The 243,793-nt window shown below is 43.9% G+C and overlaps 1 protein-coding gene and 1 long non-coding RNA gene across 7 annotated transcripts; both read left to right on the plus strand.

Moving 5' to 3' along the window:
• Nucleotides 1–46,601: 46,601 nt before the first annotated feature.
• On the plus strand, nucleotides 46,602–51,620 carry LOC142602957 (uncharacterized). 2 transcript variants are annotated; one of them, XR_012836817.1, is made up of 4 exons: nucleotides 46,602–47,042; nucleotides 47,931–48,114; nucleotides 48,532–48,586; nucleotides 49,229–51,620. It is a non-coding gene; the product is annotated as an uncharacterized LOC142602957 (long non-coding RNA). The 2 variants fall into 2 exon arrangements; XR_012836818.1 differs by having other exon boundaries at nucleotides 46,632–47,042; nucleotides 51,103–51,620.
• Nucleotides 51,621–116,700: 65,080 nt separating this feature from the next.
• Nucleotides 116,701–229,410, plus strand: TBL1XR1 (TBL1X/Y related 1). Of its 5 annotated transcripts, none has more exons than XM_075761523.1 (17): nucleotides 116,794–117,318; nucleotides 168,460–168,524; nucleotides 194,714–194,781; nucleotides 213,107–213,209; nucleotides 214,855–215,000; nucleotides 216,444–216,663; nucleotides 218,738–218,870; nucleotides 219,071–219,212; nucleotides 219,520–219,583; nucleotides 219,688–219,785; nucleotides 221,565–221,625; nucleotides 222,842–222,963; nucleotides 223,462–223,536; nucleotides 226,028–226,155; nucleotides 226,332–226,497; nucleotides 227,389–227,490; nucleotides 228,634–229,410. In XM_075761523.1, exons 4-17 carry the CDS (start codon nucleotides 213,152–213,154, stop codon nucleotides 228,658–228,660), a joined length of 1,542 nt encoding a protein of 513 aa, XP_075617638.1. In that variant the 5' UTR covers nucleotides 116,794–117,318; nucleotides 168,460–168,524; nucleotides 194,714–194,781; nucleotides 213,107–213,151; the 3' UTR covers nucleotides 228,661–229,410. The 5 variants fall into 5 exon arrangements, with proteins under 5 accessions (XP_075617639.1, XP_075617638.1, XP_075617640.1 ...); XM_075761525.1 differs by lacking the exon at nucleotides 116,794–117,318 and adding an exon at nucleotides 118,440–118,510 and having other exon boundaries at nucleotides 228,634–228,841; XM_075761524.1 differs by lacking the exon at nucleotides 194,714–194,781 and having other exon boundaries at nucleotides 116,701–117,318.
• Nucleotides 229,411–243,793: the final 14,383 nt, after the last annotated feature.

A 243,793-nucleotide genomic window follows, 5' to 3' on the forward strand; every position in this document is an offset into this window, starting at 1 on the left:
GCCCTTAGCCCTTACATACTGTCTAGAGAAAGAGCAAGCTTCACAGCGTTAAAATAAATAGACTCACATGCAAGCCCGAGATGATTTAAATCAGCTCTCTGGTGCGAGAAGCAGCGACCACCCACGTTGTAGTTACCGCATCTGGGACAGACAGTCGGGGATGGCAGCTCAGGGGCTGTGGGGGGGACGGGGGGGTTGCACCACTCACAGCTGCTGGGGGAATGTGAATTTAAAGCTTTGGAGGAAAGAAGGATCTGGGAATAACCGGCTATGCGAGCTGTGCAGGCTGCTACAGATCACGATGTGCCGCACACGGGGCTGGGGGTTCCTGGCTGGGTCAAGTTGATGCACTTTATTCCTTAAATGATGTGGCTGAAATGGTGATGTTGGTTTAAAAGGGGGTGGTATTACTAGTAAAATGAGACCACCACAAGTTGGCTTTAAGCTGTGCTAATCTAAAGTGATTTACTACACATGACACGATGGCATCTCATTCTCTGCTGAGATATAATGAGATACAGTTGGAGCTTCATGTCAGATCAGCCCTGGCATCTCAGGCCAGTTTAGGCTCCCAGAGGACAGACTGGGAAAACTCCAGTTTGCACCAGCACCTCCACGCCTCAGAGCAGCAGCTGAGGACACAAACCCTCAAAGCCTTTTGTATAGCAACACCCCAATTCACCTGATATAAAAAGTTACGTGATTTCTCTACCTAGGGTGAAAAAAAAAAAAAAAAAAAGAAAATGAATAAAAATGGTGGCTGGAGAAATCAGACAGTAACGATGCAGGACAGGCTGAGTTCACAGAGAAATCCCTCAGGTTGCCGTCCATCAGCCGGGCAGTGGGACCTCCGTGGGGATGCTGTTGGCCAGCTGAGACTGCGCAATCACTTTAAACCTCCAGGGATGAGGTTTAAACTAAACTATTTCAGTCCTACTTGATGAAATTAAAACCACACGCTGTTACGATGACTCGGCTGGCGTGTAGTAAGGGAGGAGAAGGTGAAGCACGTGAGCTGTTGCCTTGTACCTCCACCATGAGAGACTGGTACAAGCCACAGGGCTCGGGGACCTTCCCTCTCCTGGTGCCTGCTGAGCAGGGAGGAGATTTGGGGGCTGGAAGTGCCCCGTTTGGCCATCGGGCCAGGTGCCTCCCTGTCAGAGTGGTGCTGGGTATGGGGACCTCCTGCCCTCCCTTGGATGCTAGAGGAAGATTTCCAGCTCTTTAATTAACCTTGGAGGTTTTCCCTGGTGCTGCTCAACTTCCAGGCTCTGCAGAGGTCACTGCTGGAGGCAACACACGGCTCTGCTGTGAGAAGAGCAAAACCCCATCACCCGGGCAGGCTTCTGCTTCCTTGGCTTTCTTTTCACCTCTCAACCTCCTGACAGATGCCTATCGATTTTTATGTCGTGTTATCATATGATACACATATCCACCTTGGAGATGCTCAGATTGTTGCTGTGATCTTTGATGGGAACAACATAGGATGTTGGAGTACCAAGCGCTAACAGTTCCTCTTCCAAGTTGTTAACTTGATTCTCATTTAGATTTTATATTTTTTTATGTTTTATCCTTTTGGGAAAATTGTCATCCTTAATTAGTCTTGGATCATGTAATATTTTGTGTAATCGCCTTATTGATTGTTCTAAATATGCAATCATTTTTTGTTTTACGTATTCCATTGGCTGAATGGCATTTTGGGTTTTGACACCAACTCATCCTTTGCTCATTGGTTTGAAATCACTGGACTTACTCCATGAATTCACAGATTCATGATATCTTGTTAATAAAATGGGATAAAGCCACCTTTTATAAATAATTCTGTTTCATTTGGTTTCCCCAGAATAGAAAAGGAGACGAAATATTAACCAGGCTTTCGTAAGCAATACCATCTGTATTTTCCAGTCTTTTTGGCTGAGTGGTGAGAAGTGACAGTCAGCAAGTCTCTGCTGCACACCCAGCCTGGTCAGCCGGCAGAGCGGGAGGGGCTGGCACGGGGGATGCTCCTGCCACGCCGTGAAGGTGAGATGTCCCACTTCGTGCATTTGAAGCAGAACGGGACCATCCCCTGGTAGCAGAACCTGCTCTGAGCAGTTCAGAAGACCTCAGGAAAGACCTGGTGTAAAGCAGATATCTCTGGTCCTCCCCACGCGTTTTGTCATTTAGTGCATCGCATATACTCAGTCTCTGAATTTCAGATATTCCACTTGTAAGCAAATATACTACTTACCTCACTCAGCAGTTGCACTGTAGTATTTTTTATTTCTTTTTTTTTCCTAAGGATGTTTTCTCTGTAATCACTTGAGCTACATCCCTGGCTGACAGCAGCTCCATGGTGGCATCCCTGGTGCCAGTGGAGCCGCAGCACTTTGCAGAGTGAGGTTACAGCCTATGGTACCTAACTCAAGGCTGGCAACAGATGAGAAAATAGAGATATTTTCGTCTCACTAACCAAAAAGCAATCTTGCTTCTTTTCTATAAACACGCTCATCAGATTTCTACCTGCCCTCTCCAGTGTATTATGCAGCCCATGCTGTATTCCAGCTTTTGCTAGTGAAGATGTAGGAAATTTTATGATTCTTCCCCATCTGTCCAGGAATAAACCCCTCCTGGGCTCAGGTAGTTTGTGGCTGTGCTGTGCCCGATATGGCCAGGAACATCCCTACACCGCTGCTGATTTTGGTGATGTTACAGAGATCTCTAGCACCCTCTTCCCAATTCTTCCTTGTCCTTAGGGAAGCCGTTGCCTGGAAGACAAAATGTGCCCATAGTATCTCTGACAACAAATGGTCTGGGAAAGCTATTGCACCTTGTAGTTGTGGCAGGACGTTCCCACATGGAGACCTGATCTGAAATCCATTACAGCTAGTGAGGTTGTTCCCATCGATCTCCTCAGGCTGTAGATCAGGATGTTTTTTGATCTAGAGCAAGCCTTTCCCCAGGAGTGGGATATTAGCTTTGAAATGTCTCCTTCTGTCTTGCAGAATAAAAAATCCCACCCTAAAAGGTGAAATTACTTAACTCACTGCATGTGTCAACCTTTAAAAAAATCTGTATCTGGGTGGGGGTTTTTGGGGGGTTTTTTTGTTTGTTTGTTTGGTTGGTTTGGTTTTTTTTTACGTGCAATCTGTCTCTGCAGAAACAACAGCTTCTCCTGGGTTAGGCAAACCCCGTGTCCCAGCTGCAGAGCAGGAGTGCATTCCCACCACTAATGGAAGAGTTAAGAACAGAAGTGTCTGAGCAGCTGCCAGCTTAAAATCTCTGACTAAACCAGAGACCAGGGCAAGCATTTTTACTTTCTTGCAGAAATGATAAAAGGAAATAAAAATCCAAAACCATTTTGTTAAAGGACAGTTCAAAGCAAAATCTTTAGATACTTTTAAAATTATTTTTAGTAATTCATTTTAATTGAATGCTGGTACCTTTAGTCTCAGCAGACCCATTACGGCAGCTGCTAAGAAGGCAGCAGAGGTATCCCCAGCCCCGCTCACCCTCTGCTCTGTGCTCTGGTGCTCCCCAGAACAAGTACAGTTTTTAAGATAAAGAAATGGTTTGCAGGCGGTATTAGATAATTTGGAAAGTGCTTGGGAACTTGGAGTGAGTCACGCTGAACAAGGTGATGGAGCAGAGAATTTCAGGGTGGTTATTTGGCTTTTCAACTCATCAGGCTCAAAATGAGTGCTATTATTTTTAACATTATTCTCTGATGCCATCGTAACATCTGCTTGAAAGCTGGTGGGCTTTTAAACGACCTGCAAAAAAGGTGAATATATTCAGGTGTGTAGCACACCGAGGGCTGGGGATGCACGGTTTGGTCGGATGCTGCTGCGGCACGAGGGGGTTAACCTGTCCTCAGCGTGATGCGTGTGCATCCTCCAGCACGGTACTGATAGTAGCTGTACAGCTGCTATTTGGGAGGGATGCCTACGCTTGCAGGAGGATGCAGTGAGACTCAGGCTCTTGTTTTCTCTTCAGTCGTACAGAGATGTGGCTCAGTCAGCCGTGCATAGCATCACCCAGCTGTCTGGGGGAAAAGACGGGCAGAGGGAAGGGCTGAGGGATAAACGCCTCCCGGCTCCTTCTCTCTTGGATTGCCTCCTCCCCTCACCCCTGAAATATTTCCGAGGAAGGTTTATCTTTCCTGAATCGCAGTACGTTGTGCGGTGTCTCTGTAATATTAAAATCTCTTCTGATTTTCTAGGGGTAGTCTGTTAATTAGTAGGTATCTCCTCCCAACTAGGCTGTAAATGGAAAGAGTACATACTAAACCGATCGCCCTACTTATGCAGCTACTCGGAGGAATGCTAAGATGGATTAACATGCATAGCAGAAGGCTTATGACCCTGGGAGACAGAAGAACCTGAAATAACCTTAATATCCTGTCAACTTGCATTACCAAACCTCAGTGAACAAGAAGAGCCTATTTAGTAGTCTGTCTTGGAGGAAAAATTCATATCTTTTATCTAGCTTATTCCTCCCTCTTTTCAAATGGAAGTGTTGTTTTTATCTCTCCTGACTTTATTTTTATGAGGCATAGTAAAGCTGCGTCACACCCCCCCACACACCTCCCCATTCTAAATAACACACCCGCCCCGCATAGACTGGCTCGGCTCCCGAGAGGTGTCTTGGTCGTGCTGTTGTGCAGCAAAAACCATCTGCACCCAGCCGGGCCGGGCAGAGGGAGCTGAGCCGACCCTGCACGCTGCTGCGGTGGCACGTCGTGCCCACTCGTGACGTCACCGATGTCATCCCTCTGCTCCTGCCTGCTCCGTGCGCCTGCAGAGCCGGCGCTGGGCAGTGCGGAGGCACTTTGCTGCCCATGCCGGGCAGGAGGAAGGTGAGCTGCCTTAAAAGTGTATAAATCCCCTCTTTTAATTTTTTTTTTTCTCCTCCATGAATTGCCATTGCGGATTTCAGAGCTGCCCCAACTGGAGCCGTGCCAAAGCTGTAGGCACCTGTACCACCCCCACCAGTGCCAGCTCCTCATGGCCACAAATGCTGGTTGAAGTCCAGACGAGGTTTCACCCAAACCCCAGATATTTTGCTGTCCCCAATCTTCCCAAACTGGGTGTCTGTTTCTCCTAAATGTTTGATCCTTCTGGAAGCTCGGTTGTCATCAGACCCCTCTTTTCAATGCACAGCCCAGCCCTTCCAAGGCCCTATCGTCACATAAGTAAATATTAAGACTAATAATGCTCTTAATGGACTGTCCATGCCCACAGACCTTTGTTAGACATTTAACACCTGTGAATGGCACTGGGGCCCATGAAGCCAAAGGCACCCTTGGTCCCTTGGTGCTGAAGCGACGACTGCCGCTGGCGTTTCAGTCCCCTAATGCCCCACGTGCTGGGGACAGCCCAGCCCCGGCCACCGGGTCCCCACTCCCGGGAACATCGCGGATGGGCTCCTGCGCCGGAGGGGTACACTTTAACAGGACATGCAGCACCATCTTCATCATCGTTAATTATTGCGCCTTCCCTCACCTTTCCACTTGGGGTTTAGCTCAGCCCTGCTAAAAGAGGGGTTATTTCTTTAATGAAAAAAAAGGGGCCAGAAATGCATCTCACAATTACAGAGTTCAGTCTAATTAGGACTGAAAAACACACACGTAATTGCCTTACATGTCTGCTCCTGAGATTCCCTTTCAGTGTTAAATACCTATCACCTTCCCTGATAAATGATGTTTTTCTTACAGTTCACAGGGAGCAAAACTTACCCTAAAGAGGCAGAAACACAGAGGAAAGAGCCGACCCGTGCTGCTACCTGCCCCAGGAAGGTCTGCTCCCCCGGCTGCAAGCCAGCCCCACTGCGAGGGGCGTTCAAGAGCACTGGGAGCAGAAAGCAGCCTGGGGGTTGGGGACAATTTCCCATGTCTGGGGAGCGGGGGGAGAAAAATGTGCTGAGCATAGAAATAGGTCAGAGACGAAGCAATGCATTCTTCAGTCCCCACTCTTTTCTTGCTTAAATAGAAGAAACACCAGAAGCTGCACTTCTATTCAAAGTGAAGGCCTTTGGGCTTGAAAGCCCCAGTAGCAAATGCATAATGAGGGAAAGCAACAAATACAAGTATTTCTCCTGTATGAAGGAAATTACAGAATATAGTGAGGAGAAAACCTCATCTGGGATGCATACATATTTATTCAGGCTACATTTTTCAAAAGCAGCAATCTAACTCTGCGCCTGCTGAAGGAAATAATTCCGTTCTCACTGAGGATAGTAGTAAAACTCCCATTTAGCAGGATGACAACGCTCCTACCCCAGCCTTTGCTCCCTGCCTGTGGGTGCAGCGATTGTTGCTGGGGGCTGCGCACCCAGCCTCTCCCCGCTCCGTGCAGGATCCGGGTGCCTTCCCGGGATCTCAGGGAGGGGAGCTCAGGGGGTCTCCTCCCTCTGCTCAGGGTCCGACCTCACCTTCTTCCTGACGTGTCCTTTCCCAATGGAAAAACCGGACCCACGTGTACCAACAACACGTAACACCGTTGCACAGGATGTGTTTGTTGTTGTTGTTGTTTTAAAGAGGTATTTGGAGCTGCAGGGCGTGTATTTGCCTTCTGAAGGGACAGAGCATTCACCCCCCCCATCATGGCTTTAAAAGCAAAGCGTGAAGAAGGAGTGAAGAGGCTGTGGGATCCAGGACAAGTGCTCTGGCGTTTGCTCTGCAGCAGGAGGGGAGTGTGTGGGAGAGGCAGGAGAAAGACAGGAGCCTAATTAAAAGGTTACCCAGGCTCTCTCAGCCCTACGCCCTCCCCAGCTGATGAAGTAGCCTTCTTTACATCATAACCTGTCAAAAATACAAATGCAATATATCATCCTGGATATGGCAATTACAGCCAGAGAGAGAAAAACATTGCTCGGACGCTGCCGGACTCCGGGGAGCGCCTGGCTGCAGCGCTTGAGTCATCCTTGTGCTTTTCAGCGCACATATTTTACTCCAGTCCAGTTGTCAGATTTTGTGTTTATTTTGTCTCACACCGGCAGGATGGGGTTATGGCATTGCCAAGCGTGTTTCCATGGGCTGGCAGGCTGGCCTGGCGTTGAGGGGTGTGCAGTGGCATAGCTCACACCGTCCTGGGTTAAGACCAGACCACTGCAGGGTCTCACATTTATGCTTGAGGTTCCAGAAAACTGCTGGAACCTCAAAACTGCAGCAAGGATCAAAAATAATAGAAAAAATCATAATGAACAAGGAAGCTGCAGAGCCCAAATTATGAGGTGACAAATTGCTTGTGAAATTGCCGAGAAGACAGAGGCAGATGGAGAAAGATGGAGAAGCTTCTATTGGCTTTGGTTGGTTAGAAAGGAGGTGGGGAGCTCAACTATCGATTCATTAACGTTTCCTCCAAAACCTCTCATAGGTTTCATACCAGCCCTTTCTGCTCAGATTTCATTCAAAGACTCCCGTATGGGAAAATCCCTTTGTGACAATTCACGTTGAGGTCATCACTGTCTAGGTTATGCTTTTTGACACTGCAGCTCAAACCAGCAGACCCTTCGCTCGGGACCCTTCCCACATGAAGTCCGCTTCTGGTCTTGTAATTGCTGGGAAATTTGGGAATGGCAAAGAGCCCCCGATATAACTTTTCTCCTTTTTTTGAGACACTTGTTTGGCAAGAAGGGGACATGCACACCTGCAAGCAGAAACATTGGCACTGCTGGGAAATAAAGGCAAAGAGAGAAAGCGAAAGGCTGAGGTGGGGGTGAAGCACCAGAGACAGCCCCATCCTGGCGTGCTGGTAGGCAACTAAATAATTGAAATAGAATTTGCTGTCAAGTTCCCATGTTTTCATAGCATCCCTCATGAAAAACACTGCACATTACGGTGCTATAAATCCTTATTATCTACGTCTTCACAACCAGAAGCTTCCCATTACCCAAAAGAAGGGCGAATCCCATGAGACACATTAATGGCATTGAAAACTCCTTCTGTTATCTTAAACCTTGATTAATCAACCTTATTTAGTACATGATAGTGGGATAATTGAAGCTGTCCCTGTATTAAAAAAAAAATAATGCAGTAAGTACTTTAGCATCTGCAGCTCCATTTCCTTATTACATAGATATTGATGCTTCCTGGAAACTGTTGTGAAATCCTCTGTTTAGGGACAATTCCACTGATCTATATTTTCAGGGCATGTTAGTAGGGGGTTCCTGTTTGTAGCGTCTTTAGCAGGAGAGCAGGATTGCTGCTTCTCGCAAACCCATCTGTTCCCGCTGCTCATTCACAACCCGGAGCCACAGTCTCCTGTCAACTCCCTGTCATTTCGAAAAATAATAATTGTGGGAGGACAATATAATGGATTGTTCACCGGTGTATTTCTAGATATTAAAAGTACAATTTGGGGGTTGGTTCCAGAAAAATGGCAAATCATTTTTAGGAATTTAACAAAATCATGAGCAAATTAGGCCTGATCCTGATCTCACTTGGGTCTACATTCACTCACAGCTCTCGGAGCTGGCTGATATTTTTGGAATATAAAGTATTCTGTGACATTTTTCACCACAGAGTTAATTTGGAGAGAAAAGTTCTGTAATTTGGGTGGGTTTTTTTCTGCTTCCTTTTTGGCTGTTTTGCTTATTTTAGTGAACCTACGCAAGAAATCTTGCATGACTTCTGCACAAAGACAACAGTATTTTGTGTTTTCTTGAGAGCATATTGTCAGGCAACAGAGAAACACAACAGAGGCAATTTGGGCCAAGAGAGTTGTTGCCCAGAGAGTTTTGTGTCCTCTCAAGCCATCTTTGTCCTCTGAATTGTCAAGGTTCATCAAATTCTGCTGCTCCAACTAACTGCCAAGGGAAGCTGTGAAAAAAATATTGTCAGTGATGATTTCCATGTAAAAAAAAAAAAATTCAGTGATTATTATTTCGGAGTTCTTAAAAATAGGCTTTAAATAAAATACTTAGAGAAGAATTAAGCTCCAAAAATATAAACCAGAGAAAAATCCCATCCTGTTTCCTTCCCACTGCTCTTTTTTTCCACTGTGGAAATCAAGATGAACCTATACGCTTTCCCCCTTTCTCTCAGACACTATTTTCTCGTTGAGTAAAGATATAAGAGAACACAGGAAGGGAAAAAGGTCACTTTCCAAATTACTGGGGCTTTTTCCAATGTTTTATAGTTTCAAATTCACATCATTGGCCAGTGTTTTCTGAAGGCTGAGGAAATGCAACGACAGCACAAGGAGGACCGATGACCCCATCTTCACGGCTGCTGGACTTTTTGGCAGATGTTTTTTGCACCAAAACACAGATATCGTGGGCCCAAACGTGTGCAAACTGAGTGGTCCCCACGAGCTGATGCAGCTGTAACCAGCAGCATCCCAATGGAAAGTGCTCATTTTAGAGCATCTCCAACATTTTCTGGAAAAAAGTACTTCAGCCCTTAATAAGCATATTGCTTTTGGCACTGGGGAGAGAAAACAACCAGAGGAGCATGCCAGCACTTTACCATGTCTCAGGACTTCAAGCTGAGGACAAAAAAACCCCACCCCGCATCACCAGAGCTCACTTCTAAATGATAACTTAAGCCAATTATATGTGCCTCATTCATCTTTTAGATAAGAAGCAGAGAGAAATGGTTTTTCTATTTCCATAATCATGCCACTAACTAGACAAAACGTGATAATCCATAATGAGCTGGGAAGAGAATTAAATAGAGAACAGGGTCTTTTGATGACTTGCCAGTTTTCTCTAGCATCATTCATACAGGTTATTGACATAGGACTAATTTTTCATCCTCGTTGTAACAGGACTTCCATTATTACAGTTGAAAAATGGCAGGCACAAGTGTTTGCAGGCACATTTTGGTACCTTAAGTTAAGATTTTTCTCAGATTTACAAGTCCTTAAGTGTACCTACAAGCCAGGTGCCCAGGAAATAATGTCATATACAAACAGCTGCAAATATTGCTTCTGTGCGATTGGAAGCTGGTCTCCCACTCTGGTCCTCAATAACCACAAAGTGGGTTTTCGTCCCCTCCAAATGCACTGTTTGTCACCCTTATTGGCCAGCAATGAATTGGAGATAAACCTCTGAGCCACGAGCTCCATGCAAGAGTCCGAGATGTTTTTTTACAAAGTGGCTGGAAACAGAAAACCCCAAATTTGAGAGCAAACTTGTGGATCAAAATATAGCTTGGTCTGAGTTTTCTAAAGCTTTGGACAATATTTTAAAATACTATGACCCCTGGAGTAATTTGGACACCTGCGTTTTCAGCTGTCCGAGGAGGAGCATGTGCCTTGGCCACCTCAAAAAGTCTGTCTTTCAGCTTTTCTTTCCCCCGGGGCTTTTCTCTGAGCCCAGACATGCCTGCAACCCTGGCAGAACAGGGGAGGAGATCTGTGACCATGTGGTGAACACCACATTGCCAACTAACTATTTTATCTCTCCCTCAGGAAACCAGAACTTTTTTCTGATAAAACATCAATCTCATTCAAAAAGACTTCTCCATCCCTCACATTAAGGAAAAAAACCACAACCTTGCAAGGATTAAGGAAGAACCCCAAATTTATTATTTCCATTAAAATCCTCAGAGTTCTTTAAAGGACCTTTTTCTCTGGATGCCAATGTGCCCCCGCCTTGGGTCCTGGGGTGAAGAGCACCTCCATGGCCATCAGGTCCCATGGCAGTGAGGGACCACAGTGCTAATGGTCCTGGTGCTACGCTGGGGACTGGGGTTTCTAGCAGAGACACTACGGTGCAATATCTCACAAATGCATCACCCCAGCGGCCCACCTGCAGGGAACACAATTGAAGGTGAGTACGTGAGCATCCTCGTCAGAGTTAGCAATTGTTCTTCATTCCTCTCTTTTTCCTCAGCAGCTTAGGTAGCCTGATTTGAGGTTGGGATGCACAATGTGGTAAATACAACAGCAACAAGGGACTTGGTTTTAATGTCTTGGTTATTATTCACCGATTGCCTTACAGAAAACTCCAATGGGACTGAAGGGAGGACAGAATTTTTTTCTGAATAACATGAATTCCTTTTTTATTTTTTTCCAAGGAGATTTAGTTGGATTTTTCTGCTCTTTCCAAGTAGAAGCTGCAGGGGTGGAGTTTTCCTTAGCTCAGACATCTCAGCTAGAGCCATTAAGAGACAGACAGAGGGGAAAAACCTTTTCAGAAGATTTCTTTTTGACTGACAGTTCCCAGAGTGTCCCCCTGCTTTCCCTGGCACCAAAGCTCTCGAGGGGCGGGCTGTATACAAATTAAACTTTGAATGTATGTGCACATCAGAGACAAGCAGATCAGCAGAAATTTGCAGTTTGTACAAAATAATGCAACATTATGAGAAAATTCAACATAGCGCCTTTCGTGTAAAGCTACTCCAAGGTCCTCTGCAAATAAAACACACGAAACTGCCATGTGCAAGGTCTGCTCTCCAGCAAATGATAAATAGTAAGCCCTGAAACAGAAATGATATTTGTGCTTGAACCTGTATGCATTTATTGATTATTATTCCATCCTGACCATGGTCAAAAGCAAGGTTGAAAGAACAGCCCCACCACCAACAGCGTGTCCACCAACCTGTAGACCACCCTTTGGTTAGACAGACACGACATGGATGATTTCAAGCAACAACTGCACTCCAGCAGCAGCGTGAGCATCCTGCATAGACATGTGGGTTTCAAGATTGCACATCATTGTATAAAACTCATCAAAACAACTTTCACGCATCTCTGTGTTGGAGGGGAGGGGGGTTGCCCATGGGGCATAAATGGCCTCCATGCTGCTGGGTGGGAGTTTTTTCAGGGACAGTCAAACACATTGGCCTTGAGACGGCCTTGTCTACCAGGCTAGAAAAGCATGCAAAGCAGAGCAATAAATAGATCAGGAGTGATAAGAAATGTATAGGAGGAGATAAGAAAGGAACCTGACAAAGTTCACGGCCGGCGCAGGGTGGGCATTTCCTTCATCAGAGCGGCAAAATACACCCAGCCTCTTTGCAATGCCTTGCCAACTGTTCCCATCCAAGCCTGGTCAAGAGTAGGGTGTGGGGGTTTTTTATCAAAAAGCTGATCTCCACACCTTCAGTGTGGTTGGTGGGATGAAATCACTGCCATTTCGGGAGTGCAAATCAGCTATACCTGCCACGGAGCTGGCAGAGATTTACCACCATCATTTAGCACACCACTCATAGATTAAAGGGGCTTGTCCTTTTCACTTCACCTTATTTACGATTTTCAAATAATAAAGCATTCAGGCAGAAATTATGGCTCTGTTAAGCCATAGATATGTCCATGTTCATCCCCTGTAAATGTACCTGAGGGCTGGAAGTTCATCAGTTTGACTTCAGGAATGAATCTGAACTGGAGCCAAGCCAACATTGGACCTAGACCAGCTTGGGTTTATACCAGCTTTACAACAACCCCTTTGCTTTGGGACTTCAGACAAGGCGCAGCCCATTTGTCATTCAATCTGGGCTTCACGCAACCCAGCATTGCCCAAACGCTTACAAATTTTTAGTGAAAACTGTTAACGTTGTAACATGGTAACTAGGCCAATCCAAGAGTAATCAGTCTGGAGAGGGAGTGGCTATTGCTGGGATGTTTATTAAGGCATCGTTAAACACCTGAATAACATCATTTGTTTCCTGAGAACAGGCCAGAGCAGGTCAGAAACATCCATCAGAGCTGCTGGTCCATCAGGATGGAGCCGGGGCAGAGGCTGTAACGCAAGAAGTGAGAAGGGGTCAATGCAAAACCCACCGCTGGCTCGGGCTCTGGCCAGTGCAGCACTGACAGCTCCTTGTCTGGGAAAATACGGCCACCCACGGGCAGCACCACTGAGGAGGACCCAGGTGTGAAAGCAGATGATAGTAAATTATATTGTTGCTTTCAATACCGTGGAAAAGCGAACAGAAGGGTAACCACAGGACGATCACAGGCTGTGGGTGCGGTGGGATCGCATCCTCACCGTGAGAGCGATGTGGAGAGCAGGGAGATTAAACCTGAGCAAGGCCCCTTGCCTGGCAGAGGGGTGACCGATGGGGAGTAACACCGGCTGGGCTTCCCGGGGCTCACACAGGGTGGGATGGGGCCAGACTGTGCTGCTGCCTTTGCGGGAGTGGGGGTGCCTGGTTTTCCCCCTCTCTCAGCTGCAGGCTGGCAATTAGGGCTATATTTTTTATGTGTGTTTTTCCACACGGACAAGTTCCTGAGCAGCATTGGGACTGTGAGAAAGGCAGCTGCAGCAGGGACACGTCTTTAGGGCTCAGAGACCCCTGTCAGCCAGGCAGGCAGCCAGCCTGGCCCTCCTGCCCACCTGGGCAAGTGTAATTATTCCCAAGGGTCTGTTCAAAAAAAAAAAAAAAAAAAGAAAAAAAGAAGAAAAGGACAGTGTGCGCTGAGCCCTGTGCTTGAAAAGAGTCTCTCAACAGCTTCCAGAAGCGCTGAGCTGGCATGTGCTTGTTTGCACACATGGGTCTCCATGGAAAAGCTCACGTGCAGGGGAGAGCAGCCCTGCGGCTTAGGCAGGGTGAGCTCCTGTGCGAGGCACTGACACTGGCTGCATCCCACCCTGTGCCTCTCCCGGGGGCTCTGCGCCCTCCCTGTTCCTCCCCCTCCCCAGCTTTGACCGCTCTGTTCAGATATGAAAGCCATGCTTTGCCATAACATGGCTCCTGTTCAATTTTAGGAGGCTGTGGATATCCAGGGGCACGCGTCCACTGATGGAAGGAGAGGTGACCCTGGCCAGGCTGCAGGGACACAGTGCCGGTGCCCAGCTGTGGGTACGGGGACATGCTGCACCTGCAGAGCTGAAAGGGGGTCAGGATGACTCTGTCCCTGCAGTGTGTGAGGACAGTCATGCATGCGAATGCATCCGTTAATCCCAGACTGGTCTGGCACATAGCACGTGTAATAGCTAACGCATTTTGAAACCCAACAGTCCTTGCCCAGAATAAGGAGAACGTGGAGCTTAGCATCACATTAATTAACATGGCTTTTAAAACTGCTTTCCTCAGCTCAGACCCACAGCTCGGCTGCTCGCCCAGGTCCCCAGCCCAGCAGTCTCCTCCCAGGGACAGGAAAATGAACCTCAGCTCGGCTTTGATGTTGGTGTGAAGGGCATACAGGGGCTTTCACTGCGACTGCTGGACAGGCCTGAGAGCGGCTGCACCCTCTCCGACTGGGAAGGGATGGATTCGACCCCCGTGTCCATACAGTTCCCAGCAGTAGCTCTGCAGTGGGCACTGGGGAGCAAGGGGTGGTTTGCCTTACAGCACTGGGCATCACGGGTGGTGCAAGGCATTTATCCGCTCTGAATGACCCAGTTTGTAACAAGTGCAGTTGAACTCCAGCATCACAGACAGGCATCTTCGGGATGAAGCATGATGGGATGATGAGGGATGCTCTGGGTAAGGTCCAGAGGAATCATCCAGCAGGCAGTGTGCAGGACCTTGTTTGCACCCATCTTGCAACCCTTCCAAAGAGAGAGTGCCTGGGCCACATCATATGAGCACTGACCAAACTCACCCCAGTGCTGCCAAGCCATAACCATGAGGGCAGAGCCTTGCCCTTGTTTATACGCTGCAGGGTAGGTTTAGGAAGCAGAGGTTGTTATTGTTTCCACTAATTGGCTGTTTTGCACAAGCAACCTGAAGGGTTCCCATTCCTGTTTGTAGCTTCATTTCGGAAGGTGCCATAACCTCCCAACCCCCTTAACTGAACTGTAGGTGTCATATTCACAGTATCCCTCAAGTAAAGCTCTTGGAGCAGATATTTTTGTTAAATTTATTCCTACCAAGCCACTTCATTGGAAATTCATATGTCTATGAACATCATGGGCTGGTCTCTGTCCTGCCTTTTGATGGCTCCAGTGGAAGAGGAGGAGAGCAGAGATCATCTCCCCTGGCCCAGCTCAGGGCACAACCCTCTCCACTGACATTCACGACTGATTTTGATGATACCCCTCATCAGCACATCTGAGCTACCGTTCCCTGTTTCTATTGGGCCTGAAGTCCTCACTGAAGCAGACCAATTGTAGGAAAGACTCGTGTCTTCTTCCAAGCCTGCCTGTAGGCTTACAGCTTGCACTTGCAATAGGAAGGGTGAATAAATGCCAGGAGAGTGTCAGGTTCTTCATTTCACACATCTGAAACTGCTGTGAAGGAACCAGTCAGGAGCGGTGCGATGTTAACCCAGAGAGGTTGTGCTGTCCCTGTCCTTGGAGGGTTGCAGGACCCAAATGGGTAAACCCTGGTCTGCCCTCCTCACTGACCCTGCTCCGAGCGAGGCTACCAACCTCCTGAGGCCCCTTTCAACCTATATTACCCTGTGAAGCTAAATCCCCTCCAGGGTACTCCCAGGGACTCCCTCCTCCGTGCTGCATAAACGGGGGATAATCACATCTTTTATTTTAGAGGGCTGGACCGGTCCTGACTGCCAGCCCCAGCCTCTCACTGCCAAACACTCCCTTCCCCCTTTTGCCAGGGATAACTCCACGCCCTATGTGTGCTTATTCCCATTGCTACAAATCCATTTTCTTAGACATGATGTATCTGTCAAAAAAAAAAAAAAAAAAAAGAAATGATATAAAATAATGTCACAGGTTAAAAGGGATTAGGTGGATGGACTCATCTCATTACTCGCACAAACCCATCAGCAGGAGCTGGAACCTGAATATGCAAACACCACACTGCCCTAAATATCCTAATGTATTTTAGAGTGGTCATTTCTAATTAGCACTTGAATCCAACACCCTACTTAGCCTAATTAGAGACATAACAAAAACCTGTTTGAGCTCACATGCATATTGAATATGCAGATCTCCAGCATATAGTGCTGCCCTTCTCTAAAGAGCAACAGCAAGCAAAGCCTCTCAGCATCCGGCACGGATGAAAACTGGTTCCAGCATGGACATAAACCGGTCCCATGAAGCCAATGTGTTGAAAATCTGCACCATTAACTCCATTAAGATGCTTTAAATGTAAATCTGAAAGGGTTTTATGGGAGTTGTGTTACTGGAAGAAAAGGCAAACCCACGGTTTAGGAGATACTGTATTTTTTGCATATCTAATCCAGAAGATTTTACAGTCTAAGTTAAGCCAGGAAACAGAAGGAAGGTAGATGAGGAGAATCACAGAATCGCAGAATGGTTTGAGTTGGAAGGGACATTTAAAGGTCACCTAGTCCAACCCCCCCCAGCAATGAGCAGGGACACCTTCAACTAGATCAGGTTGCTCAGAGCCCCGTCCAACCTGACTCTGAATGTTTCCAGGGATGGGGCATCTACCACCTCTCTGGGCAACCTGTTCTGGTGTTTCACCACCCTCATCATAAAAAATTTCTTCCTTATATCTAATCTAAATCTACCCTCTTTTAGTTTAAAACCATTACCCCTTGTCCTATCGCAATAGCCCCTACTAAAAATTCTGTCTCCATCTTTCTTATAAGCTGCCTTTAAGTACTGAAAAGGATCCAGACGCAGAGGTAGCTGTTTCAGAGCTGGTGACATGAGGGTTAAAAGCACCATGCGGCTCTGCAGATCTGCCAGGCAAGACAAAATAGGCGTCATTTCTAAACCTTGCTTTTTTTAAGACGAAGCGAGCACACCCCCGCACATCCATGAGGCACGGAGCAAATACCGAAAAACCGCTCCGCTTCGTTTGTACACGCCTCATTTTTGGAGATGGATTTAGCCAAGCGCTGGGAGGATTTCATTGTGAATGAAGAGAAGGGGTGCTGTCGGCTCCATGGAAACCCGGCCAGCGGCTGGGATTGGCGGGGCCGTATCCAGGCTCGGCAGCAGCAATACCGCCGAAAGTACAAGTACTGTTAATATTTAACACGGCACAGGGACGTGGTAAAACCTAGCAACCCCACGGCAGTGGTTATGCATTTCTCCATTAATAGCTCAAAGGGATTCAGCATCATCTTAGCGTTCCTCCCACACACACGTTTCTGTATATGAGGTTTTTTCCCTTCACTGTTGCTAAACCTTAAAGTGAGAGGAAACAAAGAAATTGCTATTACATAATACAGACTTACAGCCAAGTCGTACTCCTGCTGTTTTGGAAACATTCGGGGGGCCAAGTCAAAAGCTAAGAAAAGCCATGTGATAGGATCTTTTTTTTTTTTTTCCTCCTCTCCTTTCTTCCATTTTCTAGCTTCCCAGCTAAATACATTCATTTGCTCCAAGATCTGTTGGGCCTCATCTATTACCGAGCCGTTAAGTAAGCAGGACCTTTGGCAGTGATAATTATATCACACGGATCTAGAAAAGATAGGATTATGCATTGTCACAATTGCCACATTTCTTAAAGAAAAAAATGAGGTTTGTTGAGGGTGGGGGTTTGGTCCAGGCATCACATGGACTTTGCACGCTTTACATCACCACCAGGTAGGGGTGATCCTCAGCCTGTTTGCAGCGACGTGGGGTAACACCAGCAGTGGTCTCGCTCGTGGAGGTGATCAGCTCTGGCGTGGAGCTGGCTGAAGGGGGAATACGGGCTTCTCCAAGCCCTTGCAGCATCTCTGGGCAGCCTGGAAGGCCTGGGATGGCTGGGCTGCCATCAGGCTTTGTACGAAGGCCAGTAACTGCTGCACCACAGGAGTGCTCTTGCTCTGCTGTTTATTCTCACGTTTGATAGCGCAGCACAGCAGAGGCTGGATGATTGGAACTTGCGTCACGGTATTTCTCAGGAGACATCTACTGCATTTAGGTTTGGTTTTGTTTTAATGTTCCTGAACACAGTTCTGAGCATCTTACCCAAGCAGAGGACAATGACCCAAGGAGGTAGGTCACCCTAAAGCTTCTCAGGATCTAGCCAAAAGGTATCTGCAAAAATAGCATTTCTGTAGACAGCGGGCTGTCCCATGTGAAAACGGGGAAATGGAAAGCCTGATGCACCTCCTCACAGGACAGGTCTGAAGCTGTGGTTCAAAGCTGTGGTTTGGGCCAGTGCCAGGGAACCCCGGTTATTGGGAGGAAAGCTGCCTTTTAGCCAAATGTCAGACAGGGTGCTGCAGTGGTACCTGGAGGACCGCAGTCATTTATGGTTCTCCTGCAGGATGCTCCACCACGGGCAGGTTGCTGCTCTGCATTTCCCGTTAGCAAGCCCTCACACACCTCTGTACCTCAATTCTCTGAGTGTAAGGTAGAACCAGTATTTCCTTACTTCTTAGGGCTGCTGTGAGGATACACACAAGCCTATGAGTTACGCAGTGTATAACATCTAAAGTTCCCACAAAATAATTTTAAATTGCTCCAAACCGCAATCCTCAGCTCACAAGGAGTACAACTGCACTTTTCTTGCTGCTCTCTGTTTTTCCTACATGGAAGAGGGGCCTTCCCTTAGCCCCTGAGCCAAAGTTGTTGGAAAGGTCTTGAAGCAAGATAACAGATGCTGTCTAGATCCTTTTTCTCTTTTCTGCGTTAGCTAGCTAACCACCCTAGGAAAACAAGCCATAAATCAATTGAAAGCCTTACCTACAGTTTGCCAATCTGAAAAGCAGACTCTGCCCCAGGAATACAACCACAGTTCGCTAAAACAATGGGGATAAAGAAAAAAAAAAACAATTCCATCTTGCACTTTGTAATTCGGCAGAGCTGCAGAGACATCTGACACGCAGCAATCCCCCACAAGCTTCGCCATCACCTTAAGTCCACAGTCTCCTCCTGAGCAGTAAACGTGCAGAGGGCTCTAGTTTCCAGGTGCAGACGGGTTGCAGCCTGCAGCTCAGCTGGAGAGAATTAGGGCAGCTCAGACTTCTCCTATAAAGGGACCGAGGGTCCCTAACAGAGGGCTTTTCCACTTTTCCTTTCTTGTCTTCTAGTCTTCTAGCAGAGTTAGGGCTCTTCTAGCTTTTGGCTTAAGGAAGCACTACTAGTCTCTGCTTTTAGGGGCATTAAGGCACTCTGTATGTCCACTTCTAGCAAGACAAGCAAGCACAGCGGCTAGGTGGGTTTCGTTGGCTGGGTGAGTCTGACACAGATGGTGGTGTCAGGGCTCCTGGCTCCCAGCATGTCCTAGGGAGTCTTCAGCAATCCCACCAGCAGCAAGGCTGCCCAAGGTGGTGATGGGGAGGAAGGCTGTGGGGAAGGGATGGGTTGGTGTGAGGCCACCAGCCCCCCTCAGGGACAGCATATTGAATAACACCTTGCGTTGAGGTCAAGCTTCAAGCAGGTTGAGTGTTGGTGCCATGGAGCAGTCTGTTATTTTCCTGCATCCTTGGATGAAGAACTGCCCAACATGGGCATGAAATGGAGGAGCAAGCACCAGAAGGACAATGCTCTTCAGAGACACAACATGCTCTTTACACAAGCAGGTAAATTTTTAATGACTATGAGCCTCTAGGTCCTCTGCTACACTCAAGCATTTCCGTGAGCAATGCAGCAATGAGGAAGAAATGTAATTTTCAAATGCAACTGTGTCCTCAGTGAGATGATGTATCAAATGGGGACTAGTCTTCAGAATAAAAACCTGCCTCAAAAGACCAGAAATGAGGAGAAATAGGGAAAGAAATGAGGTTGCAAACTTAATCTGAATTTAAGGGCTCTGACCACAAAGCAGTAGAGAGAAGCAGCAGGAGACTCATTAACAGTTTGCAGTCCCTAATGGGTGACTAAGAAAGTAAGTTTGCTGTAAAGAAATGCTAGTATTGCTTCAGGACTTCTGATTTTTTAATCAGGGATCTCAGGGTTTCATAAATCAAGATCAGAGCAACACAAGCTGTGGGATACCTGTTCCCAGATCAGGCCAGCTGGAAACGAAGCCAAAGCCAACAAGTTCCCCAGACTGGGGGGTGCAGGGGCTGTCTGGAGGAAGCGGTTACGGCCAATGCTGCAGGCTGCCCCATGGAGTCCTTGCCTTATTTAGGCAAAGGAAAGAAACACCTCCTTCTCCCCTCACTTGCACTAAAACTTACCTTCAGTCAGCCAGAGAAGTCGCCTGTATTTTTAATACCTTTTTTGCACTTCATTACTGAGGGCCTGGAGCAAACTATGGCATCGGTGATGACATAACGAATGCAAGTAGTTGCAGGGCAGTATAAGTGAAGGGGAAATTAAGCTATTTAGTACACGGGCAGGAGATGTGTGTTTGGGTTGAGGCAGGGATTTTTTTTTTCATTTAAAAAAACTGGAGAAAATCACCTTGCCTCTAATGGAATAAGTGCCAAGGCAACTTTATCTGGCCTGCAGAATCTCAGGCTGTCTGCTGTAAGAAAAGCAGAAGAGATGAGTGGCCAGAGTCCGGTTCCTATCTAAAGATTGTCCAACCAGACCTGCCCTAGAGCTGCAAAGCAACCAGACACTGAAATCCAGCCAGTTTTGTGTCATTTCTGCAGTGCTGTGCAAATGTGCTGTTGCTATTTTGCTTTCATCCATTTCTTCCCCCTTTCTAGCCTAATTGCTGTGGCTTCTTGACTTCTGGGTAATGGCAAGGGTTAAGTTGTTTATTATACTGGAACTTGATTTGCAGAAAAAAGCTTGGACTTTTTTGTGTTGCGTGTGACTGGCGAAACAATCGTGATTTCTGCTACTGTGGTTAATGTTTGGAAATAATTTTTGGCTGTTTAGGTAAATGGAGCTTGCCCTGTCCTTTCTTGTGAATTACTGAAGTCTGTGGAACTTAAACCTAATGACTGGCCCATGACTCGTCACCTGCCGCTCAGCCTTTTTGCTCTGTTTTCATGATGGGGTGGTGGAAAGTTTTTACGTGGCGGGTGAGGTCAGGGATAAAGCATAAGAAATACTGCGCTGCTGGTATGAAATTGTTTCTCATTCCTTAGTCTGGGGGGACTTAGACATTTTCACAAATAAGAGAGGAGCAGACTCAACACATGAACATAGGAATGAGACTCCTGTCCCATCTAGGAGAAAAGTGCCCTGACCACATCAAAGTGTAGAAATGCAAGTGCCTGGCTGGTTGTGCTTGTTATCTGCCATGGAAGTGGTGATGCTAACCTGTGTGTAATGGTAGTCACCTGACTTTTTTTTTTCTTCCATGAATTCATTGTAATTTTCCTTGGAGGCATATCAGTGCTCTGCATAGAGACCAGGGATTTCATCTTGTTTTAAATAGCACAGCATTGTGTTGCCTTGCTGAGGTGCAGGGAAGATCCCTTTCTGCTAGGAGGACTGCATGAAAATTTCCTACATACTCAGCTAAAAACTTGGAAAATAACTGCTGCTTTTAGTAGGCTTTGAGAGGTAACATTACCATTCCATGTCGTCTTATACCACGCTTTCCAGCTGAAAGGGTGGTGTTCTCAAAAATAGGCACTAGAAATTTTTTTTTTTAGGCTCTTCCAATGGCAGTCTTGGAAGATACAGAAAGCTGCAAGGTGGAAAGGAAGAGTTAGAGGTCAGTTAAAACTTTCCATAGCAGAGATGCTGCAGCCCAGCACTGTCAGACTGAGAGGTCTTCTCATTTGGAAGCAGAAGAGGACCACCGTATTCCCTATCTCTTCCTCAAGTTGTCAGCTAGACTAATAACTATTTAGACTTAAGTATTCCTTGTAGAATGGTAACAAAGCCTTCAAAGCCAGTATGTGGTTAGTTCTGGATGTTGCTTTGAAATCTGATGTTGTGGCAGAGGAATTCAGAAGTCAGTGGTGGGGTTGGCATGGAGGCTGCCTGCAGCCCTGCTCAGAAAAGAGTGGGGCTAGAAGATGCACCTCTTCCATGGGTGAGCATAAAGACATCACACGGGATCATCGCAAAAGACCATTTATATCCTGTCTTTATTCAAATGCTAATGCTGGGTGGCTTGGGAAGAGTATTAGGATAAGGCAACAGTGGTCAGACTGTATCTTTCCAGCTGCCAGTAATCTGTGACATTTGATTTGAATCGGCCTCAATGGACTTTCTTTTTCAAGAATTCTATAGCTTTTTGAATTCATTTATATTTCTGGTATCAGTAACATCTTGCAGCGATCATGGATGGTTTACGAGGCATTAATGTGCATGAATAGAAATATAGGCCACTTATGTTTTGGTAACATTGAGCAAGTTCTTGCAAATACTTTTCCACCTTAACAGGAGAGCAGATATCAAATGGTATCTGGCTGGACTCCAAAACAAATAAATGATGCTGATGTTCAGAAAGGAAATGCTGTTGTCCTTAAATAGTCAAGCATTGTTCTCAGACTTCCTGCAATAATCTCTGCCTTTTTACCCAAAAAGATTCCTGACTCTGTGGGTCCTCAGACTTCTCTGTCTGCCTGCTGCATATTTGCAGCATTTGTGATTTTTATCCTTTTTTCTTTGAACAATTCGAATACACAGCATGTAGCATTTGGTGGCTATTGGTGGCTAGTGGATATTCTGTGTAAGCTCCCAGACAAAATATCCATCAGATGGTATCTGTCTATAAAGCTTGTGATCACCAGTCTGGCCAGTGCCAGGGAGATGCATGAACTAGGGAGAACTATCCCGGTGATGCAGCACACAGGCAATGTATGGTGATGTCAACAGTGAATGATGGGATGATGAGAGCAATTGGAGACTTTGCTGTTTAGTCAGTGGTGCCTGAGCATGCACAGCAGCTCATAACGGCAACAGCAACTTTTGGGAAAATTATGGTGATAAAACTCCGAGATGAAAGTGTGACTGAGATGGCAGAGTAGCTCAGAAACACACGGAGTGATGTCCAACATGGCTGGGCATGGAGGCTTTGGCTGAAGGTGATCTGAAACAGCTGCTCAAAAGCTTCGGAGCGATATAAAATATGGAGTATTTTATACTCATATCGCAGTGAGGGGGAGGATGGAGCCGGCAGCTCTCGTGCCTGATGGAAAGCTACTGCCAGCAAAGCAGGAGGCTGAGCTACGGCAGGAGACATCACCGTGGGAGATGATGATCTGGGACCCAGCCAAAGTGAGCATCCAACCCCACAGCAGTGGCTGCATGCCAGAAGTGTCAGTTGTTCTCTAGAGCTGGATGTGAGAGGAGAAAAAACCTTTAGCCCATAGGGCATGAGTGGGAGTGGGGCACTTTGTCTATTTATTACTCCAAGGTCTGATCACAAATAAACCACGGATAAACATAGTTCAGGAGCTTGCAGGCACAAAGTAAAGCAAGTGGGAAACCTGGTGTTCCACCCTGGCATTTGTGTTTTTCTCCTGGGAATTGTCCTGTTCATGTCCATCCCCACCCCTGATTATCCTCTTCCCATCTAGCTCTTACTCTTCTGTAAATTAGTGGCTGGCATAAAAAGGGGATGTGACAGACACACCCAAATCAACCTTTGCTGGTGATGCAACTTTAAAAGACAGTTTACCTGGGGCTGTGATGGGTCGTGGGCATGGAGGTCCTCTCTCAGCACCTAGCCCACATAGGCATTAAACCTGCATGCTGCTGCTGCTGGGAGCAGTTCAGGACCGTAGTGTCTTTTTATGGGATCTGATCCCTTAATGAAGAGGGGTTGATCCTGTGTTTCATCTTTGCTGAGGAGTATTGGCCCAGGCCAGCTGTGCTGTGAGATGTCAGCAGTTCCACCTGGCTCTTCTCCCACAGTCTTCGAAGAAACTCTTGGGACATCCATCCTCACGTAGAGTCCAGTGACACAGTCCTGTGCTCCTGCAGCGGCTGATAACAATGGTTGTGTGTCACAAATAAATTGAAGCATCTGGCACCAAAATATATTACAGGATTTGGAGGCTAATTTAACATCTTTGCTGATGGGCTGCCCAATCCGCATATCTTATTTAAGTTACGCTTACAAATATGCCATGACCTACGAACACTTCAGTAATGGGTTTGAGCCAGGAATGAGTTGTGCTTCACTGAAGTAATTATTTATTCACTTAATAGGGACTGATGGCTTTGCTCAGCTGGGAGCTGTGTATAATTAAAACCATGGTCCCTGCCCCAAGAGGTTTCCAATCTGAAAGATGAAGCAAAGGCTGTGCCAGAAGTAGTTGCGGGAATCCCACGTGCCCATTTTGGATGTTCAGAAAATTACTTTTTTTTTTAAACTGTGAACTCTTTATATACAACAGGAGACCCAGGCCATTTGGGGTTAGCCTGTATTTAACACAGATTTTTGTTCGTATGGCTGCAATACCAAAAGGGAGGTGGCTGCTGTAGGACAGAGGTCTTCCCAAAAGCTGTAACAAACTTGAAAAAAAAAAAACAAAACACTTAACCCTGAAACTATGCTCAGTGTAACTTGAGGATGCACATTGCCCAAACCAGAGCCGTCCTCCTTAAACTCAGCCCAGGCAAGTGTGGGAACCGGTGCCTGTTCCCGCTGCAGACACCATGCCCTAGGCAGAGCAGCGTTGATCAAAGAGACCTGGTTTAGAGCAATACCTGACATACAGCTGTTCTGCAGCTGCCAGGAGCCATTGTCTCTCCCCAGACCTGAAAAAGGGCTTGTGTGCATGAAAGCTGGGCTGGTTTTTTACTAATTATATAATTTAGCCTAATAAAAGCTATTACCTCTCCATACAAATCTTATGTCTCTTTGAATAGGTTGGCACATTTCCTAATAGAACCAGAAACTGCTTCTTAAACAGAAGTTTGACCATTATTGTTATTAAAATAGAAAAGGAAATGGAGGCTCGTTCACAACAAAGTGATATTTATTGCTCAGTTTAATTCCTTAATGTAAAGCGCATGACTGGGGATTTGAAGAAGCTGATTTGCAGTTTGGTCACCCTTTGAAACAAAGCCACGCGTTGTGAAATTGCATGTTGAAACTCAAGGATTGAAATGGCTTGGGCAGATGGGAGAGGAATAGGAATCATTAGCAAAGCCTGAAGGGAGCCTGGGTAATTCTGCTGGGAAAAAATCATCCTGGAAACACACAGTGTCGGGACCACTGCCTTGTCCGGACCTGCACCCTTGAGCAGGGTGGGAGATGCTGGTGCAGGATGCCCGAGGCTGGCTCAAACCTCTCCCACCCAGTCAAAATTTGCAAGTGGAAGATGTGGCTGTGGAGGGGACCAGACAGGCGATGGCATGTTCTGCCCAGGCTGTGGTGTGTCTTACACAGGTGTGGGCAGTTGCCCTTGGGGGGAGCAGGGCAGGTAGGAAAGGTGGGCAAGGGGGATGCAAACAAAGTGATGCTGGCCTCAAATGTCTGAGCTGTCCGTAGGTGTGAACAGCCACCGGGTGGAAATCTGCCCTGGTAAATCTCTGACTCCCAGGCCACGAGCACTGTAAAATCTCCTCCAGCCCTGACCATGGCCACGCTCACCTGCAGAGTCTCAGCTAAACTGTGTCACCGGTGCCATGCTCCTGCCCTTGTTTTAATGGGGAATAAGTGTGGTGCAAGGTGTTGCGTTGGGTTGAAGCATTGGTTTAATTCATTGCCCCAGCCCCACTGCTTTCTAGAGGGCTACCAGGTACCACCCCTGCACCAGCAAGACCCCACAACCACCTCCTCGGCTTGGGCTTGGACACTTTATAACTCTGGCTTTGGGACACGCATACAGGTTTTATGGCCTTATCACAAATAGGGAATAGTTCAAACAAGTATTTTCTGCCCAGCCCTTCCCCAGCAAGTGCTGAACCCAACATTTCCCATGAGTGATTCAGCGTCGTCAGGGAGAGCGGGAGCTGCCCTGCTCTGAGGTCTGTCAACATGCAATAAATCCAGTGACGGCAATGAAATTATTTTTTTGCATGCTTGGAAAGCTGCTTTTATCAGTGGCAATACTGACGGCATGACTTCAGGGGGTGGAGAGGTTTGACTCCTGGGTGCAACAGCTCCTGGCCCCTGGGAAGGGGAATTCTCCTTCACCCACCCCAGGAGGTGGAGGGGCACCCTGTGCCCACATCAACAACCAGCAAGGACCCCCACACACAAACCTGAACTCCATCATTTAAACAAAAATCAGTCCACAGTGTTTTTCCTATGAATGAGAATGAGCATTTTCCTTGAAGACACCCTGAAAATCACCCATCCTGCCGTGCCGAGGGCTCCCAGCACAGCTCCTCTGCAGCCAGGCGGAGGGGACCCAAGGGCTTTCCGAGAGCGGCGTGGTCTGCCTTAAGTGGCGTCTTGCTTTTCATAATGTAAACGTGAGGCTCTGAGCTATTCCCATAGCGCTCTTAGTAATCAGCCCTGGTATGTTGAAAGGCATATTTGTCATGTCTCAGCCGGTCTCTTGGAGAAACAGTCACAGGTCAGGTTAGTTACCTAATTTATATGTCAGGGGCTGCAGGAATGAATCAACAGCATTTTTTTGTATTATTCCAGACAGTAGCTTGATATTCCCGGCATGTTGAACCCTAGGAGTTCCCTTGCTTTCGTGATCATTTGCAATCCCTCCTTATTTGGCTGATGTTACAGCAATTCAAGCAGAAAAAGTGCTACCAGTGCTACAGAAAGCCAACGTCTCCCTCATAGAGGATTCTCTTCAAAGCAGCTGTCTTGCATGCATCTACGCATACCTCGGTGTGAGCTAACGTCTCCAGCGGCAGGTCCCAGGCACCAGTTTGAGGGATCATCATGTCCCCATGCAAAGAGAGATGGGATGGGTGGTTAGTCCCTCTCCATAACCCCAGTTATGGAGCGGGCATTGCTGTGGGGGAAAAAACAGCGGTGTGTGACTATCTGAGCACACTCTGCTGTTGCACACACACATACGTGCACATACCATGGTGCAACTCCTTCAGTGCAAATGCAATTCGTGTGCATGCAAAAGGCTAGGAAATTTTACCTGTGGAAAACATAACTTGCCAGACCTGGACCACTCTGACTGTCCCCGTCCCAGTAGAGCTCCCAGGGGATGGCCGAAATGAAAGCAGAGAGCTGGGGTGTGCCGCCTCCAGCTCCAGCTGGCCCCAGTGCCGGGGCGAGAGGCTGCCCAGTGCTGCCACATGGACATTCCCACGGGGACCGAACACGATCCCATCCGAGAGATTTCAGGCAGATCTTTTCCAGCATGTCAATCTATGTTTGTTTATTCCCATCCAGCCGTATGTGTTTGGGAAGATGGGTAGGAAACCATTCCTGATGGGAGCAATATATGAAACAAAAAGGAGCAGGCTGTGCAATTCCCTAAGCGCCGCAGGATCCGTTTAGAACCACCACGATGCTGGGTGAAGCAGGTGCAGGAGGAGCCCTGCTGAAGGGGAACCTCGCTGCAGTGTGCAAAGCAGAGAGCAAATGCCTCGATGCTCTCAGGGCTTGAAAAAGGTTTTTCCAGGCTCAGGGGTGTAGGGGTGGCCGAGGGTTTAGCTCACATCTCTGCAAAGGTGTCTCTGCATTCGGGGAGGCATGGGGAGGGTTTAACCTCGGGTGCGAGGAGGGGAGCGGGGCAGGGCTGTGGCTGCCTCCGAGCACAAACCGCTGTGGCCCTCGAACAGGAAACACAAAGCAGAAGCAAAGTGGAAGATATTTTACAAAGAGCCTGTTTACTCCAGGCTAGCAGGGGGATAAAACATGCGGCGAGGAGAGGGCTGTGCCCCCATGGGCCGTGGGAAGCATGGTCAGGCGGGGAGGAAAGAAATAAATCCCAAGAAGCGCAGCTTGCCATCATGGAGAAACACAGAGGAGCAAATTATTAGCTTGGGGTTTTTTGCAAGATGAAAGATGAGCCATTAACTGCCTCTGGAAAACACTTTCCAAACCCTTTTGTGCAGCAGTTTCTCTGCAGAAGGGCTCTCCCAGCACTCCGGGCGTCCTGGGCGGCAGCAGGGGAACGCCCCACGGCCGGGGCTGGAGAGGTTTGAACTTGAACTCATTTATTTAGCTTTGACTTTTCTCTTGTTGGAGTCTCTGGACTTAGCCCAAACCTCAAAAGTAAGTTATAGCCAAATATTTTTGAGGTTGGTAATGAGATACCAAAGCTGTACTTAAAAAAGAGCCCTGTCCCAAATTCCCCTGCATCGTGCAGGGCCAACGCTCCACGGGTGCAGCAGAGCTGGGCTCGGGGGCTGTGGTGCTGCCGACCGGCCCGAGCTCAGCATCCTCCTCCTGCATCTCACAAGCATGGCTGGGTACGGCCACGCCACCGTAGGTGAGCCAAGTGCTCCCCCTTTTCACTGTAAAACAAACATTTGAACGTTTCTGTCCTTGTACACCCGCCACTCAGGGTTAATTGCGACAGATCACGTCTCTCCCCACCCTAAATTCCTGCTTGGCTGCTGAAATCTCCTGTTTTCCAACAGCCTAAAAACATGGTGTGACCTGCAAAGGCTCTTTCAGGCTGCAACAGCGCGCAAACCCACTTTGGCGCTTGCTCGTGGGCTGCACGCAGGAGCACTGCCCACGGCGTCGGCAGGGCTGGCAGGACCGAGCGGACCCTGCTCGGGCAGAGAAAACCTAACCTAAGCCACGCGATATGCTTTGCTCTCCGGTCAGGATGTGGCCCTACATTGCTTTCTCTGCATAATGATACTGGTTTTGTGCTCAGCTTCCTCGCTGGCATATTTTTTGCATTGTATTTTAATGAAACAGAACAACCCTGTGAAAGTAAGGATAAATGTTTTGAGATCTCTAGGCTCTGGAGCAAAGCAATGTTATAAAAATCTGCAGTGTCCCTGGGAAAATAGCTGATGATATATTTTATGCCCCCCTCAGCAAGGGAAAGGGTTAATTGCTTTGGGTTCCACCTGATACTTATGGCTAATGCCAATCAGATCTGGAACGATAAGAATAAAATATGATTGAAACCTCTGGCTCTTCAAAAAAAAAAAAAAAAAAGAGCGTATGTTTTAATTAAATTGAGAACTAGCTGGTTAATCAGCACAAGGACTAATGGTCTGATTAGCAGGAAATGCCTGGTGAAAAATAGACATTCTCATCGGCTGGGCTGGAGGGAGAGCCAGCGGATTGGGGACACAGCCCTGGGCTGAGGGTACTTTGCAAAGGGCACCCAGGCTCCATCCGAGGACCCCCCCGGGGAGGAGACGCATCCTGGGGCCCAAGACGTGCCCCAAAGGGCACGTCTTGGGCCCCAGGATGCGTCTCCTCCCCGGGGGGGTCCTCGGATGGAGCTGCCTCCCCTTTGGTGTGTTCCTGCCCAGAGAGCATCGAAGGGGACCAGGGGATGCCAGGGGGACACACAAATGAAACCTCTCAGCCCAATTACCTTTGAGAGGGAAAGTACAAGGATGGGGGAGAGAGGATTGCAAAACCAATTTGAAATTTATTGTGTCAAGGGAAAGGAAAAAAAAAATAATCCCCAAACCAAACCACCACCCAAGAAATAAACTTTTAAAATTAAAAAATCAATGGAGAAATGTCCTTCTGGCCGCCCCTTCCCCCACCGTGCAAAGCACAGGCTTCCTTCTGATTAAAGCTCAGCCTGGAGCAGTTTCGGTGGCAGGAGGCCAGAAGAAAGCTTAAGGTGCTCTCTGCAGTTTAAGGTGGAGCTGTTTACATTGCCTTCCCCAGCAGCACCAGTTTTGGCCATGCAGCAGCATCCTCTTATTTACACCAGTTACACCCCGGCCGTGCCGGGGCTCTGGTTTACACCACCCCAGGAGCAAAGTCAGACCCTCGCTTCGCGGGCGTTCGCTGGCAGATGAGCCTCGGAGGGGTTTTGTTTCGCTTGCAGCTGCCTCTGACAAATTTTTCACTAAAAAACCTGAAATGAAATGCAAGGTGAGAGGGAAGGGGTGTGGGAATGTCCTGCCCCATGGCTGGGGAGATGTGGTAGGGATGCTCCCACTGAGCAGTGGCCGCACATAGGGGTTTGCTCGCAGCTCTGCGATTCGGGACCAAACCCTGCAGGAGCTTCGTCCACCGGTGGCCTCTGACATCCCTGCTGCAAACACCCAGCACAGTCCTGCTGCCTCCCCGAGATGCGATCGGTGCTACAGCACAAACAGCCCAGGAAACACCTGGAGGAGAAGCGTTTGTGGCCCATAAAAAAACACCAGGCCATGCCGACATCGGGATGGGACAGGGAGCAGGAAAGGCATGCTGTCAGGTAGGTCTGGACCCAGAAAGTGGGTGCAATCCCATCATGAAGGGTTTACTCCAGAGACCAGGACCAACACAGGCAATCCATGCAGAGACCTGTTCCAACCCTGGCATTGAAGCTACGATGTCTGCTTGATGCCCTTTCTCTACAGAAGATACTTCAGCATAAGGTGATGGGTCTGATGCCCACCAGAAATGCTTCATCCCAGCCAACACCCCTGTCCTTGCCCAGTGAGGGAAGGAGCACTGGAGAGCCTTGGCCCAAAACCACATGGACCCTTCTCCAAAGAAAACTCAGCTGCAATTTTGGGGGAAGGCTCAGCTGGGGTTCACCTGGCACCACAACTGCATCCCTAACCAGATCCCTGCAAGAAGAACATCTCCAATTTGCTCCCGTTACACAAATCTCCCCCCCAGCCTCCCTGATACGGGTGTTTGTAGTTCACAAACAATTACTGACCCCTATTTGTGCTCCCGTAACTTGGGGCCGGCACGGTGTGATGGTGTTTCACAGTCTTTTAGCTCATAAATTGGGAAAGGCAGTTCGGGTGTTTCTTCTTAAAACAAACACGTGCAGCACATGTATATCAGGTATAGCGCCTTCCCGAGAAACAACTTTTTAACAGGAATATTTACTGTGCATTTGGTATTATGGGGCAATAAAGCTGTTAATGCCTATTCACGTCTCATCGTCCGTAATCACTTGGAAAAGAGAGCTGGGTCCGCAGCCGGAGCTGGGGCCCGTGGAGTCAGCGGGAGCGTTCGCAGGGATTTCAGCTGCCCTCGGATCAGCCCAGCCCCCGGGACAGCCTCCATGGAGGGAAGGCACGGCGGGGCGCGGGGTGCTTTTCCTGGTCTGAGAGGGAGCAGTAGTGCAGCAAGGTTAAGAAATAATTTACAGGGGTGATGCATATACCAGCAGGATTTAAAAAGGGCCAGTCCCAGCTCTAAGCCCTTCAAAATACACGCAGAAACCCATTTTTTTCAAACCTTCAGTGACACCCACCCCACTGAAATGTCATTTAGCATGTTGGCGGAGTGGCGGTATCTCCCGTTTGAATGTAAACACATGAGATTTCAGATCTTACCAGGTTATAAAAACTCAGCACATACTGAGTTTTTAAATTGTGCCTTCTGTAGCACACATCTTACATAGATTTTTCGGGGATTTTGTTTAAAAGTGCTGTGTGGAACCAGGTGAAAACCACCGAGCAGCTCTCAAAAAGCCCCAGCTCCCTCTGCATGAAACCGTCGCTGAGACTGGAGAGCTGCCAAGCGCAGAATCTATAAATCATGAATCAAGCCCCCCATTCCTGTCCCTAAATCACAATTGTTTTAAAAAGAAATAAAACATATTGGTTCTTTTAATTCGCCTTTTGGAGTCTGTGCCTTTAGGCACATTTTCCAGCTATTCTCCAACACGAGGACTAGAAACTTCCTTTCATTTTTCAGTGAAAGCTGAGAGTCTCACTTAATTACTTGCATCCAAGAGCTGCAGCTTTATGAAAAATTCCAAATATCAGAAGATTTGTAATAAAATCACAAGGGCTGGCAACACTGAGGCTCCAGTTTGATGCAGGATATTCCTTTTATAAGCGTCCAAGAAGAGTATGCACCACTGGGATGCTGGTTTGCTACAAGAGTAACAAACATAATGAATTTCAGTGAACTGACGCAGAAAATGACCTAAAGCCGACGTTCCTTGGCCAGGGCGTTCACGTTGCCGCTCTGCTCCCACCGCCGTTTGGATAGGCAGTCCTGTGTCAGCGGTAACGCACATGGGGATTTAACTGGGAATGGGGCAAAGGTGGCTGGCACTTGCGCAAGGGTTTTGGCAACGGCAGTGCAAAGCACCTGGCAGGGGCGAGTGGGAAGCAGGAAGATGCCAAAGGGAGTTTGGGGTTTTGTAGAGAAATGCCTGGTGAAATTATGTGATATTTTAGACCTTTTCTTGTTCAGGTCCCAACTTGCACCCCTATCAAAGCAACTTTGTTGACTTGGGCTGGTCTCCAGCAGCCCTGACCACAAGAAGCATCTCAGGATGCGGCGTCCTGCCATGCCTTGGGGCTTCTCCTCGGGTTTTCAGTACCCTCCATGGCCGTGTGGTTTCTTCTGGGTTTACTTTAGTGGCCATGTCCACCCAGCCAGGCTTGGTGTCCCAACAGCACAAGCAGCCCGAGGAGCACCACCCACCTTGGTGGCCCCAGGTAGGGGACGTAGGGAGGACAGCCCACCACAGGCAGTGCCCTCTGCCACCGCATCTCCCTGGAGAGGCTCCCCACTGCCCCTGCAGGGGACAAGGACATCCTCACATGGGCAAAATAAACCATCTTCCCATGGCCCAAACCCAAAGGGACCTCGGGGACTGAATCCTCCTCGCCTCGTCCCCGAGCATCCCTGGCCACGGGCCACCACCTGTGTGGGCACCATGAGGCCTATCTTTGCCTTCACAGAGAACATCACTTGTCGCTATTCAAGGAAATGATGAGATAATGGCCTGAAATCTTGGTTTCTCTAATATAATTGAAAATGGAGCTAAACTGCAACTCTAAAAAGGAAGTCTAAATTAGGTTGCAGAAGAGAAAAGGATATTTGACAGCAGGAGCAGGCTCTGGAAATGCAGTCATTGTTTCTACTTATGGGTTTTGAAATGTAAATAATTTAACACCCAGCTAAGCAGAGGAAAATCTGCTATTTTTGGTTTATTCTGAACAAAGACAGCTGTGTATTCTAAAATATACAGTTCAGCATTAAAAAAAAAAAAATACAGAAATAATGCTGGCAAGAATGTCTTTAGGTATTTAAGATTCAGCGCCAGGGTCCGGGCTGGTTGTGCCTTGCGTTACACCGGTACCTTTGCAGCGACCTCAAGTGTTACCAGGTCATCACAATAAACCCAGAAATAAATTATTTGGATGGGCTAATTCTAGGGTTTCATTAAAAATTTCAGCTGAAAGATAAAAGCACAGGGGGAGGTTGCACAGGCAGCATTTAGGTCTTCAATGAGATGGCGCCAGGGCTCTCCTGGTCAGGCTGACTCCCAGTTAGGTGTTCGATTCAGAGTCAGAGCGAGACGGATCGTGCTGTCATTAGCGAGATTCCCACGGCAGCAGCCACTGTGAGGTACCAGCTGTATTCAACCCAAAGTAGCACGGACAACCAGATTGCAATTCAAATTTGGGTCCCTGGTAAAATAAGGAGAGCTATTGCAGACACACGGGCATGTCTCCGGGAGGTGAGGATGAAGCCTCTTCCTTCAGAGACCTTCACTGAGTTATTGTGCTTTTGGGAATTAGTGTAATCAGCTCTGATTTGTTTTTCTGCTCTCTCAGCTCTCAAATATACATTTTTTTAACAACTTGCAGGGAGAAAGGGTTAAATACCTCCTGGCTGTATAAAACCTCCTGCAAATGTCAGTGCCTTCCCAGCCGTGCTTGCTGCCTGCTGATAGACCCAGCAATGGTTTGATGAGATTTTGGTGGGATTCTGGTTTTCTGCCGGCTGAAACCAGACAGGATGACGAAACCCCCATCCACCACCACAACAAGAGTAACTGCAGTATTAAGAGTAACTGCTGCTCTTTCTTTAGCGTTCACGGGGTCTGGCCACATGAGACCAGGAATGTCGTGCTGAGGCTCCTGAGACAGGAAATGTTTGCAGTGCAGGAGGTACCGCCAGGTCCCTCCTCCTGGTCCAGACTCTGCGGAGAGGACAGATCAGGGAGGAATTTTTTCCCCAGCACAAGAGCTGAGTTGCCCACGCCAAGGAGGGGCTGCAGCTTTGTGGGCTGATGCACATCCAACCGCCTGCATTCCTGCAAAGGAGGGCAGGTCTCTCCTGGAGCTGCTGCTCTCCTCATCCTCATCCTCATCCCCATCCCATCCCCATCCTCATCCCCATCCTCAACCCCATCCCATCCCCATCCTCATCCCCATCCCATCCCCATCCCCAGCCAACACTGCTGGTGCAATCCAGGCTCTCCCAGCGAGGAGACCCCAGCAAGACATCACAAGCCTGGCTGGGGAGAAGAACCCTGTGCCAGCACCTGCCCTGGCAGCACCGGTGTGTGTCTCAGCCAGCCGGGCACATCTGGGACGAGTCGTGCGGCATCTCTTCTGCCATGGATGGCAAGTTAGATAATATCCTTTAGAAATATAAGTGTACATCTTGGGCGGCCAGGGTTTCCTATGCAGTGCAGAAACTCTTCTTGCCATTGCCAGGCTGCCCGGCTGTAAACACATTACAGAGCTGGAGGGCAAAACACGTTGGTGCTGAGTCTTCTTGGAAAACCTGGCCCTGGGTGTGGGGAGCACCTGGAAATCTTCCTCCCAGCTCTTATGCTAATCTGGCCCCACAGGCCTCACTGAAGCTCATTGAAATTCTGGGGGAGTCTTCCCATTGAGTTCAGCCAGCTTTGAATAAGGTCGTTTTTCTCTTCAGTGATTTTTTTTTTGGTGTGTTTTTTTTAAACCTATGCTCACTCTGGGGGAACACGTATTTAAACACAGAAGTGCTGCGTTTGCAGCTGTGCTGCTATTGTCTCCCCAGCGGCGCTGCAGCTCTGTGAAAGGCTCCGTTCCCACTGGGAGGTGGTTAAAGGGGATGGCCTCCACTGCAGAGGTGGTCGAGCCCATTTCTCCTCGCTCCAAACCCACGCACTGTGGGTCCAACTGGGCTGACACAGAGTCAAATATTGCTCAGGCTGCACTTGTTTTGCATGTGAAAGAGATATAGTCAGTGAAAGAGGTGGGCTGGCATACCTAGGATAAGATTTTCCTTGGTTTGGGGTTTGATCCAGGCTCCTTTCTATGTGTGCTTTTTATCTATGCACCAAAATACTAAGTTAGGTCTTCTGTAAAATGCCTTATCCATGGAACTCGAAGCACCTCTTGAGGAAGAGTGGTTATTCCCAGTTTACAGATGGAAATGAGACTTATCCAGGGTTGCACACAGCATTGGTGGTCAAGCTGGCAATGCAGCCCATGTCCCCTAACACTGCTTGGTTCTCCTTCCCCAGGGCCACCATGTCCCCTCATCACCGGTGCTATTCAGTCAGCATAAATGCTGCTGAACCTCCTTTTATCCCAGACCATCTCCCTTTCCACAGTGACACGGAACAAAGATTTGGCTGCTCTTAGCCAAGACCATACGTGGGGAAGCCGTGAAAGGCTCCAACACCGCATGCCCAGCAGCCACGCTCCAAAACATCTCATTTCTGGGAGAAAACTCCTGGTTCCCACAATCTTGCCCTGACTTCCCTGAGGTTTGTGCTGGACGGGTGGAAGATCTGTGGAGGAGCCACAGTGCAAAGAATCTTCACCGCTTCTCCCCAGACAGCTTTCTCCTCTCAGCAGCTTTATCAACCTCACATCTTGGCCCTGGGAGCTGTTTAGACTAGACAAGCAAGGTTTGAGTGTTTGCTGCTTCCCCCCCCACCCCCTTTTCTGCTAAGAATCTCTCCATCTCCTGTCCCTCCTCAGCAGTGATGCTGTCTCTCCCGCCTGCAAACACAACAGCGAGTGAGTTAGTGCAGGGAACACCAAGTGCTCCAGATATGAAGCAGATGGGATTGAACAGTCTGGTACAAATTGTCTTTTTTTAATTCATTGAAACTCTCTTAAACCCCTCCCCCCCCAAGACTGCTCTCCATATTCTTCATTAGCAGGCATGAAAATGAAGCTGTTCCTTCACAATCCAGGATTTTGTAGTATCAGCCATAGGCGTGACTTTGCCCCACATTATTAATAATGATGGTGAATATTGCAAATAGTTCCCTGTGAATATGTGCTTGGATGCTGGAATTAATTCACTGGGTGAATTTCACTCCTTTCTTCGTACTCCACCTTTCTTTGAATGTTCATAGAGTGCATCATACCAGAATTAATGTCTGTAGAAATTGACTTTTGTAACAGGATGAAAATCCATAGAAAATTTCAGTTTCTCTTTTCAAGCTGAATCAGATGAACATTTTGAGTCAAGGTAACAGAATGTGTCATGGGTTGGAGAGAAATGGTCAATCAAAATTATCCAAAATCCATATTTTGACATTTTCCATCATAGTGAACTGATCAGATTTTGCTAAATCCTGTTTCTGTGACTATGAATCACGACATGTAAGTTTTCATTTTCAGTTACTTCTGTATGTAAGGGATGGGTCCTACAGGGCCTCTGGGGACGTTAGCAGCCAGATGCTTTTGTTCCCCTTTTTCCTGCAGGATAAACTCCTTGTTTTGGTGATACCCATTCACAAAACTTGCATAACACACCATGGGCTGGAGGCTCTTTTTGCCTTATGCAAGATTTGCTCAGGGTAAAATTTTGGATTTTACAGTTACGTTTTTTTGCTAGATAAATGTATTTTAATGGGAAATTCCCAAACTTCTCTTGTGTTGTGATGTTCGCAGAAACACAAATCAGTGTTCAGGGAGCATACTTGTTAAGCATATACCAGCGTTTATTCATTTCAGCCATATTTTGACACCTGAGCAAGGATATAAGTCCCATATACTGTGATCAACACCAACTAACCATCTAGCTCAGAAAAATAATATTGAAAAATCAGAATCAATCTCAATGAATGTAACGAGTTAAAAACATTTCAAATAATGGCCAAGTCTGGCAAACAACCTGCTTGCAGGACTCCACAAGGAGAAAAAAAAAATCTAAATTCATTGGATAAATTATTTGTTGCAAATTATTTCTTCAGCTCTAATTAGTAATCTTCATTTTACACAGTAGGCCTATAAAGACCTGCTTGACAACTATGATGTCTGATAGACAGTGGGGATTTGCATGAAAATGAGTTTTGTTTTCTCCCATCCCAGCCATAAAATGATAACCGTGAGGATGCTCGGTTTTACCACGGAAAAGGGGAATAACCAGGCACCCAAGCTCTGGGTGAAAGGAGATAATTCAGCTATATTTTGGAAAACAGAAAAAAAACCAGGAGTCACTCATTCAAACAAAAAATAATAGCACCCGGCACACAAACAAGCCTAATCAGATACGGTTAAAGAGTAGAATTATGTGAATAGCAGATGACGGAGCAAAAGCAGAAGATACGGGTCTCAGTGAAAACATGGTGACCCAGCTCTAATGGGTCTTGCACTGTTGTTTTCTGTGATTGAATAATCTTTTGCCTTTTTACAGCAAGGGTTTTTAAATGTTGGACCTATTTCCAGTGTGTTATCATCTCCTGTCTGTTGATAATTGACAGGCTTTGGATCTTTCTCTGGCTTGCATATCCTGAATCCAGATAGATTCAAGCAGAAGACGATGCTCTTGCCAGTCACGAGCAGCTCGAACAAAGTTTAAAAAAAAGCGAAAGAAAATCAGGAAAAAGCAACAAGCCTGACGTCCCTCCTGCAGCTCTAAGGGTTTCTTTCACCAGGATTTGCTGTATTTTATTTTTTTTTTGTGATTTCAGCAATGTTATTCCCAGCCCAGTTCAGCACATCTTGTGCTTTGACAGCTCACTGCACCTGGAAATTATTACTTGATAAAAACTGGCAACTTCTCTCATTTTGGAAGGTTCTTTTGGAAACGGGGCTTTATTCTTACTTGTCTTCTGGACTTCTGCTGGCACAGAAGGAGGTGAAAGTGGATGTAAATGTAAGGTGCAAGAAGCACTGTAACACTGCCTGCATGTTGATGGACAATATTCTTTGAGTCTTGATCTGGTGGTGCTAGCAGAGAAGGGGCTGGTGGTTTGTATTTTGGGAAGCAGGCGCTGGGTGTACACATGTAGTCCGTCGTCAGATGAGCTGCCATGGGAGCCCTGTCCACCTATTCGGTGGTAAATGTGAACACGATGGCTTGAATTGCTACAGTAAATTAGTGACCTAGTGGGTAACCGAGCTCAGAATCTGACCTCAAAAGGAGTCTTAGCTAATCTTTTTTTTTTTTTTTAAATTATTTTATTCAAAATAATATTATCATCACATCAATTTGTGAAGAAAAAGGCAATTTTTAGTTGCCGGTCATCCCGTTCCCTTGATTTTTCTTTCAATGATTTGGCAAATGATCTCCCAGCAAAAAAAGATAAAATATGTAATAAACTGCTTTCAGCCGCTTCTCTGCGAATTGATCCCACTCCTTCTTCATGTATTGTTGATCTTCTAATTTAATCCCTTGTCCGGAGGGCATACACAATTTTGTAGGAAGTAAAAATGTCACACGAGGAAAAAGGAGGAGAATGAGAGTGGAAATCTGTTCCCTTGCCAGGCTGCACATCCTACATGACAAGAAACCCCCGGAGCAAGCGCTGCCCTGGGCTGGGAGACGGAGGGATGCAGAGGAGTCTGCTTTCATCCCGCCACCATCGCCATCACTGAACTTGGCCGGGTGAAGCATAAATCATTCGGGGGCGGATGGACAGGCAGCCAGAAATACATCCACACAGTCAGCATGATTGCATGAGATTTATTTTACCAGCAAGCTGACCTAAAAATAGGTTGGGGAGGGCGCAGGGGGGTCCCCCTCGGCTGGCAGCCCCTGCCCAGGTGAACTGTCCCTGCACGTCTTTGCAGGGGCAGCAGCAAAAGCAATTTTCTGCAGGTGGGAGTCAGGAAGCAAAGTCTTTGTAGTGCTGGTTCAAAGGGGCAACGACTGGCCGGAGGCAGAGGCGGCCGTGGTTTGCAGCGTTTAGCTGGTTGGCAATGGCAACCTCTGGCTTTCACGTACCCAAAAACACAGAAGCTGAAGGATTAGACATGGCTGTGCTTGCGGATGCAGCACTTTAATGATTTATTGAATTCTTTTGTGTGTTGGTTGTTGTTTTTTTAGGGTCAGGAGTTGCTGTTTTAAAATGCTCTGTAAAAACGAGATGTGTAAATCTATTAGCTTTTAAAACACATTTTTATGTGTTGGAGAAAACCTGCTCAGCCTCCACGGGCTCTCTGACGCCAGCCCAAACCCGCAGCCCTGATGCTCGCCCCACACAGGTGCTCAGCCCTTCAAAGCTTCCCCCGTGTAATTCAGCCCCCCCCGGGAGCTCTGCACAAGGTGTGGCACAGCCTGGATCCCCCGGCCGCAGCCTGCGTGGAGGGGACACATCACAGCTCGCTGCTTCTGGGTCCCCAGGGACCCTCTGCCAAGGGACCAGAGAAGATCTACATCTCTGGGAGAGGAGGAGAAAAAGCAGCGGGCAGCAACTTCTGCAAGCGCACGTGGAGGGGAGCAGCCGTGGCGTGGCCGGGGAGGGGATGGAGAGCTGCAAAATGCAGCAGCTTGGGGCAGACGGTGCAGGAGGAGAAGTGGCTGAGAAAGTCCTTTCTAGGGAGTTTCCGTGAATGTCTCCAACGTGTAAGGCGAAGCCGGGACGCGTGCCCACAGGCCTATGTATAGACCTTGTCTAAACCTACTCCTAATCTCCTCTAGGCTTAGCTGGGCTGATCGAGGCTGCAACATCTGACAGCTCTTCTCCTGAGAACCAGCAGAAAATGAGGATGTCCACGGGGTCTCCAAACCTGGGGCTGCTCCCTCGTCGTCCCCTCATTGTCTCCTGGGCACAGGCTGAAGCAGCGAGCGGGACCGCTGACCAAAATAGCCCTGTGTGCCTAGAAAGTGATGGTAGCCGGGGTCTGAACCTGGCTCCGCGTGCTTTGGGTCACGGCTCTTGTGGTTTAAAAAAGAAACGGGCTGTGACTGTGGGCCAAGTCCTGTATTGGCATAAATGGCCACAGTCCCACTGAGCAGAGTTCAATCTATTTATACCGGCAAAGAATTTGGCCCATCAGATAGAAGAAATCCTGGGATCCTCTTTGACTCTCTAAGTTTCTGCACCATAGAGCCACAGAACTGGGTGTCCATAGAAAGGAAAACTAAGGGAGCTTTTTCACAAATACTGTTCTGTAAAAATTGCGGATAGAGGGAAAGTCAAACTTTTCATAGGAACACGCCCATCCTGACTGAACTTTCTTTGGAAACAGTTTCTCAGCAGGCTCAAACCATAAAATTCTCCCCCAGCAAAATTTATACCCCGCCACAGCAAACAGCTGAGTTCAAACCATGCTGAGCACCAGGGATGTGAAAAAATGGGGAGGCAAGGAACTCAAATTCCAGCTCTCGCTCTGCCTCTGGGACTTTCACCACCGGGGAAGCGTCTTGGTAAAGGGCGATTTGCTCGTCTAGGGTGTTCCTCTCGCTGGGAGGGTGGAGAGGGGATTTGATTTTGCTTGTTTGTTTTAAAAATGCTTTGAAAAGCTTTGGCTTCCTCTCAAATTCAAGGGAAGAGCTGCAAAACTCTCAAAGAAAAGAAAAAAAAAACCAAAAACCAAAAAACCTTCATGGGTTTTGAAAGCTCTTTCCTGCCCTGTTCCACAAGGGGTTGTTAATTGTAGAGCATTTCAATTGCAGAAAGTCTGACTATTCAGTAGAAGAGCCTTTTTGAGTCTAGCCAGCTGTGTGGGGCTTTTGTAAGTTGCTCTCGACGTCGCAGAAGCTCAATATAGTTAGCATTGCTCAGAATTTTTATTACCACTGGTTGTAAATATGTCTGTGTGCATATTTCATTGTAGAGACCCCTACGAGCATCTAGAAACCAAAACTTCCCTTCCACACCCCAGTCACCGAAATTAGATTATGTACTGATTGCATAATTACTGTATAACAAGGTTTGCTCAGCCTCTCAGTGCACAATGCCTGTTTTCATAGCATTTTAATATGAGTGACATAATAGGCACCAGCTTGAATAGCCGCATGCCAACGAGGCATTGCATTCCCCAAACCAGCTTGAGTTTGTAAAATCTGGTCCAGCTGCTCAGCACACAGAAGGGTGACAAGCAAACGCCTTCCAGCCCGCGCTGGGCCAGGAATCAGAACACGCACGGGGAAACACTCCCCTTCCCCAGCCTGAGTGGGCTGGTTGGCACACAGCACTGTCTGGGTTATTTCTTCGGGCTACTACAAGCCGGTTACATTAATGCTATGTCCTTTCCACGTGTGTTGCCTGCACCAGCGTTTGCAGATCTGGACTGATAATGGTCTCACTACTATTGCTCTGGCTGCTGCTGCTGCTCTAGTCTTTCCTCTTTGCTCTGAGTTAATGATTTAAAATGGCTCCAATCCTGAACAAGGCTCATTTTTCTAATAAGTTAGGCAGAAAATTTGCTCATGTATTCAACCCTGGCTTTGTCCTGAGTGGTATAGAACTGGAACGGCCCATAAACAGCAATTTGCTCATCTTTTAAGCTTTATTGTTTAGGCAATGAGTTTTACTTGGATGGTTGAAGACCAACCTTCTCTTCGCACAAAATGTTTTACCGGCTCCAACAATAACTGCAACCCATTCTTTCTGCTTTGCATTTATTTGCAATTAAAATAAACGGACCAAATGCTACCAGATGAAACGAGCATGACATTTCTGGTTGACTTGCCCACAGTTCCAGCAGGTCTCATCGCTCGGTGGTCACTGCGTGTCCTCTATGCCCATTGAATACTGCTCACGTTTTGACTCTTTCATAAAACACAAGCCCTTCATGGGCTCACTGGATCTTGTTCTCAGCTTGTCCCTGGAAGGAGCACTTGACGGTGCATAGTTGTTACAGGAGGGTGGTCCCCAGTTCTGCACACACTGGTTTATTCTGGGGGGGCTTGCGGAGAAGCAGAGCTGGGACCTGTGATGGTAGAGCTGTCCATACGTGTTAGGCTGTTCAGAGAGAATGGCCTGCTCATGGCAAAGCGAAGATTATGGGCTTGGGCTTACTTAAGGTAATTTTTTTAAGGGTTAGCATTTTTGAAACATGCTATCTGGAAAAAAAAGGGTGAAGAATTTTGAGAATTTTTCAGGCTCTTTAGCATCAGATGCATACGCTTTGGGGAAAAAAGCTTTCCTGTTCTCAGCCTTTCATTTTCCTCTAACTTGGGGCTCAAAGTCAGTCAGATCATCCTTGTTTTGCTACCCTGCACTGCTGTGACTTGTCTCTGTGGTTTGGCAAGTGCCCGGGGAAGTGCTCAGGAATAGCTGCTGCTCCCCGCGCCGGCCAGGCTGACAGCTGGGAGAAAGTCAGGCACGACAAACTCGGGGCGATACGTACACGCATGTGGCTGCATGCAAAAGAAACCCATCTTCCTCCCTCAAAGCTATTTTCTGTTGGTGATATAACCAGCAGACAGCTATTTGGAGGAAGGTGTTTTAATTCTGAAGTGTACTAAGGCAGGCACTCAGGCTATCGGGAAGCCAGTGCCCTTGTTAAAGTTACTACGCTCCCTTCTCTCAACAGGCTAACCCGCTGCCGTTAGCACTGCAATAATGGCCAGCACGGACACAATCCGGAGTCGGGAGGTTTTTTGCCCCTTTGTCATCCCGAATCACATTTTAGTGCAGAAGTGTCAGTGATGTCAGTGGGACTGCTGGGGGATGACAGCAATGCAGCGGGGCTGGAAGTCAGCGACTCCTCGGAGAGGAGGGGACAAGAGAGGGACAGAGGAGCAGGTATCTCCCCATACGTTCTGGTGCATTGAGATGCAGCAGCCCATCAGCGCACCGATGGCAACGCCTGCCTTCCCCATGGCTTTGAGGCACTTGGGGAAGAGGGAGGGCACGGGTCAGCCTCCATGAACTTGCGGGTGTGTTTTCCAGGCAGCAATTGGGGATGGCCAGTCCTGTTGGCTCTGAAGGGGAGCCACACGGCCAGAAAGCAGAGTCCATCATCCCCAAAGCCATCCTTCGCATCCCCAGCCTTGCAGGGAGCAGCCCCAGCATCCTACCCTGCTCAAGCAGCTCTGTCCTTTGCCGGGTCGACACATTTTTACATCTGTCTCCCTCGGTTTGCTCCTTTGCTTTGGTGTCAGACTCACCACTCTGTGAAAATTAATTAAACAGACTTTTCAGGTGCAAAATATTCTAAAAAAGAAAAGAACTTTAGTCATAAAAATTGCTAATTGTGGGTAAAGGGAATTAATTCTTGTACATCCCTGGGGAACGCAGTGACTGGCGTGATAAGAAGACAAATGACTTTTCGGAAAAGTTTGCCTACCTTCCTTATCTAGATTGTGCTATATTAAGTGTGGAAAGAATGATTTTATTTTATGGAATCACCCCAGCAGCCAGTGACGGCTTTAGCTGGCTCTCTGAGGACACGCCAGTTTGCACGCTGCAATGGCATGCAGCTCACAGCGGCACTTGAATATCACCTCTGAACTTCGTACCTCCGTGTTGCTCTGTGTATCTTGTTTCCTGAAGTGACAGAGGATAGAATTTGTTCAGAAACTCAAGGTTTCTCATTTAAAAGGACTTTAGACCCCACCTGTGGGGTTGGTCCTTTATCACTGATGACGGGGGGGGACCTGAACAACTGCGAAGCACAGAGGTTTCTCTCTGGTTCATGGGACATCAGCCAGCATCAGCTATTCCTTGACTCAGTCAGGCTGGGGGTGGGAAAATCAGGGGGCAGCATTTTCAACACCACCTTTGAACATTTCCCCTCAAAAATATTGCCTGGAGAAAGACCTTTGGAGGGGATGTGCCATTTTTGCAACGGCCCCCAGAAAGGTGCCCCCAACGGCTGCACCACCCAGCCCGCTCCCGGGGCCACCAAGCCACCCGCGGCCCCGTGTCACCTCCTGCAGTGGTCGGGCACCGTCTGCACGCAGGTCCGGAGACCAGGGCCACGGAGGGGTAAGCGGTTACCGGAACCAGCCGGGTATTTTTTTACTTTTCCTCGAATGAAATCAGCCCCAGCTCAGAAGGAAGCTGCGGTTCGGGCTCCGAAGCAGGCTGCAGCCCTCGCTCTGCAGCAGTCGCCCTCCGCAGAGCTGGAAGCAGTAGTTTAATCTCACTGCGCCGCGATTTCACCGTTTCCTGTGTATTTTGGAGTCTATTAATGAACCCAAGTATTCTCGCACGGGAAAGGCAGCCCTTGGGTTTCCTTCACATGCCAAAGGGGTTAAGCATGTGACGATGGTGAATCTGGCAGAGGAGAACGGTTTCTGTGCTTTATTGTAAACTTCCTGGCTGCCCCGCTGCGAAACAAGGGGCTACATTATTTAGAAAGAAGCTGAACTTTTGGGGCACATCATATTACATTGCTGAAGTATTGTGTCTCACCTCCACTTCTCCCAGCTTAGTGGTAATATAAGGGCCCAGATTTCAGATTTCAACACCTGGAAAGTCCATTGCATTTGTCTTACTGCAGCTCACAGGATCTGGGAGATCACAGGAGAAGTCAGCCTCATTGCGGCAGTCGTCATCAATCAGTAGCACAAGCGAGGGGCTGGTATATGAAAGTGGGACTCCATTTGAAGCCATTTCCTTGTTCACTAAAGGCAATGGCTTGTGCTATCTGAGGTCAGAGTGGAAATTTCTTTGGGTGTAGGAGGCTGGGAAGGGAGTTGCTGACATCCAGCTGGGTAAGGCTGATGATTCCTGTAGGTGGTCTCCTCTTATGTCAATATAATGGTTATCTCAAAGGCTTTTAAGTTTTAGTTGATCTGGAAGATCACAAATTTGTCCAAAGCTTTTACAAACTCGCAAGTTTTATAAAATCATATTATCCAACTGGAGAAAAATTTTGTCTGGCACTCCCCTTTGCGCATCGTTCCAGCTGCTTAGACCCCAGCGCAAAAACCCCAGTCCTTTGGTCTATAGGGGTTTTGATAAGTCTCTCTGCATCCATAGCAATAGGGAGGTGCTATTTCTCAAACTGCTCCAAGGTCAAGGACAACCAATATCTGCTAGTTCTTCTTTCAGCGTCAAAGAATACTTCTTCAACACGATGATGTTAGGACTAAACTATCCAGCTATAATTGGTTAGCCGCTTTCACGGAAAGGATCACAAGGCACTTTGTGAGCTAGACGCTAAATACGCAGCTGCACTGAGACGCTTTGGGACGGAGAGCAGCAGAAGCGCAGACGGTCAGCAAACACGTGGGGCAGGAGAGGAAATGTCAGTGATTCCCGGGCAGACGTCCACTCCTGCCAAGTATGCCATTGGGCCTTTAATATCCCCGCAGAGCAGATATTTTTAAAGTCTTTGCTAGACCTTAGAAAAAAAAATAAAAAATCAGAATCTTAAAGTCTTTCTAGACAGATGTACTGAACAGAAGACGAGTGTGTCCGTTTAGGTCGGCCTGTGCCCCACCAGGGTGCCGGCGCGATGCATTACCGGGTCAGTGTGATCCCAAACATGCTGAACATTTCAGGCAAGAGTGGTCACGGTGTTTTCAACTTCATCTATTTTTATCAAAGCACACGGGTTGCTTTGAGCACCGATGCGTCTGGCATCCAGGCGTATCCACCCCGTAATTGCTCCCGGCTGCACACACACCTCGTGCCCTGACCGTGGTGAAGAAGGCAGGGGAAGACCCACAGCGAAACGAGGATCTCTCTGCTCAGAAAATGGACATTTTGACAGACTCCCATCTCACATGAGAAATGTTTTGATTCCGTTTCCTCCGCGGAACATAAACAGATTTTGAAACGTCAGAAGTTGCCATGAAACAAACCCATTGTTCCCCGGCCAGCTCTAATTACGGCTCGCCACCAGCCCTCGCCTATTGAAGTCAGCAATTACACAGGGGAGGATTCTGGCTCTGCACAGATTTGTATGGAGAAGTGTGATTTGTCACTATTGTTTAAAGCAAAGTTAAAACTCTTAGATTTGAGATTTTTTTTGTGTCTGTTTCCTGTTCCTCCTTACTACCAGCAAATACCTGCAAAAATACATGCGGTGTGATGACGGGAAGGGCTGATGTGAGCATGGCGTGTGACGTAAGCGTGGCGATGAACTCTTTTCTCTGGCTTTCATCCCCAGGAGTGCGGGGATCCAAGCGCGGCCCCAGGGCAACACTTCCCGTGCACCCCAGCATGGCACGGCCACCCCGAGGGCTGAGCAGAGCCCGGAGCGACAGCGTCCCCTTCCTCGTGTGGGCTGGGCGCTTCCTTCACCCATGTGTCTGTCCTCTAAATCCACGGGCTGAGGCTTTCAGGGTTGTCCTGGAGATTTTAATGCCAGCTGCAAAATAAACGCAAAAGAAGCAGCAAGGCATCCAATTCCTATACACAGCTTTGAAAATATCAACCCTGACAGCTTCAAAAATATCAACCTTGTATTTCTGGGCAGCTCATGAGCTCAGAAGTGCTGACAAACTGGAGAGAATTAGGGAAGAGCAAGAAAAATGATGAGGTGCTTGGGCAGAGGGTCTTGGCTGGAGTGGGAGGAGGTGCCAAGGGTTGTGTGACCGGGTTTGAAGAGCGAAATCCCCGAGGGGGAAGCGGGGTGGGTGGCTGGACAGAGGTGGCAGCTCTTGACCAAAGCAAAAGCCAACGTGGCAGTGCACCAAGAAACCTTTCCTCAGTCCGAACTTCAACCTGTTGTGAAACCTTCCCTCTGGGGGGGGGAGCGCTGGAATCCCCCAAGTTTGGGTCAATGATAGCGGGGCTGGCTGGAGCCCACGAGCAGCCCCAGGAGGATGCTCCCCTCGGTGAAATAAAGCTCTGAGGAGAGCTGGTGTACTCAGGCTCTTCTGATTTATCAGATCACATCAGAGCAACCCGTCCTGCCGGGCTCAGCACAGGCAGTGACATGACTGGCAGCCAGGTTTTGCGGAGCAGAAGCAGGAAAAGCCAATTTTGCAAATGGGTGTTTGAGTTACAACAGGGGTGCACAGACCCATTGCATGAACATGCACTAAATCTACAGGCCAGCATTTTTCTTCAGTATCAGGGCTTCATCTAAGAGAAAACCCTAATTTCACTGTTTGATACAAAATGAGTTGATGGCACTGCCAAGAATTTATAAATACAGGACTTCTTTCAAAACAATCAGTGCTGCTCTTGACCTGAATTCAGGCTGTTAGGTTTTTCATCCACTCTCATGATGATTTTATTTTATCATCCCTGCCACTATATGGATTTTTCTGCAATGACTAATTTTGAAGGCGGTAAGCTCACTGCTGAAAAACAGCATCAGAAATGTATGGTTATCAAGAGTAATAGGTGCCAAAGGCACAAATCTTACAGCTGTGTGAAGGGAAATGACGACAGTCATCTGAATACAAAATTATTTGCATCTCATCTTTGTCTTAGTGCTTCTGTAAAAGAAAAACCATCCTTTTATTTTTAAAGTGTCTAAGGAATAACATCATAAACCAAAAAAACTTCCAAGTTACTGTTAAATTTCCTTTGCGGTGTCTGTAGCAATCCCTCAAAAGGGTTAGCTCTGAGTATTTCTTAATTTTGCAAGGATAACACAGGAAACAGTTGCAACTGTGCTGGGTAAGTACACAGCTTGCTTTTTCAGTGAATTCTTTGTGTATTTGATTTCCATTTATACTTCTGCATTTTGGTGCACCAAGACAAATATTTCTGGTTGAAGCAAAGGAAGCACCAAATTTTTTCGTCTGAATTGACCCTTTGAATAATTTCAACCAGCTTGGAAGTTGGCTTAAAAATTAGGGTCATCGTTTGGGAGGAAAATTGCCTGGTTTATTCCACATTTTCCCAATGTTTCAAATTTAAAATCTCAATATCATTTAGAAGTTCAAATGTGTTTATCTGTGACCTGGCCACTCTGCTGTTCAGGAAGGACAAGTGTTATGTGATGTACCGGACACGTCATGACTCATGTCACATGTCTGAAATAATCTGAGAAATCATTGAAGACCTTTTTTATTGCAAGAAAAAATGGAATTCTTTTCCGACAGAGGATAAATAAAGTTATCGTGTTTTGCCCACAGAAAATCTTCAAACAGGGAAAGAAGAGATCACATTCCTCTGATCATTTCTTCATGTGTCATTAATTGCTATGATAATTCCATTGCCAAATCCTTTGGTATCTGAAAGCCTTTGCAATTGTCACCTTTAAAGTTAAAAACCAGGAGCCTGCTTCTCCTGAAACCCTCCATGTTCTCCCTGATGGCTCTTAGTCTTCGCTTTTGCACGTTTGTGGAGCTTCAGGGAGTTTCCAGCCCAGCGAGCGGCAGGGCTTGTTCGTCTTAGGGCAGATGCTTCCAAAACACAGTGGGAGCTGGGCACACATGTTTCCAATTATCATATAAGAAGAAAAAAAAAACCAAAAAACCATTTTTAGAGGTTTCCAGATTTAGGCCTAAATGTTTATAGAACTGGTTTCAGCTTTTAAGAATGTATTTTCTGGCTTTGAAGCTAAGAGGAGCCCCTTGACTTCATGGGACTTTGGATGGGATCCCTGACTGTTTCTGGAGCTCCAGCGCCGGAGCGGTTCAGAGCAGGGGCTGGTACCCACAGCTCCATCCGCGTTGTGCCTGGGGCGGGAGGGCTGTCCCCAGCACCAGTCTGCCGGCCCCACCGACTGCAACACCTTTATAAGGCTTGTCTGGGCTTTTTTAATGTCATCCCATAGGAGAAAAAATTGTTGTCCTATTTTCCAATCTCTGAGGAGGCTTTGGCCAGCCCCGGTCAGGAGGCATATTTGTATTCAGCGATGTCAGAGCTAGAAACCCCAGAGTATCCTCAAAATCATGGTGTGGGGAAGTAGGGAGAGAGGAGAGAAGGGTCCTGTCTTTGGACACTAATGCTGGATCGCTCCCTGATCTGACCTCCTCCCTGTTTTGTTCAGACTCATTATAAATAACATAAAAAAGCACCATCCCAGTCAGTCTAAAAAAGAGTGGTTGGTAGTATTAATGTTTTAAATATATATCCTGTCCTTTTTGCCCTCTTTGGTTTTTTGCTTCTTACATGAGCGGCGAGAACCAGTGTGATATTTTATTTTCCTTCATTTCAGCATTTGATCTACCTCCACGGAAAGCTGCAGTTATTCCATAAAACCAGTCACTGAGGTAAATAATAGCAATCTTACCCCATAAACCTGCTGAAACTGTTGAAATACATTAAAAGATTAGAGCAATCATTACTAATATAAACTACAAGAAAACACAACATTAGCTGAATCTGTTATAAAAAAAAGGAATTTTTTTCTGAGTTAGTTTTAATTTCAAATAAATAACACAAAGAATTTTTCCGGGAACATGAAGGATAGCTTTATAACATCAGTCTATCAGAAATAATGCCCCGTCGGCTCTGTTGTCTGCCATGCACGTTGAAGTGTTCAGACTCTAAAGCGCTGGTTTCTTTTCTTCAGATATAGGGGGAAAGTACTGATAATGAACATTTCATAAAAGCACAGAGACCTTTATCAAATGAAAGGATGCATAATGCATTTTCAGCATTATTATTATTATAGTACTTGCCTTTACACAATTATTATTTGATGTTTAGCTTTGCTTGAGAGGAACATCTGAAAAAAGATCTGCTAAGTCAAATCCAATGCTTTTAAAAGGCACTTAATGAATTTTTCTTGCTGTGTTTATATTGAGAGGTTATTTATTTGTATATCATCTGTCATTTTTTGTGCAAAGTGTTTGTTTTTTTTAATTCTATTAGTAAAATCACTTGTGCAATGGGTGTATGTTTTCCCATAGAGGCAGTCCTGCAGGAGCTTCCAGCGTGTTGATTTAGCGCTAATGAAATAGGGCTGTCTGGCCTCCCTGGAGACCAGGTTTTTCTTAATCGGTGTAGATACAGATACGGCTCTCGCTGGACGCGCCCGACATGTCCACACACCCCAGTGCCCAGGGACCTGGGCAGGCTCAGCCCAGCGGTGCTGCCGACATCGAGGGGTTTGGAGATGCCCTGTGGGAGCTGGGGGTTTCACCTCTCCCATCCATGGGGACCTTCGGGATCGACCCACTGTGGTTAGGTAGAGCCTGACCTCCTGAAACACCCATCTGGCTGCAGGGAGCCAGATGTTGCTTTTTTCAAAATAATATTAAAATTCAGCCTTTGTAGGAACCAAATCTTTTTTTTTTTTTTTCCCCCCTACTATTGATGGAAGTTTTCCATTCCTTAATTTCCTGAGAAATTCCTGCAAAATTCCCTGAGAAATTTCATACGGGAGGGGACAACCACTCCAGGTCAACTCAAATACTTCATCTCAATATCACGGCAAATTTTCATTCCCACTTCACCCCTCCCACATCCCAACGCAAGAGCTGGGAGGTCGACGCAGCAGTTTAATTTAATCGGCAGAACATTAAACCATGTCACATTAATATTAAAAATAAATGGTATAGACCAGACATCTGAAAATCGGGCAGGGGGAAGGATTTTTTTTTTTTTTTTTCCCTCCCAGTGTCTCTTTTAACTCTGCAAAGGTTGTCAGAGCCAGAGCAGTGGGTAACACAGAAAACGTCACTTTAAATTGAGAGTTTATCACTTCAGCTCTCCTTTCCCTCTCTTCCCAGGCCAGTTCGCGTCTGTCAGCACAACCCCATCTCTCATTAGCGACGAGGCAGGAGACGAGGCAGCGCTTGGGCGATCTGACAGTTCAGGCCCTGGTTTTTACAGATTGCCTTTAGCAGCTGAACTTGTCAGACATTTTGGGTAGAAAGAGCAGAAATGAGTAATGGAGGCATCTGATTATAGCCATAAAATTCACCCAACCCCAAAAGGATGCAGAGCTGCTCCAGAAACCCCAAGCTGATATTTTAAGGCGTTCGCAGACTCCGGGGCTGACGAGGTTGTTGCCAGCAGTAATAAACTCCTGCGATCCGATCTCAGTGTCCGCCCAGCCCCAGTTTTATTTGGGCGAGGTGCGAAGGGCAGAAATTCCCTTTGTTTATTTTCACTCCCAATGACAGGGTCTGCGCGGAAACCCAACGATTCAGGGCTGTTGTTAAATCTTAATTTCATTGCCGTTCCCTTAGGGGACCGGCGCGAGTGCGGTTTTCTGCACTCCTCGAGGTTTCTTTGGGGGACAACGGTGTTTTGAGATCCCTGGATTGTCATTGCATAGCTATGTTAGATAAAGCACTTAAAACTCCACCTTTGTCAACCAGAAGAAGCGGAGGTGGCCAGGAAATACATGGACGCCTTGCAAGCCGGTATTGCAGCACTGCAGCATCCGCTCCTCTGCCCCACGCAAGCCAGCTTGGTCTCCTCCTCGAGCTGCAGGGCTCGGAAAGCAGAGGCATTTCTCATTCCTGGCCTGTTTTACCTGAATTTTACTTTTTACCTGAATTTTGACAGCAGAGGATAGCACTGACAAGAGTTTTGTGTTTTGCCATGTTCCTGCAACAGGCAAATGGGGATGGTTTCAGGCTGGGGTTGAAGCAGTGGGAGAGAGGATTTCTCCTCCCACGCTCAAATCCCCTAAAACTAGGCATTTATGTCCTGGAAGTGTCTGACCCCAGGCACTCATGATACTTGCACAGACACATAGAGGAACATCACAGGGCCAAACAGGAGTGTGCTGGACTGGCACCAAACTCTGCTCTCCGTTTCTTCACCGATTTAGCTGGCGATGGCCGCATTGCCAGCTGGTCAGACAGACCACGTAAAATGAAGACACCTGCTCACCTGCTTTGTAAATGGAGAACAACCCAAGGAGCCGTAAGATGAGGCTGACCAAGCCAGAAACCTCATCCCCAACAGCCCGACTTGGTCAGCCCTCGATGACCCTGAGACAGCTAAACCTCCATTTAATCATGAAACATCAGATCCCGCGTCCTTTCTCGGCCATCGCCAGCTCCGTCACCATCCCAGCCAAGGTCAAACTGGCACGAGGAGTTTAATGCTGAGACTGGGTAAAAGATTTCTGTTTGCTGAGCTGACTGAGAGGCTGGGGATGCTGGATGGGGGAGAGTCAGGGCTGACACAGAGCAGTGAAAAACTAATGGCTTCTAGTGCTCCTCATTTATTTTTTCCATTTATCTTCTTTCAAGGATTTTGTTTTCCATTCTGCTTTATTGTAATTACCTCTCATTGTTTCAAACTATTAACATTCAAAAATAAAGCACATTTATCTCTTTCCAATATTTTTTCCAAGATGTTTTCATTCAAATCCATCCAATGAACCAACCTGAATTAACTGATCTAACTAGGCAGTTTTTAGATAAAAGCAAAGGCAGGGAGACATTCATGGTTTTGCTCCCGCTCACCGATGCCCACCAGGCACCTCGTGCAGCTACTCCCTGAAAATAATGGGAAATGATCCCAAAGAATTAGCAGCTGCTCTAGCTGGACCCCTCCCGCCCATTTATCGGAGGATGCTTGATGATATTAGCAACACCAGAGCAGTGCTGGTTCATCTCCTGTGGTTTATACACAATTATAGAAGGGGCAGCTCACGACCAGCCGCTGCCAAAAGCGGTGCCCGCTCCGGCACGTTCACCCTCACTGCGCTGCCAGTGCCCACCGCCGACACCTCCGCTGCCTTCGATCAAAGGGAAACGTGAGGAGCCGTTTCGCTTGATCTGAAGAAAGCTTTTGACACAGTTAACTGTGGCACGTTAATTAACAAACTTCAATACCAAGGCTCCTCTGATGCAACTCTCACAGGGTTTCAAAGCTGCTGTGCAGGGGGAGGGAGGGGACGGCGATTGCCGTGTTCAGGGAGGTTCACATCCCTAGGTCCTTCGCCATTGCAGAGATACAGCATCCAGATACAGGACCAGCGGCTGGGGTGCTGGTCTGGGGTGCCAGGAGGGGACGGAGCCGCAGCGGGCTGGGGCTGGGCATTGCCCACCCACCCGGCGTTAACTTGCAGCCCCGATAACCCGCAGAGGGGTTTCTCACCGTGATTTGGCTCTGTGAATTTTAAAGGAGATGGGAAAACTCGGGTTAGAGCAGCCCATCTGCAAAGCGCCTGCCCAGCCGTGGGGGCTGCCCGGCTCCCGCTGCCCCACGTACCAGCTCAGCTGCATCCATGTTTGGACACGTTGTGCTCCCGTGGAAAACTGAACTGACAGAAAATGGGGCGGCGGATGATAGCAACATCACCACAGCCCCAGTGCACAGAGAGAGCGGGCCATGAAATCAGGTCAGCTTCTTCTGGTGTAAATCAGCACTCCTTTGCTGAAGCCAGTGGAGTTAAAAGAGTGCAAGAAAGATCAAAATTAGGTCAATCAGATGCACGGCTCCTTTTATGCAGCAATGTAACCCTCTTCCTCCTTCCTACTACTTCTCTGCACAGTCAAGTAGGTCAGAAGTATCTCCTGTCAGGCAGCTGGATCCACCGAGGTAGCTCTGAAATATTCTCCAAATCAGCAGGATACCAGGAAAAGGCATCCCTGTCCCCTCCTCGCACTGCGGTCTCTCCAGTTGCCCATCTGAGCACTGGTCTGAGGGGGAAACAGGCTCGCAGGTGGGGGCTGATGAAGGGGGGGACTAAAGCACCCCCAAAAAGCTCAGTCCAGGCTTAACTAGAGGTAAACCTCACTTCTAAATACCCCATTAGATGCACTTGCCTCCCGCGCAGGGTTTTGCCACGGGCTGTGCTTGCAAGGGACATCACAGACACGGCAAGGAGCTGTTCCGGTGGTCCCCAGCAACCCCTCAGCCACCTGCACCGGAGCCCGGTCCCCGAACAGCGGCACGTGTTACTGCAGAGACCTGCAGCCTCCCAGCACCGCTGGTGCTGGGGTGTGTTTTCCCTCCCCAAATCACCGCTAGGCCGGTCGGCACAGACTTGTCCGCAGTGAGCGGGGCAACGGCTCCTCTGTTTCTCTGCTGAGCCCTCTTACACACAAACTTCTGTACGTGTTTTACACGCCTTGAACCAGTGAGACCAAAACAACCGCTTAACACCCACTGGAAAAGAAGCATAATTGAAACAAACTGGAAATAAAATTATTAGTGAAGCAATCCGGCTTCCTATTTTCATTCACCAGGAGCGGTGCCAAAAGGTAATTCTGAAGCCGGAGAAATTCTGCGGAGAACCGTGGTGGAGTCAGCGGAGCCGCACGGGAAGAGCTAATGTGGGTGAGGAATGGTCTTGAATCACTGAACACGTTGTTCAAGCTATAATGACTTTGTGATTCCGACTGAGAACTTTCTGCCTGAATCATAAAATAAATAAGGGTCCTGGAGCACCACGGTTTCGTACCAGCAGCCAAGGAGATGAAATCATGAGACTCTGAAATCCAGAGCTGCTCCCAACTTTGGCAACTCCCCTCTGTGGTAAGGAACGAAAGCCCTGTGCCAAGGCAGTCACAAATTACAAACAATCCCAGAAACGGCAATTTCTTCTCCCCCCGTAGCCTTTTTCATTCTTCTCTTACTCTTCTCTTAAATTGCTCCACGACTCGTGTTTGCCTTATCTCCTATCCACGTGGAGTCTCTAGCTGTCTTCAGAGCACCTGCAGCAGGTGACTAACACGTGTTCGCACTGGTTCTCCCACTGGGTGCCTACGGAGCCGGGATGCGACAGGCTGGATAGTGAGGGGTCTGAACTGCTTATCGCACTGAAATGTTACTGTAGTCACAACACCTACGTGAGACAGCTATAGTAGCACCAGAACTTGGTCCAACAGAAATAACAATGAATAATACTAATTTCCACGATTATTTACCACTCACAGGCAAATTAGTCATCTCTTTGCCATACCTGAGACAGTAGATGCCACAAAATACCTTCAGTGCCATCTAGCTACTAAGTTACGTGAAGAGATAAATTTGCAAGCAGCGCTAATTGCCGTAAGGTCCATCAGTGGCGCGATGTCCCTCAGGGGTCTAATCAGGATGGTAACGCAAGCCACAAAGATAATTTGCAACCATAGAAAACTCTGCTTTAAATGGATGTTTATCTAAAGCACTGCAAAGTGAATTCCTCAGAACGAAGGCTAAATAAATAAATAAATAAATACATGCACCCAAAACCCCACTGGATATTTCTTTCCACTTGTAAAGGCAGTTCAGTATTGCCAGTCTCTCTGAACAAACCCAAGGAGGAACAACAGTACATTTTGGCTTTAGCTTTGGTATCACGAAGAGGTAAAGCGGCTGTGAAACATCATCTCCTTTTCTGTCTAATAGTCTTGGGTTTCATGTCTGTCATGGAGGTACTGGAGCGCTCTGGCCCCTGACTGTCAGTTGTCTCCAGGACTGATGGACTTTTATCGAGAATACAATAGTCTACTAAATTACCGTGGCCCCATTTTACTGGTGGTGACTCTACTGACCACCTATGATGACCGCACCCACAACGTGCATTCACACCACAACCAAACCCCAAGCATACGTTCTGCCAGGCTGGCGGCAGGCTGGGGAGCGGCTGGATACCCAGGGATACAGCAAACACCTACCTCCCCCTGGATAACTCACACTGAACCATCACTGCGTGGAACTGAAAATTACAGCGACCGATCAGCCGTGCGAAACATGCAGAAACCGAAATGTGAACTGCGGGAGCACAGCTGGGGCTGCCTGCAGCAGGCTCTCGGTGCGACGAGCAGTGGCTGCAAGCGGCAGGGGAACGAGCTGGTGTTTTCCTTTTTCCTCCCCGGCCCACACCATGGACCATTGCCGCACGGTCCGGTATGTCCTGGACCATGCAAAAAAGCTAAGAAAAGCAAAATACAATTAATTTCAAAAAGAGGTTGTTTTTATGACATACTGTACTTTGGTGAGGTTATTCCCTTTACAGTGTAATTTGTCCAGATAAAACCCATCTGGAAGTGACCTTATGGTCTGGGTATGATGCTGATAGAGGAAACATGCACGCTCGTGCTCCCACGATGTCAAACAGCGACACTTGGCCAAGGATCAGCTCCTCGGATGGAGCAGGCGAGCACCACTGCCCGGTCTGCAGGCCTGATCCTGCTCTGGGTGCACGCTCATGAGAAGGTGAGATCAGTCCTACCGACGAGAGCACAAGGACAGTCCCTGGGTGTCATGGCAGTGCGCATCTGTCAGCAACACCAAACCTGCTGATGGCAGAAGACATCAGTGCCTGTCGCAGCATGGTGAGGACTTTCATCTCCTGCTTGGAAGTCCTCGCTACCTTAATGCTGGAGAGTTTATCAAGGCAAGAGCAGATTGTCCCCAGGAGCAAAGAGTGTTGGCCATTTCAGGGACACCAGGCCAGCTTCTACCAGCTGACAATGTCCATAGCATCAAAGTCAGTGGGAAAGTTTTTGGAGCATATTACTAATTGAAATTAGTGCTGAGGATAGTCACCTTTGGCAATGAACCTCAGCAGTGTGAGGTGTGTCTTAGAAGGAGCATCCGTGCGGCACGCACAAGGAGACTTTTAGTTGCTACTTCAAGCTTTCACCGTGAAAGGTAGATCTTCTGTGGCAAAAGCTGGCAGTTCAAGCAGAGAAGGGCTGCAGCCCTCAGGTGCCCCTCTGAGCTGGAATTACCATACAGACACTTAAATAAAAATAAGACCGGCGCTCAAACCTGACACCACATCTCAATCCAAGCCATGCTGATTTACACCAGCCAAAAAAAAGACCTGACCTGCAGGGCCAAATCTGGCCCCTGGCTATACCCAGGCAGCTGCGGTGATTTAAAAGCTCTGTCAGTGTCAGTCACCAACGGTCTCATTGAAACCCAGATTTATCTTGTAATCTGCACCAGGAGGCGTAAACTGCTACTGGTGCTCCCACGCAAAATAAATCAGCCCAACGCAGCTGAGAGCTGGTAGCTACGAGCGTCAGCCCTCGCTCTCCCGTCTCCCTGATTTATACGTCCTCACGCTGAAGTCAGCGTTGGTCAAACGCCGGCAGAGCCCTTCCCCTCTCGCCGACGTGTTTTACACCTCGGGTTAACATTGGAGGGACTCCTGGAGCGGGCATTGCGGTCAGCACGGGGACCTGCCTCCTCTGCGGGCTCTGGCCAGGGCAGTTCGTAAGCTCTTTGGGGGCAGGAACAAGGTTTTTGGTCAGGCTGATGCTATACCTGGCATCTCCAGGCTGCCAGTCCCCGGCCGGAGTTTCCCCACGCCACGGTGGTGTGAGCAAGCGCTGCTGTGAGGAGTGCGATGGAGCAGCATCGCCGTCCTGCCTGGGGAGGGGGACCCCACTTGGCTTGGCAGAGCCTGGGGGAACGCGTGAGCACATCATGGGGTTAACTCCACGTTTAGGCTCGCGATTATTTTAGGCATCCTTCTCTGGTACTGAAAGACAGGCTGACGAAACTCATGAAGACAGACAGTAGTATAATAACCGCCCAAATGCAGTCACAGGGAATATGTGCCTCCGATTCTTCACGTCCCAACTGTGAGCTTATTATTGCAGCATCTCTCCCCTTCGGGATTCTTTCTTATCACATAAAATGAAGAATGCACTTTTTTTTTTTTTTTCAATCCTGCACAGCACACACTTCCACCGCCCCATCACTGCTCTGGCACACTCACTTTGGAGACAAAGCAAAACCCACAGGACATGGGCAAATGCTGAAGCCCACCCAGCAAAGGGAGTACAGGATTTTAGGGGTGCATCAGCGAAACAGTGATTGCCACCGGTCCAAAGGCCGTGGGCCGTTGCAAAGGGCGATCCAAGAGCTGGAGGAAGGACGATGCTCTACGCCTGGTCGTGCCATGCAGGCTGGTGGTGAAAACCCACGCCGTTCAAACGAGTCTTCAAGGGTTGTGCTGGAGTTTGCGCATTCCTCGGTGTCGGGTGAAGCCGCGGGGGTTTGGCAGAGCGGCTGCAGCTACGCCCGGTCCCTCCGCAAATAGTGTTGGCAATTTCAGGGAGCAAAATAACGTCCCGGTGCTGCCAAAAGCCACAGCGATTATCAACAGTGTAAGTAATCAAGTAAAAGCACTTTTCCACAGCCGAATGACCAGATTGTCAAGCATGCAAAGAGTAGTAGCTAAAATTGATTGCAGCTCACATGGATAATTTCTACCAGAATTACGTTATTGTATTGAAACAGTAATGCATAATGTATGGCCGTGCATCTCTGCAACAAACATTTTACATTTAATTTAGAAATCTCTGAGTCATTAGAAAAGTTCTCTCATTATGTTGCAGAGACCTTTGTGGAGTCAGCAATAGCAGAGTCTTTAAAAAAAAAAAAAAAAAGTTAACGATGAAGGGAATCAGATGGATGTGAAATACCTGAGCTGGGAATGGGAGCGGGAGGCGAGTGCTGAGTGCCAGCCTGCCCCACACACCCTCCTGCGCCCATCCCGGGGGGACCCGGCCACCCCATCTTTAGCATCCAAATTGTGCTGCTGCACCGGGACGCTCCAGGTACTGTCGGGGAAGGGAGAAAGAAGGCAATTCCCCGGGGCAGTTCAGCCAACCCAACATTTCAATCACCTTATAGGGTTGCCTACGTCTCTGCACTGGCTGCAAAGGAGACTGCAGGTGGGAAAGCTCCTGGAGCGGGTGTGTGGGAGGCAGGAACACCCCGCAGGGGCTGGGAGCTACGCGGAGAGCAGAGGTCTGTGCTCGGCACTGAAGGCACGTTGTCGTGCAACAGGCTCGTAGCACCAGAGGAAAAATCAGCATGCCTGATCCTGAAGCTCTTGCATATGTTTTGACTTCCATGGGAGTCAAATCCCTGTGCTGGCTGCCTTGCACCCCAGGTGAAAATGCCAACTGGGTGGAGAGTTGCACCCGACGTGCACCCGAGGTGGTTCCCATTGGAACTTGCTATGAGTTGTGGGGCTGGTGCACAGAGACATCTGTAGTCCCTGCATTTTACGGGAGGGAGATTCACTCCATTCTGCATAAAAGTCACCCTCCTCCATCTGTTAGCTCATTGCCAGTGCACAATAACCCTTCACATCTCCCAGGGGGCATTTTCCTTCAGCAGTTTTCCATGGCTCCAACATGGGGATCAACACCACAAGGGAGCAGCCACATGGGTCTTATTGTTTGGGTCCTCTCTCCGAGCCCTTCGTGCTGACGGCAGCTCGCGCAGTCTGCTTGCCACTGCTCAGCAGGGCGGATCAGCTGGACACGACAGCGAGCGTGTCCAAAATGTGGAGCTCAGTGCTCGATTCAATGTGAAAACCACCTCCATCAGCTGGGGACCCAGGTCTGAATAGCCAGTGTGATTTTTTTGTCGTCTGAAAAAATGAGATGATCAAAATGCTGCTTGCAGGTAGAGCTGCAGAACGTGGTCCAGCAGGAGCGCAGAGTGCTCCATGCACGTGTAGAAAACCACAGGTCCCTGAAATCAGTGTGCCAGAGTCAGCAAAAACAGCCTACAGACATGAGCTTTGTTATTCCTTATATTCATATACTCTTTAAACTGATCTTTCTTTTTTTTCACATTTTACATCCTTGAATTTTACTTGGTAATCTTTCCTCTCCACGGACAAGGAAGGTTTTAGAAGTTACAGAATAATAAAAGCATTGGGGAAAAGAGAAGCGATGGGGTTTTCAGGTGCTGTGCAGTATTGCACGATGGCAATTTGCAGATCCAAGTGCTATTTCTAGCTCTGGTGTTGCTCTGCCCTGCTCTTCCTCCATCACCTCTGATTCCGCCCGCACGGAGGGGCTCACGCTGCCGCCCCCTCTGCAGGGGCACTCGCTGTCCATCGAAGTGCCTCGCTCAGCACCAAAGAGGCATTGTCATTACGCGTGTGAGGAACTGGAGATCTTTGTCATTATCCAAACATTAGCAGATTTAATATTTGTTGTTCTCAGATTCTTGTCCAACAGCCTGTGCAGCTTTCCATATCAAGACAAAACAGTTGATCAATATTTAGCACGGCCACGGCTATTAATTCCTTCCTGAGAGGGGGTTTTACCCAAGTTGAATTACAGGAATAACCTGCAAAAATCCTAGTGATTCCAGACTTTAGTGGATGTTACTGGGAAACAGAGTGGCCGTATGGACTTCCCACCTACAATCAGTTACTAGCAACGCAACACACTTCGCTCCAGAGATGCACACTTAGCTTTGGGTTAAAAATAAATAAAGGAAGGAAAGAAAAGCATAGTGATAATTTGTGTATCAGCACACTTGCCGACTCAGCAAAGCGGCAGGGTCGATCCAGTTCAGCCCCTTGGCAAGGGGTCGTGGCTTTGCGCCCTCCTCCTGGAAGATGCTGTGTAGTGAGGCAAGGGACAAAATACAACGGGGAGTAACAGCAAAGCAAAACGCAGTTCAGATAAGGACTAATAACATGCAATTCTGACGTACAAGGCCTGTAGGGAGCTCCAGTGCATGGTGCCAGAGCGTCACGTTAAATACTGAGCTACAGGATGGGGAGAATGATAATTGGATCCTCCGTGTGAGATGAACAGAGGATGCCTGCACCACGCCTGCCCTGAGCGAGCAAACGGCCTCACGCTGCCGGCTGCTTGTGTGAGGCTCTGCTCAGCCGGGAGGGGAGCTTTGCAGCCTGGCCCCCAGTGCTTTGCTGTTACTAATTACGATCACAATCAATGCGGGACGTGAGTCAGCAGGAATCTGTTTGGCCGTGGCAGAAAAGGCAGCGTTGTGTAAACGAGTTCAGCAACAAGGCTTCCCCTCCCACCTGGGAGACCACTCCAGTGCTCCCAGTGCTCCCAGCAGACCCACTGGTGGTGCGGGGACAGCTGCCTGGGACACCCATCACCAGAGCTGCCTGGCACATGGATTTGTATCGTAAGCAAGCCATCAGAACCAGGCAGACCTTAGCAGGAACGCCGCGGAGGATGCCTGGCTTTGGGGCACAGCGTGGCACTGGGGACCCTCGTCCCTGGGGCTGCTGGGGACGGGAGCGGCGTGCGGACACACAGCGCAGGAACCACCCTCAACCTCCAGCATGCTCAAAGCTGGGATTTTGGTGGCCCTTGTCTCTAATTTGGGACATCAAAGGGTGAATGCTGGGTGCCCTCATACAGCCCTCCTGAACCAGCGGGGTGGGAGGGCCGTGGGGATGGGGCTGTGCAAGGGGAGGGGATGGAGAAGAGAAGAGGGACATCAGCGTGCACGCACGTGTGTGTCTGACACTTCAGGCACCACCTCATGTCCCTGCTTTATTTATTCCGTGAAGTATAAAACCACATGGAAGATGTTTGAGGTTATCTGAATGTTGAAATAAGTTAATCTCTCCTAAACAAATGATCTACTTCTGACTCATTTCTAAGAAACTTGGGCTCCTATGACCAAGCTTCCTTTACAGTCATCAGTGAATTTTTAATTATAAACTGAGAGGACATAGTTTTCAGTGAAAGATGCCTCCTGCGCATTTTGTGGGTTTGGTTTAGCAGCAGGAAGATGATACTGAAATATCTGAGTAGATAACAATTAATGATGATATTCTGGGGTTTATAGCCGTATCATAGTTCCCACCATGGGTCCCCTTTGTTTTTTTGCACTGTTAACAAACACAAAGGTTGCGTATCTTTACACCCAGTAATTGCCTCCACGTTCATGCTAACCTTACAGAGATGCACTGTTTTTCAAGATCCACGAAAGGTCATGACCTATAAAATTCAATTTCAAATGGTAAAAATCCCTTGGCCACCGTAGACGCTAGTGACAAACTAATGTGTTATGTTCCATAACGGTCTGTTTTGAGTACTGGCTTGACCTGTAAGTGTTCTAGATACAGCCTGACTAAAATGGGTTTTATTATTTTCCATTAGTGCCTGCCACAAGAAAATCAACTGGCGGTCCACAGGGGAAATAAAAGTATTTTCCTCCTCTAGATAGCATCTGCTGCAAATGTAAACGGACCCTTTCCCAGCCCTCTCCTTCCTTCGGTTTCCTTCTAGCCTCTGATGTGATCAAATCTCCCAAGATTTGTGCTTTGGTTGCAAGCCCCGAGGCAGGGTGAGGGCAGGAGATGCTGCCTGGCCCCGCAGGACCTGATGCTGCTCCTGTGAAGCTCCATCACACCCCCGGCCCGGGAGCTGCTCGAGAAGATGCACCGCGGCAGCGTGAGAGGAGGAGTGCGGCCGGGCCGCATTTCCCTTATTTGCAGTCAGACTCACTGAGATTAGGCACTTTGGGTTTTTTCTCTACCCTACGCACTCTGGTGCTACACCCGGGCACCGCGGCCGCACGGGGCACCGCCTGCCCTCTCCCCACGGGGACACCCGGCAGCTCCAGCCTGACCCTGCCTGGTGCTGCCTCCCCGTCCCGGGAGGGCTGCGTGCCCCTCGGGCTCTGCTCCCACCCGGCTTCTCCTGCCTCTCCCCAGAGAAAGCGTCCCAGCAGTGCCCACCAAGCTCGTTTGCCCTCCTTACATTTCCCAAAACTTCTTTTTCTTTTTAAGGCAAATTATTCAGTTAAAAAATTTCTCCAGCATTAAAACCTGTCTCACGTTGTCTTGTCTCAGTAAAACAATGACATTTTCCCCTCTTTGATGCTCAGATCTAGCTCCACAGGAAATTTTACTACCATGACTCTTTCATCTCTCTCCTGGTTTGAAGATAAATGATCCTTGGACTCTTCTGGACCTGCATAAATCACAAAAGCAATCTACTAAGAGAGCTGCCTGTGGCACCAACTTCAGCTGGAATTGAAAAGGACAGTCAAAAATATCCATAGTGCTTACACAAGGAGTAACAGAGCTGGGGTAATCCAATGTCTTCTCCTTTCAGCAAGCAAGGACCAGGGCATGGAGGACCATGGCGGGACCATGGCACTGGACGGATGACGGCCCCAGGATGCCATCCGCAGAGACACTGAGGATGACCGGAGAGAAACCACAAAACTGGGTGACTTCTGAGGACATGGGACTCTGTCCCAAAGACAAACAAGTCCTGGTGCATCCTCCCGGGTCGCTGAATTCGGTCCTGGGTGTTAGATGCGTGTGACGCTATCCCTTTCCTACCTGCATCCAGCTCTGCCGGCAACCTGGGGGGGGCCGTCCCCCAGTCAACCTCTGAACAAGAGGCTGAGGCCAGAGAGGTGCCGTTTTTGCGGACTCAGGTCTGGGGTTTGTTTAGGAGAGGCAGCTTGCGTTATATTGGAAACCGATTTCAGCCTTTGCTGAGGTTTTATATTCAGGATGGAGAAACTTGAATAGTTGCTGCTCTGTCAGTCTCAGCATCATCTTTTCTATGCTCAGAAACTCCCCTTGAGGGTCCGATGTGATGCAGGTTACAACCAAAGCACCACAAACTTGGCTTGGGGGTGGGGTGACAGCCTCCAGGCAAGACCTCTCCTGCTTGGAAACTCCATGAGCAACCACAGGAGAAGAAGGGCAGCACATGGCCTGGGGAAAAGCTGGTGGTTAATCTCACACCTCCTCGCTTGAGGCTGATTTGGCCAAACTGGAGCAGGGAGCATGTGGGGAAAATATCCTGTACCCTGAGCTTGCTCGAGAGATGGCCGTAGGGTGGGCAACAGTGACCAGCTCACAAGCTGCCAGAGCAAACATGGCTTCAGCTGCACCTGGAGTAAAGCAAATCTGCTGCTGCATGAAGGTTTGGGTGCTAACGAGAGTGTGGACCATGTCTCCAAGCACAGCTGCAACCTGCCAGCGCCCTGGGACGGGGACGGAGGCACTGGCAGGTTGCAGCTGCAGAGAACGCTGCTCCAGCAGCCGCTGATGCAGCAAGCAACTGCTCCTGGGTGAGCTGTGCTTTTCCGTGGGTGGGAGTGTGGGCTGCAGAGATATTTTTGTGTCTCACCTCGCTTTCACCTGATTGCAACCGGATACCGCAAGCCCCATCAGCCCTGAGCAGAGCGTACAGCATTGCTAATGTAAAGCACCGTATGCTTGCAGGCAAGGAGATGGGGTTTCTCACTTCTTTTTTTTTCCTTAAGAAAATTTTTAAAGCCCTATTTGCCAATTGCGTTGCTCATCGCTCCTCGTAATTTGGGAACATCTGCTGAAATCACTCATGCAGGGTAGCTCCCCATTAACGAAGGCATTATCTTGAAACTGGATTATCTTGAAACTCCTTCCAGTCCGATATGGCACCCTACCGATGAGTTAGCAAGCTGCCTTGACATGTAGCAAGGAGCACATGTGACTGCTGGGACGTGGGGATATCTGACGTAAAGCATAACAAATGATGCCCTCTATTCTTGCTCCATCTTACTTGGTGGTGCACAGGTGTCCCTTTTTTCAACTCTGACCACCTTTATTTAAGAGGTAGAGAAAGAGGAGACAGTACATGTCACTAGAGCTAGTGTTTTGAATAATTCTCCTTTTTTCCATCATGGAGCTGTAAACAGAAGCAGCATCTCGCTCTGAGCTCTAAGCCCTTCTCCTGAGATAATCAAATCAATAACTCAAAGCTCTTCACACACGTTTAGGGATTCCCACACTGGCATATCTTTACCGAAGCTTGTGAAAATCTGCTTGATTTTTCCTCTTCTCTTTTCTGACTTGGAAAAACTTGGAAGTGTTTGTGTGGCATTTTCCACATGTGGAATTACTGATCTAATTTTGGTTTCTTCCGTTCTTTTATTTGGGTACAGCCAAATAACGGCCTCTCACCACAGTGTATTTGTGGAAATGGCAAAAGGACGTCAGCCCGGAATGAAACCTCGTGAGCAGGAGGAGGACAGTCAAGACAGGGAGAGAAAACGGCCTGAAAAGCAATGGATGGACAGACAGGAGGAGGAGAAGGGATGAACATTTCCACCTCAGCGGGGTGGTAACATGTGCGGAAGGGAGAACGCTGGCCGTGACATTTTGCTATCTTCAAGACGGATTTCTGTAAAGTCTTTGTGTCCCCGTTGACACTGTGGTCAGTGGGACCCTCGAGCTCTACAGCTCACCCCTGAAATGAAGCTCTCCCAGAATCTTCCCGCAGCCCACGGAAGGATTCACCTGTTGTATTCACCTCGTGGGGGGTTTGCAAAGAGGTGTGGGAAGATTTTCAGCATTTGAATGATTTTCCCAGTGTCTTCACTACAAAACGGAGGGACTTACATGAAATAAAACCTATGGGAGCCAAGGGAGGCTTGCTTGGGCTCCTATCTGTGATGTATTTGTTGAATGCTGCATAAAAATATGTACTTCTTTTTGTGCCAGTGCTGTGGAAATTCAGAGCAGATTGTGACCTGCTGTAAATCGATGGATCTGATAAGATCTGTCCTCTGTGAAGTGGATCGAGCTTCCCTGGCAGAAGAATACGATAAATCTACCAGTCCATGCCCACAGGTGAGAGATAAATAGGCAGGACAGAAGCTACACATATGAGACGCAGGCAGCACACCTCTCCTCATCTGCGCTTTCTGCAGGGCAGAACGTATGAGCGTCTTTGAATCTTTTGGTGGCTTCGTTTGCACGGTATGAAATCTTTACGTCCTGAAGAAAAGCATGTTGCGATGCAGAAGAGAGAGCTGCAAACTGGCATAACCAGCCATTAGCTACATCCCATACTTTTACATCAATTTGCACCCAGAATAGGGGAAAAAAACAAAAGTCAAAAAGTCTTCCATGAGCCCTCCGCAGTGGCTGGACCACTGCTCCGATTCAGTGAGAGCAGCCCACGAGGTGCCGCAAGATTAACGTCCCGTGGGGCAGGGACGTTAACCTAGGGACAGGGGTCGGAGTCGTGCACTTGGATCTTTTTCACAAACCAAGTGTGTTGATTTGACAGAAATGTCCTTTTTCTTTGGGTGCTTTTCAGTGTGAAAAAATACCGGTGGGCTTCAAGGCTTACTGAATTGCTGATGGGAATGAGTGCTGGTAGAGTCCAGCGACCGGTCCGGGAGGCTTAGCTAGCGGCCAACACCAGCTTTCTTCCTCAGATGGTTAGGTAGGTGTTTTCAGAGCTGGAGGACTACAGACCTAGCCTTCATCCCACACTCAGCTCTGTGTTTGTGATTTATCTAGCAAATCTCTGTGGGCTCTACGGTGCAGTTATATTAAAATATCCTTTTTCCCTAACTCAAGAGGATGGTTGCAAAACATACTGAAATTTGTTTTTCACTCTTTAAGGCTTCCAGAACTTTGTGCTCATCTATCTCACTTTATTTTTCTTTCTATTTGTGGTTTTGAGGTCATGGCTCCAGAAATGTTAACTCTTCAAGTGAAGTTCAGAGACAAAACCAGATTCTTCTTGGAGTAAATACTGAAATTTCTACCGCTGCCTCACAGCTGAAATGATACACACGGTAATTGATCTATCTCTCTGATCCACAGGTACCTCAGCGCAGTTATGTACTCATGGAAAATGCTGTATGATAGTGTTGGGTAGATAGCGCAAACACAAACTTTCCCACAAATATTTGCTTGTCTTAAATTAATCTGCTTGGCTGTGCTCATAAGTCTTTGGAGTTTATTTTCCACAAATATTCTTACAAGAGCTTGTTGGCAAGAATACACCAATCAAGGTAATATCTCAGGAAACTATTTTTGAAGGTCCATTTAAAGGCCAGCAACCCTAAAACCTTGCTATTTTCATGCCTTTGGACTTAGCAGGCCTGAGGAAAGGGCAGCATTCCCCTTGGAGGAGGCCAGGCGTGGGGATGCGGCTCTGAGTCATGAGTTGGATCCTCGTTCCCCCTCTGCACTGGGGAAGATGTTGATTACCCAGTGGGCTGGAGAACCGAGACTGCATTTCCATGGTCGGAGGGGAAGGACTCTAGACATGCTCTTCCCCGCTCCCTGCCTTTGCCCTTCCTTTCCCTTCCCTTCCCCGGACACTTAGGAGACCAAGACCTTGCTGGAGCAGGCTGCAACATGAATCCTCCAGGCAGTTTATATATAGCTGGAAAGAACCAAACAGCATTATTTTAAGTTCACAAACTAGTCTCCTTGTTGTAGCAACCACAAGGCAGCTCGAGTCAGACTTGCACTGTGAATGCAAGACTGGGGGCATCTTCTCTCTTCAGTGCTTGAGCAACAGAGCAGGTTCCTGGGGAAGCGCTGCAGCACAGTTAACTCGTACTGCAAAACCGGGCTGCTGGGGCTGCTCTTCCAGCTCCCTGCAGAGCCTGACATCTTCAAGCCTGGCTTCATTTTGATTCAGGAGAAAATTTCTGAAACTCTCCTCAGAGCCAAAGGGAAGAGTGCTCTGGATAGATTAAAGCATTTCATTTTTACTGAGACTCCTTTATTTTCTATTATTATAATGTATAATAAACAATAAAACTGGAAAGATATTCCAGAGTGAAAAAAAAAATACTTCACAGTGTCTGCCGTTTTCTTTCTTCCTTAACCTGGTTACCCTTTGGGGGAACACACATGATTTTGAGAGCATTTTGATGGAAGTAGGTATCTCACTGGCAAAGAGTTTCAAACTTATCCTATCGGCTCTATTAATAGCACCTAGCACTTACTCAGGCATCTCAACCAGAGTTTCTCGAAGTACATTATGAAAGTATATCATCAGTCCTATTCTAGATCAATCTGTCTGAAGCTGAGCTGGAAAGTTTTTAGTTTCAATGCTAAATCTCCATTGCCAATAGGCCTCTGTGAGTTACACTTGTACAGTCAGGAAACGAAACAATTTCTCACGACGTACGACAAAATTGGGCAGCACGAACTGGCTACAGCCTCCCGGATAGGACAGAGCACCGTGCCCGGAATCAGAAGATTCTGCTCTGCCACCACCTTCCCATGGGGCCATTTTTTTCTTCCTTTAGGCTGCCGATTGTGTTTAGACTGGAATTCCTCTGGAAAAGGCACGGTGGCCTCCCACTGCCATTGCCACTGATGTCACAGGGCAGAAGAGCCGTGCAAATCATTTCGGAAGAGGAGATGTGACAGGGAGGAAGCAAAAATCACAAGTTTATTTTGCAGAAATGCTGCATCAAAGCATTTTAACAACTCTTTTGTTTTTTAACATCTTTTTAAAGAAAAATTAAACAGCACAAGAATTACTCATTGGACTTACAGAAAAGAATGATTCTTGCAAAACATGATCACAAGCAGTCGTGATATTAGCAACCATCCCTTCAACGTTATGGTTACGTAGGCATTGAATGAGAAAGGCAGAAGGGTATGTTTGTAAAGGAAACCAATTTTTCATAGGTTACTCCCTCCACAGTGGGAGACCACAGATTGAGAAGAGCTGACTACCCTTCCGGTAGCAATAATGCAATTACGCTATTCATAGCAAGAGAGAAAAACACCGGTTGATTTTCTTTGCATCATAATCTGTTAACCTCAGAATTAACCTTGCTGGACACAGATCTGTTAACTTTTACCATGCTTCTCCAGAAGTCTGAGACAGAAATAGCTACCCACAGCTGTTACGAATTGATATGTTCCCTGATGATGCTTGGCGCTGCCTGCAGAAAAAAAAAGAAAAGTTTCTTTGCCATGAAGTTAACTTTTTTTTTCCTTTTTTTACTATTTTTAATATACTTTTATTGCAAACTGACAGTATTAGACCGCTCTGCTTTGCTTTGCTTGGAATAGAAGGCAGACACGCTATTTGAGTACGGTCTGTAATGGTAATTTCATCCCTGATATTTTTGTTTTAGAAAAAGGAAGGGTGGCGGGTGCTCGCAGGGCTGCACAGCTCGAAGTGCATCAAGTTACACGGGCGCGTGCATTGCACTTCCAGCGCTAACCAGGAGCTACAGACTCGTAGATGTCCTCTGCCCAGCTGGGAATGACGGAAAGAAAGGGAGAGACCCACTTGAGGCCAACGTCCTGAAAACACCTGCTCGCACACAGCGGCAGCCGCGCTCTTAGTGCGTGCTCAGAATGGAAATCCCCAAATCTGTAAACGGCAGAAAAATGGCAAAATCCCCAAATCTGCAAAGCCACCACTGCAAACTGGTTTACGTATGTACCAAGCGAACACAGATCTTTAGAAACACATTAAGTGAGGTCTCTCTGATGTTTCCCACACCTGTTTAGGACTCCTGAAGGCTGGCCATCACGGCTGAAGGACGTTTAAGCACTGGTTGAATGTCACATCCACAAAGTAACCCTTTCATATATCTTTTTGAGCCTTGGTTGAAGAATTAACTTAATTACCAACAGTCAGATTATGTCCTTGGGACATAAAGCATGATTACAGGAAAAAAAAAAAAGGGGGGGGAAGATGTTTAAAGTGAGAACAGTGACAGCAAAAACCACACGAACTGCTGACTCGGTGGCAAACCCATTTCTACGGTCCAGACGAAGCAGCCCAGCTGCCGGGATCCGCTGCACGGCCCTTGGCAACGAGACATCCAGGCACAAGGGACTTGCCTGCAATTTAATTTGGACTGCAAAACACCCAAACCTGCCCGTTCATGGGGCCAAGCAGAAGTAGCGGCACTTTGGGAAGCCGCATCGTTGCAGGGCACCCTGAGGTGGGAAACCCACCCACGCCAGATCCACGTGCCCCACTCGTACGGCCGTGCCCTGGGCCGTCTGCGGGCTGCCCCTGCGTGCAAAGCTGCTTTGCCAACCGGCACGAAACCAGCCACAATCCTCCACCTGCAGATGGGCTGGTGTGTAATACTGATGGGACTTGGTTTTCTTTTCCGTAATCTCTAATGTTGCCTTGATTCAGAACAAATGAAAGCGTTGAGTGTCTCCAAAAGCTCCAAATAACTTGCATTTTCTCATCTTATGCCCCCTGCTCTGTGCATTACTCTTTTGTTTGCCTTCTCTTGCCTTGCATCTAGAGGAGAGATTACAAGTTGCACCATCAGCAGCCAAGCAAGGTCTAAGCCACAAGGAAGGATCTGAGTCATCTCCCTGAGAGAATATTTCAGCCATACATCATTGTTTGTTTTCAGGCAAACCAGTACAATTATGCAACATAAATTCTTTTAAAGCATTTGGGACTTCAGTTCAATTTAAAATCCTGTAGGTTTTATGGCCAGAATGAGTGATTACTCTGTGTGTGCATACAAATGAAGACTTAGGAAGAAGCATGTGGGGTGGATTAAAGGGCATGTGGAGCCTCATGCACACGCTGGGCAAGCTCCGGCCAGGCTCTAGCAGCGGATTTGAGACTCGAAAAGCCCACGTCAGAAGGTGGGTTATGATATTTACAGCTCCGGAGCATGGTTTTGCTCTCCCAGTGCAGCGAGCATTTGCCGTGAGCACAAGGCCTGACCGCGATCTCCTGCGGGTGCATTTCCACGGGCTGCAGGAGAGCCAGGTGACTTTGCCTAGATTAACTCCTGATTTATGCCGGCTTAAATGGGGATGAAAATCTGATCTATTTAAAAACAAGACTCGGTTACAACAGGAATAGAGGAAGACATTAAAATGTCTCCAATCTGAATATTTTATGGCTCCAGGAAAGTGTTAAGCCAGAGGTACAGAGCTCAGCCCCTGGCACCTTGCACCCATCCGGCTCCTCGCTCTGTCACAGAGTAGCTGCAGGGAAATCACTGCCCTTGCCGAGATGCTTTCACCACCACCCTCTGCCTCCTTCCCCGCCCCGAGGAGGGGGACCGCAGGCGGGTTTTGTCCCTTTGACCTCACAGGGTGCCAAAGGCCCCGTCTTACCTTCCTTTTCCTTTGCTTTAATTAACAGATGGAAAACAAATGCCCCCCCCCCACCTTCAAGCACAAACTCCATGCGATCCTTTCCTGCGTGAGCAAGACGCAAAGGCCACGTGCGTAACCCGGAAAGCTGCATCCACATCTAAAGAGCTCAGCACCTGCGCTGAGCGCCGGCAGGACCTGCTCGGTGCCGAGTGTAACCGCTGGTCCCGGGGCCGGTGGGGTAGGAGGCAACCGGGAGAAAACACAGACCCAACCCGTCCCCCGCCAGCGCCCAGCTCAGCACTCAGCAGCACTGCCTGCTGCGGTGGGAAACGTACACAGGTATTAAAACATCACCAGGAGCAGGATGAAAGCACTTGCAAAGAAAACCAAATTGTCGACAATAGTTTTTTTATCATCACCATCATCGTTAGTACTACGTAAGGACCCAGTGCTCGCTGTCGCGCTGTTACGCGAGACTCAGCCACCGCTGTACAAACAAGGTCGCGGTCCTTGTGAACTGCAGACCCCAGGGAGAGAACCGGGAGCTCGAGATGCAACAAGCAGAAAGCAAAGAAAACGATCCCAAAGCTTGGCTTAACACGCTTTCTTTGAAACGTACGCTCATGGTTTTGGGAGGACTGGCAAATAAATCAGAGTTTACAATGCCAGCTACCTATTTATTTATTTCTTCTTATGTATAAAGGAGTGGAGTCTACAGTATTTTCTTTCTCTTTTTTTTTTTAGGGGAATATACAGACGGATTTGTATCTCTGCATTCATTTTTTACTTACACAGATGTAAACTCCACTAAAGCTGGGGGACTTATTGACAACTGATACTGAGACAATCCAAGGCCAGACTCTGACCTATTGATTTCCTTGAGATTGCACAGGACGTATGTAGTTCATCGCAGAATATAGTCTTTGTTTTGTTTATTACTCAATATATAACAATGTGGAATAAAGAACAACGCCGAACTGCAGAAATGCCGGAGGATTTCTCTTTAATTGAAATCAGGACTGGGAACATCCTTGTAAATCAAGAGCAGTCAGCCTTTGAGAAAATGCACTGCTTTTGCAAAGTTTACTTTCAAATGGGATTTAGCTTTAACTCTTTGTCTCTCACACCGGCTCAGCTAAATAATTTTTAACGATTTCTCTGAAGCGGCTACGTGCTGCTCAGTAGCCTGAAAACTTCCGAGCACAACAAATGCTGGGCAGGATTCTTATTTATACTAAAGCTGTGAAAAGTAGTTGATAAAGATCAAATACACACAATTATTAAAACATTCCTGATATCAGACCAAATCCATATTTTTTAAAAAGCTGGATGCTCTTCAGAATCAGGATTTTGGTTCAATCCATTAAGAACCTGTGGGCTCTCCCTGTAAAATTATGACCTAGATCTGAATTTTACTGAAGTTTGATGCTGCTTTAGATTAACTTCTAAGTCAGAGCCCTATAACTGCAATGCAGAGTGCAGGCCACAGAGAGCACTTCACTCCATCAGCAGTTTGGCTCCTCTGAGAGCGCTTCAGCCTCCCGATAGACGGGTGCCAGCCACAGTAAGCAGAAGAAATGTCTAAGCTCCGATGTCCCAATTACAGTCCCCTCATCTCCCACATCGGAGCTCCCTGCGCGTTGTGAAACATCCGAACAACAGTGTTTCTGCTTAGCGAAAGATTTCACAACGGGACTTTCCTTCTTCAGCTGTATTTTTCCGAACTCACATGTTCAGAGGCTCTCGTTTCAGTGTGTTTATTGGATTGAGATGTCTCGTAATTATTTATAACAAAAGGGTTCGTCCTTCCAGCCTATTTTGTAAACGGGCAGCACACTGAAGGCTAAGTTAGCAGCAGCAGGCTGCAAGAGGATCAGGCTATTAAGATTAATGCAACAAATTTGAATTCTTCCATCCCCTCCCTCCCATAACCCATCTGTGTGTGTGTGCGTGCGTGTGGCTGGGAAGGAAAAGGGCTCCTGTGCTCCAGGATAATAGCGAATGCTACTGAAGAGGAAAAAAGAAAACCCTGTTCATCCCTAGCAGGAAGATAATTGATCTATAGTCCGCACACAACTGGTCTCAAAGCAGGCAGTAGCTGCACAGAAGAGACCGTAGCTAACCAGAGCCTGAACTAGCCTGTCAAACAAAAGCTTTATAGGGACACCAGGGAGAACAAAAGTAGCACATTTCATTCCTTCATAATAAATCTTCCATCTTTATTGTGCGGAGATGTTTTGCTCCTGAGCATGCCGTGTTTCGGAGCGGGGCCTGCCCCCGCCACCCCCACCGAAATGCTTGATGGCGACCCGGAGCATCCAGCCCGAGCCGAGCTGCTCTGTCGGGCCGTGGGGTTTGTTTTCGCTGTGCACAGCCAGGCCCAGCTGTTCTCTGTGTCCTCAGACAGCGGCAGCCCTTGGGCTCCAGCTCTATCACTCTCTGTTTTATGTGCGCTAAAGGTAATAAAATAACCATTTCTAAATTTAACTAGCATTACATAATGCAGCTATTTATTATGTAAAGCTGCTGTTTACAATGCCCAGAATATTGATCACTATAAAAGATGCAATGCAGCTAGAGCTCGTATAAATTAATGTTACTATTTTCCTTTCTTTTTGCTTAAAGGATCAATCAAAGGTCTAATTTGTTCTCGTGAATTCACCTCTGCAAAGCATGCAAAGCATCAGGCAACACATTGTTTACTGTCATTCAGGCTCGTGTGCAGCACTCGGCTCAGAATCTGGCAGAGGATATGTAAAGATGACAATTTGTTCATTATCCGAATCATTGGAAAAGGCAAATAAAGCCTACTAACCTGCTTTATTTCAAATCAGGTAATTTTTTTTTTTTTTCCTCAGCTATAAAGCAGCATTGGCAACCACTTAAGAATTCCAGCATTATAACTGTATATCATCATTAATACCTGCAGTAGATTATGAATAGGTATTTTCTTACAATAGCACATGAAGCCTGAGAAAATGAAAGATGTTTTCCTATTCTTTAGGCCTTTTGGGGGTAGAAAGAGGGGTGGAAAAAAGAGAATTAAATATTAACAGAGCGAACAGATCACTAAGCAAAAAACAATTAAATAGCGCAGCATCCATTCAACAATAACACCAAATCATGATGCAACTGCTGAGCGTGGGGTGACATACTAATCATGGATTAAAGGGACTGATTTGTGTCTCATGAGTATTCATGGGCAAAACCTGATACGTGCAAACTGATCTCGGGGAAATATGTTTTGTGGGAAACATGAGGTTATACTAGTGTCTGAGCAAAACGATGATGGCTTTTCTGACTGTGCCTTAGGGAGAAAGGAAATATTTACCTTTTTATCTCCTGCTTTCTTTTTTCATGGAGTTGTTTTCCTCCTCTCTACCGAATGAGACACAGGGATTTTTCCCACCTACCTGCCCATTCTTGTACTTGCCTGTACAAATACAGGTGATCATAAAAAAACCCCTCCCATTGTTTGATGCCACCCAGAAAACCAAGGGTTAGAATGAACCACGGAGCATGCCATCACAGGCAATATTCCTCTAACGGAATCCAGTAGCCAGTGTTTCCAAAGATGAATCACCCCTATAAAGAGAGAATGAGATGGCATGAATCCAGCCCCGTATCAGATGTGCTGTCAGCAATTACACATGGCTCGTCACATGGGGAAGAGGCCATGAGACAGCAAATAGAAAAATGTCCCACCGAGGTGGGAACACCTTTTCTGTATGTTAGAGTTGCCTGGCTCAGCTTCAGTGCAAAGATTGCTGTTAGTCGTACCGTACTACACAACCTTTATCTTCCAGTTACCTTCAGCTCAGGATGTAGGAAAATTAAAAGCACTAATGGGCCAAATTATGGTCTCCTAGAGAAATTTCCTTCATAGACCAGAGAAGATCCCCAGAAACCAACTAGTCCAACTAGTCCCGTACTGAGAAAAGGTCAAATATACTAAACAGTTTTCTCTCTACCCACTCCACGAGGGTGAAGAAGGTCACACCCTCCACGGAAAGCCACAGAGCTCTGCAGCTCTTCCAGGACCAGTCCTGTTTCCAGCTCCTACTGCTCCTGTGCCTTGCATCATGGCACTGGAAGTTTTCTGCTGGCCTCCAGCCACTGTTGAAGCCATCAGGTAGCAGATACAAGAGGATCAGAGCTGCCCAGGCCCCCTCAACTCCTAGGGTCAAGCACCAATGTGCCTTCTCTGGTCTGCTCTTCGTTCTCCACTCACGCTCCTCACTCAGCGTCCACCTGCCTTTCCCCAGTCTCCTTTCAGCCCCAGGAAGGAAAACTGTCTCTAGTGGTGTCTGAACACCAGCTGCTGCCATGCAGGTAGGGGGCCACGTGCTTTGTGCAAAAGACTCTCGGGAAATCATCCTTTGCAATATTTTCCACTAAACAACTGCTCCAAAATAAGGAGGTAGCCACCCATGACTTCAGCCTCACTGAGGAGGCCATTGCTGGGTATCCTGAGGCATCTGACTTACGTAGCTCCAGCCCTGGTAGAGCAGGCCGGTTTCTTTTCCCCATTTTACAATTTGGAAAGTCCCCAATTCCTCCATCTACATCCTCATGTCTGACATCAACAATGCTGGTGCAGGACTGTTTGTTAATATTGAGATTGCTCTTCTCAATCAGCCTCTGAGCAGTTGTCTTCCTCTCAGCACAGTGAAAAATCCAGCAGCTAAGGCAGTACATTTTTATAATCTTAATGGAGCTCGTACTTTAAAGTTTAAAGGAGCTTAAACAGTGGGAAAGCCCCTGTGGAAAATCCAGTGTTTTCATATGCAAGTCAGGTTTTTGGTTGTGTATTAGCTGTTGTTATTTTCAGTAGCCGGTGTTTCATTTCTGTTCAGAAACAAATGTAAAAAAGCAAGTGAGCAATTTATAATGAAATAATCAATGCTGGTAGTGAATTCGCTGGTGCCTGTGCACTTAGCCTTGCCTATGATCAGAAATTTCTCTTGGGGGCAGCATTTCTTACAGAGATGGATGGATTTATTTTCCATCTTCAAAATGTTTACTTGCACATCTAGGTCTCCTGCTCCAGATGTACTCCTGGTTGAGGGCCAAGAGCTCCCCCTGCTAATGCCAGCGGGGGACAGTAGATGCATCATGAGGTGGAACAGCAACCCAAAGACAACCCAAAGGCAGGCCACTGTCCCTTTCCCTTCCCCTTCCCCTGAAACCCCCCCACTTAGCAGCCTTGGGTGGAGCATCCACAAGAAACTTGCAGCCCACCCAACCGACTATCCATGGGCCTTCAGAGCCTTTCCGTCCCCCCAGGGTGGGCTCCCCGAAGCACCAAAGCTCAGGCTGCCTGCAGAGACACCGAGCACAGGGGATAACTAATGCCAGTGACTCTCTGAAGCTATGTCCCCATAGCAAGATGGAGCGTACGGAGCTGACTTTAGGCTGCCGAGAGCCCTAACTCACCTAATGTCTGCCCACATTGCTTCTATTAGTGCAACGGGGATGCCCTCAGCCTCAGGTGAGCAGTGTTGAAAATCTGTTTAGGAAAAGCAAGAAAAATGCCACTGCCGCAAGCTCTGGTGGGCACAAGGAGCTGCGATGTCTCCTGTGATGAGACCTGCATGCACCTCAGCCACCCCAGGGACATGGGCAGGACTCCGCCTCCTGCCCTAAGCCTTTACGGGCTCGTTTTAAGGGTGCGGGATAGAGACAGGTCTGCTGGTCGGTAGGCTGGGGACCACACCAGGCTGGCAGAGAAAATGCAGCCAGGTGAGACGCAGGAGGCTGCCCCACACAGATGCCAGGAGGTTACAGAGCTATCAACGTTTCATTGCTTTCCCCACGTCAGTCCCAGGAGGTGAAGGAAGCCTTGCGAGGGGAATGGGAGAAGCAGATGCAGTGCTTGCTTTAATGCTCAGAACTACGGACTCGCAAACCCTGCTGGTTTCTCAGGAGCGGGCATCCAAACTAAGTGAAAAATATTGCTGAGGATAGCTAATTAACTGCGTGGCCGTTGGCAGTCCATGAGGATTCAACTCTCCTGTGAACTAAACATGTGAAAAATATGGCTGAGGTTCAACATTTTGGAAAGAAAGTGTTGATGAGTGAAGGACTGAAGAAACTAAGCAGTACATCATGACAGAGATGAGAGTAAGAGCAGAAGGGTGCTCCTGCAGGAAATAGTCCCAGAAATCTGGATGATTACACAGCACAAAATAAAACAAGGAGCTTTACATCAACAAAACTTCACAAAACTTGCCAGGTGGGATGTCAGTTCAGTATTTACCAACAAAGCCGTGGGGACAGTTGTACTTATAGCCAGCCTAATCATAGGGGCTCCAAAATAGACGCTTCTGAAAGCAAGCAGAGATAAACCCAGGCCATTTTTGAAAACTGTCCTCTTCTTTTTTCTCTTTTGTTAGCTCCAGACGGTCTGGAAACCGAGGTGACTGATTTTCATCTTGCTTACGTGACCGTAAATCAGAAGTAATTTTAGCAAAGGCAAGAAGGTGATGTGGGTGTAGCGGGCTGGAATGCCTGAGAACCATCTTTATTGTTATGATTAAGCTATAACTGCATGTGGGACTATAAATCAGCCCACCCTGCTGATGATGGAGTGTAGGTAGCACTACGCTTTCTGAACCAGCCTGAGGCTGGTGGGGTTTTCTGCCTGAGCTCCTCCTCTATTAGGAAGAGCCGTGACTCTTCCCTTCCCATCAGTGGTGTGCCTGGACCCCTAAAACCCCTCTGCTTTCTTCCCCGACGTCCCGATCTTTGTCCCTGCCTGTGTTTTGCAGTGTTTCTCTGAGCAGGTAGTCTATTCCTCAGACTTTTGGGCTTGTTAAATACAGCAGCTTTTCACACGGGCGGCAAATACAGAGCAGACCTTCCTTCAGAAATGAAGCCTAACAAAGCGTAATCTGCCTGAATCTATGCTGGATGTGGCTAGTTACCTTTACTCACTGTCCATAGGTTTGGGAGAGAATCTTACTGCAGAGACATGCAGTTCTGTTCGGTGCTGTGAAAGACACCTCTGGCCTTACATTCCTCTCTCCATCCATCCATCATAGGGCAATTTCCTCACTTTTGTCTTCTTGCCGGGAATCTCCCCATTCCTGCTGTGTGCATGCTGCTCACGTCAGCACCATCAGGGATCTAACCTGGGGTATTCCAGTGTCAAAACCAGGAGGCTGAACTGACTGATAAAGTACCAGCAGTGATAACCAAGCAGTTAGTGGGCTTATAGACATCTCTGCGTGGGGCAACAACCAGCGGGTCAGACGAGATGCCACGCAGAGAGGGGTCCCTCGTCCTTAGCTTCCTGGGGCCACTGCCACCCTGAGCCACGAAACCATCTACAGCTTCTTCCAGGACACTGCTGGGAGGGCCGCGGAAGCAGGGATCAGACCTGACATGTCTGGGTGTCAAAGAGAGGTCATCTTGCAGCCTCTGTGTCTGTTGTAAGCAGATCGTCTTGGCTTCGCAGTCAACAAAGGGGCCTCTTTTTGCCTGCTGTGTGTCTTCGCATCCTTTGCTTCAATAGCAGGGCACTGTTTTCCAACTGCAATACTCTGTCAGGTCTTGGGGGAAGGGAGAGTAAGGTCCTTATCTTTGGCATCATAAAAAAAAAAAGCTACAGAAAACATCTTGAAGGGTGTCTAGTCCTCCCCCTCTCAGTGTACACGAGTAAACATCCTCGCTTAGGTGTGCCTTTTACCGTATTAATAGCTACTTCCCTTTCTGTAATCACTGGGTTATTGCTAAAGAAATTGCAGCAATGTTAATAGCAAGTGACCCACAAATTCAATACAACACCAAAGGTTGTGGAGTTATCTCACGCAACGAACTCACTTTTGATGAATTGGTACCATTCCCTGGAACATTTTTACAGTAATTTAAGAGTCATAACATCTTACCACGTGCTGCTTCAACTTTTTGACATGCAGCTAAAAATAGCAAGCGCTGCAAAGCCTGGGAGAACAGCTTCAAGTTCAGATCTGAGCTGAAAATCCCCAGCGTTTCAGGATGTTCGCATGAGTGTTTTCATTTCAACACACCATAAAGACAATGTTAAACTGAGAAGTTTGGATATGAGTCCAGAGCAGGAAGGGGACAGGTACAAAAAATGGGTGCCCGCCTTCATCCTATTTCTATTTAAAGAATCGCAGTATCAAAAGCCTGGCAACTGCTTTGAAGCTCTGAGGCCAACTCAAAATGATAAGTGATTGTAAGCAGGTGCTGCTCAGCCTTCGGTTGCTGTGCTGTTTGCTGTCTGTCACCGCGTCACCACACGGGTGTAGTCCCCCGTCTCTGGTCTTGCTCACCCACTCTGCAAAGCGTAATACCACTGGTTTGCCTCACTGGGCAGACAGCAGGGCACGTCAGTCGCTTTGGTTTTGCCAAGCACGTTGAGATGGATGGATGAAAGGTGCCACTGTTACAATCATTGATTGCGGCATTTGCTGGCTCTCCAAATCCACCGTCCCTCTGGGAAGGTAGATACTTGGGGAGGTTTTGAGCTCAGAGGAAAAAGAGGCGCCGAGCAGATGTGTACCAGGGTGGTGTGAACTCTGTGCCCCGTGAGCCCACAGAAGGCCAGGCCGGGGCTTACAGCCCTCTGCCACAGCCTCTCCTGCACGGCGCTGCTTGGGTAAGGGAGAGGATCCCTGCGCTTTTATTATATCTGATTCCTGAAAAAATGTGGGAGCCTGGACCATTTTTGTTTGTGTTTCCATAACTCCCCTCCTGCTTTTCTTTGATTTGGCCTGGATAATCTCACGCGCTGGGTTGTTCCAGCCCCCCGGGACGTGGGGTGACTGCATTCAAAGTGGCGAGGAGGAGGCTCTGCCTTGTTTACGTTTTGGAGCACGAACGCTAGCTTGGAATCCTGTGGGCTGTTCCGGTTATCAGGCACGGCACTGCTCTGCTGGCAGCTCCCCCATCTCGAGCTGTCGCGAGCGATGCGATGCGTTAGGTAATCCACAGTGTGGGAAGGGTGAACACCCTGCCATTTACTGGTTATTTATATACCCAGATTGGCTTTCTCTGCCTGCTTATTTCCTTTTTTTTTTTAAAAAAAGAAGATTGTCAAAATTCATAAAGTCTTTTTTGAAACTGTTGTCTCTCCTCGCGCCTGGATGCGGTCAAGGGCATTTTCTCCTGTAGCTCCCATCATTCCCACCGAAACCGCCAAGACACGCTGCCGTGCCAAAGACAGGATGAACCACGGACCACGGCTGCAGAGGTGCCAGGCGGTCCAGCCAGGGGACAGGAGCACAGCGTTTGGGCTCCTCACAAGGGTTTAAGAGCTACAGCTGGAATATCAGCCCTTTCACTAAGGCCAAAAGGCACATTTTGAGACCGCGCATGCTGTGAAAGCCAGGTGGATGGCTGCGGATGTTACTCGGTGGGTTTGGATCAGACCAGCATGTCTGCTGCTCCACATTTCTTGCCATCCACTAAGTTGGATCTGATCTCTGTAGGCACCATGGATCCCAGTCATTACATCCTGGGCAAGCTTGCATGTGATGCTTTGGGGTAATTCAGTCCAAGCTTGTGTTGTGTTTGTTGGGAAGTAGATGGGAAGATTGTCATGACATAGTTCTCTTCTGTCCACCTTTCCTTCACAGAGTATTATCATGCAAACACAGCTGGGGAAATAACAGCGGAGTGACGTTTAACACTGCCCTAGTCCCATTGTCACACGTGGGGTAGGTAACCAGGCTGCTCTTCTCAGCCACAGGAGGCTGAAACCAATACGCAAAACCAATAAAATGTAGAGGAAAAACTTTTGCACTTGCACAAAGTCTTTTGTGCCACGAGCTCTCAGCATCATGCCCACAACAATGCACCAGGCCTCCCGACACTCCTTTGGGGTGGATTAGCACAATAGCACACTTTTTGGATGGCTATGGTAGAGCCAGTTCAGGTCAAAAATAATTAATTCCAGCGTGTTCCACTGTGTGATAACTGGATCGGCTCATCAGGGTACCCCCTCTGTGGGTCACGGGGCCCTCTTCCTGATCGCCCACAACATCAGCCTGAAGCAGCAGATGCTCAGGCATTCCCTTAAGCTATTTCCCAGATGCTGAAAAATACCAAGATTCTGTAGGGACCTGCACAGCAGAAAGTGATTCGCAGGTTGAGTCGAAGTTGGAGAACCTGATAAATTCCCAATTTCTAGTTACTCTCCCCTGAGGACCTGTACAGCGGGAAAAGTGCCCTCCTATGCGACTTTTCCGCCAGCCCTGGCCCCACTGGAGGAGGACCCGTGTGCTGCCAGCAGCTCCCGTGGGTCCGTGTCACCAGAGGGCATCACTGAGACTCGCAGAGCCCAAACTCAGCGTGGGTTAGACCAAGAACGCTACAGGGACAATAAACAGGGGAATTTTGCGCATTTCACTGTTAACACTGTTAACAGCTCAGAGCTGCCTGCAAAGAGCAGCGGCAATCCAGATCATGAAGGTGTCAGGGTTGGGATGGGAGATGTGCAGGTAGTGGAGACTGGAACTGCACCTCCTGATTGTCCTCGTCACCACGTGGCCATTGTCCTTCTGCAGGGCCAGCAGCCTAGGAGTTATTAAAATAAAGCAAATAAATAAATAAATGAACAAAATAAATGCATAAATTAACATGGATGCTTGCAATGAAAATTAAGGGCGTACTGCAGGAGAAATTGAATCCAAAGAATGCAAACAGCCAAACAAACAAACAAGCAACAAAAGAAAACCAATTATTTTTTGAGGGAGTCACAAATGAGTAAACAAAACAATGACTGCCTCTGGCCTGCAGCATCCCTGCACTGGCACTACCACAACTCCCTGGGAGCAAGGCCTGGGCTTCCTTCTGGAGTCGCTCCTGCCTCACCGCCATGCCCCTCCACTCTCTGGCTTGTTTATCTCAAATTAAAATGATTTAATTGTGACACACGGCTTTGTCTGATGGGCCTGGCACCAATTTTTTTTTTTGTCGGTTAAAGCCATATGTTAGACAGACTCCCAGAAGGATGAGGATTTCTTTTTTCATTTTCCTTGTAGCATCCACTTTAGAAGAAATTAATTTCTCCCCCCTCCTTGATTGGCCATGCAGTCTTACAAGATTGCCCTGCATCGTTTGAAAACCAGTGTAGACCGTTGGTCTATTGTGAGAAACCACAGGGAGTTTTTAAGCTGTCGCATCACAGTTACCAGCTTTAGCTTCACCAGGATGAAAATAGACAATAGCGAGAGGAAGGGGGTTCTGGAGATCTCCAGCTCACTGTTTCCAATTAGGAAGCGACTTCGGCTCGTTCCACCACTGCAGCCACTCTTCGTTAGCAGCATAAACTGTTCGAATGTTCACTCCGGCTCTGATTCAAGGAAACCTCCCTGTTCAGCAAAACACTTCAGCCTGTGCCCCAGTCCTGCTGAAGTCAACAAGGTGGACGCAAACGCTCCAAGCAGAGCACCAACTTCTCAGCCTTCCCCGAACCGGCGTCCCCAGCCTGCAGGACCGGGAAGGCAGAGGGAGTCCCCCGGTCCCCTCCGCATGGCCTTGGTGCTCCCTCGCACCACCTCCAAGGCCACAAGACCTGACTCGAGCGCTTGTCTCCTCGTACTTAAGCTTAGCTTAAGCATAGGCTGCCCTGCTGCTTTCGGCGCTTCATTGCCCAGAAGGGCCATACAGTCTGCATGTTGTAATGAACCAGCCAGTGGTAAATTTACTATTTACCGCACTTCTTGGCTAATTTTATTGATTTTAGCCAGGGATTTTTCAGGCTTTCTGGCCAAGTACTCTTCCACGTCAGTGCGGGTGGCGGGATCTGTCCCTCATTTATTGTCCTTCCTAGTTTATTGCCTTTGTTTCTCTTTTCACAGATTAATTACAAACATCTCACTCTGTGGAGTGAACTCCCACTGTATGGCAGTTGTGCGATCTCAGCTCCATGAATTATAGATGCCTGACATATCACACCAAGCTATTATGATTTTTTTTTCCACAAGCAAGCTATGAATTATGAAGATCTATTAAATTTATAATATTCTCTATCTTTGGTATAGGAATGGGAAGGCATAGCCTGACCATGCCTTTATATCGCCCTCCCGCTCCGGGCTCGGGCAGAGCAGTCGCAATACAGACTCTGTGTATTTAGGATAAATGATTGATGTCGTAAAGATGTCAGCCCCACAGTCCCTCCCTTTACTCATGGGAGCAATCTCCAGGTTCATTCGGATTGCTGGGGGCTGCTGTGGGCCCAAGACCCCCTGCACGAGGGGCTGCAGGTTCGACATGGCCCCACAGAAATGGCCCCACCACCCATGCCATGGCAGCATCCCTTGGCTTTTTTGTGGGAAAGCTGAGGGCGGGGACATGTTTTGATGGAGGAGCAGAGGGAGGTTTTGACAGATGGCAGTGAAACTGGTGACCGCACAAGAAGAGGCTATGGACACCCATGGACAAGAGCAGCCACATCCCCTCAGCCACCTCCCCTAAGGGCTCTCTCCTCGGCACCCTCCTTGCAGCCATTTGCCCTCAGTGGCCCTTCCTCAACCGTTTCCCCTCAGGGGTCTCCCCTCAGTGGCCTATCCCACAACCATTTCCCCTCGGCCATTTCCCCTCACTGGCCCTTCCTCAACTGCTTCCCCACAGGGGTCCTTCCTCAGGGGCCTCCCCTCAACCATGTGCCCCCCAAGGCTCTCCCCTCAGCACCCTCCGGCTCTCTCCCGCCAGTCCCCCCGATGATCTCTCCCCTCAGCCATGTCCCCCCAGGTCTCTCTGCTCAGCCCCCTCCCCCCCGGTCTCTCCCCTCAGCCCTGTCACCCCACTCGGGTCTCTTCCCTCAACCCCCCCCAAGATCTCTCCCCTCAGCCCCCCGGATCTGTCCCCTCCGCCATGCCCCCCCAGGTCTCTCCCCTCAGCCCCCCAGGACTCTCCCCTCAGCCACCCCCCCCGGTGTGTCCATCCCCCCCGGTCTCTCCCCTCAGCCCCCACAAGGCCGCCCGCCCGCGGGCACCCCGGACTGCGGGCGTTGCCCCGCCCCCCTTCTCGCGCTTCCCCTCCTCCCGCGCGCCGGCCCCCGCCGGCAGCCCCGCGCCATGCCCGCGCGCCGCTGGTGATGTCAGCGTGTTATTGACTCTCCCAGTCTGAATGACTGAGCACCGAGGAGGGGGCGGGGAGGCCGCGCGCGCGGCGCCCGGCCAGGCGGAAATGGGCGCGCGGGCCGGGGCGGGGGAGGGGCGCGCCGCCGCCGCGCGCGGAGGGGGGGGGGGGGTGCGTGTGGGGGAGGGGCGGGCGGCAGGTGGGGCCGGGCCCGGCCGCTGGCGGGAGGCGCCGCGAAATGGCGGCGGGCGGGGGGCCAAGGCCTCGCCTCAGCACCTCGCTCCGCGCCCGGCCGGCCCGGGGGGGGTGTGTGTGTGTGTGTGTGTGTGTGTGTGTGTGAGGCCGGGGCCGCCCCGGGGCCTGCGGGGCCTTGCGGCCGGCGGTGGGCAGCCCGGCGGTGGGGCAGGCAGCAGGCGTGTGCGAGCGGCCTTTGCACCGTCCTGCGCTCGTAGGCGGCCCTGGGGACAGCGTGAAGGCCGTCGGTCGTCGGGGCGTGAGGAATCTGGACCAGAACTGGGGGCGTGCGCCCGGCAGTTGCTGCCGTTGGTCACAACGTAGGGCTTTCGGCTGGCGTCACGCAGGTGTCGGCAAACTGCAGGCGACCTTAGGTTATCCCGTACCTCGGGGCTGTGTCTAGGGCATGGAGATCTTGTGGCTATCGTCTCTGCAGTGTGGCCCCTTCCATATTCTGCCCCGGCTGTCGGTGCCTGCCCAGCAGCCCAGCTGCCACAGCCTCCCCTTCTCTACCCTGACGTGTCCAAGCCCGCCGCGCTCGGTGTGGAACGCGGCTGCACGGATCACCTTCCCTAGCCCACCCCGATGACCGCGTCACCCTTGGCGCAGCTCCACCGCTTCACCTGCTGCATCGCATCGCTCGTACCCGTCTTGTTCTCGTTTTCCCGGCCACTTGGGCTGCGCTCGCGCTGTCTCTCATTGAGGATCAAACGGAATCTATCACCTACTTCTCCAGTGTTCAAACAAGCCACTTTAAGCTTTCTCATGTGTTTCTAACTTGGCTTTGCCACGAGGCTCACAGTTTATTGCGGCGGTGAGGCTGCTGAGGTGCTGTGTGCCCTACTCCACCCGGTTGTATTTTCCCGTCTGGCTCTTCCCATGCATTGCCTGTAGACTCGTAGCCAGGTTGGAAGCTCCCTGAGATGGGGAGTTGTGTTTCTCATGGGGAGAGCGCCATGGGAAGGGCGTGCTGGGTGCGGGGCATGTTCCCCCACTCAGCTTGGGCCAAAGCAAAGGATTAAGCAAGAAATAGTCTCTGCCTGTAGCACTTGACACCACCACTGGTGTTTTTTCCTGCCCAGCGAGCCATGGTTGGTGGCAGGAGCTGTGAGCAGTGGCTTTGTCAGGCACGGGTGGGATCTCCCCAACCCAGACCCACAGGACAGACGTTTCCCAGGTCATTCGAATCACTCGGAGCTTCCCTACCAACTGCACGTGAGGGAGGATTGGCCGTGGGGTGCCTGCCCTCGCGGCGGGGGGAATCACCCACGCCGAGAGCAATTTGCCCTGTTGGTGGGGCGTAACTGGTGGCAGCGCAGTTCAACGAGGGACGCAGAGAGAAGATGATGGCATTTAATTTTTAGGCTAGCTCGATGCTATCATTGCAAACAGCAGGCATCCATTCTGAGCATTTGGCCAATATTTATGGGATCAAATATCTGCTAATAGCAGGGAGGTTTAAATTGTGGGATACGGAAACGCTCCAGAGGCAAATGCCCCAGTATTCATTTTAGTGCGCATGCAGAGTGATTAAAGCCCAGACTGTCATTTACCACCCGAATGCTGACTCTTGCAGGGTAAAGCCCAGGGAGAAACGTCTGCAGCGTGGCCGAATCCTCTTGTCCGTGCCCGAGAAGAAGGCAGGGGCTTTACCGGGGCACCCCGTGTGCGATGCCTCTGGGAGCTGCTGGAGCCAAATGAGATGGACGCCACAAATGCCTTCTGGATATAATCGTTCACAGGCACAGCAGAAGGAAAGGAAGACTTTTATAAACAATTATCTATGCAAGCTGCAAGAGTAGCATTTGCACTAGCTCTCCAGGGCCCTGATAATACTCCCCGAGATGGATAGGATTTATAAACCATGGATGGGTATTTCCTACATTGCAGCTCTCTTGGCAGTATTATTCCATGAAGCTCTCTGCAGAAGACATATATGTTCATGAAAACGTTTTATAGCCCTGTTGTGCTGGGATTAATATCAGACAAGAAAGTCCAGACCACGTGTACTTTGTTCTTCCCAGCGCATTTCTGCGTCCACAAATAGGAGCCCACAGGAGCATATGACTATTAAGTAACTAATATTCTTGCAACTTGATGCAATTTTGGCATTTCATACACAGTTTTCACAATAATTTACAGACGATGCATTTCTTCAGAAGCAAGCAGCAGTTGTGTACGCTTCCAAAGACAGTGTCTCAGTCTATAGATGCAAAGATATAAATAATATTTCTTGGTATATAAAAGCCGTTAGTGTTGCATGTGACATTACAGAGAAAGGCACTGGTTGAACCCACTGAGTGGTTTTCAGTCACCCAAAATGTGTTGCAGGTTGCCCTGCCATGGGGGTCTTTTTTAAGGACTGTGATCTTTAGGAACTTCTGTAGATGCTGCTTAGCAGTGATTATAGAGCGCCTGCAAGCAGCAGAGAAGGGCGGAGGTTGACCAGAACGTTTTTGGAAGTGGCCGTCAGTTGGATGAAACTGCCAAGGGCAGAGATGGGTTCTCCATTTGGTGCCTTTCTGAAGGGAACTGACTACCCAGCGCAACGCGTTGTGGGTAACTTACCGGACAACACAACGCTATAACTGGAGGGAATTGAAGACGATGTGACATTCAGGGTCTCAGATTAGAAACCCCTCTGCCCCTGTGGCCCCAGGCTCCTGGGAGAGAAGTGGTAGCAAGATACCAGCCCCAGTTGCAACTACTGACACAAAACCAGTCCACCTCATTTTTGAAACAGCTACTCTGTTACACTCACGACAGCCTGTTTTGTTGAAAATGCCAGGATCTATTTCATGAATAACATGTATGAAGACTGTAGAGTCAGAAGCTTCCTCAACAGAAAAAGACGGATTCATCTTTCACAGGCCAGCATGGACCAGTTTTGACTTACACCACCGTGAGAATGAGGAGGGCCATCTCCAGAAATCCAATTCCCCTTCCATAAGAAAGGGAATATTGCTGCTTTGCAATATTATCCACACACAGAACGTCTTTGCGTGGAGCGAGCTGCAAGATAGATTTAGCACAGCAGAACCTTCTCTCTTCAACACGATGAGGAAATCTTCTTACACGCCGTGAACGTTCCCCACCACCACCTGCTCTCAGCTCCACCGCTGTACAACCAGAGTGTCCCTGTGTGTTGCACACTCAGTGGTGTGCACAGACCCTTTCCATCTGCCTGTGGGCACCTATAGTATCTTTACGCCATGCCCTGTTTAAGGGAGTTGGTGTTTAAGGCAACCAAGGACGCTCAAGCTACGGCTGAGTCTGCTGCAGCCCTCGTCCTGGGCCGGAGCACGGTCAGATGAGCGCCTCGCAGGGAAGGTCTTAAAAGGGGAACTGAACATGTTGTGCTGAACATGTTTTGTTTTACATTAGGCTTGTAATTTTAGGTCTAATGTTTGGTTTGGAAGCTCAAAGCTGTGCTCGAGCCCACAGCTGCCAGCTCTAGAGCAGGCAGTGGTGTAATAGTCATTTAATTCCTCTGCACTGTAATCTGATGGTGGGATGTGCTCCCGAGCTGCTTTTAGGTCTGACTGGGGAACGAAATCAATCACAGAATGCACATTACAAGAAAAGCGCTGTTGGTGTCAATTACCTAAGCTCTGCGAACGTAACTCTTCTAATTTCCTGTTAAATCAGTAATGTTACCAATCTCAGTCTATTATTTTAATTAGGACTGTGACTGCAGTTGCTAGGAGCCGAGCGAGTGCAGACAAATGCGAATGTGTAATTAGTCCCACAAACGAATGGCAAGTTGAATGTGTCAACATCATGGATAGTTACAACATGGGGTGCAGCAGGAGGCCAAGTGATTTGGGCCAGATTCTGATCTCACTGGCCTCGGCGCCAGCCCGGGCGACTCTTCCGAGGTCAGAGTTACCCAGACGTGAGCTGGGGTTAGGGAATCTGGATCTGACCCCTGGTCATCAGCATTTCTTGGAGCTTCACCCTGGGTTATTTTTAAAATGTCTGATGTCCCATCTTGTTTGATTAATTTTATTTTAATTTTTTTTCTTTTTTTTTTCTGAAATGCCTCCTCAGAGCCAATTACCCTGCAGCGAACGCTGCAGTCAGGTTAGCTGAACGTGGGTGTTCCCAGTCCCATTTGGCATCGGATTCCAGCCCTCCCAGGGGACCAGAGCTCCTGGGGTGGGTATGGAAATGCTTGTCGTCTTCCTCTCCCTTCCTAGCTGTGAAAGAAACCTCTCAGCTTCTGTCACATCTGACTGCCTCATGCATCCCAAGAACAGCCTGTGCATTGACAAGGGAGGCAGGCGTACCGACAGCCGAGCAGCATTAGCTACCAACCTCACCGAAAAAAATAAGCCGAGGACAGAATCCCTGGCTAAATATAGAGCTGAACTGAGGGAGAAGACAATGTGGCAACGCAGCTCCATCAAAATTAAGAATGAAAATCTGAAGCCGCTGCTGGGTGATGACCGTAGGCTGCTCGCAGAGAGCACGGTGTGCCCGAAGGTCCAGCCTGCCTCCGGTACCTAGCGCAGAATGGCACGGGGGGGAGAATGCTGCTTTTATTAGCACTTGGCTATCGGTCAGCGGTCCACGCTCCACAAATAAATGAACAGGCTGGGTGCATGTCATCCCAGTTCACGTGTTACAGAAATAACACTGGACTAGAACCAGAGTTAACATAGCTGAGATTTGGGATGTAGCTGATTTTGAGAGGGAGGATGGCAGAGCCTAGTTAGGCTGTACCTGCTGTTGGAGGCAAACCTGATTTACAGCTCAATCCATCTTCTACAGTCTAATTTTCCTGCTTTAGTAGGTCACTCTCCCACTTCGCTTCACAAGGTACTTCTTTTGGAACAAATAGACTAGGAAAAAGTCAAGGGTTTAACGTATATTAGATGGACTGATTCAGTCACCTTTCCAAGATGAAAATATTACAGATATATTATGAGAAGAGAGATAGCACCTTGAGGTTTTTGTGTGAAGGTTACTCACAGGGGACCTGGGCACCGTGTAGTGATACTGTGGCAGCATGGCCGTTGCACTGCTGTAGGTCCCGGTATGTCATTTGGGGCTGGCTGTGGCTTCATGCTCTCACTTACAGGTTGGTTGGGTTGCGTTGGTTTTTTCCTCCTCTCTCATGACTTTTACACAGACAGGCACCATTACTGGATGCATTAATCTTTGAGCCCAGTTCCTCAGTGACGGAGCCTCTGTCATTGCCTTTAGCAGCTGCTGTGATTTTGCAGAGGGTGCCTTACCGCGCCGTTGTTTTCTTCCCACTTACTTTCCTTGGTCCTACAGGAAATTGCTTTAACCAAAACCACATTGCATATGTGATCTATAAAAAAATAATCTGTTGTTAGTGTCACTGATGGGTTTTCAGACTTCAGCCCTAGCCCAAAGCATGTGTGTCCTTGTGACCGAAAAGCCAGCAGCCCACCATCTGAGCAGGGGACAGAGGAAGGAGCTGAGGCTCACCACTCGTGATGATCAGGCGCCTGCTCCACCCCAGAGAGAGCCCTGGACCGGGTGCCTGTCACTGCAGGCCTGTGCTCGGCCCCCGGGTTGTTGCAAGTCAACATATTCATAGCCTGGATCAAAGAGCCCAGGGGCTGGGCCCCCCAGCTCCCTACGCACCCCACGAGATGCTTGTTTTGTGCAGAAAACACTTGTCTGTAGGGAATCACCATCCCCACGCCTCTGCCTGGACACTGCAGGAGCTGGCGGCATGCTGCAGCATGGCACGTACTCTGGCGATGCTCTACTCCAGCTTTCCGCAGGGGGGGAGGTGTAAAGCAGCCATACTGTCACGGCTCCAGGCTGGCGGGGCAGGTTCCTCCAAGTGCCGCGCAGCCCTTTGAGGTGAACAACGGTTACCCTGTGATTAAAGTCTGTGTGACGTCATGTATGTATAAAGACATCCATAGCCATAAGATTGTGCAACTAGCTTGTAATGTGCATGTTAATAAGGCTATTAAGGTTTACAAATATTCTGTTCTTCCTTACAGTTTATAATTTAATTAATTGCCAGCTAATTGTCTTATTTTCCCCCTGTGATTGATGTCACTGAGTGGGATTAGGCAGCATCAGATGACAGAGGAAGGAGGAATGAATGCAGCATCCTATGATGGTATGAGAGGAGATGTTTTTATGGACAAATCCTTTCCGACATGGATGAATACCTCAATGAGATATCACAGAGTATCAGCTCAATACATATTGTAATGGGATCATTAGCGGAGGTACCAGCTGTGTGAGGTTTGTATTCACAAGCCACGAGTAAGTAACGGGGAAATATTGGCTCCTTGGAAATGTTTGCCAAGCATAAATTTTTCCCTTTTTACAGAGCTGGTGCTTCATTTACATGAAATGGGAAAATATTCTCTAAGTGGGACTGCTCCAGCTACCCCTGAGGTCAGTCACAGCAAGGGAGCCTTTGGCTCCTATGGCGGAGGAAGGGAACGTAAATACAGCCCTATTTGTCAATATTATTCCATGGGGAACACGTAAAGAGGAGGGCCTTTCATCAGCCTGCGTGAGCTGGGCAATAGCTCCGTCCCTGAGACAAGATTTCTGTGCAGGGAAGGTGGGATGCCTGAGCAGGCACTATCTTCTTCTCTCCCAGAGGCAGGATTTTGAGTCTCTCGCCAGGCTTGTTCGCACCCTGCCCACCCCCAAATGTATGTTTGATTGACGAGTCTGTGCATCACAGGTGTCCGGACGTGCTGGGAACGTCGTTCCCTCAGGTGCTGTAATGCCTTTGGGCTGGGGCAGCTGGTACCCGCTCGGCCAGGGTGCGTTGGCTGTTGACCTGCTCTCTGTGGAGAGGGAACCTGGAGATGCCACAGAAGGTACTTCAGAGATTTTGCCTTCCCTGAGTCATTCTGGGTAACCAAAGGCAACCAGCTCTGGATGGGAAAGGCATGCCTTTAGCTCCCAAAGCCTGCAGTGGTGCCAAGCAAGGGGATCCAGAGTAAACGAAAACCCAGTCTTAATGCGACTTTTGACCGGACTTTGATTGCATTTCAGCAGAATAAAACTGGAGCAATTCCAGTGGCTTTGGTGTGAGCGGGATCAGGCTGTGAAACTGGGCTGAACAGCAAATAAACTGTATGTTCCCGTCTGGGTGCGTGCGCGACATATTTCAACCCGTGCATAAATCGGCGTGAACTAACTGGGTTATTTCTGAGGCTGTGATCGGAACAGAGAGTCAGCCAAACCGCATCTGTCTCCTTTAATTCATTCCTTCCATTTTGGGGACTTAGCCTTTAGAAACAGCTATCGGTGATTACATAAAAGAGATTAGCTAACATTTCTGCATAAATCAAGACCAGCGCAAGATGTTTCCTACAGGCGTTGCGAAACCCGGGGCTCGTGGAGGACAAGTTCCTCCTCGGGGAGCGAGGCTCCCCTCGCCCGGTGCTGCAGGAGCTTGGTGGGGCTGAGGACGAAACCTTCCTGCTTCTCAAAACGGCCTTTCAGAAAAAAAAAAAAAACAAAACCTCTCGAAGAAAACATGTCCATGGTGGGGAATAGTCTGCCCTGGGTTTGTCTGGTGTGTTGTGGTGGTTTTTTTTTTTTTCCCAAGAGCAGATTTTCTAGCCAAGATACATGATGGAAACAATGAAAGAAAGGAAGGGGCAGGAGAAAACCTTGTTGTAAACCAGATTTCCATGTGTGAAGAATGCAAATCAGTCTTGCTGCTAAAGGAAGAGCCAAACCAGAATGTGTTACATTTACTCTTTTAGCGCAGTTGCTAACAAAATATCTTGATGTGAACACTGTTGGATGACTCAACAAATCTTTTTCTTTGTTTCTTTTTTTCATTTTGAGGCAATGTCATCATTTTTCCTCTGTTTGTTGCTCTGTTAACACGAAGGGTGAGGTTGTCCCAGGGTCAGGGAGTTGGAATTTCCCTTCCAGTGTTGTCTTACTGCCTCTCTCCTTTTGTTCTTTCTTTTTTTTTTTTGCTGCAGGTCAGAGCAGATCTATAACGAGGTTGGTGGTGGAAGGCTCAGCCCTTCTCTCCCATTCCATCCACCCTGGATAGTGTCAGTCCCCTGACGGGAAGGCCCCTGACTCAACCTTGTCCTTCCACCCCATCATCAATATGTCCGCATCCTCACTTCCCTAATGAGCTTTTAAGCCAAAAATACCAAAATCAGTCTCGACTTTTTGATTCCTTCATTTTTGGGGAACTGAATTTGAGCTGCTGCAGCTGAGTTTCAACACTGCAAAATACCAGTAGCTCCCATTAGCTGCTGAGTACTCATCGCTTCTTGAAGTCAGGCCTAGAGTATCTCTTAATGGGATTTATTAGAGGAATTTCTGAGCGTAGAATTGTGCTTCAAACCTGAGCAAGGCCTGGGAGAAACTGAAGAAAGGGAGATTCACACTCCTTTCTTTTCAGATGGGAAACTGAAACAAAGTGCAGTTTAAGGTTTGCCATTTAAATGTACCTTGGGTCCTCATGATGAAACCAGCTACCAAAAGGCATTTAGTAATTAAAAAAAAAAAAAAAAGCAAAGCACAAATTTTCTATTGAAATGTGTAGGAAATACATGCCCAGGAAGAGATCTGAAAATGAAGCTGGTTATCTTTCTTCATCCTTTGATCTCAAGCATCTTTCAAAACCTGGCCTCCAAGTGATATGCCCAAGGATGCATGAAATCAAGTGCTGAATCTTCATCTCCTCCACTTGTGCGTCTCTGCACAGCAATTCACAATGCAGATACATTCCTCCTCGGGACTAGCCTTGACTAACAGCGATCAACAGAACTAATCCCAGAAACATGGATACTGGGCATTGATGGGGTGGAGGGGAAGGAGTGGTCCCTGGGACGTGTCCATGCTCCGAATTACAGGGTGGTGAGCGATCGTCCTGCACAGACGCCCTCCCCGTTCCCTCCCATCTGAGTTGCAGCTGCATCTGGCCCTTGATTCTCCCCAGATGTGTGACGAATTTAAAGATGTAGCCCAGTCCTTGACCTGCACTGAGGACCACAGAGCAAGTCATTTCTGAAATAACATCGATAGAGAATCTGAGACCTTTTCATGCTAGAAATACTGTAGGGAGGAGAGTGCCTGTAGACACCACCCGCCTCAGTAGTGAAGGGAAATCTGAAGTTTCCCCTCTGCTTTTTCGTGCATAACAGCATCTGTATGCCTCATTTCCATCTTCGCAGCTCCTGTAATTTACATAATGAACATTTGCAAAGCCTGAGATCTGGGTTCACTTTGTATCACTTTTACAGTAGATGACCTTCAACATATCATCAGAAAAGTTTCCCAGGCAATTTTCCCAAAGGGTATGAATGTGAAACATGAGACCATCAGGAAAGGAGAAAAGGGGAATGAAATCAGATTTCTGAGATACCCATCATTGAAAGATATATTTTCTCTTCTACAATAGGACAAAAATATTTGAGAGTTAAAAAAAAAGGAGTTTTGGCTTCAACAACTTGCTTCTTTAAAGCAAGTGTTGGTATAAGGTCCCTCAATAAAGTAACTTTAATTAGGTTTGCCTTCCTAGATCTGCAGAAAGAATATTTCCATAATAAAATGCATTTGAAGAAATGTTAAGTAGACAAAATAAATCAGAGAGCCAGTTTTATTTGCATTCCTTTTTAAGCAATGGCTGGAAAATGAGTTTATCCATTTTGGTCCCCGGATCAGGTAATGAATCCAAAAAAGTCTGGTGGCAAATAATTGGCAATCTAGGCAGGATTCATGCCAGGAGGAATCCTGACCTCAAGGCACAGGAACAGGGCAGGAGGGTGAGGACAAACAGCTGACGCTACTTCTGCCTCGTCTGAAGGTGTCAGGTGCAGCTCTGATTGCTGCCCCCATAGTGCTGCAAGGGGGATAAACCAGGAACTGACCCAGCTTTCCTTCCAACGCCCATCCTCAACGCAGTGTCCTTGTCAGGCACCTTCCGAGTGCCAGCAGAGCTCCTCTGGCTGTATCCTCGGAAGCCACATCTGCGATGTTCTGTTGAAGTTTATTATATTGACCTGGGGCAGCAGGAGAGAAGCTTCTCCAGGTGTTGGCTGGATTCTGGATAAGCACAACTTGGGGATAATCCCTCATCTGAGGAGTGCCTGTGAGTTTACTTTTCTTTTCTTTGGCTGTTTGGGCTATCAAGCTGGTTATTGTTCAGTGAAGCTACGGGGGAATGCTTTGAAAGAGGAGATGTGTTTTGTAACTGATTCAGGACTTGTTTGTATAGAAAATGAATTGAAAGCTGAAATACAGAGACTTATTCTGGTGATGAAGAAAGGATCTCATGTCAGCTGTCCTAAGACTCTTCAGATAAAATGGATCTTAAGCACCACCGTGATAGGTGTGCTGGAAATGCTTAAAGTAGATAAATCTGACACTGTTCCCATTGCTGTAGGCCAAGCATAGACAAAGTATTGCTCTACACAATAAGCTTGAGGAAGAAAGAAAGCTTTTTAGAGTCCTTTGTACTTTTAAAATAGTGCCCCATGTGCCTTCCTTTCAGAGCAGAGCTGTGCGTTTGCGTGCTCTCAGGTAATTACTACGTGACTGGGATTAGGTTGTATCCGCCCCTTATGCGTTGCGAGTGGTTTGTCCGTGTATCCTGCGTGGCTTGATGCTACCATTGTAGGGTCAGCGTACGGGTGAAAACTAGAATCTGGGTGAATCTTCACCGGCTTGTTTCTTTTGGTGTGGTCTGGCTCTTGGACTCCAGTCACTGGCTTGGTCTATAGATAATTGTATAATTTAAGTATTCAGAACATAGACTGCATGTTGGAAACTTTCTACCTTGGGACCAAAAAGGAAAGGGGGGGGTGGATGGAGGGAGAAGAGGAACATCTTTGTCCAAGGGGCCCTGTGAGGGACCTCCTGTCCTTGGTGGCACAGCAAACGGGGTAAGAGGAGCGTGTGTGTGTTGGATGATGCCGTTGGTATAACGTTATCCTGAGCCACATATAGGTTCTCTGTAGCTCTGCTATCCACCATCCTAAAAGGATGTGAATCCACTACAGTGGCAGTTCAGGGCTGCTGGACCTTCCTTTTGGATTGGGAGGGTTTATGCTTTCAGCCTTTGAACGCCCCAGATGGTGGTCGCTGAAGAAGTCGTGAACAAATGGTTAACACAGCTGCGCGGCAGCCAGAGAAGCTGTTCCTTGGGCTTAGGAATGTTTCCTCCTTTCATCCTGCCTTTTTTTCTGTTTTGTTTTTTTTTTTTATGGTACCATATAGTGTTTAATAATTCAATATATACATAATCCAAAATAAACACACTAATTAACCTTTGTTTTGAAAAGTCTCTGTTTGGATTCCAAGCAGTTTGGAGTGGGAAAGGTGCCATGGGGAAAGCATGGTGAATTATGTTTAGCGCTGAGCACCTTCAATTACTTAAACAGTAACGTGGGCTGGACCAATTAAAAAAAAAAAGTTATTACACAAGCATGTACATGCTAAAATATCTTCACGCAGCGTTCCCAAACTCCGGTCTTGCTGCAGAACGGTAAAATATATCCATACATAAAGCAACTATGTGGAGGAGGGAGTGCGGTGGCCCAGGAGTGACTTTGCTTGCCAGGAGCCCCAAAACCTTCCTGCTGTGCTTGGGGGACAGGAGGGGTGAGGGAGGAACTAAACTCTGCTGCTGGCAGTGATTGCCCACCCTGGCTGGGTGAAGCTGGAGGGCAAATCCTGTTCTATGTCCCAAATAAATGATGAGCTTTCTGAAAGGTCAAATGCTGTGCTCTGACTCACTAGTACTAGTCATCGGCAGCCCAAATGCCTTCAAAATATATTACTGTAGGATAATAATTTTAGCCAAATACTCAAGCTTTAATATTCTTCCCCAGCTGAACTGTAAATAAAATTATTTCCTAAGAGCACTTATTTGAGCTTGATTATTAAATACATTGCCAAAATCTGGTCGGTTAATATACTGCCTGCTACTTGAGCTGAAGTATCTAAAAGACAAAGAACGAAGTAAACGAAAAGGAAATCAACATTTTGCTAAATTGCATGTTTTTAAAAATCCTATAATTGAGGCTGCTACTTCATTTCCATTTGTAAAACAGATTGAGTTCCCCTTCCATCTACTAATGGATCTGGTTTATCTCTGATACTAATTGCAGCATTTGCATGGTTTGCACAGGCTGCTGGTGACAGGACGTTGGGTAAGAAAAGTCAAACTGCTCCTGCTGAGCTCCGGGGTGTCATTTAGGAGCGATACTTGGCACCGAGCTCCGCTGAACTTCAAGCCCTTGTTCTTTTTCCCGTGGCTCCAAAGTCTGGGTCAATCAACCAAGATAAACTTGTTAATTTGCTGTCAGGATTATGTGCCTCAGGTCTCGCTTGAGAAGCAGTGGGAAGGTTCAGGTGATAATAAAGCAACACCAGACAGCCTGGATGTTTAATTAAACTTGTCCGTGCCCTCTTTGACCTAGTGACTGGGCTGGAAATGTCACCAGAACAAAGGTTGCTCATGAGGTTTGCACGTGGGCCTTTCTGCTGCGCGGGGCTTTGGGGAGAGGAGGAGGCTTGCAGCGTCTTTTTCTCATTCTTTCACGTTATTGTTGGAATTGTGCTCTGAAGGTCTGGGGGAAAAGAAAATGGGTGGGTTTTTGTTGTGGGGTTTTTTGTTTGTTTGGTGGTGGTTTTTTTTTTTTTTCTTTAGATGAATGAGGAGGGGGTTTTTTGGGGTGGGTTTTTTTTTTTTTTTTTTTGAACCGAGTTAAGCAGTTTTGGGCCTTGGTCTGGTGAAAACGTCCTGCTTTCAATCCACCTAGTGCTTGGCTCCTAGTCGGCACCCGCTCAAGAGCTCAAGTATACACTTTTTTTACTGCTGGAGTGGGGAGGGAAAACAGCTTTTCAGAGGCTTGTACCCAGGAAGGTAAACTGGAGACCTCTCCCCTGCCCCACGGTCTCTGCAGCCCGGACACTCTTCCTGGTATCCCTGCACACGGATCTATCCTAAAACCCTCCGTGGTGTGCTTCAGCCTCTAACGCTGCTTCGGTATCAACACCCACAGAAGCAAACTGAGGATTCACCCTTTGCTTTCCATTATTTCATTTTACGTTTACAAACAGAGGTTTATTTTTATGATTATTTATTCTAAGGCGCTCTTGACAGCAATCCATCGGATTCCCAGGGAGCTCGGTATGGCAGAGGGAACCCTGGCTACAGAGTGGCCTTTGTGGAGCAGGTCTGCGGGCTCTCTGCCACCGGCGCCACGGGGGAGCCGTGTAATAACGACACCAGCGTCGACCAGATGTCTTCTGGAGGATTTGGTTTCAAGACGCATGGCTGCTAGTTCACGAGAACGTGTGGGGGGTTTTCTGCTCTAATATACATGATTTGTTTAAAAAGTTTGCAGGTGTTAGAATTTTTATTGAAGTCAGGGAGCTGAGAAATTATATCCAGTCGGTGAGGTAATGCTTGCTCCGCTCAGACTGGGAGCGGGGAGTACACACAAGCTGCATTAAATAAAGGGCAGCTGTGTTGCCAGCACAATTTTATATGTATGAAAGCTAATCTGAGCCATACCATGCCAGACCTCCATTCCTGCAAAGCCTTGTAGGAACAAGAAAATCCACTGATTGCTTGCTGCTTTCCTCCAAAAGCTGGTGGGCACTTGCAAGGCAGACCCTCCCCGCGGTGGTGGGAGCCCCGGTCCTGGCTGGCATCCCTCCGTGGGCTGCACCCTGACAGCTGGGGGGGGGGGGATGAGCTGGGGGGATCGGGGATGCTGCTGCGGGGGAGCCATCCCTGCCACTCGGCGTGGGCTTCGGGGGAGCGGGAACAGCTGCTGTGTCTGTCATCACCCTGCTGATGCCTGTGACGTGCGGCCCCGGTGGGGCCCAGGTAGAGACGGGTCCTTGCTTCTGCTCTAGCTGCAGGGTTTGGCTCTCCTAAGCCAGAGAAAGGAGGAGAGCACACTCCAGCAGTTGTTCCCATGCACCTATTCAAGGGTTTTGGGTTGGTTTTTTTTTCCTTCTTTCTCTGGGCTCAGTTCTGCTACCTGCTGAAGCCCCAGTAGAGATTTGAGAAGGTTTTTTTCTTTTTTTTTTTTTTTATATAGGTAGGTTGTAATGTCAAGATATGAGGTTGAAAGGGCAGGTGTGAGTCAACTCTTGGATGAATTCTGAGTATTTCCTTTCTACATGGATGAGATCCAGGCATTTATCTCAGTTCAATAAACCCCACTTATTTCTGATGCTCATTCAAATAGACTTTGAATCCTTTGTGCCCATGGACCGGGGCTGGTCATTCAGGATCTCTGGAGAGGCCGGGCCATGCAGAGTCAGCAGGGGAAATATTTCTGGGGTGGTAGCTGAAATGGCCTTTTTATATATATATGTGTGTGTGTATATATGTATAAAAGCAGGCCCACCCAGTTTTGTCATCTGTACGTCTTACTGGCAGGAGAAGCTTGCCGCGCGGTGGCTGGGATGTGCGACGTTTCCCTTTGGGTTTGCAGAGAGCGATGCACAGCCCTGCCCGTGTCGGGCACCGTCAGCGATGGTGGTTTGGCAGATGGAGGTATCGGCTGACTGGACAAACTGGTTTAATTTATCATATCTACCACTTGGCTGGATCCAGCTAGTAAGACTCGGGTAGCATCCTTTCCAGTACTTGGGGGCAGAAGGACCCTGGCAGACGTGAGTACCGCTCTAGGGGTGCAGGTCCAGGCTTTGTCCTCAGCACAATCTCACCCTACCCCATCACCAAGGTTACAGAAATAAGGCTAAAATTAGAGCAAACAATACTTCACAGGTGGAAATTTGTCCCCAGGAGCTCATGGAGTTTCTACCAGCTGGGACTAAGGAAGGCGCAGCTGCGGTGTGGGGCTCCGGTGCTGCCAGGGTGGCTTTGGGGGACCACAGTGCTTTGGCTGGGACCCCTATGTCAGAGCCCCCTGCATCCTGCCGCACTGCGCCCGACGTGCTCCGCATCCCTGGGCCTGGGCTGAGTGAGTCCCATGGGGTCTTTCAGCTGCCTGAAGTAAATTTTCTCTTATTTCCCTCCAGGCTGTCTTTTCCCCTATTGCTGAATTTCACTCAGCATAATGATTTTGAGGGCACCGTTTTCAATTGCCTCTATGGAGCCAAAATTAATACTAAGTTTATGCCACAGTGTAGCAGAGCTTTAAGCATCTACCAACAGCGTGCATATTTCAAAATAATGTAACGGCTCCTAAACCCAAATACCGCTTAAAACCACCGCCATGCTCCACTGTAAATATCAGCGATGCCTGCCTGAACTGCGGCGCCAGTAATAATGACTCTGTTGGTAGTATTTATGTGCTCATTAACATCCCACCGCGATGACCGTTTCATTACCACCAGGAGCGTAAGCACATGCAGACGCTGGGACCGTGGTCGGATGCTGCTGCGGGGCAGGGAGAGGTGCTGGTCCTCGCCTGTGCGAGGGGAAGGGTCTGGTGGCACCACTGTTGGTGATCTTCTCTGGAAGAAGGTGTTTGGGGATCTCTGAAAGCGTCCTGTCTATGAAAAAGGAGGTGGCTGCAGTGTGCCTCGTTGCAGAACAGAGGTTGTCTCCCTGTGGATGTGGCACTGCTTGTTTTGGGACGCGGACGGAGCAAACGCATGGCTCTGCATCCGTCTTTGAGCATGGTGTGGCTAGAGGCCGGGATGGAGCTGGAGGCCTCTCGAGACGACAGGTGTGCTGTAGAGCTGACTTTCATAGTTTGTGTCCCGGGTTTGACCAGAACATCCCTCCCTCCTGGTCCCCACAGAAGCTGGCCAGGCTCAGCCCCTCGGATCGCCCTGCCCGATTCTTCTCCATCAGACCTTGCAGCAAGGAGCTTCTCCTGCTAGGAGAGACTCATTTACAGCTCGCGTTTTTCTCTTTCCTTTGTCAGCCCTGTCTGCGTAGGGAAGCCCCTCTCCTCTCGCTTCCATCGCTTCTCTCTCATCATGGCTCTAGCTAAAGGCTAGATCCAGGCAAGAAAATTTGGGTCTGGTTTTCTTGTTCCTCAAGCTTTGTGGGCAAATTTTTGAGATGAGAGATTGTAGCTCAGTTATGACTTCAGTGTGTGTCCTTCTGTTTATGCCTCACCCCTTACGAGGGAGATGGCTGCTTTTTTTAAGAAAAACATATAGGTGGGAGGAACAGAGGAAAGTTTGTCAAAATAACAGGTTATAACTGATTTCCAAGGCTATGGATTTACTGAGCATGTTCGCTGCCTTGGGCCGGTGATTTTGACTCTGTTTAGAAAGGAGCAGAGGGATTCTAAGAACCCGTGTGTGCAAAAGTACACAAGACATTAATTATGGCGACCGCTTTGCGATACGGTCTAGCAAGAGCTAATGGAGCAGGAGAAACCTGTGGAAAATGTTAGCGAGAGCTGTCAGGATGTTTGTCTTACGAGCTGCTCTGGATGATCTCATCCCTCCCAACGTTTCGGAGGGCGCGGGGTGTGCCGGGTCAGCTGGGGGCGGCGGGCAGGCGCCCCGGCCTGGAAGGAGGGCGATGGGCTGGGGGCGCGGGGGCTGCGGGAGCTGGTGGGCAGGGAGAGGTCGCAGGGACCCGGGTACCTGTCGCTGCTCTCCGCTGCTGGAGGTGAAAAACACGGGTGGAAGGAGTATGACTCGAGGGCCTTCGGAAAGCATAAAATTGTGTCTTTTCTTTCTGCTGCTCTGAAACAGGCTAAATAAAATGTCATTTGCCGTTGTGTAACCAGGCGAGTGTGGGGTGTGGGGGCAGCACCAGAGCCCCCGCGGGGTTGGGGGGGGGATGCAGTGGGCAGGAGGGATGCAGCCAGGCTGGGGAGATGCTGTGCCGAGGCGTGCGGGGCAAGGACGCTTCCTTGGGGGAATTCTTTCTTCCCCCAGCCCTTCTCCGCGCCGTGGCTCACGGAGATGATGCCCAGGGGACCGAGCGATGACAAACAGGACAAAAATGGTGGCTTGGTGATGCTGGGGCTGGAGGTCAGCTTGCTGCTCTGATTTATAAGAGATCTTGCTTGCTGTGTCCCAGGGCTGCCTTGGCTTTTCATTCATGCTGGAGATGACGAAGAGCCGTGCTTAAACAGCATTACGGTGCTGGCACAGGCTGCTTTTAGGAGCAGGAAACTGCTCCCTTTATCCTCGCTTGATCTTTCGGAGTGAAATATGTGCAGTGCCCTTGTCGGCAGTAAGAGCCTCCCAAGGAAAAAAAAAAAAGAGCGATGTTAGCAAGCAGAAACAGATGTTTACCTTTAACTTCTCGCTTTGTGTGGATAGGGAAACTGGAGGAGGGAGGTGTTAAGGGAGGAAGGTCTGCAGTGCAGGAGAAAATGCTCTCTGAAAGCCTGAGAAAGTTGTGTCGGATCGAATCTGGTTTTCCCTTGATTTTGCTATGGCTTTTGTTTGGCCCGGCATTTTTATTATTATTATTGTTATTTAAATGCACTGTTCTATTAAGAGCAAGATAATTGCTTTTTCTTTCTTTTTCTTTCTTCTGCCTGAGCTTCTCAACACAATTAAGATACAAAAAACAAATGCCTGGACATGAGGATGATCTAATAGGCACCGACCGGCCCAAGTCACCGTGGCCCAGTGTAAAAATGTGGCACTTTTCCAGGATCTGTTTGTTTCTCTTAACACTGTGATTTGTTTTTCTATATTGTTCTCTATAATTATCATCACACTGCGTATTCACTGGCTCTAGGTTCGCTGTAATATAAATCTGGAATTAGTCTATTGAAGTCAATGTCAGATACACTTGCTTTAAGGACTAAACTAGATATTAGTCTCATTTATCCTACTGTAACTCCAAACTAACTCCATCAAAGTAAATACAGCTTCTCTTTCACCAGGGTTTTCCAAAAACCCTTTGCCGCGGTCCTTGGCTCCACCTTCCATCCTTGTGCTAAACCTCACGCTGCTGCAAAATAACTCCTGTGGCATCTTGCTACGCCTTTAGACTGAGCCTTGCCTTAAAGCCCTGCTGAAAGCTGCCTACGTTTGACCTAGCTGGAGAAGAACGGACGGCTGGGTCGGAGCCATCGCCTCCCTCTGCGCCGCTGGCGATGCGGGTTGGCATTCCTTCGTGGCTCTAGTTCAGCCTCTCTCTCCGAAGCACCGGATAGACCTGGGCTTAGGCTGCTCCTAAACCTGGTGCTTGAACCTTTTGGCTTTATCTGGAGTGCCAGGATGGGAGGCGGCTTTTACAGGCCCCTGAGATCTCTTGGTTTCTTTGTCTCCCCACATAACACATGCTCGGTTAGTGCTGAATTGGGGTTTGTCCTTAGGGCCCGGTATTTATCCTTCCTGAGCTTGTTTTCAGTAGCTTAGGGGGAAAATTAAGAGGAAAACACTGAAAGGCAAAAAAGCAGGCCTGGTTTAAAAACAAACAAACCAAAAAAAAAAAAAACAAATCAGTGTTATTACTGTTAGTAGGGTTAACATCTGCTAGTCAGAGCTGTTGAATTGGAAATTTCCACTCTAAATCCTTGTGTTTGGGGATTAAGCACAGGAGCTGCACACGGGTCACTCCTTTCCACCGTCGGGCTCATCCCAACTCTGTCCCCTCCCGGGAGCTGCCCGGTGCCTGGCAGGGGCCGTGTCCGTCCTCGGACGAGAACTGAAGCCGTGCAGCAGCGCTGACCCTCGCCAGCCCTCCCGGACCCCACGTACGGCTAAACCGGCTCCGCTGGGTGGGCTGGGTGCTGCACCCCGCCCCCCCAAGAAAGTTCACTGTCAAAAAAAAGTTGAGGTTTACATTCAGAGGACTCCACTTCTTCGTTACAGACATATTTTAGTGTCAGTGTGTACGTCTGCTGTGGACAGCAGCTCTTCATGGCGTGCATCCTCTCAGTTTGCCGGGGGTGCTGGCAGCCCCGGGGTGATGGCACGAGCACCCCCGGACCCGGCGGGTCACGGGGCTCCGGCTCGGCAGGGACGGTGCAGCCGGCGCCGTGTACCGCAGTCACCCGGCGTAGTCCCCTGGGGGTCCCCTGGAGGGGACGGGTTCCCTGTGCATGTAATTTGGGGTTTTTTTAGCAGGTTTTAGTGGGAGCTGGCCACAGTGATGAGGGGCAGCCATGAAAAGTAACAAAACGCATGGGACGGGATCGATCTCCAGCCACACGCGCTGCAAAGCCGATGCCAAAACCGGAGGGGCTGTATATAAGTTTCACATCTAAGCAATGCGCTCTGCGGTCTCAGTTGTTACCTGGTGAGTTGGGTGCTAAATTTGGGGGTGCAGGGCCTGCCTGCACAGCTCGGTTTGGGAAAAGCCTTTCTAACTCTGGGAAACCTGCGAGAGGAGAGGAAGAGGACTGTGAATATTGAAGGCGATGCTGAGGGGCAGGGAGGCAGCAGCCAAGCTGAGGGCGAGAAAAACCTCTCCCGGCTGGCCGGGGGCCACGGTGGCCGGAACCCACCGCAGCCCCGCGGGCAAGCGCCATGGGCGCAGGGAGCTGGGGGGTGGATGCGCATCGTGGCTTACCTGTGTGTGCAAAGTCAACAGAGTTGGGCGGAGGACTTGGCCTCTGCTTGGATTTGCTCTTACGTGGATATATATGTGGAAATTACCAGTGAAAAGGCAGGTTGCTGGGCTGCGTTCAACGGCCGCGGTGCCGTCCTGCCTTGGGTAGGACCACAGCTGGTCCCTGCTCTTCCCCTGGAAGCACCAAGTGCTCTCCTGCAGCCTCTGGTAGGCGTTTCTTTAAAAGAAGCAAAAAAAAAAAAAAAAACCAAACCCAAAACTCTTCAATCTCTTCCAATTTTCATTGCTGGTAATCTGGAGAAATTCTGATATAGCTGAGGGATTATTTTTTTTCTTTTCTTTTCTCAGAAGGAGCCTGTGCACGCTGATGGGTGCCCAAACCACGCCTCGTGCTTCCCAGTGTTTTCCCCAAATTTCTTCTTCAGTCACTGCGCAAGAGATGCTCTTCACAGCTCTGTGCTGCAACTTGATAAGACAGCTAGAGAAAAGCTATTTTCTGATTTTCGGATACCGTAGTTTATCTCTGATGCTAGTTTTCACTGGCAGTTTAAGAAGTTCTTAGAAAACTCTTCAACTTCCCCCCTTAGTACCAAGATGGTAAGAGGCAGATAAAACTTATCGTTTACTAATAACCAGCAAAAAAGTTTAGAGTTCTTTTTAGATGTAAGCTGAGGGGGCTGTTATTTGGTTTTTTTAGAGATGACACACGGCTCACTCCTACCCTAAGAAGAAAGGGAAATGATTAGCAGTCCTTTCTACTGGACTTTTAAAAATTACACACAGAATGTAGCATTTTTTTACTGAAAAGGTGAAACTTCAGGATTTTGGGGCAAAAACTTTCAATTCAAAGCTTAAAGTTCTGACTGGGAAATTTCCCCAAGGGGATTTTCTCGCCGGGGACCTTTGGCTGGGCCATACGTCCAGTGTCACCCCGCCGTGCCCTAAAAACGGGAATAATGATGTTCCCAGTCACGGTGCCTCGCTGGGGATGAGATTGGGCTTGGGAGCTCTCCCCATGAGGGAAAGAGGAAGCATTTTTTGTTAGAAAAAAAATACTATTTTCCATAGCACAGCAGGACTGTCTCTAAATATTTCTGTTACAAACCCACCATTTTTCTGGAAAACATTGTTCCTGCTGGCTACATACATCACTTCAGAGCAGGGAGACCTTCTGGTCCTTCCCTAAGCGTGCCCCAAACCAGCAATATCTGACCAGCTCCTGCTCCCCATTAAAATTCAGAACACAGCCTTTCTCGCCATTCCTTTTCTCGGATGACATTTAAACCTGTCAGCGGTTACAACTGGTGTCGTGGAATCTTTGTCACCAATGCAAAAATTGCGCTCTTGCTTCCTGATGGCTTCTAAAAACAGAAAAAGAAAGAGGATGGCTAAGAATGGACATAAATACACTGAAACGCCCATGCTGCTTTCCTTGTCTCTGGTCTGACAGCGTTTCCACTGCTCCTCCCCTCGGGAAGCAAAATAAACCTGGGCAGCGGTGAGTGATAATGTGCAATAAGCGGGGATGACAAATACATTTATCAGCAGTCAAACAACACGGACAACGTGTCACCGCTGTCCCCACGCCACGTTCGGCATTGCAGAAGTATCACTACAGATACGGAGAGGGTGTATCTGCCCAGGAGTCGGAGTTCATCCTTGTAGAGCAGCTGGAAGGGGATCCCTAAAGGGATCCTCAAAAAATCCCCTAAAGGGATTCTGTCACCCACAGGCTTGACCCTGGCGTTTCGGTGCCAGGCTGGTCCCGTCCCGGTGGGCTCGGATCCAGCCCGCGGGGAGGAGGTGGAGGGCAGCAGCGACCCGTGGCGTGCCGTGAAACCCATCGGCTCTCAAGCAGATACCTTGTATGTATGTTTTTTCTCTATGTACTCTAGGTATAGGGTCCCTGGGCACGTCTCTGGGTAAGCATGTTATAGACAGCAACCACTGACCTCTCCGCACACAAAGCCAGCGCCACAAATACCGCTTTGAATACACACGCGAACCATTTTAATTGCTTTCATCTGGTTCGGCCGCTGGTAAACAGCGACCTATGGTTGTTTACATAAAGTACAAAGGGTGCTGGACAGCCCTATGGAGCTGTTTGCCATTTCTCTGTGATTAATATATTCAAGTCTATAGTAATTTGTTTTTATAAACTTCACAAACAAAAACTTAATGTTGATGTTTTGGTACCAAGCTCAAATATGGGAACAATTTTATTCTCAACGCCAGCGTTTCTGATGCGAGAACTGAACGGCATCCAGAAATGCTGTGTTTTCACTGAATATTCTTTGGTCCCAAGATATAGCATTTTTAAAGCATTACAGAAGCAAAAACAATCCCAGTGCCTTGAAAGCTTTTTACACTGACTCTGCTTCATGGAAATACTGACTCGGGGCCAAATGGCTGATTATATCCTATGATGTAAGAAGGAGTTAGAAAGCTTAGCAGGGAATTAGAATAATGCAGTTTGGATGTGTCTGTGCGCAGTGAAGGGGGACACAGCATTTATTAGAAAGCTTTAAATCTTTTGCAGCTCTGTGTTAGCCGCTTGCAAAACTCCTGCAGACCCTGTTGAAAGCGATGGGGATTCGATGTGCGATGAGCTCTTAGCTGCTGAACTGAGCTCCTGGTTGAGATCTTTTCGGTCCCTTTAAAAGCTACAAAATCTCCGGTGTTGGGGTGCGGGGGAAGTAAACACCACCGCTGTTGTGTGGCCAAGGAAGAAAAGGACTTTGCTGCGTTATACTTCTGGAAGGGGAATGAAGGATGTAGCAGTGTCAGGGGGCAGGGGCTAAATTCTGGCTTGACTTCTGCCATCAGACCAAGCTAAAGGTGGAGATTTGGGGATAGACACTGGAGCGGTGCAGGGTTCCCCGGATGCGGATGCTGGCAAAGGGAGGGCTGCGGTGTAAGGGCAGCTCCTTCCCTGCTGAGAGCCATTGCACTGGGGAGGATTTTATGGTTTACTTTATCTTGTTGTCCTGCCAGGGAGAAAACCCATTCGTTGCAAGCATGAACTCTGAGACGAGTAAAAATCAAAGATGACCCAAGTGCCTGGAGGCATAAAACCAGCTCCTGAATTGTTCGGCTTGTTTAATGAAATGGAGCAGCACAAAGACACAGTTCATGTACAGCTTTATATATACAACAACACAGGCACTCAAACAAATTACGGAGCTCACTGCAAATTCTAAGATGGGGAAGCCTGGCTGCTGTCAGCTGTTTGAGAGAGATTTGGGATGGAAAGTCCTATCGGAAAACCTGCCCTTGCCGTAGCGCTGTGAGGAACGTGAAGGAGCTGGGGGGACGCTGACTTGTAGCTGCGTTGAAGAGGCTTCTTCAGTAAGTTGGTGCTTAAACGTGGGCTCTGGCTGCAGCAAAGTGCTGATTGGGGTCATCGTCTTGCAGAGCCGGAGCGTAACTCGCTGTCCCTGCTGCACCTGTAGGACAAAGCTACCAGGCGGATCTGCTGCAGTTCGCTCCTGCTTTCTAAATACCCGTATTACATACGTGCACATGCATATACACGTGCCACAGCAGACCGTGCCATCCCTTCCTTTGCAGCTGCCCCTGGTTCTCAGCAGAGCGGCTGTGAGCGGGCAGCCGGCTGCCCTCGCCCTGCCCGCTGCCCTGCCCGCGGCGCAGCCCCCGCTGCCTCTCCTGCCTGCAAGGCAGCTGTGCTCAGCCCCACGGCCGTGTTTTCTGCCAGCCGGTTACTGGTGTGGAGGGTGAATAAGGCTGTCTCATTGTGCAGCTTCCCACCTCGAGTGAGTCATCGGACGAGATGAGATGCAAGCGCTGAACTACATTCGATGCCTGTATCTGAAACACCGGCTTTGAATGATGGTGCAGGTCATTAGGTCCTTAATTTCCTCTTTAATGGATTTTGTAATGCATTTGATGAATAAATAGGTGCTCAATAGTAAATAGAAATACCATTTGCAATCTTGGACTTGAAATGGGGCCTTAATGTTGCCATTATTTATGTTTACAGAAGTCCTGTGGACCTTACGGGAGGTGGAACATGCAAACGCTGAAATGATTGGGGCTGGAAGTGCACAGCAGCGTCAGCCCAGGCCGCTGCCAGGGGAACAACTCGAGTGCGCGTGCCGTTTTCGGACCATGAATGAACCCATTGACTCCCGATCGCCTGCGGATGCGACCCAGGCTGAATGGGTCTTGTGTTTGCATGGAAAGACAGTCTAGAAGGATCCGAGAACGTTTCCAAGCAGACATCGCTACGTGTCACTTTGTAGGTACAGAGTACGTCCCCCAAGCTGTGAGGGCTGGGGACCCCGGGGTCCTGGGTGCCGTTGTGCAAGCCTGGGGCTGTGCTCGGGGAGGAGGTGGTGTGAGCAGGATCCTACCTGCGTCCTGACCCACTCTGAGGATGGGACTCAGATCACGCTCACCGCACAGGTACTGCTGTCCCTCGATGGGAGCTGCTGCCCTGATGGCTACAGCGATTTGAGTGTCTTGGTTTACTCTGCACCAACGTGGTACTTGTAATGGGATTACACATTCACATCAATTTGTGTAAAGCCAGCAGCATCCTCGGTGAATATTTTTGTACTTCCAGTTTCTAAATGGCATTACTCTTAACAGCAATGTATCATCATTACCAGCAAGGCTTTAGAGGATGCACGAGCAAAGTGTGATATGACTTAAACCTCTGCAAGTACTGTGTGATAATTAAATCAGGCATGGGTTGGTTATGTTTTCATCTTACTTGGTGGAGAATAACACAATGCAATGGAGCAGGGTTTTGGTGACAATTCTCTGGTGAGCCGATCCCCACCAGGACGTCCGAGCCCGGCTGCACCCCTCCTGCCTGTCTTGGACAGGACCCTTTGTTCCTCTGGGCCGGGTTCTCATCTCTGGCACCGACCCGGCACTATCTGATGCTTCAGCAGGAAGAAAAAGACTTGCACAAGGTTTCTGGCCCATGGTGCTCTTGTATGCATACGGGGAGACAGCTGTCCTGACCTGGGGGGATCAGCTCACCAGACCATTTTAACCAAAATCCTGCTCCATTGCATAGCATTGTTCTACCCTTACTGGCCCAGACGTTATTTGATTTTTGGGGTCTCATCCAGCAGCTGCTTTGGCTGCTGTGCTCCCGACAACCGTCCCATTATGTGTTAATAGGGGACGGAGCTGGCAGCGGGAAAGGGTAGCAGAAGCACGCATTTGTCTTGCTGTCCAGTAAGCCACATAACAAATAGCGATGCCAAGTGTAATCCCGCTTCAGTTAAAACTGTTGCTTTGGTTTGTCATCATTCATTGTTTGGAGTACAGCTGCTTAATGACAGGATGTGGGAAATGAAAAGTTTTTTTTATGTCCTCGTAGACTTTTTAAAACAAAAATTCCTGAGCAGCAGAGGAAGAGGAGGCACTCGCACAGAAACGCCTGGGTTTGAATGCCGAGACGCAGCCTGGCTGGAGCGAGCTTCCCCTCAACGAGGCTCAGGAGACGGAGGTTTTGCTCTTAGCTTTAAAAATAACCTGCTGTGTAAAGCCGGGCAGTATCCGCGCCTCGGCTTTGTTTGCTTACGTTACACATCTGGTGCAGCTGTCTCTGCCCGGCGCCTTGCAGAACGAGACTTGCGTTTGATAGGGAGAAATGAAAAATAAAAGACAAATGCCATGTATCTGCGTGGGGCTGCTTCTTTGCAAAATGCCCTGTGTCCAATTAAGTTAGCAAATGTTAGATTTTTTGAACCTAAATATAGCGGAACAGAGAGAATTATCCGTACGGACTAGGAGCAAGCTGAGGCAGCCAGAGTTAAGCCAGTAATGGAAGAGACAACCCCAGCCCTGCTGAAAGCCGGGGTGCGCAGGATGCCTTTTTCATTTTCAGCCCCATTTTAATAATTATCTTAACTTTTATACAGGCCACTGTGGGCTCCACCCCTTCGCACGCTAATTGCTTCTAGTTGACGATGCAGAATTACCTGTGGGCGCGTGATCTTTGCTGTCAGTGGGAACTCTCTTACCTGGGTGCGCTGCGCATCACGTAAGCAAATAGGGAAGCTGATGGGTTTGGTGGGAGACGCGTTTCATCCAGACTTTAAACTCATTTCTGGCAGGCACAAGCCCTTGAGGAACCACCAAAGGCTGGGACGTGGCCAACAAATCTGCATAATTGCTAGCCCATCCCCTGCTTCACTCTGCCTCCAGAAATATTCTCTCTCTCTCTCTTCCTCTAAGTATATTTATTAAGCCCTGTCCTGAACTATGTGAAATCAGTGTGGAATTTGCCTGAGGTTCCCCTCCGCCGGCCCAGGTCTTCTGGGCAAAATTAAAGGAGGTGCTGGGGCTGGGATGCTTCTCGCAGAGGGAGAAAGAGGAGTCGGGTGTTGTGCTGTCTGCCCTCAGCGCTGCAAGAGGGACAGAGCAGCTGAAATCCCCGCTGTGGGCTTCCTGCATACCTGGGACTTACCATGTCTTGCAATCTCAGATAAATGTCACCTTTTTTAGGATTATTTGATATATTCTTACAGTAATCTATTACCAGCAGATCACCACCGTGCTCATCACCACTCTCTCAGTCCAAAAGTCTTTTTTTTTTTTTTACTTTTTTCTTTTGTATCCCTTGAAAATTTCTATTTCCAACAAGCCTACTGTTATCTTACTTTTGCTATTTTAAGTTCTGTGGCACAAAAAGGCTGACTCACAGAAAGCTGCGTTGTAGGAAATATCGGCTCAGCTGAGGAAATAATTCTCAGTTCATTCTTCCACCGTGTGCTTGGTTTGTTGTTTTTTTTTTTCTTCTGCCCCTCTCTTTTTTTTTTTCGCATGCGTGTGTCTTTTGGTCTCACGTTATGGCATACATCTAGCACCGTGAAAGATTGAGAGCTATTTCTAATGCACATAGCACTGGTCTACCCAGTCAAATGTCTCTTTCTGTATATACCCTGAAGTGTTTTATGTACCTGCTAGAAATGTTACACAGGATGCTCACACAGCTCATAAAATTTGGTCTCATATTGGAAGTGGTTTGTGGAAATATGCTGCTTAATCTACTGCAGCCATTCACAGTTAAAATGTTGTCGCGGTGCACATCAGAGGGGGTGAAGATTGCAACGGGCTCAGGGAAGTTTGATACGTTATCAGAAGTCCTCAAGAATAAAACTGAAAGAAATGGATGTTCAACGAAATGTAGATAATTGACTAAAAAAGGGGAAATAGAAGAGGCCTGGGCAAAGTTGTCCTTCTGGCTAGACTCAGCTCCTTCTGATGAGTACCTGCAAACACTGCTTTACAGCTAAGGGACTGTATAAAATAAACCCTGAGCCATGGCAGGGTGTGCTTTAACTGAACACTAAGCACATCAGCAACGTGCAGTGAAAGACGAGGCTGGAGATCCAGCATGAAATCCTTGCCCAGTGGGGTGCGGAAAAAAAAACCCCAACCCAACAACTGCAAAAAATCTATGGACTTCAAGGGCTTTAATCACTGGAGCAAGTTGTCTAATAACATATTGCAGGGTGTGCTTTGGCACTACTGTGTACTTCATTTTACGTTTAATATGCCAGAAAATAATGCTTAGTGTCTTGTAGATGTAGATACAGCATATCTGTCTACAGGAAAGCAGCTGACAGCTGTAATATAGTGAGAAGAAAAATCAGGGACTTTTGAATGTACCTATTGATATTTTTTTTTCTAAACCTTTTTGACGCTGTCATTAGCAAAACCTAATTAGAAGGTGGTTTTCAACAATTGCTGTCCTCAGGACATAAAGTATAGCCCTCACATAAATAATATTATCATCTTTAAAATACTTTATAAACACTAATTTACCCTCCCAATTTTCTTATGAGACAAATAATTATGTGTTAACAATAATATCATCATCATTAGTAGCTGTGTTACTCCTCTCTTTTTATAGATGGAAGCTCATGCCCTGATAATAAACAGCTCGCTGAAGGCCACATGAGGAGCCTTTCAGGAGGCTGATTAGGGAGCAAACAGCCCTGGCTCCGTCCTCCACTCACACGGAGAACCAGAACAATGTACGTATAATGAAAGAAAAGCCAGGCTTTAGGTACCGGCAAGAAAAGGGAGTTCTCTTCAAGTTGGCCAGATTCCTGGGCTGCAAGGAAATATAAAAATAGTATGTGACAGAGATAAAGGTAAATATCTAATAAATATCATACGTTTTGTGCCTTTATTTACTCTGCAGTAATTATACTGAGTAATGTAGATTATATTATGAATCATGATGACACTTACAACACTGAATTTTTTGCAACCACATCCTGGCCCTGTGAGATAATCTGTTTTGATCTCATACGAGAGCCAGATATGTCTTGCTTGAAACTTAAGAGTTGTGTGATAGCTGCTGGTACACACCCTTTTTTGTAACCTTGTTAAAATAAAACAAGTTTGGATTTGCTTAGCCCTTGTAGGATGTAACATCTGAGTTACAGCCCTGCTGTGAAGGGAGCTTTGCTATAACCATGGAGTTAACAGGGCCCTCCTCAGTATTTCTATTTGAGAAGTAACATGGATATTTACATATTCAACTGCAAAAAAAGAAGAAAAAAAGTTAAAGCAATCCTTAGAGAGTGATTAAAGCCAAAAAATGAATTTGTTCCCATGTCTCTAACTCTGTATCTAAACTAATTACTACAGGAAGTTGGAGGCAGCCTGGCCTTGCATTGCTGGGTGCGCTCACAGAGAGGTTGTTTAACAGCAGCCTGCCTGCTGTCATGGTACCCGCTGTCGGAGCATCGCCTCTCAAGGAAACAACCCCAGCTCACGTTGAAACTACAGCTCTGCACCTGCGATAACTAAACCCACTGGGGCTCAGCCCGTGTTGTTTTCCAGAGCCAGGTCTATCAGCATCTTTCCGTGTTGTTCGCTCATTTTTCTCTTCTCCACAATTGTGTGCAACATCCAAAAATCATCCCAGGGCCAGATTCTGGGTAGCAAGGGATGATATTCAGCCTTTCAACACGACGCTAATCGTGCTGGCTGGTGGCCCCAGGACAGCTCTTTCACTTTGCCCTCCCTCTTGTGCCAGGAACCGCTTTGGGAGCCCAAGGGGATGGTGGCATCCTCTGCCCACAACGACAGCCCTCTGCAGGCAGGGAGGCCCTGGGACAGCAGCAACAAACCCCATTGTTTTTCCTCTCTCCAGTGGGAGCAGCCGTTCCCCGGCAGGAAGACAAGGTGCAGAAGCCCTCGCTTGAAAGGGGCTGAAGCAGCTGGCATGTCTTCTCCTCTAAATATAAACCCGTTAGGGTTTGCTGGGCCTCTGGGTAGGAGGTCAGCAGCAATGAGACAATAAGGCCGAGGGCTTTGTTTGGTAACTCTCCCAATCCCACAGCAGCAGTTCTTAACTTTGTCAACTGTGGGCTATGCTATTTGTGGGGGGCCTGCTGGCAGCTTTTAAAAATAAAAACATGAAATTTCCCCTGTGCAGAATGGCCGGGACGAGCCAAAGCTCTGCACACAGGGAGATGCTAACTGGTTCACGTGTTTTAACACCACCGATTCACAGCAGCACTAAATGTGCGCTGAGCGGCATAACTTGTCCTGAAATTTCTGAAAGAGCCACTTCATGGCTCCGGATCACACAGTTCATCAACTGTCTATGAATGAGGGACTATTCGCCTGGTCGTGCCGTTCCTCTGCTCTCGGTGTTTATTCTGGGAAGCAGAAGCCTCCGAGATCGATTTGGGTAAGCGTATCAATGAGATGATTGTTTTGGGATCGAATCGTCTCTGCCTTATGGAGATCTACAACATATCTGTCTGTGTATGGTTTAAAGCAACTGATGAAAATAAAAAGTAGAGCTACAGGCATGTTAATCACCGTGTTAGACTTTTTTTTTTTCATGTGTGTCCACTGATCAATTACTGATCGATTTGCACACCAAGGTAGTGGCAGATGCTCCCTACTCAGAAACAAATCCCTTTCCCAGCATGTCCTCTCCTGCAAAGTCACTGTCAGCAGCTGCAAAAAGAATAGAAATGGTCCCTTCAAACTGGTGAACTTCATTTCCTCTCTTGGTATGTACAAAACAAAGATAATTGAGAGGTTTGGTTTTTGTTTTTTTTTAAATTGGTATCATCTTCCTCACATTAAAGGAAAAAATAAGTCTTAGAGTATGAAAGCCACTGGCCTTAACTGTTAAATGCTCCAGATTTAGAATCGCAGACACGGGGAAGTCATGGGGAAGTCATGGGGAAATCACTAGGGTGTGGGCGTACCTATCTCTGCTCTTGCCCACTCTTTTCTGGCGTGGCGGCATTATTAGGACTACAGGTACCTTTGTGGTCTGCATTAATCCACTTTGCAACACAAACTGAAAAAAGCATCTTTGTGGGGCATCAGACAGTTCGTGAGGGGAGCCTGATTCCAGCACCCCATCCCTCCTCCGCCCCAACAAGTCGAGCCAGGGCGCTCCCCCGGTGGGAGCCTGCTCCTTCTCCTGTTTAAGTCAACAGGGTTTAAGTCCCGCTTGTTTAAATATCAGGTTTAACTGGGGCTTGCCTGCATATCAAAGGCAGTATGGTAATTTTTATGAGGGAAAGGGTTTGCCCTGGTGTTGGCCAGACTTGTCCCTGCTCTCCCTGTTGCACAACGTGGTGCTGAGTCACGGCTGTTTCTCACCCAGTAAGCGCTTGCATTTTCTTGGTGCTGTGTGGATGGGGATTTGTTTGTATAGGATGGGGTCCCGTAAACGCATGCCGTAACCGGGGGAGCCTTTGCATAAACAAGAGCTAAAAGTGAACAAAGAACCTTCCTGGTTCGCTGATATTTATGCGCTGCCATGCGTGGCAAATTTCATTCTGGCACCTAGATTGCGTGGTGGACTGGGCTTGAACTTGCTTTTCTGAAGTCAGGTATCTAATTCCTACTGATATCTCACTGGGCCTTCGGTCTCGCCCCAATCTGCAAAAGATTTATGGATATTATATAGATTTAACACAATACCGTGGCTTTTATTATTTGCTGGAAAATGTTAATAAAAAACAAGTATTACAGATGCATTTTAATCCCTGAAGTGATTTTTGAGTAGAATGCATGAATTATTAATTGTTGTTATTGTTATTATTGCAGTGTATACCTCTCTCACAGGACATTGTGAGGATTAATTAATTCTTGTAAAGATGTAAAAGGCCATATAGGTGTCAAGGGTTATGACTAAAGTGCTTTGAAAATGGAAACCACTCTGTGACTGCCAAGTATTATTATTTATGGAGTCCGGGCAGTGTGCTTGGTGCTGTGCAAACACCGGTCCAGTTATTGCAAATATTTGCTTATATGTGCTTAGTAGGCCGAGCACTCACTGTTACAAGTAAATTCAACTATTTTAAGGATGTGTCTTACTAATATGGCCGTGAGAAGACTTTCCAGTAGTTGGGATGAGAGTGCCATGGAAATCGAGCAGCCATGCTACCGAAGCATTTTGAAGGCACGCTTTTCTTCAAACACGTGGATGAACCAAGACCTCAGATCCGCTCCAGTTCTACATCCAAAAGCTAGGGTTTGGTCCCATCTTTCTTGCTGCTAGGAGTTTGGGAAAGGAAACGTAACAATGGTTATTGTTTAAAAGTGCCTCTCTTGGCTCAAGGCAAAGCCAACTCCCTAAGCTCAGCTCACTCACTGAACAACCCGCTGTAAACCATAACCTGCTCAACTGCCCTGTGTTACCCAACATCCGTTCTTGGAAACCTCTGAAAGTGAGAACTTCCCTCCCGTACGCTCTGGAAGTGGCCCTGGCAACTCTGAGCCCAGCTGCATTATTTGGGCAACAGAACTACAAAGTCTAAAGCTCATCACGGAAAGTAAGGCCTTTGTGCAGTCCTGTGAGGTGTTTGCCTTTGTAAAGAAAGAGAAACCAGAGCAAAACGGATGGGGTAAGATTATTAAGGCATAAATCTGCCAGAATGCACTTTGTAGCTTCTGCAGAGCAGAACGTGTACTCGGGTAATCACCCAGTCGAGTACATCATCATGTTAAAAACGAAAGCCTGGCACTCTGGAGTTGTGACTGAACATTTGGAGAACACCAGACCACGGAAACCTTCAGCCAGATGACTTCAGTTCAGCACGTTGTCGCTGCTCAGCAGATGGATGGGAAGACGGGGTTTGCAGTTCCTGTGGGCCAAACGACGCACACTTGAGAGGTTTTCCCTCCTCCATTTCTCACATGAGCTTTCTGCACTGCCTGTCACTGCTTCATGGACTTCTTACAGCTCCTCCCATACCCTTCTCAGGCCCCTTCTAAGAGGTCCCTTGTCTTCTTTCCTCTTGCCTTAGGCCACCTCCATACTCCCATTCCTCTTCCTCCGCCCACTTTTATCTTCTTTTACCTGGGAAATAAACCATTCAGAGTATCAAGAAATTAAACTTCTTTAGAAGCACGGACAGATCTGAGAGTATAATGTAAGGAGGTGTTAATGAGTCCCTTGCCACCTTTTTCTCCCCTCTTTTAAATGTCCCAAGCAAAGCGGTCACATTTTGGAATTGGATCGGATATGGTCCTCAAAAATTACTGCTGTTTTACATACCTAAATCAGACAACCTACACAGCATTATTGAAAAAGTTGCCCACTTGGGCCAGCAGAATCATTCCAGAAATAAATGTTGAATATCAAGTGGTTTGCAATTACAAATATGCTCCCTGGCTTTCTAGAGAGACTTTGGTTTCCTCATATAGCTCAGGCCTCTTCAAGCACACCAGGGCTTTCTCAGAATTAAATGATTTTGCAATGCAATGCAAAAAAAAAAATCTGTTTTCTGCAAGTATTTAAATATTCTTCATAAAAGAAGGAAAAGTGCATGGGCCTGGCCCTGAACAAAATGAGTGCTGTGAGCCTATCCTACACTCAGGGACCCACCCATCTGCTTCCACTGAGGTTTTGTGGAGTCGACGGGTCCCATCTGCTTCTGAGATGAGGCTCAGGTAAGAGAAATCTGCCTATGGTGTGTCCCAGTCGTTAGGCTGAAGGTAGGATCCACCCTTAACTCCAGAACTGCCACCTTAGGACTAGCATAATTCTCCAGCAATGCCAAGCTCTGCTCACAAAAAACCCCCACACAACAAGCAAACAAACAAACCAACCTCGCTACATTGGTGGCCCCTCTCTCTATTTTCCCGCCTTGCCAGCCACGGTAAAAGCACGTTCTGCAGAAGCACGGCGACCTGGAGGCCCCGTTCAGGCAGCATCAGGTCTGGGCTTACGCGCGTGGAGAGCCTTTGGCAGAAGCAGGAATGACATCTGACGTTGCCATCAGATCTGTGCGTGGTCTGTGGTCATCAGAACTCTGCATGAGTGCCAACGTACGGGCACGAGGATGCTGGATGAACGCCCAAGAGTGTGAATTGCGATTGCAAAAACATTTTAAGATGGAAAGGGCTACCTAGTGATGAACGTGGTTTCGATTAACAAAGCTTGTTTTAAAAAATAAACCTCCGATATAAATGATAAACAACATTTCAATTCTAAAAAGGAACAGCAGCCAGGTAGGAAGCAACATTGTTACTGCAGAGGATTATTTTCATTAAATAAAATTACAGAGTGGACGCAGTAACGGACCAGGCATTAAGCATCAGGCCGACCCCGGCACCGGCCTGGATCCCCCATGCCAGGTACCCCTGCCAGCCGCGACGCGCTACCAAAAAGAAGTAAAACCACCACGTTAAATTCTGCATTTACATAAGCGCTTTTGGCAGCGGAGCGCAATTAATGGCTTTCCTAGAAAAACTTCCAGGGCCGCGCCACGCTGCCCGGGTAGCTGCGGGGCCCGCCGTGCCTTCACCGGCCCCCCCGCTCCCTCAGGAGCCGACCACCGGCGCCCCGAGGCGCCGACGCAGGCCCCGGGCGGCTGCCCGCGCTCCGCACCCGCGGGCAGGCCCGGGCGGCCTCCCCTTCCTGTCAGGGCCCCGGGCGGCCTCCCCGCAGCCCGCCTCCCCTCACGCACGCCCGGCCGCCGCTGCGCCTGCCCGGAGAGCGCGGGGGGGGGTGAGGGGAAAGAGGGGGAGGGAGGGAGGGAGGGAAGGAGAGAGGGGGTCCCCCCGCCCCGGCCGCCGACCCCCGCGCTGCCAGGGCGGCGGGTTTGTTTAGCCGGGCGGCCGCAGCAGGCCGGCCCCGCTCCTCCTCGCCTGGCCTCGCCTCCCGGCTCCTTCCCTTCCCTCCCTTCCCTTCCCTTCCCTCAGCGGCGGCGGCGCTTTCTCTGGCGCCCATTTCTGTGCGGCTGGCCACCCTCTCCCCGCGCGGAGTGTCTGAGGGCCGCTGGCTGCTCCGAGCCGCTTGGCTCCTTCCCTTAGTAACAGCTTTTACATTCTGCCTCAATTCCTCCTCAATCTAAATCACACACACACACACACAGAGATATTACTTTTTTTTTTTTTCCCCTCCTTCCTCGGGACTTAATCTCTAACCCCCCCTCTCTCCCCACCCTCCCCCTCCCCCCGGCCCCTGGCTCGGGATATAATTGAATATCACAGCACTACTCGCTGGTTATTTTTTTTCTTCCTCCTCCCGTGTGTGTGTGGTGGTGTGTTTTTTTTTTTTTCCTGTTTTTTTTTTTTTTCCTTCTCTTGGTGTGGACACCTCAGCTAAAAAAAAAATAATATTACCGATACATATACGTGTGTACACACACACACACACAGAGACACACAGATGTGTATATATATCTATATGGCTGTATAAAAAAAAGAGGAGAGACAAACAAGGGTGAATTTCTTGTGCCTCCATTCCCAAGGAAGGGGGGAGCAGCCGCTCCGCCGCCACTCGCAAGGTAAGGACCGGGGCGCTCCGCCGCCGAGCCCCCGCGGGCCGAGAGCGGGGCGGGAAGGGGCCGCGGCCGGGCCGGGCCGGGCCGGGGGGGGGGGGTGGGGGGGGAGGGCGCCCTGTTTGTCTCTGTGGCGGTTGGAGGCGGGCGGGGGATGGGCGCCCGCCTAACGCCAGCCGCGGCCCCCCCCCCCCCTTTTTTTTTTTAATTAATGCTTGTGGGGTGCGGGGGGTGGGTGGGTGTGTGCTCCCGTGGGTGTGTGGGGTGTGTGTATGTTTTGGGGTTTTTTTTTTTGTTTTTATAAGCAAACGGCATCCCCCCCTTCCCCTCCCCCCTCCGCGCCGCTGGCCTCCCCTCCCCCCACCCGGTTTCATTTTTTTAACAAGGATTTAAGGGTTTGGGGGGGGGGGGTGGGGGGGGGACACACCGGCTTCGGCAGCGAATGGCACACGGGAGCCATGGCGAGCAGCCTATTTTTAGCCCGATTTGTGTGGAGAAGCGCCCTCCCCTCCCCCTCCCCGCATATTTACTTATTGGGGGGGGAGGGGAAGGGGGGGGAAACGGGGTGGGGGGGGGGACCCGGCCGGGGGCGAACTCCGCCGGGCGGGGGAGGGGCGGATGCCCCTCCCCCGCCCGGCGGAGTTCGCCCCCGGCCCTTGTTTTTTTTTTGGGGGGGGACATGTCCAACGTGTGACCCCCCTCCTCCACCCCAGGACGAAGCCTCCAAGTTACTGATCAGTTTTCCTGGGAAAGTTTAGGGCGGAACGTGAAATACCCTGGGGTGGCAGGGAGCTGGGCCCGGTTTGGGGGGAGGGGGGGAAAGAAGCTTTTTTTTTTTTTTTTTTTTTTGGGGTTCTCTCTTTCTGGACTTGTCCCTGCCCGAAATCCTGGTGCAAATTGTGCATTGCATCTTTTAGATGGGCTTGCACGGTTGATGCAATGTATGTGTTTTCTTGGTAGAGGGTATAGGTCCTGCAATAGCAGGACATGTGGCTTGTTATTATTGTTGTACCCCCCTCCCCCGAAAGGGTTAAATTTATCGTGTTGTTCCAGGTGAATTTAATCTTTCATCACCAAATTTCCTTTTAAGGCAGCTTGAGAGAATAAAAGTCTCCCCTCCGTAGTCTTTTGCTTTATACCCCTGAACAGCAAACTTTATATGTTCTTTATGGCAGAGGCTTGTTGCTGCAGATGACACGTGAGTCTGGAGGAAAGTTTGGTTTGTAGGTCGCTGTGTAGGAAAGTGAAGTTTGCTGGTGAAGTTTTTACTACTCTCCAGTGTGCTCAACTTCCTCGTTTTCCTGTCTGTGTAAATCAAATTCTTAACTGATTTATGGAGGGGGGGGATCACAAAACATATTCCTTCTTTATTATAAAAGCATGAGAGGCATGATAGGAGAACCAAGTCTTTGTCGTGTTAAAAAAAAAAAAAAATATATATTTTGGGCTTGTCTGTTTCTCTTTCCTGTCCTGCGGTATTAAAATAAATGTCTGAGCATGGTAAATGTATGAATAAGATCCTTTGGTGTTGGCGGTCTCTACCCTTTGGGGGTTTTCGGGGCTGTGGTTTGTGCCCCTTTGAGAGAGAGGGCACCATTTGCAAAATTGATGTTGGGTTTTGAGTTGTACCACAGCTGTCGGCGGCACCTGGCAGTTTTGGTAGCTCGTCTTGCTCTGAGTGACCTCCAGGCTGGTCTGCATGAGGCTCATGCTGGATTTGGGGCCTCCGTTTGGACTCATATATGTTCACTGTCTTTTCAGAATATACTTCAAATGAGGACTGATCCTGTAAACTCTCATGTATGTCTCTGAATTTAAGTAATTGGGTACGTGTTTGTGGATGAGCGTCTGAAAGGGTTTTTTCCTCTTAGCTGTAGCAAAAAAGGGCTGCGGTGTTGTGGTGATGGTGCTTTGGGCACAGGTGGTGCCCTGTAAATGATCATAGCAAACTTTCGGAGGTTTCTTGTGATTTTTTTTTTTTTCATTGCTTTTGATTATGATACCTTGCTATTCCATTAGATCTTATTATTTACCTAAGATCACCTGAGCCTGTACGCTGTCCCTGTCTTAAGTTTTCTTAGGGGAAGGTGGATTTGTCTTCATGAGAACAGGGTTCATGTGGTACTGTGTCTTGGGAACTTGGTGGCGTGCCTCCCAAACTGTTATTGAGAACACCTGGAAAATACTTAGTTCTCACTCCATGAGGAAAGGGGAAGGAAATGTAATTTAAGTGTATGAAAAGAGGTGGGGTTTGGCTTTTGGGCTTTTTAATTTTTTTTAAGACTGTGCAAGAGTTTATGATTTTTGTTCATTTAAATGTGTAGAGCCATAATGCATGTGCATAGCATAAAGAATGCAATAATTACATGAGATTTTGTTGCTTAAGCTTTTTTTCCTCTTCAAACAGGTAGTTAAGATTTTTTTCCTGTTGGGTTTTTTTTTTATATGAATACTTCTTTCAGTTTTACTCTATATATGGTAATTATTGATGTTTGTGTAATGCTTTGAAGTTGTAAGGCATGGTATAAGTGCTAAGTACCCAACAGCAGTACTTCATAGTCATTTTCCCATCATGAAAGAGTTTGATCTAAAAAGTGCTACAGCCCTAAGCATAAAGAGGCTCTGGATGGATTAGGGGAAATGGTCAAAATTGCTTATAATGTTGTTTTCAGGTAATATTTTTTAGTTAGGAAGAACAGATCTGAATAATGTAAAGCAAACTGAGTTATTTTACCTAACTTGATTTTGGTTCTGGAATTTAATTTAACACGGACCTCACATTTGAGTCAGAATGTGTTTGCTGTTGTAAATTTTGTAGTGGCAGTAAAGACCCGCATCCTACAAGGATGTAATCGTGTAGAAGTCAGGAAGTCCCGTAAAGAAACACACACAACTTTGAACATCAGCAGCCTGGTTCGGTTGAATAAGCTCTGCAGATGTCTGTGAAGTTGTTCACAGAATTCGCGTGTTTTGTATTAGCAGTGGCCAATGGGATGTGACTCTTTCATGACACTGATACTTTTTTTGGGATCCCAGCGCTATTAAGCATTTTGGGGAAAGCTGAGGCAGCGGCAGGCGTGACACTTTTCTTTCACTGATGCTGTTCCTCTGCTCATCTGGAGTCCCAAGAGTTAGCCACCCCCTGGTTTTTGCTTGCTTTGCCTGTCTCTTCCGTTCCCCCCGGACCCATAGCTGCTCAGGATGTGGTACCCACATGAATTGTGATACCTTGCTGGAGAGGATGCTACTGGCAAGCAGAGAGGAGACAGACACAAACCTGCTGCCAGCTCTTCCCCCTTCTAAACCGAGATAGGGAGGTCGTGAAGTCGTCCGGCCTCCGCTTTTGGAGAGGGTGTACTGCAGGACTGGGTTGTGTCAATACTGCAATAGTGTGATACTGAAATGTATCGTACTGAAGTACAACTCATTTTAAATCTAATTCAGCTTTATACTGAGAATTGCGATACTGTTATGTGTGCTGACCATCCTTAGTGTGTGTGTTGGTTCACACATGCGCACACACGCAGAGCACAGGGTGTAATAATGACTATATTTAAAGCTCTAAACATCAGCTCATGCAAGTAGCTGCAGGTCAGGAGAGAAGTGAAAGTGTGTGTGCACACTCTGTAATTATGCGTGTTTGGCTCCTACAACAAGTGACTACTGTGAGAATATACTCATTGCATGCTCATTTTTAAATATAAATTTAAGTGTTTGTGTTAGGTGAAGAAGTGTCAGAAGTTTTCCATTAGGAACTATGACTGACAGCTCTTTTCAGTGTTTTTGAGTTGCATTGCAGCATTAATGTAATACTTTTGAATTAACAGGTGATGATGAAACAGTTCCTGTGTTCCTGCTTTTGATTTAGCTGCCCCTGTCCCAAATACATGCAGCTTTCTAGGCACTGCAGTATGAAGTTAGATGATCTTAATTTCTGTGAAGTAGCTTAATGAAAAAAGTGACTTCACTAGAAAAAGGCTCATCTGGTGATCCCAAGCAGAGTAGACGGAGACCGCTTTATTCAACTCATAATTGGTTTCCTCTGAGATAAAGTATGACAATGAACTGAGGCATAAGAAATATCTTTTCAGTTGAAATTGTAGGGGAATATATTGGCTTTCTTTTAATTTCACAAAATTGAATTAGCTAACTTGAGGTAAGAAATAGTGAAGACAAGGCAGCATAGCTGAGAGTTGATAGTTTGAGTGAAAAAGTACAGAAGTCTGGTCTAGAAGTGGTTCTGCCACATTGTGTGAAGACTGAACTTCTTGTTAGGGTTCTACCTTGTGGTATCTAATTCAAGCCAAGGCGGCCCTTTTTTTCCTTTTCGTAATGAAAACAAGGCTGAAATTGTTTATACAAAATGCCCTAGAGTCCTAATGGCTGCATTTGAGCTCAAGTTAGAGTTTTTCCTTGGTTCTGAAGGATCTGTAGAACTGTAACTCAGTTTACTCTCTGAAACATTGATTTTTAATACTTTACCACAAAGTTTTCTGTGCCATCCTTTAGACTCTCCTTTTTGTATCAATAAGGAGCCTTAAAAAAATTCTTCCTTGATAAGAAGCGGTCATTCCAAGCCGGAGAATGTGTAACCAGAGGGGAAGATGCATGCACCGGTCGGGTGCGTAGGATCTAGTTAGCTTGGCTAGCCAAGGAGTGAAATTGCTGGTGTTGCAGCTCACCCCTGCTCGCTTGCTTTCTTGGATGGACTGATTGCTAGAAAGACTTTGGAAAATATTTTCTTACCTGTAGAAATAATAATAAAAAGGCTTGGCGAGTCAGTGTAGCTTTCTGAAAAACTTACTGAAAGAACCTCCAAAGTGATGACGAGGAGTTTTACAGAATTGTCTCGGCCAGCGTACGCAGCATCTTTCAGAGTCCCCTCTCGGTCTTTGTAAGTGTATGCGGTGTAGTTCAGTCCTACGTAGAGATACTAAGGTCCTTCTAAACAAGTTAGTGACATACCTGGGTATGCTATCAGACTGCTACATCTTTTTTGTGGATGAGTGGCGCAAGCAGGCTGGGTGTCAAGCTGGTGGTGCTTGGGCTGGTTCCATGCCCGCACGTGGCCCTTCGTGGGGCTGCGTAGACCCTGCGCGGCAAGGGCTGGTGGGAGTGGATTTGTGCTGTAGTTCTGCTTGGTGCAAGCGTGACTCTTGAGAGTATGAACTGGCATCTGTATCTGCAAAATAAGATATTAATACAGTCATATTTTCAAAGATGCTGAGTCCCCACAGTTGCATGTGAAGTTGGCAGTCTCTGTGTGTGCTTAGCATTTCTAAAAATCAAGTCTTGTGTGTGGTTTTCTGGCTTTTGCAAACTCCAGTTAGGGTGTAGTTTCTGTTTCTTTCTGGGAGCAGTATTAGTAAAAGGCTATGTTGTGTACTCTGACTTGTGTTTATTGTTGTAATTCTTAAGTCTCCATGTTGCAAAGGAGCAATCTTGTTTATTAGTAATGTCTAGCAGTAAAAAATCAGAATCATCCAGAGAAAAAACAGTTGTTGTTTTTTTTTTCTTTTATGATCTGTGATTCAGTTCAATCTCTCTTCAGTGTAAGCATGTATTACAGAGACACTCTTTGCAACCATGTGCCACATGCAAACATACTGAGTGTTATTTCAAATTGCTGGAGGTGTGTTATTAGAAATTTTAGCTGGTGTGGTGTGAGTAGTAGGCCTTCCCTTCCCCCCCAGCGGGGCAATAGCTTTGCCAACCTGGCAAGGCAGGCAAGCAGCTGTCTCTGCAGAGCTAATGTTCCTTTTAACCCGTTGGTGGGTTTGAGGAATGATGCGGTCACTTCCTCAGCTGCATGCAGAGCTCCCACTGAACCCCGCTGACGTCAGGTCAGCGGTAGATTTTTATGAATTAGGACTGTGAAAGTGACTCTGGAAACTTTCCTGTTCTGTACGCAGCTACGTGCTTGCTGGCAGTGACTATGGAGCATACAGAAAAGATCTCTACACAGCCTAATCGTGAAGCATTTTTCCAAGGTTATGAGTTAAGGGTCAAATATTTACTATTCATGAAAATGTAGTGCTAAATACTGTGCCCAGTGCCAAAACCACAGAAATTGTCAAGGTTTAGAGCCCTAAATATAACCTATCCTAAAAGTTGCACCCATTTGACGTTAACAGTGTTAAAAGTTCAGGCTCTTCACATGGGTGACCTGTCGCCGGCAAACCCTGAGCTGGGAATTCGCCTGATTGTGAGCACACAGGAGGTCAGTTTCAATCCCCTGATGGTTCCCTAAAAGTACCAGGCAAAGAAGAGACATTTTGATTTCCTGGAAGAAGTTGTCCAGGCTGGCCAAGGAGAGGAATAACAAGTTTTATAGCTCTTTTGTGTTTTTTGGACAGGCTGATTATTGCTCGAGTGTCAGCATGACTTCTGAAAATACATTTTTGCCTTGTAGAAATAGTAATTAAAAGATTTCATTATTTTTCACTTCTCATTGATATTGGTCTAACTTAGTCCTGTTGGAACAAATGAGAATTTTTGCCGTTATTTTCAGCAGTTGGGAGAGTGTTAAGTGTGGCTGAAAAATTTACCTTAAAATACCAATTGATCTTAACAAACATGAGTCTTTTTGACCCTCCCCCTCACTTCCATGTCTGTTTAGCTCCCAGAAACGATGAGAACTTTTCCTCTTTTAGGTTAATTCTAAATTTGCGGGGAAAAAATAGTTTTGATATTGCATACACCTATGGGGGAAATAACAAGAGATCTGGGTCAAAAAAGTAGGACGTGCAAGATTTAGAAGCTGTTGAAGTGTATTTATTTGTCCTATATTAGGTTAAAGGAAGTATTGGTGCTTTCAGTTTGGCAATATGTCCTTCAGTCTGCAGTGTTCTGTAAAGGGAAGACAACTGTTAAACAATGAATCATAGCTAATTTTTGTATGGATGTCAACATTCTTCTCTAGTGCAGAAATTTTTGCTTGGATATTAGCACAAATATGCATTCCTAAATACAGACTCTTAGTGATAAATTTTAATTAGGAAGTGCTTTGTAAAAATATGGATTTTTGCCATGATGATATTTGTGAATCTGTAACGTATTTACCTTGGGGTTACGTTTGTTCAGATTTAATACTTTTTAATGTACTTTTCAAGCAAAGTTAGCACGGATGTGGATGGAGGAAAATGAGGAACCATCTATTAATGTTGACATCAAATAACTTGTGCTAGAAACATATCTGGTGTAGCAGTGGATTAGCCGTTTCCCATAACTAATGCGACAGATCTGGGGTTTAGAGAAGCAGGGTCCATACTCTGTGTAACGTGAATGTTTTGCTGATGCAAATGTGGTACCTGATTTTTCATTTTGAGAAATTTTATTGTGCATTTGAAATAATCTGACGTGTCTTGTTTAGAGTATAAATTTCTAGCGCTGCCTAAGATGAAAAAAGTCAGGAATATGAAACTTCAATATGTTGAATTGCGATAAAACTTAAAAATACAGTGAAACACCCTACTAAGCAGTTTTGGTGATAAAACTTAAACAAAAATACGGTGAAACACCCTACTAAGCAGTTTTGGTGAGCTTAATCTGATAGCAACAACGGATATCTAAATGTAGCTGATTAATAGAAACCAACTTTTTTCAACAGCTTTCACCATTATAGTAAATATTTGTTAGAATTGTTTGAGTTGTAAGAAAAATGCTTTATATTTCTGTGACTGTCTTCCAGGGCAGATTCTGAATGGCTGTTGATTACATTAGAAATATCAGTGTGTTTATCTTACTGTTGGCAAAGTCCATGTTAGTTGGTTCCTCTACTGTCTACACTTGCAAGGTTATTTTGATATGGATTATTTATTTCTAGTTCATCAAGGCCCTTTGTAAGATTCTTTCTTACAGTACATATAGTACACACTAAATACATTAAAAATGAAGTTCTAAGAGCCTGTTCCAGCAAAAACAAAGAAAAAACCGCCTTAACTGTTGAGGTGCCTGGGCACCAGAGCCCTCCCAGATATATTACTTTCTGGTAAAACCGGTGGGTATCGCTTATGTCTTAAAAAATAACCCTCTGGTCTCTGTGTGGTTCTGAGGGCTGGTGGTGGAAGCACCAAATGGAATATTCCCGTCAGTCTCCTCTTGCTGTCACCATACCTGGGCTCAGCACAGCCATGGCCCCCTGATAGAGAGATACAGGTTGCTTGTATGTACTAGGGAGCAAGACTGGACTTTTAAAGATCCTGTGTGTATTGATAGAAATGCTAAGAAGAATTTAAAAAAAAATATATGAAGGATAAAGGGATGGAAATTTTCAGAGATAGCCAGGGAAAACACTTTTGATGTGTTGTGACTCGCTCTTTGACGCTGTGGATGACGTCGTATGAGAGACTCGGAGGGTATGTGAAATGCAGTGTCAGACTCCGGCTAAGAGCACGTCCATTAGGTAGACTGAGACTCTCTGTTGTTTTAAATTGCTGAGAGTGCCAGCAGCAAGGCTTGTGTATGTTGGACATTGCTGAAGAGCTCCAGAAAGCTGCATTGATGGTGTTAGAATATGTAAAATCTTATTTGCGTGCTTTATGTGCCTCCCACTTTACCAGCTGTGGTTTGTAACTACCCGCTTGTGGAACAGAGTTTTTTCAATATGAGAAGAAAGCAATGCACTGTTTTTAAAAACACACGTTCAGAGATCAGACTAGTCAGATTTTGTTTGCATTTAACCTTGCTGTAAATGGTGAAAGTTTGGAACTGCGATGTACTTCCATGTGCCTGTTGCTGCCTACTTTTATTTGTTAGTCTGGTGCCGTTGGGCCGATTGCTGTTCTGTGTGATTAAAGTAACCCCCCCAAGCCCTCCCCTGTGTAATTGAAAAAGTGGTGGAATATTCTGCTGCTTTTTTTCTTTCCCAAATTAACCCCTTCCAATGGTCAGTATGGTTGTGCTCTCTCCTCTGCTTGGCTCTGCTTCCTTGTCCGTGCTGTAGCATGAATGTGGCATATTGGTGTAATATACTGGGGTGTTTTGTCTCAGTTCTGACAGTTGACTCATTTAATTATTATCCCTTCCTAAGGCTTTATTTAATTTTTCTAATCTCCCCCCACCTGTTTTTTGCCTGGACTTTCTCTCTTCTTTCTGGACTTTCTTTTGCTTTCTCCCTATCTGTTCTTTTGTCAGTTCTTTAAACCGAATTGGTGCTTTTTTGTTTCTGTTCTCCAGGTTTGCTCTACATTCTTCCTGTTTCTCCTAACTTTAGTTGAGTTTACATACAGGACTTGATCCTATGTAGTAGCCCTCTTGAACCAGAGGGGTTAGATGTGTTTGGATGGTGCAGCCCTGGTCTGTGGCGGAGCAAAACCTGCCAGATTGCTGAGGAAATCATTTTGCAGGCAGTGAGCAGGGCACCGAGCAGAGGTGAGCAAGGGGCCTGCCTGTGGGCAGAGGGGTAGCTGGGACAAGTATGCAGGGCAGGAGATAGACAGGAGAAATTTTGGCATTTATTAAAAATAATCTTGGCTTTAGGCATAAAACATTGATTGAACTCTTGATGAAGTCAGAGGGAGGCTTTGGGGGAAGCTGGTGTGTTCAGTGCAAATGCAAAAAGCTGAGGAAGTTTGAGTGAAAACCTCAGCGTGCTGTGAGGTTAACTTTGGACTTTTTAAAATAAGGGATTTTATGCAATACATTTTTATTGACATTGTGACTTAAAATTAGCAAAAACAACATCAGTCATCGTGAAATCAGTGGCAGCCTTATCTTATTGTTTTTATTGTGGGTAGTGTTGACAAGTCACATGCCCCATTGTTCTGGGTGAACAAACACCGCTTTGAGACCGCAAGCTGGTACGTGCGCACAGGCGCCTTTGTCCTGTGCTGCACAGATGAGTGTGTGGAATTGCAACTTTGGAGTTCAAAGATCGTCTTTAAAGAGTTCACATCTAGAAACTACTCTGTTGCTTGATAATTAAGCACTGTTTTTATTTGATGTCTCGTTGTCCAGAACCTGAGAATAATCAGAAGAGAATAATGCATCATAAACTCTTGTACCTTGTTGCCCAGTGAGACCTATGGATAGCAGGCTTGTATTTGGTCTCTGAAGTAGATGTGCTTGGGACAGAGAACGCAAGATGTGCTTTTTGAGAAAGTCAGTAAAAGATTTTTGCTTGAAAGTCTTTCAAATATAAGCCCTTTACCGCAAAACTGTTGACGCTGAGATGATACTAGTGAACTTCATCTCCACTGAAGTCACGGTTTTGTGGATCACCTCTAAATTACTCTTGCTGTTTATAAATTCCTGTAATCAGGGTATGTTTAGTGTAACTAAGATGGGTGCAATACAGGTTGGCTGCAGGAGCAAACTTGGCACGTGGTGGCTGTGGATATATCTATATCTGAGGGAGAATCCCATTGAAATTGCTGTGAATTTTGCCTAAGGAAGAAGGGAAGATTAGTCTTCCATGCCTACAGGTTGTTGTGTTTAGCACATCTTAATAATGCCAATGTAGCTTGTTGTCTGGTTCAGTATTTTTAATTCGTAGAATAAGTTTTTATCTTTTTGTCAGCTTGTAGTCTTGCTTTTTCCTCTTCAGAAACTGGTGCTTGCAGTGTATTTTATACAAATTCAAGAGCATTAACCAAAATGGTCTTGAATTGTCAGAGCTCCATAGTGGGTATTACCAGGATGCTTTAATATGAAATGGCACTAAAGCTGGTAGAAATTGCCATAGCTCTCTTGACTGTGCGTCGACGATGTCAGCTCTGTGTGTGTGTGTCTGCCCTTTGATATTAGAAGACTTCCCCAGTTTTGGTGGCTTAAAGGCGATCTGTAAAATACTGCTTTAACTTCAATACAGAATGAATGGCAAACTTTTGGTATCCTAATGTGGGTACTGTACCGTAGTGGAATATATCCTGTGGGTTACCATTCAAGGTTTTCAGAATTTTTTTTTTTTTTTTTTTGAGCATGACTGCAGTTTATCTACACAGTCCTTTCATAGGGACTGCTTGGATAGAGGGAATTACGGAATTATTTTCTGGTTACACAGTCTCTCTAAATTTTCAGGGGCTTGTCTAGATCTGTGGTGGATTCCCAGAGACACACCTCCACTCCCCACACCCGCAATTTTGCTTTTCTGGGCTGACCTAATATACCTGTATGTAACAGATAACTATTTATTTTCAGTTTACATCACTGAAGATTTTCTGCCTGCATAATGATTAGGACAGAAAGCTGGTGTCAGGATTATCTGCTATTTCTGCCACTGTGTGACCTTAGCAAATGGATTAACAAATTTACCCATGCACCAGTGATTTAATACTTGCTAGGAGTTTTTTAAGACCAGTTCAGTGCCCTGAGATCTGGTGAAAGGCTGCATAGCAGTGTAAAGTGGCTGTTATTTTTTAGCCTCTGCTTACTTGGAGTTTTTAGTTTAGGCAAGAGCTCCTTTTGTGTTCATAGGTTTTGTGATTGTCTTCTAGTTTTACGTTGGACAAAACGTGGTCTTTCACATTAGAAACATTTGCTGATCGTGCCTGTACATGATAAAGAATCATGTTGAAATCAGGGTACTTGGTTCGTAAAGTTAGGCATGTTTGTGCCCTTGGTAACGTGGAAATGCAACCTTATATGAAGTTTTAAGATTCCTGCGCTTTTTCCAGACCCTGTCAGCTCTTTGAGGGGAGGGGAAAAGGCTGAATTGTTTTGGTGGAGCCACTTCAGGGATGGGTTTCAGAGCACAGCTACACAAGCAGCCACTTGTCCCTGTGGGGGTGGTGGGACTCCTGAGCTGACCCAGATCTCGGTGGAACGGGGACACAGAACAAAAGCTACAGGTGGAGCTCTGAACTTCTCTGGAGAGAAAGTCTCTGTCCTCAGCCATGGTTTATTGACTGTCCACCATGCCGATACAGTGGTTTATTAGCCCTACAAACATCATCTCTGGAAGGACTGCGTTAAAAATTACTGCTGTTTTGGGGGGGTATTAAAGTCTAAGTGGTTTTGCTGAACCAGTTTACAGCATGACTCCACCATGAAGGTAGAGTAAACTATAGCTTATGCATAGGAATGAACCTAAAATAGCTGAGGGTGGGCCGGGAACTTATATCAGCTTTGCTATCAAACAAAATCTTCACAAACTGCAGTGGGCCAGCTAAGACAATCTTATACCAACCTTTCTGTATGTGGTGATTGCATTTCTTGTACTGTCTTGACTGCTTGGATTTGTCCATATATAAAATGGACATAAGTGGTTACATGATCTTTGTTATGTGCTTACATTTCTACTTAGACAGGTCCTCCTTAATAACTTCCCAAATGATTCTTGTTTATAAATTTATAATTAAGCAGATTTACAAGCCTGTATGAAAATGTTTTTTTTTCTGCCCTTTCCTAAGAACCAGTGGTATTTTCCTTGCTTGTCAGAGCTGTGTGCCCCGGGCAGATTGAGCATTGCAGGTCTTGTCAGGAGAAATGCTTGTGCAAGATATGCAGTCCTAAGGTAGGATGCTGCTTTTCGGTGAGAGCTTTCCCTGGCAGCATAGGTGTCTCCTAAAGTACATTGCACTCCTGGCCAGCACAGTTGTGCTAGTGATGCTGATAAGCATAAGCTTTCTGTTACGTTGTCTTGTTTTCATATGTTGTTTGGAAATTTTTCATCAGCTGGAAAATGAAACTTTAGGGGGTGTTTTAATTTTAGGAAATCTCTTCAGTTTGGGAATAGTACTTAAAATTGTATCCATTTGGGTTTTGCTGTTGTAAATTGTGCTGTTATATTGTGCCTTTTCTTCTTGTCACCATACTCTACAGTGAGACGTATCGTCTGGTTAATTGCAAAAGAAAATACTGCTAGCACTTTAATAAATCCCTTAAACTTTACAAGAATGTATTTACACTTGCTAGGTAGCATGGCTTGAAGTTAAAAGCGTGAATTTACAGTGCGTTCACATTTTTTGGAATGACTCCAGAAAGAAAGTGTCTCATTCCTGTTTAGTGTAATACATACCTATGTATCAGCAGATATAGCTGTTGGTGTAGTCAAGCCCTAATTGTCTTAAAAAACCCCCGCTTTCAAGTGCGATCATTGGGTATTTTTAAAAGAGCTGAGTTGAACCATTTTCTTGTATTCTGAGGCAATCTACACGTTCTTCGTAAGAAAATATATTATTGCTCCATTGAAGTCAATTCAGGTTCTCTGGAAATGATCCAACCTTCAGGAAAGAAAAATATTAGTGTGCATGTTGAGGGAAAGGGTTTCCCTTTATTTTGGAATTTGCTTGTCATGTTTAGCAAGTAAGCCATTTTCAGATGCATTAAGGCTCTGCAAAACTAATTTTCGGAGCTGACAGTTTTTTAGTCTTGGGTTAAGCAAAAAGATTTAAATGTAATGTTTCCGATATTTTTTGTTGTTTTGTTAAATAGCTAGGGATACGTACATTTGTTCAGTTATAATTTGAGTGCCATGCTTGTTTCAGGAGAACAGGAAAATGAACCATTTAAAATGATGACGATGGGGTAGCATTCTTTAGCCAGTCATTTGTTTCAGTGTCAGAAATGCTTTGTTGCCAGTTTAAATGTTGAAATTTACGGAAGTAGCCTTTGCTTGGAAGACTTAAATATTTGCAATGTGTTGTTTATTTGGTTTATGAAGTTTTGTGCTGTTTGAACGCTGATTTTTACTTTAGCTATGAGTTTTGGCAAAACACATTCAGCATATGTAGTCAGTCATAAACAAGCTAGAGAGTACTAGTGTTTTAGGCCTGCGGCTATATCAAAGCATATAAGGTTAAAATTAAAACTGTCTGAATGTCTGTGTGCATGCAGCTTGGACCTGTGCTCCACTGAGACCTTCAGGACGCTTGGGTAAAAATTCTGTGCCTTCTATCATTAAAGCAGTGACAATCTAAAGTTATTACAGGGAGTTTGCAGGTTTCTAGGCTTGGTTTATGGCTGAAGACCAGCACTGCACATACACACCTGGCTGAGTTGACTGCCTGTGCTCCAGAGGGAGTGGGGCTTTGGTGATTTTTTTCACTATTTAATGTATTGCACTCAAGACAGCAGGGATTTGGCAGAAGGCTGCCCTTCAGTAGTCATATGCTCTTCAAAGTTATGCAAGCTGGATCATTTAGCAATTGGAAGTCTGCAGACAGGCTACAGAAAGGTGCAGGCAAGGTGCAGTGAAGAAGAGCCCCAAGATCAAGGACTCTACTTTCAAGGCTGCTGAAGGATGCGGGTGCTGGGTCAGGCTGCTGGTGCTGCTGGTGCTTGAGCTGCCCCAAAGGAGTATCACTGGGAGGACAGTGCAGACAGGCTCCGGCCCAGGTTAACAAGAGGAGAGGTTGGAGCCTTCCCCCAAACAGAGGGGTTACTAGTATGTACTTGAGCATGCCGCTTCTCCCCGAAACTGCGTCTAGTTGAGACCTGCCCTTCATTTACTCCTCTCTGATTTAGCTACCAAACCAATGGTATTTTTCTTGCACCTGTCCAGAGCACTTCTTTCAGTGTCGGTTCTGAACCAAATGCTGTCTTTGCTCCCTGTCATTACAATCATAGAGCTGCAGTTTAGAAATTATTATTGTTTTTTTAATATTGATACATATTTCAGATTATTTTCCTAAATATTTTGTTTAGACTTTTAACATCTTAACTGAAAAACTGAAAACTGGTTTTGTTTGGAACTAATTCTTCCTCAGGCAGCAATCAGACCTGAAATGTATTCCTATAAAGTTTGTGAAAAAAAGCTCTCTGGTAGCAATTCTGAGTTGTTGAGATTAGCTCTGAATTTCCAGATAATGTAATTTTCTTTTTTAAAATGGCTCCCCCCCCCCCCCCCAACTCCCCAGCAAGCCCTAAAGTATTCTTTGTGTGAATGTACTATATGATCTCTAATTATATGATCACATACCATTCCACAAATAGTGCAATACAATAGCATAGAATTATTTCTAGGATCTTGCAGAGGTCTATTCAGTAGACTACCTTAAACCCTGATCTTGCAAGTTGTTTTGTGTAAATCAACTCCTTTGCCTCCCAGAAGTGGTGTTTACTGTAGCTCTGCGTTAAAGCCCGGGTTCAGAGCTCGTTATAGAATCAGGGCTTGGGATGTCAGTTTTGAAAGTTGCCATTTAACTGCTCTTGTACAGCGTATGCATATTAAGTAGGATAGCAGAATAACAGTGAAATTGCTCACCTAGGTCTACAGATGAATTACCATAATTAACTGCTTCTTCCCATGAATTGCACCTAACGAGGGCCGTGTTGTTGGCTGAAAATAAATTGCATAATGCATTACCGTTGACTAAATTATTTACATACCTTAGAGAGGAGATGGTGTAAAAAGTCTGCAAAATAAGTGCTGGACCATTATGAAAATGAAATGGGGAGGGGGAATATGAATCACAGATAGAACGTGGCGTAGCCTACCTTTTCCTAAAGAGTACTGTATCCTTTTTGCAATATAGTGTGTGACTTCATGGTTACATATTTATTGCAGTGCATAATGTATATGTGGAGAAAGCAGAGTTAGATCTGTGTGTGCAGCCTTGGGCCTGCTCTTAAGAAGAGTGTATCTGTGTGGTTATAAATTGCTAAAAATGGTGCTTTTTTTTTTTTTTCCTCTGCATATCTGTGGTCCCAAAATACGCTAAGTCAAAAGCAAAATGTGGGTTAACAAAATCAATTATAAACCAAACTGGACAATTTTTGAAATGCTTGCTCTTCTGTGTTTACCTGTGAACCATCCTTCGTGTGACTGTTACGTGGTGAGGCGGTTCAGAATTTCTAGGCTATATTCATGACCTATTTTTCTTAACATCTTTCTTAGCCAAGAAGTATTTTAAAAGCACAGTACTTGGATCTGGTATCATGTGGAATCCTGTAAGGCCCTATTTATTGATAATCATTATAAAAGATGGTTCCACTACACAGAGATTACTTACATACTAATTTACCAGAAGAATCATACAATAAATATGTGAGCCACTCCATGCACAAGCATCGTCAACACCAAAATAGCTGCAAGTGACTGAAGATGGGCTCAACTAGAGGTGGTGATTTGTGTTAGAATTTGCCAAAATAAGACTTGTCACAGCTTGTGTCCTCCATGGGTAAAAGCCAGCCTGGAGTTGTAGATCTTGATTCTTACTCTTTTTGGGTTTGCTTTTGTCTGGGACTCCGGTTTGGGCCTAATCTTGGAAGTGATTGACAAAACTTGAAACTACTCTTCCCTGATGTTTTAAATGGCGAACGTCAGGGTCTTGTCTCCTGTGTGTAGGGTTGTCCATCCCTCTGCGCCATCTCGGGGCTTTCCTAAGGAGAGATGGGACTTGGGATGGGGTAGAGGAAGCTGCAAGTGGCATCATGGACCTCACAGAAATTCAACTGTTGATGTGATTTCTTAGGGTTATGATTCTGATGGAAATGTGGTTGCAATGGGGAAAAGCCTTGTAAAAACAATTAAGCTTGGGAAATTGGATCACACTTATGTGTTTCTAAGTAGGCTGTAATATTTCATGATAAGGTTTGTATCAAAGACTCCCTTTCCTATCAGTTTAGCTGGAACAGGTCAGGTGGTGTGATAACAACAACAGCAGGGAAAACGAGTAAGTTGGGTTTTTTACCTATTAAAAAGTTTTCTTGAAAAGCTTTATTTCCTGTTTGAGAACATGTGCTTGGTTTGGCAAAGATGTGACCTTTATGTCAGGGATGGGAGTTTTTTGTTTTTCTTTTGTTTTGGGTTTGGGGTTTGGTTTTGTGTTGGGTGGGGCTATTCTTTAAAACATAAGGCTGACATAGGCAACCTTAATTTTGCATTTTCAATACAGTAGACTGTTCAGGCTAGTGAATCACTTACTGTAGAGGGGTTGTGTGTAAAATTATTACAAAGCTATAGATGACAAAAAACCCACTAATTGGTACACAAACAAAAGTGTAAAGATAGCAGAATAAGCTTTGAAATAAAATATGTTAATGTTCATCTAACACTTATGATATACATAACAAATTATGACATTATTATTTAATGAAGATGAAAGGATTGAGACTCTTAAACATTGGCTGGTAAAATGAAAAATTCTAACGTAATATGTTGCTTACCTGGATGGATACTTCCCATTCATTTTTTTCAAAATTTCAGAATGCTTTCAAACACTTTGTTGCACAATATACCTCATAGTGATGAGTGATTAACACTACTGCAGATATGTCCTGTGTAAAAAATACCACAGAGGAGAAGATTCATTGGTTTTTATTTTATTTTATTTTATTTTATTTTATTTTATTTTTTTTTTTTTTTTTTTTTTGTCTGTGCTGTTTACATTTTTAGAGAATGGTCCAAATGTAATTTATGGAAACAAATTAGAGATTTCCATGGCAAAGTTGTAGGATTGCAGTGAACAGAAAGGGAGTCTGATTATGGTTAGTATAGTCCTTCAGACGTATGGTGAATCCTGAAGGCACTGCTGAAGGACAGAGCCTTTTCTGCTGTCCTTCTCCTGTTGTTGTTTGTCACTGAACTTCTGAGCTGTTATTTAGGAGAGGGGGATGATCAGAAAGGACAGCAAAGACCTTGGAAACACTCTGCCAGAATCTGAAATCTGAACTGGGGTGTTGCGAATGCATATTTCCTTTTTGAGGATCGGGAGAGGAGACTGGAGACGAAAGAATATAGAGGAGGAAGGTGAGAAGTTGCATTAATTCTGTTTGTTTCTCTTCTCTTTCAAAGCCTATCTCGGAGCTTATTAATCTCTGAATACTCTGAGCACTGATTACACAAATGCATTAAGTTTAGTGCCCTGCTTCAACATGGTAGGAACTTCACCAGCTTCCTATTTCTGTTTGTTAACAATCAACTGTTTTATGATTATGAGTGCGTTACAGAACACTGCCACCTGATGTGGCACTGCTTATTGCCTGTGGGACAGGGATCTGTCAGCGGTCTGGTCACGCGACATGGCTTAGTTGTGCTTGATTGTCTGCAGTTTTTAACCTCAGTAAAAAAATGAGGCAGTAGGTGAATGGATACAGAGATGAAAGTATGCATGGGAGTACTGATGTTATATTGTCTGGGAAGAGACATTTCGGTAACCTGTAGCATAACTGACTTCAAATTTGTTTGGCTTGGTTGGTTGGAGTTTTTTGTATGTCACAGAAAAGTTTTAAGAGAAATGTTTCAAAGGGAAAGAATGAACAAATTTTGTGAAAAGCCTTGGGGCAGTGAGAACCTATTATGAAGCATGAGTAGAAGGGGCAAGGCTTTACGTTTAGGTTAAAATTATGGGTATGGAACAACTGTAAATTTGCAGGTGAGAAAATACTCTCCTTGGCATCATAGGTTAAGTCCCAGTTGAGCAAGGATGGAATTTGTCTTGGCTAACATCTCTTCCTTTCAGGAATAAGTGGCTTTAGAGGAAGGCATGAAATTTGAATATGATTTCTGTTTACCTCGATCTATCTCTTTGTATTTTCAAAACATATTTTATTAGTTTAAAAAATAGGCTACCTATGCAAGCTGCTGGCTCCTTGCATAAGTAGTCATATGATAAGTACAGTTAGATTGCACTTCAGCAATACTGGAATCACTTCCATAGGAAGCTGGCTGGCTGCCTGGACATCTGACGTCATCTAGGAACTACACTCTCAGTCTTGGACAAATGTCTTTGGCACAGCCCTGTGAAAGTCACTATGGTTGGGATCTGGATGGAAATAAGCTCTAAAGTCTGAGCATTTACACGTAATGCCTTCCCAGGCATCTCCCCTCAGATACCTTCCTGCATACTTCTGAGTAGCCCTGCTGTCCACAGACGTGGGGAAAGTAACGCCAATCCTCAGCCATTAAGCATTCCTTCATATATAATGAGAATTTTCCATTCAGCCTTCCAGACTCTTGTTATGGGGTGTAATAATCTGGGATAAGGACTCGGTTGTGGCCAACGTAATTCTTGGTAAACAGAGACAAGGAATGATGTCTCATTAAAAAATGTAGTGTGGCAATACAAAAATCATGTTTGTTACCAGTTCTAGAGTTGTATAAATATAGACGCTAGGCATCTGCTGAGTATTGCTTGAGTAGAAATACTGAAATCACTTTTAGTCGCGTTAATAAATCCTGGAGCTAGGAAGGAAAGTAGTGGAATGATGGGTAGAAGTAATGCAAACGAAATGAGTGGTGGAAATCAGATGATGGGAGAGGGTTTTTTGCATATATTTTCACAAGGAGGTAGTTGCATAACAATATTCAATCTTTTAGGATTTTATCTACTTATGCTTGTTGAACAGGCACGGCAGAATAAACATGACTACTGAAATCCTTGCAGCAGGCCATTAATTGCGCTTTTCCTTTAGGTGGTGAGAGCGTATTGGACTGGTGGTAGTAAGAGCTGCATCTGCAGAGCAAGTGTTGTCTGAACAGTGCGGAGCTCCCTGTACTGTTGGGTCAGTTGTGGGGGGATTCCCAAATTGCAGAAGGTTTTTATGTCTCCTTATACATCTGCAGGATTTGGTCTTGAAAGACCATTAATGCTTCTCATACAATAGGTGTGGGGTTTGTTGGTTTGGAGTTTTTTCTTTGTTTAGGTTTTTTGGGGGAGGTTTCTTTTTGTGTGTTTGTTTTTTAAACAGTAAATGCATCTCAATAATTTTTTTAAAAAAAACCCCACTGAACCCACACAAAAATGAACAAAAAAACCCCTGCTCTTTTTGTGTAGTCCAGTTCTAAGCTACTAAAGAACTGAGTTGTTGTCTAGATTTGAATCCAAAATTAAAAGAGTAATTTATTACTGATGCAGGGATTTCAAGCTGTTAAACATAACCAGGTAAAAGCCTGATACATTGAAGAATGTTATGTGTCTGCTTTCGCAGGAAAATATTCTCTCCTGTCAAAATCGGTCACTGGTGACATAAATGATGTATAGTGTCCCCTGTGTGACCAAGTATGTGTTCTTGCAGGATCAATGGTTTTACCAATTGCAGCAAGAGAAAAATAGAAGGTGCACGTGCTGCATAGTGTAGTTCCACAAATAGATGCCAGGATTTTTCTTTTTAATATAAAAATTGATTGAAATTAGGAGAAACTTAGAATTTACATCAGGTATACTTCAGACTGGTTTGATAGAGTTCTTATTCTTATCACCACTCTGTTTTATTTGGTTTTTTTACCCTAACATAAATCTAACGCTTTTTCTTTCATGCTTTCACATGTCTAGTCCTCAGTTTATACCGCTGGATCTGCTAAATTTGTCACTTGAAATTTGCAAGTTACTTTGTTGACCACCAACTATCTCTCATGTCCTGAGTTTGTATTCAGGATTTTTTTGCTTGTTTAGGAAAAAAACCTCATAAAATAATTTGTGCTATTTTCCATTCAAACTCCTCCTTGCTGCCTGAGCAAAATTGGTTTCGATGGTAGGAATGTTAACACCCATCCCTTCCCCCTCTCGTGTTGGCTTTCCTCAATAAAACCCCATTTCCAGTTTAACAACCAGCTCCCCCAACCCATTCAGCTTTAATACCAAACCAGATTCTCTGTGGGGCATCCATTAATTTCTGCGTTCTGATCCTACTGTTGGTAAGATTTTTTTTTTAGGGTTATTTTTAGAAATTTTATAATAAAAATTGGTTGTGACCAACTCAAGCAGGAAGAGCAGGGCAAGAATTTTTTTTCATCCCCTGAAACATTCTAACTCGAACTTTTTTTTTTTTAGAAAGATACATTTTTACAGCATGTATTTTGAGGTGGAAAAATTGTAGCATTTTGAATGTTGTCCAAACATGCCAGAAAACTCTGTGACTTTCTGCCTGCAGGCTGGATGTCTGCTTTGATGTTCTGTGAACACAGATGCTGATTCATGTGTGTAAATGAAATAGTTGTATTATGTTTAATTTGAATGGTGGAAATTATTCTGGTATTAAGTGAACCAGTATGATTACTGGAATGGGGGTGGCATGGGAAGACTGAGGGACTTAAATATTTATGGGGTAATTTTTATTTTGTGGTTCATTGTATTGACTTATAATTAATTCATTGCAAGGTTCCTATAAAATTGCTTTGTGTGAAATACTATTTATTTTACCTTTTAATAAAATGTCCCGTCCTGTGATAGGCATGCAAATAATTGAAATTTAAATAATTATTTGCATATGATTTATAAGTATGGAAATATAAGTGTGATGTAATTAAAATGCCTGGACTCTTATCGGTGCTCCTAGGTGGAATCTTTGTAATGGTGTTTTTCAGCTGCATTTGCCCGTGTCCCGCTTTCACTCTGTTCAGCATGAAGTTTAGCAGCAACTTGGGTCAACTAACCAGAGCGACCCTTTGCATTAGAAAGACGGTCTGGGTCATGTTTCTAGTAATGCCATCATAAGGATTTTAGAAACACCTAGAGAAGAGAACACTATTCTTCCTGCTGCCTAGATTTAAGGCCTCAGATGGTTTAAATCTGTAACTGCTGGGGTCAGAAAGCTGATTGACTCCTCTTTGGTGTTGGGCAGGGCTGCAGCTCTGAAGCTAAAATCAGAGTGTCGAGATGGACTTTGAGTTATACAGCCAACTCTTACTCGGATTTTGATACACAGAGGAGTAAGGAAGGCTCTTTAGGACCCTGCTCATAGGCGAGACATTAAACTATAGCCGGATCTATGCCTTTCCCGGGTATCTCCAGGTCCAGTTTCCTCACATCGTTGTTTTCTGACGCTCAAAGTAATGTCTTGTCCTCAAATGATATTAATCATCTTACGTGTATTGAAGTGTAGATCTGACTGTGACCCAGAACAATTGATCTTTTAAAATCAGACTTCACTTCTTATGAAAATAAGTGGCTCCCAAAGGAGAAAGGACTTCTGTTTTCATTTATCGCTCATGGTGATGAGACGTACTTCATAGCTTGAGAAGTCCCATCTTGTATTGACTTCCTCTGTGTCTGAGTTCGTGCTGACAATGCAATTGGCTTTGATCCCAGCTTTGACTGGGAGAAAATCTTGTCATGGTTTGGGTGGCTTGTGGACAGATCTGATAAGAGACAGTTTCTTATTTTTCGTGAGCATATCGGGCTGGAATTGACAGAAATACAAGTTGACGTAGATTTTAAGCACAGAGAGGGTAGGTATTGCTGAAGGAAAAACAGCTCATGCGAAGAATTGAACTGGCTTTGGGAAAGGCCCTGGAGTGAGGAATTATTCGAGTAAAGGCTGTGAAGGTTGATCTTTTGGGGGTTATTGCTGGAGGGTAAGTGAAACATTTTACTTTCATTAAACTAAACTGTGAGTGTTTTCTTACTCCTACCTTATCTCTACAGCACAATGGAAGGAAATTACTTTTTGTCCTTTTGGATTGCAGTGGGTGTGTCTGTTTAATAGTCAGTTTCAGGGTTTGTTGTTGTTTTTTTTTTAATTCAGAATGAATGGTCTGGGACTGAAGTAACACACAGTGCACAGGTTTCAAAGTAGGAAGGGGAAGGTAAGTTCTCAGCATGTGTTTGCTCACAGCATACTTGGTTGAGAAGAACATTTAATGGTTTCATTGAAAACTGTTAAGAGCTGGGGGAATATTTGCTTAAATTCACCACGTTAATTTCTAGATGATGTTGGGTGACATGGGTATACAGGATACATTGTAGTTTCACCGCTAGGCGTGGACTAGTGGGTTTTTAAAGAGTGGTCTTCCACGTCTGCCCAATGCCAGAATTTTAGACAATCTGTAAGACAGAGTTGCTCTTGTAGAGTAGTCTGTTTCTGTTTTGGAGACAGTAAGTTGAGGTGGCAGTTTTAGTTTGATATTTTGGAGGCTTTCTCAGTGTCCTTATCCCTGTTGAACTGAACAAAATAGTCAAATTTTAAGGCAAAAATGTAATCTGTTTGGAAGCTAATGCATTGCATTATTCAACAGCAGCTCCAACCAGTTAAACAGTAGTATTGATGGTTGCAATACCATGCTTCAATTTATTTGAGATTAAAATAAGTGTGTGAGAGAGAATTTCTGGTGCTTTGTATTTGATATGTATATTAATCATAGCATATTTTTCATTTATACATCTACTTTCAGACCTAGAAGCATTACAGTTGTGATCCTTCACAGAACACGTGGTCAGAGTTGTATGTCTGTGCAAAGGTACATTGCTTTCTCTGGCCTTCGCCTAAAATGTGGGGAACAAGCTGCGTGGAAATTGGTGCAGATTGAGAGCCTGCAACATGTTCTTGTGTTTTATCCTGGTTACCTGCCACGGCAGTTTGGGCTCCTGTTCACTACAGTGTTCCCTTTTTTTTTCTTTTTTTTTTTTTTTTTAATTTCATTTAGGTAATGCATTTTTTATCATGCTGATGAAAGCAAAATCTCAGGAGGCCATGCTGAATGGTTGCAGTTATTTTGTGCAAAATTCAGAATGAAATTTACCTTCCTTTCTCAACAAGCAAGAATACAAGAATTCAGTACTGACTGAGACCAGATTTCCTATATTGTTATCTTGTTAATTATAATTTTTAGTTACAGCTTGGGGAAGGAGAGATCAGTTTACCCAAAGAATTAAGAGTAGCGGATGGAGGAGTGTGGTAACTGGAAGAGGCTCTGAATCTCCAAACTGTTCAGTCAGCACTGAAAGCATTGTGTTTGTGTGGAAGGGATTGAATTAGTTTTCCTCGCTTGTGACTTCTGGTTCTGGGCCGTCTTGTGCAGCAGTGTGTGGTTGGATAGGAGGCAGGACACGTTCTTGATCAGCAATGACTTTCTGTTGCATTTCATTGAGTTACATGTTCCTGGAAATGATAAACTTCTGAGTGGCAGTAGGAGATTTTGGTCTTTTCTAGTTATCCTGAGCAACAACTGTAGACAGCTGTACAGTTTCAGAGGGTAGCTATTGAAGAACCCCAAATCTCTATACCGCAGTTCAAGCTTCTTGCAGTAGATGCCCTTTGGACATAGCCGAATTGTAAACGACAATCCCATCTGTGTTCTCTTTAATGTGGCTTGTTTTAGTCTGATGTAGAGACTAGATAAGTTACCTAAACTACCTAAAAATGCAAACAAAACTGGACTTAGGCCAGGGCTCCATGTTCATGCTAATGGATGAGTCAGCAGTGTGCTTTTTGACTGTCTTATTTCCAGGAAATCAGCAATGCCATGACTGATACACTGCCTTTGGAGGAGATCAAACCGGGCATCTGTCAGATCACAGCTGCTCCTTTTTTTTTTTTTTTTTTTTTTTTTTTTTTGTGCAAATTCAATCTGGCAACATAATTTTGTACCAGCTCTTCACTTTGTCTTGTGTGGCGGTTTGCTGTGGTGTTTCACATTCAGCTGAAAGAGCCCTTGACCTGGTTCAGCTGGAGTCCTCAGTGTGGTTGCAGAGAGAATGGGAAAAGGCTTGTGTTTGTGGCAAAAACCCCCTTGCAATACAAGGAGAAGTATGTGTTGTTGTAAGAATTTCAAATTATTGCTGTGCAAAGTGTGAGGAGAAACCACCTCTGCTAGCCAGTTCTGGAATAAGACATCGTATTTTTCTGGTATCCTTCTCGAGCTGTTCAACATGCTTTTTCCTTTCGTATGTGAAGACTGAAGTTGCTCCTTGCAGTCCTTCTACGGTGGACCAATCTACCACTGTGGATTTGATGTATTATTCATGAGATTGCTGCATGAGATGTGTTGTACAGCCACAACCATGGGACATGTCCACTAGATATTGTTCCTTTGTCATCTTAGTGTGGTGGTAGTCCGTGGTCCCAGGCTCCAAGACTCCAGGCTCCTGCGGATTTATCTGGTGTCCTCTTGAAACTTCCCAACAGCTGAAACAACTTCCATTAAACTTGACGATAAGTGAGAGAGAGTTTGCTTAACATAGAAACAAACTCCACAATGTTTTCTGGATGTGAACTTCTGACATAGGAGGGTGCAGTTAAGGTAATTTTAAAGAAATGGAAGTTATTTTGTGTGAATGGTGGACTCTTACATCTCTGTGTGATTTGCTTGTTGGATCCCCTGTTGGCAATTCCCAATCTGTCCTTCAGGCTTGCACTTGATGGGCGAGTTGTTCACTGCATATTCTCCTCCTAACTACCGCAGGTGCTTGTTTGCTCCTATATGGCCTGTGGCACTTACAGGTATGCCTCTGGAGTGAGGAAATGAGTAGTCATTAAACTAGAGGAAACTCAAAAATAGCTTGCTTCAGGCAGCTTGTTGCAAGGTTAATACTATTTTTTTTCTGAATAGCAGAACAAAGCCACAACAGTACAAAAGTTTTAAAGGCTTTTTCTGCTGTTACTTGGGGGTTTTTGTTGTTGTTGTTGTTGTTTTTGGTTTTGGTTTTTTTATTTCCCCTCTCATGTTATATTATGCAATTTTCGGGCTGTTATCTTACCATAGGTACCGCTTCAGCGAAGATGAAAATAGTAACCTGAGTAATACGGTATGCCAGGGATGGCACTGACACCTTCACTAGATCAGCGTACAAAGCTCTCACTCTCCTGTTTAGCAGTGGGATAGGTGATACGTCGACCTCTCCTCTGTGTTTTGGCACTAACTCCAAGCTAGGCTTTCACCCATGCCCAGGGTGTTCAATCGCTCTCTACAGGCACGCGATGGGAAGCAATGGTGTTAACCGATGGTGTCTGCTGGGCTGTGCTTGTGGGCAGTGGCACGCCTGGGAAGCAAACTGTGTTCATTTAAACAGCAGGCAGAGCCAGGCACCGTGTGCTTGATGAGCAGCGCTTGGCTTTGCAGGAGCTCCAGCTACTGATTCTGACGTGGTGATGTTTGGGGACGTTAGAGGTGAAGAACAACCAGTTGTAAGGTGGAACCCAACTGCTTGGGGTTGCAAGGCTTGGCCTGGGAGGGCGAAGAAAGTGCCACCAGCCCAAAAGAAAAAGCAAGGGAGCATCAGGCATTTGGGGTGGCAAGATTTGAGAACAAAGGAGATGGCAGCAAAGGCCTGGGAGGAAAAATGGCTGGAAAATGTCAAGGCAGTAGACAGAGGTGGCAGAGGGTGAGTAGCTGGCAGAGGAGAAGCTTGTTTCAAAATGACTGGGACCATTTGGTTTATGTTAACACATTCTACTTCACAGTTTGGGAGGAGTGCAAATAAACTAGGTCATCTCATGAAAGCCTTGTTAAGAGAAACATGAAAAAATGGCTAAGTGTAGTAAAAGAAACTATGGGAAACGTCAAAGATAAGATTGTTTGATTTTATAATTTTTGAAATTATTACTTAGTGAGGCAGCATGGACTTTATTTTCCCTGATGCTATAGTTAATGATTGCCCTGCTTCTTTTGAAGACTGAAAAATAACAGTTGCCGAGAGTGGCTAGGACTTTGGAAATAGCTGTGACTCAGTAGGCAGTAGTTCTTTAAACAGATGCAAGACATCCCAGAAAAGGATATAAAATTATTTAACCATAAAGCAGTGAAACCATGAAACCTTTCAGTGTGTTTACCAAAGTTCTTATAGGTTCATGCTCAAAGGAAAGAAAACCAGTAATAGAGAATCTCATTAATTTGTGTCTCAGTCAACTTTAAATCTGTACCAAAAGTGGATTTCCTGACTTAAAAATAGGAATTCATTAAGATGTTACTGCTGTGCTGTGGGTATCGTGGGGAAGTTGCTTGTTTAGTGAATTAATGGAGGCATACATGTTGAACTCCTTACACAGCTGTACCCTTTTGCTGCCTATAGCAGGAACTTGATCACTTTTTTTCCTGCTGTTGCGGAATAAGGAATTGGACAAGGAGGCAGATTAGGCTCTAACAACAGTTGCATTAGAGCTGCTACCAAAGTGCACAAGAACCAGGTCTGTGGCTTCCCTGCAGGTTTCTGGTTCATCACAGCTACCTTGTCATCGTCAGTAAAGTTCAACCCTTGAGAGAAAATCTAATTTTTTTTTCACGGTAGTAAGACAAGGTGTGGAGACTGAATAACCATAGCAGCTGAGGGAGGATCTGAGAGTCTTCAGTATCCCTCGCTGTCCTTTCCCTTCTGCTGCCATGGGGGATATGGAACACGTCTCTTTTCCTGGCAGCAGAAATTAGTAGTGCTGACACCTTTCTTTGTACGCTGAACTCAGCATCTTATGTCCTTGAGGTAGAACAATTCCAGAAGCCTGTCCTGCTAACGAGAAAACAAGTTTATTTCTTTTGAAGTGTTTGCTAGAAACTTAGTGATGTGTCTGCTCAGGTTCACAGGTAAGGTCATCTCCACAGTCAGAATCAGCAGCGGGAGAGTTTCATTACACAGACAAGTAGTCTCCAGCTTGGGTGGCAGGAACCCAGTGACAGCTGAGTGAGGCGGTGGGAGAGGTTTGTAAGATCAGGAGCATTATGGTGAAGCTAATCAGGGAGTGATTATTACTCTAAAGCAAAGACTAAATGCATCAAATGAAACTAGAAGGTGATGTCCGAAATAAACGCAGTTAGGTTTTTTTTTTTCCTGGAGTATTCCTGCAAGATTCTTTCCCTCTGAACACAGTAATGCTAGAAGTTTATGTGAATTCAGAAAGCCATTATATATATTCATGGAAGAAAAATTCACCTGGGGCTACTGAACACGCAGTTTTTGTAGTTGACATGGAAAAGGAGACTTTTGAAAAGGGATTTGTCCTGGTTTTGGCTGGGATAGAGATAATTTTCTTTCTAGTAGCTGATATAGTACTGTGTTTTGGATTTAGTATGAGAATAATGTTGATAACACACTAATGTTTTTAGCTGTTGCTGGGTAGTTGTAGTGTCTACACTAAGTCAAGGACTTTCCAGCTTCCCACGCCCTGCCAGGTGCACAAGAAGCTGGGAGAGCACAGCCAGGACAGCTGACCCAGGCTGGCCCAAGGGATATTCCTGACCATAGAACGTCATGGCCCGGATATAACTGGGGAAGCTAGCTGGGAGGTGGGATCGCTGCTCGGAAACAGACTGGGCAACGAGTTTTTCCTTCCTCAGGTGGTGAGCAATTGCATTTGTGCATCACTTGTTTTATTTATTTATTAATTATTATTCTTATTCTTTCCCTTTGTTTTCCTATTAAACTGTCTTTATCTCAACCCATGAGGTTTTTTCCATTCTCCTCCCCATCCCACTGTGGGGGGGATGGGTGAGCGAGCAGCTGTGTGGTACTTAGCTGCCAGCTGGGGCTAAACCACGGACAGGATTCAAAGGAGACTTGTGAATTTGGGAGCACCTCTCATAATGAGCGCTATGTAAGAAAGCATGCCGATGCTCATTAGAAAATATATCAAGTGTATCATTAGCCGTTTGGAGGTAGCTGAAGTTACCTCTTTGGTACCAAATCAGTGAAAAGCAAAGTGCAGAGGCCCTTCTTGGCTATTAAAATAGAGGCATGCTAGGTGTGTTATTTTTTGAGGTGTTACAAAGTGAAGCTGGTGAAGGAGTGCAAAGAGATGTGACAAGACAAAAGACAATGCTCTTTTCAGAGGGATGCTGAGTGGATCTGAGCGGGGCAAGCTTGCTTTTGCCAGGTCCAGCATAAATTCAGGCATGAGATAATGAAAGTCTGGACAAGAACTTCAGTTGGATGGATGGAACAGACCATGTTCTAGAGGTGCTGTGCAGAAAGAATTGCAAAATTAGATATAACCTACTGAAATCTACAGTTTGTATAAAGATAGAGGTATATAGACTAGTAAAAAAATGTGGGGTTTTTGGTGAGCGGCACTGATGTTTTACATCTTGTATATGTATGTACTTGAGCGTTTTGAAGATGTACATTCACAGTCTCTAAGCCTACAAAAATGCTTTCAAAATAAGGATACCTTTGTTTTTTATTGCCATTTGCTTAAAGTATAATGAACCCTGGAATGTACACTGAGACTTCAAGAAGTAAAATGGTCTTGCTTTTCTTTGAGATTATTTAAGGAGTAGATGTTCTAATTGTGCAGACTTAGTTAAGAGGATTTATATTGAAGAGCAATGGAAATTGAATGATGGTGTATGTCAGCCTTTCAGCTAATATTCCAAGTATATGCTTTAATTAACCTTTTTTCTTCCAAAGTGATCATTATATGAGAGTATGTTCTGATCTACCAAGTACTGCTCAGGTACATGTCATAAGTTCTTTTTTGAAACCTTAATTTGTGAATGTTTGGTATTTTTTTCACTTTTTGTGTTAAGAGATTGAGTTTTACTGTGGGAAGAAATTTTACTCTAAGCAGATATGTAGCTAAAGAGAAAAGAGGGGAATTTTGCAGGCATTTCAAAATTCTAGGAACACTATAAACATTGCCCTGCCAAATTAAATCTACTTTAACCTCAGGTTGTGGTTTAAACCTTAGTTTTCAAGAGAATTCCTTTTAACAGCTCTGAACTAGATTTTTATCTATATAAATGTTAGAAGCTTTGTGCTTGTACAATTATAATATGTCACTTAAGTCAGTATGCTTGTGTGATGACTGTTATATCTTGGAATATTAGCAAGATGGGATGGGTTGAAGGTAAGACTGCTGTTCAAGCTTGGGAAGACATTCATGTTAAAGTTTCTTGCCTCTTCTTCCCTCCGGATGCTCTTGGTTTAACCTCTAACTTTCTCTTTGTGCAGCTGCTGTTCTGTTTCCCGGCAGAAGATAACTTGGGCGGGGGGCATTGGTTACAGCGTGGGCGCGCGTGCTTAACTCGCCTTGCGTGTAGGGGAAACGAAGCAGGGCTCTTCATATCAAAGCAGGGCTTTGTTGTTCATGCTTTCAAAATGTGCTTCTATATAAAATATTTAGAAGTGTGTGTGTGTGCATGTATACACATATATAAAATAATGTGTTTATATGAACATGTTTCTTGGATAGATTTGCTTTGTTTTGGGTTAGGAATAGCAATTACGTGTTCACAAATTGCCTATTACATATGCCTAGTATACAATTTTTCAAGTAAATTTGTAACAGTTTGCTCTGTTCCAAGCATGTGTGAGCATGCGCTGTCTCTCCAATGCATACGTTGATTTTTTTTCAATGTGGAAATAAATTAATTTATTTTTTTGCGTGTTAAGTACTGTATTAATGAAAAGTCAAATAGTGACTTACATTTATGGGACTTCACAATTGCTTGATTTTTAACATGCTCGATAAGGAATCAGAGTTAAATACAAATTCAAGGAACTCCTTCGGCAAATGAGCATAGATGCTCATTGCAGTCACCACGTGGCACTTTTTCATGCACATAGTATTTACTTTTGCAGCATGCACTGTAGAATGTGCCCCTTAAAGTGCCAATCGTGGCTTAATTATAGACACAGGAATCACAATTTTCAGTTATTTTGCTGAAGGCTCTGCATTGGCTCTCTCTGAAGCCAGATCGCACATTTTGGAAACAAAAAAATTCACAACTAGCAGTAGGTGCTGGACATAGATGTGCTGGTGTCACGCTTTCTACCAGAGCTACTTTATTTTATAAAAGAACTGACAAAATAATGTTATTAAGGTTTCAAAGTCATCTACTGCAAAAGCAGTGAATAGACAGAATAAACCATTGTAAGATCAAGAAGGGCAGCAAGTACAAAACGCCGCTGGCTGGTGCTCGGCTTGCTGCCTGCCAAGACCCGCAGGCTCTTCTCAGTAGAGCTGCTCTCTGGCCACAGGTCCCAGCCCAGGATGAAGCAAAGGCTCTTCGCTCCCTGGAGCAGCTGTCCGTGCTGAATCGCAGTGGGCTTCTGGTCCCTCTGGATGACAGTGCTGCACACAAGCAGAGCTGCTAGTTGCCCCCAAACCTGTGTAATCTGGAAGCTTGATGAGAGTGCATTCCCTGGCTTTCTCTTCAGTCATTGATAGAGATGTTGAATAGGCCAAGTCCCAGGATAGATGGCTCCAGTATCCCATGTATTGTTGGCCTCCAGGTCAGTAACTGAAGAACTCATTAACTGCTGCCCGTGGAGCCCAGCCATCCAACCAGGTTTCTACCCATCTGGTGGTCTCTCATCCAGATGGCAACATCCCAGACTGGGTGTATGAATATTGTGTCAGGCGGTGTCAAGCCTTGCTAAAGTTGGGGCAATAGGCTCTACTGCTCTCCCTTTTTCTGAAGGTAGCACAAGATCTGCCTTTCTGCAATCATTGGGGACCCCCTTAATCTCCTTGAGCTTTCTGACATGAGAGTGGCCTTGTGATGGCACGGGCTCTCTGCACCCTTGGACACAGCCCATCTGGTTGTATCAAATAATCCCTGATACGAGCCTCAGCCACATCTCCATCTGCTGTCGCTAAATCATCCACCTCCTTCAGCAACAGGCCCCATTTAGCCTTTTACTATTATTTGCAGCGTTAAATGTCAAACTATTTGCTAAGCATTTTCATGAAACGTTGATTTGAATAGTTATGGTTTATCAGTGAAATGTAATGCAGTATGTGTGTTACACCACAATTATATGTGCATTAAGTGTTCTCATAAAAAGTCTAAAATGAATTTTGCAAATTTTTATTTAATTATAGACTTACATTTTGGATGTATTAGGCCACCCACTAAGTGTGAGGGCGTTCTAGATTGCTCCCAAAGATCTACTGGTTGCTTTGGGAAAACTTAGTTCTCTGTGTCGTCAACCTGATGAAGTTTACAGGAAATTTTCCCACAAAAATGACAGCAGCTCTCCTTTGACTTCTCTATGTGATAATTTAATTGAAAAGACATAACATCAAATTTCTTTTAATAATGTCTTCCTAGAGAAAAGTATAAATATTTTTCATTTTTATTTAATATTTAAAGCAAGTGTGTGAATGTTTTAGTGTATGAATGTGTGCATTTGTACACCGCATAGAAAAATACTCAGCATATATGTGTGCTTCATTCATTTTACAGTTATGAAAAAACCCCTTGTATGTCTAGCCAGAACAGAATTTTACTGTAAACCTAATGCAGCGTGTTCATTTGTATGGGTTGCTGCAACTGGAATTCTTCAAATGCGTAATGTGGTGGTCATGATAGTGTGTTTACAGAGTGTAAAATTTCAGCTTGAATTATGATTGCTAAAATAATTGATCATCAGCATTTGTGCTTTGCATAAGAAGAAGAGTTCAGGAAAGCTGAATATTAAATAAACAGCATCTTGGATGAACAGCATTTCTCTTTCCTCACAACTCGTCAATGAAACAAAAACTAAGAGAAGAGCATGTATTCTTATTGCCAATTACTGTCCAAGGAGGATAATGATACAGTCTTTATGACTTGCTAGATCTGTATGCTTAAAATAAATTTCCCATTACATTCTTCTGAGTGTTAAAATACAGTCTTTCTACCAACAGATATGTTGTGCTAAAAATAAAACTAGAAAGGTCTTTCAGACATAGTTTCTGGTTATTAAGTAATGTGCACTCTCTCCATCCCTGCCCAGCGGGCTCTTCTGGTTATTCCAACGGCTGTGGGAGCTCCTGCATGAACTCAAGGAGTTGGTGGATGAAGGGGTGAATGAACAAAATTAAAGTCCTCTCCTTAGAACTTCTCACTGGTGTTGATCATCTTGCAAATGAGTTGAAATGCATAAACTTCTGTTTAGTTTAAAACAATATTTACACTGTATCTGGGATACCTACAGTAGAGCATTCAGACATGAAACAGCATCCTCTTTCTAGGGGAATTTTAAGTTCTGTAAGTAAGGTCGTTACAGAAACTGTTAGGTTTAAGCTAACAGTTTAATTTGTAACCAGTTTAATTTGTGGCAGTCAAAAGCGCATTTGAAATGTTTGATCAACCCGTATTCTGGGAACATAACCCTTTAGAGAGGCAGCGAAAGTACTCTGTAGTGTGCCTGGGCAAGGGGGAAGGATGCGATAAACAGTGCTCTGCTCAGAGCTGAAAATTTGGTTTGAAACGGTGCATTTTCTGCTCTGAATGAAGAAATAATGCTGTCTTGGGGCTGAAGCCATCAACAGTGCAATTGGTGGAAATCTTTTAGAAGATGATGCATTAGTGCCTCAGAGATGTTTCCACCCCGGTCTCTTTGTTTTCCTGGAGCAGTGTAGCTGTGAAGCGGCAGTGGTGCGGCTGCCGCAGAACCAACAGGTTGCGGGGGTTTGGTGCAGGACAGGGAATGCGCGTCCAGCGTGGCATGGGCAAGATGAATACAGGACACCCGCCCCCTCCCCCTGCCTTTGGCAGTCTCTACCATTTCTAGTATATCTCTGTGTGCCAAAATGATCAAATCAGTAATGATCACTTTTATAGCTTTTCTTGTTTCTTTTCCATAAGGAGTCCTTCAGGGCTTCTAAAGATCTCATTTCTATTCTTGTGATAGCAGGTGCCTTTGATAATCTCCTTTTCTCCAGTTTTGATTATTCTTTTTCTGTGTTGTTTGTTTCATCCTTTTGGCAATTACATCCTCAATTTTGAATTATTGTAAATTTCTGTTGATGAAATCAAAACATAGCTAGTAAAAGTCTTTCTGCATTTGCTGCTTTAGCTTTGTGGGGCAGCAAGCCCCCTGCCCTTTCGGCATACTAGTTGTTCGCGTATGGTAATTTATATTGTCTCTTAACTGCGTGATATTTTTTGTTCAGTATATTATCAGTGTTTGTTTGCAGTCAATCATTTTTATTTAATAGCATTTTCTATTACATGGCACAGCAGTATCCTAGGAGAAAAGGTTTTTCTCCTGGTGCTCTAATGAGTTGTTTTCTTAGCTTTCCGGAATGGTGTCCCACTCTTAGAAACAGTCCAGTATGTGTCCTTGTGGTGTGGATGTACATCAGGGTTTGGCAGATTCATTCTGCCTTGTTTGGAAATTTCTCAGGCACTGAACTGAATAAAAGTGAATGCAGCAGCAAGTTGATGGAGCCAGAGTGGCAATTAGATGCCAATCTCATCTTGCGGGATCCTTTTATGCACATTCTGCTGAGGGACTCCAGTGTCTGACCTCAGCTACTTCACAGAAGGAATGACGTGGCAGAACGCAAGTCCTCAGTGTCTCCAAACCAGGCAAGTTCTGAAATGAGTCTTTGGTGCTAAAATCTAAAGATATTTTACGTTACTATAAGTAAAATCCTTCCAAAACTAACGAAAGGGTTGTATCTGCTGATCAAAGGGTACTTCCCTCTTCCTTTGGCATCCCCAACTAGTGATACTCAATGCAAAGCAAATTTTCAAAAAGCTCTCTAAAAATTAAAAAGTTAGAGGGGGAGCAACCCCAACATAAATCCTTAGAGATCATTCCTCTAATGTAAGATTTTACATGAAATGAGAAAAAAACCTGAATGCCCATTAGAAGACAATTTCCCTGGCATGCATTCTTTTCACCACATTCCCGATTTGAAGATGTGGGAGGTTTAGAAATGCTTGATTTATAACCTATTTTCTCTCTTGTATGAAGATCCATTTGATTTATCTCAGTGTTTGCTATGGTACAATTTACCATATTTAAAAAATAAATAAATTACTGATTTCTGCACTGTAGTATCTTATGGGTTGTATTGATCTTCAGGGTCTTTCACATTTTTGAAGACAGACAGTAAAACCTAAATTCAGAAGGGGGTTTATGAGATTTTTTAAATAATGTATATATTTCATATTATTATTGATTCCTTACTTGCTGCTGTACAAATGGGAACAACTTTATTATTTTTCTGACATTATCTGTAGTTAAAATCAGTCCTCTTGGTCTAGTCATTGGTGTTTCTACTGATGTTCCAGAAGGGATACAGAGGAGGAACTGTAAAGAAAACTTCTGGATGAGATATACAAGTTAATTGTCAATGAGTTGAGATTTTTGGTATCTAAAGCAAACTTTTGGGGAATGCTTGCCTGCAGAAGTGAGAGCAAGCGTGGCACTGCTGCGTATGAATTCTAGAAGTGAAGTACAGAAAGATTAGTTTTGAACGCATGCTGAATACAAAAATAATTGTAGGTACGATTAAGATAGGTGACTTTTATGTGGCAATTGCCCGCTTATTCTCTCCTCCTTTCTCAGTGTAATTACTTGAAGATTACTATAGTCTGGATAGAATTTTGTGTTTTATTTAAATACTGAATGCTTACTGAATTAGAATTAAGTGATAAAGCTAAACTTAAAGAACCAAAATGAAACCTGAAGAAGATAAGCCTGCTTTTTCTAATTATTGCTAATGCCTATATATTAATCTCTGTATTTCTAATTTTGTGATCTATGGTGTGTTAATATCAATCACTGGAAATAAGGCCGCAAAATAGATCAGGCTTACAAATTGTGGATACTTGACAATCTGATATGCTAAAGTTAATTTAGAAAACAATACTTTGTCAGGAGAGGAGAAGGAACAATTCCAACGCCTGAGAACTCGAGAAGACGGTTTGCAGGTACTGTTCAGTGCCTACCCTTTTTCTTCAAGCGCTGATTTGATTTCCCCAAGTGTAAAGATGAATGCGTAGAGGATATTACAAATCTTTTTCTCAACGTGAATCCCAGTGGGAGCCCTGTCACTGCATATTCAGTAGACTTGTGGCGTGCAGCCTGGCCGTCCCCTCCCTGCGAAGACCCTCTCCTTTCCGTTCTGCGTAGCCTCTAGACCTGCCCGATGCATCGGGTGCTCAGAGGTTGGCTGCCCCCACGTCAGAGAGCTTAGGCCTGTGTGTGTCAGCAGTGCTCAGCGCAGGCAGGTTGGAGAGGTTCAGGCTGACCCGAGAAGCAGAAGCGACCTTTGCTACACAAGCAGGTTCTGGGAGTTCATCTGTGTGCAGTGTGGGGTGTCCATTGCCTCCCGTTACCCCTCTTGCTGCCCCGTTCACTTCACTGGAGTGGTTCTGTGCTCATTGTCTTACATCTCTCAGCAGAATTTGCCTTTATCCTGAAACTACGGGCGTATTACCTCTTTGCATAGCACATGGGGCTCTTAGTCAGAGTTGCGACCCCAGTGCCATCGCAGTGCAAATGATGGTAATGGATGCTACCACTATATAAAGGAGATTCTTTTGTTCAGCAGCGTGGTTTTCCAGAATACCAACATCTAAGAGCTCCTGATCTGTCACATGGCTGTTAGAGTAGTTAAACTTTCTTAATCGTTTGCTTGGTGCTCGCTGTTTTACCTCTGAAAGAGCACCAACCACCTCAGGATGTGGGTATGTCCTGCTAGGGTTTTCCTTGGATCTGTTTTCAATGACTTGCATCCAGAAACAGAGAGACTACCTCTTGTGCATGCCTTTGCTACCCTATGTAAAACCTTTTTCTTTTGAAAGTATTGGACTGCTCTTTGAATAGCAAGGCTTATTATAGATGTTGCTTTAAGAAGGTCTTTCAAGCCTTAATTTACACCTTTGACTACTTAGTACCAGAAGAAATGTCTGCTAGGCCCAGGGTGGATCAAAGTGAAAACAATTTAATCAACATGCAGAAGCCCTTGTTTGTAGTAATTGATTGTAATTTTGTTTTGGATTTAGAGAAATCAAACTTTGTCAAGAAAATAACTGTGCTGCAATCTATTGAAATGTTTGATTGGCTACTAGTATTGAGTTGTTGTAGTAAAACTGGTATTTCTTTTGCTAATCAGGCTGATTTACTGCTTTGCTTGGCTTTTGTTAAAGCACATAACTTAGCCTTCATTTATACAGATTATTTAAGTTTTCATGACTTTTTATGAAGTTGGCAGTTGATGAATAGCACATTTCTTATTTACTGTGTCAAACTGCATTTAGATGAAAGCAGGTATCTAATGCACAAACACGTCACATTTTTTACTGGATAAAGAGGGACTATTTACAAAAACTTCTGCATTTAAAACTAGGAAAAAGTACTATTTTGTAAGTAGTAAAATGAACTGATTTTGTTCTTCAGTATTTCAGAATTAGTGGGGGTTTGTCATCTTATAATTGGCAGATAAACTTCTCATCCTTGAATGCACAGAGTGCATCCAAAGTACTGAAGCTAGTTGAATACAAACTAGTTGGAGTATTAAAAATATTTTCTATGCCACTCTAAAAGCTTACCACTTAAGACTTTTAATAAATGCTCTTTGCGAACGCCATGTCTGTGATTTCCAACAGTTCCATCAGTGGTTTGGCTTTCTTTAAAACTTAATGTATTGCTTGAATATTTCATTTATCTGAAATTATTATAGTGGCTTAAATCAGATTTTGGTATAGGTTGCCAAAATTTGAAATTGAATTTGAGATTAAAATTTAAACTGAGTCTTAACAGGCGGTAGGTATATCTTTAGAAAAAACCCTGGGCAGAGTGGTGCTGGTTCTGCTGCCTGGGGCTCAGCTCTGCCAGCCTGCAGGGCAGCCCTGAGCTAGCGCTGGGGTCAGCCGTCCCGCCGTAAGGTGTAAGCACACAAACTAGCGCTTTCCCCAGCGCACTAGTGTGTGTGCGGTTTTTGTCAGTCTGAAATAACAGTTTTAACTTCTGAACCCGTAAAAAGTTTGATACTGGGTAATACTCTGATCATCATTACTTTTTAAAGATAGGAGAGAGAGGGTCATGAATTATTTTTGCTTGCTTGTCTCTAGCAATCCGTAAGTTCCTCTATGGAAAGGGGACATAGTGATGTGTGATTTTCTGTAAATTGGTGTTGTGTTCTTGAGTTTTGAAGGTTTTCTTATGCTTGAAGGATCTCTCATGTGACTCGATACAGCCTTTTCCCTCAAGGAGCTTTTACAATAAATGCGGTGTGTATCAGAGCACGTGCACCCTCCTTGTCTGACTCGGCCAGCTATTTTAGGGCATCGGTGACATTTTCTGTATTTCTCTTTTTGTCTCAGATCTGGTTGATATCAACCAACATCTTTTAATCTCAGCCTTAAAATTGTATGATCCAAGACAAATTGTATCATTGCAAAAGCTTTGTTTTCTTAAGAGAGTAATAGCGCACATACCAAATATGCTGCAGCAGGGTTCTGTTGTTGTCAAAACACAGTGAAGACTTTAAATTAAAGAGGAACAAAAGGTTTTTTAATTTTTTTTTTAAATAGAAATTTTTGGCAAAGATGGAAAAAAATACTCTTTAAAAAAAGAACAAACAGAAATGCTTCTGTGGCATTCCCTCTTCTTCTGCTTTTCTACTCCCCTCATGCCAGGATTGCCCGGTGAGGCAGTGGTACCAGGCAGGAGCCGCAGCCTGGCTGCGGGGAGCCAGAGATACTGCGCTCCGGTTCTCTTTACACACCGTTATTTATTTTTGTTTTTTTTCTAGTTGGTTAAAACAATAAGCGGTGGGGTTTAAAATTTATTGTGTGCTATCTGTAAGGTTTGTATTTAAATTTTTGTTAATTCTAAACAGAACTAATATATCATGAAAGTGTCTATGCTCTGTAACTTTACCAGAATTTTTAAGTTCACCATGCCTCAATTCTGGCTTTTTGGGTCTCTCTGGCCATGGATAACTCAGCTGATTCTCTCAGGCAGTGCCCATACCTTTCCTTTGTGAGAGGTGTATTGGGAATGGTCCCACGCACCTCCAGGCTGTGAGTAGCCACAGTGAAGTCCATCTGAATCTTGGTAATTTTATTCAGCTGATGGCGCAATAGCAAGGGCAGTGCTGCAGCTATCTGTTGGGAGGCTTAGGAAATGTCTCTCCTTTAAATCTGATTTATATAATTGTTAATTCATAGTTAGCAGTGAGAAATGGTTAATTTATAAAAAGAAGGGGGGGGAAAAAAAAAAGCGGCCACAGGAGGGTTTGGGTGGAGGGCCTCAGATATGACTGCTGAAATGACCTCACCAGGCCAAGTCTTCTGGTAACTCGGGATGAGCAGACTACTTAGATGCTCAGTAGTGTCTTTCTGGCTTGTTAACCAAAAGAAATGCAAATGTTGCCTTTAATACTTTGCAAATACATCTCTCTCTCTAAAACGTGTCACATGAGAGATTTTTACATGGAGAGTTACATGTGAAATCGAATTGCCCTATTGGCAATTTTGTTATGTACTAACGAAAGCAAAAACCTGAATCCCTAAGTTGTAATTGGAAGCCAAGAAGTAAATCTCTCTCTGTTTACATTTTCCATCATATATGCGTTTCATGACGCTGTGTTGCCGGAATTCACGTCTGTTTCCTTATCTTACTGTTTGTGTGTGTGCTGGGACAGTGTGATTGTGCGCAGTGATGGGAGGCTTCCTAGATCACTTTCATACATGTATTACTAATACGTTATGCTATTGTTGTTTTCCTGGCGTGAAATATTTGCACTTCACTGTGGCTGCGTACCCTCATCCACGCTCTCCTTTGCCCTGTGAGGCCGCGGGTGGCCTGTGGCTGGTCCATGGAGCCAGTATCTTTAAAATTTGTTTGTCATTTTGAGGACTGGCAATTGTCCAAGTCACTTAAGAATTTTGTAGTGAAGTCTTTACACATTAAAGTAATAAATTACTCTTCATATGGAGGCTAAAAGAAGTGAATGTATTTTCATATCTATTTTTACTACTTTACAGGAGGATATTATTAGGAACAAAAAGTTAGTAATGTTTTCTGAATTATTGCATTAACAAATTATTTGGTTTAAAATGCCACAGAGAAATTATCTTAGCTTGACAAAAGAACAAATAGTGCTAATTGCTATTAAACGTAGCTCATTTAGTCTGCAAATGTCTCTAGCAAAACAGCATCCTTTTCATTTTTGTGGGAAGGGGATGCTCTGTGTGTCTGTGGTGTGCACACAACCTGCTACTCGTGCAGTCCAAGAGGGTCAAATGAGACATCTCTGAAAAGGTGTCAAAATCAGTCTAGTAGCAGTATTCCTGTGAGAATATGGCAAGTGGATTTATTTCTGGATAAAGTTGGTGTAAAAAAAATTGCTATGTGTTAAATGGGTCAGAAGTGCTAGTGTTGGAGACGTTTTTGTAATTCTAAGATTTTGCTTGTTCCTTAGGCAGTGATAAGAATGATAAAACACAAGAAAAAAGTCAGATAAATGATTGCAGCTGTACAATGTCATGCAACAAAAAATATATATGTTGAACCTTGTTTTTATCTGATCTGGTAAACAGTTTCTTCTGAAGTGCAGCAGCTTGTAAACCCAGGTTGTTATTACTTGTGGGCTGTTGGAAGATACATCATTATTGGGCTCTCAAGTTCTATGCATTTATTACATAGTGCTATGTAGGTTCTGTGTATCTATTAGTGCTAAATACATCATATTGTTCCAGTTTAAAATTGTGCCTCTGACTTTGAACAGCATGGCAAAAAAGCATGCTGAAAAAAAAAGGGGGGAAGAAAAACCCTTGACTAGGTGTGACTGAAATAATATCTATAGTGTACTGTTTGGAGATGAACCAGACCCCAATATTTGACATGTCTGACATTGAAGGGAAATACTTTTGCTAGGTGGAGTGTTTTTGACCAATGTGTGTGTGTGATACTCCTCATCCGAGCATTTGTCCATTGTTTCCTTGGTTAACTAACCAGTGTGTGTTAGCACGATCACAAAAGAAAGTAGCAAAATGTACAGGTCTCTAATTTGTTCTTCATCAATAAAAAGAACTAAATATCTGTATGTTCAAACTGAAAATAGAGGCATAGCTTTTTTTGTTTTAATTTTTAAAAATGTATAGACATTCATCACATTTCTTTTTTAAAAATGAAAATGGGGCTACTCTGTAGATGCTTTACTAAATTCATATCAGAGCAGCAAAAAAAACCATGCAAGGAGCAAGTAATTTCAGTGATGGTAGTTATCTGGCATATCTTAAAATTAAGGTGTGAGTAAATTTGCTGTCTTTCACAAGTTGGAAGATAAAAGAACTTTTTTTTTTTCCCCAAAGAGCAAGACCAGAGGACTTGAGTCTTTGTGACTTTCTGTAATCAGTCTAGTAGATATCATTGATAAATGTGAGTTGACTTAAAAACAAAACAAACCAGCCCCGAACTCACCCTTTTCATGAAGTCCTGACAACAGTTGTGGAGAATTCTGCAGGCAACCGCAGAGACAGAATTCTGTAAGTGAAATTCCCAAATGGTGAAATCCTATATTCAGCCTGTTCTCGTTTGAAGAGCGAGATTTGCAGGATGTGCAGCTCAGCCAGTTTCAAATTCCTGGTGTGAAACCATCAAGATAACAATCAAAAGCTAAAGCAAGAGAAAAGCTCTGTTAGATCAAACGCTATACAGTAGATGTCTCCTTAGGCAGAATTACTCCTTCCAGAGTTGCTACTCTTGCTTAAAACAACCGGAGCTGCATAACACAGGCTGCTTCTCGTAACTATTCTTCAGCTGCATGATTTTGTTTTCGGGAAGTTTTTCATGGTTATTTAAAATGTGTTTCCGTCTACATCATCTTCAGTAGATTTATCTAAAACTGAGATCTTTTCTTGCCCTTGACTGTTGCTCTGGTTAAATTGTTTTCTCTCTTCTCCTGGTCAGAGATCTTACTTGCCTGTACCTGGGAGCTGATCATGAACAGCTTTCCAAGTTAGCAGGTAGACTTTTACTGAGACTAAAAAGACATTTAATGCAGAGGGTAGTAACTACTTCCATTTTTTTATTGATTTTGAAAATGATAAATAGCATGCTTGACAAAACCGATTTTTTTTTTTGAGATGCTTTCGAAGACAGCGAATTTAGTGTCAGTTCTTCAGAAAAGCTTAAGTAAGCTTAAATTCAAGCCATTCTTGATAGCATTGACACATCTTTTATGGTTACTATTAGGGCATAACCATTACAGAGAAACAAGATGCTATTAACCCCGCTTACAGGGAGCTCTACTGAAGAACAGAAGAGAAAATAAGAGTTGAAAGGTGAGACATTGAGTATTAGTCAGATTACTGTGGAGATAAGATTTAGAAGTTAATACTTCCTGAATTAAAAACTAATATGTAAGAAACGGAGTCCTTTACTAGGTGTGAGCTTATGCTGATGATCACACATTGGCCCATGTTCTTTCAGAAATAGTCTTGAAATTTAGTGGCATTTTAACATTTACCATGTTAGAACTCAATTCCCAATTTCACATTCCTAGAAGAACACTTACAGATGAACATCTTCAATAACACTGTGTTGTGCTGCTTTTTTTTTTTTTTGTGGTGGCATACGAGTGGTCCATAAGATGGTCTGTAATACACATTCACTTCTATCAAGATGGTAACACTAGGAAGATCAGAAGGGGCAGCAGGGTTGGAAATGCCCTGGGAGACTTCAGTTAATCCCATGCAAAGTGTGCAGTTGTCATATCAAAATCTCATGTAGAGACCAGGTAGTTGTTTCCTGCAGCAACTGGTTAAGGAGAAGTTACAGCATGGGAGCAGGATATATGGAGGTCTGTGGAGAGGGTGAATAGGGGTCAGAGGTTCCCTTTCTCTTACAGGAACGTCAATTTAAGTTAATAAGAGGCAGATAGATAAAATTGTAAAGAAAGACACAAACTATTCTGGTTCCGAGCAGGGAGCAGAGCAGTAAAACTGCTTACCAGAAGAGGTAGATGCTAAATGTTCATGGGATTGAAAATGTTAATGGCAGATAATTCCATTGAGCTTACTAAATACACAGAAACCAAACAAATTGTGCTCTGAAAAGTCATCTGAGTTGAAAATAGCTGGAGACTAGGAGATTATTCAGGGGACTGGATCATGTTGGAGCCGTTTGCTCTTCCTATGGGCATCGGCCTTTGGGTTGCTGCTGGAGAGAGGGTAATGGGCTGGAGAGCCCGTTGGCCTGATCCCGTATGGCCACTCCTCTGGTCTCGTTCAGGTCTCTTGCATTTTGTTTGGATTAAATCTTTTATCTTGTATAAAGGAAAATGTAAGGTGCTGGGGAACTAACATTAGCAAGTTTTTTCACTTTTTAAACTGTTTGCTAAGTGGCATAATAGATAAACAAGTGGAAGTGTAATTAGGTTGTAGGATAAACGCCTGCTATGTGTTGCTCTGTACGTGTAATACATTTGTTCAAAGGGGCTATGAATTGGGCTGTACAGCTGCAATGACCGTAGGAAATTCAACAGAAAATATTTCCAATGAGACAAAAATACTGACTTCATTCATTTTGGCAACAATTTAAGTTTGCTTAGGTTGTTTTGCACCCATTTCCAATAAAGGAAAACATTTTCCTACAGTGGGAAAGCCTAACATAATTGTTAATTAACATAACAAACAACATTTTTAGGAAAAGCTTTTTTTAGAATAGATTACCTAGGGCGGGAGGTACATAGTTTAATAGTTTAACTGTCTACATGTAGCTAAGCCCCACTTTACTACTTATGACAGACTTGAATAAGGACACTTAGGTTGTTATCAATTAATCTTAGCCTAGTGAGGCCTCTCTACTGTGGCTTCATTTCCTGATGCTCATCAAATCCTTTGAATATGCTGTCATTGATGAATCAAATACATTTGTTTTCCTTGATCGTGCTTAGGTCCTGCTGTTCAAAAAAAAAAAAAAAAAAAGGTGAAGAACAAGTGGCATGATTAGATTAGTCTAATGCTGCTGTTGATTAATGACTTTAATCCATTTATTTAATAAATGCTATTCTCCTTGACCATACTGCTAAAGTAAATATTTTGCTATGTTTATCTGTGCTGTAGGCTGCTTATTCTTTGGAACAAGTTTCAGTGTCTCTTACTCCATGTATAAGTCTAGTATCGAGGCAAGTATTTCCCTAGTCAATCAATGTGACAGACAAACATAGTTTCTCAGCTCTGGTATCTAAATGGTTTGCAAAGACAACAGAATATTTTTTAATACAGTTAGTGTCTGTATTATTTCTGGTATGACTCACATTACCTAGTACATCATTCCGTGTTTGCTGTGAGATTTCTGTGCTGGGATCCCCATCGTCGTCCAAAGCACCAGGCGTCCCTTGGAGACAGAGGTGTATTTTGACGACGGACCTATAGGTCAGTGCTGTTCCCGCATTTCTTCCCTTTCAGGGCTGTGTTCCCTCTTCCTCTCTTGAGCCAGTTCTGTCCTCTTCTGACCCTGCAGTGCGACGCTTCAGGAGCTGAGTGGTAGAAAACAAGTAATTCCCATTTTTTAGGGGAAAGGAAGTGGTGGGAGCACTCAACTGGGAGTGGATAGATGGGGGTACTGAGGGCTCCCCACTCAGTGGCATGTAGGTTTTGGCTAGGCCGTGACTTGAGAATAAAACTAAACCTTTAAGTGAGCTACACCCTCAGAGCTCTTACAGACGAGAGGCAGCTTATTTGGGAAGGAGCGTGATGTCCCTCGAAGTTTTGTAGCCACTGCTGCAGGGATGGCTTACCTGCTTGTGAAGCAGGCAAGCTTGCCATGGTAATGAGAGGCACAGTCTTTTTTTCTATGCTCTAGTCTGCAATTTGTCACAGTTCAGTAGCTTCTGTGTTAGAATAAGTTGCCCTTTTAGCAGGGATGGCTGGACAACCAGTGCATGAACAACAGCAACCCTCTCCGGGTAGGTTTTAACTCCTTGTGAGTCAGAGCCCTCCTATAATGCCACAGAATTACCCTATTAGAGAAATGAGGGGAGCATGGGAAGGGGAGAGGCAGGAGAGTTTGTAGAAAATAAGGTATTGTCTACTGGTGGTAGGGTGTGGAGATTTGAAAAAGGGAAAAATTCCTTGTGTGTTGCTTTGGCTTGGGCAACTTGAACTGCTGCTTAATCACAGGGTTTACCTGTATAAAAAGAGCTTAATATGGAGGTTTTTCATGTGAAAATACAACCACGACACAGAACTTTTATAGAAAGGTCGTGCTACTGCATGAGTACATTATGCACTAACTGTCACTCAGTTTTGAAAAATTCCTGGGGAAATGAGAGGGGACTGTAAGCAGAAGTGCAGCAGCTTTTGATGAGCAGTATTTTTTGAAAAAATACTTAATTATTCCTTGATATGTTTACTGTATGATTTCAGGGCAGTCAGTGTTACCTTTTCTGGCGGCATGAGAGGCTTACATTTTTCTCTGGCTTTGCACAAAATAATAATAGTAATAATAATTTTAGGAAGAATCTGGAATGCATTATAAACACCTTATTTTAGGGGAGCTGCATCCCAGGAACAGCTGGAGTATATGAGCCCAAACTCCACCACAAGCTTTACTTTTGACCTCTGGTGTGACTTTAAGTTTTCAGAAAAATGTTTTCATACCTATGGATTTTTAAGTGCTTTTGAGTATTAAAAGTAACTCATAATTTTGAGGGCTATATTAAAAGAATTCTTGGATCCCAGTTCTTCAGATGGTGCTATTATTTTATACGCCCAATATAACAAGTAATGGGGATTTTTAGAACATTTTGGTACACGTCTGTTTTCAAACCTGATACTTTGCTGCGAGGGCAAATATCCTGCGAGGCACTCCTGCAGACAGAAGGCGACCAGCCTTCCTAACGTGTGTTCTCAGACAGAAAGACACACGCAACTTCAACAACACTGGGCGTACGCGATGTTCAGGGTCAGTGGCCGCAGCGGGAATTCTTGAGCCTGTTGACGTCAAACTGTCTGCAAACACTGTGTCTTCAGCAGAACCCAAGTCCCGCTGCATCATGTAAGTGTCCTCTGCAGCTCATTAGCTTGACTCGACAAAAATGTAGATCGAGTTTTTACTCTGAAAGAATGCTCCGTTTGACTTCTGGTTGCCCAAAAAAAGTAAAGGTGAGAGTGGTACCTGTATTGAGGGAAACACAGACAGGGCTTGAATGGTGAATACGTTCATTAGGGTTGAAAATAACACGATGTTGTTATGTCCTCTTGTTACTTTTGGAGATTTTCTTATTCAAACGTTTTGAACCCAGTTCCGAATGGGATGTCTACTTAAAACATGTATTCCACCTCCCAAAGCATGGCAAATTTGAGACAGAATTTTAATGAATTCAATAAATTAAGCTCTTTAAGAAATGTACAGTTGTGCTTTTCCCCCACTAACAATTTCCGATGCTTGCCATTATCTAGATTGGTTCTTCTGTAAGGCCACCATTAATCCCAAAGCAGAGACAGGCACCGTTGGCAGAAGCACGGAAAGGGAAGAAGGTTTTTTTCCCAGGGAAGCAGTTTAAGCTTTGTTCCATATCCCCAAATTGGAGACCAATTTAAAAGTCCTGGTAACCTTACAACTCCGTTCCCTACAAACTCATTGCCATGTAGCAAAAGCAGGTGCCTGCCTCCGATCAGGCTCCTCCGAGTCAAGGGGCACTGCGTGCTGAAGGGAACGGTTGTTACTGAGAGGAGCGGCTGAGTCGATTTGGCAAGCTGGAGCAGGCTGAATGACTATCACGGGAAATATGACTCTTCCTACCTTGAGGAAAGGGAATGGAAAAAAATATTCCGATTTTTTTTTTTTTTTAAAGTTATATATTTTGTGTCTTGGTTCAGTTTTTAGGTATGTATTTGAGTTCTATAATAAACTTACTGAGAATAACACAGTGACCCCTAAATGCTGCACATCAGATTTTTTTTTTTTTTTACACAAGGAAATTTTTTTTGTCTTTCCAATTTGAAGTGAGTCTGCTGAGAGCACCCTGTTTGACAGGCTGTTACTCTCAGTCTTCTCTGATTATTCTTGCAGTGATGAATTTAAATTTCAAACTCAGTGCTAGAATAAAACCACAAAAAATTATTTATCAATATGCTACTATTATCAGTATGTCACTAGTCATCATGTCCACTATTTTCAGAAAACACAGAAATAAGAAAACACCTTGAATGTACATAGGTGAGCTCCCATCCTAGATGTAGCAGTCTGTGAAGGTGGGATTTTTTGACTTCTCTAGATGCCATAGTCCCTTCATGTAACACTCAGCGCTTTGAGTAATAACTGTTTATACTCTTTCCCAGTCTAGACTGCATTTAACTTCATTTTCTAGGATCCTTTAACTTTCAGTTTATGTGAATTGGGTTACTTACTAATGAATTTCATTTAGATGCCTTGCAAGTGAAATCACGCTGCAGCACGGCTCGCCCTTCCTCCTTCCCCGACGGTACCAACTGATGAGTATTGACAAGATTACTCTTTTATGTTATTTGGTTTTAATAAACCTGGCTAAGATGGCTTTCTCTCCAGCAGTTTAGCTTCCTTTCCTTTCAGTGGGCTATAAGCCATCTTCTCTGATTGCTTCAACTTTTGACTTTTATAGAAATTGGTGTTTAAACTTGTACATAGCTGCTACAGTATTCTTTTGCTCTGGTCTGACTTTTCCTGTTTTGTAATAAAGGCCTAAAGATAGAACAAAGATCAGGAAATAAAGATTTCTCAATTGACAGAGAAAAGCCATTTCAGATAGAGTTTAGGAATATAGATGGATATGTCTCTGGGCAGGTCTCGGATACTTTGAGAGCTCCCTCCCTGTTGAGGGTCTTGTAAAACACCCTTGGTGACCCCCCTCCATCCGAGCGTACGCCAGTGCTGTGCCACCGCAGTGCTCCTCGAGCGGAGGGTTGGTGCAGTTTGCGTGTGTTATTTTGTCACTAGGAATGCTGTTGCTACCAAGTAGTTGCAGGTAATGACAGTTTTTAATGCTGTCTTGTCTGTGGTCCTGACTTTTTTTTTTTTTCACCACTCATACATATTTGTTTCTCTTGTGTTTTTTTGAGTTGGTATTTATCTCAATTCAGCTTCTCTGTTAGATCTGAAAAGCAGATGTTATTGTAGAAGTGCTGAATTGTTTTAAAACAAAATTGCTGTACATCGCTGTGGAACTGCGATTAAAAGAAATAACTGATTTGCTCTGTTTATGTTTCAAGCACGGAACTAGATTCACCGCTAGTTTTGTATGTGCATATTAACCAAATGAAAGGAAGGATTCAATGGAGTGATTAGTTTTCAATTTAGGCTTTTAAAACCTATTGTCTAATGTTTTTTGCAGCCTAGTTACTGAAGGGAATATCCAGGATTTAGTTATTTTTAATTCTGTTTTGATTGGGACACACTTTCCAGATACTGAATCCAGATAAAAGCAGGATACTCAAGGAGAATTTAGAAGAAAAGATACCGTGTCCTTAGAAGGCTTTTGTAATTCACAAAGCACAACATCTAATGACTAAATTTTGTTGTTAAAGCTCAAATAGTACCAAAATCTCAGAAAGCAGTATAAACAGTGTGATCTAAGAGGATTAGAAGAAAAACGTGAACGCACAAGCTCACATGAGGAACCGAAGCAATTCAAAGCTCACGCAGAAAGCATTGTTTTAGCTGTAGCACGAACCTGGTGTAACTCTTTGTGTAATGGATGGGTAGGAGGAAATAGCATAAATGATGGTGTTTCTAGAAGAAAATGCTTAAACATTTTTGTAAATAGCTTCTAGAGAAAGCCTTGTTTTGAACCAATTATGTTTGTAAACAGGTAAAGAATAATGTTAGTGTACATCTGGGCTGTGTGTTTATAGCCACATTTGTCACCGTGCAGTGCCACGGTTGTTTTTATCTGTGGTTTTGTCTTTGGTACCACATGATTATTACTTGCTTGATAACAGCAGCCCAACCTGTGCTAGCAGCATGGATTGGTCTTTGCTGTTTTGGTGGCTGGTTTGGTGTGTTAGTTTTGGCCCTGCAGATGGGAAATGCCTGTCTCGGGCAACCTGTTTGCCTGGACCTTTTTGCCACCTCTGCATGCAAGCAGGTCTTGAGTTTATGGCTTCAGGCGTTTCTGTACCTGTGTACCGCAGCAGGATGCTCTTTCTGAGGAGATCATGTTGTACTGAGCGTTTGGGCATGGTGTCATGGGGGGCCACAGGCATCAGGTGTGTCATTCTTGTGTGGGCAAAGCTGGTGAGCGCTAGCTGGGAGCAGGTCGGTACACGCGCAGCAAAATCTTAATTCTTTTCAGGAGCACTATTCTGAAGGCATTGGTCATCAGTCAGTGGTGAACCCTAGCCCCTCCAAGACGGATCCAACTGTGCGTTCCCCAGGTGTGCTTTATCAACTTCAAGGGCATCTGGTGGATTATTTTAAGTGTCACATAGTGTAGCTGTTACTACACCTGGTCACCTCTTTAAATCACTGTAACAGGTCGGTATAAAGGCAAGAGATAGTCTAAAGTCAATATATTATAGCTGTCATCTGCATTGTTTCAAGGTACATGCCAAAATGGCAAAATCCAATAGGATAAATTTGAAAAGAAAAAAACTGCTGATGAGGCATTCGTATTGAGTACTTGATTATGAAGAAGGACATCACAGAGTTTTCTAAATCTTCCTGTGTCATTTCAAGCGCTTTTATTTAAAACTAGAGCCTACAACCAATTAACATGAGCGAGGAATGAAGCGGAGTCAGTGAACCCTTTCTCTTCTCATTCTCTGCTCTCTTGAGTCTTTGCTTCCAGCTAGTTTCCGTGTCACTGCCCTGTTTAGATACAAAGCGAAGGACAAGAAGCCTCTTCCACGGATCAGACGGAAAGGTTTCCCTCTCTGGCTTCGATGATAAATACAGCACTCAGAAGATTGTACAAGGGCAGAGGGGTGTTGGAAAGAGACAGTTTGGGCAGTGTGTACTGAAGAAAGCCTTTTTTCATTGAAGAAAATGGTTTATGTTTGTGCAATCATACTTTTATTTATGTTTGCCATGTTCCTTCCCAAATGAAATAACCCAAACCAAGCGTCATACTCAGAACGGGGCAGCAGAGCTCTCCTCTGCCTTTTCCTACACACAGCTTTTATAATGATTTAGTCTGTTCTCAAAAGAAGAGCGCGAATATTGGTTGGTTGGTGTGTTGATCTGTTTTTAAGGAAAACTCTCCTTATAAGCAAGTAATGTTTGTTTATGGGGTCTGCCGAGCGAGGTGATAAAGCTTTCTCTTCTCTGCTGGTCTGCAACTCTGGCTGTGGAAAAAAAAAAACTTTCTGAGTAGCTCCACATAGGAAACCATGCCACTTGAGGAGTGGAGTTTTCCTCAGCCTTATTTACATAATTTCTGTGGCTTCAGTACAACTAAGCAAGGGAACAAGAGCATGTTTGCAAATTCTTTCAATTCCCAGCATTCCTGCATTCTTCAGCATCCTCTGCAGCGCCTCTGGCTTGCACTGTGAAGGTTGTGCACTGTGAAGGTTACATTTCTGTCTGTCTTAGTAGTGCGGTGAGATCTCTAAGAATAAAATAAGCCCTACTGCTGCAGCTCTTTTTTTTTTGGCTGGGCCCAAAAATGGCTTTATAATGAGCCATTTCCTACTGGTTGAGCTTGAAAATTGCATGTGAGAACTTTGTATTGATCATGAGCCCCAGAAACTGTAGTTATTCTTTACTCATAGTAAAAGTTTTTGAACAGAGTTTACAGATGCTTTGTAAATAGTTTAATCTAAAAATAGTTGGATAATTCCTTATTAGTCACCCATGTCCATCTGTCCCTGTTCCTGCTCTTTGAGTGGGCGATTAGATTATTTCCTAACAAGAAGAGTAGTCTGGCAAGTATTTGTATGGCGAGCAACCACTCAGAAATATTAGCATGAATAAAAATTGTTTGTCGTTAATGAATAAAAATGGATATTACTGTGCATGAAGCTAATATATACTTGGACATCAACAAATGTTTGCTTATACTTGACTAGATGCATAATATTATTATTGCTATGTAAAGAAAATAACTAAAAAGTAGGAGAGCATGGGGGTTTTTTATTATGTTTTTGTTTGGTTTTTGAAGATGGGAAATATTTCTCTTGAATATTACACTAGGAAGATTTCTATTATGTACACATTATCATATATAGTCAGCAACTAGTATGAGCTGTTTTTTTTTAAATTACTGAGGTCACTGCAGGAGTTGGTAACTGGATGCATGGGCACACCTGTGTACATAAACAGAGTTTAGTGCAGTATGCGTTAGGAAAACAGATCTCTCTCTTATTTTCCTGCTTTTCAGTGGATGCAACCATTTTGGAAGTCAAACCACTGGAATGTTGATTTTTGTTTGGGGCTTTTCAGAGTGTTTAGAAATCGGTAGCTGAGGTTTATTTCCAGAAGAAATTTGGCATGGGCAGAAGATACTGTAAGCTGCCTATTTTGCCTAGTTAACTTCCCAAAGCTTTTTTGGAGAGCTAAGGCAAAAAATCCAGACATCAGGATTTTCATACACAGGTCGTTTTGTTTGCGTGTGCTCCCGCTGAATGGGTGCGACTGTCTAGAGGTCTGATGGTGTAAGTATTCATTCAGCAGGCTTATTTGTTCAAAGGTCTGTGTTTCAGGCTCCCCGCAGGAGCAGTTCGTGTGATGTGGGTAGCGACAGGATATATGCAAAACCCCAGCTCTGCGTGCTCTTCTGTGCCTGATCGCGGCTGCTCTGGGCTGTATACAAATTCGGTGGTAATCACTCAGCTCCTTGAACAAAGTAGGCTGCAAGAGCCCTGAAGGCCCATACTTGATAACGTCCTATCGTGTTAACACCACCGTTTTCAAAAGAATAAATATTAATGTTTCCTATTTTGTCTCCTTATTTCCTTGTCAGCATCACCCTTCTGTGGCAAGAGGCACCTGAAAGGAAAACTTCCGCATATCAATGCACTGCCAATGGTAAGTACCTTTTTAACTGACTAAAGGTGGTGTGGTTCCTTCCTGCAGATGTACCGTGAACCATCTTGTATTGCAAATAGTACTTTTAGAATAAGTACTTTTTAGTACACAAGTGGATTATTTTAATTTTTTTTCAGAAACATCTAGACCTTATTCTGTTTGATAAATATATTAAAATTGTATCTGGATTTTATCCCATGGAAGGTAGGGCAGCATGTTAATTTTGAAGTGAGAAGTGTGACTTGACAATAACACAGCTCATCCTGTTGGTAACTGGTTTTGCTTCCTCTTTTGGCCAAAAGCCTGTTTGGGGCAAGCTGTAGCCAAGCCAAGTGCTCTGTTGCCCCCACTTGGTGTTCTCTGCAGTTTGTTTCAGTATGAACAGCTTGTCCTGTTAAAAAAAAAAAAAAAAAAATCAGTGCAGTGTCAGGTGTGTTTTGCTTCAGCACATTTGACAATATTAGACTAGTCAAGTTAAAATCTTAGGCCCTATAGAAAGGGGCTTGGTTGATGCGATCTTCTTACTCCATCTCGGGATTATTACTTGATGTTACAGACTATTAGAAGTTCATATTTGCAGACTGTCTTTATGGTTTACTTCTGTCTTCTGATAGTTGTGCAAAGGGAAGGCAGAGGTGAGGTCTGAAGAGAAGGACGGGAGCTTACTGCTTCAGCTTTGATCAAATAATCTTTTTTTCAACAGTTTTGGTGTCTTGTGTTGTCACAGTTGAGGTGTAGTACAAGAATGGTAGTTGCAGCATTAGCCTTAAGAAATAAATGCATAAAGTGCCAGCCTGAGTTTTGTATTTCAAGCATCTTTAGATCATCGTACTCAGTACAGAAGTTAAAGGGATAATATTTCTAACCACTAGCTTTGAAAACTCAATTTGGGATCTAAGAGCTGAGCTGGGTTCCACTGCTTTGCACGTGGGCATGGATCTAAAGAATATGTAAATAAATTATAGCCTCACTTATACCTTTGCATCTCCACTGTCTTTTGTCCTGTGAGCAAAATGACACTTCGAGAGAGTTTGCTTGAATATAACTGCATTACTTTGAAACGTAGTAAGTAATTCTGACTCTCAGAGACATCGTGGAGTGAAATGTAATGCAGCATATATTTGGCACTAAGTAAAGCAAATACAACACTGAAATCAGAAGATCTACACCAAGTGTGTTTGTCATGTAATAGCTTGATGTTTAGGCTCAGAGTTGATATATGTAAAGTTTATATTGATTTGGGATGAATTTCAGCTGGTGGGAATGCTTTTGTTGAGTGAGAAGGCAGCACTTTTACCTGGTCACTTAGCCTGGAATTTTAACTTTCCAAACCAGGAAAGGCTGAGAGCACTGCTAGTTTCAATTATTGCTAAATTTTCATTGTTGTTGTTGACCTTTTTCCAACAAAAAGCTGCTCTGATTTCTTTTTATTTTGTATTAGTTGAGCATGTTTTTAGTTATGATTTAAAATACAGGTCTGTGTTACTGCTTCTCTGAAAAACATGACTCATTCCATATTAACCTAGTCCTTATACTTCATAAAATTTTAAAATACTGAGAGACTGTACTTGAAATGTTACTGCATTTTGTCCTAATTTTCCCCCTACAAATTATATTAGAAATTCAGAATTGCACAGTCTCAGGGGTGTGCTAGTTGTTACAGTGATCATAAAACATACTCAACTGTTACTTGTAGTGAAGTGAAATACTCCCCACTCTTTTCTTTAAGGGCTGCTTTTGTGCTATAAGTTGTTATATTTTATTATTCTAGAGATTTCTAAACAATTACTCATCTCTTAATTAACTTTGAAACCATTTGAATGTAGATTTAAGAGACAAGCTAGGCACATTCTTTATCATCCCAAAAGTAATCATAACTTAATCTGGTTTATAGTAAAAAAAAGACTTTTATTATGATGTTTTTCTCTCTGATATTTGTAGACAAAGTATGGGCCAGAGGTTCACCTGGAAAAAGGTGTTTGTGTTATTCTCCCACACAGAACTTGGTGTAACTTGGCTACCCATGTTCACTACATATATTTCAATCAGAAATTCATTTCTGATTCCCTTGAGAAATTATAGTAGTATTTTTGATCAGTTTTTTAATCGTGATTGTCAGTTCCGTTTCTTAGTACTAAAAAAAAAAAAACAACACAGCAGTTACACATCCTTTTTTTCCCTTTGCTTTTCTATTTTAAAGGTATTGAAAAGATGCTTATTTTTTGCATCATATATGATATGTTAACTGATAACTAAATAGGGTAAAATATCAGTTACTCCTTAAAAATATATTGTAATTGTTGGCAATTTTTTTTTAATAAAATATTTGTACTGTGATATAGCCTGCTAAAAGAGAGTATGGCTGTGTTCAATTGGTCTAAATTCTCCTTCCCATTTTCCAGTCAACTGTAACGTTCCTCAGAGTCTCAAAGGAAAGATGCAAAGGTGTAACAAAAAAGGCTTGTTAAGTGAAGGAAAATTAGTTTATGATGCTACTTTTTGTAGGATTTCAACAGTTCATTTAGAGGCTGAAAACTGGGTACTTAATCCATGGTCACAAGGATTAATGAGTATGTTGGAAATAAAAATCAAACTCCTGGACCTTTGGCCTAAGCAGAAGATCCCGTCAGGTTTTTCCACAAAGGCTTCAGCAAATTAATTTTTTTGTTATGTGATGGATCAAGTAGCTTACCTGAGAGACATTTTCCATTGTACCTTGCAAGGCTGCTCTTGCTAGTTTTGGAAGCAAAACAGGTTGCCTTTCTGTCTTCTACAAGTTATTGAAGCAGGCCTGCGTGTGTGTGTGTGTGTGTGTGTGTATGTATGTATACATAGGTATATGTGGCCATATATGGATGTGCTTCTGCGTGCATGTATCGATATGCATAGATATGCATATCTACATATATAAAAAGGAGCGCGCAAAACCCAGGAACTTGGAGAAAGCCGGGAAGTATCTGTTTGTGACTATCGGGCAACAGCTTGCTGGGATGGGTTTCATTTCGCAGAAAGTAACTGAAAAGGGCTATGAAAGCAAGAGCGAGAAAGTCAACGCGGTGGCCTTGTGAGAGGCATCCTGAGCAGCGCTGTGCCTGGGCTCTTGGCAGCTCTTCCTGCAGGGTTAGTTTGACAAAGATCAGCACACTGATCAGTTAAAATGTCTCCTGCAGAAGAGAATAGAGGATGTTATCATTTATTACAAGCTGACACGGGCAATGTCTGAGGATAGGCAGTGAGCACAAAGTTACTTAGTCTCCAGGAAAGTGGGGTCGTCGACAGCTATGCCATGTCCTTATAGTCTCTTGAGGGAAATACAAAGTAGGTGTTTTAAATCCATTCTCTTCAATGCCATCTACTTTTAGGTGAATATATCATACTGTGTTTTGAAGGTATAACGCACCCATTATGTGTTACCTCAGCTGTTCTTACATGTAAGAGACTTGTTACAGGAGAACAACTCTGCAGGCGCTAAGCCTCTTGCGCCAGGAAATTTTCACTGGTGCAACACTTCAAGGTGATTACCCAGCAGATATAGCCCAGAAATGGCAGGAGTGGTTGGAGGAGCTGGGGAGGATGAAGTCACTCGAAAGAAAAAGGCATTCAGTGAAGGGATCGGAAGGCGTCTGCAGAAACTTCCCCAAGACTGCAGCAAGACTTTTTCTTTGAACCCCTTTGTGGTGCCTTCTGTAGTGTCATCCTGTGACCTTACCACTCCTTAGAAGACAGCTGGAGGAATAAATGAATATAACTATTAGCCTGTGGTTTCACAACACCTACACCCATCTAAATGCTGATCTATCTGCCAGGTTAATCTTCTGCCAGTCCACTATGTTAAGAAGGTTTCATGCAGAGGAAGACAAGCAAGGGAGAGGGCAGGAGCCTGCACTCAGAATTGGAGGAGCTGGGTTTGGTGTGGAAGCCCTGCCTCTGCCGGCACCTGCCAAGGACAGCAGGAGGTCCGTGCCACTAGCTCCAGAGTTTGCACTGCAATTGCAAAATTGACTTTGTTTCACCAAGAGCTGAACGTCATCTCACAACTATAAGTATGTACAAAAGAATGTCTGCAGGTGGGCAGACCTTTGAAAGATGGCAAAACTGAAGTTTGGTTTTCATTATACTGAGAACAGGGACCTCTGCTTTCAAGAGTTTGTGAAACTTGACAGTGCTTAAGATGTTGGCTGCAAGAGACATGAATAGTTGCTTCAGAATAAATAACCCTGCAAGACTAAGGTCCTTATTCTTCAAATACATACATATGTGTGTACCTGTATTTTCAAGTGTAGGAATAGTTCTTTTGAGATATAAATAAGGAGTACTTGTGTGCATAAAACTAACCAAGCTTGAAAGCACTTTCAGTGGTAGGGCCTAAAAGTGCTCATGAAATTTATTATTGAGGCTGTTGGTTGTACAGTTTATGGAGTACAGCTTTCAAAGGAAAAAAATCTTATTTCTAGTGGTTTCTGAAGTAGTCTAAACTTAGTGACTACGTGAAATTTTGGACTATTCCGCTTCTTCTGAAATCAATGGATGCTATTATCAGTGAAGGAAGGTGAAGTCCAATGTATTTTGTTGGATAATTGGTTATGGCTGAACAATTACATTTCGGAGTGTTCATCCATAAGTTCTGTTTATGGGATCAGCATGAATTAACTGATCTAGTGGTAAATGTGTTGAAGAGGAAGTGCTAATAATGCAATATAGAAGAAAAATTGTGTGGTATGGTAGGGTGTGTATTGTCATAAGCGTTAAAAATTTGATGTTCTACTGCATTCTGATCCATTTTTGGAAGAGTTTTTTAATTTTCTATTTTTTTTTTTTACAGAAAGCAAGTTAAACACATTAGTAAGATCCCTTTCTGATTCAGAGGAAAACCATCCTTTGTCTCCTTTTTCTACCATTAAAGTTCACTACTGAATGAATCAACTGAAAGGGAAACGACTATCCTTAAAAATTTAAGGAATGATGGCTCTTTTTTGAAGTAGCATTTGTCAGAGAACTGCTGATTCTCTAAGCATTTTACAGTTCAGAAATAAGCTTTGACTAAGAATTCTCGGCAGAATCATAAATATGTAATTATCTAAGCAGCCAGGCTATTTAGCCCCTGGCAGGTGCCCAGTGCAGTGCAATCACAAGAGCAAAGGGAACTGGGCCAGTATCTCGAACTAGGGGAACGTCCTCTAAAGCAGGATGAGGGCCATTGCTGTTCCTTGCCTATTGCCATTCCTAGGTTTTAAATCTTAACTGTACCTGAAAAGAGGCTGTTTCTGTTGCAGTAGGTTGTCTTATGTTACAGAGTTTTTACTCTGTTTTTTTTTTCCTTGTCATCTTCTTCCTCCTTTACCTCCCCTGCCTTGAGTCTTTCTGTCTTTACCACTTTCTACTGGTTTTAGTTCAATAGTTAATAGCAGCAGTAGTGGTGCAGCTAGCGTTAGATTATATCTTACTTGATCAGCATGCCATCTGCTTTAGAGAAGAGGGAGATTTTATGTTTCTGCTGTGGGTTCACTGCCATATGCCCATGGTGAAGTTGTGTAACCTGAAATGACCCTTTTCCCACTCTACTATATGAAAGAATTAGAAATACAGTGTTAAATGTTCTTGACAGTGACTAAGTTTGTCGCATGTTTAAAAAATTAAACTGGGTAATAGGTGTACGTGAAGTAGGATGTTGCAGAGAAGACCTCAGGACAGGCTCTTTTGTGTCTGAGCACATGAGTGTTACCTTCTGGAGAAGAGCGGGGCTTATTTCACAGGAGACCATGTAAATGTGTCACTTCCATGATCGGGTCTTGATCCTGGTTTTCTCATTGTCAACTGAAAGTTGATATTGGGTCAAGTCAACAAAAGTAAAAGCTGCCCTTAGTTTCAGTGGTGCTGATGCTGGGAGATAATGAATATTGCTGCAGAACAACAGGAGGTCTGTAGGCTGAGGGGAATGACGTTGAGTATACTGACTTTTTATTTGCTTGGGAGAAACTGAGACCTGCTGGCCACCAAAGGCTAGGGACCTTGTGTCTGCATGGCCATCACTGGGGATGCCAGATCTGGAAGCCTGTACTTACGTGCCAGTTCTCTAGTTCATCATATGAATAGAAATAAAGATTGTAGCCACTGGCTTAGTGCACCCATATTTGGAAATGAAGGTCATGTGTGGTATTCTTACTGTGATTTAATGAGCATATGTAAAAAACTATTCAAGGCAAGGGATCTGAGTCCTCCTGGGGTTGATATTTGGCATATGTATGTAGGATCGACATCCATGAATTTAGTATTTGCACAAATGGAGGGTATTGACGTCAAATATGAGCCATAGTTTGAATACTTGTCCTCATTAATGATACTCATGAAATTTTCCCTTTTAATTTCTTTTGGCTGTAGATGAACCGTATTTTATTATGGTCTACGTGTGTTTTAAAAATGTTTTATCGTGCGTTCAGGTGTTTGTCATCTGTTAAAAAAAAAAATAAAAATAGATAAACCCAGTAGCACAAATTAAGTTCAAGTCCATCATAACAGTATGAAGAGGACTTTATTAAAGTAATAAACTGGCAACTGAGCTTTTATAAAATCGGCCATTTCACTCCTGTAAGCTTCTTTATTCGCATAGTCACCACTTTTTGTGAAGAGCCATGCACTGCTGGTAAAGAGACTACAGTAAGTCAAAAACCATGTATGTATGATGGACTATGAAGAAGGGGTTTTAAGTGTGTGCTTATTAATGAGAATCTAGAATAAAGTCAGCAATGGTTAAATGAATAGAGGGCAGATCAGCTGTCAGAGCAGATTCTTTTTTAATGAATAAAAGAAACAAATTTAAAACTATCAGGTACATAACACACAAATTAAGGGGAAAAATAGATGGTCAAAGGTTAAAGAGGGAATGAAAACACAGGTTTTATGGTCACAAGATCAAATGAGGCATTAGTTAATTTTCCTTTTTTTTGGTGCAGTTCACCAGGAGTTCAAGTAATTCAGCTGAGAGATTGAGCTGGAACAGAAAAGAGTGCCAGAAAAACTGATTACTAATAACATAAACCGAAAAAATAATCAAATGAACTTAAGACTTGATGTCAGCATTTCACATTAAAATGCATTTGAAAAGGCTGGAATTCCATCCTAGTTGCATGGAACCTGATTTACATAGAAAACAAATTTATAACAGCTATTCTTGCAACAGTTGATAAATTATTCTACTAATGAGCCGTCAAAATGGATTTAACCAAGAAGTGGCTGAAGTGCAGATGATGTTTGCTGGAGACTGACCATCTGGGAAATGGGAAGTAACCTGAGGAGTAGGTAAGGGAATTTGATCCCAAGGAAACGCTGTGAGGAGCTGACTGTTAATTATATACGTTGCAAATGGAAACAGTGTTAGAGATGCTGGGGTTTTGCTCTAAATAGAAGATACCATACAAGTTGTTATTTCCTACCATGGGCACCCCTGAGGTGATGTGCTGCTCTCTAGGCAAGGTCATTACTGCCTTTTCTCCTGCAGATTTCATGCTTTTTACGATAAAAAAGTAACTAGTTTGCTTATGAGTTTGTAAATGTGAATGCAGCTTAGAAGAGATTGTTGGCATACTTTTCCACTAGCCTAACTCTCAGTTTCTTTTATATTTAACTTTTTCTGAAAACAAAATCCTTTTGTGCTCAATCGTTCCATTTCGGTTATTACTTAGAAGTTTCCTGTGCTGTTGTAGTTTACTAGATACCTGGTAGAAAGTCCAGCCCAGGCAGTGGGCAGGCTCTTGCGTGTCCAGTTTTTTGAGTGAAGCTGAAAGCCGTGGCGAATAGGGTGTTGTGGAGCAAAGTTGCTTTCATTGACCCATCCAGTTTTGTTCCACCGTTTTCTTTGCCAAAACTGATTGAAGTTTCTCAGCAGATCTACCTCCTCGTAGCCTACAGAACAAGCACTGCCTCTTTTTTGGTTTTTAATCACACATGCTGTGGTTCTCTCTATGGTGGTCGATGTCTTTCAACTGAATTTTTTTTTTCTCCTAACCCAAACTAAATAAACTACTGATTTTTGTCTTGCATTATGACTGTGTCATGGCAGTTGCAGGGATTAACCCGTTGAGGTTGGTAATGCTTGTTGGAGTGTTACTGCTTCTTATTTTCATCGGACTGCTTTTTGTTCCTCTGCAGTCAGATATGCATTGTAGCAGGTTTGGAAGAAGAATGGATGTTCCATGGCTTAACGTAACTGCAATCCGCTCAAATATCCTGGTGCTAACATCCCAGTGTCTGGAGTTCATGGGAGCTCTGGCTTTGTGTTGGGAGGGAACTCAGGAAAGGTTGCTACTCTGCATTTTGTTTGTTTGTGTGTGTGTATATATATGTGTTTATAATCAAAATAGGTAAGATTTAAGCACATGGGCTTCATGAACACCTATAGTGGGATCTGTGTGGTTTTCATGGGGTTGTTAATTTTGGTTTTAGACAAAAGAATAGGCTAGAGCTCATCTGTCTAGACTGTGGTATTATACTTGTTCCAGTGATACATAGGAAATTCTTAGTTAAAATACTGATGAGATGTTGTAGAATTGTGAGGTGAATAAGAAGGGTGTTAAAGGGAGGTCATGTCATTTTGTGCTCACGGGGGATGTGCTGGGCCTGAAGGAAGTTTATTGTCTTCGGAATTGGTCTTGGGCCGACCTCAGTGTATTCACTAATGAACTTGGCACCAAAAGTAGGAGTGTGCTATAAAATTTGCCAGTGACATAAAGTTGGGAGGTGCTGTCAGTATAGATGAGGAACAGAGTATCCTGCAGGAAGAGCTGGACGGCCTTTAGGACTTGAGTGGAAAAAGTGGACTGAAATTTCACAGCACAAATTGCATAGTTGTGCACTTCTGGATAGATGTGAATTTTGCTAACCTGGGTGCTCATTTCTTGAAAATGACAGAGGAATAGAAAGACTTGAGTATATGAGCCAGTAAAATCAAAGGATATCTCTTCACTAGTACCCTGCAGCTCTGGAAAATGTAGTCCTAAAATCTGTGAGGCGAAGAGGTAGTTAGGGTAGAAATAGGAAAGTGTTAATGCTGCTCATGTGCAAGGCAGCACTGCTCAATCCCTGTGTGTAACACTGGACTACTCTGGTAGACCATGTTCAGGAAAGATGAGTGTAAAGTGGAGCGGAAGTGGATACTCCTTGCTTGTATCTTGGCAAGGAGTATATTCAGGCTGGAAATTAGAAAACAGATCTCATCCATCAGGGGAGTAAGACTTTGGGATAATCTGGATAATCTTCCCATAATATAATGGGAGGCAAAATAGGCTTGCTAGTTTTGAGATGGACATTTGTTAGTACAGACTGGGCTCAAGGGGGGGAGCCCGGTGGTCTTCCTAACAAGCACAGTTTGTTTGTGGAATACTAGGTTTTGTCTTTGAAAGGTGAGAGCTTAATTTTGTGTAACTGGGAGAGAACATGAGTGATCTTTCAGCTGTGTTTTGTTTTGCCAGATTAGCAAATTTGACCCATATAGAAGTAAATCACGTCCTGCTGTTAGGAACACGGGACAGAAACTGCTGCCTAGGAGAAAACAATATAACGAATATGAACATTATAGTTCAGGAATTTCAGAAGCATGTAACAGGTCTTGGACTCATTTTTGTCTGACTTGGAAAACAGTTTAATCTGTTATGTAAATGTCTCAAATTTATGCTTTACATATGTAAATTCTAAAGCCTTCACAAGAGAACTTGTGGCATCTATATGTAGCAAACCTATGGAAGAAAACATTCGTTTCTGGGGTTGCTAAGGTTCGGTTGTTACCCCAAGATTGATCTGGGACTTGCATGATGCATGAGTGGAGAAACATCACTAAAGGCAAAGCAGAGAGTTGCTAGAAGTGCCAAGCTGCAGCTGGGATGGGTGACATGTACTTAAAAGGATCTCAACTATGCAAGACTCATAAGTTAGGAACCCCAGTGCTTGCTTTTGAAGAAAAAACATTGCAGCTTAAGTGAAGTTAATTGTTACACATATTTTTGTGACTTGTAACTCATCCGGTGGAAAATCCACAGTGATTTGTAGTGGTTTTAGGCTCTGGGTAGGGAAAGGAGCTTGGAGATCCCAGGAGGAGATCTGGGTCACAGCATACCGCACTTGCTTCCCCCTTCTCTTGCCGTGGCAGCATCTCATTTGTGTTTTGAACAGTACTGCCTCCTTGCGAATATTCCATTGGAAAATGAATGCAATGTTTTATGTTAAAAAAAAAAAAAAAAAAAAAGCCAAAACACAAGACTATCTAGCCCTGTCTCATGTATCTCTTCTGGCTACACCCATGAAAATTGTCTAGAAGTCAACTCAAAGGGCCTGTTGGGGATCAGAAGTGGGTGAAACACGACTGCCCGGTGAGAGGTGTTTGTAGCCATTCCTTGGCTGCCTTATGGGGGCTGAGTATCGCTTACGATGATTTGGGAGATAATGCTGTGGCTTGTTTACACAAGGAACTTGCTACACACTGTGTTAGGGTTGAGAAACAATAGTACGCCATTAATGCACGCATGGTTTTAGTATATTTGAAGAGCAATTCTGTGGCTATCTTGGCTTTAAATTCCCAGTGTGCTCTACAGCGCCTCTGCTATCATATGTTGAAATCCTGTGATAAGAGTGCTGTAATTGGGAAAGCTAGTTGAAGAATTGGGTGGGGGGAACACTTACATTTCTTAAGTATAGTGGATTTGTCAATAGGTAAAGTGTTCCCTGACTTGCTGTGTATTCCTAGAAGATTTTCATGATAGACATCTAGTGTTAAATGAAAAGAACAATGCTGTCAAAAAGCAGGAATATAATGAAAGGGAGATGGGGATGATTGTTTCTGTAGTAATAGGTGAATGCCAAAAATCCTCCAAAATGGAGCATTTTAGGAGGGGTTTTTTTTTTTGCTTCCTTTCTCCTGTACTAAGTTGCAATGAGAAAAGCGACTGTAGGATCTGTAAAGCGTGGACTTCACTGTAGGAAATGCATCTATTTATCACTTCTAACCAAATCTAGGCGAGCTGTATGGATTTTTTAGTAACACCTAGAAAAATAATTTGTTTTGGGAACCTTAAATCTCCTAAATATTTGCTGAATGAAGAAAGAATCCTAGACAGGCAGAAGTGTATGTGTAACATTTTGCCTCACACTAGGCTAACGGCTGCAAATTTCTAGAGCTTCAGCTGTTTAATAAGGCATTCCCTAACTCAGCCCAACAGCCAGAGCCAAGAACAGAAAAAGTGCCTGTTCCCGTGATGCTTTTTTTCCTTTCCTTTCTCAGTCTGTTCCCTCAAAACACTTTGCTGCTCGCTGGGCTCTAATCTAGCTCAGTGCCCGTATTTCTGCTGCGTTCGCTGGGGCCGAGCAAGGACCCGTCTGTAGGAGGCTGTTTGCTGCGATGTGCTTAGAAAAGAAGAGAAATCGCATTCTCCCACTGCTAGCTGTATACAGATTGTTTTTTCCAAACACAGCATAGACTTCTTGTATAGCTCTTTATCTAGCTTTTTTTTTGCACGTAAACCAAAGGCTAGCATTTAATCCTCCTTCAGTACTACAGATATTTCATTTCACTGACCAGAGAAGTTGTTACTGAATTTAGACAAAGATGACAATATTCAACATTGTATTTATCCTAATTCAGAAACAGCTAGCACTTTCAGGAATGACTAGAAAAGCTATGTTACATCTCAGCACTTTCATTATCTTTGAAGACTCTTCAGTGGTTTTTGCCTCCCACAGAAGAGGAATATTTATTTATTTATTTATTTATTATTGGGCTGTGCTAGGAGGACAGAATCATCAGCAGCAGTGATGCAGACTATCTGGAGGACCTTGGTTGGTAAGAAAGAGTAGCAGATGGTCTGAGGAAAATACATTAAAAGAAAGCAACAAAAGTCCTGTGCAGTTTTTTTGTTGTTGTTGTTGCTGTTGACATTGTACTTTTACGTTGTTTATCGACCTTGTCTGGTTAGATTCCAATCTCTTCAGCACAGGACTGAAGTCTTACATGTTTATGCAGCATTACCACAATGGGGCCCACATCTTGAAAAAGGGTCTCTTGGATGCTGTTGTTTATTCAAATAAATAGTGGTAATAATAATGTTTATAATGTCTAGTTTTAATTGTTCTGAGGGTTCCTTGAACAAAGAGGTGCCTGAAATAGAACGGAAATTGAAGTGAAATGAGTAAAATCCCCATGATATGTTGGATGTGTTGCCTTTCAGTTGTGTGTTTTGTAGATTTTTTTGTACAGCTCCATTTTATCCAAGTGCGTATAACCACAGCAGAGTTTTTGCAAGGGTTTGTATCAATGCACATTGTGATTTATACTCAGATAGTAAAGATGATGACTACCAGAGGTTTTTAGGTTTTATATAATCCTGCCCTTGCAGCCTTGTAATTCACTTACTATCTGTTTTGCAGTGCAGATAAGTGATATAAACTCTGCACATAGACTTGTTTGGCTTTTCCTTCTCTACAAGTCATCGAAGCAGCCCTGCGTGGCTTGCCACCCACTCACCTGCGTGCATCCCTGCTCGTTTTCCTTTGAGGCACTGATTTGAAGCAGCCTTGCTTTCTTCCCTCAGGTTTCAGTGTTACAAACGGAATCGAGGGGCAGGGTAAATAGGGATGAACTTGGTTATGTATCGCTATGCTGTGAAAAACGCAGCTCGTTTGTATCTCGAAATTGGGTCACATTTTAATTGCATTGTCAGGGGTAGTTAGCGCTTAAATAGTTTGCTTCTCAATATAAAAGGGAACAAAAATGGATCTGCTGTTATCTTTTTCTAGCACTTATAAAAAAGATAGTATGTATGTATAAATGTAAAGTATGATAGGTCTAGAAAGCCCTACAAACCTTTAACTACTTGGAAGTGCTCTCAGTTTTCTTCTTGACAAAATGAGCTTTTTTTTCCCCAATAATATATGTTGTGGCATATCTGCAGTGAACCTCTTTCTCATCTGAGTGTTGCTGTTCTGAATAGACAGTCAAGTTTGCTTCACCTGAGGCAGAAAATAACTTTTTTTTTTTATACATTTTGAATAACATTCGTAAGAGTCTAGCAGATTTAGGAGCCAAAGCTAAAGTCCGTGATCACTTGGTAGTGCCATCTCATCCATTCTCTGACTGCCTTCCATAGCCTGAATCACGCTTTTGCCCTCATCTTCATCCAGAGAGGTTGTATGACTTAATAACCATGTCTGCTTTCTTGCTGTACTGCATGGGGTCATTGGATATAGCTCTTCGTAAATGCAGTTCAGGTGAAGGATACAATGGCACAGGATTTATTGTTTCTGTAGTTATATAATAGAATATTCAGTTATAATAATTTCAGTTCAGTTTAATATACTGAAGTCAGTGGAAAGGCAGCTTCCCTAGCATCTCTGAGGGGGGATACTCTTACCAGGAGATGCACCCAGCCTGACTGAGAAGTCTGTGGTTTTTGTGGTGGAAAGCAGCCCTTGGTAGTGACAGGGAACCCGTGGGATGTGGAACAATCCTCTGGAGACAGAGTACTTAGAAATGGACGTTCATCTACCAGCAGTGAGGGTTAAGTGTCCATTATTGGCTCGTTCTTTTTCTGTGGTTTGAAGAAGTTTTTGTTGTGGATTTTTTGAGTGGTCCGTATGAGCCAGGACTTCCCAGAAAACCACTTGCCTTCATCTCCGTAACATACCCAAACCTCTAATTCTATCTCTATTTCTATTAAGATTAATTAAAACAGAAAAATCCTGTCAAATGCCCTTCCCTCTGTAATGCCGTTTTTTGCCTAGGATAAGTGTAACTAAAAAATAATATTTTCCTTCTGCTGGTAGTGTTTACATGTTTTAAGATAAGCTGTTGCAGTAAACCGATTCAGAATTGGAGAAAAATCAAAAGATACGAACGAAGGCCTTGGCTGGGTGCTGGTTTGATATAAAGCAGGCAGTGTGAGATTGATTGCAGCGTTACAGCTGCAGAGGCTAATTTGCTTATCGATAGCTGGTCTCCAGTTTTTATTCATAGCTATAAGACATGCTGATCCCCCCACAGCCATTGCTTAAATGAAATTCCCTGACAGTGGAGACTTTCACTTAGCTGGTCAAGTCCACCCTAATCCTGAGATTTTTTAAATTATCTGCTTAGGGTTTAAATATTTTCAGCATGTATAAAGGAAAAGCCCAGCAAGTGATGGATGGGACTGCATTCATCTTTTCTTTCCTATCTCCTTTTAAAGTACCTCACAGCTTTCCTGCTTGCATGTGGGACAGTTATTAGAAAAAATAAAATGTACAATGGATGTAAAAATATCCCATGCGATGAAAGTGGCTTTGGATCCCAGCTGGCTTCGTATTTTGTTTCTTCTTGCAGCTCTTGTTTCCTTTTCTCAATTTTGACTTCTCTAGTTTTTAATAGTTACAGTGCTAAAGTGAATTTTAAGATAAAAGGAAAATTTAGGAAATGGAGAAACATAGACAATCTTGTTCCCAGATAGCACATTATGATCTTAATAATTCAGGATTCTCTTTACTCCCCATGGATTTAAAAGTGAATTGGCAACGTGCAAAATTAGTTGCAGCTACAATTGATTTCCTTGTACAAATACTTTGGTATGCATAAATACATGAGAAATTAAATGGTTGGCACAGGGCCCCTGGTTCTGTGCAAATCTTAAGGTTAGGAGGATTCCCCCCCCCCCTCCAAGAGTAAGAGCTAGCTGTAGAAGGAAGTTCTGTAAAAGGCATTATTAGGAGGAGTGTGCTCCTGCGAGCTGATGGAAAGTGATGTGATTTTTGTACCAAGAGGAAAGATGAGCAGCAGTGATTACTGTGTTTCTCTTCAAGTCTGTCTTTCAGACGTTTCTGAGTATTCCAAATTAATCTGCTATAAAACTGTAAAATAGACTATTATCCACCAAAATGTGAGTACAGCTCACCTCTTGTTGAAGAGATGGTGTTCCTTAGTCGTAAGTTTGTTTAGAGAACTGTTTCTGTGTAATTCTTTCTCTATTTCTGTTTCTTCTCTGTGGCAGACATACCCGAAAACTTCTTTCAGCAGAAGGGTTGAGGCAATTTAGTGTGTATTGCCAGGATTTCTCCTGCCAGCTCTCCCTCTTCAGCAAACCTCTGCAGGATGCTCTTTTTTTCACTTTTTCTGCGGATAGTGTCAGATACCTGGAGAGAGAAAGGGAGGAGAACTGTTTTCAAGGCAAATCACAAACACAAACCAGAAGAAAACTCGGTGGAATAGGCCATATTCTTTTAAAATGTAATTCAACACAGTGACTCTTGACCTCCTCTGAAATCCCCAACGTGGTCTAGTTTTGCCAGAGAGGTCATGAATTAAACCATTTTTCAAAAGCTGCAGAGAAGAGGTGTCCCATACTGGTTGTACTCGTTTTTTCCCTGATAGAAGAGAGGCGGTAGAGGAGCCTCTGCATTTCAGTCGGTAGCCACGTGTAAAGTGCGTCTTCCATCCCGGTGAGGTGGCAGTCACTGGGGGACTTGGTCTGGACCCAGTGTGGTTTTGTGCAGTGTCTCTTACGTAGGCACATACCCCTTCCCCCATTGACTACCAAGATGTATTGTTAGGGAGGTGATTTCTCCTTTGTTGGTGACTCTTCCATATAAATACAGTCTGAAGATTGAGTAGTACGTTTTAGTACATTTCACGGTGCGTTGCTTGTAGTACTAGCAATCCAAGCTTGTCTCTGGATGGGAAATAATAAAATAAGATCCAAGAATTTCTTATTACCATCTCTTGGACACACTCCTCCCAGCACCACTGCTGCACAGGACCTTTTAAGATACGGCCATACCAGTGTCCGACCCAGCTTCATACCAATAAATCACTTAACGCTGCTTTTTTTTTTTCTTTTTTTCTTCCTCTCTGTGTCAACTTCTGTATGGAAGAATGTTTGCACCAGCTCATGTGATGTAATAAAGACTATTAAGATCTAGTATGACTTTTGTACGTATAGTTGCCTATAATGAAAGGTGTTAATTTGGGAAGGCACACAATAGGGTTATTGTAATTTAGCAGTGGCTGACATGTCTCTCAAAACTCAAAGTAGGTTGTACTATAAATATAATCTCTTGTTTTGCAATTGACATTTTGCTAGTGGGTGGCTAATTGCTAATTTGAAGGGAAATAGACTAGAGATCTAATATTAATAACTAATTAATAGTTACGTGGATATTTTAAGTCTATTTTTCTGCTTGTTTATAGGCATATATTATTCATCTATGCTGTGTATCCTTCTTTGCATATATGTTTAATTCTGAGACTTTTGCTTCACTAACATTCATGCTTATGTGCCTTTGCAATCCAAAGCTTGAAAGCAAAGTTGATTGCATTTCTCGAAACCACTTTCTGAGGATGGTGATTTCAAAGTCATGACACTTAAACTATTTGCAGAAAAAGCCTCCCTCTTGAACCAAGACCGAAGACGAAACCCAACGGTGCGTTGCCTACATATCACCTTAATTTGGGAGTCCTAAATCAGCATCAGTACTGTATGTTTTCCTGTGTATACAGGGCAGTTTTTAGGCCTCCCTTGGAAGTGGAGGGCAAACAGGAGTAAAATAAGAAGGGGCATCACACAAGAAGCTTGGTCCTTTGGGATCAGAGTAAAACGTATTCAAGTACACGTTGCTTTTCACAGCGCACGTGTTACTGTACCAAAGAGATGTTACGTTCTGGTTTAATCTGATGGGAAAAATTTCTCTTCTATCTATTCACCTTGCCTCCTGCCTTCTCTCTCCCACTTACACTTCTCTGTAAATTAATAAGCGTGTGTGATACTCATGTAAGAATTCATTAAAAGGACAAGTTTATGATAAGGTGGGAAGATTATGTGAGAGATTATACTTTGCGTGTGCCTGATATTTCTAGATCTGTTTTGTCACATAGCCAAACAACTTTAAATGCATTCTACTAAACTTGATCGAGCAGTGCTGCGACACCCTAGGCTGTGACTGTTGTCTGTGGAATTTGTGTTCGTCTTTTGCATCGTAACTTCATGAGCGCTCAACTCCTGGGGAACAAAAATTGTTTCCCCACTATCTCTAGAGTTTACATTATTCATTTAGCTAGCCATCCTAGGAGGTTTAAGCTGTGTCCTAGAAAGCGTTTGCTGTTGCTGGATTAAAACCCTGTTATCTGGAAACTCACCTGTTAGTGGAAGTATCAAGGACCACATGCTGTATCTTCTGTATTAAGGTTTTCTCAGCATTTGTTGCAAGTGTGAGGAAAACCCCATAGTAATGCCAAACGTCTAACAAGCAGGTGTACTTTTCTGCCTTTTAATATCCTGGGTAGGGTAGGATACTACTGGAGGGTAGGGTGCTACAGCTGTTTGCTTGTTGGAGGGCACGGCTGTGGACGCTAGAGGAAGCGTAGTGCGGGGCTTTGAGCTTTCACAGCCTTCCTGGTAACTGCCGGCATCCTTTGAAAGGTGATGAGCTCCTGGTGTTTTTCCTTTGCTGCCCATCTCCCGAAAGCTGTGTGTCTGTGTGTGTTTCAGTGTAGTTCAGAGCATCATAGTTGTGAAAGAAACAATTAAGGACAGACAGATGCTGCAGCAAGCTTTTTGCTTCCATTTTCTTGCAGATATCCAAAGGTTTCAATTTTAAGGTGGTGGTAGTATGGGGTTTTTTTTTTGGGGGGGGGGGATGATGTGTTGGGTTTGGTTTTTTTTTCCTTCTTTCTGGCTCTTATGTACTTTCCTGTGCATAGTACAGCTCTGGGCAGGGAACCAACCCCAAACAACTTGTGTTACTGATGCAACGAGCTTAGCTGGAGAGATTGGTGTTTCAGGCATTGCTTGGGGGATCCAGGCCATTTCAAGACGTGCTTAAGGTTCACTTATTGTCCATTGATAACATGCAGCTGGTCACGTTTGTCCAGTTCACCATGGTCTGAGGAAGAACCGACACTACTAAGCACTCTCCTGCTCTGGTGATGAGAGTTGTATAAGGCGGCAGATAACGAGGCCCACGTTTAAACTCTGCAGGACGCTTGAAGCATCATTTCTCTCGTTTCACAGTCAGTTTGAGGCGTATTGGGAGTGACTGTCAGTGGTTTGTTTTGCAGTTTTTGTCCCTGTATATTTTTCTGACTCTTTTTGCGTGCCAGTACTTGTTTTTATTTTTGGTTCCAGACCCCGGGGAATATTGTATCTGTGCATGTGCTTATCAAATATAGTCCTGTGTGTAATGTAGTCCTGTTGATTTCACTGTAATCGTGAGAATCCGTCAAAAGGTGCACACTTAATCTACCAAGATTTATAGACAAATTTTAAGATTCTGTAGTAGTTGAAAAAAAAATCTGTAATACATTTAAAAATTTACAAAAATTCTCCTGCATTTCAAGCTGCAACTCCAGTGTTTTCTCCTCTGGCAAGAAACATGTCCGCATTTGGGCAATCCTGCTTGCCCTTGTAATATTTATTTGCTAATCTTTTCTATCAAAAGTAGTAAACCGTAGTTGTCCATGTACTAATATAGCAGGCCGCAACACTTCAAGCATCTTAAAAATTACCCATATGCCAGTTCTGGTACCGCAATGAAAGCGTCTGCCCGGTACCCTGCTCTGGGAGTACTAAGCAACAATTCCTCTACCGAGTTCTCGTGTCTTGAACTGGTGCCGATCTACCGACAAATTCAAGGAGCCCAGTGAAGGATTGCAGGCAAGGGCAATACAGTTGTGTGTATTGCAAGTAAACAAGTTCATGAGTAACGGTCACACCTTCCTCAGTTTTGAGGTACGAGACTTTTAATGGCTGCGTTTCTTGTTTAGTTTTGATGTATAGACTTGGGATTTATTCTTCGGTCTGAATGAATTTTTGACCTTTCTTCCTCTCGCCTTTGTCTCGTGTTCCGTAAGTATCCCAAGATGTGCTTCTTCAGTGTTTACGTGTCTCAAGGTGGTATTTTCCTACACAAACATGTAACTTTCTGAATAGCACCAAAAATTAGTGTCCTTTTGCAAACATTTTTTTAATCTCAAATTATTAAAGGCCCATTGAGTATGAAAATTAAGTAATGTAACTTTCCGCAAACATGCATATTTTTCAGTGTAATTGGAAGATGTTTTGGATTACTGTCTTTAGGCCTATAGAGCCAAGAAACCAATTATAGGCATGGTTAGAAAGCGATAGCTTGCATTAGTCAGATTGTAACAAGATTCCAATAATGTAAAATTGCTGCACGACAAATTAGTTTGTATAGATTTTGACAGTTGTTGCCTTTAATAAACTAAATTATTAAGCAATACACAGCTGCAATGCTTCCAAAATTGGAGAAAAATAGACTTTTATTTCCTTGTCAAAAATCTTTTCCATAGAGCAGCACTGCGGGCGTTGGTAAGCCTGGTTTAAATTGTTTGCTTGACTTTGTGAATCCATCTGTCCCAAGATAATTTTATCTCCGTAAGTAGATGACACACAGATTACAAGAGCTTCTTCTAAGACTTTGTCAGGCACCTTCTTTTTGCTGTTACTCCTGACAGATGCATTCACGATCTTTTGGGCTGCCACTTAGTTTACTAAGTTTTGGGGTTTTTTAACATGATTTATGAATAAATGGTGACTAGATTAATGCCGCCTGTTTATTTTCACTACAGGCCTGAGCCAAGAACTTAACTCGAGCCTCCCGAGAGAGTGCAAGAGCTATGTTGTAACTCCACATGACTACTCTATTGCAGCTCTGAAATCCAAAAACCTGTCTTTCCCTCTAGTAAAGTGTTACTACAATGCTATAAAATAAAGCAATATCTACCTAAATTCTAGAAATCAGGCTATTTAATCAGTAGCTTTGTTATGCTTTCACGTCCCGTGAGAAGTTCCAGAGCAGGTTTGAGAACCGCTGCGGTTGCCAAATGATGTTTGTATCTGCCTTGGCAAGTCTCCGTTTTAGTGATACGGACTTCAATTAGATATGACACAATTATGATATAACCTGCTTTTGGTCCAGTTTAGGACCAAGTCCCACTATTTTTATGTGCATACCCAAGCACATTAAACCCCAGTTTGAGGTGTGTACTCCTTCCCAGAAGTGCCACTCGAAGTTTATCAAGGAACCAAGGCTCCTGCAAGACATGGCCGCTGCCCGGCAGTTTGGCTCTAGCCTTCTCACAGTCCGCGAGCGGCAAGGGCAGATCTTACTTCTGAGTGTCCTTGTCTGCTGTCGCTTGGGGAGTTTCAGCTCTCACACTTTTCTCCCGGGAGAACGTGGTGGCACCGACTTACTGGGGGTAAATGGAAAGATGGAGGCTGCTCATTTTCTGTATTTGCAGGCGTGAAGCATGTAGCAGCCTTCTGCTCTGCGGTGGTGATTGCGGTGAGAGTTGCTGCCGTAAGATAAGTTCCTAGAGGTTATGTGCAGAATGGTGGTGGTGGGGAAGAGATGTTTTTGGGTTTTTTTTACTAAATTTTAAAATGGCAAAATTGAGGATTTTCAGGAACGAGTAAGAAGACCAGCTTTACAACGCTTTTGATCGGCTTATGTTTTGAAAGCTGCTTTTTCAGGAAAAAGAGATGCAAGCTCCAGAGATCAATTTTAATGAGTATGTGAAGTAGTGTCTGTAGCCTTTGCAAGACCAGTAATGAAACAATACAAGTGGAGGCAACCTTTAAAAAATGAAATTATTCTGCCCTACAGTTTGGTAAAAATCATTCCTGTGTTTGATTTTTCACTGAGAATATACATATAAAACTTGAAGGCTTTAAGCCAAATAGGTTTGAATTGTGATCAGGCTAAAGAATTGGAATAACTCTCAAATAGAAAGAATGAGAATTTCAGTGTCTTGTTTCCAAAATAGTCTGACCAATTAACTTTATAGAACTATATAAAAGTATTGTCTGTGATAGTACATAAGCAATCCATGGTGGGGGGGGGGGGGGAAATAGCAATACACATCAGCACCTTGGAGATACCCTACAAAATAGTAAAAAAAAAAAAAAAAAAAAAAAAAAGAGAGGCGGGAGGGGGGAAGAAGGAAAAAAGCCTGTCTTCCATGTATTAAGAATATTGGGCAATAGGAAATGCAAGTCCCTTTGCTCTAGTTCTTTAATTCTTTGGTTGTTTTCATTTAGTGTTCGAAAGCCATATCTCATTTGACGAAAACACAACACAATATAAAGCTCAGAAACCTGCCTGGTCAGTATACGCACCAGACCAAGCTCAGACAGATGGACACACGGCTTCCTTGGCATGCCGTCAGCAGCTAGTCAAGTATAAGACTTCTTGAGCACCATCAGTGGACTGTGAAAATATCCCCTGCGCTGGTAATGTGCAAGTTCTTAAATCGTTAAAAGGATGAATTATGGAAATGACAGCAGATAAGGGAGAGAATAACGGATGTGCGTTCACTTGGGACGTTGCCTTGAGGGTAGTCAAAGCAGAACATTAACGTTTTACAGATAAAGATCTTAAACTTCATAGTTTCATTTTCAGACCCAGGAATAACTGTTTTGCTAACAAGAACTGTTTAACAGTCCGGTTACACTTGAAGATGCAATACTGCTGGAGCTTTGCTTGTCTGTAGCGTTTTAATCCATGTCTGGTTGTCATCTGCCTGGGGAGCTTTATGGAAAATATTAGTTTCCTGGGGGTTTTTCACTTGAGTATGGTTATGACCCAAAGACTTTTAAACTTTGGTAATGCTCAAACTTGCCTGCATACATTTTTCAGTATCTGAGTAGTCTCACTCACAGTCCCTTTTGGCAGGATTAGGGCTGTTAGCAGTTTTGGAGTCTTCCTCTGCGATGAGCGTTCCTGTTTTCTGCTGAAATTACTGTCTGCTGTTATCAAGGAAATACCACTTTTATCATGTTCACTTTGTGATCATAAATATTATTCAGTGAATTGTGATCTTAAACTTTGCATGTGATAAATGCTTCATTGTCGGTTTAATTTCTGCTGCTGCGTTTGCTTGTGCTGCGTGTAAGCTTCTGAATTACAACAAAATATTTAGCAATCGGTGCAATCCCACTTGAAAATTAAACAGATCTGCTTATGTTTCGTAGAGCGATTCTAAGAGGCCGTCGTGAATTTTCCAACCCAAGACTTTGGTTTTCTCTAAGCCGCCTCTCCTGTTAGTTGTGTTTTTCTCTCAGGTGTGGCAAAAAGTGGTGCTGTTTGCAGAATCAAAATGGAAGAGCAAATCTTGTTTTTGTAGATGAACCAACCCTTATTTTGTTAACGCATTACTTGGATTTCAGTTTCTCTGCTGGTGACATTTGTTGGTTGGGTGGTCTTTGAAATAGAGGGATTAGAGAGAATAAGTGGTAGTGAGCAGATCAGATATCTCAGCGGTAACATTTGGGTTTATGTAAATAGAGGGAGAAGCAGACCAGAAATTCTGCTCGCTCATAGGACAGAGTAAAAATAAGACCTTATTCGTGCATTGAGCTCTCTGAATATCCAAAAGCATGCGTTAAGCATGCGTTATAAAGTTCAAGAGAGAGACTTGAATTTTTATTTAAAGTGCATTTATACTGAATTCTTTTTCTGTATGCGTGTGTTTCATTGCCTTAGTAGCAGTCTTTGCTGTAGTCATAGCAAAAGTCATCATACAGAAAGAAAACAACATCAAATACTATTAACAGGTGGTCCAGTGGGAAAGACAGCAGTAAACTTCCTAAAAGTGGATCATTTCTCTCTCCCTGATGGGCCACATTCAATTTATAAAATGCACGTCAGTATTTTTTATGAGGACGTAATTTACTTTTTTGTCTCTTTTTCCTAACTATACATGATTTAATATCAAAGCAAGCAAACCCTCTAGGCAGTCATTCAAAAAAGATATGTTACTTGTTTGTTAAAAAAATCCATTTTTGATTATTTAAAAAAAAAAACATTACATTGACTTCAGAAGTCCCAATCTAATAGTAGTAAGGATTTCAGTTATGAGTCATGGAAGAACCTATAATGAAAATTGCTGCCCAAAAGCTTGGGAGGGTCACAAACAAAGCTATCATTTTAAGAGATTAAGTCAGTCTGGTTTGGATAGCTATGTTCCTTTAATTTAGAGAAATACAAGACACACTTTTCCCTGGATTTCTTTCAGGGAAAGGTGGTGGATGAAGTGGGTACGTAGGACTTGGTGCTCATCAAGGACCATGCCCTCGTGGCAGGTGAATCCAGCATGGCCTTCTCTGGTACCCTGTCCTCCAGCTTCACTAACTACTTCGAGAGTGACGTTTTCGCAGGATCTTCTTTAACTGACTATTTCTGTTGCTGCCTTGTGCCGAAAGAAGTGCAATATGTTTACATGTGGCATCGTCACATGTATTGGTGATAGTGTGATAAAATTCTTGCTCTGTAATTAATTTTGAAATTAGGTAGGAAATTAGGGAAGTTAAGTATATTTTTGTATATGGTTTTTAAATGCATAGATATTTTAAGCTGCAGAGGGAAGGATTTCATGCTCATGATACACAAATTCTTGCATGTGACTGTGAAGTAATCCACAGCATTACTGCAGAATGAAAGTTAGAAGAGTGGATGGATATAGGAAGTGAAATTCTGCCCCGTGATTATAGGTGAGCCACCCTTTGATGTGCTTCATTTCATCACATCGCTTGGTAGGAATATAATTAAATGTGAAATTTTTATCTTACATGCTACAAATTCTGTTCACGTCACTAACTTATATTAAAATAAAAAGCTACACGTATTCTATATAATGTGTAAGTCTTTGCAGTACACACAATAAATTTTACTCTTATTTATTAATTTGAAACAGGATTAAAGTGTTTCCAGGAGAAATATAATTTAGGGGATTCTCTGATGGTCTCATTATGTGATGCAAGTGACTGCAGAAGTAGCTGGCTGTTAGGATCCATCTGAAAAACTACTTTTGTTTCCTAGTTATTCTTAAAAGACCTGTTAAGTTGGGCGGTGCATTGAATTCTTGCTGTGCCCCCTTCAGCCCTCTCCATTCCATGGCAAATTAGTTAACTGTGAACAGCTTTCCTGTTGTTAGTGTAGGGGAGGTTAATGCAATGAGGAATGTCTAGTGCTCTGTGCACGTTGTGTTTTTGTGTGTGCTCTGTGGGCAATTGTGGAGAGGAAAGGAATTCCTCTTAAAGTAGCTTCTGTTGAGAGTGCGGTGGTGTACGCTGCTCAGCTGCGGAGCCTCCTGGGTCTTTCTCCTGTTTGACATCGTTTTTGGGGTGATGTCAATTAGCTACTTGAAACAGAATTTACTCTAAATGAATGAAAAACACTTAATGCAAATGGAAAATGCACAAAGTTCAAAGCATGTAAATGTTGAAACTTATTGCCCCCTCTTGTTTGTTCAGCCAGCAGGATCAACATCCCCTTTTAATGACCTTTTGCACCATTGTTCATCTTGGAGTTAAATTTTTATAAGTGTTTTAGACTTTGCTTCTGGTTTGGTGGTTGTTTGTTTTTTGTTTTTTTTTTAAATTTAGTTTTAGCAATACAGTTGATATATACAGTTAGGTTCACAGAAATGATCAAGGCAGTACGTTAACAGCCTAGCAGAGAATTAAAATTACATTAATATTGGGTCAGGACCTTTTCACTTCTCTTGTGAGGCACTGTCAGTAAGTGTTTTTACAGAGAAGGACCAGGACACTTTTCTAGTCCAAGGTGGTGGTACTGGAGTGTTTTTCTTAGAAATGTAGTAATGAGTAAACAGACTTTTATTATGAGGAAGCTGGTGATCTCCAAGTGATGCTTTGTAGCATTTACTTCTCACGCCTCTAGGTCATAGTGTTTCTATCTTCTAATTCTGAAAAGGAGAACCATTAATATGTAAATATTAACTAAATATTAATTAAATAAATGACGCAGTTTCCATGTATGTGGAGGAGTGTAGTACCATCGCTGTTCGTGGCATTCCCCCTTCTCTCACCTTGGGATCTTCCCATGGATTTGAAGACCGTGTCCACCCAGCTGTCAGGAAGGAGGGAAGGAGCAGATACTGGTTCACTAGAATCTCTTGGGAATTTAAATACGGAAAATGATCGTTGAGCAAAATATTCTGTAGTTGCTCAATCAAAACAAGGAAAAAACATTTTGAAGTCTTATTTGGCTCAGTGGCAAAAACATTTTTTGCTGCTCAGTGGCAGCAAAACAGGGGATTTCTTAGAGGTCAGTGATTATTTTTTAAGATGATGGAAAGGTAAATGCTAGGTGCTGCTTAAGGCATGCATTGTCTTCCTTGGTTTTAGTCCTTGTTTTAAGGAGGTCTTTGGGAAGTTTCAGTGTTATTTGTAACACATTTTATGAGCATTTGTGGATGGAGTTCAGTGTTTAGAAAATAGTTTGCTGTTTTAGTGATCCTCTTCCGTTTGGGGCAAGGTTATCTGATTTACTGTCAAGTACGTCCTGCTTCAAACAGCTTTTTTTTGTTTGTTTGTTTGTTTGTTTTTGGATATGTGGATTTATTTCTTGTGGTGCCCAGGCAGTGTTCCCATGCTTTTACCTTCAAACCTTTCTCCTTAATCCCTTAGTTTATGTAAGATTGTTCTCTAATGATTTCATCTGGAATGAATATTGGCTGTAGGAATCACTATGTTATACAAATGTAGGATCAGGAATTGTTCTGATCACAGATGCATATTATACTTAACTCCTAGGGAGTGTTTAACTTTTGAAGTCACTTGTGGAAATTAACTCCATGAGGGCATTTTAAGGATTTTTTGATATAACACGTTCTTTTAAATTCGTTGGTGTTAAATTCATATCCAAAGTGGTCAATTTTGAAAATACTGGGTGGTTTGATTATGGCCTTGTGTTTCCTATTTTTTATCTTGCTATTGAGTCTTTTTAGTTGTATATTCTAGCTAACACTGAAGTAAGCTACCGCATCAATACTTAGCCATTTGTAAACTTTAATCTGGATTCTCATGAAGTTCCCCTTTGTCAATATGGGCAGCCAAAAACCCCAGAAATTCCATTAAAAGTAATGCTCTGTTCTGTGATAGGGTTTTCTTTTTGACTAAAAGAGTGAGAAGAGGATAGATTTGAAACTGTGCCTATATTTTTTGAATAAATTTCATGTAAGTAATCAAAAGATGGTCTTGAAGTTTTGTTGGTTTCTTATCTAAGCATATATAGTAATCAGTAGGAAACTGTTGTTTTAATGCTTTCAGTAAAAAGACTGGTAGAAAAATAGCTGTTATCCTTTTTTTCATCCTTTAAAATAAATATTGATAGAAAGTATCATAATATGGTTTGTGTTACAGGTGGTGTAATACCAAGGGCTGTACTGCTGCCACATCACAATTTTGTGGGGTTTCAGAGAGTAGTTCTGGTAAGGACACTCAATGATTTATCTATTTATTTGTCATAAAAGTGGACTGATAAGTTTGGTACATTTACGGTATTTGTTAGGTATCAGTTTCTGCAGTCCGCTGAATCTTTACATTAAGTGTTCTTTTATTCAATGGTCTTTAACAGCTCCTTTTGGAACTGTTACTGTCTTGTGTTAAATCCATATTCATTTTGTTGAGAGTTGTTATGATATAACACATCAATTCACAGCATGGAAATACTAATAAATAGACCTTTTGACAAAACACCTTGTAAAAACCGTATTGTCTACTTGAAGCGTGATGACGCTATTGCCTTAGTGTGTATCAATTTTTTTAAAAGGGTGAAAAGTTACTGTGTTTTGATTATAGTGTGGTTTTGGGTGTTTTGGGTTTTTTTTTCCAAGTACTAAAGTCTTGGCTTCCTAAAGGAAAATACGAATATGTAGTTCAGAAAGCAAACATACAGACCGTGTGCTGTTACTAGTCTCTTCTTAAATTTAATGTACACTCATGATTTTGCAATTGTTTTCTTTAAATGTATGTAACTGCAATCCTCCTATCATTTCTTTTGACTTTGCGTACTTTCCTTAAACATATTTTCTTATCTCCTCTCCATGGCTAGAGTTACAAGGGAGATGAGATTACCTTACTTTTTCTAATAAAGGGAAAATTAGTTCTCAACCAGTGTGCCAACAGCAGTGCTTACGTATTGTGCAAGAGCACAATTGAGTATTTGTTCTTTCAGAAGTAGATAACTGATACCACATTTGTATCTGTAGAATTTTTAATATATGCTGTAATTTAACAAATGTCTTGTGGGTGTAGCAGATGTCTTTTCTTTTCGTTTCCCTCCCCCCCCCCCTTTTTTTTTGAATCACAATCCCTTAAAGTTTTTAGCAGGCTCTATTTGTGTACTATCTTAGGTCTATAGAGGGCACTCAAAGGCAGAAGGAGTTTGTTTTACCAAACCTCACCTTGCAAGTAGACCACCACAAAGTAAAGAAGGATATTGCTGACTGTTCTTTATGGCCTTGGTCTTGCAGGGAACTATTGTACTGGCTCTGCTCCAACAAATCACTTAGGCAGTTGAAGTCAACGGGACTAGAATATGTTTAAATATTCTTCTGGATTGATCTGTATCTATGTATACTTTCACAAGCTGTTTTTTTTTTGTTTTCTAAAACCAAGATAGGGTACACAAGAACGTCTTAATGGGATTCTCTAGTCAACTAAAGAAACTAGTAGTAGGTCTTTCAATGTTGAAGATATTGGGGGGGAGAGGCTTGCTTGAGAAGGATCTGGAGGCCGATAAATTAGGGAAGCAAAAGGATGCCATTTGAAAATGCAAGTGAGTTAGTGTAAAGATTGAAGCCATTTTCCCTGCTGTCGTTGCATTAGATGGGTCTATCTAAAATATTTGGACATGGTATTTGTCCTGGTTTCAGCTGAGATAATTTTTTTTTTTTTTCTAGTAGCTGATATGGTGCTGTGCTTTGGGTTTAGTATGAGAGTGGTGTTGATAACACACTAATGTTTTTAGCTGTTGTTGGGTAGTTGTAGTGTCTACACTAAGTCAAGGACTTTCCAGCTTCCCACGCCATGCCAGGTGCACAAGAAGCTGGGGGAGCACAACCAGGACAGCTGACCCAGGCTGGCTCAAGGGATATTCCTGACCATAGAACGTCATGGCCCGGATATAACTGGGGAAGCTAGCTGGGAGGTGGGATCGCTGCTCAGAAACAGACTGGGCATCAGGGATTTTTTTCTGTGTGTGGTGAGCAATTGAATTTGTGCATCACTTGCGTTTTTTATTATTACTATTATCATCCTCCTCCTCCTCCTTTGTTATCCTATTAAACTGTCTTTATCTCAATACCTTGAGCAGGTACAAATAATGCTTGTAGGCTTACATTAGAGTTTCTAAATATTGGAGTGGAAGAAAATAGGCTTTCAGGGAGCTCTTTGGAGTCTGAGAAATACTGAAAATTTTTCAAAATGTTGTGAGCAATTTGTGCAGCACTTATTAAAGTATAATGTCATCTGGAGAAGTCATGGACTTCCTCTCTATCATCTCTTTATTTTCAAATGCTCCTATTACTGGAAATGGGTGAGCAGAATTTTTCATGCGTGGAACCTGTTATTCCAGTGTTTGAGGTAAGGTAAAAATAACCTAACATGGTGGCTTTTTCTTTTTTTGAAAAGCCGTCCTATCTAATTTGTTTAAATCTGAACTAGCAGAAGTAGTTACTGTGATTGCTTAATTCTGCAAAAGATAGAGTAGAGGTCATTTGTGGGACAATTTGAAGACCATTTCAGTGCAGCTGCCTATGTAATAGTAGCCTGCAGTTATAAGCCATGGTGTATTTCCACCTCTGCTGATGTTTTAACTTGACTAAGCAAAACTGTTTTCTCTACACAAAGCTGTGATCATGTTTCCAGCTGTACCAGTAGAGGAGACTATTTAATTCAAAATATTACCTTCTAATGGAGGTGAGGGATTCTTACCGGACAGATGATGTGTCTTCACGTTTTGGATAGTTTGCTTCAAAGGAGATTAATTCAAAAATTAGTGAGAATGGATGTCTGATGTTGGCCTAAGCAGTGAGAAAGAAGAGGAAATATCCTGAGTTTGAACTTTTTATTTTAATTGGATCCTTTGTGACTTTCAGCCCATTTGATAAGAATTTCTTCAGTAGACTTTCCTGCCTCTACTGTACTAAGCCAACAGTTTTAAATTCTAAGGTTTTTATGTGTGTGTATAGGCACTTATGCAAGCAGTTGCATACAGCTTTGAAGGATGCTCCCCTCACTTAACAAAAACTTCATATACAACAGGCTACTTTAGTATAGCTTTTTTATATCCCATGTGCTGTACAGACAAGCAAAAATAGTGTTCTTTTAAACTATCTTTTAATATAGTTTTGAAACTCATTGCGTATCCCTCTACAGGTGTGTTCAGGTTCCTTTCACTAGTCAGACCCGCTGTACAGTGCCAAATTAGCAAGAAGAACATTTGGTACGCTTCCTTAATCTTCTAAGATCAACAATGCAATTGCTTCTACAGATACAGGTGACTTCACAATGTGTAGGAGCCATCTGGGGCTGTGTTATGGCAGGCATGTTCATCGGGTCTCTGGGAATTTTTCCTTCACAGTAGTATAAATACGCCTCTAGACTTAAACACTGATGAAGTATCAGAACTTGGCATTCATTCAAAGTTGCCCTTAGTCTAGGATAATTTGAGTTAGGTAAAATATTCCATTTTAACAGACAAGGAAAGAAGCTTGTTTTTATTTTTCAGGGCACTTTGTAGAAGAAAAGACTGCTCTTTGATGATTCAGATATTGGAACAGGTCCCAGTTTAAAAAAAAAAAAAAAAAAAGGATCTATTGCAGGGTATGGAAAATCTGGTCAATGATGATGACTGTATTGCCTGTCTTTTCTATGTATTATAGACATATCACCTCAGCATATATGCTGTTCTTCATACGCTGCCAAAAGACCCTTGATACAGCTTCATTTAGAGAAAAAAAATAAGCAGATGCTGAAGGCAGGAAGGGAGACCAACTCAATGTCTAGACAACCTTTGGAGGCATGAGTGAGTTTTTCATTAAATGTATGTACTTGAAGGGAAAAATCAATACTATTTCTTATGGAAATGTGGGTATAGCTAATATGGATGGAGACATTCTCTGCCAAAATACATAGCAGTAAGACCTAGACAGTATCATTTTTACTCATGACAACTTAGTCAAACTTTGAGATGTGGTACAGAGTAGGATGTAGAGATGTGGGGATTGCGTGTCTGCAATGAAGGTGGTTATTGTAGCAGAATCTGAAAGTTACATAAATTAAGGAAAGAGATACTTGCAGGCTTGGAAAACAATGTGGCCCTTGTTGCAGAGTTACTGGAGCCGAGGAGTTTTTGTCGGAGCTTCCTATGTCCCGGCAAGGGTCTTGTGTCTGCAGCTCAACTCCTTGTGTAGTTGAGTCTCCAGTGCCCTAGTGGAAGCTGGGACTATGCGAGTCATTTCGTTGCCTCTCTCGTTCTTTGGTTGTTGCCTCGCTGCCTCCTAGTCCATGTGTCAGAGGCGGCAATGACAGCTGTGAGAGACCAACGGTGACAGAGTGGTGGCCCAGGAATGCCCAGTCTTTTATTTCAGTAAAAGTAAAGCAGTACTCTGCCCTCACAACCTGTGCCAACAGCCCTTAAAACGTGCCTCTGGACTGCCGTTCCAGCGCTGTCTCAGGCACACGTGCCTGCTTGCCCAGCAGCTGTGGCTGGTGCAGCATCTCTCAGATGTTTCTTGGGTTTGCTGTTGCTTTATTTCTCTGTTACTTCTTAATAGATCGCATCTGTATTGCAGATTGGTATACAGTGCAGTGAAAGAAGAGATGAGAACTTTACGTTCGTCTCACATTTTTGTTATTTTAGGAAAAATAGGACAAGTATGTTGATCGTGCTGTGTCACAGCCTAAGACAAATGAATCATTGCGTTCTGTCTGTCGTGTTCATGAGTGGCCGTGCCCAGCCTCCTTAGGAGGGCTAAGGTCATGGATATTAAACTCTGACTGTAATACTTGATTTAAGTTTAACAGATAAGAGCTTTGACACTCTGAATATCAAAAATAATGTTTGTCAGACAGTGTTTGTATCTTAATTTATTTCATGGGTTTTGAGAGACACGTCAGCTTGGTCTTAGGAAGTACCCAGAAAAGGCAAATACTTCACATCCTGTTCTTCATTAGAAGCCTTATTGGAACTGACTTCTAAGTGTTTTAGGTGCTTCTGGAAAATTTAGCTACTGAATTTCAAAGTCCACCTGAAGTTAAATCTTGAGGTGCTAAAGTAAATATGGTTGGTTTCTGATCCACTTACAAATTCATTTTAGAAAAAGGACTGTTGAAGTGTTAAATTCATTTTAATTAGTACATCTCTTTCTGAGGAATACCCTTAATCATTTCTTCCTGCTAATTATTCTTTAATTAGAAAAAAGAAAAAAGTGCAGATGAAGATGGTTTCATACTGCCCTTTTGCACTTGATCTTGTTTGCATTGGTAACTGATGTGTCATTTAAGCTTAAACACTGCAATTTGATTATTCTTGAACAAAAACATGCTACAGTTCTAGGATAGTTTTTAAAGACTCAGAGCTGAGGTTTACACTTAAATGCTGCTGTTGCATTTGATTTTATTTGGGAATAAAAGAAAGTGGTGGTGTAGGTGATACTGGAGTGGTTATGAGGAAAGGATGTCTTGCAGATTAGCAGTCTGATAAGGCAGAGATAGTGGAGGAGCGTGGAACTAGACATACTTAATGTAGAGTTGCATGTTCTTCTTTTTTATGTTCATATGACCAACTGCAGAAGCATGTTATCTATTTTTTTGGTTTTATGAAAGGTGTTTGGGGTTTTTTTTTCATTTTTTAAGGTCCTGAACTCATAATGGTTATTTACCTGCAGATTCCCACAGGCTCATTTCAGGCTGCTTTAGTAAACAGGGCTGGATGTGAAAATGCTTGAGTAAAGGAAAGAGTTGAGTTTTTAATCTGAGGGTAAACTTTCTTAAGCCTTCCTTAAAACTCTCCATTCATGCATAATGCTGCAGTCAATCATGAGTTACACATTTTTAAATCTTTTAGGTGAACATCTTGGGGCTAGAAAGAACTTGTCAGTTTACATTTAATTTATTCCAGGCTTTAGGATATGTTTCATGGTTGTAGAGAACTTTGAACGCTAAATATGATGAATGTTGGCGCATGTTTTCAGTTCTGCAGTTAGATTCTCAATGTGTTTAATATCTGGGTTAATAGAGAAAAACATGTCTAAAGCACAGTGTATTTCTACTGTTAACATTTGTAAGTACCAATCTACCTGTTTTGCCATCAGTCTGCAACTCATGAGTAATACTGGCCTTGTCCCAAGTAGTCAGAAGCCATTATAAAAACCAAACCAAACCCCTTGCATTCTTGGGATCATTAATTCATTGTTTTCCCTATCTTTAGGGCACAGTTTTCTTTATCATCTCAATTAAAAACAAAATAATAAAAAATATCTGGCCTCCTCTTCAGTAAGTAGCAGGTTCTGATGTAGTTGCTCTTGATTAATGGCCACTAAATCTGGAGATGATATCTTTCCTTGTTAACAGTTTATATTTTCCTGACTTGTAATTGTTATAAATTGTAACTGAAGGATCTTCTCTGTGCCCTGTGAGGTTGTTAGGGTGTTTTTCCTTTTTTTCACCCTATTATGATATTTTCTCATGGGGGTTTTACGTTTCACCCTTCATTTCTCAGAAACAGTGGACTTGGAGCTGTTAGTATTCAACAAAACATCTGCCTCAGGAAAAAATTGGCAGCTTCCATGCATTCACAAAGGAATTTCAGAAAAATTATTTGTTATCCCCAAACTAGATGCTGCCAGAGTATATAATTCCAAAAGTTCTTTTCTCATAGGAAAGGCGTTTAAGACTAGGCTTAACAATGGGAAGACAAGCCAGGTTTATTTGCGTTTAGATAGATCAAACCCTCTTCACCTGCTTTGTGAACAAAGCACCTTGTTAGTGTCTCTCTTTTTTTATTTTTTTTTCCCCTAATCAAATTGCATATTTATATCCCCAACGCTGCAGAGTTGTGCTATATCTGATGATTCAAGATCTTTTCTAAAGTAATGTAGGAGTTGGGGAAGATGCTCAGCATTGTAAATTCTTTACTCCAGTGAGGTTCATAGACCACCCCTTCTACTGGGTCTTCCACTGCATAAAATGCTTCTCTTGTTCCGTTTATGTGGTTAGTATTATTTATAGGGTAGTCCTGTCAACTTCTATGCTGAAAATAAAATCTGCTTTTGGTATTAGCTTCATAGGTGCTAAAAAAGCTGAGGTGAGAGTGCTCAGGCTCGTACACCAAGGGCAGGGCAAACAGGGAGATCCTTTGTTGGAAAAGGTCATGTTCGTGTAGCTGTCTGTGTCCAGACTGATGTAAGTGCGTTTGGCTTTACTTTGTCTTTCGTCATTCACCGGGAAATACTAACCAGGCCTCAAAGACGTGTGGGAATGTAGGATAATTACCTGAGTAATGATAGCAACCTTAATAAAACATAAAACCCTAGCATTTCACAAAACAGACACAATCCAATTCCATGAGGCAGTAGTGGCCTCTAATGGGGGTTTCAAAACATAGACTCTAGCACAAGTCATTGCTGCAGAGCTGGTGATCTCGGATCCCCTAGGTAAGGGCTGCTGGGGTCCCAACAGCCTCAGCCTCACAGGTACCAGGGCTCACCGCAGAGGAAGATTTGGGGTCGTCTTGGTTTACTTTTGGATATGGAGGAATTACAGATGTGCAGTATGGAATGGACTTGAGCAAGGAGTTGCCCAACCTTGTGCTAATGTGAGTTGTAGATGTCCACATGGTGCAGAGGGGTGCTGTGAGAAGATGCTGGTCGGTTCTGGCAGGCGTGCTGTCGTCCTGGGTTCTGCACTTGTTTGGATGCTGCTAACTCCGATCTCTGCTGTGCTTTGTTACTCTGCGTAGGTATAACTCCAAATCGCCTCAATTTGTTGTTGTTATGGCAGCATTAAAAAAAAAACAAACCCAACCCTTCTTAATCAAGAATGAGGGAACCCACTGCGGTAAATACACTGAAGTGAGTCAGACAAAGGCCTTTCTCCTGCAGGCACTTCAGGACGTGACTCAGGGCACAAGGCTAAACAAACAAGGACAAATAAAATGAACAGGGCTTAGTTGGAATAGAAATCACTGTTATTGAAGATGAATTGAATTTTTTTCAACCACCACAGTTTATTTGTGCAGAACATTAGCAACTCGTGTGTTGTAATGGAAAAGTAGTGAAAGAAGAATGTAGAAAAAGAAATGACTGAAGGAAGTACAGATAAAGTCAGCGCTCTTGAAAGTAGTTGGAGAGATGAATTCAGGAGTGCAGAGTACATGTAGGCAGTGCATGGTGAAGAGGTGAAAACCAGGGCAAATGCGTGACCACAGGCTCAAGATCGTATGTCAGATCAAGAGATGAAAGCTGGAAGATGGATCACCAGCTTGGAAAGATAGCAAGTACAGCGGATAGAAACTGTAAAAGGGTGACGGCCCTGGGAAATGGAAGACGAGTCCGTACACCCATATGGAGAAAATCGCTAGTCAAGATAGGGATGCTGTTGCAGGAGTGCAGTGATATTTTTCCACAGATGCTTGTAAGAACCGCATATGCTGTTTTATTACCATCAGGTAGCAATATAAATATATTAATTATAACAAACAGAATCCGTGTCAGGCTACACGGTCACTAATCACTGTTCCACAATAGGGTTTCCAGAAAAAAAAAACCAACAAACAAACCAAAACCAAACCAAAACCCAAATAAAACCACAGACAGTTGAAAACCAACTAATTGCGACAGTCTGCTCAAACTTCAGTAGTTTTTCATTGACAAATGAGTCGCATTAGTCCAAGCTCAGAATTAATCTTTTTTGTAAGCCATCAGTATGCAGGTCAGCAGCAGCAGCAGCAGCATAGTGAAAAACTGTGTCACTGTTAGTGCACCAATATCCATCAGCTCCAGCGACTGATGTAGATGTAATCACTGTCTCTAATAGAAATAGAGTCAGGGTAATGGAACGTTGTCACAGGATCAATGTCTCCTGTTTTGAAAATAAACCCCCTTAGCTTTGCCTTTGCATTTATGTACCAGCAGGCGACCACATCATTCAATTCAATTGACGCAGTCCCTTAGAGCCCTGAATGATCTATTGTGGGAACATCAGGAACAGTGTATTGGAAAAAATGGAATGTTCTTGATCAGACTCACAGGCCACGTTATTCGGTGGGTTTTCCAGCAGCGAAAATGAGAATAAATCAGCTGAGAGCAGAAATGTAGCACAGTATGGAGATCTTTAACTCCGTTTAACTGTTCAATTTCTACATGTTGTTGATCAAAAAGCTTGAACCATAGTACTTGTGCTTATTTTCAGTGATGCATGGTCACAAATGGAAGACATTTTTGGACATCGTTCCTCCCCTCCCTTAGTCTCAGCAGAAGCTCTTGATAGGCCTCGTTTTGCCTGACTCAAGAGCTCTTCTCAATCAGTTATTTTCTCTGAAATTTTTACACAGTTTGATCCAAGCGAGGATTAATGGGCGTGCTCCCACATTAATCCATAATTAATTTTTTGCTAGGCTTTAGTGCAGCACAGGAGATTAGCAGTCATATAGTTGCACGCTTAAAACTTGGTGGTACAGGTATATTGCATGGGATTTTAAAGAACGTAGCGGATAATGCTTCTTCCAGTTTTCATCTTTCTACCACTTGATTCTCTGTCTCTGGACCTAGAGAATATTAGCAGGCCGTTACTTTAGCACTTAGTAAAGCCATTTACCAATTTTACAAAGCCTTCTAGAGACAAGGTCTATATGTTTGATTGCAAAATCCTTAGTTTATTTAAATTAAGTATTCCTGAAGGATTGTAACTCTGTCTAAAGGGACATCCTTCTAATGGCCTAGGAATGGAAGCTCCCCAGCTTTCTTGATGGTACCACTGTTCCCATGATGGCCACTCTAATAAGAAGATTTCCCCCTTTCGAGGACAGATGTCTCTCCCTGGAGTCATGACAAGTGTTTGTCTGGTACTTCCCTCTCCGTTACAGAGTAGATACCGGTTAGTATACAGACCCTGGAAGGTGTACTTTGCAGGTCATCTTCTGAAACAATCCATACTGGCCAAGCCTGTACTACTGATTCCCCAGGTAAATGTGCTAATTCTGGTGATCAATCAGAAGTTAACCGTTTCTAATCAATTTTAGAAATGCTGCATTTCCAGTTTTGTTGCCATAGGCATCTGCCCGGCTTGTGCGCAGATAGAGCAGTCTAACCCTGAAGGTCATCCCATCAAGCCACTGGTTCCTCTTCTCTGAAAAATGCCTTTGGTCTGGATTAGGTGTTTGATCAAAGAGAATTTCATAATGTTTGGTTATATTTACTGGAGTGCTCTGAAAATTATTTAGGTATTGACAGAGGGCAGTGGTTTAACTTTTTAATGATTACTCGTGGACAGTTTTCGTTTAATCCCAGTTTGAGCTGTGTGATTAAAACCCTTCTCCTTGAATGCCTTCAGGGGAGCAAGGTGGGATGTTTGGGGCTGGGATCTTGGGGGGAGTCAGGGAGGGATGGCTTTCACAAAGTAGTCAAAATTGAGGCAGGACTTTCTTCTGGTGGTTTTACTGACGTATGGGGATGCGTGTTCTGAGCAGCTGGGTTTGGCTTTTAAGTTTTGAAGGAATAACGTATTTGATCCTGAAGACAGATGTATCAGAACTACCTCCATTTCAACAGGGTTGTAATTATCATGCAGAAGAGTTGTGCCTGGAAAGAGATGTCTGTTTTCGTTGTTCCCCAAACAGTTGAAAAGTCTTTACAATACTGATATACAATACCTTTTTGCTATTCTGATACAGGAAATAAGGAGAAAAGTCTCCCCCAAACATGTAATTTCTTCTTGTGTTGCACTGTAACAAGGAAAAAAGATTTGAGAATCTAAAGGGCATTGAATAAAGTGTCAGTACCAGAAATATCCATGTTTCTTTAGTCAGTCTAGGGATTTACAAAATATGGCTGCCAAGAATCACTGCAAGATGCCCTATAGCTGTCCAGGAAGATGTATTTTTAACTCTAGAAAGCATAGAAGTTTGCAGCTTTGTAGCCATAGCCCTGGAAATACGATACTGAATATACTGTCACTCGTGTCTCTGCTGTAACATCCGGAATCCCAGTCTCCTGGGTCACGCAGCATATGACTTTGGGGAGGAGATTCATAGTTCAGTAATTAAATACTACTTTGCTCTAGGCAAAACCAACAAATGGGCTTCATCTGGAGCTTATTTTGTAATAGTACTCAGGACTGTGCTTGGCGTTTCTGGGGACTGAGTACTCAGATAAGTAGACAGTAACTGTTATTTTTAGCTAAGGTTTTGGGTGGGTTTTGTTTTGTTTTGTTTTTCCCTTTCAGGGTTGTAATTCTTTTTCTTCGGAAAATTTCAAACTGGCTTTGTCATCTTGTATGCTTCGTACTCTCAAATTGGCACGGAAAGACAGAGACTGTTGCCATAAATTAGGTCACTAAAGCTGAAGTACAGAACACAAGTATTTATTGCCTGAGCTAAGGAAAACAATTCAGATGAGGAAAGGAAAAATTATTTTTTTAGTATTCGGAAATGAAGCTGTATTCTTGAGAGTAAAAGCAAAGCAGTACAGTTAAAAGATGAACATGAGAAGCATCTCGTTTTAAATTGCTAGAAGGAAAACTAGCAAAGCTTGATCATATGGGAAATCAGTAAGAAGGTTCATTAGGTAGAATTACAGATAATTTTTTTTATGCAAGTTCACATTTGGCATAGGTTATTGAATCTTAAAATTTTAAAAAGGGCACATTTAAATAATAGCAATTTAGAGACACAGGTAAAAACGCAGAAAATGAGATAACTTTCATTTTGAAAAATATTACACTAAAGCTTATGCTTTTAATTTAAAAACATTTTCCTTTAAATTCAGAAGGTTAGAAAGAATTCCTAATTGCAGATTGTCAGATAGTAGGAGAACTTTAATAAGGGCTCATTTGCATTGTGCCCAATACAATATTGGACCTCGTCTCTCAAATGAAGATGTGAAAGAGCAAAAAGGAGTGTTTAGAGCAATTAGTTGATAGAGTTAAAGAAGACTTAATTTTTTTTTCTTCTTTTTAAAGTATGAGAAAATGTTCATTTTGAATGAAATTAATGCCCAATAAGTTCTTATGCAGAAAGATGTACAACATTGGTCATACACTGCATGCTTGGCGTGCAGGAACCACTGATTTATTTTATGAGTTTTTCTTTATAAACTGTTTCTAAAGGGCTGTACAGAACTCTTCTTTGGCTGTAGTCTTACTGAGTGCAGCAGCCATTTGGGGTAGACCCACCATGTCTTGGGAAGAGCCTTTGGAGAACAGCAGCCACCAGCGCTCTGTGGAGCCCTGGGTTAAAACTCCAGTTCTGCAAGCCTCTCACATGGTGAGAAGTTCTGAATCCTGGAGTTTGCCTGGTCCAAGTGGTTGGATTTAAGTAGCACCCTCTTCACTTTCTTCAGCATCTGAGAAGTCAAAGCGGACTCGGTGGCATTGGTGCCTCAGTGTCATCACTGACCTGGATGCAGTTGGGCAAGTGGAGGAGTTTAGTGTGAGGGCACTTTGCTGGGCTGCGGGGTATTGTCTGTCCCTGAGCCACCGGGACAGCAGTCGCGTAGCTGAGTTCAGCAGGTGTGTTTGCCAGCCTGAGGGATTCCCAGTGCTACCTGCAAAGCATAATGAAGAAAAATTGTGTATTGTACGCAGGACTTCATTTTGAGAGAGGTAATACAGATGTAAAGCAGAATTGTAAGAAAACTTTCCATAGGACTTGTATCCACCTCCAGGTTTTTTGGGTGGAATTATAACTACACATTCCCAGGTTGGTTCATATAATTTGTTGGGTTTTTTTTAACCATCATGGTCATTAAAAAAAAAATAAAATAAAAAAGGAAGATTCTTAAGCAGCAATTAAAAAAAAAATTGTATCATTGTATATGTGCACACATACTAGCAAAATATTTGTCAGGATTTCTTGTGAAAGAGGAAAAAATAAAAGGACTAGTGACAATATTTCTGTTGTAGGAGATTTATTGTTTCTGTAGCCAGACTTCTGTTTCCGTGGATAAATGTAGCAGTCTGTTTATATCTGAACATTAAACATTTTTCAGAGCTACCCAGAGCATTAGCTGTTCCCTTTAACATATCATAGTTGGTACCAAACTAATGATTGGTATGTTTTGGGGAATTATCATTCACAGCAGCTTGCCAGGTTTTTCTGTTATCCTACCTAATTAGAATGTGTTAGAGCCCACCTAAACCTGCAGAAATGATGCTTTCTTAGGCTGTTGTTTGATGATACAATAAATCTAACTCTATTAAATCTACCATGTGTTATAAAACTGTGATTAAGAGATACAAAGTGCTAATCTGATGTATAAATTTTCTCTGCCAGTTCAGGTTTGCTTAAAAAAACAAAACAAAACAAAAAACCCCCAACAAAACACAACGGAAAGAAACCATTAGGCCAGGAGCCATATCAGGCGGCATCTGTTCTTTAGCATTTGGCATGAACCTAGAAGAAGAGTACAAAGCTAGCATAAACATGTAGAGTAGAATAATAATTTGTCAGAAACGCAATCAGGTTTGTACTCTTGGGCACCCATTAGCCTGCAGATCTGGTGTCCGTGATAGTGGAACTTGATCGCGTTACAGTGGATTTTACTTGTAAATTTTACCCCAAGTGTGAAAGTGTGTGAATGGTCCTCGAGGGGCAGAGAAGCCCGCGTGAGCCCCCGCATGCTGGTGTTTTGGTAAGCATGTTACAGAAATACAGGCACGTTTTTGCTAAGTGGGAGCTAAGTCAGAGTCGGTGTGCTGGCTCTGGGATAAGAAACCTCATTTCCTTTGAAAAAAGTAGTTTTTTGAATGACTTCTTGATTTCTGCTATGGATTCAGAGTTGGAGTGGGTGGGTCAGTTTGTCTGAAGCACAGACGCGTGTCTTGTCTGTTCTGACCTGTGGCACATCTAGTTCTTGGGCACGTCTTGAGGCCAGCATGAGTATAGACAGTTGTCTTTTATGGCTGATACGTTTTACACCTGATAAATTTTCGGAGTTCAGGGACTTTCTCTAGTGACATTACGAATTACGTGGGATATCTTGCTCCTGTGCTGATTCTGATTGAATAGTGATGTTACAAAACACAGACTCATCCTCCGGTGGTTTGAGATGATCGGGGGGACACCGGGTGACCTACACTGTAATACAGTTTCCTTGACACTACGGCACTGCCGAGCGTTGCAGGGATGTGTGTGGGTTAAGAGAGCTTGAGAAGAGGCGTGCTGAAGTGGACTTGGTCTTAAGCAGTAGATGTCAATTCTGGTGTGGTCCTAGGGACTAGAAGCCCATGGGCATATTAGTAAGACCTCATACACATCTTTATTTTTACCTGTTTTTGTTTTTAATCCTAGTTCTACCTGTAAGACTTCTTCCCGTACACTGGGACTGCTCCAAGTGCAAAACAAACGTAGAGGCAAGTGGAGAGATTTCCTTTAAAAGCGCACTTGGAGCTAAAACAGTAGTGTGGGTACACCGTGCGGTGCCATATTTCCTGTAAATCCACTGAATGTTTTGAGAAAGACATGGAATTTTTATAAGGGCCAGAAAAAAAAGACCACAAGTATCTTGTTACATTTTCAGAATGGATTTGGGACATACAAATGTAAATATCTTCAGATATTTTTAATTGGCCCTTTGCAACTTAGGCTAGAAATCTACAACTGGTAGGAATTATGTGTGATTTCTCTTTTTGGATCATTTTTCTGTGTCTTTTCTGTTATTTAATTGCTTTATCTAACATAAAGAGCAATAATAATATCTTAAGTGCCCAAAATAAGTAGTTGATTGTGTATGGAAATAACGGATTTGGGGGGAATAAACCAGCATTAATGAAGTAGATCTGCTAGTATGTGGGGTATGTGTGTGAATACGTGCATGGGTGCGTACATAAAGGTAAATTTCTCTTTACTCCCCTAATTTTCTTCTTTTCAGTCTTTCCTCCTCTATTTCTGTTTCCATTTATATGATGCCACTTTTAAGAAACCTTCCTGTCACCTCCCAAACAAACCCTGGGGCATTAGGGACAATGGAGTTCATGTGGTTCGTAGGCTAGCAGGTTTATTTTCTTTCCCGTTAGTTTTTCTTTGTCAGACATCCATGGCAAGTTGTAACTTCAGCATGAAGCAAGGGGCTGGCCGTGTGTGTTGAGCACCAAGAGCAGCATGGGTGGTAGCTTTGGGGTCGGTGGGTCCCCTCTCCATCCTACCTCTGCTCCTTCACCCTCATCCCCTCGCTGCTGCTCTCTGGTCGTTCCCACCGGTTGCTTCCCGGGAAGCCAGGAGCGGGAAGGCGGGAGGCAGCGCAGTTCCTGGGGCTGGAAACGGCAGCAGCTTCCCCATTGCGTGCGATGGGGTTCATGCAGCTCTGAGCTGCTGCTTCAGCTGGGGGCCGGCTGGCTTTGCCCCTGCATGCGAGGGTGGGCAGCCTAAACCCGGCAGCTGGAATTGAGCCTGGCATCGGTTAAAAGTTTGTCAAAGGGAAAGAATTATTGTAGCCCCTCTTAGCTGTGCTTCTGCTCTGTTTTCTCTTTAATGTGATAGTTTGCTTTTGGGATGGGAAGGAGGGTGGCCTGGTGTTGGTGGCTTGGTGTTGGTGGCTCTTCTCGCCGTTCCTCGTGTCCGTTGCCGTGGCGGTAGCCGGACGATGGTTGTCTCTGGGTGCTGGCTGTACCACTGGGCCCGTGATGGGGTAAATACAGAAACGAGTTTTCAGAACATTTAAATAAGCACCAACAAAATGGATAAAGCACTATCTAGTTAAAAAGTGGAAACTTTTGCACCTTTTTCGGTTTCATGTCCTCATCAGGCAAGCTGTATTTTTATCGAACACATTTCTGTTTTTCTAGTTGTTTTGGTACAAAAGGCGGTGTTGCACTGCCACCTCCTGATGGCCGGGCAGGACGGCAGGTGGGGGGACTCAGCTTGGCCTCACCACAGCATCTTGGGGAAAAAGCACTTTCAACCAGCCTTGAAAAATGATACAGCTTTGACTTGGGCAGGGTGAATAACACTTTCTTGACAGACAAGCAAAGTGTTAGCTTCTTTTCTTTAGCTATCCAGCTACGTAACAGGTAATCTCCACAACTCTGCTTTGAGTGGGGGAGTCCTCTTTATATTAATGATGCTGGTCTTCTCTAGGTGGCAAATGGCACCTTCATTGGATTTCTGCATTTTCATCTGTCTTTTTGGATGATGCAGCAAGATTTTAAAAAGACTTTAAAATTTTAAAAAACAGACCCATGAAACACTGCTACGTTTGTGTGTGTATGTAATGTAAAAAGGCTTCTTTATAAGTCTCTTTAAATTTAATTACCTTTTTTTTTATGAAGGAGAATATTGTTCCTCTTACTACAGAACTTCTCTGTAACAAGCAGCCTTAAATAAAGGTGATTTGCGCCATGTATGACAACAAAACATAGCTGAATAAAATTGGTGTTTGGTCCTGCACATGGTAGAATTGGTTGCTGATGCATGAAATGGCTAAAAATGACATTCACTTCGCACACTGCTCAATAAACGAGCCCTCAAAGTATATTTTAATTTAGCAGATATACCTTGTGCGTCGGGCATCGCTGGGGGCTGTGCGTGGAGTGGGGTAGGGTTCGTATCAGTGCACCCTTACAAGTTGTGGTGCACTAGCTAGATGTTATCGTACTGGAGATATTATTTTTTCCTTTAGAAATGAGAAGGATTTAAGTAGTTCTGCATTTTTATTTATTTCCTTAAGAAACTAAAACCATCTTCCCTGCCTTTGGCAGCGCAATATGCTTGAGCTGCTTTATAAGCACGAGATCTGGGTTTCTGTGGACACGTCCAGAATCATGCAGGGCCCCTCATTTCCCACGCAGGATAACCCCGGCTCTCCCACTCGGGTCTGGCCCCAGCTGGGTCTGAGCCCTCCCTGCACAGCTCTCGGACTGTGACATTTCTCCTGCGCCCTCTCCAACCCAAGTGAGCAGTGTGTGCTGCCCTCCATCCTGCCCACTGCTGTTAGCTGGGTGGGTGGCTGCATGGCTGGGGCAGGTTTGGGGGGTCCACGTGCTCATCGACTTGCCAGGGTTCATGTGTGGTTTTGAGCGAACACACTCCTGTTGATGTCAGAGTTCATCCTGTAGCCTCTCCTCTCCTCGAGGAGCTTAGTTGAGTCTTTCCTCTACAACATTATGGGGCTTACAGGAAAGTCACATCTTGGAGAGCTTTTCTCACTGTCAAATTTGGATGTAATTGGTAAAATTCAAAAGTTAGATGATAAGAACAAGAGTGTGACCATTTTGTCATATTTCCTTGGGAAATCATGGGAAAAGGTGCCTAGAAAGAATATGCCTGGCAGCCTTATAATGCCGATCATAATCTTTATTTGTTGCTCACTGTTGTGTTCACTGCTTTCCCACTTGGAGCAAGAGTGGCAAATGGCCTGACCACACAGCCATGTAGTGAGAACTTTCTACTTTGAATAATACAAGAAAATCTGTTGTTCAGTTCTTTTTTTTTTTTTTAAAAAAAAATCAGATCCAGGTCAGACTTTGTCAAATAACAATAGGAAAGTCTCTTACCTTCTCTGACTCCAGTTCCATAGAAGAAAATGATGGTGGCAGCTGGGTAAAGAGGTTGAAGGTCTCTTGATGGAAAGTGCTGGATGGATACTGGGAATAGGAGATGGACCTTATTTCATACGATGTTCTGGAAGCTGATACTTTGACTTGTTTGGAAAGATCAGGATTTTAATATTCAAACATTTAGAAGTCATGAGAATGCACTCAAAAATGAGGCATAAATTTAGAAAAAACACTGTGTTCTCTCTCTTTGTCTTCATGTTATGAAGACTCTTGTTTCTTCATATTTTCAAAATTTATCCTGTAAAGTATATATGGCCTGGTATGTTATTTGTCTTGCTACCGTTAATAAAATCAAGGGAAAATTGTGTGTATATGTATCCGTCAGTATTTTTTAAAGCATTGATTGAAAGCGTAGAGAAGTGTTACTAAAAATGCTCTGTTCAAAGCTTGTCTCAAGTTCAAGAATTCCTTTTGCAAAGCCTAAGTGTATGGCTGAGATATTTTCTGATTTTTAGTGGAAATAGTTGGCCTTTCTTTGAACAGATACAGTGATGTAGCCCATATTAAACCTTTTTACTAGAGCAGGAGTACATGAAAGTTGAAGTAGATTAGAAAGTAAAAATGGGAACTTCCCTGGGTACCAATGTGAAGGAAGCCAAGTTGTCTGTCTTTGCTAGCCAGAGAAATCCAAATTTTTGAAAAATGTGTTCCATACTGATGATGCTTATTTGATGAAACTCAATTATTTTTTAAAAACCTGTGAAATGAGGCCTTTTTAATACTGATATTAAGTGGCATAGTTCCCCAGTTCATACCAATTTGCATCATTTGAGAATCCGGCCCTTCAATATTTAATTTACTGACCTTTATGTTGTGGTGAGACAAATGACTTTTTAATGACTACGGTAGACTTATTTGCATTATAAAATAAAACCATTGTCTCTGCTGCCAGGGAGCTACTTGCATTATAAATGTAGCATTTGTTGAGAAATACGTATTAGGTACTAAAAATATTTAATTGACCTACTTTTTTATTTTCAGGGTTGTGTCCTTTGTTGTGACCTCATGGTTTAACTGGGAATAAAGATGAGTATAAGCAGTGATGAGGTTAACTTCTTGGTATATAGATACTTGCAAGAGTCAGGTGAGTTTTTTTTCAATTCTTTTTTTCAATTGTTAAACAATGCATAATTTATTTGGTATTCATCTGCGACTGACTTTAGAAAACGCAGACTCATTTAATTATTTTGCCAGTAGGCATGTGCTTCTGTCTGAACGGTTTCTTGGTGTTTCTTCTCAACAAGAGAATGAATTCCCGCCAAGTTACCTTCTGTAACTTAATCAGATTTAGTCATTTGGAGTCTTCAGATGGCAGTCAACCAACTAAGGACTCGATTGCTAGAAATGCATTTTCCTGGAGATGGCTTTTATCTACAGGGTGATGACACTTTGCACCATTTTATTTGGGGCTGCTTGAAGAAGAAAAAAGGATGACCACCAAAGTGATGGTGCTCTTGTGAGCTGGTCTTGCGTGGCCGAATTCCTTGCCTGAATGTGACTGTGGGAGGGCAGATGTTGCTGTGTTTCAAAGGAAGAAGGGGTGACCATATGACTCCTATCATTTGAATCTAAATACAGATAGAACAGATTTTTTTACAGGAATGACTCTTGGGTTCTCAAAAGCCTCCCTCCCTGCAGGATACTTTCTTGGAGGATTTTGTCCTTTGGGGTCAGGCTAGCCAAAGCCTGCTGCTTCTTAGGAGGAAGAGCAAAAGACAGATGAACATTGTCAAACTTGAAAACACACTTCAGGCTTCTTGAAAATGCATGTAACTGATGCAACGACTGTCTGCTGCTCATGGACTTCCAAAATCGAGGCAAAGAAGCACCAGAAGCAATGGTGGATGGCAGAGTTTTTCAGTGTCTGCTTGTCAGAAGAAAGCAGAAACATTGTTCTGCCTGAATTTACTGAAAACTATTATACATTCTCATTCCAGTTGCAGATTGCTTTTGTCACAGAAGCCAAACTTACAAAATTGCTTTATGTTCATCTGAAAGTTTGCAGGCAGCTTCCTAGTTACCTGACAGAGTGGGATGGGGGGGGAGTTTAAGAAAAAATTCTGAGACAGTAAAGTTAATTTGCTGAAACAACTATTGTTCTCTAGGTTAAATTTGCCTTTTCAGGGCGATCAAATAAATCAAAAGCAACTGCCGGTGCTGCACCATAACATGCTGGCCACTTCTTAATCAGTGCACAATACTGATGTAGTTGTAAGTGCCAAAACACACACAATTATGACAGCACTGTACCATGAAGTGAATTCTGTTCTACGTACAGGTCCATTTTACTTTCACGGGTAACAAATCAGTGAGCAAAAATAACAACTGAGTCTTGGTGTTTTGGAGGTATATATTTTATTAAATACTATGTATGATATAATACACACACACATGTATATATGTTTTAGCATATAAAAATATATCTAAATGCTATTGCAAACTGTATATTTTCTATTTTTGTATTTACTCATGCACAAATGTTTTGCCAATGGTACCAAGATGAAGAATTGTTGTGTTTATATATAAACTTCATTTTTGCCTTTTTGTACATTTAAACTAGAAACATATGCGGGAAACAACAGAGATGTTTTGATGAGGGTTTTTTTTTTGTAAACATGCTATAACTTTGTATAATATGCTTAGGTTTGTAAACAGAAGATCCTACAGTAGTCAGGCAAGTAGCATTGTCTGTCCATAAATCAATTCTGATATTTTTGCCTTGTCTTTAGGGTTTTCTCATTCAGCATTTACCTTTGGTATAGAGAGCCATATCAGCCAGTCTAACATAAATGGTGCTCTGGTGCCACCAGCTGCTTTGATTTCCATCATCCAGAAAGGTCTGCAGTATGTAGAGGCAGAAGTCAGTATTAATGAGGTAAGGAGGCTTTGCCTGCAGGAGCATTATGTCCTTGCTTGCAGTAAGTTCAAATGTTAGTATTTTTTCTTAACTTTCTTGTATCCTATTTATTTACTTTTACTTCAGATTCCTTACTGCTGGTGTTCACCATGACTCCAGTGGTGGAACCAGAATGGAGTGACATAACTGGGTAGGGGTTCTGCCCAGTGCAGCCACACAACACCAGGCATGGTGTTCTGGCTCATTGCTTAAAGGTCCGTTGTCTGTAGAGTTTTTACCCTAATATAATGTTGTAGTAAATCCAGACAAGTGTAATAAAATAATCAGTGAAACCAGTAACCTCTTAATTTTTGTTTTTGTAGACTTCCACTAAGGAGGTGGGAGAGCACTATGTGGCTCTCGTTTGGGTGATGTGTCGTTATAATGAAGTAATGAGAGCCCAAGGCAAGGTTTCCAAACAGAGAGAGGGTTTCAGTTTGTGGCAGGAAGGATGATGGTATATGCCGGTTTGCTTTTAGCCCCTGCTGGCTAATTCATCTTCAGCAGGATCTATTAAATGGTTATTCCAGCAGTACAGAAAGCTATGTATCTTCCTGCCTGATGCTGCAGATACCCTTGATTTCCATTCTCATTTATGCCTGGAAGGTTAGCAGCCTTTGTATGTGCCAGTTATATTGCAGAAGAAAACAATTTTTTTCATTACTTCTGCTCTCCTTCCAGTCTCCCTTATGTCTTCTGTTCGTCTGTAGTTTTCATAGTCCCAGTGAAGCAAATCCTTTCCCTTAGGAAGCCTCAGAAAAATAAAGCAAATGATTGGAATAGAAGAAGGAGACTCTATATTTATCTCAAAGAATCCTTCTAGCCCCTAAAAATAGATCCTTACAAAGCCCTAGCGTATGTATATGGGTATTTTTAACTGGGTCTTGTCCATTTCAGGATAAAATTCTTCCTTGTTGTTTGAAAGCATGCCAGCACTGTTTAAAAAAAGGAAGAAAACTAGTCAACTCTCCAGATAATATGTTTATGGAAAGTATTAGTCTAATAAGATAGAATAACTTCACAAGCCAGTGACCCAACTTGCAATGTTTGCAGCTCTTCAAACAAACCATTAGATTTTGTTGCAGCCACTCATGTCTGAAATCACATTCTGAGGTAGCTTAGAGAATTTTTTGCTTTAGCAGGCTATTTAGCAAACTTGAAGCATAAAAGTTTTGATTCCAGAAGCTCTGCCAGAGGCCTGCAGTGGCTTTTTTTGCATATTTATGGTGGGCACTTAAGTTTATAATAAAATTCTAATCTTAACCACAACAATGATGAGATCTCATTTCCAGCACTAAGTGTAGACTCTTTTATTAAATCAAAACTTTTGCTTTAATTTTCCTTGGAATTTTTGCCAATAATGTTAATTTGTACTTGATGTTGTCTTTTTTGTTGTTGTTTTCTCCCTCCACTGTAATTTAGGATGGTACCTTGTTTGATGGTAGGCCGATAGAGTCTCTCTCACTGATAGATGCAGTAATGCCTGATGTGGTACAGACAAGACAACAGGCCTACAGAGATAAACTTGCACAACAGCAGGCAGCAGCTGCTGCAGCTGCAGCCGCAACTAACCAACAGGGATCAGCGAAAAATGGAGAAAATACTGCAAATGGAGAAGAGAACGGTGCACATACTATAGCAAGTAAGTTGAGACAGAAATGACCTTAGCCTATGTTATGTCATTTCCGTGTCATTTATCATATTGCTGGTTAATGGGCTGTAGTATGAGCTAGCAGACAGAGAGATCCATGTGTAGCAGTACTAGTAACCCTTCAGCTTGCAGAGGATACCGTCAGCATAGGAGATACCTTAATAGATGGTGTCTCGCCTTTGACTGTCCCAGGTTTGATACTTGGAATTGCAGGAAGAGATGCGAACTCCTGAGTTTATTAATTCCCAGTACTCCATGGACCAGAGTCCCAGTACTGCTCCTTTCCTGCCATCTGAAGGTTTTTCACAGGACCCTCTGAGATTTCCTGCCTGAAGAGAAAAAATCAGAGACAACTCTTTAAATATTGCACCTGCTCAGCTTTGGCCCCTGTACAAGGATCAAGGAGAGGAGTCTGCTAGTCCGTAGCTGGTTAAATCTGAGCATTGCTCATGATGCTCCGCAGACTACTTTTGATGAGTCCTGCTAACCCCGTGAATCAGAGAGCTGTAACCAGTTCTGTGGGACAGACTTTTCTGTTATGCTGGGAAGATCGTGGTTGCCAAATTAAATCCTGTGTCATTTATCTCCTTTTTCCATATCAGTTTTCATTTGCTATTCAGAATTATTTGATGCAACTTCTTACAGGTTTGCTTTATTCATTGGTTCCGTTTTTGTTGTGGTTGGTGAAACAGATGGCTTTTATTTGTCATTCACTGGTCAAAGAAACGTAATGGACTATCAGGCTTAGTATAGAAAAGTTCAGGCCAGACATCAAAATGTGATTTTGAAAATACTGTTCTGGAAGTCTGAATTACATGTTTGAGAGCAGGAGTTACAGTTCCTGCAAGAAAAAACACTTTTGAGAGAATATTCATATCAAGCCCTGCACACATTTTGCACTTTACAGCTGGATTTTACTGATTTTTTTTTTTTGGTTATTATATGATAAATAACCTTGGAAATATAATCTCTGTCTTAAGCAAATAAGCTCTCTACTTTAAAAATCTCAAAAGAATATTTAGTTGTTAACTATGAACTGGATAGAGTAAGTGTAAACTTCCTATCTCAGCCACTGTTAAATGTGATATACCAGCAACCCCTACTGGCTGGTACACCAAATGATACTGGCATTGATTCTCTTTAATTGAAGCAATGTTTTATATGGTGCTCTTTCTTAAAAATATGCATGTTTTAATAGACTTTTCTGACACACACAAACAGTGACAGAAACCCTTAATGTTAAATTAAGCAATCGATGTGAAACGGTTTGTTTAACCACAGTGACTAAATACAGAACAGGTGAACTGTTCAGCATTTTTTATATTTTGCATTTACTCTCAGTGTAAATTTATTTTTAATAATGGAAAATGATTGATGGTAGCTGGCAAGAAAACTGTTTTGTCAGTTGAATTACCCCCCAGTATGTTTTACAGAACAATATGGATTCAACATCACTTCCACGCAAAAAGCTATGTATTGCGACAATTCCACGGTAATTGCTGATGCAATTTAAAAAGCTCCATTATCAGTTTACTGTATCACCAAATGTTATTATATTAATTAAAAACATTTTGTAAGTGAAGTGTCTGAGATGTAGATTTAAACCTGTTTGACTGCAGTTGGTGAAAAGAGAGCTTTTTGAAAACGAATGTGTCATAGAGGTATTTTTAAAGCACAAGATAGACTAGCAGCATATTGTACTGTGCATTATCGTGCCTGAAAAACTGTGACTACTTTTAACATCAGCATTTATTTTTTAACATAGCAAAAAATTAACTTTTGGCCTCAATTTTGAAGTTTCAAAATTCAGTCCATTTGGATGCTGAGGTTTAGAAGGGCTAAGAGCTTTCTCACATTTTTGAAGCTCCCCATCTGTTTATAGTACTGCATAAGTTGGAACTGGAGACATAAAGGAACACTATGCCTTTGTCAAATCTTGATCCATGTAAATTATGAATTAATTGTTATGCTCATTCCAGACGAATATTAACCATACAGTAGTTACAACATACTGTCCCAAAATATTAAAATCCACCTCTCTCTACTGTTGTTTCCCATAATGCAGATAATCACACAGATATGATGGAAGTAGATGGAGATGTTGAAATCCCTCCCAACAAGGCAGTGGTGCTGCGTGGCCATGAATCTGAAGTATTCATCTGTGCCTGGAATCCCATTAGTGACCTTTTGGCCTCAGGGTATGCGTGTTAACTGTGTACATACGTAATATTAACGCTCGGAGGCATCCTTCTGTGTGTTGATGGTAGCAAGTTAAAATAATACCTGCCTCAACGCTCTCTACATCAAATGTCACAATGTTTGTTCTTTCAAAAGGAATACTTTTTTAAAATGGAATTAATTGGGAGAAGGAGTTATGTTCTCATTTACTATTTTGTAGATCTGGAGATTCGACAGCACGGATATGGAACCTCAGTGAAAACAGCACGAGCGGCTCTACGCAGCTGGTACTTCGACACTGTATACGAGAAGGAGGGCAGGATGTACCCAGCAACAAAGATGTGACATCACTGGATTGGAACGTAAGTGGAAATGGCTGTGCTGAAAATACTCCAAGAAAATTGTACCTATGATTTTGCATAGTCAAATTTTAAGTGACAGCAACTGCGCATCCTCTGCTATGGCTCCTGAAATTCATATTTCTATTTTTGAGTTGCATTGTAATTTTTTGTATTGTACTTCAGGGACTTCTTTTTAAAAAAGTTTTAGTCAATGGAATAAATACCATAAATCTTGTGCAGATGTATTCTACCTGAAATTTGCTTTGTGCTCTTTAGCTTTGACTTATACAGTAAAGATAAGTAAATAAAATAACCTTTTTGCTGGCAGAGTGAAGGTACACTTCTAGCAACTGGGTCTTACGATGGCTTTGCAAGGATATGGACTAAAGATGGTAAGCGAAATACTTTTACTTTCTAGTACATTTTCCTGTATTGTGGCTCACAGCATAGTTTTTTTTTATTTTTTTAATGTATTCATATCAATATAAATTTTCAGGTAATCTTGCCAGCACCTTAGGGCAACATAAAGGTCCTATATTTGCGTTAAAATGGAACAAGAAAGGAAACTTCATTTTAAGTGCAGGAGTGGACAAGGTGAGATAATCTTTGGTAAAATTAAAATTCTTTCCTTCACCGTTATAATCTAATTGTAAGCATAATAGCAAAGCTATAGAAAGTAAGTCAATTAAACTAAAGGCATGGGACGTAAATATGTACTTACAAAGAACTTGTTACCTTAGCTATGTTTCCTTGTGTTTTATAGTAGTTTATTGAGATATTTTAACTTATTAGATATCAGTGTCCCCGGATCTCTTCCCAATTAGGTTAGCATAAACTGGAAAGTAAGTGCCTTGAACGCAGGACCATTAAACCTTTGTAAAACCAAATAATCTACAATTTAGTGAAGCACTTTATGCAAAGCTTCAGAAAAAAAATTGTACAGGAGGAATAGGTTCAGGCTGATTTGGATATCAGTCAAACCTAAGAATGATTAAAAAGGTTAGAGCTGGAACATAAGAAAAGTCAATATATCTGACTGGGGAGGTGCCAGTAGTGTAATACCATGAAGCTCATTGTTTGACTGTGTTTTATTTCACTTCTCTAAACAAACTAAAGGACTCACAAGATCTTTAAATTCATAGCTGTTGTTAGTGTGAGCGATTTTATGAACGGTAGGAAGGGCACACAGTGAAGAGTAGGCTGGAGACGAATTCAAAGAATAGAATAGACTGTTCAAAGAGTAAGAAGAGTTTAGTTTTTCCTCTGTAACTGATTGAAGGTGCAGAAGTAAACACAGGCTTTCTCTTAGTGAGACTGTACAGGCTCAGTAAGGCCACAGGCCCGCAATGCATAAAACTGGCAGCATCACTGAAAAGTAGTAGATTTTCTCCTTTATTTATCATATTTTTCCTGCACACATTTAACCTGCTTTGCTTTAGTGCCCAGCTTTATAAAGGCTTGTGCTGGCACAAAAGAACGAGAAGTAAATGTCTCAAAGCATGGAAAGGATGGGTTTCTTCTTTTGGCAGCTGGCAACTGTGCCAGTTTTTAAATCTCTGTGGAGGTACAGCTGTAATTTGCAGAAAAATATTCTGGAAGAGAGAGAAGCCTCATTTCAGTCAATAGAACTCCTTGGACAAAGCAACTGAGATTATGCTTTGAAAAATACTCTGTGTTAGCAGAAAGATTGACCCAACCTTATGCTGCTTTTCCAAAAATAATTTGTGGTCAGTTTGTGCTTCCACTGAATTCAGTGTTAAAATTTTCATTGATTGTTGAGGTATGTCGGGAACATTGGCATATAATACACTGATTATAAAATACTAATTTTGTCATGTGAGATTTCTCTCATCAGAAAGATATCAGAAGTATTGGCAGAGAACAACTTGGAACAAAATTACACCCTAAAATCAAATCTTTCAGATTCTTAAGTATGAGACTAATTGTTTATATAGAGATGTCCTTAGGGACAAATGGATATTTGAATTGACAATCGGAATATACAAGTATTTGAATTAAAATAGGTGCGTGGAGTGGATTAGAACAATACAAATAGGGCTAAAGAGATAAATCTACTTATTTTTTGTTTATTTTTTTTTTAAAAAAAAAAAGCCCACAACCCCCTTCTTCCCTCCAGACCTCAGATTAAACATCTTTCAAATATTACAACATAGTAGGTTTTTCTACTGTTGTCTGTACATCTACTACCATTTCTTTTTTAGTACAGGTAAAACACTAGAAATACATAATCGGGAGCAGGTTTGGGCAGTGGGGAGTAGGCTAGGTAGTCCGATACTTGGGAATGGTGGTGGTTGTGGAGATATTAGCAATTTGTACAAGTTTGTTTATTGTTTATTTATCTGTTTAATACAGACCACAATTATTTGGGATGCCCACACTGGCGAAGCGAAGCAGCAGTTTCCTTTTCATTCTGGTAAGTCTAGATTTTTTTGGTCATTCAGGAATGTCATCTGAAGAGACAAAAAAAAAGTTTTATTTATTTAAAAAAAATAAATCTGAAGTTTGTGGAGCTTATTTCCACCATTTTAAAGTCTTACAGGCAGTTGTTGGGTATTGACTCCCATATTCGTAGTCTTATGAATTTTGAGAACGTAAACAGAGATAGAATCGTTTGGATTTTATAACTTTATAACTCACAATTTTATTGCAGTTCTTTGAAAGTTGTAAGATATAACCCAAATATTACTGACTTTCTGTAGTACAGTGGCAGACAAATCAAGTGGGTGGGCCATGAAGGATTTGTGTTTATCAGCTAAGGACTGCATTTGTCATCTTCCTGCTACAGTAATCCCAGCTCCGCATCCCATTGTTCCGCGCTGCCTGCTGTGCTATCCCCAATTTGTTTGGCCACAAACCAGCTGAAAGGCTGTTCGTCGGCCAGCTGGGATGAGAGTGCAGCCTCTCAGGAGGTCAGACAAATTGCTTTGTGGGCTGCATGCTGCGCAAGCCTGCCAGAATCAGCTGGAAAATAGAATAGAGAGGATGACGAACATGCCATTGAAGGGCCTTTAAGAAATGGCTCTCATTTCCACTTTTTATTCCACTTGCGCTACATTTTCAGTGGCATGACAACAATCAAAACCATCAATTCTTTATTTACTCCAACTAATTCTGTGTGCTGTCTGCCATAAATATCTTGGCTTGACCAAATGGAATAAGTTGCCCATGATTAAGCTTCAAGTTACCACACCTTATTAAAGGAAGGAAATAAATCATTACCTTTCACTGGCTGCCATCTATGAGCACAAGCACGGACTGTTATTGGAGATGCGCCCATGTATGACGATGTGTTAAGTTGTGGGAACCTGTTCCTCGTGCCGACTCTTGACACTTATTTTTCAATGACTTAACTACAGCTTGTTGTCCTGCTGCACTGTCTTCTGTATAACTGTTTCATTTCAGATATGTTCCATATTTTAATGACTTCTATTAAATTTTATTTCATGTCTTTGTGTAAGACTGGTTTTGGCTGCATTTCTCACTGTTCATAGTGTTCGATTATCTTTAGAACTGCTGTAAGATTAATGGTTGCTTCCTGTTGGCATTTGTTCTAAGGTGGTGCATGCTAAATTTGCAGATCAAACTCCTGCAGAATACATACCATAGTTTTAACTGTCTTTTTCTTTTAGCACCAGCATTAGATGTTGATTGGCAGAGTAACAACACGTTTGCCTCTTGCAGTACAGACATGTGTATTCACGTCTGTAAACTAGGACAAGATAGGCCCATCAAAACCTTCCAGGGTCACACAGTAAGTACTGGAAAATTGGGGGTTGCTATACGATATTTTTATTAATGAGAGCTTGGGGGCCCAGTGTACTTGCCAGTATACAGCATTGTGTCATGGTTGGTCTTTGGCAACAGGCAACAGATATGTATAGGCAGGTAGTTGTAGTTAAGGTCATATAGTAACCATAGTTTCTGTCATTATGAGAACAATTCTCACCCCTGTGTGCAGCATTTTTTACCAGTGCCAGGATGGCATAGCAAAAGTGAGCTTTCGAAGAAGAAACATGGTAACTTTAAGACTTTGCTATGCAGAGCTTATGTTGTGTAAGAGCATGCGTGGGGAAACGTGATGAACAAGTAGCAAAAAGTTGTTACTGAAGGCAAAGCTAGTAGTGAAAATTAAATGTTAAAATACTGACGATTGTACAAATGCTCAAACTGCTGTCCAACTTTATCTTTTGTAAGCTGTCATTTGTAATGGAAGTGAAGACTCCAACTTACTCTCACTGTTCAATTTTAGAATGAAGTAAACGCAATCAAATGGGATCCAACTGGTAATCTTCTGGCATCCTGCTCTGATGATATGACTCTAAAGGTAATGGGAGTTCTGGTGATGGCCGTTGTCTTTGTAGGATTCCGGAACGTGCACCATTAGTTCGGGCAATCCAGCAGTATCACTGCACTGGCCATGTCATCTAATATTTGTTCCTTTTTAATGTAACAAGATTGGGCAATCCTAGCAAATCCTTGTTAATCAAAGCCAAGCTTTGGTCCAGGGAACTTGTTACAGGCTGCCACCCTGAGACTTGGAGCATGATTTATTAGGTGTTTTTAGCTGTTTACAGAATCAGGTCATTAATCATTAAGCTGTCACGCTTGATGGTTGCTTTTGGTTAAAAGGAAGAGTTGGAATGCTTGTCGCGTAACACATACAAGAATGGGTGACTAGCTCCTTTCCTGGTTTTCTTCTGTTTTCCCCTTATTTCTACTTAAAATCTTTGCCATGTTGTTTCATAAGAGACTCTGTGTATTCCTTAGTTTTTCCAATTCATCAGCAATCATTCTACAGTTTTCAATTGCGCCTACACTTTTCCTCCAAATAATTCATAGCAACTTACTTTCTTGTACAACTGGGGCAAACTTGTGAATGCAGAGGATACCGTAACTTACACATAGGTCTTCTAGGTGCCCTAGAGATCCACACAAAAATACCACCAGGTTAGATGCAGCAGGGGAAGTGAAGTTGTTCGTGGCTGACAGGCCTGTCCTGTTTCCACGTTACAGATGCTTTTCCGTTACTCCCATAGTGCGTTGTATTTAGTGGATGTTTTAGCACTGTGTTTGGTAGAGTTTCAGGATATGGGTTTTTATGTTGACAGCGCTGTCCTACTAGTAGCCCATGGGCCAGTTATTTCTGTCTAGTTCACTGTCGTTTAATCAGAGACAGGGAATGGCTGGATGAGTAGCCAGATATCCCCTCCTGTGCTGGCACAGAGTCAGGCACTTGCAATGGAAATCACCTTATCTAAATATAAACATGTAAGCATTAAGCCTGCAGTTGAAAGCTAGGTGTCTAGACATCTTTAGTCAACAGTGCCTAGCATGACTGAAGAGCAATTCATCCTTTGCTAAGTTAAGTGTCTAAGTCAAGTGTGAGGAGTAAATCCCTGAGAGCATCAGTCATTCTCCATTGGCAATGGATGGAGTCAAAATAGTCAGCTTGAGCTAGATATTTAATACTTAACAGCTGAAACTCAGGTGAGATGGATTCCAGTCTAGAGCTCAAGCTGATGCTGCTGCCTCTCAGTGAGGAGAGAGGTGACAACTGGGAACATGTCACCATTTGTGGGCTCAGGCAGTTCAGGCAATTAACTTCTTGGTTGCTGTTTTGAATTCAGCCCAGCCTGGAAAGAATTTGTCATTTTGTTCAGGGTTAACTGGAAGACCAATTGCTTGTAGATAAGTCCATGCATCACTGATCACTTGTGCATCACTTACTTTTCAATGGCAGTAGGAATGAATGTCAGCTTTTAAAGCATATGGAAGATGCCTAGTGGGTATTTTTGTTTGTTTGGGTTTTTTTTTAATTTATTTTTCTCTCTTGTGATGCCAGTTGATTTTCTCTGGTGCAGCTGATATGGACTCTTTTCATCTATACTGGTTTTGGGAAGAGAAGCTAGATTTTGAGCCCATCAATTTGAACTGGAAATACAATTTTAATTCTGTCTGCACATTGAAAATCAATTTTCTGTTCAGTGAGGCACTACTTCTGAAAAGCATCATTCATTTAAACATACACCCCAATTGCTTCTTAAATGCAGTTGGGCTTAAACATGTTCCTGGTAGCTTTTTCTAACAAAAAGTCAGCTGAAAGCACTACTGAACCAAATGTAATTTAAAAAAAAAAAAACAAAAAAAACATTCAGATGATTAGCTACCATATTAAGTTTCAGATTTAGGAAAATGTATAAAACCCTTCCAAATCTGTAGTGGCAATGCAAACTCTTAATAGAATAAAGTTATTTTGTTTGTTGAAGGTCATCATGCAGGAGTTGGAGTCTAAGGAACTGTGTGCACTACTGAACAAATACCTGGCAATGCAAATCCTAATAAGCCACAGAAATGCCATAATGGTTTTTGCAGTATGCATCTATGGCTTTGTATGAAAACAGAAATTTTCTCTACTATCCCTTTACTTCACTCAGACTGTGTAGCAAGACATTCATTTAAAAATAGGACTGTGATACTTTGTCAACTCGGACACGAACATATACATAATTGCTCTTCTTCGTTTAGCATCTGTTCTCATCCCTGCACTTTTCAAGGGTCTTGCAGTTAGATGTGCGGACTGGTTTCTATGGACAGCACCTTTGTTGCTCATTAACACCATCAGGTACTTCTAACTGAAAGAATGGAAGGTGCTGGAATACTACTTGTCATAGTTACTCTAGAAACTCAGCAGTCACAGCAAATGTTTTGAGCGGCCTAAAAGGTAGCAGTCCGCCTGCAAACAATAAAGATGTAACATGTATTTGAGTACAACATTGTGCTAAATGTCTTTGTGTTTTCTTCCGTTTTTATCGTAGATCTGGAGTATGAAACAAGACAGTTGTGTCCATGACTTACAAGCACACAACAAAGAAATTTATACTATCAAATGGAGTCCTACAGGACCAGGAACAAATAATCCAAATGCCAATCTTATGTTAGCAAGGTACTACTTAATCCTGGTTTTAAGTGCCTGTTAAGCATTATTTTTACTTCATTGTATATATATGTAGGTTCACAGAATGTCTTGAAGCATGTAGGATACTGTATCGTATTGTGTTGGTATTAGAAACAAAAATATGTAAAATTGAGATGTAATTAATCTGTTTTTTCCCTTCACAGTGCATCCTTTGATTCTACTGTTAGGTTATGGGATGTAGACAGAGGAATTTGTATTCATACTCTGACAAAACATCAAGAACCTGTGTACAGTGTAGCTTTCAGTCCTGATGGCAGGTACCTGGCCAGCGGCTCCTTTGATAAATGTGTACACATCTGGAATACGCAGGTATAGCTCTTCTGGCTGTTGAGAAGTTTGTGTTTTGGTCTGTTCCATCAGCACCCTTCCAACCTTTGTGCTCCATTGTGTTTTGGCCACAAAGATCTTTGCCATTCCTCACATGCTGACTTGCTTTTCTCTTTGTTCTAAGATTATTTCTGTTAATGAATGTGCATTTAATTTCTCTCTTTGAGCGCTTGCTTATGGTGAAGTAATAATTGTCTTTACATTGCCTTTACTTAGTAAAAAAAGCCCAAAACCCCCCAAACAAACGAAAAAAAAACAACTGAAAAACCACCACCACCAAAACACATTCAACAAAGTGTCTCCAATCACGTGTTGCATCCAAAAATTATCTTTTAACTCTGAACTTTAAACTCCTGATAAAACAGGTTTGCTGTTGAAAAATGCTGACTGGATGTAGACATACAATTCTGATACCTATTTCATTGAATTTCACTGAAAACCAAGAGAATGTAAAGAGAGAAAATACAATGATGACAAAATGTTTCTGTGTAGCTTTCTGAGAGGACACTATTACTTGTTTTGTTTTTTCTGGCAAAAAAGGGCTGCGAGTGAAAGTCTAAGGACCTTGTTCTTAGGCAAGATGTGCTCTCTGGCTACTGGGAATTGGATATTCATTTTTGAAAGGCTCATTTTAGTAATTGGAAGTAGTTGTGACCATTCCCAGTTTTGCCTGTTCAAACACAAGAGATCAAGATGCGATAATTGTCTGTCATGTCCTTTAACACAGTGCTGAGGTCGTCTGCGAGTCTCATCTGGACCATTTCCTGAGAATTTCAACTTTTAAAAGCAGTCGGGAAGTTTTACATGTTGTACAAATTTTACTTGATTGCTTGGATTTTGCCATACTAATTACATGTTTTATCCCTTTTTTAGACAGGTGCCCTAGTTCACAGTTATCGGGGAACAGGAGGGATTTTTGAGGTTTGCTGGAATGCAGCAGGAGACAAAGTTGGAGCAAGTGCTTCAGATGGTTCAGTAAGTGCAGCTGGACTTGTTTGACACTAACAGCAAGCATGTCTCAGAAATCTTTTGACTAGCAATGGAGACAAAACTTCCTCCTGTACTGAATTTTAATACAGCCAGCTCACATGTAGATTTTCACATATAAGGGTGCTGTAATGTTGAAAGGATTTATGCAAATGTCTTTATTCCAGCTCAATGTGTTACTGTTCTAAACCCTCCAAAAAGCTCCGAAAGTGAAGATGCCTCTAATTTAAATTTTCTGTCCCTACTGGGGCTGACCATGGAACTGTGATCATCGTGGCTGGGCTTTCCATTATAGTCTGGAAACATTCATTTTTGCCTCTTTGCCCTTTTTGAGGGCAAATGTTCAGTGTAGGTGACGTTATTGTGCTGCACGACAGGAATGAAATATCTTCTGCATTGCATTTCACAGAAAGAGCAGCAAAACAAAGTTCTGGATTTTAAGTAGACTAAATTCTGGAGAATTAATTTTGATTTGCCTTTCATATCATTTTAGCCTAATAAGTATAGACAGTATCATAAAAGGAACAAAAGCTCAGAGGCATGTCCTGCGTAGAAATTATTCATCGTTCCACTTTAGATGACCCTTGTATACACATGCTGTGTAACCTTTCTAGTCTTTTCCAGTTAATTTGACCCAAGAGGCTGATTGTACTTGCAACAGATTGCTTTTCATTTAGTTTTTGCTCTGTTTAAAAATGTTGGATTTATTTTGTTTTATATTGTTTGCTAGCGAAAGCCTTCCTCATCCCCTCTGTTTTAAATGTGCTTATGGCTCATAATAACTAAGCAAATAGAGGCACATTTGAACTGTTTGATGACTAAAAGCATAGCTTTTATATGATTATATTTTACTAGTAGATTTCTGTATCTGACAGAACTAGAACACTGACTAGTCAATGTTCTGATAGTAATTCCTGAGGCAGCAGTACCCTTAGCAGGTCTGGCTGGGTGCTCATAACCAAAGTGCTCACCTGGTGATGTTTCCCCCCCACAATCTATTGTTAAAAGCCACCAGATGAAACTCGCACAATCTGTTTTGTAGGTTTTCCTTGGATATTTCACACAGAATTGTATAATTGTGGAATATTGTGCAATGTACATTTTCTGTACATGTATTTCGTTTTCTTACAGGTTTGTGTATTAGACCTACGGAAATAGCGCTACTAGTTGGAAGCCATGGACCGACTATGAATGTGTACATAGCCAAAATGACTGTCCCTGACCCATGTACTGCTATAGTCCCAATTGAACCATGGCCAGTCCACTACAGCCAAACGTAAAAGAAATATATACATATACTGTATATAAAAAAAAAGAGAAGAAAAGAAAAAAAAATTACACCCTGAAGAGGATGACAGAGTTTTGTCACAGCTTGTGAATCCTGTTCACCAAGTGCTGGAATCTGCTGTGCCCCAAAATAATGTTTAAAGGTTTTGGATATGGAAAACAGAAGAGAGAGTGAGCGAGAGAGAGAAACATACCGTATACAAGAGCAGACCCATATACTTACCAAATTCAGAAGATACTAATGGCAGCCTTCATTACCCCTTCCCCCTTTAAATCCATTATGACCATGGATTGTGGGGTATTTTTGTTTTCCTTCTCAGTAGTTGAGCAGTTTGTGTGTACAGAGAAAATGGACTTCCAGAAATCTGCAGCAGTAGTTTTTTCTTTGCTTTTAAACATTGGGTTTTCTGTTTTGTTTTGGTTAAGTTTACGGATGCATGAAGTAAGGGAGTGAATTAGTTTCTTGTTTATATTTTTTTTCACCTCAGAAAAAAATGTTTCTTTGAAACATATTTTAATGCATTCTTTGAAGAGGTAGATTGAACCTGATAATGTTTGGTACATTTTATGGCTCCCAGAGCACAATTTTGTGAACAGAGGGAGGGTGGAAAAGGGATTATGGAGAGAGAAGAAAAAAAAAAAAATATAGTCCTTCTTTGAGGCGTGATATTTCATGTCCTGCTCACCTACGAAGTATGACAGTAATGGGTATAATGCTATGTTTTATTTTCTGGTGACATGGCTGAAATGCAGTAGTTTCTTATTTGGGACATAATTCTGCCAAACTTAAGAATAGAAGGGCACAAAAATACAGAAAAGAAAAATACAGGGATGCAAAAAAAAGAAAAAGAAAAAAAAGGACAAAAAAAAGAGGAAAAAATGCATCGTCTGTTGCTTTAAGACCATAGCTAACATATGGTTAAATTGTGCACTATTGTGAAAAGGAGCAAAGTATAGCTGGGGGATCGTTTTTAAGAGGTTAAGATCTTTCTGGACAAGGGTTCATGCCACAGCTTCTCTGAGAGTTGCCCATCATTATTTGTAGGAGCTTAGATGTATAATTGTAACCAAACTCCAGTATTAAAAGTATTTCATGTAATTTTTCTTTATTAAAATAAAATCTTTGGCATATATTTGATAACACTGCCATTAAGAGGCAAAATGTTTACTACCTTAGATTTAAAAAAAAAAAAAAACCAAACCTTAAACAGAGGACTTGCTTCAAGTTTATTTTAATAGCAGTGATTCAGCTTATTTAAAAGATGAATACTTGCACTAATTCCCCTGCTGCTCCAGTCCTGCAGTTTATTGTATCTTGTGACTACATTTTTTTCCAAATATACGGTAGATGTAAGCTGCTATTTTTTTAATAATCACTACTATATAGTGTCTTTTACTCTGTTTACAATATCAAGTATTTTTCTTACAACGACAGATGTATACGGCAAACCTTTTTCTGCTCATGTGATTAAAAGTATACTGATAGTGATTTTATTTGTAAATGAAAGCATGAGGTTGTGTTTACGCGTATGTGTAGTCAAAGAGGTTGCATCATGTCTTGCATAAGATTCCAAGAGTGTAAATTTATAATAAGAGAGGTTGTCAAATTTATGTCACAGGCATTTTACTTAAGGAATGGTTTATATTACAGAGCTTTGCAAAGTTATCCGTTTTATAACACTATTGCAATCACAAATAATTTTGTGGCTTATGATTGCTAGTCTCTAACTTTTTTTTTTGTTTGTTTGTTTGTTTTGGGTTTTTTTTGTCCCCCTAAGTTAGGCATAAGTTGATTATAATTGAGATAATGCAGCTTTGACATTTTAACCATTGTTCTTTAGGCATTGATTTCTGCTATTTCCATGGAATAAACATGACTTGAAGCAAGTCTGAGTTTGGCTAAGGTAGGGTAGCAATTTGCCAGTGGTAAAGAGAAGTCAACAATACATTCTTTATATATACCCCAGGATTATAATACTATCATACACAGCATTTAAAACCAACAAAAAGTCATATCCATAAAGACAGTCATCCGCGGTGGTTCGGTGCCAGCTATTTTTAGGGTTTTGGAACATATTACAAATGTTTAGAGCAATTACCCTGTGAGTTACAATATGTAGGAAACCTAATATATTCAGTGTCTGGCACTTGAAATATTGCTTTTATTGCTGGAGGTCCATGACTGTGGCTGACCTCTGTCATTTAATGAAAAAAAAAATAAAAATAAAAAAAAATTCTGTGCAATAATTTTAAACTGTGCTCCCAGGAATAGACACAAATGTTTTGAGTATGTTTAAGCTGCATTTTTCGTTTAGCAATGCATTTGTCAATTGCACTGAATTTAAATCTGAAAGTCAGAAGTGATTCTTGATAGTACTTTTGTATTTTAATATGGACAGTTTATTCATTTTCATAAAAGTTATTGGATGATTCTTTCAGCCAATCTAAACAATTGTGGTGGAATTCTGTGACATAGCTGCGAAATCACACAGCCATGTTTTAGGGTATTGCCATTTTCCTCTTTCTCAATCATCAGCTGTTTTGGTTGTAATCCTAGTTGCTTAAGCATAGTATCACATACTCAGAAAAAACAGAGCTTCAGTATCACAGGTCCAGGGTTTTCAGGTGCTTGAAGCACAGTCCTGCAGGAACGTCGGATCCCTGGACGCGCAGGCTGAGACCCACCACCTGGCGTTAACCAGCGGTGCCCACTGGAGTGGAACGGGGCCGGTTTCCGCTAGCCAAGGATCCGGCCAATAGATATTTTATTGTTGTCCTTACTAGCATGCCACAGTGCTGCTCCTGCTCACACCTCTTCTCGCCTCGTTTTATACACTGTTAAATGCATGCATGCAAGGTGTGCTAGGTTCTGTGATTATGTGAAGCAAAAAGAAAAAGAGAACCATGACATGAATTATTATCTTTTATAGCACAAAGACCTCGTATTCAATAGTGAGGTAGATTATCCAAATTGTTCCTTGAAATTGAGTATGCCAAATGTCAGTAAGACCTTAACTTTGTACAAATGTATGCACATGCTTAGTCTTACGTACTGAGTAATTCCAGTGCGCCCGTTTTCCAAGTGTAAAGGTAAACGTGTGCGTAAGCCTTTGCATACATTACAGTTCCTATTTTTTCCAGTTCAACAAGTTAATGGGCAAATATCCAAACAGAGGATAAAAGGAAGGGGAAAAACTGGGCTCAGAATTAATGATGGGATAAGAAATGAACTGCTCTTGAGTTTGCTGTCTTTCTATGCATCTATCTCAGAATCCCGTTTCTCATTTCTGCATAATTAGGTCCAGGTTTCTGTAGAGTTCCTCTTTTTCTATTCTTACTTTACCTTTTTCTGCATTTTTAAATTGATGTAAAGATTCCCAACCAGTGGACTTTTTAGTGTAGTTAAGAGAATATCTAGGTCCTCATAAAAGCTTTTTTAGACTCTTTGTAATGTTGATAAACTCAGTTTATTCTGGGGCTACAATTGTGCAGGGTTATTTAGCGTGTCTACTAGATGATTGGAAATCTTATATGAAACACTAAAAGTGCCTCTTTTTCTGGGTTGGGTGGAGGGAGGTAATAGTTACCAGAGTCAGAATGACATGGCATTTTGAAGCATGTTTCTTGATTTCGTGACACTTTAATGCATCTTGAGAGAAAGGCCAAAGATTTCTACCAATTTTAATTAATTTTCATTTAAAAAAGCACTCCTTTTCCTTACACTGCTTACCTCATGCTAGGGTATTTAATGGGACGTTGTACCTTTGAAATGTTCTTTGTGTTTAGGAAGAATAGTAGGTGGCATAGGGCGGTTGTGCCAGTTTGCCTACGGAGCAATCTTAGCAGCCGATGCGTTTAGTTCTGCTGAATTGAAGGAATTCCATTAAAATTGCAAACTGGGTTTTTCAGCTTGTAAATAAAAGGTTGTATGTTTTTGTCTGTTTAGCGAAGAGGAGCCTTGGGACCCGATTTTTCCAATCTTTACTTAACCAGAAATCCCATTGTCTTTCACTTCATGAGAAAACTTTGCCAGAACAAGCATCGGAGGCGTTGGGTCTGTGTAATACCGTACAGCATGCCGCGTAGGTAAAAACGAGCCGCATCTCACTCGTGCCGAGCCTCCCCTCAGCCTCGGTGGGGGTTTTGCCAGAGCAGGGCCTGCTGGATTTAGCCCAGTGTTCCTTTTTCATTGACAAGAACGATAGCTTCTCCCTTCACAAAGTCCTGTAGAGCCGTTCCCCGGTGGGATCAGTTTCACACTCTCCAGAAGTCCGAAGAAAGCAGAAGCAACATTGTGGCATGTTAGAAGCAAATATGGCTTCGGGAGACAGCAGTAAATCTCCATCAAGATCCCTGACATTTTCCATAGGGAGAGAGCCGTGGAGCAGTCTTCACCTCTCCCTCCAGAGAAAGCTCTGAAATACCACGTTCTGTGAAAGTGTGGCTGTCTTCACTGTCAGTCCTGATGGAAGGCAGACGAACCAGGAAAATCTGCCATTTCTTGCGGATTGCAGATTTAGTGTTAATAGTGCTTCAGATCAGTAGTTTTGAGTACATAATTTGCTTTCTCTGCCTTTAAGTTTGAAGCTTGACAATAACTTGAGGCATGTTTTTGTTTTGTTTTTTCTTTTTTAAATAATCATTCATTTTTACTTCCTAATGTTTTTTGACATTTGTGGGTAAATACAAGAAAACAGTCTGCATGTTGTTGCTAGTCCAGTGTACTTTGCAATCTTGTCCTCAACAGACTGCAGTGTGCAGAACAGTAATTCTAGAATACAGAAGTAATTTTCTCTCTCTCCTGACATTGACATTGTAGTTGTAATGGTTTCATTTGGAGTTACAAATCCTTTGGGTCTAATTCTGTGAGCCTACCTATAGCACTGGATTAAAATGTCTGCATCATTTCTTCAGTTATCCAGTTAAATTACAACTGTTGTAAAAGTGTAAACCAGCCCATGACAGTTTTTTGTACTTGTTTAAAGGACTTTTATTGTTCAGTTTTCATGATTATTGTCTAAAGAAGACTGATATAGATGTTCTATACTGTCCTGGACCATGTTAATTACACTTTATGATGTATTTTGGTTCTACATCACAATGATTTGTCCCCAAGGCCCTTATACCCCTTCTAGGCACATTTTCTGTTGCAGTTTCCCTTTGCATTGTATTGCTTTGACAACTGTAATTTGAATCAGATCTGAAAGAGGTCCAGAATAAAATATATTTTGATATTACTTTGCCTGAATGTTATATACCAGTAATTTGAAATGCTCGGTGCAGCAGATTTACAGGTGATTAAGACCAGAACACTAATTTTAATATTCCTTTTGGCACATTTCCACATAAGACAATGCGTAAGAAGGAGGTAATACATCGTACTGCATACTCTCGATGAACACACTGTAGATCCTCTGAAACAGTGAAGCTATCGTCTGCCACCAGTTACCGCTACGTGTTTGATTTAGACGAACCGCTTTCTCAGGTGTGCGTTTTACGTGCTTCATCTCTTCCTTGCCTTGTGGAAGAGCAGCTGAGTCTAGCAACGCTCACAGCTACGCCCCCGCTGTTGAGAAGGCTTTGGAGGCGTGGGAGCGGGTTCCTGTATGGTAGGTAATGCGATCTCATGTCCGAGAGATCCATTCGTACAGAGTGATTCAATTTGATTATGCAAAGGAATGTTATTTGTGTTACTGTATTTCAGGTATTTGAAACCACTTAGATTTACACATGAAATAACGTGCATCTATCTGTACATAATGACGTTTTAATTCCTTTAGACTTGTGGTTCTTGTCATAATACAAGTGAGGGAATCCGGACAGTTTATTCTCAATGTTGCTTGAACTTTATGGTGAAATTACAGCTTCTTCATGTAGACTATTTGCTGTAATATGTTCAAAAGTAATAGCTTTCTTATTTCAGTAATGTTATCAAAATCAATTTATTTTAATACGTTGAAACTTGCTGTTGAAAAGCATACATAATGGATTGAAAACAGAGGAGGGGACTGTATTTTACAAGTGTAAAACCAGTCTTGGATTCCCTTCGCCTGGAATCTGAGTGCACTTCAGGATTTCTCTGTCATTGTTTGAGTTTCGAGAGTGCAATATTGAAGCAATTTCATGGTTTTGAGACACTGTTAGTACTAACGAATACCATGATACAGAAAGTTTTTGTGCCTTGAAATTTCATTAGCACAAATGCTCCCCTCTAGAGTATGGCTGCCCTGAGATGCAGGAACCACAGCGAGGTGCTGCACTACATAGAAGTTACACTTTCGTGGTAGTGGTGCCCACCTCTGTTCCGTGAGGACGACTATTGCAGGTAGGTGCGTCACACCATTACTGCCTGCATCTTCCCTTTGAAGTTTAGTTTTCCTCATGCTGTAACAATCTGGGTTTTGTAATTCTGTAAGAAATCACGATCTCAGGTATTCCTGAAATCTGTGTTCCCTACCTCATAGGGAAATGATTTAACCGGAGTCTAAACGACATCTTTGGTTCCCTGATGTCAGCGCAGGGCAGCTGTAACAGAATAGTAATTTAGAAGAAATTTATTGAGGATTTTGTAGAGAATGATGATGCCCCAGTTAGTACAATTTGTCCTTAAGGAACGGAGAGGACCCAGGAGACCTGCAGTGCAGAGGCTTTCTTATCCATCTGACTAACTGAAAATTGGTGCCATAAAGGACAGTTAAAGGATTAAAAAAAGACACAGGTTTTCTTAATATACTTAATGTGAAAATGTTCAGCTCCTAGATTCATTCTTCAGATACGAAGTCAAGATTTTACTGTCACACAGATGTCAAGAAGTCTCAATAGAGGTCAAGTACTTTCAGCAGACTGTTTCCTTGTTTCCACCAAGATTTGCTGACTTGTTCTAGATGCCAAGAACCCTGATTTGTTACCTTGAGAGTGCTGCATTTTAAGCTTTCTGAATTACATGTTCCTGAACGTTTCAAGACTTCTTCACTGGACTGATGACAGCTTGGATTGAGTGTTCTCCCTTCGCAATTAGAGAATGAAAGGTTCCTGCTCATAGCAACACTGAGGGGAAATTTCCACTTACTTCAGTGCAAGCAGACCTAGGGCAGCACTTCTGAAAAGAAATGTTGGTGGATGAAGGGTTTTTTTTTCCCCTAACATATTAAAAATCCATCTATTAAAGATCATGCTTCCCATTCCACTGTATTGAAGTGCACATACAACAACTCTGAGGCACCATTTGCTCTTCTTGCATGTTGTCTCAGCCTTGATAGAAAATATTAAGTCTGCAGGCTCCATGTAGTTAAATTTCTAGATTTGTCCCTGCTTCAAATTTCTTCTATTGACAAGAATATCTGCAGGCCTGTAATAAATGACAGGCACAGGTAGGGTGTAAGTCATCTGAACACGGCCCTTGGTTCTTCAAAGCTGTGTTGGGTCTTTACAATCTCTTTCTTGCTCACAGAGTTGCGGTGCTGCAGCGTTTGCTATTAGAAAAGCTACTAGGAGCATAATGTCTGCTACCTGTTGCGCTTGAACTGCATTGTGGCTTTACACTTTATAAATATGGAAAAAAGACTTTTTTATGATAATATAACCATGAATTCCTAATGCTTAAATTGGGAGCCACAGTAGATTCTGACATATATCCCGTAATTTCTTCTAAGTGAATCATTTTGTAAGGTAGGAAATTCCCACCTCAGGAAAATAGTGAAGAATTGCAATTACTGATGCTTAGTTTACTTTTAAAGTTGTTACTTGAAAGTTTTGCAGTTCTTTCACTTTCTATTGCCACTTCTCATCTATCTCCAGTTTGCTTGAATACTGCAGCAAAGTCAGATGCCGATTAGGTGGATGGGAACAAACTGCTTTCTAGCAGTAAGTAATTTGAAGCCAGAAGCCAATTCCCAAGGCAAAGAAGTAGGAGTTCGTGTAGTTTGTTGCAATTGCATTGTTTACCATCTCATGCTCAAACCAGTAAATCTTGCTGTGTGTGCTGAATTAAATATTCTATTATTTTATTCTATTAAATACTCTATTTCAGTTCCTGCAGCTAATTTTACAGGATATCATTCAATATAGCCTTTATGGAGAACAAATGATAACTTTGCACTGTGTGTTTTTAAAGGCATGACATTTCCTGTTCAGTACCCATTCAAAATGTCAAACAGAGGTGTAGTTTGTTGCTGTTGCCTGGGCAGTGGGTATGCCTCTGAGTTTGGGTTTTACGTACATGATTTCTTATCCGCACCGTTCAAGTGCGAAATACTTGTTGACCCATTTATTTATTTATCTCCTGACTTATTACTGTTTGCTTGGCTGGGTAGATAAATCAACTCAGTGTTTCTATCGGGTGCTTTTCTTATTGCAGGTAGGTTATGCCTCTGAATTGGACAAGAAATGAGAAAGAATAAGAAATCTGTGCCCATAGTGCTCTGTTAGTTTGAACATCAGCCCATTTTGTAGATTTCTGTGTCGTTCACAGCTGGATCAAATTTTACATGCATGGATACAGGAATTGAAAGTTCTGTCTCCCCAGCTTTTCAGCCATTTTATTCCACTTTATTTAGGAGGACTTTTAAATACACAGGATCAAACAATACTTCAGCTTTTGGAGGTTTTGTTTGAAAATAATGGCATCATCAAATAATTCGGAAGGCAAGAGGAAATGACTGCGTTTAGGTCTCAAAGAGAACTCGGCAGCCCGGCAGGCTGCACGCGCCTGTTTCTGACAGCTGCTAATCTGGTCTCAAAGGCTTTCCTGAGCAATCTGTTCCAAAACTGTGACAGCCTCAATGTTAAAACACTTTTCTGTCTAATCTGAATCTTCTTTGTTGCAATTAAAAACTTACTATTTTGTCCACCCTGAAGGGGGGAGGGGGGGCAGAAGGGTAGAAAAAGCTGGTTTGTTATTGTTCACAGCAGCCTTTTACATATTTGAAATCTGTTGTTATGTCTTTTCTTCTTTAGGCTGAACCGTCCTCAGCACATCTTAATCAATTCATCAACACCAGCTGCTCTTCTTGACAAACAATCTAATGAATACTGAAATAAGAATCTTGTTTATAAGAAATATGGTCTCTGGCATAAGTAAGGAAGGGGGGGAACTGTGAAAATGAAATACAACTCCCAGTTTTGCAATTCTCCTATAATAAATGCAAACAATGGCTCAGTAATATATGGGTTTGTATTACTGATGTCCCAGCAAAGATGGGACCCCACTGTTCTTGGAATTTTTACGTAAACAACTCTTTTCTACAGTCTTCATTTGCGCTGTTCCCCCTTCCTGGCTTTCAGCTAGTGACAGGTTTTGTCCAGAGTTGCCCAGCAGATCTATGGCAAAGCTAGGAATAAAATTCCCTACTCTGAAGGCATTTCCCCCCGATAGGACAGAGGACCAGGCTGAGGGTTGTATCTGCTCACGGTTTCCACCTGGGACCACCCTCCCAAACCAATACTGCCACAGAAATGTCCCAGAAATAGTGAGAATGGGGAAGGGCACCATGGGAACTGGGGATGTACGTGATGCCTGCATTGAAACAAAACAGAAAATTGAATTCATAAAATGCTCCAGAGATATGCTAATACACTTGGTAAGAGTACTTGGTAAGAAAGAAAGAACTTTTGCTCCTTTATATAAACATGCTTTCAGGCAGTAAATGTTTTTTAATGTGATAAAAATATATTTCGGTCAAGGCTGCTTCTATCTTATGGAGACCTACATATTCCTGATTTCTGACCAGACAGCTATTTTGTCTCCCCAAAAGCTTATTTCATATAGACCAATGTCACAAGGATTCAAAACCAACCAAATCTATTGCAAATAAAAAGCTTTAAACACATACCGCTTTTTAGAACTGGAGAACCCCAAACCCCTGCAAACTACCTGAGATGTCATTTCTCAGTTGAGACAGCGTATAAATAACTTCAATTCAAATGGGGACTTTGAGGGAAAAACTGTAAGTTGTAAAAATCAAATATCTGAAACTTCTCTGAAGCATTCCACTTATGGCTGCAGCCAGCTGCGAGTGCTCACCAGTGTGCAACAGCCCTTGAAAGGCCACCAGAGCAGCCAGCTCCAGGCACGTTACTTACACAGCATCTACCCATCCTAGGTAAGACAGCCTCCAGCACGTGTTCCTGGGTACAGGAATGCTTAAAAGCTCCCAAAAAGAGAGATCGGGTTCCTCTCTGTAACCTGTTTCAGCTCACTGACTTAGCAGAAAAACACTGGCTGGTTTTATTTTATACTTTTCCCTTTCCAGGGCGGAGCAGCAGAGGTGGAGGCAGTGGGATCGCCCAGCAGCAGGGTGGGCTGATAGACCAGTGCAGCTGCCGCTTCTGCCTGCACTTACAGCGAAAACCTGATACGTGCTGAGATTTCTGGATGTATTCTCCAGCAAATGGGCACCTTAGGGTGCTCTTGTGTCTATAGGTATGTGGGGAATGACTGAGAAGGGGTGAAGAGGTATAAACTGTGCTTTCAGTATGCAGATCACTTCTAGCTTTGGCTTATTGCTCGCTCTGCTCTTGCCTGCATTGGGAGACCAACCTGAACGCTTCCTCTTAGGCACCTGAGTGCGACTGCTGCTGTGGGGAGTAAGTCAGAAGAAAAGGCATCTCCCTTGTCAGCCCTAATTGAGAGAGAGATTTTAAGTCTCAGCGGTGGTTGGAGGGAGTAGGTATTCTCAGCTACTTTCATATCCCCAAGGAGAAGTGCAAACTAGAAGAGGAGGTTTTATCAGCATTATTTTACCCCTGCCGCTGAGCAAGAAGGATGTGTTATTTTCCCATTAGATTTCTGCGTCTCCACTGTTTTCCAAAACTTGCTACTAAAGCTGGGCTTGCTGCAGCAATGCTATACTTAGTTCACGATAAACTGCAAGATTTTTTTTTTTCCCTTTTCCCAGTGTTAGGGCAGTAATTGTGCTTTGTACAGGCTTCTAAGCACTCGCAGTCCTGGGGCAAGAGCAAAACCAGCCGGGACAGTGGTGCAAGCCAGGCACCACAGCAAGCCCTGCAGCTCAGCAGCTGCTGCCAGCGTCCCAGCAAGGCTTGTCTTGTATTGAAGGCCAGGTCCAGAAATTCAAAAAACAACTTGGTCTGGATTAATAAGGCTGGGTTTTAAGTTTCAGAGTGCAGGTGTGTGACTCTCATTAAGGTTTCCTAACACCCCTTCTCAGCTAGAGCGTTACTGCTTGCACGCAACTACCCAGTATCCAGTTTGTATAAGTGCGGAGACAGGCTAAAAGCGCAATGTGGTGTTGCAATGATTTGTGTTATCTGAACTAAACTACAAATAGGAATCAGAAAAGTGTCTTAGAATGGGAGCAAATGTAGTCAGTAAGATTCAGAACATAAGTGGAGTTATTATTTCCCATTTCCTGTAAGCCAATTTACTGTACTTCCAGCCTTCCTTCTCCTCTATACAAAACAGCAGCCGGAGGAGTCATTAAAACAAAGATTGGATCCCAAGATTGCCTATAATTCAGATACTTCAGTGATAGAAAAATGTATAGTTTCAAGAGAAAGCATGTGCGAGTACCAAATCTCACCAAATTGCAGAGCTGTTTGTTCAAACCAACCCCTCTGTGCTTTAGAGGAAACAATTTACTACTTTAGTAAATAAACACAGCTGTTAAGAAGTTAAGATTAGACTGTCAGATTCATCGTCCGCTGAGCAAATGATAGTGTACAGGCCTTCACTATCTGCAGAAGTGAAGATGCCAGAGTATGCCACAAGTATGGAAAAAAGGAGATTAAAAGGCAGATACAACAGATGATGTGTTGGGACCACAGTCCTTTCAACTGATGGGTGGACGGAGTGCTTTTCTGAAGTAGTCTGCTGTTACAGCAGGCGCGTGTACATGTGTGTGGATGTACGCGGGGAAGGAAAGAAAAGTTAGGACTTCATGAAGAGTACCAGGCTGTCACCTTCACAGACAACAGGGGAACTTCCTCAGGCACAGCTGTCATTGGAGATTGGGGTCAGCTACTGTGCACTTAAAGACCACCTTCTTGTTTCCTTGCATTAGTTTGTCTTGCAGAAGTGCTGCCTGTTCCCTCTGCTCTGGCTCCCTGGGGCACAGTCCATGGCTGTTAGCATTAAATACAGGATTTAAAGGGATGTCTATATGATTAATATCAAAGGCAGTCTCCTAACCTACAACAGGGAAGGGTATTTGAGCAATGCCACGTTTTGCCTTTCTCATTCATAAATGTATCCCAGGAGGGTGGAAGGAGTTTTCTTAGCATAATAGATATTTCTAGGGGGGCTGACTGCTGGCCAAAAGTAGCCAAATCTCTGGGAACTTCAGTACAACAAAATTTTTATCCCTGTCTCAGTAACTTTGGCTTTGAAAATTCATTATAGACATTTGGTGTGACCTGTGCCTACTACAGCAGTTGCAATTCTTCATTCAAATTCACTGCTTTCCTGTCATTTTTCGGTGGTGTCCTGCTACACTGTGCTGCACCTTTCAACCCAATGCCATGGTTTAAGTTCTGTTTCATCTATTTTTCATCAGCTCAAGAGACTCTTCACAGGTGCCAGGAACTGCCTGAGAGCCCAGTTCCTTCCTCCTCGACTCCTGCCTTCCCCATCAGAGGCTGTGGCAAAGACTCTGTTGATTTTTCTGTTTGTTGCCTGCCTCTGCACCCTTCAGCAGCAATATTCTTCACTGGCCTGTTTCTCTGATGGGCCCATTTATGTTGCTGCATCTTTTGCTGGTTTTGGACAGCTGCTGAATCAGTGATTGTCTTTTCTAGCTGCTTTAAAAGATGACATTTCCGTTCAGTACTTAATCTCTAAGTCTATCTGAATTCTTAATCTGATGCCTGAAAACACCAAAATGCTGCTGCCATGGAGGTGGTTGAAACCTTCAAATGGGCATTGTTGTAACATCATTAGCAACTCTGTGCAGCACCCTTGTGGCTCTCTGGCAGTCCGATGGATGAGAGGTGCTGTTTCAGGAAGCAGCAGCAGTTCAGCCCTATATATTCTGCTCCTGGGAGAGCTTTCACCTTGGTCTGTTTGCTGTCCCTCAAAGCTGGTGGTGGAGGTTGAGGGAAGAAGGTGGCTTTGCTTTCAGCAAACCCTGACAGCGAGCTGCTGCTGGGGGTCACTGCCATCTTCTAGGACATGCTGCAAACACCTGGCTTTGCATGTTTTAGAGATGGGAAGCAGGTGCTGAGAGGATTTGCAGGCATTAATCAAATTGGCTGAGCGCTGGGTAACATGTCCAGTGATACGGCTGTGTTTCTGTGCGACGGTAAAACCGGTGACAGGCCTTTGCATCTGTGGAAGTGGGATTTTTCTCTAAGACACCCATCACAGCATCCCTACTTCACTGTAAATTATTGACGGAACCAAGCCCTATCTTTTTTAATCCCCCTGCTACTGATTGAGTTAGACCTCTGTCTGAAAGAGGAATTGTATAATAAGGCAGTTACTTTAGTGAAAACTAAAGGATTAACAATTTTTTTTTTTTTTTTTTTGCATTGAAATGAACAATAGCTTAGAAGTTGAGTGACACATTTTGCTTCATAAGCATTCCTTGCCTTTTCTCTTTGAATGAGGATTTTTTGGGGCGGGGGGGAGGTTGAGGTCTTGGGGGGAATGAAGTGCTATCTACTTAATCATGCCTGATTGCTCATTTTTGAATAATAAATATCCATATAAAAGTGCATAGGATGAACATCCATAATTAATAGCAATTTAAAAACCAAACTCATCAGGTGATGTATCTAAGTGATGCGTGTTGGATTTTTCTTTTTGAGATACAAGTTGACTATTTGAGAAAATGAAGTTGTTCCATTTCACTAGAAAATGTAATAGTTACTTATTGGGCTTAACTATTCCATATGTTAATGCATTGTTGCTCTTGCAGCTGCTGGCAGAGAGGGCTCCTTTCAGGCAATGGCATGCATGCTAACAAACCTCAAGGTTTGTTTTTCTGGCTTTCACACTTGTGCTGCTGCTCCAGCTGTTTGTGGCCCTGGATAACTACAGCAGAGAATCCCATATTTAGTGGAAAGAAAATCTATTGATGATAAACAAGTTCCCTGTTAGGTCATAAGGACTGATGTGAATTCAGTGTGTGATGTGAAGGCAGCCATGGAGGCTTGTTAAAGAAATCAGACATGCCTTGAAAAGCACAGGAGAAATAATCCTGAGAGTCAATTTAATGTTTTAGTTATTGTCATTCAAAATGTCTGCAGGAGATAAAGCTCTGCTCTTCTTTCACCCAAGAGCGTTACAGCTCCAGAAACTTGGACGCAAGTTATCCCTATGGGATCTCTCATGAGTCCATACTGATGTTTATGAAGTGCTCATATCTCATAACCCATGTCTTTCTCTTGCAAGCTTTGACTGTAACTCTTGTTCAGTTCTCAGTTTCTATTGCATTTATGCCCCCATCATTGTGTTCAATATCTGCTTAAGAGACTATTTCTGCTTTATTTCCATGCTTTTGTGCTATTTGAAGTAGAGCTGCCAGTACATTTATTGCACTAAATATCAGCACAGTGTATTTAATACGTGTCATTTTCCCAGCCTGCACTGAAGCCTGTGGCTCCATGGTTCTGCACATCTACCAGGAACCCAGGTTTGTGTGATGTCCTTACGTACACACCAGCTCATCTATTCTGGATAGGGCATCTGGGTCATACTGCCTCATTTCATGGATGCTGGCCTTTAAAAGCAAAGTACAAAACAAATATAAAAAAAGGAGGAAAACAAAAAAGAGAGAGGAAAAAAAACAAGCCAGGCTCTGCTCCTGCTTCTTTCCAAGCCCTGTTCAGACCTCACGCATCTTACACAACTCTTCAGAGGTATGTAATTATCTGGTAAAGCTATGTACTTTGCTATCCCTTCTCTGTGCTGAGAGATAGCTGCTGAGCCTATGTTCTTTTTGAAAATAACAATAATAAAAAAAGACTTTAAAGGAAAAGATGCTGTTTCCATGCAGTGTGCTTGTTTGGGCAGTTTGATGTCCTATTTTTATTATAAATATAATTG

The sequence above is a fragment of the Balearica regulorum genome, chromosome 9 (genome assembly GCF_011004875.1).
Source record: "Balearica regulorum gibbericeps isolate bBalReg1 chromosome 9, bBalReg1.pri, whole genome shotgun sequence".
In the NCBI taxonomy this organism is placed as follows: domain Eukaryota; kingdom Metazoa; phylum Chordata; class Aves; order Gruiformes; family Gruidae; genus Balearica; species Balearica regulorum.

Coding starts and splice junctions, on each gene's coding strand:
- TBL1XR1 (XM_075761524.1), top strand. CDS start 213,152: ATGAGTATAAGCAGTGATGAGGTTAACTTCTTGGTATATAGATACTTG. Junction 219,213..219,519: donor TGACATCACTGGATTGGAAC/GTAAGTGGAAAT, acceptor TTTTGCTGGCAG/AGTGAAGGTACACTTCTAGC. Junction 221,626..222,841: donor GCAGTTTCCTTTTCATTCTG/GTAAGTCTAGAT, acceptor TTTTTCTTTTAG/CACCAGCATTAGATGTTGAT.